This window comes from Zonotrichia leucophrys, chromosome 19, assembly GCF_028769735.1.
Source record: "Zonotrichia leucophrys gambelii isolate GWCS_2022_RI chromosome 19, RI_Zleu_2.0, whole genome shotgun sequence".
Classification (NCBI taxonomy): Eukaryota; Metazoa; Chordata; class Aves; order Passeriformes; family Passerellidae; genus Zonotrichia; species Zonotrichia leucophrys.
Genome location: NC_088188.1, coordinates 10,519,992 through 10,758,082, shown reverse-complemented (window position 1 = coordinate 10,758,082; position 238,091 = coordinate 10,519,992). Strand labels below are relative to the sequence as shown.

Genomic DNA, 238,091 nt, shown 5'->3' with positions numbered 1-238,091 from the left:
GCCTTTTGCCTGGTGATCTTCCAGAGACCTGATTGTCTGCCTCTCCCTCACCCTCTACCTCCTGGGCCCCCCTCCCTCAAATTTCTCACAGAGTTTGTATTTTTCCCCCAACAATGTCTCTAAAGAATCTCAAATGTGTACCGTGTGTCCCAATGCCTGGGTTTTAATAACGTGCAGCAACCCCCATCAGCACAGGCAATTTCACATTCAACACATTATTGCTATTTAAAGCGCCGAGGTATAAAAATGATTGGCAATCCAGCTCTGCCAGCCCGCGCCGCCGCTGCCAGATTGTGATTTTTAATATTGGCTGCTCTGCGCAGTCGTTCCCTCACCTTTGACTTGCAGATTTCCCAGCGTCAAAATAGCAAAATCATTTTGGGTTGTAGCAGGCACATTGCTCGCTGCTGAAAAGAAGCAATTATCATTAAATATCCCCCTGGCTGGATGTACACAGACACACCCACACGGGCTGGGGCTGCTCCGTGTTTCCAGCCGAGCCTTGCTCCAGCTTTGCAAATATCCCTTACCTGAGCTGCTGGATTTTGTAGGGTGGGCTGTGCACTGTGACATTAAACAGGGGCCTTCCTCTCTTCTGAAAATACCTTTTCCCTCTTGCTCCCCACAGCGGTGGAGATGTTATGCCAAATACACCTGCTCCAGGCAGCTTTTGGGACAGGAAAGAGGAGGTCTTGGGGAAATCCTGATGCCCTGTGCAGATGTGGAGTGAGCAAAGCCCTGGGAAAAGGCGGCCCCTGGAGCCAGGGAGCGGTGGCAGCACTTTGTCACCATATTTACACTTCCACTTGCCCAACGCGAGGCGTTTGGCTCTCCTCCACTGGCGGAAGGGATTAGCTACTTCATAACATCTCGACAAGATAATCTCTCCAATTTTGCTTGGAAGAAGTCCCTGACAAAGAGCAGCAAAGCAACAATAATGCCAGATGAAACAGTAATTGAGTTTGCCTTCTTATTACTTTCTCAGCTAAGTTTGTGTTGGTTTGAATTTTATTTTGTTGTTGTTGTTGGTACAGAACAGCAAAACAATGTCCCTGAGCTGATTCAGACCAGCAGAGTCCCATCTGTGGTGAGCTGCAGCCACACAAGGAGGTGAGCAAAGAGGGGAGGGGGAATGACTGCAAGAAGTTCTGTGCAGTGTAAGTAATGCTACACACTCCATCCTCCCTGGAGCAGTGCTGCTCTGATGGTGCATCACAGCAATGCCCCACGAGAGCCACAGAGCCTTAGTGCTGCATCAATCCAAAATGGCCTCAGCCAGGAAGAACACATCCAGGAGCCTCTGCCCACTCCAGCTAGGTATTTTTCAGTTTCCCCAAGGTTTTCCTTCCCTTGAAAGAGCACCCTAGTATGAAATAGCAGGAAGAATAGCTGCTGGGCTCCTGAGGGCCTGCCGGCGTGGCTCCCCAATGATGCAGAGAGTTCCATTAGCAAAGGTGAAGCTGAGGTGCTCCCAAGTGCCAGCGAGGCAAATGTCACCTCCTGGAGCGCTGCTGGACCGTGGGCTGGGCACGGCTGCTGCCTCAGCCCAGACAGCCCCAGCTCAGCACCTGCTCCTGCAAAACTGGGCAAGCAATGGTGCGTGCAGGAGGCGTTTGCTGGCACTGGGTTATCCCACTAATATTTCAAGGATAATGTGAGAGGCTGCTGTCAATCCTGGCCTCAAAGCAAAACGCATCATCCTTGTTTCCTGTCTCTGCTCACTAAATGATAGCCATGTATATTTTTAAGGGGATTGTCCTTTGGATTCTTTTTATTTGTCACCCAGTATCAAAGCTCTAAAGGTCACATTTTTCAAGTTCTTTCCTTGGAGCTTCAAAGACTATACATTTACTTTAAACAAAAACTAAAAACCTGGCAATTTTAGAAAACCACTCCACACCCAGGGACTCAGGAAAGCTCTAAATATCACTGCCAAAGCCCAGGGCTCTCAGCTCAGCTTAAGAGCAGTTTGCTTTTGCTTCATTATAACCAGTCTGTAAGTGTATTTACACTTAGAAATTGCACGTTTGTAATTGTGCCCGTTTGTAAGCAAGCTATGACAAACAGGTGTTGAGTGCCCAGTTCTTATTTCAGGCAGTTAAATGTTTGGTCCTGCTCGCCCCACCTCCAGGCTCTGACCCACTCTGGGAGCACAAAGGCTCCAGGTGGAGCAGGGATGCCACTCCAGGGCTGGGGCAGTCACACAGAGCACACACAGGCACCAGTGCCAGTCTGACCTGGCTGGGTGCCACCTCCAGGACAACACGTGGTGCCCAATCTGGCACCGAGCAGAGGGGAGGGAGATGGTGCCTGACCCAGCTGAGAGCCTTCAGTGCAAAATTAACCCATCAATGTAATTTGGGTAAGTCTGAAGTGGCAGAGTGACTTCATTACAAGGCAGAGCTCCATGTATGATCCCAGCCCTTCTGTGTCTGGAGCCTGGAAGCCACTTCTGCTGGGCCTCACACAGGCTTTCGTACAGTTCCCAGTGTGAGCCTTAGGCAGGTGGATGAGCCTGGAAGGGAAATGAAGGACCTAAAGATCTGGGTCCTGCTCAGAAGGAAGGAGGGGAGCATTGTTACAGATCTGTCACCCAAAATCTCTTTTGGATCTTACTTTCCTGACAAAGCTTTTTCTAATTATTTGCATTGCTTGATCTTGACATCAATGGAAATTCCAGCTGAATTTTGGCCAAGAAAGGACGGGTATGTCAGGGCCAGTTGCTTAATTATGTTTACAACTAAATTGCTGCAGTACATCTTCACTTCCTCGAAAGTCATTTTCCTCTGCTCTTTAATTTCATAGAACAATATGAAAGACATGAATCTTCATGAAACTCCTCTCCTAATGCAGCAGAGACTCCACAGTGTTTGCAGGCTTTGCTTTTCATCACAAGAGGTCCCAGGGGAGGTTCAAGGTAGGATCCTTGCCATCCCGGCTCAGCAATCACAGAAAGCCAAATAAATAAAGCAGGAAGTTGGCAAAGCCCTGATTCAGCAAAGGCAAATGCACAAGTTCAGCATTAACCTTTGCTTAAAATGATTTGGAACAGAAGAGTTAATCTCATGGCTGCCCAAAAGTCAGACCAGGGATCCAAGGCCTTGACAGTCAGTATATCAGCGCTTTAAATCTAGTGGGAGAGGGTGCTTAAAGCTGAGGAATCTCTTAAATATGGGAAAAGCACTTTCCCTGGAAGGAGGCTGTAACTCAAAGAATGGTTTCCAGTCCATGGCCAGCTGTAGTAGTTGGGTGTGACTGTGGCAAGGCACTGGTGCCCCGAGCGTGGTGATGTTGGATGGCAGCGGATGGGTGACCCCAGGGGAGGCTGCCATGGCCCCACCCCTCTCATGGGGAGGCCAGAGATCCCTGGGCAGTGGGGAAGGCTGGGCACTGGAGGGGTGTCAGGGCAGCAGCTCAGCCGGGGGCTCGGTGCTCCCCCTGCTCACCAGCACCGCCCTGGTGAAGCCTCTCGGGTGCGGAAGGACGGTGCAGGATGGGGGTAAGGGCCCGTGTGGATCAAAACACCCTCCGGGGAGGGATGCAGGCTCTGCCTCTGGGCTGCAGGGGTGCCACTGGGTCGGAGCAGAGGCAGGGAGTGCAGGACGCCGCCTGCAGAGGTGAGTTTGCGGTATAAACGTGTGGGGCATCCCCGGAGGAGGGAGCGCGATGCTCCCCAAGCGCGGCGGGACGCGGCTCCCGCAGCCCGCACAGCCCGGCTCCCTCCTTCCGTGCTTATCTGATCTGCACCTCCGTAATGATGTGGTTAGAATTGAATTATGGTGCTTTAATGTAGTTACAGCTACATTTCCCAGGCACATTTCTTCCTGACGTACAATGCTGGAATTTAGGATGTGGCCAGAGGCTGAGTGTGACTCCTTGTCTCCCGGGCTCGCTGCAGCCTTGCCACGGGCTGTGCCAGGCCCTGGCCGGAAAGGCAAACCCAGGAGCTGGAGATGAAAATCAGCGAATGACATGGAAAGCCAGGGAACTGCATTAAAGGTAAGCCCAGGGTGAGAGCCCTGTGTGCAGGGAGTGAGGCTCCTGCCTGCGCATGGCCAGGCATGGCTGGACAACAGCTCCTGGTATGGACAGCATCCCACAGCTGCGTCTGTTTTGTCCTGGTTTTCCAGCTGCAGGAAAATACCTTCAGAGATCCATGGAGGAAGGGGTGATCTTTAGCCAATACACGTGGTAGTGTGACTGTGAGGATTTTGTGCCCATTGAAGATCTGGGCCAAGATAGTCTAAAGCCCCGTGGAAACTTTCTTGCTCCGTGTGTCCTTTGATGCGAACATGGAATTTGCTGTATCAGCAATAAGAATCATTTGATTAACTGGAAAGGAGCAAAGTAGTTAACTCTAAAGTCAGACAGGAAATGATGGGTTTGCCATTTCCATCATGCCAGAGGTGCAGGAAAGCCCAAACTCCAAAATGTGAGGGATCCCCACAATCTCCGGAGTGGGAGCTTTGCTTATCAACCTCTCAGGGTGTTTTCATCAATTCTGATCTGCCTGTTGTTAATTTAGAGCGATGGTGTCCTCTGGGGAGTGACTTGTTTTTCCTACCCCTGATTCAGCTCCACACTTGTGAATTTTAAATGCATGTGCATATATAAATGAATGTCTGTATTTATCCAGATCCTGCCAGCACATGTTTTGCAATAATTCTCCTTGGATGCTCTTGCTTTCTCCCGCAGTCAATTTTTTTGAATGACATGGAACTGATAATGGATGTGGTTTCAGTGTGATCAGGCTGACTCGTCTCATTCCACCTCTCCTGCTTTTGAGCAAGAATGTGAGGACTTGCTGTGTCTATTTTAGATTCCGTCATGAAAGGAATAATTGAGATTGAGATTCTTAGTCACTCAATGCGGAAGGTCAGGGAATTAATGCTGTGTTACACCAGACCATTCATTTACTGGGCCTCCTTTTTTTTCCCCTTAACTGTCTGTAGAGGAAAACAAATGTGGCTCAGAGAAGGTAACGCATCTTCAACACCGTACACAGCCCCAGCCTCTGATAATACACACTGTTTATCTTTATTTTGGGGGTGTTCCAGGGTAGTTTTATCATCATAATTGATTAGTGGCGACAGGGAGAAAAAAATCCAAGAGTAGCAGGAAGAAATGATTCTGGTGAATCCATTGACTCAGTGGTAGCATTGATCTACTTCTGGGAATTATTTATAGGAGAAGATTCATGGTTAATAATATTAGTTTGGACTTTGGGAGCAGTTTATCAGAGGCTCTTAAAGGCCTTTGGTAAAAATTAATCAGGGAGAGAAATAAGGTAGACAGCCTGGTTTCAGGAGAGGGAAGGAAATGGGATTTCTGGCATAACTCCGTCCACCCCAGGGTGAGAGACAACACAAGGGGTAACTTGGGGTGCTTGGATCTGTCCAAGCACAGGAGTGAGAGGCTGGGTTTCCAGCTGCTCTATCAGACAGCAGAGCTGGGGAAGTCTTTGGCAAATTCCCCACCAACACCCTCCTCCAGGTGAAGCCAAGGTGCCCACAGGACAGTGACCCCCCAGATCCAGCAGGGAGAGCTGCCCAGGGACAGCACAAACCCTGCTCTTCCCCTTCCTCTCCTCCCTGCTTTGTTTTTGGCTTTAACTTAATTGATCTGTATCCTGCAATCCTACCCGCAGGAGGAATGACACATCTGAAAAAAGCAGGAGGATTTGTTTAAAGTGAGCTGCTTGGGTTTTTCGCTGTGTGTATATATAGAATTGCCTGGAAGTAGTAAATAGAATTAAACACTGTGGTTCTGAAAAACAGAATTCTCAGGGCTGTCTGTTGATTTCAAAGCTGACAAAAACAAAGCAGGCTTTGAAATCTTTCCTTGCAGAGCTTCCCCCTCCTCCCTTATCATATGAAAGATGGGCCTGATAATATTTGGGTTTTATTCTTCTTTTGAAACAGTTGAAAAAAACGCTGTTTTTTCAGTTATGATGAAAATCACGATGTTTTTAATAAGGTCAGTGTAATGTCTTCATTAGCAAATGCTGAAATAATTTGATGCAGATCTGGAACTTGACAGGGAAAAACTCCAGTGTCTACCCAAAATATAGAGCCACGTTTGCACCAGGTGTGAACCAGTAGTGCTTCCCTAAAATTACTGGTTCTGGGATAACCTATTCCTGTTTAGGGACTGGCTGCTGTGTTTTTAGGTCACTCCCTCCTGCGCAGCCAGGCTCAGTGGTTTTTGTTTGTTTTCCTGCCTGGCCCTGGGCTGCTGAGAGCCCCAGGGCTGGGCAGTGCTCATGGGCCTTGGGTTTGGTGGTTTCCTTTCAGCTGATGCAGCAGGTGGAAACAGAGGGGCAGGCAACATGGGAAGAGGTGTAGAGCTCCCACGAGGAAACACAGGTGATGTTAATGGATGGGCAGCCTAAAATGAAATAAAAAATATCCAACGCCCTAAGTCTGCACTCTGCTGAAATTTTGTCTACAGATATCACAACCAAAGCTGCTGAGTGCTGTGCAGCTAAAAGCCTGTCCTCTGTTGTGAATCCCAGGGACACAGAGGAAGTCTTTGCCCAGCTCTTTGGAGATGTGGATGGTACCCAGACAGCCCTGACCAGTCTGACACCCCAGAGCCTGATGACATCTCTTCCATGCCTTGTGCTGTGTCTCCTCCCTCCGAGGCAGGGCTGGCACAGCCCCTCTCCTGGTGCCGCTCTGTGGGTAACACCCGAGGCAGAGATGCACCAAGAACACCAATTGTTTGCAATGACATATTCTGCATTTTAAACGATCTCTGACTTCCTGGCAGCTCCCCAGCACATCACCCCCTGGAATTCTGTCTAAATAATGTTTGTCAGGTGAAGGCACAGCTGGGCAGCAGGCAGGGCCCTGCTCCTCACCGGGGACCTCGAAACCCACCGGCCGATCAATCTCCACAACCTGCTAAATGATAGATGGAATGTAATATAGGTCATTATTCCTTCCCTATGCGTGAAAATGAATTATTCAGTAAAGATTTAGATCCTTTTTATTATGACACTGAATTTATAGAGCATACAACACATAAATGCAGATTCCTGCAGCCCCAGATAGATGAACTCATTCTCCAGGCAGCGTGAGGTGGATGCAGCCCCTTGGCATTGCTGCACAGCAAAGACAGGATGTCCAAGGAACACACTGCAGCCTGGGAGATTGGGACCTGCCACCTTCCCTACCTGGAACAGCATTCCCAATCCATGCCCAGCTGGTTTAGGAGCCCAAGATCTCTTCGTTTCAGAAATCAGGCTCTCAGGGCCCATGTATCTCCAAGGAGATTTGGGGTCTCATGTCACTTTGGCCTTATAAATGCTGATCTTAACAAACTCTGCATCTCAGTCTCTGATATGAAACAGGAGTTGTAAAAATTGAAAGGAAATTGTTGAGGCTAAAACCTGCTAATGAGAGTAGGGACTACGTGAGTATGTGGACAGGTGTGATTGTCCCAAATTCCTGTGTCCTGCAGAGCCACCATGGAGGATCTGGGCTGGTTTGAATCAATAGCAGTAACTTTCCTTGTTATTGGACTAAATGCTTCAACTTTTAATTGTGCAGCTAGGGAGAATGTTATCCCTGGCCGGCAGTTACAGATTGCAGCTTTGCAGTTCATTAGCTACTTCCCAAATTCCGCTGGGGTTTTGGATTTTTAGCATGAACATTAGAGGCTGGAGAGGAGAGCAGAGGGCAAGCCTGCAGACTCTCAGTGGGCTAGAGGAAAATCCGGGATTGGGGCTGGAATAGCACCTTTGGGGCTGGGTGCTGTCGACAAAGGAGAAGGGCAGCAGCTCCTGGTTTGTCACCCCTGGGCTTCAGGTGCCCAGCGTGTCCCCAGAGCATCCCTGGTGCCGTGGGTTTGGCTTCTGCTGTGACAGCAGAGTGCTCAGAAAGAGCAAAACCAACTGAACAGATTGAAACTGGTCACATCCCTGAACCCAGCCTCAGCTCTGAGGGAGGTGGAGAGAGAATGTACTGATAAAGTCTTCCCAAAGCCGTTTGACCTGCAACGTTCACTGATGGAAGGGATAGCAGTGGAGATTTCCTTTTAATATATAGCAATCAAAATTTCTTTCTGAGCTATAAGCAGCTGCACTGAAGTTCCTTCTGTCCATCAGCACAATCTGTCTTGTGCTTGTTCATTCTGGAACCCCTTTAAAATTCTGCACTGCTGCCAGAGAGATTAAAGGGGTAATATAACCCCAGGAACCGCTCTCCTGACTAGTAATTTCCCGGTGATTATTACAAGAAATAGCTAAGATCTAAAGGAAGCTCAAAGGGGGAGAAAAAGACTGTTCTTTAATCCCCCCCATCCATTTCCTTTGCACATCGGTGCTGCTCACCCTGCTGGGGCAGGGCTGGGTCAGCCCCTTTTCCCTGCCCGCTCTGGAGGAGCAGAGCCTGCCCCACTGCTGGGCCAGAGTTCAACACTTCATGGCAAAACAAACCAAATAAAGGGAATTATATCCTGTTTTACAGTGGTCAGCATCACAGCGTGAAGAGAGGTGTTTCTCCAGTGGGCCTGACCTCCCAGCCCTGCACACATCCATTTATTCCCACCTTGTTCATTAGTCCCTGCTGGAAAGTACATCCACGTACTGCCCCCAGCCCCAGTGAAAATATTATAATCCCTGAGCTGGAAATAGTTGGCAATCCCAAAACAGCTCTTGCAGGCTTGGCTGCTGAGCTGGGAGGTCTTTGGGTGGGAGGCACTCGGTGCTGGACAGGTGGAGGAACTCCAAACCCACTGATGTCTCTGAAAATTTCCCGAGTCCCTAAAATTTAATTTTCCTCCCCTGGACACCCAGCAGGCACTTCCCAGGCCCTGGAATTGTCCCCTGACACCCGGCTGGGCTGTGTGGGGTGGGGAGCAGAGCAGGGGGCCAGCAGGAACAGCCAGTTTCAGCCAAAGGCCACCCCTCGTGAGGGTCGGGGGGCCTGGGCAGGGTGTGAGGGGCCCGGGGGTACAGTCCCATGAGGGGGAGACAGTCCCATGACGACAGTCTCGGGGTACAGTCCCGTGAGGACAGTCCCATGAGGACAGTCCCGGGGTACAATTCCGGGGTACAGTCCCGTGAGGACAGTCCCGGGTGTCGCGGACACGAGTGAGGGACGGACGCGCGCGGGGGGGAGGGAGCTGCGCGGGGAGGGCGCGGTGACGTCACGGTGACGTCACAGAGGGCCACGCGCCGGCGGAGGCCCCGCCCCCGCGAGGGAGGGCGGGATGGAGGGAGGGGAGGATGGCGGCGGGGGGAGGGAGCGCCGGCGCGGCGCTGAGCTAAGCCGATCCCACGTGTGACGGATCTGGCTGCTGCCCCAGCGCCTCTCCAGTGAGATCCTCCGGTAGCGGAGGGAGGAGGAGGAGGAGGAGGAGGAGGAGGAGGGGGGAACGGAAAAAGGGGCAAAGCAAGCGGAGCGAACCGAGCCGGAGCCGGGCCGGGGGGGGCGGGTTGGGCGGGCGGGGGGGGTTCTCTAAGGGGCTCTCGCTCGGCGCGGCCATGGAGGCGGACGGGAGCCAGGCTACCTCGGGGAGCCCCGGAGAGGCGCAGCACGACCCCGGGTAAGTCGGCGGGGCGGCGGGGGCGCGGAGCGCGGCGGCGAGGGGTGGTCAGGCGGGCCCGCCCCGCTCCGCGCCGCTCCGCTCCGCGCCCCTCCGCCCCGCCGGGAGCTGCCCCGTCAAAATGGCCGATCCCGCACCGGCGCTCAACTCCGCTCTGCTCTCTCCCTCCAGCAAGATGTTCATCGGCGGCCTCAGCTGGCAAACCTCACCAGGTAACCCCCGCCCGCCGCCCCCTCCCCACGCGTGTCCCGCCCCGCGTGGGCCGCGTCCCGCCGGCCGGGCCCTGCCCGCGCCCCCCCATCCCTGACCCTCCTCTCCCTCTCTGCTCTCTCTCCGCAGACAGCCTTAGAGACTATTTTAGTAAATTCGGAGAAATTAGGGAGTGTATGGTCATGCGGGACCCCACCACCAAGCGCTCCAGGTAAAACCGCCGCCCACCCCGCTCGGGCTGACAAACTTCGCGAGTTGCGGTCGGGGCGGGTGGACCCGCAGCCCCCGGTGCCGGCCCAGAAGCCCGGCCCGCATCCCCCCGCACGCGTGGGGCGCTGCGGGAGGGCTCTCCCCGCCCGCATCCCTCCAGCCCGGAGCAGGAAACAAAGCGGCCGGTGGAGCCGGAGAGGGGCCGGGGGTCGGAGCCGGCCGCCCCTGCTCCCGGAGGCTTCGGGGGAGGGCGGAGGAAGGAGGGGGACCCAGCGGTTTATTTTTATGACTTCTCCCTTTGGCTCTAATTCTCATCACCACCCCCCCCACCCCCCCGCCATCCCCTCGCTCTTTGTCTCTCGCAGAGGCTTCGGGTTCGTTACGTTCGCGGATCCGGCGAGTGTAGACAAAGTCCTGGCCCAGCCGCACCACGAGCTGGACTCCAAGACGGTAGGTGCTGCTGCGGGGGCTGCCCGCCGCCCTTCCCGCACCCGCGGCCGCGACCCGGCCGCTGCGAGCCCCGCTCGGGCCGGTGCCGCGGGCGGTGCCAGGCTGTCATTGAACCGGGACCTTGCGTGCCTCGGCTTTGCCTTTATATTTTTTATAGACTCTGCCTTTTAACTTGCCAAAAGCGGTAACTTTCTTTTTTTTTTTTTTTTTTTTTTTTTTTTTTTGAAATCGGAATTCACCCATACCGACCGCTGGCTCCTCCCCCGGCCTTATATTTTATTGAGCGGTGACATTGAAAAAGCTGTGGAGTAAAATCCAACTTTTTTTGGTGTTGGGCTGCGGCATGCTTTCTGCAGGGAACTTTGTGATTCTTTTGATTGATTATTTATGTATTGTTGAGCGCGTTTCAAGGTGGGAGTGACTTACTGTCAAACCGAGAAAGCTGCTGCTCGTGTCATTTCCCAAAGTCATTTTTTGGAGAGGTCCCCTCACCTGTGATGGCAGGGCCCCGGCGAAATGCACGCGATAATTTATGGGAAGCTCTGCCAGAGCTGGAGAGTGGATGTGGTAGAGAAGCACAAGTCCTAATGTGTTGTTGTTTCTCCAGAGCTTTTTGCTGCGCTCGGTCTCCAGTGCATAATGTAAGGAAAAAAATGCTTGTGAGATGCAGCTGATTTTTTATTTTTTAAATCAACATTACATTTTTGGTTTTTTTTTAAACAAAAATTCCACACCTGAGTTTGCCCCCTGCCCCAATGTGGTGCTTTCAGTGTTGGGTCAAACAAAAGGTGTCGGGCAAGTGCAGCTCTGGGCCCTGTGTTCTCCCTGTGACCCAGGCCAAGCAAAAAGATGAAGTTTTGTGCCTCGTACTTGGTTGTAGTTTTGAGCGTGGGCAGAGCTGGGAGGGGAGGGGGGAAGGACACTGCTAGAGGTCATCAGTGCTCTGGTGCTGCTGGCTCGGAGGGGGCTGTGTTTGGGAAGGGAGCTGTCTGCAGAGACGCTCTGCTGGGCACACCGAGCGTGCTCCTTGCTGGCACTGGGGTTTGCAGGCGGCCTTCTGGGGCTTAAGGGGTTTATTTTAACCTGAGCCTGGTGTTAGGAGCAAGCCTGTCTCGGTGCTGCAACATCTCACGGGTGCCTGTGTGTGCGAGATTGTAGTTCAATGAAGAAAGGGAGAAGCAGGGAGCAAACGTGAGGATATGGTTTTTTTTTAAAATGTAATTTATATGGAAACAAAAAGCTTAAAGGTGTTGTAGAAGCAGGTGGAATCTAGTGTTTTAATTCGACCTGCAGATTCTGCTGGGCTTGCCTGAACATGAAGCCCATGCTTTCACATGCCTTAATAATTTGATTTTAGGTTTAATCAGATATGGTAAGATAACTGATTCAACCGTGCTCCTGAAATTAAACTCACCAGACTTTTCATGTACAGCTATATTCTCTATGTGTTTTTAAAGATAAATTTAGATAAGAAGAACAAAGGCAAACAGTATCTTGAACGAGAGTTTAAAAAAAAAATCATGGGAGGACACCCTGTCATATTTCTGACTATAATTAGGTCCTCCCCCAGCTTTTTTCTTGTATCACAGTCTAGTCCCTGCAATGTATTAATTTGCTCTTCTCTGGGGGAGGGGTGAAGAGCTTCACCGGGGCAAATCTGCCTCGGTGTTGGTTGTGTGATAATGATTGAATCAATCCAAATACAAAACTGACCTTAGAATCAGTAATTCAGCCTAAAAGTGAAGCCCAGAGCCCGGCAGGTCCTTCCAGGCGTGTATTTGTAGAGTATTGTAGTAACTGTTGTGCAGTATAACAAGGCATTTGACTCTGTTTCAACGTTCAGCACAGGAGGCAGATCGGTTGGGTATTGGCATGGAAACGTCGCTCTTGTTTACAGTTACGTTAAAAGCTTTGTTTAGGTAATGGCCATTCATATCAGAAATAGTATTATAGTCATTTCCTAGAGGACTTGTAGATACAGTAAGTAGAATTGTACCTAACTAACTAATTTTTTTTTTGGTAGAACTTTGGTTTTTTTTGGTTTTTTTTTTTTTTGTTTCCTTTTTGGTTGTTGTTTAAATAGTTGACAGGGTTATGCAAAAGGTATGGATTTGCCACATTCGTTGCTAGTGTTTGTTTTCAAAGGCTGGTGGTGTTTATGCAAAAGGTTGTGGGAAGGAAAATTCAGTTCTTTTAGAAAATCTGTCGCTGTGGTGCAAGGGACTCCATGCTCTTTGAACTGACCTTCAAAAATGAATGTGTTGCTTTGGAGTTTAATGGCTCTCCCAGCTTTTTACCAGCAGGACTTTGCAGTGATGTCCCTCTGGTGGGCCTGGTGTTCTTTGGTGGGAAAACCTGTAGTTTTGGAGCAAACATAGAAAAGTGCATATTTTTCCACCTTTGGATATTGCTGTGGAAAATCCGTACCTGTTGTATTTCCCCAGTAGACAAATGCCTAGTCAGTGCTGAATATATTTGTAGATAATGTTAATCTCTATGAAAAGGTTAGCTCTCTAGATAAATAATTTTACTCTTTATGCTTTTTGAACAATAAAATGGCATGTAATCGCTCATTTCTCAGGTGTGTCCTAAAAAAGGTACAATATTTGTATCTGATAGAGGCAAATCAGTTTATCAGTTGCACATCAAATGTCTGCGGTATTTCCCATTTTGACAAATTAATTGAGTAAAACTGCTTTTTAGGAGAGACCCGTGGTTATTTAGCAGTGACAGGAATATTTACCACCGCAGGAATAACAATACCAAATGCAAACATCTCCTTTTCCTCAGGGTTTGCTTGAGGGGGGAGAAACACAACAAAAGCCAGTCCCAAAGTCTACAAGAGCCCGTCCTTCCGAATGTGCTTAACGCTGCCGGCGCCAGTGGCATCACTTGGTGGCACAGGCAAGGACAGCACCCAAAGCAGTTGCAGGTTGCACAGTCCAGGCAGGATCCAGTACTTCAGAACATCCTTCTCCAGGCCCTTTTTGTGGAAGATGTCTGCGTGCAGGTGCTGCTGAGAGGCAGCAGTGAGGGCAGCAGCGCACGGGCGCTGTGTTGCGGTTTAGGGGAGCTGCTGTTGGAAGGGCTGATGGTTTTGTTTACATCCAGCCCTCAAACACCACCGGGTGCCGTTCCTCTGTGCCTGCGGTGGTGCCTTTTTGGTTTCATGTAATTTTTGAATGGGAGAGAGGAGTCCCTTTTTAGAGATGACCCCGTGGAAGTTGTGTGAGGTTGCAGAATTAGCATTTTGGAATGCAGAGGGGACGTGCTAATTCATGCAGCGCAAGGGGAGCCAACGCTGCATCTTTAAACAGGCCAGGGGGGTAAAGCAAGGATTTTTTTCTTCCCCCTTTCTTTTTGTCTGTGGTGACGTGTATGAACATGGATAGTTTGAGTAACTCCGTAATGGAAAACCTTGTTTAGGAAGTTGTTTATTTTTGAGTTCACTGCGTGTATATTTCACACACATGAAACTCGTTTGTAACTTACTCCTCTCCCTTCCTGCCCCATCCCAGAAATGTCCCTTTCGAGTTTTCCATTGCTCACTTATTTTCTTTGAGAGTGAGTAAATCACATCAGTTGGGTATATTATTATGGAGGAGACTCTAGTCCTTCAAATGTTTCAGTTTTAATAATTGAAATGTGAATAATTTGACTTTGCTTTCCTTTTTTGTATGGTGTTGCTTGTCAGTTAGCAAAACAAAGCAGAAAAAAAGAAGTAACCCCAAACCCAAGTGCAGGAAGGGGCAGGTGTCAAAGCCACCAAGTTTAGACGTTGGTCAGGAGTGCTGGCCCTCTTTCTGTGCAACCTCTAGGGCATGAGGATAATCCTCAACATGCAGTTTTGGTGGTAGAGGCAGCACCCAGAGACTGATCCAGAGCTCCCTGAGCACCCATGGGGATTGCTGCCCGGAGGATGATGGAGGAGAAGTGCAGGAGAGATGTTTTCTTCCTGTCCTCCCATCTCCCCACCCCTGCCAAACTCCCCAGACAAACCCAGACTGTGACCTATCATTTCCAGAGTAGCTCTGGATGACCCGGTGTGCTGAATTGCAAGCCTGAGAAATGAGGGATTAATAATTCAGTGATTTAAAATCAAAATAATGTGAAATGACAACCAAAGCTACCCTGTTGATTTCCCCTTTCTTTTTCCTCAGATTGACCCTAAAGTTGCGTTTCCCCGACGAGCACAGCCCAAGGTAAGTAGGAGGATCGATAATAGGATTTCAGGCACACAGAGAATCATTGTTGCCAGGCAGTTCGGGTTTCAGCCGGGGAATTGGCAATGAAAGCTTTTAAAGCTGCTGCTGCTGGGGGGGTCAGTGTGTGCCTGGGGCCCAGGAGCTGCTCTGTGTCCCTGCAGAGCTGCTGGGTCGGGCTGGGCAGCAGGAATGGGCCGGCTCTGCCACAGCCCCGTGCCCGGGCGGTGCTCTGGGCACCGGGCTGGGTGCATGGGCACTGCTTGGATTGAGTGCAGCCTTCAGGCTTGTTTTGAGCTGAGCTTTCAGTTCTGTGCTTGTGATGGATGGGGATCTATCTCTGCCTTCATTGTTTGCAAATTTCCTTTTGTGTAACTCAAGAGATGTGTGCGGAGTTGTGCGTAAGGCTCGCATGGAGAGTTCCTGGTGAGGCTCTGGGGGCTGCTGGCTGTTCTGTAGGAGCAGGGGAACACAGAGCTGGGAGTGTCCAGCTGGTCAGGCTGGCCAGAGCGGTGGCCTGGCCGCCAGTCCTGGCAGTGGCACGGGGACACTGCAGGGACAGAGGCTCTTGTGCCCCTGCACTCCCTCCAAATGCCACTGGTGCCATTTCTCCTGCAGGAGCTGCCCATGGAATACAAGTGATTGTTGCTCTTTAGGTTGTGCCTAATGAAAACAAATCAGTTTCAAAGCCAGACTTGCAGCGTGTGAATTTTGAAAGCCAGAGGCCGAAAGAAAACTTTTGCAATTGACTTTTTTTTAATTTGTTTTTGAGAGTCTATTGGAAAAAACTTAATTTAACTGATGTATGGCACTTGTGTACACACTTGTCATCTTGGGTAACTTCAGTCTTCTGGTAAAAATGGGAGAAAAAGGCTGCAAAGTTGTACATGCAAGTCAATAAGGAAGAGAGGTTTAAAGTTGGTGGTGGGAAACTACCTGACCTGCAGCCTGAACTGTTATTGCATGCAGCTCCTCACGAAAGCAAGCAGTGTAACTGGGTGTGTTGAACCATGATGTTAAATATTGCACAAAATAGGAAAAACCCTGTGTCATTTCAAACCCCCAGGCATGGCACAGGAGAGGTGCTGGGGAGCTCTTAAAAAAAAAGAGAACAAACCCCAACAGCCTACTCTCAGAATTTTAAACCAGACTAATGTAGGCAAATGTTTAGAGGTTCTTCTCTTCCTAGGACATATCTAATTACTAATTGGTGAATAATAGTGTGCCTGGCTTGCTTCTGCACTGAGCAAAGAGTTTATAGTGTGTGGGGCTTGTGGCTTCTGGATTATGTTGTTGGATTGATGCCATCTGTAATATACAGTTTAAAGTTAACAGAATTTTGATCATGAGCTTGATGGGCCTATCCTCCTTCCCAATACCTTTTAAAGGTTAATTTACATTTTAAACTGTCTTCAGTGCCAGTTATCTGTTTCTACAGTGTTATTTGGAGAAGTTTGTAATGGGCACAACAGAGCTGTTAAGCTGTCCCATGTGATTTCTTCTCTAACAATTAAAAAAACGAGGACATGTTTTGTGTCGAGCATATTAGTGAGTTAAATTTTTGTGTTAAAAAATGCAAAATCAGGTTGTATTGACAAAGGGGATTTTGTTTTTCTACACGTAGGGGTTTTTTCCCTTGGTTTTTGGTAACAGACATCTTTCAAGCGTGGGGCAAATGCTGGAATGGACATCAAATTCCACTCTTAGCAGGAGCTCGCTCTCTCTGGAGAGGTCAGCAGTGTCTGTTGCTGCTTTTTACACAGTTGTCCTTTCTAAAGTGTTGGGATTTCTACGGGGCACTTGAAAAAAATCTGAAGATTGAAAACAGCCTGATTTGGAGACTGGAGAAAATCAGATGCAATAAAGAGCAGATTTTACATCAATTATGATGTATTATTCTGGCAAGCATTTCATAATCTGAATATTTTGTTTTCTGTTTTTTTAATTAGATACTGAATTAAGGTTTTGGACTTTAGTTGTTCATTTATCCCAGTTGAATAGCGAATGCTCAGCGTTAAAATGTGACTGTACTTTAGTCTAATTAACTAGCTAATGCTTGGGTCTGTGGAGATTAATGGCATTTAATGAAATGTCTCTGTCTCTCTAGGTGCAAGGAGAGAATTTGTTTTTTGTTTTGTTTTGGTGTTTTTTTTTTTTCCCTGAGTAATCTTGCTTCCTGGTACGTTTAGTAAAATGGGGATTTGTTTGGGTTTTTTTTTCTTTTCCTGTGCTTTTCCTGGCAGTGATGGGGGCTGGGGGTGCATTCCCCCATCTCCTGCCTCCCTCCATCCCTCCATCCCTCCATCCCTCCCTCCATCCCTCCATCCCTGTCCTTACAGCTGATCTTTGCCCCTGCCTTTTCCAGCCCACACTCACTTGTTCCTCCCCTCCCGATCCACTGGAGCTGCCCAGCCCTGAGGCCCTTTCAAACCCCAGCCCAGTGAAACGCTTTATTTTATTTTGGGTTTTTAAACCGCGTCTCGGCGGTTTGACGCCTCTCTGGTGGTGCAGATTGGCTCCCGAGCCGGCAGTGCAGGTTGTAACAGCCCAGCTTTCTTCCCTGGTTTCCTTAGAATGACCCTGCAGAAATCCTCCTGAGTGCCTCCCCTGGGTTACTGGATGTGGAATCCTGCTCTCCTTGGAGGGCCAGCACCACTTGAAGCTGTTGTTTCAGGAATTCTGCTGCAGGGTTTAGCTCCTTGGGCTGCTGGGGAATATATGTCTCCTTCCTCGGGGCTCTGTTCCCTGATAAAATCTGCCTTGCTCCCCGTGCTGGAAGGCACTGTGTAACAGGAGATCATTTGTAACTCTGCTGACTTAACAAGTCCTTCAAACGCAGCACTGATGGGGTGCCAGTAGTTTTGTGCCCCCTTCTGAATATTGGAGACTACAATAATTGAGTTACTGTTACACATGGCCTGCCATTTCTGATGTTCCCTGCTCTGTTAGGTTGGAGAATATTCATCACAGGGGTTGGTGCAGGACTGTCCTGGCCCCTGTGCCCGTGGCCAGCTGGGTTTCCTGTCTGCCTGGGCACGGGGGCTCTGACCCTAACCCTAACCCTTGGGCACCTGTGGTGCCCCCTGGGCAGGAGCAGTGCCTGCAGCTCTCCTTTGGTGTGGGACTGCGAGCTGCCTGCTCCAGAGCAGCCAAAGGAGGGCATGGCCTTTGGGGATAACGCCCAGGCTAACCTGGGATTGTGTTTTAAAGCCAACCAGTGGATTTGGATGTCTGATTCCAATTAAGTTAGCTGTGGGTGGGGTGTCTGCGTCCCTTGGCTGTCTGATAAGCCTCAGCCAGAGTAGCAGGGAGAGATTTCATTCCAAAGCAAATGATGGACCTTGAAAATCAAGAGTTCTGTTTGTTTTCTCCCCTGCTTCTGCCTGTAAACTCCTTCAGGTTAGTCCTGCTACTTCACATCTTATTTTAGGTGTTTACTTTGAAGTTTCTTTTTTTTTTTTTTCCTCAAAAAAGTGACCTGGACACAGTAGCAGAACTCAGGATTCTTCCTTTCCTGCCACCCTTCCTTCCCCACCAGGCTGTAAAGAGCAGCAAGGTCAGACCTTTTCCAAATAATTTTTAAAAATTCCTTTTAGATTCCCCTGTATTTGCAGGTCTGGGTGGAGTAAGGGAGGAAGTATTTCCTGATCTTGGCATCAGGCATGGATGAGCAGCTCGGCGATAATCATGGTACCATCTGTGTGCAGAGCATTGCGAAGTCCTTCCCAGATGGACTGGGGGGTTTCTTTGGGTGGTCCGTGGCCCCTGTTTGGGTGTCTTGTTCAGCCACCTCGATGTGGATCCCTGGTCCAGGGTAAGCTCCTGGAATCTGCTTCCCTCTGGCAGTGGATGGGCCAGTGGAAGAGTTCCAGAGTGTGAGTGAAGCCAGCCCCAGGCAGTGGAGGGTCAGCGTTAGGAGCCCTTGTCTGTGGGTCTGTGCTGTGGCTGAGCACAGGGTGAGCTCTGTCCTTGGGTGTCACAGCCACAGGAGAAGGGGCTGTGCAGGGCCTTCTGTCAGCAACAGGAGCTGAGCTGGATTTCTGTGACTGCTGTGTTTTGGAGATGTAAACATGTATTTCTTCTCCCCAATCACTCAGGTAGATTGTTCATGTTGTCCTGAATCCCCACAGACTGTCTTGTGCTTGTTAAAATGTCTGTATTTCCATTCTCATTGCCTAAGGATGTCTTTCATGTTAGGAATAGTCCTAATGTACTTTCCTTCCCTTTGACATGCTGCTAACTAAAAATTAAAATTGAACACTGTCTGACCTGGGATTTTTTTTAAAAAGGAGGTTCTACATTGCCTGTGTTTTCCTGAATTGTTGGATTATTTTTAATGGCATCTACCAGGTGACTTTTGTGCGCTTGTAACTGCCAGGAAAGGTTCTGAGGTAGGGAGGTCAGGGAAATGGAAGGAGAGCAGCATGCTAACACCCCTGTGCATCCCCTCTGCTTCCAGATTGAGTACATCTCCTCTGCAAAGTGCTGAGCCTTTATCAGCCCGGGGGTAGGTCTACTAATGACTGATCTAAAACCATCAAATTCATTTATTTGTCACTGCCAGTGACAGGCCAGTTAATGCTAATGGATTCTTTTTTTAGCCTGTTGACTCTGGTGATAGTCTCATAAATGTTGTGAAATCCAGAGCATTAAAGGCAACTTGGAACTTATTTTTAGAGGAGAGCCACTGAAGCAGGGCAAGGTGGGGTGTGTGCATCAAGATGTATGTTGTGCTGAGAAGGAGCCAAGAACAATTCTAGTTCATTAAGCTCTACCTTGGGTCTTGCTGTTCCTGATAGTTATTTGACTTTTCAGTTGTACTTAAGTGCTCTCTTCAAATGCATTTTGGGTCATGCTATAAAGTGAGGAGAAGCTGTAAATAGTCAGTGATCTTAGGGAAAAACAGCTTGTTTCAGAAAATGGTTCATCTCAGGGCCTGAGTCTTCTCTGCCCCTATTGTGTGAAAGCACTTAAGCATATACTTAAGTTGGCATAAGCATGTGGGCAAGTGCTTTGCTGAATCAGCATGGGCTCAAAGCACATTATTAAATGCTTTGTTGAACTGTGAAGCCCGTACCAGAAAAGATTAAAAGATTACTTTGTGTATTTGACAGTACTTTGTATATGGTCAGTTCCATCACTTCTCCTTCAGACAGGCAGTTTTATCTCTCATATTCCCCGCTCCACTGGAGGATCTCACTCACAAGAAAATACAATTCTGCTGTTTCCTCAAAAAACTGATTACAGGGTCAGTGTGGCATCAGACTTGAAAAAAAAAGGTCATTATTGAAGCTTAATTTAGTCTCTAGCCCTGAAATCACACGTTCTGTTTGCCTTAGTCACTGGAATAATTCTGTAAACTATGTGAGCAGTGTTCAACGTGGCCTATGATTTTTACGATATTACTGCTGCAGAAATTGTGGTTTGCTGAGTAATTTGAAAGTTACTGTGAAACTTTGTAGCCAGATCAGCATGCGGTATTAATAAGTTACTTCTAAACTTTGGCATTTTACTGCTCTCCTGTTGGAAGTATTTATTCTCTTTTTTGAGTGCAGAGAAAATCTGAAGAATGTTGGGAAGTTGTTCCCCCCTGCTCAGTCATTCCCTGTGCTGGGACATCTGCAGCTGGGTGTATTGTTGTGACTGAGTAGGCTTAAATGAAGATTGGGAACTTTTATAAAGAAGGACCCTGCTAAGGCTTATGCAATTCTGCACGTGAGGAATGGTCCCAGAGACCTCAGTGAGCACACTGAGATGCAGACAAGGCTCCTTAATATGATGGTGAAGTGTAGGTGGCAGGAAGGGCGAAGGAATAGAAGTATTGACAGCAGCAGAAAGTGCCTCTGCCCTGCCCTCCCCCAGCAAAGACTTGCATTAATTTCCCATTGACTCTGATGTACAATAGGGAAGAGGTTTCAAGCTGACTGAAGGGGCAAAGGTCCAAGAAAACTGCTGTAGCAAGAACTGATGCAGAGTGACAGTAATGAGGTGGCCTGGCAGGTGGGAGGGAAAAATGGCGGGGTGGGGGAAAGAAACTAATATCTGGTGAATTAAGTAGTTCCCAGGGTTGGAAGTTAAGTCCCCCTGGTTTTATTTTCCTTCGTGTGTGCCACACAACTGTGGGATGGGGCTGGGCAGGGCTCCTTGGGTGCTGGTGCAGCTCCTGCCCTCCTGGCTCAGGGCTGGGTCCCAGAGGGTGCACAATTCCTCTGTAGTGCTCCCAAACCTGTGCTGTGCTCTTTTAATCACTGTTTTGGTATTCCTGACTCAGAGCTCATCTTTACGTTGTTCTGTGGGTCAGTTTTGCATCAAAGAGAAGGTGAGGAGCACAGGGTGAAGAAGAGTTTAGAAGTTTGAATTTATTTAAAACAGGGACTGTGAAGTGTGGACAAGACTTTCAGCTTCTTGAATGCTGGTATAAAGAGAATGCCTGCTGGATAGAGAGTCTGGGGAGGCTTTAACCAGTTGCTGGATGAACACTGCTCAGGAATCTTCCCAAAGGGCAGTGTGGTGTGAAAGGAGCTTGCAAGGAGCTGGGTGTTTGTGCCAAGTCTCCGTGAATCCCACTGGACTGGGAGATGGTGCTCAAGGCAGGTTTATGGCAGAAGCTTGCCAGCTGCAAGCCCTCAGCACGGGCAGGTTTGGTGGTTGTTGCACTGCTGGAAGAAGGTGTTGATGAAGGGGATGTTGCCAGGGATTGCTCTGCAGTGCTTGCTGAACGAGTGAGGCTCCTGTTTTGTTATCCTTTTGGCTGTGTTATCAGTCAGTTCTGTTCAGAGCTGTGTTGGTGTGATTCCCTGCTCCAGCCCAAGCTGTGTGCAGGGCTCCATATGTACATGGAGCATTTATACTTTTGCCAAAGGTTTGCAAAGTGTGTGAATGAGTGTAAAGATGTTTCTTTGCTGGTGAAATTCTCCTGCTTCTGCTGTTGTGTTTGGCAGACCTGCAGAGCCTATATCAGCATGGTGTGTTCAATGAATTGTGGGAGGGAACAGAAAGCATTGAAAAGAAATCCAAAGGTGATGCTGAGATGGGAAATATGATAGGAATTTTCTGAGGATGGGGGTATTGCCCCACCTTTCGGGACTGCTCTCAGCCACTGTGTTGGGTGGTGTCAGGTCTTGTTCCCTGCCATGTCCTCAGGATCCTGAGAGATCTCTCCTGTGAGTACTGAGCAAGCCCTGAGACCACTACAGCAAAAACTCTTGGCTTCTTGCAGGAGTTTCCTGTCCTCACAAAGTCTCTTCTGTAAAGTGCTTGGGGTTGTTTTGATTGATTTGCACCAACATCTCATCTTCCTCCCCAGCCACCTTCTGTAGGTCAGCTCTGACACTCTGGCCCTGGACGGGTGGCCTGCTGAACACACACCACACGTTTAACTGTACCCTCTTCAAACACTGTCTGGTGAAAAAGCCCTTCTAAACCTGCTGTGGAAATGTCCCAGGCCCACTGTGGGCTGGGATTGTCCTGCTGTTGGCTGGGGCTGAGAGCTGAGGAAGCAGGGTCGCTGTTGCTCAGACTCTGGTGGTCCTGGCACAGCGTGTAGAGGCCCTGGTGGGCCTGGTACTGGTGCTGCCATTGAGATGAAGGGTCAGAGGAAGGATTGTGCAGAGATGTCAGCGTGGCACAGAGCTTCCTGCCCCGGTTTGGTGCGGCGCTGAACGGCTGCTCTGTCTGAGGGGATGTTGGCAGCGTCCCTGGGCTGGGGAGGAAGTGTGGGAGGCACAGCAGCGCTGTGCGCCGCCAGCTCTTTGTGCCACTTGTCTTTGAGGGGTTAACCTGGGTTTTTGTTGATTTTAACGGCTTTTGACTGTGACATTGGTGAGGGAGGCCCTGCCTGGAGTGGCAGTGCCCTGGTTCAGGCAGGGGCTGTAACTGCTGAGGTTCCTGCGTGCGCCGGCACTTCCGAGCTGCAGAGAGGGGAAGCAAGATAAGGATGCACAGCCACAGCATGTGAGAGGAGCTGTGAGTTATGGCTCATGCTGCTCTCGTGGCTGCAGAGCAGCCTGGGGGCTGGGGCACAGTGCTGGGGCCAGGGGGGAGCCTGCCAGAGGGCTGTGCTGGGCTCAGAGGGCTGCCCTCAGTAACAGAGGAGAGGGGAATCATGCTGAACTGCAGCTGTCCTGGGGGCCTCTGCCTCCAGATAAGCCTTGGCTGCTCTTCCCTGTGTCTGTGCTGGGTGCTCAGCCATGCCAGAGGCTCCTCGGGGGGCTGCCTGGCTCCTTTGTGCCACAGGCTGTGCCCGCTCCCCTCTGGGTGCCCATGGGAGGGATGGTGCCATGGTGTCCCGGTCCTGTGCAGATGGGGATCCTGTCCTGGTGTGTTTGCAGAGCTCTGGGGACAGGCTGGCCCAGCATCCTGAGCCTCTGTCCCCCCCACCGTGCCTGCCTGGGGACATTTCCAGCCCGCATGGGACCCCAGGGGTGGGTGGCAGTGGGGATCTCCTGCCACAGCACCTTTTGTGCTCCAAACTCCTGCCTCACCTAATCCCAGGAACTGGGGTGGAAGCAGCAGGCTCTGTGTGACATGCCTGGCAATTTATGTATGAGGAGGGAATTGTGATCATCCTGTGCTTTATTTTTTCCCCTCTCTTTTTCATCTGGTCACAGCCACTATGTCATTAATCTTCCCGATCAAATACAATGATTATTGAAAGCCTTCCGCAGTTATGATTCCCCCAAAGTTTTGTGAGCGTGGCTTTGATTTTGTGACAGTCATAAGAAGTCAGTTTAGATTTGTGGACCTCTTTTTGTAGGTATTTCCAGTGGATATTTTAGTAGAGGCATTTGTCTTCTCTCTCGATTAAGCATGTGTATGCAGTAGGAAAAGAATAAAATAGGGAATAGAAAAAAATATTAAAACAATTCAGTTACCAGTCCAAAAGCCTTAGTGCTAAAGAGCCATGAAGAAGCTTTATTGGAACTATAATTGCAGACATAAGCAGTGATTATCTGTCTTGGTGCCTTTATAGTCCCCATCACTGTCATCTGAACGCATGAAGCTGTTGATAGTGTGAGCAGAGCATTATTCAGCTGGTGCTGTGTAATCCTGATCTCTTGCAGTGTGTGGAAAGTAACAGAAAGAGTCAATTCACTTGAAAGTGGTGGGGAAAGAAGCAGGTAGGAGAGGACAAGTGTTGTTGCAGAGCACCTTACTCATGAATCTTATTTCAGCCTGGTTGCAGCTGAAGGAATGCAGGGGCAGGGTAAACTTCTTACATGGACATGGTCAGACAAATTTTGCTGCTTCTTAAATGTTCTTAGAGGTCTTGGGCAGGTGCAGCCCTTGGTCACTGAAGAGTGCCTTGGTGTGTTTCCTTGAAATGCTCTGAATTGGCTCCAGCTGAGAGAAGGGCAGCAGCACCTGCTTGTCTCGCATTCCTGAGAACTGGAGAGTGTTGGATCAAGGCAGACAAACGAAGCTGCCAAGCACTTCTTGAGGTGGAACAGAGATCAGAGAGCAAGTCCTGAGTTTCTTGGCTGAGTGTTGGTGCTGGTTATGCAGGTGAAATGTGCTCTGAGCTGTGGAGAGGTGATTGGGTGGCTGGGCAGCTGAAGCAGGGGCAGCAGCAGCGTGTGCAGTCTGGGTTTTTTGGGTGAGCCCAGATTGGGCACAGGTGATTTGAGTTAACCTGTCCGTTGCTCCCCTGCTGTGCTGCTGATTAGGCAGGTGTGTCCCTCACCTGCAAGCAATTATCAGCCCCAGGTTTGATTGCAGTCACGTGCTGTGCTGAGGGTATTTACTGGAGGAGGTGGTGGGAGCCAGAGCTGCTGTGGTCTCCTCAGGGATGGTCCACCATGGTCTGGAGCTGCTTTGAGCCACAAGAAGGTAATGCCTTGGGGGTGATTTGTGGGGTGGGGGAAGCATTTGTCTAATGGGAGACTGGTTATGCTGTTTTTTCTTTTTTTTTCCTGAAGTTTTGAGGCAAAAGAGTTATTTTAAAGGAGGGCAATAGATGCAGGGTAATCCAAAACTTGTAAGCCTGCTTTTTTATTTACTCTTGCACTGCATTAGGACCAGGTGAAAACCAGACCTGGTCATGCGTGTTTTTGATGGGCTTTGCTTCATTTCTTAGTAATGATTGTGTTTGTGTTGGAGTTAGCAGGCCATATTCCCCTAACTTCTGTCAGAGCAGCTCAAAGCAAAGCTTCTAAGTTGCTTGGTATGCTCCAAGGGCATTTCAAAAACAAAGCCAGAAATCTGCTAGCAAAGTGCCTAGGTAGACAGAGAATAGGGAGTGCAGTTTTTGGGGGTGTGTGCCTGCCTGTCCACTATGTGAAAATAAAGTGAGATAGTGATGGTTTGAAAGTTTCTGGTCTTGAGCTGAGTGAGCTGTGAGTGAAAACTGATTCTTGGAAAAGTTTTATTCAAGGGGTAGTTGATAGTCTGTGGTATGTACATTGCTGGAGACATCCCCATCCTACTTTCATGAAAGGCTTGTGTGCTGAAATGACTTAAACTAGTTTAAATGTGGCCCTTGTTCTTACCACACAGAGATGAGGTAAGTGATTGTGATTGTCATCACCCTTGTTTTATGGATGTGCTAAACAGAAGTGCTGCTCACGTGTTCTGCAATACTCGAAACAGGGAATTGCTGGTGCCTTAGAGGAGAGTTATTCCAAACCTGAGCTGTGCTGGGGCTGCACCTGCTTGCTGTGTGCTCCCAGGTGCAGGGGAGGGGGGGACAGGCAGGGTTTGGGGGCTGAGGTGTCCTGGCTGTGCTGTGGGCAGTGCTGGGTGAGGAGCTGCAGTCCCCACGAGTGGATGAGGCCGTGTGTGGAAATGGCCTGGGTGTTGCATCATTGGGATGGGAGTGAGTCAGTCATGAAACCCTCTGCAAAAGGCTTTTGTAACTGGTACTGACTGACTAGAAACAGGTGTTGGGGATGGGCCTGGCTTTACTGGGTAGGTGAAGCCTCTTAAGAGTGGTGCAAGTGGTGCTCTGAGTGAATGGGGCACAGGCAGACACAGGGAAGGCTGTGAAATCCTGGTTCCAGGGCAGCAGGGACAGTCCCGGTTCCATCCCCGCAGTGCCAGGGCAGCAGGGACAGTCCCGGTTCCATCCCCGCAGTGCCCAGGGACAGTCCCGGTTCCATCCCCGCAGTGCCCAGGGCAGCAGGCACAGCCCCAGCCAGGCTCTGGTCCCCACGGTGGCTCTGCCGGATGCTCCCAGGCTTTGGGCTCCTCTGGCAGCAGCAGTGCTGCAGAAATGAGGAGTATCATTGTGTTTTATTGTGGCTTCTAAGAAACGCAGCGTGTTTGTGCTTCGGGGAGCCCCAGGGGCTTTGTTTTCCACCAGGCCTGAGCTATTCTTCAGCAGAGCCTTCCTGGAGCGTGAGCCAGCTCTGCCCATTAGGACCGAGAGACGGGCCTGACTGATTTCTGCTCCCTGCTGCATAATAAATCTGATACTAAAATTAGTGTTGGTCTCCCTAGGCCATAATTCTTGCTGAGATTATAGGGAATCGTGTGTGCAGAGAGGAACTGTGGTTATGTGTGTTTGGGTTTTTTTTATAACCTTGAGTGTCCAATTTCCAGGTTTTTTACTTAACCCCCCCATCTCTTTCCCCTTTTCCTCTCTTTTGGGAAGTGCTTAGCCTTTCTGTGTATTTTGGCTATTTAAGCCTCTGTCACTGCAGGCAGATGAGTTCCTTGGGAGCTCTTCTGAAGGTTTTGTAATTGAGTCTTTTACCACGGCGACAGGATATTATTAACCTTCAGTAAAGCAATTTATTTCATACTCCTTTGTGGGGATAAGCCTTTTTTCCCCCAGGAAAATATGTACGTGGAAAGGGTTTTGCGTACAGAGGTAGCTCGACTTGCAGCAGTGATTATGATTTTAGGAAAATTAATAATTTACACGAAAAACAGGCAGTTCTGTTTGCATCAATTTAAAAAAGAACCTTTGGTCCTGAATGATCACACTCCTGACCAGTGTTTTATTTTCAAGAACAGACTTTTTGCCTGTTGGTGGCTTTGAAAAGAGGTTGTATTTCATGTTAGAGCTCTTGATATTTAGCCTGTGTGAGCAGTAAACCATTTTGTTGTGGTCTTTCAGATGGCCTTAGGAACGACCTGAGAGCTGCAGGGAGGAGTTCCTCACGGGGGCTCCCTCTGGGCATGGCCTTTGCCCTGAAATCAAATGCAGACTAGTCCAGAAGTCGTTAAAGATTGGGTATTGCCAGAATAGCAATTTCCAGCCGGGGGGAATGCTGGATAAGTGGGCAGCCTGGCTGAATCTCTTATGCTCTCTGTGGAGCACGGTGACAAAGGCACTGCTCTGGGATTTGGGGGAACCAGGCTTGGGTGTCACTGCAGCTCCCTGCACCCCGGCTTTTATTTTAAATAGAGGATCAGAATATTTCTTTCTGCATGTCTAGTTGGACTTTTTACTTCAGTATTCTGTTAACTTTAAAAATTAAATTTACAATGCACTTGGCCTGTTGTTCAAGATGCTTGAAAACTCTGTGCCGTTACAGCGCTGCTTTCGAGGGAGTTCAGCACACCTTGCAGGAGGAATGTGTTATTTTGGCAATTATATTGGATGAAGTAGGGGTATTATTGCCACATTACACAACGGAGCTTGGATGAGAGGCAGAGTGCTTTGTCCAGAGCTTTAGGTTTATTAACACACTTGAATCTCTTGGCGCCGTGTGGAGGCTCTAATTGCAGAGTCATCATTTCCCCACTCTGCACTGGATGCTGCTGCCTTGGAGTGAGATGGGCATCCTGGGCAGGGCTGTGTCTGTGGGGCTTCTGGTGGCCTTGGGTAGGGCTGCCCAGCCATCTGGGTACTCCTGCTCCTCCTGTGCTCAGCCAGGTGCTGCTTTGCTGTGTGTTACAAACTCCCAGTGCCTCTGTGGTGCTTCCAGCCTTTCCCATGAGATCAGCGTTTCCATCGGGGGCTGAGGTGTTCCTGTGGAGCTGGGCAGTGCAGGCTGCCCGTGGCAGGGGCTGCAGCTCTGCTGGGGCAGTCTGGGGCTCAGGGGCAACGATGGGCTCACCTGGGCACTCTGGGGTGTCCTGGCTGGGAGCAGGTCCTGCTGGGTGCCCGCTGTCCCTGGGTGCCCGCTGTCCTGTGCCAGGGGGTTCATGGAATGGACCTGTCCCTTCCTGGCATCTCATGGATATTGCTGTGTTTTGTTGGTAGCAGTGAACTGAGACTTTAAATCCACAGATGAACACCACGGCTTTGCTTTTGTCCTGCAGCTCCCCATGCCTGGCTTCTCCAGAGCCCCGTGGGTGCCTGGCTGTGCTCAGCCCATGGGAAAGGACCCTTTGCTGGGTGGTCCTTCAGCCTCTCCTAAAATTCCAGAGACCCCTTACATGCGAGAAAATGTTTTTGTTACAGAAAGACTTCCTGGCCCCTTCGCACGCTGCTTTTGTAAAACTTTGCAGCTGGTGGATTTATTCGTAAATCTTCAACCAGAGAATCTTTCTATTTTAAAAATGCTTAAAATACACGTTCCCCTCTTTTTTGCTCCGTTGTTGTAAATGAGCCCCACAATCCGAATTTTTTTTTTTTCCTTTAAATCTTCCCCACCAGAGATTTAATTAAAATATTGTGAAAGGCAGTCATTGAAAATGAGAAACCTTTTGAGTGGAAGGCACCCTGATTTCCCTCTGCAGAGCTTTTTGTCACCATAGAGATGAAAAGAGAAGCTCAAAATTGCACTTTCCCCTTGTGTGTTGCTACTGAGGGGCCGTGGCTGCAGGTAGCAGCTGCACTAAGATCAGCAGGGCTGGCTGGGGCTGAGGTTTAACTCTTTGCAGGGCACGAGCTCTGGGTCAGGATCTCCTTCCCTGCTGGAGGCGTTTTTCTTAGTCTATTATTCTGTTTTAATTTCCTGTGCTTCGGGGCTGGAATTTATCTGGGTTTGTGGAGGGAAGGCACGCAGGGGCCCATCCCTTTGTCTCCAGAAAAGCAGAGCTCAGCACCTCTGAGCACAGCAGGGCCCTGCCGGTGTCCTGAGGTGTTTGTGCACTGGGGAATGTGTTGGAATCCCACTCGGCCTTTTTAATTTTCTTCCTTCAAATTTTTTAAATGTAAAAATCATAATTCCTCTATAGGCTTCAATTTTATCTGATTCTCCCTTAAAATAGCTAAATGTTGGGCTTTTTTATTGGTTTTCTTTTTAAAATCAATGGGTTAATGGTATCTTTTTTTCCTTCCAGTAACCCCTCTGGAAGTGTAGGGATTACTAAATGAAAAATACATGCTGTGAGTGCTAAAACTGCTCTGCTGCAGTTTCAAAGACAGTCCCACAAATTGAAGATTATTGGAGGGGACATGACACTGGGCAGTGTTATGCTTTTAATCATTTTAAAAACAAATTTTTCTCCCTAATTGAGTGAAGAGCAGGCTCAAGTGGATTCTTGGCACAAACATCTCAGACAAATGAAAGTAAAATGTATATGGAAGCTGTCTGCTGTTGTATATTTTATACCATACCTGTTGTGGTGGCTGATCTCAAATGGGAGCAGTGGTTTAATTTTAAGCTGTTTGAGTGAGACCTGTTGTGGTTAAACTTTCAGATGGAAAGTGAACATAGCCCATGCAATGGAATTATTAACGGGGAGTGTTACTAAATTGTAAGTTGCAAATTAATGGTTTAACTCTGAGCCTAAATATACAGCTGTGTTCTTGTGTAATGTTACAGGACAAAATTAGATCAAGTATTTAAAAGCAGAAGCGCCTCATCCAAACCCCGTGGGTGTATTCCCAAGGACTTCACTGGGCTTTTCCACCTGCACTCGGGGTGCAGACCTGTAACCCCAGCACAGTCACTGAAATGAGTTTGTGCCCTCCACAGTGGGCTGCTAACATCTGATTACCCAAGGTACCCATGTATTTGGAGCAAAATAATGACATTGCTTGTTTCCATGGTGGTGGGAGCCTGGTTGGGTTCAGCATGTACCTCATGGAAGTGATGCTGTTGTCTGTGTGTATCTGAGTTCCTGCAGGATTATATATTAATTTTGAAATGAAACAATATTTGGGAGCTAGGCTTGGCTCTGATGCAATTTGCCCTTGTGTTTCCTTGACTGCTGCTAATAAGAAGTGCTGGCCTAAATCAGCGTCTTGAAGAATCATCGATTTGCTAATTGCAGATAATCAAGTCCCTGCTCCCTGCTCACGCTGAGACCACTTTTGTTTGCTGCCATTCTGGCAGGATTCAGGCAGCATCTCCCAGCCTCTGACGTAACCAGCAAAGTGGGTTTGGAGCGCCCACGTGGCTCATTCTCAGGGGTGACAAAGTTATTGGTGTTCAGGCTTGATGAATGAGGGGCTGTGCTAGCACTGACCTTTCTGGCCAGAATGAGCTCTGCAGGTCACAGCTGGGGAAGGGGATGTTCAGAGAGCTGTGCTGGCCCAGCTTTGCAGTGCTCACCTTGGTTAGTGCAGCCCTGGGCAGTGTGTGTCGACAGCAGCCTCCTGAAATTGTTCTGGATGCCTGTGGTAGTTGATTGTTATTTTATGTTTTTGTAAATGTGCTTCCTCCCCCTCTGTGTTCAGGTAGGGAGATGTTCCTGTGAGCTGTAGACTTTGTGGAGTGTTTAAAATGAAGCAGGGCTGATGAAGATTTGTGTCCATGGTTAGCACTGTCAGGAGAGTTGAGGACAGGAGGTGATGCTGTGTGGCTTCTCCCAGGTGTCCTGGCCTGTGGGTGCTCTGTGTTCTCTGCTGTCCACCTGAGCCTGCCACCCTGTGCCCATCAGGCCTTTTTCATTCCCTGCCTGGATCAAGTCTCACTGAAGGCTGGTGAGCTTTTCTGATGACTTCATGTAGAATAGCAGTTTGTCTCAGACCATGAGGAAACAGGAGGGAAGTGAGAGCCTTTCTGAGGAGGATCCTCTTAGCTGATGGGCATTGTCCTTCCGTGGGTGCTGGTGCTCTGGAGAGCACGGCAAGCCCCCTGTTTGGCAGGTCAGGAGCTGCAGCATGCTGCCTTGGCTGAAGCATTTGGATGCAATAAGGAGGGTTTTTCCTGCAGTCCATCTGGCTGTGAGCTGCTGTGAGTGTGTGCAGGGCAGTCTGTGCCCAGAGCTGGGCACACAGCTCTGCTGTGCCAGTGCTGGCGCAGGATGTGCAGCAGGGATGTGCTCAGCTGGCAGAGCCCAGTTCCCGGGGCCTGCCCTGCTCTGGGCTGTGCTGGTGGGCACTCAGGGTGGCAGTGCCCTGTCAGGGTCACAGGGAAGCAGGGAGGGGTCCCTGGGGTGGCTGCTGGAGCCGGTGCCAGCCCCGCTGCCGCTTTAACGCCGCACCAGGGGAACAGATGAGCACTGGACAGCTTAGGTTACATAATCTCTTTTGGGTTTAATGTCAGGCCTCCCTGAGCCCCATCCAGTGCCAGCTCCCAATCTGGCTCGTAATACTCCTGAATGTCCTTTTAGTTTTTATTAATAGTTCTCTTACTGTAGTGCTGCCTCTGCCTGGCTTTGTGTGCCATGCGTGCGTCGGAGTTCAGTGCTCTGCCCTCTGAGGCATCCACTGCCTGGGCTTCCTGCTCCTGCACCAGCCTGGAGCCATTCCCACGGGCTTCTCTGCTGCTTCAGAGGCTTTTCCCAAAGGTGTTGTGGGGAGGGAGGCAGGAGAATTGTCTAGGGTCAGAGCCTGTGTGGATTGGGCTCCTCTCCTTTGTGAGCAGAGCCTGGTCAGAGCACACCAGCACAGGGGTGCTGGAAGTGATGAAGGTGATGGGGAAGATGAGACAGCAGAGACCACAAGCTCTGGCTGCACCTGGATGGGCTCTTACTCTTTGCAAGCACAGATTTGTCAACTGGACTAACTTTTTTTCAAGTTTAGTTTGTTTATGTCTAAATGAGCTGGCTTGTTTCTGTATTGAGTTTTTATCTCGTAAACAAAGTTCAAGCTCCTCACTGTTTTTCTCTCTGATCACTTGGATGTGGTAAAGATCAGCAGTGATTTTGAGTGCTGAAGAGTTGTGTGTTTCAGAATACCGGTCCTTTTTGCTCATCCCTAATTCCATAGGTAGGTGCCTCTGTGGGTATTCTCCACTCCTGCTAGGATTGGTGCTAATTCTGTGTGTGTCCCCTGATGGCTGGTGTTTCTCTGAAAGCCACTGGTCGTTTGTTTAGTATTTAAAAGAATAACGTAATTAAAATATAGGCAGAGGGGAGAAGGAACTGAGATGTTGTTTCAGACCTGAGTCTAGAACAAAGTAGAAATCACAGAATAGGTGTGGTTCAAGAGGATATGGTTGAGCAGCCACACCAAGCCTTGAATTACTTCTGCATTCCCTGGGACAGTTTCCCTTGCATTAGCTCCTGCATGACATTCTGTGCCAGTTAAATAGCTGAAAAACATTGCAGGGAGGATCTTTAATGCATTGTGAGCATCAGTGTGCTGTAGCAGCTGTTTGAAAAATGAATACTAAAGCCCCGAAGAGCAGAGTGCAGTGCCCAGCCTGCTCTGTGTGGCTGCTTTGGGAGCGTGCTGGACCAAGGCAGGGCTCTGAGCTCCTGGGGTGTTTGACTCCCTCCTTTGGTTTAATTTTACTGCTTTAAATGATTTCTTTGCTGGGAGGGAGGCAGGGGTAGCTGAGGGGGGGAGGATGGATCTCTTTAGTTTCTTTGGAAGCCTCACACACCAGTAGCTGGTGCTTCCTAAACTCTTCCTGTGAGTAAACCATGGAGCAGAACTGATAATGCCATCATGGTCTTGACTGTGAGCCAAACTGTGCAAAATCCAGGAGCGTGTCTGAATGGCTAAAAAAGCCCAAAATAAATCACAAAGTGCTGGTAATACAGTCACTACTGCTGCTTGCCACAGGGGTGGATTGCAGTCTGTGATCCCTGGGTGAATAAGCCCCTAAATTGTATTCAGAGGTGGAGTGTGGCATAGCTGGAGTACCACAGCATCACTGCTCTAGCATCAAGGAGCAAGAATCCAGCGCTATTGTTTTATTTTGTTTATTTAATTTTATTTATTTATTTTTATTTATGTGCTTTTTGGGCTGTGTCATTTTGCTAGTAGATCTGTGCAAATGAAAGTCAAGACCAAGATGTGTGGGGAACATTAATTTTATTTTATCTATAAATATATGTATGAACACACACGTAATGTGTGCCAGAATCTCTTATGTATTTGTGTTTGTTCAAGTGTACAAGAAATGTGATTGACACCACTGAAAAGGGAGAGGGAAAATGAAATGAGTTATAGCTTTTGGTCCCTAAACTGCCATTTCTTAGTGTATCCTAGAAAAGCCTTCACCCTAATGGTGCTGAGCAATAAATAACACAGGGAAGAGTAATAGCTGCCTATGGTAGCAAATTATAGTTGATTTATTGCACATAATATATACAGGTGCAGCTAATTTAATTAAACACAAGACCTTTTAAATGCTGTAAAGCCATCCCTCTCTAAAGCCAATCAGCCCTGTGGTGCTGTAATAAGGCTTTAAGTGAAATAAGCAGCATTACAAGCACAGTTCTATTGGTCTGATCAGCCTTGCATGTGTTTGAGGGTGGGGGGGGAGTATTTTTCCATAACCATTAAAGCCACTTTAAGTCAACTTATGCCATGACAAAGTCCAATTTAATGTACTGATGGAAGTTATCCCATTTGTGCCTCATCATGGAGCAGCAGCTCCCATGAACCAGCATGTGCAGCTTGTTATGTTCTTGGCCAGCTGAGGGGTGCTGTGCAGGGTGGAGGCTGGGTGGTGTGGGATCTCACCCTGGGGATGGGAACAAACAGCAAACAGAACTTGTGGCTCCCTGGAGCCTCTCTGCTTGCTAGGGGGCTGTCTCCTGTTCATCCCCCATGTGAGGTGGGAAAAGGGGGCTGTGGGTACTCCTGTGCAAGAGCTTGTACATCACAGATCCTGAAAAGGCTTGGGATGGAAGGGGCTTTACTAAAGATCACCCAGTTCCAACCCTCTGCCTTCTCCCTACATCAGGGTACTCACAACCCTGTCCAGCCTGGCCTGGAGCATTTCCAGGGATGGGGCAGCCTGTGCCAGGGTGTTCCCACCCTCACAGGGAGGAATTTCCTTCCAATATCCCATCCAAGCCTGCCTTCTGCCCCGTGTCTGTCACATGTAAAACTCCCTCACACAGGTGAGCACAGGCAGCGCTCTGGGATTGTCATCCCTGTGCTCCTTTTCCCAAATCAGGAGTGGCAGTGGGTGTATGTGTGGGTGTGTTTGCATGGAAATACACCTCCAGCCTGGCTGGGAGCTGCTCCCCTGCTGCTGGAATTTCCCCAGCAGGGCTGTGCCTGCCCTGCAGTGCCCTCAGCTCATCACCATGCTGAGGATAATGGGGGAGATGCTCCACGATACTTTGCCACCATCACTTGATTATTTGTGAAAGCCTAAAAGGCTCAAGTAGCTGATTGATTAATTTTTCTCTAAGTTTTTCTTCCCTCTGTTGCCTTCATTTGGAACATGTAATCAGGGAAGGAAGAGGCATTAAGAATAGATGGGTATGCATATGAATGCTTAATTTTTTCTAATTCAGGCATTCATGTGGGCACATGTATCCTGCTGCACGCTGTGCTAAACAAACCTCTGCCAGCAATGCTGGGGGCAGATGAGTGAGCTTGGTGTGGTTTTCTGAGCCTTCAGTGCTGGAGCTCTCTGCTCTGGAGCAGCTGCTGTTCCAGCACTTGGGCAGTGTGAGGAGAATCCCTGGGCATGGCTGGGGTGGGTGAGTGCTGGGCTTGGTGTCGGGGAGCACAAATCAAACTTCTGCTTGGCCTTTTTATCCCCCAGCACTGGGAGGAAGGCCAGCAGCTCTGCTGGAAATCCTTCTGGCCCCTTTGCTCTGGTCCAACGCTCCTGTCCGTGGCACTTGGGGCTTCCAGGTGTAGTTTGGAAAGGTGTTTGTTGCCAGGAGCTGCTGGAAGTGTGCAGCCAGGCAGGAGCATCCTGGGCTCAGGAAGGGAACAGGGCCTGGTGCCACCTGAGCCTCAGTGGCTGCAGGCACAGGATTTAATGCAGAGGCAGTTGCTGTGCTCAGTGCTGGTGGAGAGGAGAGTGAGTTGTTTGTGAATTAAGGGGTAGTAGGAAGAAAAGCCCCAGATAGCTGCTTGGCAGTTTATAATAATTATTTTTCCAAAATAAGTAGAATTCCTAAGCATAAGAAAACTAAAATGAAAGCAGCTTCTGTGTTGGTTGATATGGTGGCTCCATCGGAAGAAAATCTTGGGTTTCTTTTATTCCTTCTTTTAAAATTCCTTTTCTGAGTAGTCCTGGCTCTGTCTGTGGATACTTTCTGGACGAGGATCTCCATGCCTCAGTTTCTTATCTGGTTAATGGATAGAGTAACAATTAATCTCACTTCTCAAGGATTCTGTTGTGAAGTGCTTTTGAGAAATCTGGCCTGAAATGTCACATTTGATAAGGCTGCTTGAGAGCTTCCATAAAAACTGCTTTTAATCCCAATTATGTTTGATGATAAAATATTGTGAAATAGATTGCTCCTTCTCAGGGCTCACTTTCTGTGTTAGCATGTAGAAGGGAGCTGAGACCTTGGAACCAAAACTGGAGCATTGTTTGAAACCTGTAGTTTATTTAATGGTTGGGGCAGAGAGGAGAAAATTGTCTGAGCGTTGCCCGGAGAGTGAGAATACTAACTTAATGTTTTAATTTCTCTTGGAAAAAAAATAACGCTGTGTTCTAAGTAGGTCCACTATTTGCCCTTCTGTGCTGTGCTAATTCTCTTCTTGTACTCGTAGTTCTGATTATGTTCCCTCAGCTGGTACTTGAGGAAACGTGTTTGTCTTTGAGCATGTCTGGTGACTCAGACACGTCTCCATAGCATCTGGTGAGCGTAATTGTCATTATTAATCTGCCCCATGCCAATCTGGCCTCAGCAGCAGCAGTGGGAGGAAGGGAAGGTGCTGCATGGCTGGTGGTGCTCTGCAGAGAGGGGGCTTGGGAGAGAGGGCAGAGAGAGCCCGGGCTTGGCTCAGGTTCTTGTGCTCCCACCAGAGCCATCAGGAACGGCAGCAGCTGCCGTCCCATCGGGGCTCTGCCCAGCTGGGGCCGCCTCGGGAGGGCTGTCCTGCCTGTCCCAGCATCCTTGGCCCGTGTGCCCTGCTCCAGTTATGTAATGCTGCTATTTCCAAGGGCTGGGTGAGTGTGTGTAAGGCAATGCCTGACTGTAGGGCTCAGAGATTCATTGGAACCAGATACAACTTGGCATTATCTCCGGAGCTTTGTCCATTTTCCATTTTAAACGCAGCTGAATGAAGTCTCCCACAGTAAAGTCCCTTCTTCCCTCTCTGGCTTGTGTCAGGGCCCTGCTGCCCTGTGGCCTAACCACAAGGTGAGCCATACATTAGTTTTAAAATGATTTTTTTTCCCTGGCCCAGATGCTCTGTGTCCTTATGGGAAGGCTCTAAATGCTGTCTTCACTACTGGACCTCTCTCTTCCCAATTCAGATAATCACAGGCTTTTCCTTCATTCCTGCTATTAATCAAACTTGACTGCCTGCTTAATGCCTGTCTTCCTTTTTTTTTTCCTGACACGGTGATTTTGGTTGTTGCTTCCATAACAGGATTTTATTGCCTTTGGCTTCACAATAAATTGGGGAAATTAATAGTGTATGATTGAGAGCGCATACTTTAAAATAAGTTAAATGAGAAATAGATATTTTTATTACTATTAAAAATACCTTTTTTGTCAGTCCTTTTGTTTTGAGCAAAGGGCACATTCTGCTTTAACTATTTTATCATATGTGTGCTATTGTAATTTACATAAATGAATTTTAAATACAGTTATAAGCTGTGGGAAGATGTTATTGTCTCTGCACAATGAATGTGGAGATTTATGCTGTGCATACATCTTGTGTTAGATTAACATTTGTTCCCTCGTCTCTGTTGGATAGTGTCATGATGGAGCCTTGAAATCTTTACACAGGTACTTCTCATGCTTATTTAAAACAGCATTTGAATTCTGCTTTTTCCAGTCCATTCATTTCATGTAAATATGCCTTTGGATATTTGACTCAAATCTGATGACACTGACAGAAATAATAAAACTTCTGTTAGGCGTGAGATGGGAACTGCTGTTATGCCCTCCCACCCCCTAAATACCAAACAGTTCCCATTTTTCCAGGGTCTGTGTGTGCAGAATTCCAGCTTGAGCTGTTGCAGTGATGTTGGCCCAGCCATGTGGTTCAGGCTGTCAGTGAGGAAGGTCCCAGCCCGTTCTGCAGGGTCTGTGTTGTGTGCAGGGCTGGCTGAGCTCCTGCCGGGGTTATTGCAGTGCTGTGGCCTGGAGGGTGCTGGATGCTCATCCCTCTCAGGAGGAGACCTGTGGGTGTGCTCGGTGTGTCCTGGGGAGGTGATGGCAGGGCTGGGAGCACAATTACAGCAATTGGGGTTGAGGAGCTGCTCCCTTCCCACCCTTGCCACCTCTTGCTTTTCCTCCGTGGGGAAAACAACCTGAAAAAAGGCACTTGGTAAATTGTGCAAATCCTTTTCCAGGGGATGTGCTGGTGGAGTTAGGGTGGGGAGGCACACTGTGGAAGAGGGTTTTTTCCTGCTGGAGCTCTGGCTTGGGCAGGAGGGCTGTGTGTGCCAGGATGAGTAAGAGACCCTTTGGAACACGTCTGCAGAGTGAAGCTGTCGAGCTGGAGCAGGGCTGTTGCTGCCTTGCCAAATGCAAGGCTCTGGTAAATGCTCTTGTGGGGGCACTTAGCCTGCGTGTTGTGGGGGAGGAGAATAACAATTTGACTTGGGGCTGGTGATTATGCTGTGGCTGTGGTTGAATTTCTCTCAGCTGTAGTGGTGTTTTGAGTTCTGGGGACAATTACCAGCTCTTCTAGATGTCTCTTTATTTCCACATCTTAAAAACGGCCGTTTGGGGCAGATCACCTCAATGAGAGGCTGCCCATTGAATCCTGCCTGTCAGGAGTCAGGGTTTGCTGCTTCCCTGTCAGGGGAGGGCCTGTAGCTGGGAGCTGGGCTGGGGTGTGTGCACAGACACACAGGGGTGCAGTCAGACATTCCCATCCTGGAGCCCTCCATGTGGCTGTGTGGAGCTGCCAGAGCCATTGGTGGGGCTCAGTCACAGCCTGGCTTTCCTGCCAGCTGCAGTCTGTTCCCATTGTGATGGAGATCGTTATACTTACCATCAATGTCTCTTCTTAAAATAAGAATTAAACCCAGGAGGGCAGAGCAGCGTGGGGCGGTGCTGGAGGGCTCAGTGGTGCTGGCTGGCTCTGTGCTGGGCACTCCAGGGGCTGGGATGCCTCTGTGGTGCTGGCCACGCTCCTGGGCTGTCAGCACCCCGATGGGGATGGACCAGGGGGCTGGGGACAGGCTGGGGATGGGCAGCCAGGGCTGTGTCTGGCCCTGCTGGGGCGGCTCCTGCCCACGGATGGCACAGCCTCAGCATTGCCCACATGCCCAGCACCATCAGGGCTGTGTGTGAGGATGCCTGGGCTGCTGGGCTCAGCCTCTGGGTGTGCCAGAGGTTCTGTTTTCCAGAGAGTCTGGGGCAGGGATGGCAGGGAACAGTCTCTGCTCCCTACAAGCTGAATTCTCTTTGCAGAGCTGGGAAGCACTGCCAGCCCTGCTGAGAGAGGAGCAGTGTTCTGCAAAGCCATGGGTTTAGTTTTTCCAGCTGGTTTAAAAGGGACAAGTTGCAGTTGAAAAAGGGGGGAAAAAGCTATACAAATAATCTGCATATTTTTTTGTTCTTGCTGTTTTCTGTTTAAAAAGGAGTTTGTTACAGGTCTGAGTAATGACTGGTTATCTATAAAGCAATAAGTTTTTTAGGAGATTGTGGAAAATAGAAAATATCTGGTTTCAAGGGATAGGTTGTTCTTTTTTTAAAATCTTGGCTGAATGAATTCTGCTTCTAAAAATGTATGTCCGTGTTTCAATGAGGTTTGGTGCTTTTTTGTATTATCCAGTTGCTACACTGAGAGTTTTCGATGCTTTAAGCTTGCATCGTTGCTCTCTCTCTCTCCCTGCTTTTGGGGTTGCCTCTCATGTCCAAGGAATGCTCCACTCTTAATTTTTTGCTTTTGGGCCGTTATTAGCTTCCATGGGAAAGGTATGAATAATGCTTATTTGTTGGGTAAATACAGGTGCTGTGTGGTTTTCCATAGCAACACGCTCACCTGGAGGTGTTTCAGACCTCTGGGGACTCCCTGGAGGGTTTGGTAAATTAACCCACTGGGAGATGTCCTGCTGGGCAGGTGTGGTCAGTCCTTGTGGTGTCCCTGCAGCCTGGCTGATGTCACCTCAGCCAGGACAGCAGTTAACTGGTGCTGTGTGAGCCGCTGTGTTTCCCTTCAGGTGGCTGTGGCTCTGTAGAGGCTGGCTCTCTGTGGTGCAGGGGGTCTGTTCCAGCTGTTTCTCACACTGAGCCCCATGGAGGAGGGCAGCTCTGACAGGCAGTCTCCAGGCCAGAGCTGCAGCCAGTTACATGTGCCAGTGATGATTAAACTGCTGCAGAGTGAGTGCCAGAGAGCAGAGCAATGCTGGTGCTCTCATGGTCCTGCCTCGACCTCCTGGAGCCATTACAGAACACAAGGAAATGAATGTTTGGAGTCAGAAGCTTTATCTTGGGAGACAAGGGCTGCTGAGCCTTGCCACAGAGGCACAGCACAGACAGGGAAGTAGAGTTGGGATTATTCATGGAGCAGTCCCAACCCTGCCATGGGCAGGTGGATATTGCTGAGGTGGGTGCTGTGAGCACACCAATAATCAGAGAGGTCAAATTAAGAGATGGAGCTGCACGTGTAGTGCCTTGAATTGCCAAAGCAGTGTGCAGCCAGTGAGCCCTCCATGCAAATACCCCTGCCTGACCCATGGATGGAGGAAAGCAGGGCACAGAGCTGGGCAGGGGCTGGCACAGCCTGGCAGTTGATGCTGGAGCTGTGTTTAAAGGAGTGCCTGGTTCTGAAATCCAAGTTGAGTTAAATGGACTTCATCATGATGGCTTGGGCTAATCAAAGCTGTGGTGGCCTGCTGCAAAGCATCCAGTGGTCTCTTGTTTCCTTTTCAGCTCTGTTACTGACTGTGACAGCAGCGCAGTGCTGTGAAGTTCAGGAATAGTCAAACTGAAACCAAAAAGCTGCTTTCTGCTCTGAGAGGGACCAGCTGGAAGTCACTGCTGCTGGGGCTTGAGACCAATGCTGTGGCTGAATTCAAACAAACCACCTTCTCTCCCTCCCCCTCATCTATAAATTCATGTTCCATAACATTATTCACTAAAATTCCAGCATGGATAGTTGAAGCTGAAATGTTCTAACACACAGCAGAATAGCTTGGGCATCCCCAGGCTGACCTTACTTCCCTGTCTGATGGCTGAGGGAATGGCTGAGCCTTGAAGCTGATGCAGAAATTACATTTTGCAAGCTGTTTTGTCTTTGCTGTCTTTGAAGGATCCAGCTGGTGTTTCTGGCCAGCCTCACCCATCTCTTGGGAGAAAACATGAGGTCATTCAGCCTCCATTTGCAAGGGCACCGAGCAGGGCAGAAGGCTGGGGTTATTTTAAGCTTCTACTGACCAGTGCAGGATTTTAGACAATAATAAATACTGGTGTCCTGCTGCTTCTACCTCCAGCTGCCCATATTCAGGAGTTTACATCGTCTGTGTGCAAGTTGCCATGCAGGAGGAAGCAATTCAGCATGGCAGTAAGTTTGTGCAGCTCTGTGTTTTTGGTAGGTGTTTTTATATCCTTGGGAAGGCTTGGCTGTGACAGCTGTGCGGGGTAATGCAGTGTAGTGACAGCTTTGGGCTGTGCTGAGGAGCTGCAGCGTGCTCTGCCTTCACTCAGAGCTGCTCTGGGCTGTGGTGTGTGTTTGTTTGTGGAGCTCAGGAATCGCTCCCCCAGAGCAGAGCGTGCTGGCACTGCCCAGGCTCCCCAGGGAACGGGCACAGCCCGAGGCTGCCACAGCTCCAGAGGGTTTGGGTGGCACTCCAGGGTGCCCAGGCTGGGGCTGGTGCTGCTTTGACCCAGCAGAGAGGGCTGTGTAAGCAGAGGTGGGCTGGGCACTGAAAGGCAGCTGGAGGTGCTAAAAAGCTGGGCACTAAAAAGCAGGGACGGGTCAGCGGCGTGGGGCACTAAAGGCAGCTGGCAGGTCAGCCGCTTTGGCACTGGGACACATCTGTGCTGGGCGGAGGTGCCTTCTGTGCTGGGCACTGAGGAGCAGGGGCTTGTCCAGAGTGGTCGGCTGGCCCTGAGGCAGTGGATGTTAAAAGGGGCCTAGAGCAGGCTCGGCAGGAGCAGTGCATGTCTGGCTGAGACAGTGGCTCAGCTGCTGCTGTGGCTGGCCATGAGGAGCAGCTTGTGGGCGAGGACATGCCATAGTCTGGCTGAGGAGCAGTGGTCCAGCCTGGCTGTGCTGGGCCTAGGAGCAGTGGCCACCTGGCTGTGCTGGGCCCTGAGGAGCAGTGGCCATTCAGTGCTGGGCCCTGAGGAGCAGTGGCCATTCAGTGCTGGGCCCTGAGGAGCAGTGGCCATTCAGTGCTGGGCCCTGAGGAGCAGTGGCCATTCAGTGCTGGGCCCTGAGGAGCAGTGGCCATTCAGTGCTGGGCCCTGAGGAGCAGTGGCCATTCTGTGCTGGGCCCTGAGGAGCAGTGGCCATTCGTGTGGGCCTGAGGAGCAGTGGCCATTCAGTGCTGGGCCCTGAGGAGCAGTGGCCATTCAGTGCTGGGCACCGAGGAGCAGTGGCCGTTCAGTGCTGGGCCCTGAGGAGCAGTGGCCATTCTGTGCTGGGCCCTGAGGAGCAGTGGCCATTCTGTGCTGGGCCCTGAGGAGCAGTGGCCATTCTGTGCTGGGCACCAGGCTGTGCTCAGCCCCTCCTCCTGCAGGAGCCGTGCTTGGCGTGTGTCCCCTGCGTGACTCCAGCGCTTTCCTGTCTCTGTTTATCTTGTCTGCCCTCCCCTGAGCCTCCCGGAGCCGAGGAGGGACTCCTGCTCTGCCTCAGCCACGGAGGGCCCTGCTCTCCCTGCCCCTCTCTGGGTGCTGCTCTGACTCAAGGGGAATCACACTGCTCGTGGAAGTGTCCTCAGATGCCGTTTGACACGCACACAGCTCACATCCCCTGTGCCCCAGAGGGAAATATTGTAGGCATTTAAATCCATAATGCAGGAATGGGAGGGAGTCCTAGAATATTGCAGTAAAGAGCTGCTGGTGTATGGACATGTTGGGATTGAGAGAAGTTGTGTTGTCCTTTGATTCACATCTGTTTTGTTTGTTTGCTTCGGGGGGTTGTTTAGGACATCTCCTGGTGTCATTTTGGGTTTTAGCAGAGCCTTGTTGATCCAGGAGTGGAAGTTAAGGGTAGAGAGGAGAATGTTTGCAATTAGCTACTTCCATGATAAACATATATATCATAGTGACTGATCTATCTATCATAATATGATTTCCATCACTTTGATGTATTTGGGTGATACTGAGGGGAGAGGGAAGCTTGCTTTCCCTGAAAAATGAATCTGAAGCGCATGTTGATGTTGTTTTCTGTCCTTCCAGTCTCCTCCCTGACAGAGTGTAAAGTTTGTGAGGCAATGTAGCTCTAATGCCATCACTGTCACTCCTTTGCCTCTTGAAATGTTGCTTGCAGCTGCCACCCCACGGATAAAAACTTGCTTCCTAAGCCAGCGGGATTACTGCTGGAAAACATGATGCATTCCCTTTTCCAGGCACTGAGTTGTCCTCTTGCCCTGTGGCTGTGGGTCCCTTGGGGTGGTGCTTGTGGTTCCAGGCCCCTTGTCTTGTGTGGTGCTTTTGGCACAACCAAATATTCCATTGAGAGAGTCTCTCCATGAGGGGGATAATGCATTTTGGCTTCCTGGAGGAGTTCCATGGAGAAACACTGGTGATGCCTGGATGCTGTTGGGGCTGGGGGTGATTGGGGGCCCTCATTTCAGAGCTGCTCAGACTGGCAGCAGATGTAACCGAGTGCCTGGATTCTGGAAGCACAGAAAGCTGGGAAATGGCAGATGTGCCCTGATGCTGAGGAAGTTCAGAGACTGAGCTGCATCTCCTGGGGGAATGTGGCTGGGCAGTGCTGTGGCAGGCAGCCCTGCAGCGTCACAGAGCTGCTCCTTCTCTGGGTGATGTTAAGCAAATAACTTCTTCTCTGCTTGCTGTTTTTTATGGCTTTTCCCTTGTTTGAGAATGGATGCTTGAACTACATGTTTACTGAAATCCTGTTTTGCTGGGAGATCTGAATGTTTGCCAATATCTAAACACGAGTGACCTTGGGATTTGGAGCCCTTATGCAAGGATCCAGGAAGGACGAGGTCTCTGCTGAGATGTTGCCAGAGCTCTGTGTCCCACGAGCTGAGGGATCCTGCTCTGCTGTTTAAGGATGTGCCTTGGTGCACGAGCCTGTGTAGTCCAAAGCAGGGAAGTTTGCCTCCTGGATCAGGAGGGGAATATTGTTGAACAAGTTGCAGCCTAAAGGACATCTCTTGTTAATGAAATTTGAAGGGAGGTTCTTACTGGAAGGAATCTCTTGATCTTGTTTTAATGAAAAGTGAGGAGCGATGGAGTGTGATCCTCAGCAGGGAGAGCTGGGTGGCAGGCCCAGAGAGAACACTCTGAGGCCTTGGTGCAGGGTCCTGTCTGGTTCCTACCCATCCCCAGCAGTGTGATTGTGCTGTTCTTGCTCCAGCACAGCTCCACTCTCACCAGCTGCTCTGCCTGAGCAGGGCTCCTGTCTGTGAGACCCGGAGATCCAGCCCTGCCCAGCGTGAGGTGGAGGAGACTGAATCAAATCTTCCTCCCTGCCCCATAAAACGAGTGTTTTCCTTTCTGCCAGGAGAACCTGGGTGATGTTTCTCTTGTGTTGCCTTCTGTAAATCAGGTCTGCACAAGCAGTGCTCTCCTCCTCTGCCATAGAGGAGCCTTTGATCGTTGCCTTTGCCTCTCAGCAAAGTGCCTCCATGGCAGCAGGAGGGCGGCTGGCAGCGAGGGCTGATCGATGCCGACTTTTTTAAAACATTTTCTGCTTTCAAAGATTAAATATTGTACTAGACTTTATGATTTGAGGTCATTTTAACCTCCTACCTCTGGGCTAAGACAGCTCATCTGCCTCTCATTTTTCAGGCTTTGTTACATATGTATTTGAAGCCATATGTAGAATAGTAAAAGCTTGTAGCTCTCTTCTGGTAGCAGTTAAAAAAGGGAGGGAGAGTGTGAGAGGCACGGGCTGTGTGACAGCTAATACTCCCCCAGCTTCTGATTGGAATTCAAAGTGGGTTTGCACCATTTGCCTTCTGTCTTATTTCCCTGCATTAGTGGTTAACCTCAGCAGGACACTCCCATATTATTATTATTTTCTTGCAGGAAAATTGCTCAAAGAAAATGAAGTTCAAGTCATATCAGGCAGGTTTTTTTTCTAAGCCTGTAAGGGGAATTCCTTCTGAATGGGGCACTCGTGGGGAAGGAGAGAGGCAGAAGCCTTATTTGAGAGAAGTCAATCAGGAGATCTGTCTCCTCCCACAGCCTGCCAAGGCTGGGAGATGTGATGGGGAAAGAGGTTGGGACTTGTCCTCCTTTTCCTTTTGCACATCTCCTGGTGACATTAGCCAGAGGAGATAAGTGGAGAATATTAATTCTGGTGCCACAGAAGTGTGAGCCTAAGATGTGAGGGGACCCTGGCACTGCAAACTCAGGCTGCCTCTCTTCCTCTCTTTACTTTCTCAGTAGAATAATCTGCCTCCCTGAAATTCTTCCTCTGCGTCTTTTCTTTCTGGTTGTTTGGTTTCTCATTAAAGCAGCGCTGTGTTTTGCTTTGGGGGTGATTGTGTAGCTCTGATCATGCTGCCTCCGATACGTTTATTCACTTTGGAAAGCAAGTGGGATCCTTTAGGATTAAAAGCCTGCATGAATGAATGGGATTTTCTGGTTTTGTGCATGTGTGTATGCTTGTGTGTGTAATCTGGTCTATTTTTGTACTTGGGTTTTTTAGCATGCATGCAGGATGGTTTCAGGGTTTTTTGAGGGGCGTTTTGGAGAGCAAGGCTGGTGCTGGGGGTGCCCTGCAGGTCTGTGCCCTGCTCCTTCCTTCTCCAGGGGTGTTTAGCATTCCAGCAGCAGGCTGTTGTGGCTGGGTGCTACCAGCCAAGCCTGGAATGCTGCTCAGAGGTGCAGGTGGTTTGTATTGATAGGTATTTCCATTACTCTTAAGCTGGATTCTGATTTCAGCACTCGGGTTTCCATGTCCCGAATTGGTTTTGGTGATGGAAATGCTTACTAGAAAAAGTGATTTGCTGTGCACTTCCCTGCGCCCTAAAGGAACGTTGTCAAGAATTGCAGGGGAAGATTAAACACTTAGTCTTGCTCTCCTAATCTGAATTGTTCTGTGAAAGCTTAATTTAAAGAGTGTGCTCCTGATCCAAATTTGCTGCTCCCCACTGGCACTGAGCTCTGAGAGCGTATCTATAACACACAGCATGGTGAGGGGGAGGCATCTTAACCTCTGCCAAGAGGAAAACACAACAGTTGGGAGAGGCACAATGTAATGGTAAATATTTTATTGACATGTTCCAAACATATTGGATGTAAATTTAAACACTCTCTGAGCTTTGCGAAGTTTCCTCGTTTGAGTTTTTGACGTTCCCGTAAATGCCGGTTCATTAATTGGCTGTAAAGTGACGAACACCTGCGCAGTGCTTTGGCAGCAGGGAGCTGAGGTGGGTGCTGGAGCCCCTGGCCTGGCAGAGCCCCTCGGGGCTGCCCTGCTGGGGCTCAGTCCCCCCTTGGCACGGGCACCCCGTGCTTGGAGCCCTCTTGGCTCCATTGCTCTCCAAAGGGCAGGAGATAAACCCACAGTGGTGTGAGGGATGGCTCAGGAGGTGTACAATGGGATTTTCTGGGAATGGCAGGTTCTGTGTAGACTCAATAAAGATAATAAAACCTTTAAAACTGAAACCTTCAGGTGTTGGCACCATCTTGTTTCCCTAGCAGTTAGCCCTGATGTGGCTGCTGGTCCATATTTGTGAGGAATGACTGAATTTGGGGCTAGGCTCAGTTCTTCACTGTGAAGAAGAGGAGCAGGCATGGGTCCCTCTGCCCCTATTCCCAGGCTTGTGGAATTATTCCCCCTGTGTTTCCTTGGGCAGGAGGAGATGAAAACCCCAATGCTCCCCCTTCCATGGGCTGTGCAAAGGGTGGGGGGACCTTGGCTGGTGGAACAGTTCCTGGGAAATCTCATCTTCCAACACCACACCCTTGATAAGGACAGGAGATGGAATTGTCCTCTGTGGTTCTAGAACCTGAGTGTTTGTCCAAAAAGCAAAGAGTAGGAAAAATATGATTGGGTCTGCAGCTTGCTGTGAGTGTTGCACTGAAATGGGATTTTATAGAGATGCATCCCACTGACTTTTATCAGCACCCTCATAAATTGAAGGTTCTTCATTAGATGTGCAGTAAAAGATTTTACTCTCATAACATTCTGAAAATGTTTCTGTTACCTACCCTTGGACGTTGGCTTTCTAATGGGCGATCAGTAAAAAGGAAAATAAATCCAGTTTTGGATATGCAGTTTGGCTGCAAAAGGTTATAGAGCATTTATTTCAGTGCAGTTCTGAAATTCCTCTGCTGGATTATTTTGAGGCTTTTTTTTTTTCTGATTTTTAGTCTAGCTAATTAGATTTCTGGGGCTCAGAGGACTTGGCTGGCTCTGTCTTTGATGCTGTGAGGAGTCCAGAGACAATGATGATGTGTGTATTTCAGCTGCTAGCTGCAGTGCTTGCAGGACCCAGTGACTCAGAGGCTTTGGCTTTCCATCCAGAGGTGGCCTGGTTGTAGCTGCTGCTCTCCTAAGTTCGTTGTAATGTTAGGGTGGGATGTGTTTGTGTGTTTGTTCCTTTCGTAGACTTCCCAGGAGTCAAACCTTCCCTTCAGAGCCAAGGTTGAGAAAGCAGCTTTTTGAAAATAAACAGAATGGCCTTATCTGCTTTAGTGGGTCTCCCTTTTTGGAGCCTTAAAACAACTGAGTTACTGAATCTTTTTGAAAGATGCATCTTCAGAAATGAGGGGCTTGGTCGTGTGAACAAACGAGTGGCAGTGGAGGTGCAGCACATCCCCATTGTGGTGAGCACACAGGGCTGTGGCTGTCAAACCAACCCCTGCTGCAGCCACACCTTCCCCATAGCGAATCCACAGCCTTGTCTGTCACCTCCTGAGCAAGACCTGAGGGATGAGGACTTGGGCAAGGCTTCTGAGAGGGTGTTTGCAGGCTGGAACACCTGTTCTGGTTCAGATTTGGGTGCTGGCTTGTGAAACATGAATTTTCTGATGTTTATTGAATTGTCAGGGAAGCAGGCAGGGAACGTGTGTGAACGTGTCTCTCACCCTTCATTTAGTAGCATCTCATGCATAGAGGTGCTTACTGCTACCCATTTGCTCAGAGTTTACTCTGGAGCTTCTTTTGAGCAAATGTTTTGGAGACTTGCCCTCCCCTGTGCTGTTGCTCTTTACCTGCCCTCCACGGGTTCGTTTTGCCCATTATCTCTCATTAGATGGCTGCTGGATTAGATGTTAATGATTACAGGCTCCAGCTCTGCCTGCTGCAAGGAGGACTTGTGGGTAATCCCAGGAGAACAAAGCTGTTAAACTTGCCAACAGCCATAGGAAACATTGCTTGAAGGAAGCGGGAAACAAGGCATCTATTATTATTGTTTTACCTACAACCTTGATGAGGAATCTGTGTATCCTACAGAGTCCTTCTCCTCTGTTCCCACCTGGGATTTACAGAGCCCTGTTGAGGGCACGGGTCCATGCACTGACATCTAGGAATGTGGATCACAGCCAGGGCTGTGGCTCACCAAAGAAAAGCTACTTACAAAGTTCTGTTAGGAGGATGAAGGGAAGGATCAAAAGGAGCCAACCTTTTGTCATGTTCTAACGAGCAAAGCGCTCTTGTCAGACGTTAGTTATGGAAATGTCCCTTTCACAGAGAGGAGAGTGGTCCTCCCAGCATTGTGTGTTCAATCTGTGCTTGACCTCAACACAGCGAGTCTTCTTACACATGGGCTTTTTTCCACACGCGTCTGCTTTTATCTTGCCTTAGCTCCCCTGGCTAAGTGGTGTGTGCAGATGTGCCAGTGCAGATGTGATGGGACTTGAAGAGAGTTGCCAGATTAGCTGAGCAATGCTTTTTTTTTTTTTCATTTTGCCATTTTAATCTTGGTTAAACCTCTTAGTCAGAGGGTGATTTCCATTTCATCTTGAGTTATGTTGGGCTTCCATGCTCATTTCAAGCTATAGCTTGCCTCCTGAAGTTTCTGATGTAACCCCTGTTACTGCATTGCCCATGGCTGCAAGGAGCCGTACCTACTCCTGGGTATATAAATATTTTCTATTTTTTGTCTTTGTTTGTCAGACATTTGGGTTTGGTATGAGCAGGAATGGAAAAGTTTATGCTTGTTTCAGGGGAAAGGCAACAAATGTTTATCTAAATGATCAAAGCAGAATTTATGAGGAAATACAATGGAAACTATTCCTGGCTGTTTAGAAGCTGATGTATAGGGGTAGCCAAGAGGAACAGAAATGAGAGGAAAAAGTGAACTGAGTACGTTCAAGTCAGACTTTTCCTGGTCCTGAACTGCAGTGTGTTCTCATTAAGAATTAAAAATGTTTTGTCTTCACGTGCGTTTAATACTCACTATGGATTTGTGATGTGTAACAAAGGACTGGGAAGAGCAATGGCTCTGCTTGTTGTGAAGCCACAGAAAACAGTATTTTTATTCTGAAATATTTTGGAAGCACCTAGTATTGAGTGCTTTCCACCTCCCTCCTTAGCTGGCCTGGCCACTGACCAGCACGGTGAGAGCAGCCCTGGCTCTCCTGGGCAGGCCAGGTCTGCTGCCATGGCTGCTCTGCTGCATTCCAGCTTAATGAGCCTAAACTCGTATTCTCAGGCCTCCATTTTGTGTCTCATCCAAAGGCTGCTCTTGCTGGGATGAGGACAGCATGCTGAGCCCGCCTGGCCGAGCTGTGGTCACTGCAGCCCGGCTGCTGATCTCGTTAGGGTGACCCTAATGAGCTGTGACAGCCTGACGGGTTCAGGCAGCGGCTGCTGGAAGGGAGCCGGGGCTGGGCCGAGCAGGGGCTCCTGCACTTGTGTTACCTGGCCTTGGCAAGTGCATTTCAGCACTTGAGAGCACGACAGCCAGGCTGGGCACTGCTGGGAGACACACTGGACAGGAGGCTGGAGTGAGCCTGCTGATGGAGCAGTGACTAAACCTGGTTCATTCGGGTGGGTGAGTTGTGTCCTGTGTGCTGCTCCTGTGTGCTGCTGGCATGCAGGGGTGCCAGGGAGCTGCAGAGGTGCTCCTGTGTGCTGCTGGCATGCAGGGGTGCCAGGGAGCTGCAGAGGTGCTCCTGTGCAGCCTCACACACAGTGGGGTGTGTCCCTTTCCCCACCACTCGTTTTATAATGAATTTCCATCTGCAGAGGGTTATCTGTGCAGGTCCTGGTGGCCTCATTCCCTGGCTTTGGCAGTCCCTGGCCCCTCCTTCACAGGATGGTGATGCCTCCTGAGTTACTCCTGAGAACTGGCTGTGTGTGTGTGGCTCACTGGTAACAAACCCCGTGACATCTCACTGCTGTTTGTTTCGCTGAGAATTACAGTCTGTCCCTTGAGGCAGCTTTCTGCTGTCTTGTTGCTGGTGTGCCTTTGGGCCCTGAGGTGGGACAGCTTGGGGGCTTTAATGTGCATTTCAGTACATTGTACCTGTCTCTGCTGTCTCTAATAGTCTTCCTGCAAGTTCTTAATTTTGTTCATTAATCCTGTGGATACGGATTCTCCCCTGCTTGCCCTAGGCAGGATCACTCAGGGAATAGTTTCTCTCTTGTTCCTTGCAATGGCAGCTCTAGGCTGTTGCTGAACCTTCATTCTTTAGATGGAAATCAATGCAGTGAATGTCATGCCAGCTAAAGCTGTGCTGATTCCAGAGGACTGTATGCTTGAAATTTGAAAGTCTTTTTGGAGTTCAAGGACTTCTGTTGCGTTCTTCAAATTCTGGCTTGGTTTAGGCACTTGGTGAACAAAATGGGGTGATATCTATCCATAGTGCTTGTGTCTCAGAAAAAACAGGTTCCAGCTGTTGCATCTGTGGTGAGGCTGCTCTGAGTTGGTGACTCTGGAGCAGTTGTCTGCCTTGTCTCTTTTCTGCTCTCAGAGGTGACAGGGAGAGGATTGTCCTGGTTTAGAAGTGCTTGCAGGAGCCTTGAGAAGGGGTGGGAGAGGGGAAGGTGCTGGTTCAGCTCCTCAGATGGGTAAACTGAGCTGTGGCACTTGGGCAGAGCTGCTGGGGCCACGCAGGGATCTCCTCTGAGACTCAAGCAGGCTGCTGTGTTTATGTTAACATATATTTAGAATACCTCCCTTTAAGAGGGTTCTCCAGGCTGTCTGCTGTGGATTTATACTTCAGGTCATGAATGTGAGCTGGGTGACTCCTCTTTGGAATTTTTTCGTTCCTTTTGGAGTTTTATGATGCATCTTGGTAACTTAACTCTGAAGTTCCTTCTTTTGCTAGTAACCAAGAAGTAAACAATCATCTCTTGCTACAAGGGAATGAGCCTCATCTCTGCTGTGTGCCTTCTTTGGGGTTGGACTCTGTGCAGCATTAAAGTCAGGTTGCACATGATGACATGGTGTTGAGTATTTAAAACACAACCTGTGGCAACTAGAGTTGTTAAAAGGAACCCTCTGTTGCCTGCTCGCAGCAGTAATATTAATTAAAGCCTGTTCCTTCCATTTCAAGCATGGGTTTAGGCAAGGCTGTGAAACTGGTGAGGCTTTGTCTTGTCTGCTTGTCATGCTGGTGTTGAGAGCATCTCCTGGAGGCCAGCTGTCCTTGTGCTCTTGGCAGCATGGGGGCAGAGCTCCCACCAAAGGAGCCAGTGGAACAGTGGCCACTGGGAGAGGGAAAAGGGATAAAACTTGCCAGCTGAGTTATGGTACTGGTCTGCCCTCCACCTCCTCTGGAGGAGTTGTTTGTTAACAAAGGTACTCACAGCTTGGGGAGTGCACCATAATCCTTACAAGTCATTTAAAGCAGTGTAGGCAGTTAAAGATTAATTTTGCATGCAGTGACCTCTTTATTTTTAACTGCTTTGCCTCCTGCATCTTCAGAAATAACAAACAAATGCTCCAAACATACCAGCCCCCTTGGAAGACAATGATTTCATTGTGGCTGTGAACATGACATACATTACATAAATATTGGTGCTTACATGCCTGCTGATTCTTTGTCCTTGGACGTGAGGCTCCCAGCCCCGCTGGTCATGTTTCGTAAGAGCTTGGGAGGAAGCACAGCAGTGCAAGACACTGACGTGAGTGCTTATCCAGGCTGCTTTTCTAGCCCAGGCTGCTCTGCAAGGTGGATGTTTTTCTGTTAATGTGATGAGGCTGCTTTATCTGTCCCTGCTGTCGAGCAGGCCGCAGCTGCTGTGGCACTCGTGTGCATTTATCTCGAGCTTTGAGGTGTCTTTGTGCCGGTTGTTGCAGGACGCAGAGGAGCTTTGTGCACACGGTTTGAGCCCTGTGCCGTCCCTGGAAGGGGAGCAGCAAGGCCTGATCCCTGTGGAGGCCCAGCAATGATGCACAGGGCTCTTGTCCTTGCAGCACCCTGTGAGTTGGTGGGCTCTGCCCTTCTCCCACGTGGGGCTGCTCAGGGCAGCACCGTCCTCCCACAGCCACGCTGCTCTTTTAGCTCCATGGTGGGGATTTGTGCTAAGGAGCTGCGAGTCCCACTTTTCAAACCCTCCTGGTGACTCGTGCTGGAAGTGGTTTTCATTTCCTGAGGGCTACATATAACTCCAGTGGAGCTATGAGTTGCTCTCTGCTTGTTTCTGTAGCTACGCCGCACTTGCTTGCAGAGAATGAAATCTAAATCTCTACATGATCTAACAGTAGTTTCCTAAAATATGAGCAAAATCAAAGAATGAAGAATGTGTGTTGTTCAGAGCAGCTTGAGAAGCTGAAATACCGACTGAAGTAGCTGAGAGAAAACAAAGTAGGGGGTTTATGGGGTTTTTCTCGACTGTTTAATGCGTTAAATGAATCTTTGTAGCAAAGCCTTTTAAATTAAGTCAAAGTAATTGTGTATATGTGCTCCTGTAATTGTGAGGTCACTGCCTGGGTGCAGGCGGCAGAGAGAGGATAATTTTGGTTCGGTATCTCAGTGCTTGGGTCCAAGATAGTTTCTCAGGCTGAGGTGGTTCTGTGAGGGAGCCCTGCCGTGGAACCTGCGAGGAGCCTGGCTGGGAGCAGAGCGTGGTCAGCTTGTTTAACCTTTGAGTGCCTCTCGGCTCAATGGCCCTTGGATGCTGCTACTTCATGGAAAAAGTTCTAAATATAGTGCTCGTTTGTTGTTGAGTAATGACTCTAGAGGGTGGATGCTGGGGTTTCCAGCTCCTTGCAGGGCCTGAGCTGTGCAAGAGCAGATACTGGAAATGAGACCATTAATGAGGACTCGCTCTGGTAGTGCTGCTGAGCACTGATGCAACTTGTTGATTTATTGTAGAATAGTCTGTTGATAGTCTGTTTGTCAAAAAAGCTCCCTGAGATTAAACCTGAGGATCGTTTTTAACCCATTTTGTTGACTTTTCATGCCCTCCTTTACCTGGTGTGGTCAGCTGCCAGGCATAGGTTCTGTTCATAGGTCAGCTTGTAAGAGGGAAAAGATTTTGAAGGTGAATAGAATGGGCAGGAAATGTTTTGGGGATAGAGATCAGCAAGACCATCTTTCTTTGGAAGAGAGAGAGAGAAATCCAGGGGAAGGCGAAGCAATTTGCCTGGGGACCCCCAGGAGGTCAGTGATGAAGCTGGGTTCTGAAACTTTATCAGTCCTTTAACTAAGACATCATCCTTTACTGGAAGTCCAGAAACCCTCTTGGCTTTAACCACCACTGAGTTAATCTGCTTCCTCTGTGGCTCTGTTTTCCCAGAGCTTTTACCTCAGAAGACCCTAACATCTTGAACAATTTCCCCGTGCAATGCTTGCTTCATTGCTGTTTCATTTCACTAACTTTCACTTGAAAATCAGATGCTTCCCTATCTTTTCTTTTTACTTCCTTGTACAGCTTTTCCCTGTTGCTGCAGCTCATTAAATCCTGCAGCTGTGTGTTATTTAACATCATAAAGTGGTTAGAGATATCATTCATATAAAAGGATACAAAATGAATGTGCATTGTAATTCTAGTCTCGAGGTAGCAAACTTCTCTCCGGAGTTGTGACTTAACTTATGGCTTTGTAAGAGCTTTTACTTGCCTTTATTTAGCTCTTTTCTGATTCCTAATGATTGGTGTGCAGGTAAATATATCTATAATGCAGTTATTAAGTAATCTGTATAATTATGTACATTAGTCTAGGTGTGAAGGTTGCTGGAACCTGAGCTGGGCACGGGCAGGTGCTGCCCATGGCACCGTGCCACGTGTGCGCCCTGACCTGGGCACAGAGCTCTGTTCTGCTGAGAGCCCATGCAAATACAGCCTGCACCAAACCCTCTGGGGAGGCAGGGCTGCCAGGGCCCAGCCTCCCAGGCACAGGAGAAGTGGCACAGCTTTGCTTTTCAGTTATTTGGTGATGAGAATCTGGCTGGCGTTTGGCACAGGGGTTTGTCGTGGCCGTGGCAGCTCTGATGGATTGGATTGGTGTTCATGGCTCGTGGGTGGAATGGAGCTGGCTCTCACCTCTGCTTTCTTCTTCTTTGTTTCTTCAAAGCAGTTTGCCTTGCATTTCTGTGCCTGCCTTTTTTAATTCTGGAGGTCATGCATTTCCTCTCCAGGAACATGGTGAGACTTGACCGGTGTCAATCACAGAGGAAGCCAGGGCTGATAGGATCTGCTCTGCCTCTATCTGATTTTCTGGAAGGTTTTTTGAGCGTGTGTGTGGTTTGCTGTTGTGTGGGCTTTTCTGTCTCTTTGTTTTTAAATCCAAGTGCTCATTTTGGGGCCTAATTGCCATTGTTTCTGCGTGCGTTCTGGATCCGTGTCAGGGAGTTTGGTAGCTCTGCAGAGCCTGTCTGAGCAGCACAGGGGGCAGGGGGATAGCCAGGCTCGCAGTGTGCCCTGCTTGGGGAGCTGCAGCTTTGCTGGCTCCTGGCAGAGCCTGCCTGCCTCCTGTACTGCTCGCCCCAGGCGCTGGCCGTGCGTGTATGAGCGCATCTCGGGCCAGGGGAGCTGGGGATGCAGGAGTGAGTCCCACGGGGCACAGCTCTGCTCCCTGGCACTGCCATGGAGCACAGCATGTGCCTGCCTGTGCCTCCACGAGGCTGCCTTGCAGCTCCTGGCCTGGCATCCTGAGCTGTGGGGTGTGGGACGAGGCTCTCCCTCCCCAGCTCCACCCGTGCCTTGCACAGGATGCCTTCAGCACTGTCCTTGTGCCTTGCAGAGCATCTACCAGTGCCTTTTCACACACTCCCTTGGATAATCATTAAAAGCATTTTCTCCTTTTTATTTTTTTCCCTCTCTCTTTTTTTAATCATCCTGGCCAAAGCAAATGGGATAAGGAATTAGAGCAAGCTGAGGCTGGTGTAATATACTAAACTATGACTCTAACAGCAATTAACGCAAAGGAATGAACATTTACAGTGCCCTGCAGTTATCCTTAGTGTTCAGTGGTAAACTGAAATCAACCTGGTGTCTATGGGCTCGCTAGCCTAACTGCCATTTTTATTACATTGAATGGATTATTGCTCATTTTTCCTTCCATTTCCAGGCTTCTCTCAGGCTGCCCTCCTTCCCCTTAGCAGTGACCCCGAAACACGAGTGCTGTGCTTAGTGCAGCTGGTGTTGGACACAGTGAGGGTGCGGAGGCTCCCTCGCTGGAGGCTTTCCAGAGCTGGCTGGCTGCAGTCCTGTGCTCTGGCATGGCACCAGGTGAGCCCCTGTGCTGGGATCCCACAGCTCTGTCCCTTTGCAAAGGGGCTGTTGTACCCTGCTGCTCCCACACCTGTGCCCTGGGCTCCTTGTACAAGTTTGGGGCAGAAACCGGCCAAAGAAAAGCGTGCTGGGAGGTTGGTTTGGTGTGGACACAGGACACAGCCATGAGCTGTTAGTGCTTCCCAATGAGGTTACCGTGGCCTCACCACTGGGTGTGAGGAGAGGAGAGACCCTGAGTTATAGCAACTCGCTGCACATGTATAATATTGGTGTATGAAGAACATCTGTGTGAAACACACGCTTTGGGCAAGGAAAAGAATGTGTAATGTAAGAAAATACTGTTACTTAATACAGTTTTTGCTTGGAGGCTGCAGTCAACACATGCTGTAATACTTCTCGCTCGTGTGATACAGTAGCAGCGTGACACTTCAGATTTATTACTTTTGGTTTCTCTTTAAAGAAATCCTGAATCTGGAATCAGAAGAATGCTTTTTTCCTCTTGAGCTGCAGAAGGGAAAATGTTTCAAAATGTCATAAATCAAAAATATATTAAAGGCCAACAAACCAGATGAAAACTTTTTTGGAAGATTGTATATAATGTTTGGCAGAAGAGACTAATGTGCTGTGGTTTTTGGCTGAATTTAGAAATGTGAAATACTCTAGGGTCCATCTCCTTGAAATGAGCTATTTTTATGTATTTTATCTGTCTATATATTGAAACAAGACCAGAGGTGGTTGCGTGTGTATAATGTAAGTATTAGCGTGTGTGTGATTTATGTTAAGTATAGTTAATGCATTATATAAATTGAATTACACTTTGATATAGAACATTCAATTACAAAATGATTTCTGTAGTGCAAGCACTCAGATACCTTGATCACAGCCAACAATTCTGTATCCCTGTTGACTGCAGGGCTGGCAATACGTCATTTTTTATGTAGGCTCGTTTCTCCCAGACCCATATATCTGCGGTTTCACAGCAGGTGTGTTCCTGTGTGTGTGTGTGCTCCCTTTTCCTGGTAGCTCAGAGGTGCATTGGGACTCCAGGCAGGTTTTTCCTGTGTGTGTGTGTGCTCTGTTTTCCTGGCAGCTCCGAGGTGTTGTGGTGCCTTGTGGTGGAGGATTCCCTGTGAGCCCCGTGTGGGTACCAGCAGGCTGCTCTGAGGCCTCCCTGCAAACAGCAGAGGCTTCTCCTAAAGCCCTTAGGGTCAGGTGCAGGGCTGAGCCCACACCTGAGCCCTCCCCAGGTGCACACAAACCCTCGAGCATCCCCTTCCTGCTGAGCCCTTCCCTCCGTGCCCTGATGCTCATAATGCTCCCGAGTTTTGCTGTTTGCAGTGGGGACGTAACAACTCAAAGCTACATGTAAACAGCTTTGTTGGCTACTTTTCCTTTCCTTGCTTATATTGTACACCTTAAATGTGCTATTTCTTTTGGCATAATGGCAAAATCACTGCTTATGGGAACCGCGGTAGATAATACAAAAAGCTCTTTGAAAAGAGCTTTATCAGAGTACAAAGTACTTGGAATTGAAAGCCCCTAGAGGGTTGCTTTATTTTCCCCCTTCATTCAAACTTGTAGTGGTGCAGGATCGAGATACATCATGCCCTATTTTCAGCTGATTTGCATGTTAGAGAGAACGGAGTAATTGGTGTTTAACCAGAACAAAAGAGGATCTGTTTGCTAAAAGAAAAAGAATTCTTGAAGTAGACCCTAATACATATACTGCCTTTGTCTCTCCTCTCATTAAGAATTGAATAGGATGGCCTAGTAATTAGAATGTGGAAGGCATTGCTTTGGTGTTGATGCTTTTTGAGCTAATTGGTTTGAAAATTATATTTGATGTTGCTCTAAGGGATGTTGGCACAACACCTTCTTGGGACAGGGACATCCTGTACTCCCATTTTGCTGCAGAAATGGGTGCATTGAGGCAGGGCTTTGTCCTCTGCTTTGGTTTTTATAAATTTTATTTATTAAACCCATATTTGCCTTCCCAACTGAATACACAGGATGCACTGTCACATGTAAAGAATTCTTCTCTCGCTGGTATGAAAACCTTGAAGTGACCTTGGAAAGAGCTTAGCCATCTTTTCCCAACTAAGTGCGTAGTTCAGCCTTTGGTAAAGTAGAGTTTTGAGCTAAACTAGGTTTGGATTTCTGCCCTTGTGCATTCTTGGAACGGTTTTGTTGTTGTTGCTTGTTTGGTTGGCTTTTTGTTTCATTTTTGTTTTGACAAAAAGATTAAAACAAATGTTGTTCTTGAGCAGACGGAGGGAGGACAGGTCTGGAGTTGTGCAGGAGGCTTTGCTCAGTGTTTGTGCTCGTCTTGAGCCCCATCCTGGTGGGGAGGACATCGATTGTTGCCTCCATGGATCCTGAAATTGAGTTGCTTTAGTGTGAAACTTGTTAACTTAGGGACAATTTTTGTATCTCTTGATTTGCAGGAGGGAGCCTTGCTTTGGACCAGCCTTTGGGGTGGTGTCCCTGTGCAGGGTTTGGGGTGGGTTGGAGGTACCAGGGAATTCAGAGGAGCAAAGTGCATTTCCTAGGCTGGGAGATACATTTCACAGTAAAGATTCAGCCAAAGAGAGCTTCAGGGTGTTTTATTTGCTAATGCTGTTGTTCTATGGAACAAATTGAAGTCTCAAGCCTGTTGTTGGTTCTCTGCAGAGCCCTATACAATCATCTTAATAAAGTATTGCACTGTGGAGGAGTCATTGTGTTACGAGGATGAAATGAGCTTCTAAAATTTCCCCCAAGGTTTCAGTGATAAAAAGAACAGTTTTAAAAACGACTTGAGGTTCTGTGGAGTTTGTATTTAGCAGAGTATTTGTAATTTAAATGGATTCAGTCTCTCAATGAGCTACAGCTTGTTTTCTTTACTTTCCAGGGGTGTTTTTTCTCCCTTCTGGTGGTGGGTGGGCACGTGCCTGCCCTGCCTCGCTGGTTTGGTTTGGCTGCTCACCAGGGTGTGTGAATCGGTGTGGAGTTTGGTCCTGCTCTGACATCTGTGTGTTTGTTGTGCTGCAGCTTCAGTGCCCTTCTGAATGTCTCAGATCTCTTATCTGTGGATATCAGCAGTGGCACTGAGCAGTGTCAGACCCGCTGGCCACGGTGAGCCCAGGGCTGGGGCCGAGCTCTTGGCATGGATTTCCTAACCCAGAAATGCTGGGTGCTGCTGAGCCCCACCTGTGCATTGAGATCTTCACCAAACTTCCATTTTCCCCTTCCTGCACTCTGCAAGTTTAAAAGTGGCCTTGAGAGGCAAAAGGTTTAAAAGGGGTTAAATAAACTGAAAAACCTGCAGTGTATTTCCGCTCAGAGTTGAAACAAGATGTGGACTGACTCAAAATGAAATTTTTCTTTTTTTTTTTTCCCCTTTCCTTTTAAGTTTTGCCAAAATGAAAACATGTTTGTTTAATCATAGGCAAATTCGTCCTTCTGGTTTTTTGGTTCTGTTTTGTTTTCAGTTTAGCCAGCAAATTGAGAAATGAAACTGTTCTGCCAGCGCTGCTTCCAGTTCAGATTGCTCTGAGGATGAATCTCCCCCTTGCACACTTTATCTAGGAACCATCAGAATTTCGCTGATTAATACCTTGGAAATTATAAATTAACCATATGGAACTACTTCAGTTTAAGTAACTTGTATGTTCTGGTGCGGGCTAATCCCCTTAAAGCGTGGTTTTAATGACCAGTTTGTTTTCACCTGAGGTCATTAATGCTCTAAAACCAGCTGTTAACTGCACCAGAGAGGATTTTCCTGCCCAGGGAGGAGTGCTGCTGGGCACCCCGTTTAATGGTCTAATAATGCTTTATTTCTGCCCTACCTCCCGGACGTGCTGGCTGTTTTTAATGGCTCTGTTGGAAAAAAAACCTATTTTCTGTCTGCCTGGGCCTGATCTTGCTGGGGGATGGTGTGGGGGATGCAGGGCACTGGGGCAGGAGGGAGAGCATGTCAGAAATGCAAGGATGAGCCTGCACAGCCACTGCTTTGGGCATTGAGCAGGGGAGGGAAGGGTGCACAGCCCTCTGCCAGGCTGGGAACCAGAGCCATGAGGAATATTAAAACGTCAGACAATGTAATTCTCCCGCTCCTTCTGCTTAATTTTTGTGCTAATTTATTGTTCCTCTCTGTTCCTACTTCTGTCACCTAAATGCAAATGCCCTGGCAGCCTGCTTTATGGATAACACTTAAAAAATAATGGTGCAATAATGAGTGGTGAATTGCAGCAGAGATCTGCTGAAGTGCCTGCAATATTCGCATTAATTCCAAATGAATTAATTGCAGTTAATACTATTGTATTTAAAACCTGTCAGAAGCCATAACAATGATTAGGGTGTAAGAGTAAAATGCTGTTTCAGAGCAGCATCAACATGTTTTAAAATAGCAGTAGCTGGTGTTAAAGTGTGTCTGACCTAATGGCCATCAGCAGCAGCAGCTTTTGTGCGAAGCCAGTCAGGACAGATGAATCAGAGGCATCTGAGGAATGAGGGGCCCTAAACCCATTCATTTTCCCCCTCGACTGGGAGCAAATGGGTTCTTTGCCCCAGTGCTGGAGGTGGGAGCAGAGGTAGGTGAAGGAAGGGCTTTATCTGGCAGGGCTGAGGATCCCATTGATCTCTGCTGCTGAGCCTCATCTGTCACCAGGGCTGCTTCCAGGGCAAGGTGTGAGAGAAGCCTTGCTTTAATGTTTATTTCCAGTCCTTCAGAGCAACTTGGTGCTGTGGCAAATAGGTTTATTATTCAGGAGTTAATACTCATGAGGTAAAAGCATTGCAGAGCCTTTCACTTGAGTCCATGGTGAGGCAGGAACTTCCTTCAGTTTAAACACTTGTATTTGTATTTCAGTTCTTAGTGTCTGGCCCCGAGGAGCTCTACACCTGCAGTTTGTGTGCTGATAGTGGAAAGCACAGAATATAATCTGGCAGATGAAGACAGCTGCATTCTGTTCATCTCAACCATGAGTTCTGCTTGATGCTTTCTTGATACAGTTTCCATCTGACACAAAGGCAGGGACTAATTCTGGCATGTGTGGGACTGATAAGATTTCAGACCAGATCTTTCTTCAAAAAAAAGAAAAGAAAAAAAAGGAAGAAAAACCCCTTGATGTGTTCCATAGTGCAGTAATCAGTTTCCAGGTTCTTTAATTAGATCTGTACTTTAGCTGATTTAGCTGCATGTCTCAATACACGAATGATTTATGGAGGGAAGAAAAAGTATGTGTTAATCCTGACTGAGTGATACTCTCTGCACTGTTTGTATTGCATATCCTACAGCATTCAATCTTTTCCTTCAACATGGAATTGAACTTAATTTCTTAAAAGAAATTACAGAGCTTTACAGTTATATTGTTAACAGCTTTTTATTGATGGAGGTTTGTATGTGTGTTTACATTTATATGTAAATGTAATTATTTAGTGAGGATTAGCAGTCAGCAAGGCCCTCTCTTTCCATTTTCTGTGTTACTAGTCATTTGCAAATTCATTTCACTGTAGGTCAGAAATTATGGTTAGTATTGCATTAAAGCACGAGGTATCCTGGATTCACCATTTCCTTGGACAGCCCTTCTGCTCCAAATCTTACCTGAGTTCTTCCAGAAGCAGAGAGGGTTCAGCAGAGTCTCTGCTGTTGTTGATTCACCCCTCCATGGAATTTTGGGGGCTGTTGTGCCCATAGCTGTCTGTGTGTGTGATGGGTGAGCTGGTGGCTGCTGCCTCTGTGCTCTGAGCCCTCTCTGTGCAGTGTCCCCTGCCCTTGGGTCTCCAGGAACAGTTCTGCTTCCTGCCTTCTCCCTTCTCTGTAGTTAGAACAGAATTTGGTGCCTGAGGGTATCCTGGCTCTCTAGTAATTGCATCATTCCCACTATTAACTAAAGAGAGCAGATTCTTTTTTTAATAAAAGCTTCCTCACATATTCTCGAGTGTTGTTTTAGTTTGCAGCTACTCTCGTTGGAATGCATCCAGACACCAAGTCCTTATGTTTCCTGCACGTCCCCAAACTCTCTGCTGGGTAATTTGCATTTCAGCACTGCTCAGTTGTACTTTGCTCAGTTTGAGGGAGGGAAGGGCTGGGCGGTAGCATATGCTGATTTGCATATGCTAATTGTAACATGGATGCTTTGCTTCCTTCTGGCAACCAGACCAGGATATTTTTTGTTGTAATATCCTGTTGGTTTAAGGTGAGGGGTAAATCAGAGCTTGTTCTGCTTGATTTACAGCTGGAATCTAGATTTGCGGTTTGGTGGTAAAGGTCTGAGATGCTTGGAGGGCGTGATCAAAAATCAGGGAGCTGAAGGGTGGGACTTGAGTTGTTGCAAAAACTTGGGAAACAAACTTGGTGGTTCGCTGACAGGGAGTAATAAAGGAAGGGAAGAAGCCTTGCAGGTCTCTGCTGGGTAGCAGCGTGTGTCATTGAGGCTTCAGCAAACACTGCATCTGCTGCACTGATTTGCTTTGGTGAAGAGGTGCAAGCTCCCAGGTACCAGATCATGCTCTGTCATCTTCTGTGGTTTTTAACAAAATCAAGATGGGAGGGAGAAGGATTTTGGGAGGGGAGATGAATAAAGCCATGAAGCCTCCCCTGAAAAAGTTTTCCCTGATTAGCTTTGCATTTGGGGGTTCCTTTCCAGAGCTCATGGGGTGTCAGGGAGAGCTGGCAATTGCCACAGAACATAGCAGAAATACACACCAAAAATGGCAGAAAAGGCTGTGCATGTCACTGATAATTGCACTGTTACTCTCAACAAACAAACTGGCTGCAGTGCTGGCTGGATTTACGTTCAGGATCCTCAGAGCAGCAAAAAGGTTTTGTGTGCTCTGACTCACGAAGCTGATTTTAAAGAAAATGGGCATTTTTAAAATCCTATTTTCCTTCCATTTCCAACCTCCTTTGATGAAGACACTTGAAACACCTTTTTAACTCTACATTTTAAATGCTTTTTTATAGCCATGAAATACACCCTTGTGTGGTTTTCAGGTCTTTTTAATTTTTAAAAGCCCTCCTTATTGCTGCTGCATAAGGAGAAATTTTTAGATTATGGGGAGAAGCAAATGTGACATTCTGTTCCATATTAAAAGTTAATTTAGGGCAGAACTGCAGACCAAGAAGTGTCTTTTCTTCTCCTGTACCTCCTTGTAATGTAATTGACCCCTAATACCTCTGCAGGATCTGGCACTCAGACAGAGGGAGCCAACTGCCCAGGGGCACGGTGTGAGCGCAGCAGGAGGAATTTGCCTGGCTGGAATCAGACTTGTGATATTTGAGGGTTTTAAAGCCTGTTAGAGCGCGTTTGTGTCTGAAGCAGGGCTCTGGTGGCAGGTCTGGGCAGCATGAGGTGATGTGGGGAGGGCAAGCAGGAAGGTGTCAGCTCCAGAGGGGAGACTCCAAGTCTGGCCAAGGGCAGAGCTCAGTGCCCAGAGTGAGCCCTGAGCTGGTCTGTGTGCAGCAATGCCTCAGTCCTATGCTGACTCTGGGCACACCAGGTTATTAAAAGTGATGAGTTAATTCAGATTGTGGTCCTGGAAACCAGGTTTTCCTTTCCCCGGGACAGCTCCTGTCATGGCTGTGATTGATAAAAGCTTTGATGCGTTCTCCTCCTGAGAGAGCAGGGTTGTGTGAAGGCCCAGGTGGGGCCCAGCCCTGCAGAGGACCAGGCCCAGCTTTGTGTGGAGCAGAAGCTCTGTGCAGGCTGGGGCAGGCACAGCACCCTCCATCCCTGTGGGCCTGGGGCTGGAGGGGCAGCACTGGAGCCTTGCTGCTGAGCCTTAATTACGCAGCTGTAATTTTCTATAAAATGCATCATAAAACCTATTCATGCCTTATGTCGGCATGGCAGAGTTGCTCCAGCCCCACAGTAGAATGCCCACTTTAGGAAATTGCCTGAATCTGTATTTTCTTTGGAGCAGTGCTGGTCAGCCTGACAGGTTGCTAATAAGTATTTCATAACCTTCTATGAAGAATTATGAAAATATTTTGAATATCTAAATGACTGGGTCTCCTTGGCCTAAGCAGAGCCCAGAAGCAGGCTCTTGTTCATTTCTCTGACCTCTCTTGGTGTGCCATCAGATTGCCCAAAATTGCAGCCCCTACATAAACACTGTCCTGTTCTTGCTGCCTTTGAGTTTCTTTTGCCATTAAATCTGGTTGGTTTTTTTTTTTACCTCTAGTGGGTAAAATACATTTTTATACTTTGACACCACTTAGAGTGAAGGATTTAAAAATACCTCACACACATTGATTTAGTACAAACTACTTAATCTGGGTTGAGGAACCTCTTTCTGCTATTTCACAGTCACAGGGGTGGGAGGAGAACCCGTTTCCACCTGCCTCAATCCTTGCAGCTTTTATCTGTCCCATACAACAGAAAAGAAGGGGGAAAGTGAGGCTGACACAGCACTGTAGCTGAGATAGTGGGCATAGATAGCACAGGTTGGCTGCAATTTTAAATTTATTTCGGTGAACCTTCACCAAGCAAATCCGTGCAAATGTCATTTTAGTACGAGGAGGGCCTGACCCTGCTGTGCCAGGGCAGGGCTGCCTGGAATGGCAGGAGTGAGGTGTGTGTCCCCAGGCTGGGAAGGAGGAGAACATTTGGACATTTGGGGTGGGCACCCCAGGATCTCGTGGGAGCTCTGGCCCAACGTGGGTCAGGTACCGGGGGGATCTGGCTCCTCTCCACACCGAGGTTGCTCACAGCAGCAGCTTGGGTGCTTGATGATGTTTGTAGGCTTTTAGGACTCTTCACTCTGCTAATTTGACATTATTGAAGTTCTATTTCCCCAACTGTGCTGTGGGCTAAAGCGAGAATGACAGCTTGCTTGTTATTTGCGTGTGCAATATTTATGTATGTAAATGACTGGTGTGTTTGCCTTTATCCCTCCATATAAATACAAGAGATGTATACAAATATAATGAGGAGGTACAGGAAGCTCGTTTTGTTTAAGCAAAACGTGGAACATTAAGCCATCATGGCCTGACACTTGTTCTGTGCTGGAAGACAAAAAGGGAAGCGTCTGGCTTTTGTTGGGAGACGTGAAAGTTGCTGCTGCTGCTGCTTTCCACGTTGGGTATTACGGCTTCAGCACGCCAGAATCATTGGGGTTTTTATTACTATTATTTTTCCTTGTGGTGAAGACTGAGAAAAGACAAAGACTAAAAATAAAACCCATAATTTTTGATACAACTGTGGAAACATGGTTAGTTCTAACACAGCAGGTGGCTAAGGGACTCGATCGGCAGAAACCAGCAGTGCTTTCAGTGCAATCAAAGTTAAGTGCAGAAATTTAATTAAATGGTAGCAAGGCTGGCAGAAACTTTGTAAAGCAGCAGTGCATTGTCAAATCTAACAATTATTCCAAGGAACACAATCCACAGATGGCGTCTAATTGATAAATTAAGGTTCTGGTGCCTGATTCCGCTTACACTTAAAGGTTCTCTTTTCTTAAACAAAACCTTAAAATTTTAAGGCTGCATCACTGTTCTGAAAACATAACAAGCTGGGCTGGGTTTTTTGGCTTGAGAAATGCACGCTTTGTGTTAAAGGAGAAGGCATTTTCTATTTTCCTTGTCTGACTTTGATTCCAGGGAGGATGTGGGGTGTTGCTGGTAAGGTCTTACCTGGGATCTCAGGTATTCAGACCTCCTGTAGCTGCTGGGGCAGGTAGTCACATAATCTCTCCCAGCTTTTACAAGCCTTTCCCCTTGCCTGTCTGCCCCCTGAAGCTGGCTGTGGATTTTTGGGCATCATTACCAGCAAATGCAAACCCTTCAGAGCTCTGTGCCCTGCCTGACAGATCCTTTCCAGTGCTGGGCTGTGGCTCACATCTCACAGCTAGGGTCACATCCTTCTGGAAGGGGTTCTGGGCTGCTTTTCTGTTCCCCCTCACCTGGGTGTTGGTGTGAGGGGACCCAGAGTGTATTTGCATATAAAGAACAGCTCCAGGTGACATCCTGCATGCCTGTGGAGTTCAGTAAAACAAACAAACAGGCTTTATTTTCCCTCCTTCTGAACTCCAGATATATCAGGGATATTTTGTCTGTGTGTGTTTTTGATTTCCATGTGTAAATACTGCTCACTTCCCAGGCTTCAGCACAGCACTTCAGAGAAGGGGCAGGAAAGATTGAATCCAGCTCTTCAAATACACTTGGCATGCTGTCCTCTAACGCTGGAGAGGGTCTTTTCCCCATAGCTAGTGGCACTTTCCCTCCCAGAGTAGTGTTTTGAACAAGGATGGGAGTTGAAAGGGCACGAGAGCACATAATAGCTGTGTGGAGTATGGAGATACACACACACCTGTGTGCACAATGAGTGTTTGTCCCTCGCTGGAAAAGGAAGAAAATTGTTTGCCTTGCAATTCAGTCTTTTCTTCTTTATTTAAGCAATTTTAGAAGATAGATGCAAAGGGAAATGATAGTTTCATTGTATTTGTTGTAAACCCAGGGCACAGATGCCCTAATTGCTCTTGTGAGTTTTTTTGTGTGTGTGTTTTTTGGCATTGCCCATGCGGTAGTAAATTCTCCATTAGCTGGATTCCCTGTGATGGAGCTGAATCAGTGCTTGTTATTTTTGGTTACTAACAGTATACTTGGATTCAGGAACTCGCCTGCTCCCTTCCCCCTTTCCCCTCCTGTGCCTAAATATATCCCACCAGTCAATCAGCACTGGCAGGCATCAGTGCTATGGCTGTCAGATCGAGTTAGCTCTGGAGAGCCAGAGCACTGGCTTGGGTTTTTGGGCTTGGAAATGTATTCAAATAGTGGCATTGTCATTTGACTTGCAAATAAGGGTAGTCTGGTAATGGGGCCCTTGTATGGAAAGAATGATGCAGCACTTCAGACAAATCTATGTCTTCTTCCCATGAAGCAGATTAGAAATAATACAATCCACACTGGTGTTTATGGCTGCACGCTCAGTGAGCACAGACATTTCTGAATTTTCATTAATGGTGGATTTGTAGTTTTTAATGGAACAAAGGAAAAACACTGGAAATCAAAGAAATGCTAATGCCTTCCTGAGAAACTTAGACAACATTTGGTTTAGAGGCAAATCTGCTCTGGTTGGCATTTTCCCTCTTAATTCTTCTCCCCTTATCTGGGCTCGTTGGGTGGTTGGTTGCTGGAGAGCAGCACTTAAGTGAGCAGATTATCTTTGCTGCTGCTCCTTCCCAAAGGAAGGGCCTGGCCTTTGGTGACGGCATAGCCATTGCCACAGCAACCAGGCAGGATGTCACAGATTCACAAGTGTGATTTTACATTCAGAGCAGCAGCAGGAGCAGATGGATATTGGAAACAAAGTCCCCACCCCCTCCCAAAGCAGTGGCAGCCCTTCCCAGCAGGGCTCTTTGTGGTTTCAGTGGGAGCAGGGAGTGCTGGCTGCAGGGTGCTGGTGGCAGCTCTGCCCTGGCAGTGTCACTGTGCCTGTTCCTGGCTTTGGGACTCATGGAGGGACTCATGGGCTCAGCCTTAGCTTGGATGTTGTTTCATTAACTTTGCAGGGAGTGCGGGGTGCTGGTGGCAGCTCTGCCCTGGCAGTGTCACTGTGCCTGTTCCTGGCTTTGGGACTCATGGAGAGAGGAAAAGCTCACTCAAAACTTGTGCTCAGCCTTAGCTTGGATGTTGTTTCATTAACTTTGCAGGGAGTGCTGGCTGCAGGGTGCTGGGGCAGCACTGCCCTGGCAGTGTCACTGTGCCTGTTCCTGGCTTTGGGACTCATGGAGAGAGAATGAGCTCACTCAAAACTTGTGCTCAGCCTTAGCTTGGATATTGTTTAATTAACTTTGCCTGGTGCTGGGGCAGCACTGCCCTGGCATTGTCACTGTGCCCATTCCTAACTTTGGGACTCATGGAGAGAGAATGAGCTCACTCAAAACTTGTGCTCAGCCTCAGCTTGGATGTTGTTTCATTAACTTTGGTGGTGGATTCATTCCTTTGCTGCTGAGCTGAGCAGAAGGAGCAGGCCAGCCCTGCTGTGGGTAGTCAGCCACGTTGGGAGCCTGGAGCACAGCAGTTGATTGTAACACCCACCCACCGTGTGGGCAGCAGCCTCGGGAACATATGCTCGGTCTGTTTGCCCAAAAAAGACAATATTGGAAGCAGATGCAGGAAGGGGGTTGCAGTCAGTAAAATGTGAGGTCAGGGGCTCTGGTTTGAAGCACAGGCTCTTGTTCAGCATCGCAGCTGAGGGCTCTCTGGGGAGGCAGCAGAGTCACACAGGGGTTCAGGGGGTGCAGGAGAACCCCCAGATCACTGTCACAGCCACAGTGACCCTGTCCCTGCTCTGTGGGCCTGGTTGCTGGCCTGGTGCTGCAGTTGAGGTGCCCAGGGTGCACCCAGGGCCAGCTGAAGCCGTGCCCTGAGCTGCCTCCTGTGCTCCCTGCAAAGCCCTGAGCAGAGCCCGCTGCCAGAGCCTACAGAGCAAACGCTTGGGACTCCTCCTGTGTGTTACAGCCACTGTGGTGCTGATCTGAGAAAAGAAACAAAACTCGAGAGCCCTGGAGCTCAGATGGCTTGCCCAGGTCTCCTCAGAGACTCCTTATTCTGCTGAAAATTGCAGGCTCCGGTCTAGTGGGCTGAGGCACTCTGAAATTATGCTCAAGTTTAAAGTTTCAAAGGAGTTAGGTGTCAAATTTGCACTGACTTGGATTTCACTAAGAGCAGAGTATCTATTTTTGTCTTGCAGCAATAGGGTTGCAGACCAAGATCCCCTTGTATTTTTATTTTATTTGACTTTGAAAACATCAGCTGTGATCCTGTACACAGTTACTGGTATGAAGCACATGAAATTTTAATTAGCTTGGGTGAAGAGAAGGGAAGTTCTGGTAATTGATTTAATATATAATGTCCCTCTGCTTTCTTTAGTTTATGTGCTGAAAAGATTGTATTAGAAATTTTCCTATAACAGGGGAGATTTAAATGCACTTTTAGGACTGTCTTGAAATCAAAAAGTGAAATGCCTCTAAACTATTTAGATGAAAGGTACTATTGATATTTCACTATTTCAGATAAAAGTAGGTGATATCATTATTATAATTTCTGTTATTTTTACTATTAGTATCTTAATGGAGCCAGTCAGTGAGTGCTGAAGAGTGAACAAAGGAGCATTAGTGCTTTATATCCTGACTGATCAGACTGTGCTGGTGTCCCTGTGGTTGTGGGAGATCACAGGAATTTCCTTTGGTGGGGCTCCCACCTTTGCTTTCTCCTGACCTGCTGCCCACGTGCTCTGGGCTCACCTGTGTGCTCTGTGTTCACCTGTGTGCTCTGTGTTCACCTCTGGGCTCACCTGTGTGCTCCAGGTTCATCTCTGTGCTCTATGTTCACCTCTGTGTTCACCTGTGTGCTCGGGGCTCACCTATCTGCTCAGCTCTCACCTGTGTGCTCTGTGCTCACCTGTGTGCTCCAGGTTCATCTCTGTGCTCTATGTTCACCTCTGTGTTCACCTGTGTGCTCGGGGCTCACCTATCTGCTCAGCTCTCACCTGTGTGCTCTGTGCTCACCTCTGTGCTCACCTGTGTGCTCTGTGCCCACCTCTGGGCTCACCTCTGGGCTCACCTGTGTGCCCAGGTCCCACCTGTGTGCTCTGTGCTCACCTGTGTGCCCAGGTCCCACCTGTGTGCTCAGCTCCCAAGAGCCTGCAGGCAGATTGCTGCTGCTTCAGAGGGAAACCCCAGGCACAGCTGTTTATGTGTCTGCAGGTGACTTTTCCCAAAGGCCAGACTCCTTTGCTCACCTGTGCAGAGCTCTTGGCCTTTCCTCCTACCTCTGTCCCACACAGAGTTTCTGGTTCCCTTCTCTGCGTTCTTCTGCGCTTCTGAACGCAGCAATGAAAGAGAAGATCCCTGTGAACTCCCCAGGTGGCTCTGTAAGAAATGCAGTGACACTGGCATGAATACCTGCCCGACCTGGGGGAGGCTCTTGGTGCTGGGAGTGATCTCGGGGCTCCCCAGGATTTTACAGACACGCACTGAAAGCCTCTTTATTCAGTTTGACTGTTGCTATTATGTGGCGAGGCATTCAATAAAAGTTGTGATTTATGAGATGTGTGTGGCCGTTGTTGTTTTTTGCTCTGTCATCTATCAGGGAGAGAAAAGCCAGGCCTGATAATTCTTGGCACTTGGTTTTTTCAGTTAAGAATGTCAGCTGTCAGGCTGTCAAGAGAAGTTATTTCTCTGGGTTTTTTTTTTTTTAATAGGCAGAGATCCTGCTTCATACTGTGCTGGGTTGATAAGGGAGTGCTTTCTGTGCTGCTGAAAAGTGTGTCCCATGGTAAGGCCCTTGGTGTGTGCCCACTTAAACTTCAGTGCTTTGTGTTTTCAGTGTGTGACAGCACTTGATTGCTTAATATACAAATGCATTCACTTTCTTTTTTTGCAGCTTTTATGTGGTTTTTTTTCCCCTCCTCTCCCTTTCTCTCCTCCTGAATGGAATGGGGTTTTTTTCCCCTTCTCTGTGACTAGGTATTTAAAAAGTGCTCTTTTGCAAAATATGTGCACATTAGATAATCTGGTGTTGCATAAAAGCTCTTTCATATTTTGGGGGCTTCGTGCATGCATAAAACAGACCTAATTGAAGATGGAGGCTGTTTGTCACGAATGTGAAAATAAGGATAGGGGACAGAGGGGAAGAATTATGTTAAATACCAGGGTGATGTGGTTTTTTCTCTTTTCCTTATTAGTTATTTGCAAAAATGTATCAAAAAGTCATTTTGATGCAGTGCACAATAGTATCACAAACTTGTGCTCTGCATCCTAAGTGCCTGGTTAGAGCACAGTTAGAGGCTGAAATCATCCCTCGATTAGTCCCTGGGGTCCTGTAGAAGTCTTTAACTCTCAGCACGTGGTCTGTGATTTAACAGTGGATGAAGGATTGCTGAGCTGCAGCTGTGGGGAGAACCTCAAATTCTCCAATCTGCACAGGACCCACCAGAACATGCCCAGAGCTGGCAGCAGCTTTGGGGCAGAGCTCTGGGGCTGCAGGCTCTGGTGCGTGGGTGCAGATCCCTGTCAGGAGGAGCCAGGGAAGGGCTCTGGTGGCCCTGCAGCTCCTGGGGACGTGGGCCTGGCTTGCAGCTGTCATGGTGTGGCTGCAGGTACAGCCTGTGGAGCCCTTGTGTTGGTGAGTCAGCCTCCATGGAAAAGGCAAACGTCTCCTGTGTGTAACTCAGCCTGCCCAGCTCACTCACAGCACGTCGGAGGTGGGATGAAGGGTTGGATTGTTAACCTCTGTGAGCTGCCCTGATGTACAGCACTGTGTGTGTGGCTTAGAGATGGTTCACAGGTCCTTACAGATGTTTTAGTCCTGTGTCTGTCTGTCCAACTCAAGGCACAGGGCTGCTGCACTTAAATTAAAATTCCCAATGTAGGTACAGGTGCTGCAGCTCTCAGGAGGAACAAAAAGGAACAAAATCTCCAGGTGGGCAGTGGTGGGGTGCAGTGTGTGTTCCTGCAGTGCCCCAGCAGCCCTGGCCCTGGCACAGCCCTGTTGGCAGAGGTGCTGCTGCCTGCAGCACCGCTCCGAGCTCAGCCCTGCAGCAGGCAGATGTTAACAGTGCTCACTCTTGGCTGGAGCCACTCTGCACAAGTGCCTGTTCATGGGAAGTTGTCCCAGCTTTTCATGTCCTGCCAGACCTGGAAATCCAGTCATCTCAGTGCCTTGGCCTTTTTATGTGACATTTTTGGCAGTGTTGTAATGATCTAGGTACTTGAAAGTCTGGGAGTGTATTGAGCTGTGATAGGCTTTGATACTGGCAGGGTTCTTGTGCTGGGGAAGATGGGGAAGGAGTGAACATCCAGCCAAGTGTTTATTCTCACTAACATCATTATTATTGGAGACCTGTTGGTATTGTAGATCAGGTAAGCGAGTCCCTCCATTGTAGCTGGTGTTGCTCTGTGAGCCAGTGCAGCGCCTGCAGGGCACATGTGAGCTGCTCCCTTGGACAGGGAGCTGTGCAGGGGCATGCTGAGGATGTGCTGTTGGTGTCCAGAGCTTGGTTGGTAGCTCTGTGAGCCAGTGCAGCACCTGCAGGGCACATGTGAGCTGCTCCCTTGGACAGGGAGCTGTGCAGGGGCATGCTGAGGATGTGCTGTTGGTGTCCACAGCTTGGTTGGTAGCACAGAGCTTGGCTGTCTCTGCTGGGGCTGGGGCTGGGCTCCCAGCGTGTCCCTCAGGCTCCTGAGGTGCTGTGGGGAGCCCAAGCCTGTGGTGACAGTGCTGGCTGTCCTGGCACAGTTTCCTATGGGAAAGGAGCAGAGAGGTGCCTGCTGAGGTGGGCAGGCAAACCTGGACCCATCCAGGTGCTGCTCAGAGCTGGTTTCCTTCCCCTGGCTGCTGAGTGTGGCCTGCCCCAAACACCAGGCACAACCACATCCCTTCTCCTGAACCTCCTGCCAAGTGCTCGGGGTTACACTGTTAACAGCTCTAAATGAATTCTTCCTGGAGATAACTGATTTATTAGGCTCCTACCCTTCTGGGGGCAAAGCCAGTCACAATTAGCGAACAAAGCAGCGTGGGGCAGTTATCACTGTGGGCAATAAATCTTTTCATGTTGGGTATGACTGGCTGTGATGGGCGTGGGGAGCAGAACTGTGACAGAGCGTGACTTCAGCATGGGCTGGTGGCAGGGACTGACGTGACACAGGAGTGATTGTTTGTGTACCCAGGTGTGTGCTGGAGGGGGACCATGGGTGGTGTTGGGCAGGAGGCACCTGTGCCAGTGGCCTGCTGGCTGTGTGCCATGGCCTGCTGTGCCAGTTCCGTGCCATGCCCTGCTGTCCCTGCTGTGCGTGCCCTGCTGTCCCTGCTGTCCGCGGGCCATGCTGCTTCCTGCTGTCCTGCTTCCGTGGCCCTGCTGTCCCTGCTGTGCCAGTGTCCTGGTGTGGTGGCACCATGGGCAGCACCTTTGCTGCTGGTTTCCCAGCGTGCCTGCCCTCATTGCCAGCAGGACATGCAGGGATGTGTCAGCTTTAGGCAGCAGCAGAAGGGCCCCTGTTTGGGACCAGCTCCTCTCCCCATCCCTGCCTGGCTCCCGGTGCTGATGGCACCTGAGGAATGAGCCCTCCAAGCTCTGGTGGGGAGATGCTGTTGCTCCCTGGTGGCATCTCTGTTTGAATAAACAATTGCTCCCAGACCTGTGGCGTGGTTTCCAGCGCTGGGGAGAGATTTCTTGCTGGGTTTGTAAAAATGATCTAAATGGATCCGACATTGTGGCCATAAAACATCTGTAACATTACACATTTAGTTATGTTACTAGAGACTTGAGTTCATTTTGATGGGCAGTATTTTATCTGCTACTTTTCCCCTTCTGAAAGCAAAGCTTTCTGTAGAGGAGGATTTATAGAAATGTATTTCTAGTACAAAAAAAGTCATGCACATTAAGATGTTGGAGTAAAGGAGAAATAATGTCTTTTTTTGGAGACCTTGGCTGATTTATCTCTTGCTTGCTAGTTTGATATGGCCTTCCTAGCTAGGAACAATATTTTTTTATTCTTCCTTTAATAACAATAATGTCAGTAACAATGTCTTGTGCCGTTCCAGCATCTTCAAATCAGACTTTCCGCAGGTTAGGCATTTAATGAGTGAAGCCTCACAGGCTCCATTGAGCTGTGGGGATATATTTCTGTTCTTTTTGTGGAAATCAAGGCACATAGCACTCGATTGTGCAACGCACTCGACCTAATGAGGCTTCCCCAAATGCTGTGAGTTCAAATGTGTGCTCAGATGCTGAGCCCTGCAGTCTCCAGCTGAGCTTCTCCCCAGACTCTTTGATAGTCAGTGCTGTGCAGGCTGAAATGACTTGCCCTGTGGTCACTGAGTGAGTAAACATCACACAGGGAGACAAGCTCTTGGAGCTGAGAGATGCTGCCTTGCTTTGGAGAAACTATGGCTGTTTTCTCTTGCCTTGCTTCCCCTCTTGGCTTGTGGTGCAGCTCCTCAAGGGCCCTTTTATTCCCAGTCAAGGCTTATTTGATCTGCTTTGGAGTGACAAGGATGCTGGTTTGATAAAGGCTGGTGGGCTCCCTCCCTGGCGAGGGGAGCATCTCCCCTTGGGGAGCTGGATGTGGAGTGCTGCAATTCCTGTAATTCACCATTTGTGTGTGTGTGGGGGAAAGGATAAAAGCAAACACAGCATTTCATAAAGCTGTGGAAGTATTTCAGCAGCAGTAATAGGCAAATCTGGGCATTGTGCAACCTTTAGTGGTCTCACCTCAGAGGGAAGGCTCAGCCTTGTGCAGAGCCTTGCAGCTCCCTCCCAGATGAAGCCAAACCTGCTCATCAGTAACTGATTGCCATGTGCAGCTAGAGCATGTAGATGAAATTAATCAAGGCTAAGGGTTAAAGTTTCCATTTGTTCTTTTCAGAGAAATCATCTGGAGTGTGTTGGGAAGGAGGTAAATTGCTTCGCACATTTCTTATTCCTTCCTGTGAATTTTTCTTGTTTTAGCAGATTATCTAGAATCTTGACAGAGAGCTCCCATCACTGATTTTAGAGGGTTATCATGAAAAATTAGTTGATACTAACTTAGAAGCATTTAAATTATATCATGCTCTCTGCACTGTAGAGGCAATAAATTTCTTTGGACTGGCCTCAGTGTTTGGAGCTGGAAGAATTTACAAACTCTGGCAGAATCCTTTTCCTCTGCAGTTCAGGCTGGGTTCTGGTTGGGTTTTGGTGAGCACTGGGTTACAGGGCTTGGTCTGAGCCTCCCAGGAGCCTTTTGTCCCTGACCCTGGGGGTGTCAGCACGTCTGTCCTGGCCAGGCTGGGGATGTCAGCACGTCTGTCCTGGCCAGGCTGGGGGTGTCAGCACGTCTGTCCTGGCCAGGCTGGGGATGTCAGCACGTCTGTCCTGGCCCAGGCTCCTGCCCCTCACTGCTGCCCTGCACGCCCTCCTGGGCTTGTGAGAGCAGGGACAGCCAGGGCCCTGCTCCTTCCATTGATCCAGGGGCAAGATCAGCGCTGGGGCTGGGCTTTGGGAAGGTGAGCAGCTGGTTCCCTACTCAGTCCATCCTGCTCCACCCTTAGAGCTGTGCTGCAGATGGACCTTGGGCATGCCCTTGGAAACATCGTCCTCCAACAGGACACCAAACTGTGGCAGCCAGAGGTGTTGTGGTTGTATTTTGGCCATGGCACAGGACATTTCCTTTGGGAAGGGGGTGTGAGATAGGTGAGGAATTGGGAATGGTCAGTTAATCTGTGCTCCCACTGAGTGCTGCTGGCCCAGCTTCCAAAGGAGGTCCCTGGGCAGAATGCCATCTCCCCCTCTGTCCCCTCCCTCCTCTCCCTCCCTCTCTGCCTGCACAAGGTGAGGCTTTGCCAGTAGCCTGTAGATTGAGGACCAGAGGCTTAATTGCTTCCCACTGGGGCCTTTGTCCCTCATTACTTGGGCATTGCAGAAATCCCCCTCCCAGTCACGTTGGGCAGTGCTCTCCATTTGTGGCCCCGAGATGTATTAATTTAAAAATAATTATCTTCATTTAAGGTTATTAATGCAGTTTTTAAGCACTGCTGAACAGTAATCAGGCAGGCAGGTTGGATGAGTTGTCTGCACTCAGTGAATATTTAGAGTTACCTTCCTACCATGCCATGCAGGAGGAGCTGAAGCAACCAGGGGGATTTAAATAGGTTTGCTCTGCTCCCTGCTCTTGGTGTGCTTCTGTAACCTGTAAAAGAGTTAACTGGAGCACAGGAGGTGGGAGCAGCCCTCGGGGATGTGATATAACTGGTTATAGCAAGGCTGTGGGGCCAGGAGCTATTCCTGGGCTCTGGTGAATTTTACTGCATCTTTTGATATGGAGCTTGCAGGCAGATTTTGCTCCAAAGACCTGCTGAGCTCTCACAGCTGGGGCCAATTTTCAGGCTTGGATCTCCCATGCAGGGAGCTCTGTGTGGTGGTGCAGGTAAAGGTGTGCTGTGTGTGTGGGACCCCAAACCTGCACAGCAAACCCTTCTTTTGGGAGCTGTGCCCAGGGCAGGCTGCCATCACCTGCCTGTGCCTGTGGGTGAGTGAGGGGCTGGGGGTGAACCCTGGCACTTTAACCCTGCAGCAATTGCGGAAATGGACCAAGAAGGGCTTTGCTTGGCCCTTGTCCAGGTTTGCTCGTGGAACTCCAAGGATGGTTTTGGCAATTGCTGCCAGTCCAATCTGTCTTGGAAAAATCAGTTTGTGTGTTCTGCCTCCTGCTGATGCCTCAGCACCAAAACCCTCCCAGCAGGAACAGCAGAACCCGAGGCAGCCAAAATCCAGGAACAGAGCAGGGACCAGGTCTGGTTTCTGAATGGGCTGGGAGAATCCAGCCCATGTGCGTTTTCCCAGAAATCAGGGGAGCTGATTTACCCCTGGGAATGTGTTTGGATTAAAGGGCTCTTTCATTCCCTCGTCCCTTCCATGGCCTGAGCAGTTCTCACAGGATGACAGAGCTTACACAGGGTCAGGCACAAGGTATTTGCTCCATTTAAGTCCTGCAGAAATCCTATTTTGAGTCCTTGAGCGTGCTGTACGTGGCACCCAAAGCCAGCTGCCTTTGGGGATTGCTCTCCCTGCTCCAGTGCAGGGATGGAGCCCAGAGCCCAGCTCAGCTCCTCCATCTCTGTGCAGAGCACCTGGAGCAGGATGGTTCTGATATTCCCTGGGAGCACACACAGCCTGGCAGCTCTCACTAAACACTGCCTTTCTCCTCCTGTCTTTGCATCACATTTCAGTTGGGTTTTTAATAGCTTTTTGGAACTTCCTAGGGGGATCCCAGAGGCAAAAAACTAAAAAAAAACCTGGAGTATTCTTATGGTGTGTGCTCTGCCAAAGAAGCCTGGCAGCTCTGTTAACAAGATCACTTCCCCTGTTACATGAATTATTGTTGGTTTTAATTAGAAGTAATGCTGTAGTTTGGATGTACAGCACAATGGGGTATAAAATGAAGTTCAGCACAGATACCAAAGCTGGTTTTTCCAATTATAAACCTATTTAGAAGGTGGATACACTAGAAATGATGGAATGTCAAACTGCAGATGAGGTGAGCAGGCTGGGATACACGTGCACCCCTGCCCACGCTGTTGTAGGAGAGAGGGGAGAGTGCTCTGGAAAACAGTTGCATATGCATAATTAGCTTAATCTGAAATTAATGCTAATTTCAGCAATTTGTGATGCAGATTCACTATTAGTGCTCTAGACCACTTCCACTACACTGAGAAGTTGAGGATGCAAAGCCTCAGAGTGATGAACTCCACGCTGGATTGGGCCAGAAGCAGGTCCAGCACAGGTTCCCAGGGTGTTGCTGAGCCCCCTGTGCTGGGTGTGTGTCTCTGTGTCCTGCTTTGGGACTTTACATGGATTTTGCTGCCAGCACGGCCTGCCAGTGGCACACTGGGGCTCCTGTCTGTGCCAGCTGGGTGTCAGCACTCCGCCTTCCCACCCTCACCATCCTGAGCCAGGAGCTCTGCACTGAAGCTGGAGGCAGGGCGCAGCTGAAAGGCTGTGTGAGGAATGGTTGGGAATGATGCTGAAAGCCCTTGCCCTGAAGTTACATATTTAACTTCTGTGTTGAGTGTAGACAGGGCCCTGACTCATGTAGAAGGAATGGTGGGTACTTACTGCTTGAGATTTTGAAATTCTGGGAATCCTGCAAAATATTTCATGAGCTTAAAATCTTTGTTCATTTTTACTAGTAAGGATAATAAGAGAGTTTTGGTGGGGAAGGAGAAATGATGAGCAGTGTTACAGTGTGAGTGTGAGGGATGTCCAGGGGTTTGGAGCTGGAGCCCCCAGCTCTGCAAAGCCTCATTTCTTCATTTCATTGGCTAGGCTGGGTTTAGCTCACGTTTGTATTGACGTGTTTGAGTGGGACCAGACTTTCCTTCCCAGAGGCTGCATCTTCAGCCTGTTGTTCAGAGGAGATTTACCTGATACGCCCCAAACTGATCTAATTACAGCCACAGCCTTGCACCAAAAGGCACAAACTGAGCAGACTGGCCTGGCTGAAGCAGGGAAGGTTTCCTTGCTGCTCCTGCACCTCCTGAAGTGTTTGCTCAGTTTCAGAGCACAAAGGCGATTATATTTTTCAAAAGCCAAGCCAGTAAAGAGAATGTAACCTTGAATGCCTCCTGGCAGGAGGAGTCACATGTGTTTTGATTAACTCAGCACCAGCACCGTACACAAACAGAGCAGTTGTGTGATGCTCACAGTTAAAGGGCTCACCCCAGCTCAGATCTGCCTCTCCCGAGTCCTTCTGCAGCGAGAGAGAGACACCTTCAGTGCACAGACCCTCCCAATTCTCTGGCAGCCAGGTGAGCAGAGCCTGCAGCAGCCAGGTGGATCTGTTACCCTGCACGTGGAATGCAGAGACACAGAGCTGCAAGTATTGTGGTTTCAGAGTGACCCAGACCTCTTGGAGTTCTTAATAAAACATGGGCTTGTGATTGATTCACTGAAATCGCTTCCATTACCCCAAGCCCACTGCTGCAGCCAGGAGAGGGCAGGTGGGGCTGCTGGCACAGGGTCCAAAGCCACCAGGGCTCTGTGCCACCATTGCTTTGGGGTGTCCCCATTGTGAGCAACCTCCAGAAAGAGATTGGGAATTTACTCACAGGAGGAGGCAAAGCTCCTCAGTGACTGTCACTGGAGGAATTCAGAGTGGCAGGGTGTGCCCAGGTGTGCCCATGTCCTACCTGCTGCCCATGTCCCTCCTGCTCTGTGTCCCTGTGTCCGTGTCCCTCCTGCCCATGTCCCTGTGCCCGTGTCCCACCTGCCCATGTCCCTCCTGTCCATGTCCCCCTGCCCATGTCCCTGTGTCCATATCCCACCTGCCCATGTCCCTCCTGGTCCCCCCTGCCCATGTCCCTGTGTCCGTGTCCCTCCTGCCCGTGTCTGTGTCCCCCCTGCCCATGTCCCTGTGTCCATATCTCCCCTGCCCATGTCCCTGTGTCCATATCCCACCTGCCCATGTCCCTGTGTCCATGTCCCCCCTGCCCATGTCCCTGTGTCCGTGTCCCACCTGCCCATGTCCCTCTGTCCGTGTCCCCCCTGCCCATGTCCCTGTGTCCGTGTCCCTCCTGCCCATGTCCCTGTGTCCGTGTCCCCCTGCCCATGTCCCTCTGTCCATGTCCCACCTGCCCATGTCCCTCCTGGTCCCCCGTGTCCATGTCCCGCCTGCCCATGTCCCTCTGTCATGTCCCTGTGTCCATATCCCACCTGCCCATGTCCCTCCTGGTCCCCCCTGCCCATGTCCCTGTGTCCGTGTCCCCCCTGCCCATGTCCCTGTGTCCGTGTCCCCCCTGCCCATGTCCCTCTGTCCGTGTCCCACCTCCCCGTGCTCCTTTCCTTGCCCAGGTGAGGCTGTGCCACCTCGTGCCACAGGTGGGAGTCAGGCAGCTGGCCCTGCTGTAGGGGCACGTCAGGGTGTGCATTCTCTGTTCTGGTGCCGGGGGAAGGTGGGAACAAAGCAATTGAGGGGTCTCTTCAGGGAAATGTGGATTGTAAAAGCAGACTTAATTTTGTGCCTCGCTTTGGTACCACAGAGCTGATTTCTGAAACCATTTCCCAGCTCGCAACGCATCTCTAGGCATTAAAATGTTGTGAATTTGCTTGTCATTACCAATATTTTCTTTGACTGAAGCTATTGAAACAAAGTGGTCTTTTTTTTTTTTTTCCTATAACCTTCAATCTTGCTTCTAAAAGCAGTAGCTCTCTTTTTCCTTCTCTCTTGGTCAAATATAAAAATGATGATAATTTCAAATACTGCTTTAGAATAATTGCTTTCCTCCCTCTTTTGTATGACAACAGAAGCTTGGCCTGATCTTAAATCAGATGCTGGCAGGCAGAGGGCTCTTGACAGCCCTGCAAAATCCTTTAGTTACAAGTCGGCTTTAGCCAATTCTTTATTTGTAAATGACAATTTTCTACAGAAAAATATATGCTTGGGCTTCAATTTTGGAGCCCTAGATTGCAGCCAGGAAAAAAATAATTGAATTTTTACACATTTTTTTTTTCCTCCTCTCTTTTTCTTCCTAACTTTAAAAAAAAAAACCCAAACAGAAAAAGTGAGGCTGTGCAAGGTGTGATTGGAGCTGATTGAGGGGAGTGTCTGCCCTGGTTGATGTGCAGGCTGTGGGACAGGAGTGATGATTGATTTGTTCTGGGAAGGGTTTGGGGCTGCTCTGAGCTTTGTGTCCGTGCCCCACCTGTGTGTGTGTGACAGGGTGCCCTCGGTGGGGAGCAGGTCTGGGCTCAGCTCAGGAGCCTCTCATGGGGCTGGGGGCACACACAGGTCCTGGAGGGGCTGAGCTGCCCCAGGGAGGGTGATTCCACAGGTTTTAATCTTTCCTAATGGACACTCCTCTGTGGGGTTAACAAGATATTTAATACTGTGCTTGTTTGATTTGTGGTATATTGGTGATTTGTTAACGATGTACGGATGTAAGCTTGTGTCGTAGAGGGAGGACCCTGGTTACTCATTCTAGCATTGATTCTCCTATTTGAGTATAGGTTGGCCTGTTAATGGAGAGGGAGTCATTGGGTTCTTAAATTTTTGTGGTATAGAGCTTTAACGCACTCTTTGTTGGTGGCTGCTTGAGGGCCCACAGTGTAGTTGGGAAATCAGTATTTATTCTTTTTTAAAGGAGCTGTACCCCCTTTAAATATCCCCTAATCCGCTTCATTAGGGTTTGTAGGTTTTCCTTGGAGAAGAATTAAGAATGAACTTAGATTCGTTTCACGGGCAACCAGCTATCACCCAGCTGATTCATCCGGTTCCTGGAGGGGCTGGTGTGGCACAGGGCTGGTGATTCCATGGGCTGGGGGCACACACAGGTTCCTGTAGGGGCTGGTGATTCCATGGGCACAGGATGCGATGGCTGGAGGATGCTGCGCTGGCAGCTCTGGCTGTCTTTCATCATTTGATTACTTTAAAAGTAACTGTGCAAGTTCCTTTTAAACTGACCCCTGGAAACTTAATAACACATCACTTGGGTTTGATGTAATTGCCTGTCCCTGCCAAGGAGCGTTCAGGCTGTGTGTGGGAAAAGGAGGGGCAAAGGCACCTCTGCTGTGAGACAGTATGAAGATACAGTGCTTGGGCTCCTTTTTCACTTTTATTTGCATTGAGAAGCACAATAAAAATCATTTATTAAAAAAAAATATCCGGGGGCTAGAGTTGTTATTGAGAGCCTTTACTCAGCCATCTCTCAAATAAAAACAAAACAAGACAGAGAAAGAAGTATCTAATCAAATCGAATTGAAATTGCTTTTGTAAAGAAGTATTCTCATTATCTGGGTTAGGGATGGGATCTGAAAAATATTTCTTTTTTCCACATATTGTTTGAAATAATCTGGTTAAACCATATGCTTGTCTTGTAATTTCTTACAGATGGTCACAAGAACAAAGAAAATATTTGTAGGTGGATTATCGGCTAATACAGTAGTGGAGGACGTGAAGCAATACTTTGAACAGTTTGGCAAGGTAAGTTCTGCCCAAGTGAGCACTACATAGTTGTTCTTTCTTCCCTTTCTGTTTGAAGTGTGTTTTGAAAAACAAAAGTGCATTGAGGACTGAGCTCAAAGGAGGGCCAAGTTTTTGCCTTTCCGTGTCATTTCTTGAAGCCTCTGGGATTCCTTTTCTGTTTGTTGCTTGTGTGTGTACAACATTGCCAGCACTGTTTACTTCCAGTGAAGAAAAAAGCATCACTGGGAGGTGAATCTGTGTCTGTTCAGGAAGAATCTGACCCTTAGCTGAATGATTACACAGTTGTCTTCTCCATAAAATCAGCCTTCTGTTAGCCCCGATTCCAGTGGCAAAAAGGGCAGGGAGACGTATTGGAGAGCTCATTAATTTGTGAAAATGCCTGGAGGAACCACGTGAAAAGCAAGAGCAATGTGGAAGTCACTAGAATATCCACTTAATTTCTTACTAGAAAATCTTTCTGCGAGGATGTGTAGAATGCTGGCATCATTGAAAAATTAAAAAGAACAAAAATAAAAACCCACAGCAAAAGAACCCCTGACCAAAACCCACAAACAAACAAGTTTGTGCAAAGAAGGAGATCTGAACCTTGCCAGAGTAGCCCTTGCTGTGATGCAGCAGCTGTGCAGGCTGTGGCTGGTGCTTGGTGGCTCTGATTTCCATGGGGGTCCCTGGGTGCCCAGGCCTCTGGACAATTGCTCAGGAGGGCCATGGGTGAGGAGCTGCCTGCTCTGAGAGCGCTTTGTGGCACCACCTTGTGCCTCCATGGGTTCCAGCTGCAGGGGTTCCAGCCCAGCAGCTCCGTTCCTGTCCTCTGAGTGCAGCATTTGGTGCTTTAGGTGCAGCATTGCCTGAGGACACAGCAGGGTATCCCAGAGCAGGGCAGCTCCCATTCCTTGCAGTCAGTTTGTGTTTCCTTTATCTGCCCTGGAAAGCCTGAGCCAGGCAGGATTTCGTGGAGGGCTGAGGAGGCGAGTTTATAAATGGTTCCTGTGCTGGATTGATAGTTGTTTTGCAAACCAGTCATTTTATTTTCAATAATAATCTTCGATTCCGGCAGGATGTTTACAGCCTGCTGAGCCTTTTATTAAAGGATTACATGAGCTTTTGGATGTTTCTTCTGTAGTTACTTCTAATTGCAGAACTCCACTAACCTGTATTTTTCAAGTTAATAATAGTTTCAATATAAGTGCTTTGCATATTGTCTGGATGTTGTCTTAATATAGTCTTTTTAATTTCACCATCTGGTGGTTTCATGCTTGCAGTTTTACAGTCCCTGAGAATGCAGCAGCCAGGCTGTGGCTGGGGAGTGACTGGGGACTCGGGACACTTTGGTTCTGCCTTCATGCTCTGCCATTCTTGAGACAGCTTAGCAGAGGTTTGCCTTCCCAAAGGCAGCACTTTGGGAAAATCAAGTGTTTTTTTCCTTCGAGTATCTTAATTTTGCAGGATGAAAAATTTAAGGAGGTGAAAGTTGCCCAAGTTGGGGTGAAGGTAGGAGCCCATTGCCAGGTCAGGGTTGTCCCTGTGAGGCTGAGCCCCTGCAGGAGCCAGGCTGGCAGGGCCTGGTCCCTGTCACTGCAGCTGACCTGGGCCACAGTCCCTGCTCCAGCTTGCTCAGGGTGAGTGAAACTGGGGCTGCTTGGAGCAGAGGCTGCTTGGCTGTGTGGCTGTGACCTGACCTTGCTGCAGGTGTGGGGTTCTCCCCGTGGTGCTGCTCCTTATCAGCTGGGACTCTTTGGTTTCAGGGTGTTGTGGGGTGATTCTCCTCAGGCCCTGGTTGTCAGGATGTGGTCGGTGACCCTTAGCAATGGGGAGTTTGGTTCAGCTGAGTTGAAGACTTGTTAACAATGCTGTGGGCAGTGGGAGGGTGCATTCAGACACAGCACCCAGGGCTGGTGCTGCAGGGCCCTGCAGGAGTCAATCCTTGTCCTTCTCCCTTCCTTGCTGGGGTGCAGCCCTGTGAGGCAGGGCCTGTGCTCAGCACCCAGCCTGGCTCTCCATCCGTGACCCACATCCCCTGGCCAGCCCTGCCTTTGCTCAGGGCTTCCTTAAAATAAGGCAAATTGCATGAGACAGTTAAAGTGTGAGGAGCCGCCCCTGTTTGATAAGAGCATCTCAGGTGATTTGCTCTTTGAAATGCTGAGCTTATTTATCAGCCTGGAAAAAATTGCAGTTCCTGCAATCCTGTCTGTGCTTGCTGTGCAGAGCAGCTCTGGGGCCAGGGGAGGTGTTTTGGGGCTGGAGGTGGCTGCAGTTCCTGCAATCAGGATCAATCCTGTCTGCATTCACTATAGAGCAGCTCTGCAGCCAGGGGAGGTGTTTGGGGGCTGGAGGTTGCTCTCTGCACACAGGATGTGGGGACAGCAGCCACCACCAGCTCTGGGGCCAGGTGGGCTCGCTCGTGGAACTGGAGTTGGCAGGAAGGGGTGGAGTGTTGAATTTGAAACTGCAGCTTTTTGAGAAGCCAGTGCCAGAACCTTTGTCTCCAAGAAAAGGAAAAGCTGTAGTAAACCCACTTGTAAATAGTGATAATATAATATTTAATTAGTAAACCGAGCAGTGAAAGTGGCTGATGATACAATACCAAAGTGTGTGGCAATGATAATTCCTGAAATTCAGTTTATAAGATTTCTGATAGTGATTGTCCTGGCCCTGGGGGCTGCAGCAGTGCCCAGGTGTGCCCAGGTGCTGCTCCCTGCACAGAGCTCCTGCAGAGCAGCCCAGCCTGGCTTGTGCAATTCCACTTCACATGGCCAACTGTGTAATTAGTTTGGAAGACTTATGCCTAGTCATTGGTTTATCCTAATCGGCTTTGGCTTTTCCCAACAACAAAGTGAGCTTATTTTCCTAAGCTGAAACAACTCTGCTCCCTTTGTTCCTCTCTTTTATTGTCTCATTCCTTTCATTCTGTTTTACTGCCAAAGTTTTGTTTCATTAGGCCTACAAGTCATTTCCAATCCAGTGGGCTGCTACAATAAGGCCTTTATAACTCAGCTGCCCTGGTTCCCATGTCCCTTCTGGTCCAGAGCCAGGACTTGTGTTTGACATGGGATTTTAACCCTTTGGTTGCCCTTGGTGGGGCTGAGCCAGGCTCAGGGATCCCAGTGGTTGCGTGCAGGCGTTAATTGATGGGGTAATGGGCTCCAGGTAATGTGTTCAGGCCAGTCATGGGAACAGAGCTCTGAGTGAAAACCTTCTGATTGTGGTGGGAACAGTGCTGGCAATGGAAAGGCCACTGTGTCCTTCCAGCAGGGTGGGAACAGTTCTGCTGAAGGTGTGTTCCACTTGTCCTGAGCTGTTAGATCAGCCCATCTTGGACTGTTCTTGCAGAAAAATCACATTTTCTTGTGTAGGAGAGAGCACAAATTTAAATTTATCCTTTTTGAAACCAGATTGGTGATGTTTGAAGAAGATGTGTGAAGTAGTTTTGTGGACAAACAATATTTTCCATATTTCTATTTCAGATGCTAGAGCAGCAGCCAGTGCTGGTGGTGATGTCCCCAGATGTTTTACTTTCCATCTGAGAGCATTGGCTCTTCAATTCCCCTTTCACAGTAATCCTAAAGTGACTTTCAGGGAAGGGGCTCTGGCACTTGTTTTTTATTTTAAATTTCCAGATGAAATTGGACCAGACCAGCATGCATGAATTTTGTGTTCTGCCCTGGCTTGCTACGAGGTCCCTCAGACCTATCATAGCCATGTTTCAGCTTCACTTGGAATATGTTGTTTCCTCAGGAATGGCTTTTAAGGTTTGGAAATTTTGAGACAAGACAGGATTTCTGAATTACCTCTGTGGATTTGAAATATTTTGTACACTCACTTGTTATTTCCTGTGAGACGCAGAACAGACCAGTGGAATAATAATAATAATATCTGAATTCTGAGATGTTTTTTTTTTTTTCTGTTGAGCTTTTGAAAATGTGTAGTTTTCTCATCTCTTTGTTCTGTAGCCTGACTTAGTGTCAGTTCAGGGAGAGGAGGTGCCACTCTCACCTGTGCTGCCTCACCAGGAGCTCAGTTTGTGAGCACCAAAACATGAGAATGAGAATTTCCTCCTTTGGTTGTACCATGCCCTGCATTACAACACAGACCCTGGTGCAAATAACAACCGGTTTAACCTTTGGAAAAACAACCTCGGTAGTGAAGTGCCTCTGCTTTCAGTGTCAGTGTGTCAGGAGGGAAGGAGGTGGGATCCACACTGAGGATTTCAGCCTAATCTCGTGGTTTACATAAATCACTCCATGCTCTCCTCCCTGACAGCTGTGAAAATATAAATCAGGAAAAGAGGGGAGGAAACTCCTCCTTGTTTGGCCAGGCTGTCTGGGTGTGAATGAGTTAATGCACTGCCGTGGCATTAAGCACTCCAGTGGTTTACTTTTCCCTGAGACCTCGAGTATGGCCTCTGAAGATGTTTTTACAATGAAGTTGTTAGCATGAGAAAAGGTGGTTTTCTCACCACGGGTTCATTTTGGGGGGATTTGGAAGCCTGTGTGGAGCTGGGGCTGAGGCCAGAGTCAGGAGGGGCAAGGAATTGTGCTTGTGTGAAAGTGAAAGCTTAGTTAATTTGGCCTTGGCAGAGAGCTGGGATTGCATTGTCACCTCGGCTGGACATTGATATGTAGATTTAACGGTCAATAGGAGACATGGATGGGCTGTCCTTAAAGCATTTGCTTTGCAGAAAAGTCATCTTTCAGTGTGACACATTGCTAGCCTTTCACATTTTTTCAGCACTGTATTTCCCAGTTCAGTACTTGGGGATTGATTATGTTTTATGAAACGAAGGGATAAATTTGGACTCTTATTTACATTGTGGTCTGTAATAGCCGGAGTTCCCTAAACATTTGTAATGTGCAGTAAAACAGAGAATGTGGTGGGGTTTTTACCAACTGCTGCCCTCAGTGTTCCCTTCCAGAGTCACTCCGAGCTCTGGGCCTGCTGTGGGACAGCCCAGAGCTCATCCTGTTCTTGTTTCTGAGTTATCTGCAGGCACCTTGGCAGAAGCTGCTTAATTTGGATCCCTCATCTCCTTAAACCCGAGCCAGCAATAAACAAGCACGTCATTGTTTGCAGCTTTGATAGCTTTGGAGCAAGGAAAAGCAGAGTTTGGGGGCTGTTCTGTGGCAGGAGCAGCACTGCCTCCTCCCCGCCTCTGCCCTGTGCTCGTGCTTTAAAATTCCACATGTCCCTGTTTCCGTGTTGTGTCCGTGATGTGCCACAGTATAATGAATGTTCCTTTAAATTTTAGCTGTGGCATGTGATGAGGATCTGGGATATAGGGGTCCCTCATGGCCTAAAGCACTTCTTACTATTTCTTCTCCCTCCCACACATGCTTTTCTTTTTTCTTTTTTTTTAAACCAACTGAGAAACTTGATCGTTGCTGAAAAAGCAGCCCCTGTTTTGTTTGCATGCTGCCAGTGAGGAGCTGCACACAGGAAGTCAGTTTGGAGGTGGTCTGCAATAAGCCACATGCTTTGTGGAAGTGGTTTTGTTATAAATTAGATGTTGGTTTCTCCCTGGGTTTTATGAAAAGAGGAAATGTTAAGGCAGGATTTGTGGGTACGAGGGCAGTATCAGAGCCCAGCAGAAGTTTGAAGTTCAGTTTTATTTCCTTTCCTCCTCTGGCTGATGAAGTGCTGAGGAGGCTTCGTGCTGTAGCACCACAGCCTGTGGGAGATGAGTGAAATCAGTCATTATTCAGGGGCTGTGTTTGGGGAGAGAAAAGTTAGATGAAAATACTCAGGTTTCCTCCTCCAACATCTGTGTGAATTTTTTGTGTGTGTGTCTTTGTCAGTTTTACAACTGAGCCAAACCCGTGGAAATTATCTATATCCTTTCTGAGACCCCAAGGAAGTCAATTTTGTTTTCACCCCTGCTTTTATTTTATACAAATGCAATAGGCTATATAAAATCCCTGCCAAATTGAGTTAATCCTATTTGGTTTTTATCCCTGGAGCATTCCTGGGTTCAGCCCAGTCAGGAGGGCTGTAGATGTAGGAGTTCCCTGGAAGAGATGATTTGGTTTGCTGGGTGGCATCTCTGAGCCCCCTTGGGCCCATGGGTGTGGCTGGAGCTCTGGGCTGCAGGCAGGAGATGGTGGTGTTAATCCCCAGCACAGGCACCAGGTGAAATATCTGATGGACATTTCCAATATCTGCTGTGAAATTGCATCAGATTCCACTTTGGCACTTGTCTGGAAGCCTCCCAGGGTTATTCTGGGTGCAGGTGCTGCTCCTGCCATCCCTGCAGGGCACTGCTGCTCTTTGAGGAGCTGCACTGGGGGGCCCAGAGCTTGGCTTTGGGAAAAGAAACCCTGTTTTAGCACTGTTCTCTGATGAGAAAGCAGCAGCAGTTATTTAAACCTGGCGTGCTGTAATTGAAACCTGCACTCTCCTTCCTGCTCGCAGCTTTGGGCAGCTCACAGCCCAGGTGAGCTGGTTAAATAAATCATAATTGATCATAATTGGGGAGTCAGCATTTGGTCAGTGCCATCATCCCCCACCATGGGCACCCCAGCACTGAGTGATGAGGGGGAGACCTGAGCGTGTTCCAAATGCAGCTGAGTCTGGGCCACAGAGAAAAGGGCTTTTCAAGTGCCCAGGAGGAACTTCACAGACACTGTTCCATAAGGGAGAAGAGCGCTGGGAGCAGGTGTAATAATGCTTTTTCCACGTGGAAATGAATGGCCATATTGATCAGTCCTAGAGATGAAGTACCTGAGTTTTGCTCACATGTGGAACATCAAGATGAAACCACTTTATTTAAAACTTAAGTTAATTCTGCAGGTGTAGAATATGAAATTCATTTGATGTCCATCATACACATGTCTCTTTCTGTTAGGAACACCTTATAATTATTTTGTTAGGGGGAAAAGAAGTGCCTGCACAGTTTGGGTAGAAATGGGGTGGTGGCCAAGCATGAATCACATCAGTCCTATCAATAATTTCCAGTCCTGGTGATACCTGCCAGCCCAGAGAGGGAGACAGTGGTACAGTATATGCATTTATAAATATAACTGCCGAAACCAGGACAAGGGCAAAGTAGCTCAAATGAAGAGCCAATTAAGATAATCTAAGCAGAATGAGGATTAACTGCCTCTTAATCTGAAGGGCACCCAAAATGCATGTGGCCAGCTGAGACCAAACAAGTGCTGTGTGTGTGTGGGACATGCACCCGGGGTTTGGGGTGAGCAGGAATGAGCAGGGAGAGCTCACCCCCCTGCCAGGGCACAGTGGTGTTGGAATGGTTCTGGATGGCACAGAATGAGCCTCTGGCTGTGGTGTCCCCTCTGTGCCAGTCTGCAGAGTATTGGATATGTCATAAAGAAATGATTGCAGTATAAGGGGAGTTAACATCTCGTAGTTTTTCTTTCCCAGAAAGAGGAAAGCTCTCAGAACTATGTCAGGGAAGAAGCTGCTCTGTGTTTTCTTTTTAAAAAAAACACTTTAAAACCCATTTCATTTAACCATTTTAGCCTGCTTACTCTACTGCTGGCCTGGCAGGGTGTGTTGGCTGTGTGCACCTGAAGTGGGGGAGCTGGCAGCTCCTGCTGGGTGTGTGGGGACCAGGGGATGCCCAGACCCCACTGGCTGGGTACAGGGGGTGCCCAGACCCCCCTGTGCTGGGTACAGGGGGTGCCCAGACCCCGTGCTGGGTACAGGGGGTGCCCAGACCCACTGGCTGGGTACAGGGGGTGCCCAGACCCCTGCTGGGTACAGGGGGTGCCAGACCTCACTGGCTGGGTACAGGGGGTGCCCAGACCCCACTGGCTGGGTACAGGGGGTGCCCAGACCCTGTGCTGGGTACAGGGGGTGCCCAGACCCCACTGGCTGGGTACAGGGGGTGCCCAGACCCCGTGCTGGGTACAGGGGGTGCCCTGGCCCCGTTCTGGGGGTGCCCAGACCCCGTGCTGGGTACAGGGGGTGCCCAGGCCCCACTGGCTGGGTACAGGGGGTGCCCAGGCCCCGCTGGGTACAGGGGTCCACCAGGGGGTGGGGTGCCCAGGCCCCACTGGCTGGGTACAGGGGGTGCCCTGACCCCGTGCTGGGTACAGGGGGTGCCCAGACCCCGCTGGCTGTGCCCCCTTTGTGGGCAGGCAGTGTGAGCTCCGTGCAGGCTCTGCAGGTGAAGGTGCCTGTGTTGGATCTCTCACTCTGCTGAGTGCTTTAGCGAGTTCAGATCCGTGCCATGTTAATTGTCAGGACTGGGAGGGTGGGAGCAGATTTCACCGGGGGCAATGGAAGGGATCCAATGAATTTCCACTCTGTTTCACCGCTTGGCAAACCAGCACTTACTGTCACTTTGCATAAATAGGTTTATTTCAGAGGGTCAGCCGGCACCGCTCCCCCCTTCCCCTGCCGGCCCACCCTCCCCTGGAGGAGAGGAGGCCGACGAGCATTTAATTTCCCCAGCAGCAGGTGCTTGTCATCCATCTGAAGAAAGCTGCCAACATCTGGTGCAATTGCCTCGGCAAACGCAGTAACAAGGCGCCTGCAGTTCAAACGCAGAGAGAGCATTGCCTCTTTAATGATAACAAGCTGTTGGCTTCCCCTCTGAGATGAATTCATCTCACAGATGTTTGTCTAGTTTTGGCAATCTTATCACTATAGCTTTGGTGATTATGCTCAACTGGAGACTATTACTATAAAAGAAGTTTGAACTTGTTCCATTTTTGCATTATTTATTTATTTAGCCATTTATTTCTCCGCTTTCTGGATATAATTTGTATCAACAACTGTACTGTTGGTCCCATTACCCGAGCACCCTCAGATTTTTATTGCATGTGCTGAACAGTAGCTCGCTACTTGACTCCCACCGCTGGCAAATGTCTTTCAGCCACGCTGACGTTTTTAACATTCCCCATCAGCAGCTTTGTGGTTTGAACCCTCTATTTAACACTACATTTTCTGGGATTACTTGGCGCTGGCTCTGTCTGTTCTCTCTAATAACTGCAATGTACTCCCTGGTTCTGCAAGGCGTGAGGGGCCAGGAATATGCTGGATATTCTGGTGACCTTGGCAGGGCTCTGTGATGACAGCCATGACCATCTTCATTGGTGGATCCTGAACATTTCCAGCCTCAGCCTGATCCCAGGGAGCATGGGGACCTGCAGGCTGAGGGCTCCAGGGCCTGTTTGCTCTTGTTTGCTTTTCTAACATGCCTGGCTTTTTCTTAAGGAGACAATTTCTCCCCGAACGTGTGGAATTTAATTCTGGTAAATAGGATTTATTTTTGGAAACGTGCTTGTGAATAGGTGACTCATGCCTGAATGAAGATGTGTCACTGTTGGTGGGGACACCACGTATATAATTTCTTGGGCTATAAATAGATGCCAGTCCAAGTGCTGGTGACATGGTGATGCTTCACACCGACTCGTTAGCTCAGCCCGGCTGCTGAGGAGAGTGTTTGGAGTGTCAGTCTCTCCTGCTGGAGCAACAATTTCTGCTGATGCTTATGGAATAACATCAATAGATGGGTGGAATCCTGGGAGCACTTTAATTGGCACAGGCAGGTTCCCGTGCTGCTGCCATGGGGTGTACTCGTGTTTCTTCTCTCGTTGCAGGGGTGGAGAAACTGAGTTGTGGGGTGTTTGTGTGCTTGTCAGAAGCCAGGGGTACCACCTGGGACTCAGAAACTGGGTTTGCTGATTTGTTCCTGTTGCTGAGGAGCTTTGAGCTGAACACTCAGGATCAGAGCTCGCTCCCATTTTCAGCTCCTGCAAGGAGCAATCCCTTTTCCCCGTTGTTGATGCTAAACTGTGGCTCCGTGTTGTTGTTTGCTCAACACCACTTACCCACCAACACAGCACATATGGTTTAATGGCTGTCCTTTTTTGTGCTTCTGCTGTAGTTACAGTATTATTAAAAATCCATTAAATTTTGATGTACATCATAAAGTATGTGCTCCTGTGAATGCGAGCGCAGATAATTATTTCTGATGAATAAACCAAAAGGACAAGTATGTAAGAAGTTCATCCTGCAGCTTTCAATTTTCATTATATACATCTCCTGCAGGGGCAATCGTTGTGATGTTGCAGCTGGTTATTTCTGTGGCCTGGCTCTCCCTGGAGATGGATGATGACAGTGCAAACTTGAACTTGCACGAGTGCCAGTGTTTCTGTGGGCACGTTTGTGGATAAATGGTTAAGCAGGAGAGGTAACCCTTGGGAAGGCAGAGGGTGTGAAGAGGCTGCCACACAGCAGCAGCTCCCTCTGTGTTGGTTCATTGTGCCTGGGCCTTGTGGAATCTGGGAAAGTAACCCAATTATTTCTCATTAAAGTAACCCAGAAATGCAGCAACAAGCAAGGTGTCATTGCTAACACAACACCAGGAGGCCAGGCAAGCTCTTCTTGGTGTCCAGGGCCTGAAGCAGGCAGGGGAATCATTAAAAATAATGCATTATAGTGTCCATAAAGTTTCCTGCAGTATATAATGGCCCACAGGGGCATCACCTAGTTTTCCATCTATGATATGGTTACAGCATCTCATTAACTTTCCCATAACACCAAATACACTTCTCTTGAACACCCCCTTCAGGCTTCACAGGTTTTGCCAAGTATTTCCTAATAAGCAGGAACTTCAATATTTATCATGCTTGCCTTTTATCCCCACTGGGCTGAGGGAGTGGTTGGCCTCTCCTGCCCCTCTAATTTCCTATTCCTGAATGCCCTGGGCAAACCCAGCTCTGGCAGGGTCTGCTCCTCTCACTGAGAAGATTTCCCTCACTTTTCCCAACTCTAGTTTTAAAGAGTTTCCCCTGCTATTCTTCTGTTTAAGAGCATGTCTGCACCCAGGGATTAGTCTGGGTATAGCACATAAACTCTCACAGACAGCTTGGTCTTGGAAGCAGTGCACAGCCCAAATGCTGTGTACCTGTGGATTCTTTGCACCTGGATGTTGGTGCTCGGGCTGCCCTGATGGGCTGTGTGTGGTGTCCTGGTTGCTTTCTGCCCTGGAGAGGCTCCTGCAGGGCTGGTCCTGGGGGAAGGTGATGTTTTGGGTGATGTTTTGGGTTCAGCTAGTGTCTAGGAAGGTGATTTTGTGTGTTTTGTCAGCTAGCTGGTCGGGAAGGTGATGTTTGGTCACTGGTGTCTGGAAGTGATGTTTTGGGTTCAGCTAGGCTGCTCCTGGGGGAAGGTGATGTTTTAGCTGGCGTGGCTGTGATGAGCTCAGGGATAGAGGGAGGGATGGGGTTGTGCCTGTGCTGGGCTGAGGAGCTGAGCTCTGCAGACGTGGCACTGATTTGCTGTGTTATTTTGGTCTTATTCAGGTCTCTGTCCAAAATCTGGGACTGGCAGTGTGGCTTTCCCCTTGCTGCTGTGACTGCAGGCTGCGTGCAGCACCTTGCTGCGACCTTGATCAAAGTCACAGTGCTGCTGTGAGAGCAAATGATGACAAATAAATTCACCTTCACACAGTTTAGTCTAGCTGGCTTTGTTCCTCCATCCCTGATCCTCCCTGCAAAGGGCTCTGTTTACTTTCCCTGAAATGGAAGAGGCCCTGCTACACAGTCCTCTTTCAAAAATAAACCCCTGAGAAGGAAAACAAAAGAGAAGGAACAAAAATCAGACATTGTCCGATTATACTGAGCAGATCCTGATCCTGGGTTCCAGGCAGCTGGAGCCAGAGGTTTGTTTAAGTGTAACACAAATTCTACCATTTTTGGATGGTTTGGAACTCTCTGCCTCTCCCTCCTGTGCTTTCAGAAAACAATCAAAAGAGAGAACTGCCCATCCTGTCAGAAAGAAGAGCTGCAGAGCTTCAACACCCAGGATGGCAAAAGCAAATGAAAGGACAAAAACACATCCCACCTTTGTGCTCTGTGGGGCCTTTGTGCCAGCCAGGCTTGAACTCCTTGCTGGCATCAGCAGATGCATCTTTAGCAGTTTGCAGTCATGTTTCTGAGGTAAATGAGCACTAAATGTTGGTGATTGGCACCCTCAGAAGGGATAACTGGGAACCTCTGCAATGGCAGGGCTGCACTGTGTTCATCAATAATTAGGATACAGGTTCCTGGTGGATGTAAGTTTTGGTTGACTTGCAGGTTGTGTTTTCCATTTCCTTGCAGTTTAAGTGGAGAGGTTTATATACTTACTATTCCTTGACCTAAAAACTTGCTGTGTAAAAGGTACAGAAGGTGCAGGCTGAGATAATGCATCCTTTGGGGCTGGAGGCTCACTTCTGACCTGTGTGTACACGGTGTAAACCAAACTGGGCTAGAGCTGTGCAAACAGGCCAGGGCAGCTCGTGCATCAGGGGCTGTCCAGCCCTGCCAGGGTGCTAATGCTGGCTGAAAATGCTGCTGCCCAGGGCACTTCTGGGGCCTTTGGGGGTCAGGGAAGGGCTCTAAAAATAAAGAGTTAGAGGTAACTGAGTTGGTTTGCACACAGAGCTTGTGAGTGAATGTGGTGCAGGCGTCAGCAGCACTGGGGCTGGGCTTATCTGCACAAACTGTGAGTTGGACTCTTGCTTTTGAACAGTGTGGGCTGGGAAAAGCATATTTAGGAGGAAATTCTTCCCTGTGAGTGTGGGGAGGCCCTGGCACAGGTGCCCAGAGCAGCTGGGGCTGCCCCTGGATCCCTGGCAGTGCCCAAGGCTGGGTTGGACAGAGCTTGGAGCACCTGGCACAGTGGAAAGTGCCCCTGCCCATGGCAGAGAGTGGAACAGGATCCTCAAGGTCCTTCCAGCCCAAACCCTTCCCTGGTTCTGTCTGAGCTGGGGAAGGGTCTGTGTGTGCTCCTGGGCTGTTGGTGCTGGCAGCCCCAGTTTCACCAGAGTGTGCAGCTCCAGCTGCTGTGAGCCACAGCCCAGGCAGGATCCCTTCCTTGCTCAGAGTGCTGCTGAAATATTCATGCACAACAAATCATCCAGTTTGAGCCCAACAGCGGGCGGAGGAGGGAGCAGTGGGGTGTGATGCTGAGGTTTGTGCAGGGAAATGTGCCTGCTCTGCTGCTGGGTCCCCTCAGGGCACTGTGCCCTGAGCTAGGTGGGCACGAGCAGGATCTGCACTGACCTGGTCCTGTTAACTGCTGGAATTTGGGGTCCCAAATCCTCCCCAGCTCCTGGGAGCTGAGGTGAAATGAGAAAAGGAGCGTTGCTGTTTTGCATCATCTCTGCCTGATGGGGAGGGTACTTGGAAAAACTTAACTGCTCCGGGACTTTCCCACACTGGCTGTTTAAATCAGTTATTTTTCCCAGATGGTAAATTCAGGAGACTTCCTCAGCAGCCTGGTGGTAATAATAATACTTATATAGCACTTTACATATTCCAAGTGCTGTCCAAAAAGCTGATCTGTCTTGTTTTCTGCAGAGTTGTGTAGTAAAACTTGAAGGATATTGGCCTGAATTTGTAGTCGTTTATCAGCCATCTATCTGTGGGCGAATTTACTTTTCTGATGGCTTGTACCATGTGAGTAAACTCATTTCTCCTGTGGATCTTGACATTAATTCCAGTCTTTCATCTTGGTAGTGGAGATGATCTTTAAGCAGAGCATAGAAGAAAGATGTCTTTGTGGCTATTGCACTGCAAAAAGGATGAGCACAGCTTTGGAGAAATATTTCAGCCTGTATAATGTATAAATGAGTGAAAAGTGGTTTCCCTGGGAGTGACCTGGCTGCCATTGGGCACAGGAATGGCATTGCCTCTCTGCCATCATCTCTCCAAGGCTTTGCTGTTCTTTAAAGATGTTTCAGGGAGTGTTAGTTACAGGCAGAGGGAACAGCTTTGCACACCTGCCTGCAATTAAGGAGTTTGTTTTCATTGCCCTTGGTGGTTTATGGCAGTGCCAGGGACAGTGTGTGCCATGCAGAGCTGGAGGCGAGTGCTGCACACCCAGCCCCGTGTCCCCTCCTGGTGTCACCTGGGCTTGGGAAGCAGCAGAGCCCAGGGCTGGCACGGGCAGGGTGTGGGGCGTGAGGCTCAGGGGCTGGGGAAGGCTCTGGGAGACTGCAGGAAGCACAACAGGCTCAGTGAAAGGGCCAGGGAGAGAGCCAAGTTCCTCGAAAGAGGACCTTGCAAGGAAGGCGCAGATGACATGAAAAAGTAATTAAAAGGAAAGCCCTAATGGGACGTTAGGGGGAGATGCAGCTGGAACTTGAATAAGCAAATGTAAAGAGGGAATTAAGTTTGTAAGCTTTCCTCCCAGGAACTGCTGGGGAAAACAGGGCAGCAGCTTCTGCTGATGTAAATCAGCACCGAGCCCGCAGCCGAAGGGAGTGCGGCTCATTTGATATTTGCTACTCCTAAACCTGGAAACACACAGGGAAGGAGGCTGTGGCGTTCTGCAGAGGTGACATGAAGGACACTTGATTCCAAAGTGAAGGATATTGACTGCAAAAACAAAGGGAAACTGTCGGTAATGTAGTTTGCCTGGGGCAAATTGGTAGTTTGCGATAAGTAATATTAATTTAAGTGTATAATGCTTTAAATTATCTGGGTAATTTAATCTATGTGATTTTAAAAAAATGATTTATCAGCTTTGATCTTGAATAAAAATAAAACAAACCAAATGAAACAAAACCCTTCAATTAATATTAGCACTTTCACTCTGGAGAGTAATACACAGCAGAGACGTTTATTTTTAGCTGTGAAGAATTTGCATGTGTGTTTCCAGATGTGTTCTCAGACTTGGTGCTGCTTAAAATTCAGCCACCACAGTACGTAGATGCCAATTTTCTTTTCCGTAGCATTTTGTCTCTGCCACCGTGGATGTAATTTTTTTTTTTCTTTTTTTTTTTTTTTCCTTCTTTCTTTTTTTCTCTTTTTTCTCTTTTCTCCCAGCAGAGGTGGTGGAGGGGGGTGTGATGATTAAGGCAGCCGGTAAGTCTCTTAGTTCCTCTGAACTTTACTCCCTGTGCCAGGAGTGACCTATTTGGAGGAGGCCCTTTGATGCGGTGTTGGGAGGTCAGGCGAGGTCGGCGCTCTGGCCGTGCCAGCAGTCACGGGGCTGTGGAGGATGAGGGCTGAGCAGGCAGTGGTTTCAGTGCGTTTGTTCTCCCTCTGCAGCCCTGGCACAGAGAGGGCCGGGTGCCCTGCAGAGCAGCGAGAGGCTGGAACGCCCCGGGCAGGCACAGGATGCTGGGCTGGGCTGGGTTCCCCCTGCCCTGCTCAGGGATCTCTCAGCAGATGCAGATGGCAGCCCTGCCTCCCCTGCTCCTCCTTCCCAGCATCCAGCCAGCCTCCAAACAAGGGGCTGCACAGATGGGTGGGCTCCTCCAGCCTCTCTAATTCCTCTAATTGCCCTGTGCAAGAAAGGGAAGGAGGAAGGCTGCTCCTCTCAGCTTGGCTGTCCCAAAGTGAAATCCCAGCTGAGCAGCTTAAAATAGGCAATGGTCAGCTGGTTGTGAGGCCGGAACTAGCCCGGGGAGCATGGCATCTGTCTCCCAGGAATGCTGCCTGCTCATCAGGCTGGGTAAATCAGGACTGGGAGTGTTTCTGTGTGAGACAGGCTGCAGTGGGGATGGGGAGCAGCCCGGGCTGTCAGCAGGGCTGGCGTGCTGCTGTCCTGTGGTGTGTGCCAGGCAAGGATAACCCAGTGCTCATGGGCACCACAGCGTAGTGCTCCTGTCCTGTGGTGTGTGCCAGGCAAGGATAACCCAGTGCTCATGGGCACCACAGCTTGCTCCTGTCCTGTGGTGTGTGCCAGGCAAGGATAACCCAGTGCTCATGGGCACCACAGCTTGCTCCTGTCCTGTGGTGTGTGCCAGGCAAGGATAACCCAGTGCTCATGGGCACCACAGCTTGCTCCTGTCCTGTGGTGTGTGCCAGGCAAGGATAACCCAGTGCTCATGGGCACCACAGCATAGTGCTGCTGTCCTGTGGTGTGTGCCAGGCAAGGATAACCCAGTGCTCATGGGCACCACAGCGTAGTGCTGCTGTCCTGTGGTGTGTGCCAGGCAAGGATAACCCAGTGCTCATGGGCACCACAGCATAGTGCTGCTGTCCTGTGGTGTGTGCCAGGCAAGGATAACCCACTGCTCATGGGCACCACAGCATAGTGCTGCTGTCCTGTGGCGTGTGCCAGGCAAGGATAACCCACTGCTCATGGGCACCACAGCTTGCTCCTGTCCTGTGGTGTGTGCCAGGCAAGGATAACCCAGTGCTCATGGGCACCACAGCATAGTGCTGCTGTCCTGTGGTGTGTGCCAGGCAAGGATAACCCAGTGCTCATGGGCACCACAGCGTAGTGCTGCTGTCCTGTGGTGTGTGCCAGGCAAGGATAACCCAGTGCTCATGGGCACCACAGCATAGTGCTGCTGTCCTGTGGTGTGTGCCAGGCAAGGATAACCCAGTGCTCATGGATGTCACGGGTCACCGTGCTGCTGCTCCTGCCCAGGGCTGCCCTGCCAGGCCACTCACAGTGCCACATCCAATAACTGATCCAGCTTAAAAAGAGAAGGAGAAAAAGATGATCCCAGTGATAGCAGCACGATGACCAAGTCTGTTTTACCTGTGTGCTTCCCTCAGCACTGCTGCCTCCCTCCCGTGGCCAGGCTGGCTCCAGTGGCAGCGCTGCTCCTCCTCGGGTGCAGCACAAAACAGATTTTTCTAGTGGCTGAATTTAATCACTTAGATGCAGAACACTGATAGACTGAATCAATTTAATTCCTATTGCTCATGACTGGGAGGGGAGAGAGAGGAGGAGGAAGGTCATAACAATTTAGCAAACAACTTGGCTTAAAAACATAACCAGTAGGTCGTCAGTGTTGGTTTTCTTTGGGTTGGGGTGGTTTTGGGTTTTTCCTAAACCTGCCCAGGCCAAGACACATGGCAGCTTTGGGATGTGCTGTGCAAGGTGGGAGAGGTCATTTATTGGTGTGTGGGGTCTGGAGTGCTGGGGCTGCCACAGAGCTGTGGGACCAGCTCCATCAGGGAGGAATTTGATGCTCCCCCCTCTTTTTTTTTTGAGGGAGCTGCTGGAAAAGGCATCTCGTAGTTGGGCTGTGAATGTCTGGAATGGCACGTGGTGTCTGAGCATTTGTTTGCTTCAGAGCATCTCAGTGCTGAGCTGCAGGGTGCCTGGGTGCTGCCAGAGCTCCTTGGGAGGCTCCAGTTACCTGCTGAGGCACAGTCCTGCTCCAGAACAGGAGGATTTAATTGGAAACGAGCAGTCTGTGAGTCTCCTTGCAATGCAGGGCCCTGCTGCTCCTCAGGTCTGTTGCACTTAGGGCTGTAGCCCTTCCATGTGAAGCCCAAGGGGTTGGCAGTGCTCTTGTAGTGCCTTTTCCAAGGGGCAGAGCACAGGCTGTGCAGGTTCTGTATTGCCCCTCCCTGGTGCTTTGGGGCTCTGTTGCAATTTCAGTGGTCCCAGGAGATCGATAAAGGTGAAGAGATCCCAGGAGATAAAGGTGAAGAGGTCTCCAGCCCTGGCCTGGATAAGCTGTTGTTGTCACATTCATCTTTAGCAAGCATCCAGCATCCCAAGAGGAATCAATCCCAGGCCCATCAGGCTCTTTTCTCTGGCAGCTCCTGCCCTGCTGGGTGCTGCAGGACGTGGGTGACACTGTCACTCCTGGGGGGACCTCGTGCCATCCTTGGCAGGCTCCCCCTCAGTGCCAGGGCCTCCCGAGGTGCCCTCCAGCTGGACAGCAGAGCAGCACAGCCCTCAGCCATCCTGAGCAGACACAGCAGGGCTGCAGGCATGAGAGCAGACTTGGCCAGCCTGACAGCAAACTTGGTCGCCTGCCACAGCCATTGGCCCATATGCACAGTGGTAAATAAAAGCTGGAGTTGAATTCCTTTCAAGTTTTATATAACATTCGCTACAATATGGAGCGGAGGGGGGAATCCCTCTTAGGAACAGTTTTACCAAAATACAAACCTGACCTTCTCTTGTGTCAGGGGTTGTGCAGCAGCGTTGTTCCAGAGGAGGGAATTCTGGAGTTCATCACTGCTGTGTGAGGCTGTGGGACCTCCAGCACGAGCCCCAGCCCTGTGCTGGGCTGTGCTGGGCTGTGCTGGGCTGTGCTGGGCTGTGCTGGGCTGTGCTGGGCTGTGCTGGGCTGTGCTGGGCTGTGCTGGGCTGTGCTGGGCTGTGCTGGGCTGTGCTGGGCTGTGCTGGGCTGTGCTGGTGATGGGTGAGGCTGTGGCAGCAGCAGGAGGTTCCAGAGGGGAGAGCAGCCCTGGTACCCTGGCAGCTGCAGGAGGTGTTTGCTGCCTGCCCTGCTCTGTCTGGAGCCTGGCACTGCGTGTGCAGCTGGGCAAGGACGTGAACCACAGCAATGACAGAGGGAGCACAAGGGGAGGAAGTTCAGCTGTGCTGAGCGATGGTCAACTTAAAAATAGCCCCATCTATTTATAGTGCTGGCAGCCCAGTGCCCCCCCGAGTGCTCCAGCCTGTCTGCATCTCATCTCATCTCAGACAGATGCAGATGTATTTATATACACTCATACACACACATGGTGGGCACAGACCCTGCCCTGGGGCTGGCACCCTGGACCCTCAGGCTGTCAGCGAGCCTGGCACCAGTTTGGTGCCTTCTCCCTTCCAGCCTCTGCTGGGAAATGCCCAGCTCGTGGGTGGGTGGCCTCGTGCCACCACTTCCCTTCCTAGCTGAAACTTAATCAAATTAAACCTTAATTATCTGGGGCCCCAGGACAAAGTTACAATCTTTTCATATATATTTAAAAACAAAAGGGAAGGAAGTGTGTCTAGGGACTGTTTCCTGTGAGCTTGTCTGTCCAGCACTGAGGACTGTTCTGTTCCTTATCTGCATGCCTATATTCAGTTTAATTCCATGACCTATCAGGCAGGGTTGATATTTCTGGTTTTTTCTTGTACAGTCCCTTGCATGCTCAGGCCTGACCTATAGCTGGTGTTTCTGCAGTGGAAACAATCAGCAGAATAGATAAGGTTTGATGGATGGCGCTGCTGGCCAGCAGAGCCAGCACCCCTGGGAATAGCAGTGGCTTGAGAAGGCTCCTGTGGCTGCTGTGGGGCTGGGATGTCAGAGAGGCACAGCTCCAGCCTTGCAGCAGATCCTGACTCCTCCTCAGTGCATTTGTACCTTAGGGCCCCTTTGCCTGAATTAGACACCAAGTTCAGCAAGACTTTGTGAGGGAGTTTCTTGTACTTGAAATGAAACCAACTGGTTTTATTCCAGGGAGCACACTGAGGGGAGATTAATGTCTCCACATACAGTGCCTGTAAGGGCAGTTGTGGATTCTTTTCAGGCTTGGTTTTATTTTATTTTAGTGGAAGACTGATTCTATTTTAATGTTTCAGCTTTGGGCTTCCAGTTCAGACTTGAAAGCCAAAGCTGCTCTTCCCCTCAGTAGTACACACTTAAGGGTGGAATTTCTCCTTTAGTTTTCAATCTCTTGTGCTTTTGTCATTTTTTTTTATCACAACCTTATGTGTTCTTTAAACAGTTTTTTATTTAATCATTTATTCTTTTAAGTGGGTTTAATTGTATAAAGATTATCATGCATAAAGAGACGTCTATAATTAGAAGGGGGGATTGGTGCTGTTAGACAGTGTTTTAGTGAAGAAAATTACAGTGTTCATAAACTGTTTGGAGAAAGGAGGTAGCATATATTAACGCTCAACAGGTTTTATGTAATCCTAAGAGAGGATTGACTCTTGCTCACTTGGATGAGTTCTAAGCTCTTCTCCAAGCTTAGTGTTCCCCTCTCTTCCTCCTCTTTCTCCTGGTGCAGAAGTGGAAACAGCCCTGTAATCTGCTTTTCCTTTTTCCTTGAGAGCGGGAATTACTGATAATAATTGTCAGTTTTGTATTGGCTGGGCTGTAAAGAGGTTTGCCTTTGGTGCTGCACTGCCCTGCCTCTCCTGCCCCTCACTCGTGCCTGCTGGGGCCCTGGGACAGTCCAGGGCATCTCCAGCTGCAGGGATCCAGCTGTGGGATGCACTCAGGGTGGTTCAGAGCATCCTGGGGCTCCTCCACTCTGAGTTCTGGCCAGCTCTCCTGGAAAGGGCACATCACCACTGCTCCTCTTCTTCCTGCCTGCTGTTGCAGTGTGTGAGCTTGGAACCACGGATGAACACGCAGGGCTGTGTGGTGCTCCATTCCAGGTAGGGACTGATTGGGAGAATTCCTCTGCACATCATTTGGGAGCTGGAACAAGCAGGAGAAGCTGGTGTGCCATGGCTTGGCAGCGTGCCTGCAGTCCCTGGATTGTCAGAATTTCTTTTCCCTTCATCTCCTCCCCTTCCCCATTGAAATGACACGGCCACAGGGGACCATTGATTTCTGCTCTCCACGTTGCTAATGAAAAATTCCTTGTTGGCTCCTGGTTCTCTAAATCCTTCGAGACAGCTGCACAGTTCAGATACTTGAGGAGCAAACATGCCAGGCTGGGTGATGTATGACTTGGTGAACTTTAAAGGGACAAAAGGGTCTGCTTTGGTTGGCCATAAACCCGAGCGGGGCTCTTATCCAGGGATTATTGCATTTTCTGTAGCCAGTTTGCTGAGCATATTCTGCAAACTCAGTACACAGTTTCCATCTCTGATGGCACACGAGATTTATCGTGGTTCTTAATGCTTAATAATTGTATTTTGAAGTTCAGTGTCAGCCAAACAAGAGCCATGAGTCTCAGTGATGCTAAATAAAGCCTCTCCCGCTTTCCCAGGACTCCGCATGCGGTCTCGTTTGCTTTGCCTTGCCAAGTCCAAGCCATTCATTTTGAGGGAAGGGAAGTATTGCTTTTAGATCACCTTGTGATGCTTTGTTGCCACATTTTATGTTCCTGGACAGCACGGTAGTGGAACGCTGTCCCTTTATGAAGTGCAGGGTGCAGATGGCAACTCATTAAAACTTTAGTGATAATCACCCTTCCTAAGGAATTACCACTTAAATCTGGTTAGTCGAGGAGGAGGAGCAGTGTCACAGAAACCTGCTGCTTCTGGGTGATTTAAAAGCATATGGGATTGAGTGTTTTATGTGTGCCCCTTGTCAGGAGCCCTCAGAGCAGATTGCCAGAATTGTTGAGCAGTTACAGTTTAATGGAGGTACAGGAGCTTTTGCTCTTGATCCCTTTGACAGTTAAGCTGTCGTCTCCAAGTGCATTTGGAAAAAAAAAAGTCTTTTGAATACAGCTTTTTTTGCAGAATAAATGGAGGCAAGAACAAGTATGTGAGGCAGCTGGTGAGGAGCTTTTTGGTCATTTCAAGGTTGGGAAGCATTCTTTGGGGAGCGATGCATCATTGTTACACGGCCTCAAAGCAAAAAAGGTACTTGCTTGTTTGTCCTCACTTGTGCAGATGGTAAGAGGAATGGTCCCAGGGGCCAGCTGAAAGCTTGGAAGTGCCTGGCAGCTAGAAAAAATATTTGGATTCAAGTCTCAACACTGTCACAGATTTTACTTTGGGACTTGGAGCAAGTCACTTGTCTCTGTCTCGGTTTCCCACCTGTGGAATCTGACTGGAGTGTCACTGTAGGAAGGCATTGAGTGTGAGCAGGACTGAATATTAGCTGTGAGTGCACAGAGGGTCTTGGTGTGTGTTTTGAGACACAGAGCTGTTGAGTGTGGCTGGGGAGGTCCTGATTTCCAGAGGCAGGTGCTGATGCCTCCTTTTCCAGGGAGCTGCATCAGGTAAAGGGTACCAATATATTTCAGCCTAGAGGTGTCTAAAGAGCTCTCCAGATAAATCACCTTGCCTGGGTAGCTCAGGTGCAGGAGGGGTGAGGGTTGTTTTTCACTGTTCCAAGGGCTCATGCTGCAGTGTCCCCATGTCCCCTGTCCGTGCCTGCCTTCCATGAATTTCCCTGGAGGGCAGCCAGTGCCTGGGCTGTGCTCTGCCCTCCTGGCTGCAGGTCTGCTGGCTCTGCGAGCCACCAGCCACATTTGGCCACTCTTTGCTCTGAGTCACATCTGTCTGGCCTTCCTAAAGCAAACAGAAAGCTTTCCTGCTCTGTCAGTGCTGCCGAGCCCAGGTCTGTGCCAAGCCCTGTGCCCAGGTCTGTGCCCTGCTTGGCTCCCAGCGTGCTGGCCTGGCTGTGCCTCAGGCTGGCCAAAGGCTCTCACCTCCTGTGCCAGGAAGGTGGGATGCTTGGGAGAGAAACCCAAAATATACCCAACATCTCCTGCCCTCAGTCAGCTATCAGTGGGAAAACCTTGATGTGGGCTGGGACGCAGCAAGATCGCCTAAAAATGGCCCTTCCTCCTCATTGCAGCTGTATTTGAGTTGATAATTGTCTGTCAGTGCATTTAAATGAATTCCTGATTCTGTCCTTGCATCCAGAGAGCCTGGCTGTGGCTCAGTCCCTGCCTGGCACTCAGCCCCTTGCTGGGGACTGGATTTAGGTGCCTTTAGGTGATTTTTGCTTGTCCCTGGTTCATGTTTTGGCTCTTTGTCAGCAGTCACGCCCTGGCAGCCTGAGCCGTGGGGACAGCAGAGGTGACCAGGGCAGCCACCCTGGAGTCCCCCTCCCATCACTGGGAGCAGTGATGCTCCCTCTGGCATCGCTGCAGGGATGTGCTGAGGGTCTGAGAGCAGCTTTGGCCTGCCCAGGCCTCTCCTGGCCGTGGGATGGAGCCAGGGCTGGGAGCTGCCCATGAGGGACGGGCTCCCCTTGCTCTGGGATCAGCCTCCTTTGCTCTGAGCTCTGCCTTCCCGCTTTAATCCTACAGCTGCATTTTCAAAAGCAGACCAAGGCCTTTTTTCCTCTCTCATCTCCTCTCTAACAGCCACTTGAGCTGTGGGGGACACTGGGCACATGTTTACTGGTAAAGTGATTCCCACTGCAAATTGCAGGAGAGTTACTTGGGAGTACTTGAAAATAACTGACTGTAGCTTCACCTCATCTCCCCTCTGCCCCTCATACCTCACACAGTGTTGTAATTTTTACATTCAGCACCCTAAAATTCAAATGCACATCCTATATCTGTGAGCTCTTGAGGGACCCCAGCTGTGAGGAGCCCTGATGGATGTTGGGTGCTCAGCACCGTACAAACCTGGGCAAACCAAATGGGCACAAGGGGTTTCTGATCTGTGTATTCATATGCAGGACAGTGAAGAAATGAAGAACCCACCCTCCTGGAAGGGTTTCATCTTTTGAACAAGGCATATTAGCAAAAAAAACCCACCCAAATGTTTGTGTGCATTTGTTCCAGTACAAACACAGGAGCTGTGCTGGGCTGCTGTGTGCATGCTGGAAGTATTTAGTTCTGCTTTATTACTGCCCATACCCCAAAAAACAACAACAGGAAAAAAAATAGAGAAAGGAACATCTGCTAATGCATAGCTCAGAAACACAAAGCTGCAGAGGAAGGGCCCCTGGCTTGGCTGCTGAGCTGGGTGAGGAGTTCAGGGCAGGCGCAGGAGCACTCACTCACCACAGCGTGCTCGTGCCCTGCATGTTGGGGTTTATACCTGGGCATGCTTTCTGTGCAATAATAGCATATGCAGATTAATTTTTAATAGAAGTCTGTAACAGCTCGTGGTGCTCTGTTGACAATTGCTGTTTTTGGTGGAAGCAGACCCTGAGGCCTTTGCTGTGTGTTTAGGCACTGCTGTCTGCACAGGGCAAGTGGGGCTTGCAGCTTTCCATGGGGAAAGGGATTCTTCTCTCTGATGTAAGGGAAAATTTCAAAGGGGTTTGGACCAGTGATTGCAGTACTTGGCTATAAACTTCCTTTTGGTCTCCTCATCTCTTTAAGTGCATTTAGCTGCCAATGCACAGATGGGGGGAGTGGGAATGATTTAAGCAGAGACCCCTCTGCTTTTGGGTGCTTGCTCCAGCGAAGGTTTCACTGTGAAATGCTGGTCTCAGAATGTGTCCAGGAATGCACTGGGGATTGTAAGCGCAGTGTTTTGTTTGGTTTTGTAAAGGAAGCTCAGTTTACCTTTAATTGTTGTGTGCATATTTCCAGCAGATGCAGTTTATTTTCTTGTCAGTGGCTGCCTGTGCTGGGAATACAGGAGGCTGGGAATGTGGCAGGCTGGATGCTTCCATGTCCTGGGCTAGAGCAAGAGCTGCCTCCTCTGCCTCCTCCCAACACCTTGCACATGGCTGTTCAATGCCTGGCTGCTAATTGCTTTAGAAATCATCACTTTCAAGCTCTTGGTGGGAGACTTTTGATTTTTATGAGGCTTTTTTGTGGAGAGCAAGAAACTTTGATGTAATTTGAGTGTGGTGGTGCCAGGTTCTGGGCAGTGCCTTGTGCTCCTGTTTGCTCCCAGGTACCCAGAGCTGCCTTTTTAAGGTTCCCATTGCCCAGTTGTGTTTGTAGCATTTTTCTCAGTGGTCTTTGTGGATTCAGCTGGCCAGGGATGGGTGGAAGCAGGCTCCATGGAGGGCTCCCGCGTTGCTGTTCTTGTCCCCAGGTGACGTGGGTAAATAGAGACACAATATGTTATTTATGCATTCAGTAATTGCCTGTTCCTTTGCATTCCCATGTTCCAGCTCTTGCTGTGTTTCAGGGATTTGTTCTCTTTGCCTGGAAATGAAAATTCCTCTTAGCTGTTTTTCTAGGAATTGTTTTCTCCCTGTTCCTGATGGCAGTGCAGGAGCTGCTGGAGGCTGATACCTCTAGAGAATGTGTGGCTGTTTCCAGAGGCTCCTGTGGCAGTGGCTGCAGGAGCTCTTTGGTTTCTGTGGGGCTGTGCAGGCCCAGCTTTTGTTTTTACCCTGACACAATTCTGCAGGACCCTTCCCAAGTGCTGGGAGCCGGTGCCAGCAGCCACAGCTCTGCTGCCTTTCCTTGTGGAAGGGTTTGGATCTGAGCTCCACTGACTCCTTGCTCCTGCTCAGCACTGCTGGAGAGGAGGGCTGGCACAGGAATAATGGGTATTGTGAAGGTGAAGTTTGCAAGTACCCCGTGTGCGTGTAGCTGCGGCTGTCATTTATTTGTCTATCAAGAGGGTTTGTTTTCCCAAATAACCCTCTGAATTATTCTGTGTAATTAACTCATGAACTTATTTGAAATGATAAGGGGGTAGGGAGGAGGAGAGGAAGCGTTTGGAGCTTAGCAGACCGATAGGATTGCATCACTTTTCCCCACTGATGGCAAGGTCGTCTCCAACAGCTGTTCCAGCGTAATTACCCAGCCCGGGCTCCATGCTCGGAACAATTGAAAAATTACAGGGGTCACTGGCTCGGTGTCTTAAATTTTAATAAGTACATAAAAACAAAGTGCTGAGTTATTAAAAATTAATCCTGCTAAGCGGTTGTTTAGGCTTTTTGGGGATGGGAAGCCTTGAGGGTGTCCATTTGTCCAGGGGGGCCGGAGCGCTGCGGGCGGTTATCTCTGCGGCAGCGCTTTAGCGGGAATGCTGAGTTTGATTATTAATTTAATCAAGGTCATATTTTGTTTCTGCAGAAGCAGAATGAACTGTGGCCCTCAGTAATCCTTTCTCTCCTCGCTAGCTCAGCCTTTGTAATGCCTGTAAGCTGCTCAGGGCTGGGATATTCACACAGCCCAGTGGATCCTGTGCTGCGGGTGTTGATTATCGCGGCTGCGGCTCCTCCTGCGCACAGACATGTTCTGCTAGCACGGAGCCTAAAGCTGCCTGCATTAACATTATAAGCCTAATTTTCCCCCCGCTTTTGGGGCTTTGAGTCGTGGTTATAGAACTCGGATGAGAGCTGAGAGCAGGGTGAGTGCATTCTTCAAAGAGCACTTGGCCAGGGCGCTGCTCTGAGTGCATTCAGGAGCTCCTGCTCGGGCTCTGCAGCTCCGTGTGGGTGCACAGCCATCAGAAATTGCCACAAGAGAAAGCTGAAACCCTTCCCTGGCCCACCTGGCATTGTTTTCCAAGGCAGTTCAATATGAAGGGCATGCCAAGCAGGGAGGATAGGCTGAGCCTGGGGGTGGGCTTTGGAATGAGACGTTTATTTCCTTAAGTTGTGTGCAGGAATTTGTTATGGAATCCAGGAGGAATATTTAGTTTATTTAAACATAAATAAAGAAGATGCAGGCTATCTGGTGCCCCAGGGATAGCTGAAGAAAATCATGAGGGGCATTAGACATATAATCTGAATTTTCAGATAGCTGTACAATAGGATATTGGGTCTTTTCCTCCATCCTGAGCACAGGCCTTTGAGTTAGCCAAGGTTATTGCTGGCCAGCTTTCCAGCCTGCATAATGGGACATTTTTTATATAGCAGGTCTAAAACTTTCCTGAAAAACAGAGAAAACTTTGGGGACCATTTGGCCAAGCTGCCCCTTGGAGGAGGAGAGCTCTGGAGAGAGGAGCATCCTCAGGCTGGAGCTGACTTCCCAGCCCCACTCTGCTCCCTCCCAGCGTGACCTTGAGCTGCTGAAATCCACAGCCAGGAATATTAAGATTAAACTGATGCTGGTTTTGGTTTTCACTGTAATTCACTGGGCTGTAATTGATGGCTGTAACTCGCAGCTGAGCAGTGGCCATGTGGGTCTGCTGAGAGCCCCTGTGCCTCCCTCTTTCCCTACACCCCAGAGAAGCTGTGGTGAGGTTTTTTCCCCTCTTTGGGCAGGGCTGTGCAGGGAAGGCTGTGGATTTCTCCCTGCTCTGGCTGCTGTTAGCACCCAGTCCTTGGGGTGATGGAGGGGTGGTTGCATCCCCTGGAGCTGCATGGGTCACCCACAGCAGTGCTGCTCCCCTCAGCTCCTGCACAGAGCTGCCTTTCGCTGCCTCCCCTTTGTGAAAGAATAGCAGGAGCCTTATTAAGATGTTTTTAGGTAACGTTTGCTCAGCTGCGAGATGGCAAAAGATTTTTTTCAGAGTCTATTAGGCAGCCACTGCTATGGAATCTTAAGGCTGATTTGAAAAATTGGCACCTAATGGTTTACAACTGGAATAAATTTCCAGAAATTGTACCGGGGAGAGAAACTCGTGCCTGCGTGTGTGTGGTGAGCCCCTGCAGCAGCGAGGGGCCGCCGCTCCCTCCCAGCTCTGCCCGGGAGCTTTCCCCTCTAATTAGGGGATGTGAGGAGTTCAGATCAGCTCCTGTTCATTTCTCTGCTTTGACAGAGCTGTTTGATGAGGAGAGGGCTGCTGGGCAGAGCCTCTCCTCCTGCCTGGAGTCTCTTTCTCCTCTTTCCTCCTCCTGCCGCGTTTTGTAAAGGGCAAAGCCCGAGAATCCCTGAAAAATTAATGGGGCCTCAATAGGTGCTTTGCACCTGCTGCTCCCCGCTCTGGCACCCACTGCTGGTCCCTGCTGAGCAACCTGCAGGAAAGAAAAAATCTCTGTGTGCAGAGCTGCCCTGGAGCAGTGAGGGGTGCCCGGGTCACCCCGACCGCGCTGTGTGCTCGGGGATGCTGCAAATGTCAGGGCAGCTGTGTCCCCACCCTGGTGCCACCAGCCGCCACCAAAGCCCATCAGCCAGCTGCTGAATAATTGAGAGAGCTGCCTCACAGGAGCTGGGCACAGGGGAAAGGTCTCTGCCTTTAGAAAACATGAAAAAGTCTCTCATTTTGGTGTTTGAAATATTCAGAAGGATCCTGGAGGGTTCTGAACCCATAAGCACCTGCTTTTTTGTCATTATTGAAAAGCCCTCTGTGGTTTTCATCATTGTTATGCAATTTCCAGTGAGCTGGGGCTTGTTTTCCAGCCTGGGTTTAGAAAGAGAGGTGCTGGAAGGGTTAATTTTGAGCTATAAGTCATCTCTTCCCCTTCTGTCTCCTGAGGTCTCAGGCTCTGCCTCTTGCACCAGCACAGAGGGACACTTGCTTCCCTGTCCAGGTTAGGTGCCTGGCTGGCTGGGGGTGGTTAAATCTGTTCCATGCAAACTCGTGGTTTGCTGTGGCAGTGATTTGTCTGCAGCAGGAGCCCAGGCTGAGGGCTGAGCCGTGTTCATTCACCTTCCCGTGCCCTGCCCAGCTGGGATGGGGCTGTGCTCCTGCATCTCCCGGCTTCCCTGCCCTCCAGGCTTCCCTTTTTCCCTAAGTAGGTTGGGGTTGTTTTTATTCCCTTTGTTAATGGAACACTCCCCCCTCAAAGAAAAAACAAAATAAAGTGAGAAGTCTTCTCCATTTGGCGGTGTGTAAAGGCTTTTTAAAGCTAAACAAGAAAACCAATTATTTTTCTAACTGCTTTACTCCTTCAAATCTTTCACTGTAATGGAGATTTAGAATCCATCACTGTTTAGCTATTATTTCTGTGTAAAGAGTCATGCCCTATTGCACCAAGCAAACAGTCAATTTTTTCCATTATACTTTGCTGCAAATAACAAGGGTATGGAATAAATGACCCGTTTTGGAGCAGATCTCTCTCGGTGAGGTGCCTGTGTCCCTGGAGGAGGGCAGGGAAGGGTTAAGGCATCCCTGGGAGTTCTCTGCACAGGCAGGGCAAGGCCAGCACTAAGATGTCCCCAAGTGCCACATGCACACGTTGTGCCAGTGCCTGAGAGCCCTCTTGGTGGAGAAGCTTTTGCTAAAACCCAGACCCAGCCCTGCCCTGGCACTGCCAGGGTCAGAACCTTCCCTGGAGGCAGCAGGGTCCCTTGGGAGCACCAGGGACCAGGAGGGTGATCCCTCCATCTCCTGCTGCTTGGCTGACTCTTATTTAAATGCAGGGGACTCGCAGAGGCGGGTGTGTGTTGTGTGAAAGTGTGCTGCACAAATATGTAGCCAGCAGCTTTTTTTTTTTTTTTTTAATTAAACAGACACTTGAGGTTAAAAATCCCCAAGTTCAATGTAAACTTCCTTCTGTGCTATTAAGTTTGGATCCCATCCAAACGCTCGATAATTTTATTTTATGTCATTGAGCGTGTTTGTTTACATTTTGCATTTCATTCACATTTCGCTGTTGGGTTTTGCTTCTCAGCTCAGAGCCAGGGAGCAGCTCCTGCCTCGGAGCTTTCCCAGGGGGAGGGCACGGTGTGAGCACAAAGCCTTGGGTTTATTTGGTGCCTTTTGCTGTGTTTGAGGGCGTTTCAGTGGCAGCTCTGCAGGGCTGGGCAGTGGTTCTGTGCCCGCGGCTCTGGGGATGCTGAGCAGAGGAGGATCCAGCTGTCTCCCAGGAGCAGCTGGAAATGACAGCGAAGGCTGAAACAGGAAAGTGTGATAAATTAATGGACTAAAACACCGTGAGGGACTCGTTAAAGGAAATAGCTTTAGGAGAAGCTGTGAGGAGGGTTGGAGTGTGAAGGGGAGCAGGCTCTGCCAAGGGCCCCCGTGTTTCTGGGAGAGGAGGGGAAGGGCTGCTGCCTCTACACCATCTGATCATTAGCAGAAATTGATCCTAATGGGGAAGTTACAGCTTTAATGTGGTTGAGGGAAAAGGGAGGAAGCTGGAAAAGTTAATTTAGGCTGGCAGGAGAGGGGTGATGCCTCCCCAAGTGTCTTGGGGTTCAGCACCTGCAGAGGATTATTTGACTGAGGAGCAGAATCAACAAGGGAACCAGAGGAAGTAAGATTAATAGATTTAGCCTGGAGGTTGAAATTAAGTTTAAGACTATGAGTAAGTGAAAGGAATAGCAGAGACTGTTGCTTAAGACATTGAAGGTCTGTAAGACAGAGAATGTCCCTTCCTGTGCCGTGTTCCCAGGATTTTCACGCTCATATTTCATTCTTCTTCTACAGTGTTTGACTTGCATGACTAAGTAAAGACTTTTTTCTTTCTCCTTTCCCCCTCCCTTTGTTTTAAAACTATTTTTTATATAGCCTGTTCCCAATTGAGGCTTTTATTGAGAAACAAATGCTTTTGGTTAGCTTCTGTGTGGAATCTGTCCAGCTTTAAACCATTGCCACGAGCAAAATTCATTGACAGGAAAAGAAAAAATCGAAACAAACATTCCCCAAGATGGGGCACTTCTTGAAAGGGAAGGAATTTTTATATCTTTGGGGCTGTGTGTAACAGCTGCACGTGCGTGGCACACAGAGACATTGCCTGGGGGATGTGGGGAGGTTGCATAAAGCCCAGCTGGCTGCAGGGAGGTGGGCACAGGTGTGTGGGGTCAGGGGGGTTTGCAGTTCAGGAGGGGCAGGGGTGGATGGGGCTGGTTTGCTCAGGGGCTCAGAGGGGCTGGGAAGAGCTTTGGGGCTTTTTGGGGATGTGGGGTTTGTTTGTTTGTTTGTTTGTGTGTCTGTTCCTTCAGCTGCCTCAGCCCAAGGGAGCACAGTTTGAGTCTCCTGGGCAGTTGTGTCCCTCCCATGCAAGCCTGTGTTTCTCTCTTTCCCCTTCCCTTTGGGCAGGAGCTGTTCCAGCTTCCCTTCCACGCTGAGCCTGCACCCTGGCTCTGCTCACAGCATCCTGTCCCAGAGAGATCTCTGTTTCATCTGCCAGATGTTGTTCTGTGCTCTCACTGCCCGTGGCCAAGGCCAGGTGCTGCAGAGGCAGAGCCAGCCCAGGTGTGTCCCCTGCAGTGCCCTGGGCTCTGCCCCACCTGGCCCTGGAGCTCTGCCCAAGCACAGGAGCTGCTCCTGTGGCACAACTGGGGTGCCCAAGGGTGCCAGGAGCTGAGGGAAGGCTGAGCAGAATCTCCTCTGCTTTGTGAGCTCCACATCTGCCCCAGCTCAGTGCTGGACAGCTGCTTGCTGCCTCTGCTCTCCTCTCTCCCACCTTTTATAAATTCCAGAGCAGCATATTGAGGGGCTTGATTTGTTCTTGTTCCTGCCTTTTGTTTTTCCAAGGCGCTGAACGTGTTTTAGACAAACATAATGAAACAATTTAGAAAAATAAAAGGAATGGAAATAACCTTGTATAAAATGGCAGAGAAAAACCATTCCTGGCATCATCAGCTGTGCTCACGGTGAGGCACAGACCATCTCAGCATGTCAAAGACACTTAAATCTGCTCCATGTGAGAAGCCTTTGTGGAGGCAGTGCCTCTGCTGCTGGTGGGGTGCAGAGGGGCTCTGGTGGCTCCTGCCTTTGCTTTGCTTTGGTTTCTCACAGCATTGTTCTGGCCAGAATTTTATTGTTGTTTCAGATCTGTTGGACTTCTGATCCATCCTCTTAAACAGTGCAGGGTGTAAAGGAGCAATAATTAAAACTCAAAGCCCACACCAAGCTGCACCTCACTGTTGAGTTCCTCCACTGAACAGTTTGAAGAACGGGGTTCTGTGGGTGGCTTTGTCTTGCTTTGATTTCGAATAGTGGCACCTCCAGACCTTGTCTGTTTGCAGTGTGGATGTGGGGGCTGTGGAAGGAGGATCCTTTCCTGATCTGCCTAGAGAAACTGCTGTCTTTTATCATGGTTATTGCTGGGGAGTCCTAATGAACAAAAAGTCCTCCTGTCACAAGAGTCCTTAGCAAGATGTTTGTATTTTTTTTAAAAGGGAAGAAAATGGTTTATTCCCCTTTTTATTAAACAGTAATGCGGGTTCAGACTGTGTTCTGGTGAGTCTTTAATTGGCACAAAAGGGCAGTTTAGCTTCATCTTAAGGAAGAGTTGTCAAACAAGCTGGAATTGTTTGGCACTCAGAAACATGCTGAGCAATAGGCCGTGATTTGCATCTTCTTCTCAAACATCACATAGTGCTGGAAGTGACTTCATTGGCATGAAATGAGCTTCTAATGAAGACACTTCCCCAGCGATGATGCTGCCCCTGCAAGCAATAGATTTCTTGTCAGAAATGGAATTTCTGGCTGGAGAGGGCAGATTTAACCCCCTGTGTGCTGTGGCAGTGTGAGGGGCCACTGAAGGAGTTCATGGAGCAGGGACAGAACTGGAAATGTGCTCAGTGCTCTGACAGCCCAGGCTGTGGCATGTCCCTCCTCTCCCCGTGCCCTGCATCTCTGGAGATTACAAACCCCAGATCTTGTTTTGATCAGCGTGCGGATGTTCTGGAGCATCTTGAATTGAATCAAAGCAGCAAGAAATTGGTTTTTGCAAAGAAGCTTCTTAAATGAAAGAATTCCATTATGTAATTTTTTTTTTTTTAAATCCATGTAGTAATTCCTTTAAGTTCTGCTGTGTGTCTCTTGTATAACACAGTGGTTTGGGCCATTACTGGAGCATATTTCGTTAACAATGTTTTTTACTTCCTGAGTGTTTTCTGGGGTTCCTTCTCCTGGTACAGCAGGTGCTGTGCTGTGCTGCAGAGCCTGGTGAGGCTCAGTGATGCTCAGGAGGGCCAGGTGTGCTGTGGGATGTGAAGGATGCACCCAGATGTGCTGCAGGTGTGGTCAGTGATGCTCAGGAGGGCCAGGTGTGCTGTGGGATGTGAAGGGTGCACACAGATGTGCTGCAGGTGTGGTCAGTGATGCTCAGGAGGGCCAGGTGTGTGTGGGATGTGAAGGATGCACCCAGATGTGCTGCAGGTGTGGTCAGTGATGCTCAGGAGGGCCAGGTGTGCTGTGGGATGTGAGTGCACAGTGTGGTGCAGGTGTGTCAGTAGCTCAGGAGGCAGGTGGTTGGGATGTGAAGATCACCAGATGTGCGCAGTGTGGTGTGATGCTCAGGAGGGCCAGGTGTGCTGTGGGATGTGAAGGGTGAGGGCAGAGCCTGGCAGGGCCACAGTCAAGTGCCACTGGGTGGCATCCAGCTCTGCTGCACTGGTGGCAGCCAATCTCCTGCACCCATGGCAGCCACTCTCTGTCACACTGCTGTGCCCACGAGGCCTCCCTGCAGTAATTGCAGAGGCTGCTCCGTGTTCCTGGGGATTCCTTTTCCCCGTGCTGAGGGAGCTCATTAGAGCAGCCCTGCCAGCGTGGGCCCTGGGTAATTGGCACCACAGAGCTCGGGCAGCCCCTCCTGCAGCCCCCAGCCCGGCCTTGGGCTCTGCCAGGGATGCAGGGGCAGCCCCAGCCCCTCCGGGCACCCTGTGCCACCCTGCCCACCCTGCCAGGGAGGGATTCCTGCTCAGTGCTGGCTCTGACCCTGCCCTGCTGGTTGTGGTGTGCTCACAGGTGTCTGTGGTGGATGCTGTGCTCCCATCATGCCAGGCATTGCACTGAGGCTGGCACTGGGCTGGCACTGGGGTGTCTGTGGTGGGTGCCCTGCTCCCATCACCCCAGGCATTGCACTAAGCTGGCATGGCTGGCACTGGGTGTCGTGGTGATGCTGTGCTCCATCACTGCCAGGCATTGCACTGGGCTGGCACTGGTGTCCCGGGGGTGCCCTGCTCCCATCATGCCAGGCATTGCACTGAGGCTGGCACTGGGCTGGCACTGGGGTGTCTGTGGTGGGTGCCCTGCTCCCATCACCCCAGGCATTGCACTGAGGCTGGCACTGGGCTGGCACTGGGTGTCTGTGACAGCCTGAGCCTTGCCTTCCCTGCCAGGATTGCGTGCTGCCTGCCCTGTGATCCCAGGGGATTGCAGCTTTAGTTGGATGGAGACAGCTTTTAGGTCTCAGGTTTCATTGTGTTGTTGTTATTGTTGTTTTCCAAATTCCCTTCCAATCCATCTGCTCTCCTGACATCCTTTTTATGTTGTTCAGAAGACGGGGAAGGAGCTGCATTGTGAGCACGGTCAGGTCAAACTCCTCACTTTTATCTCTGCTCTCTGGTAGGTGATGGGCATTTGGGGAATAAAACACTAAGAACAGGGTTTAACCAGCCTTTGTTTGCTATTGTCCAGCTGGGCTTGAGACAGCAACAGAGATGGGAACAATAAACAGGGAGAGGAAGGAGAGATTTTAAACAGAGCTGTTCTTTTTCCTCCTGTTCCGGTGTTCCTGGAATCTGACACATTTTGGTTTTTAGTCCCAACTGTATTAGTAAAAATAACACACAAGCAAGGTATGTTCGGTGCAGCTCAGCACAGTTCTGGTTTTTGCTTTGTTTTTTATGCATTTAACTCAGAACATTTTTATGCAAATGCCAAAGTCTCCCCTTTTTTCTCCTTGCCCCTGGTTACATCCGTGTTCACCACGGTGTGAGAGGTGTGCAGCTTGGCTTGTTGGTTTAATGTTATTTGTGAGGATGTTTGCAGAAGGCTTTGCTGTCTCAGGTCACCATTGGGAGTTTTTCCTACTGAGTTGTTTCCATTTGGCCTTCTGTGTTTTTGGGGGCTGGTTTCTCAGTCCCTGCTCCTGTTCTTTCCTTATAGCAGGTCACTGATTTCCACAGCTGATCAAAAATGAGGGAGTCTGGCAGAGAGCAGTTGTTGGGCCAGTTTTGTTATGCTAAACAGCTTTTAGTCTTTGACATATTGCATTCTCCTGTTTTGGTGCTCTGGAGCATCCCTGGGGATCACAGTGTGACTGGCCCAGGATTGGGTCCTGCCCCCCTGGCTCACATTATAAATCCTGTGCAATGAAAGAGAATTTCCTCCCTGGCTTTGTTTCAGATCATCAGTACCAAGTAATATACCAAATAACTAATACAGTGCCATCCCCTTCTTTCATCTTCTTATTTTTAAATCCAATCTCCGAGTGGTTTGCCTGTTGGATGCCTGTGGACTCTTGGGGATGTTGTTTGTGCTGGTACCACACCCCGTGCCCTGCAGTGCTGCCAGGCACCTGGGAGGAGTTTGGGAGGTGCAGGTGAGGCCAGGGAGGGGTTTGGGAGGTGCAGGTGAGGCCAGGGAGGAGTTTGGGAGGTGCAGGTGAGGCCAGGGAGGAGTTTGGGAGGTGCAGGTGAGGCCAGGAGGAGTTTGGGGGTGCTGTGAGGCCAGGGAGGGGTTTGGGAGGTGCAGGTGAGGCCAGGGAGGAGTTTGGGGGTGCAGGTGAGGCCAGGGAGGAGGTTTGGGAGGTGCAGGTGAGGCAGGGAGGGGAGGGGGGGGGGGGGGGGGCGGAGGTTTGGGAGGGCAGGTGAGGCCAGGGAGGAGTTTGGGGGGTGCAGGTGAGGCCAGGGAGGGGTTTGGGAGGTGCAGGTGAGGCCAGGGAGGAGTTTTGGGGAGGTGCAGGTGAGGCCAGGGAGGGGTTTGGAGGTGCAGGTGAGGCCAGGGAGGAGTTTGGGGGTGCAGGTGAGGCCAGGGAGGAGTTTTGGGGAGGTGCAGGTGAGGCAGAGGAGGAGTTTGGGGGGTGCAGGTGAGGCCAGGGAGGAGTTTGGGAGGTGCAGGTGAGGCCAGGGAGGGGTTTGGGGGTGCAGGTGAGGCCAGGGAGGGGTTTGGGAGGTGCAGGTGAGGCCAGGGAGGAGTTTGGGGGTGCAGGTGAGGCCAGGGAGGAGTTTGGGGGTGCAGGTGAGGCCAGGGAGGGGTTTGGGAGGTGCAGGTGAGGCCAGGTCCCAGGCAGGGTTTCTCTCCCCCTCCTCTCCTCTCTGGGTTTCCTACCCACCCGCCCCATGGGAAGTTATCTTTGAAAATCTCCACCTCCTTCCAAAGGCTGGTTTAATAGCTGCGCTGCTCTTAATTTCTAAACCTCAGGAGTAGCTCTCCAGTAGGAATAGAGGCTGGAAAACAAAGCAATCAAAGGAAAGCTGTGCTGCTCTCTGGGCATGTTTGCTTAGCAGGGTCTCAGGGGATGCTCAGTGGAGCTCTCTCAGCAGTGTGGAGGGTGGGGAGCTGCACCCACAGCATCTCCAGCTCCTGGGGTGTGTGAGGTGTCCCCAGAGGAGAGACCCATCCTGCTGCACGTCACAGCAGCAGCCCAGCCTGTCCCACCCAAGCAGATAACTCTGGGAGTACATCTCTTGTCATGCTGCCTTTATAAATGCCTTTTAAATGAGAGACAAGGCACGCTGGAGTCACTGGAAGGGCATCTCTGGAAGGTGGAGGAGCCTTTCAGATCTGCTTTGCACCTGGTTGTCATTGCAGCCAGAGGAACTGAGCTGCCCTTCACTGGCTGCAGGTCTTGAAAATCCCAGCTGGGAGATTGGGGATGGAGACTGAGGATGGGGTTTGGGGATGGAGATGGGATGGGGATGAGGATGGGGTTTGGGATGGGGTTTGGATGGGATTGGGATGAGTGAGGTGGGGATTGAGGATGGGAATTGGGGATTGAGGATGGAGATTGGGGATGGGGATACTTCTGCATCTCCTTGGAGCTTCCTCAATGGGCCTGGATCCCTGGGAAGGAGGGGATGCTGGCACTGCCCAGTGCAGGGAGCAGGGCACAGCCCATGGTGGCACACCAGGGCACACAAGGCTGCACACCCTCGCCCCAGAGCACGGAATCTGGATGTGCTTATTAGATTTTCAAATGTTATTTAGCTTGATTGCAGCCTTTTTACAAAAGGAGTTAAGACATGGATATGAAAGATAATAGAAGTATAAATTGCAAGTCAGGTTCTTATGAAATCAGTAAATTATTCATTTAGCAGTTGTGTGTGTGCTAATTTCGTGTTGCTATGGCAGCTCGGGGTGGAGCAGGGAGGTCAGCCTGCTTTGGGGGGACAGTGTGGCACACAGCCTTCAGCTGGATGATGAATTGCCTCTTTATCTGCTGCTGTCCAGGGAGAGCCAGAACAAGCCACTGAAAGAGGTGTTTCACACCAGGTAGCGGGTTTTGGAATTAGACCAAAAATCACACATTTCAGTCCTGGAATTAGTTTAAGTGTGCTTTGTCTTTGTGACATCTCTGCTCGGCCTCTCCCTGGAGTCAGACACATCCCAGCCCAGCTTTGGGGCTGCTCCCTGCTGCAGGGGAGGGTGGAAATCAGGTGATCTTCCACCCCAAACCACTCTGTGGTTCCATGATCCTGTGACCCTGCCTTTGCTATTGCTGGGGCTGCCTGTGGAAAATGGGTTTTTTTCTGCTCCTGCTTTCAAGGAGGGGACATTGCTTTCTCTTGGCACCTGCAGTGGTGGGTGGCCAGGCAGGTACTGACCAGTCTGTGAAGGACAAAGTGAAATACTTTAAAGTGTGGCCAAGACTCTTTCATTCCACACCCAGTATTTTTGGGAAACGTGAGTCTCCTGAGCTATCTCAGGTACAGCAGTTGAGGAAAATAGGATTTGTAAAGTGTGTGTTAAGTGAGTGTTTCTCAGAGAAATGGGAGGAAGGAGAGCAGAGCCCCCAGAGCCATCCAACCCAGTGTGTCCAGGCAGGGAGTGAGGGCTCCAGGCTGCCCCTGTCCCCTCCCTGCTCCAGATGAGCTCCAGGCATCCCTGCCCCACTGGAACTCATCTGGCTTTGGTACAAACGCCCTGTGAGGCTGCATTTCCCAGAGGGAGCAGCAGCTCTTCCTCAGCAGCACTGCCTGTTTGGCTGTGCCTGCTTAATTGAGCCCACTGTGGATGCTCAGGAGCGTGGGTAAATAATTTTATTTATTTTTTTTTTTCCTGGGGACACCAAATGCACAGAATGTGCATATGGGGCAGTGTTTGTGGTCTCTTGCACTGGGCAGTCCTCAGCCTGCCCACGTGCCCAGTGCTGCTGCACTCAGGTAAGCAGATAATGATCACATCATTAAGACACTACTAAGGCTGGCATTACTTGTTAGGTCAACATATCGATCTTGACATTGCGCTGCAAGATTTTTGTTAGATAATGCCTGTCTGTCCTGCCTCTTGCTCCAGGAGGAGGGGAGAAGAGGGAGAGAGGAAATGCAAAACTCCAAGTGTCTTGACACAGATCTTTTCCCCCGGAATGAAAGCACTTTGCTCCTTAAAAGATTTGTTGTGCTGTGGAGACTGCAGCCTTGTTGCTGCTGATGGGATTACTGGCAGATTTCCTTTAAGTCCATAGAAATCCCGAGGTGGTTGCTGGGCTCTGGGCAGGGGAGTTGGTCACTCTAAAATCAGAACCTGCTTTGGCCTCGTGTGTTTGGGTGTCCAGAGCCTTGCTGAGGCTCGGAGGGAGGCTGGGCTGGGCTTGGCCCCAGTTCCCCATGGCCATTCAGCAATAAATGTCCCCCCAGTTCGCTCCCCAGACACCCTCCCTGTGATGGCACAGCTCTCCTTTCCAGCTCAGCAGATATTTGCATTGTGCCCATCCTAGGAGCATATTAGAAATCTTGGAAATGCCTTTCCTATCTCCCTGCAGGATAAAACACCTCTCACTTTTTAATAAATTCTCGTCTCGTTATCTTTTCTGTATTGAAGCTGTCCAAGCCAGCTTTTCTCATTTCATTGGACTCTTTATATTGTGCTACTTAAAGGCAATTTGTAAAAATAGCAGCAATTTTACTTTATATATGTATGCGTGTGTGTGTGTTTGCTATCACTAAAGCTTTATTTGGTATTTTAATCTGGGCTTACTGACTGCACTTTTAAGGACTTATAAATCAAAAGTGATAGTTCCAAAAACACATGATGTTTTTTAGTCCCTGACTTGCAGAGAGGCAGCACTTACACCAGTGCTGAGCTGGTTCACTATCCCTCTAAATATATTTCATTAAGAACAGTCCATATGGTGTGTTAGGGAGAAGGGGAGTGCAGAGCAGAACCTGTGTCTGCCAAAGAAAACTGTTTTGATCTAATGTTGAGCATAGTACAACTTTGGGGGGGAAAAAATAAACATTGTCAGATGGGTCCTGCCAAATTTCATGATTTATCAAGAGTTTCAGGCTGTTCAGTGCATTTTTTTTTTCTTCTGAATACTCCAGTTTGTGGAGTCTTGTGATTTACACAAGACTGTTCATTTTCATTTTTTAAACATGTTGTAGGAAACACCCTCAAAACACGGAGCCTGGGAGCTGCAGGGTCAGCAGGTTAATGAATACTTTGCTGTATTATATTGAAGATCTGGTGGGGTTTTAGTGCCTCTTGTGATGTGGCAGTGGTGAGCTGTGGAGCTTCAGGGTTTGAGTGAAAGAGGAGCTGGGAGAAGGTGACTTTTTAGGGTTTTTGGTGTATGGTATTTTCCAAGGTAAATCCATCAGACTTGTTCTCCCATTCCCTTGGAGCTTCACTGCTTTCTCATGCTGCTTCTGTTCGCTGGGTGAACGCTGCACTGAAGTAAAATTTACAGGAATAAGGTGGGGAGGATTGCAGTAGAAAAGAGCAGAGGATGAAGATGAGGAGGAGTCCACAGGGCTGTGTCCTCCAGCCGAGCAGCAAGGTTGAAATCTGGCTGCTCCAGCCTGCCGTGGATCTGGGTGTGAGATCAGCGCTGTGGCTTTGCTTATGGGAGGGGATAAATCTAATTTCTAGTGCACTTAAAACTGGGTTAGCAAAAGCACAAGCAAAATACCGTGGAGAGCATTTGCCTCAGCCTTGTTGGGTGCGCCAGAGCCTTCCACTTTCCCTTGAATCCATTTCCCAGCTTGCAGCCACCACTTGGAAATGCCCAGTTATAAATTTGTGAGCCTTTTCATTGCTTGTTTCCAGGTTATTTTTCTTTCTTTCCTTTTCTTTCCCCCCTTTCTTTTCCCTTTGCCTATTTTAAGCCTTGGCTCCAGAATGAACGCTCCGCTTCCCACAGTCCTTCATCACGCAATGTTTTCAGCAGACACTCAAGAATTAAACATGTACAATTTCCATAATACTGATTATCCCTGTTTAAGTGCTATTTTAGAGGGTATTAATTTCTGTTGCAGTAGCAGCAGCAGCACTTAGCACCACCAGCCCAGCTTTCCCTCAGTGCCTTAGGCTCGGGCTTGGCGTGAGCTGGGATTTGGCTGGAATTGCTCCCCATTGCTTTGAGCCCCTGTTTGAGTGGGAAGGGAGGGAGGCAGAGCTGGTGCTGGACTGGGGGAAGGCTGCCTCTGCCACTTGTGATATTTTCTGATTTTTCTATGCAGAAACACAAAGCGCAATTAGAATAACAGTTATATATCCTCATCGTTATTAAAGCTTGGATTAACATGACATAAAGTTTTGTCTGGGGAGCCTTTTGCTATGGCTCAGGGAGCATTTTTGTGTGACAGTAATAGGCTACAGTTAATATACTTGAATGATACCAGAATCTGTGTAATAAGACAGAACAAAGGGGGTTTATTTGAAGCTGAATTACAAAGGTGGAATTATCATTGTGAACAATCCACCAAGATCGCGGCTTAATTATTGTATCTGGCGTTATTTCTGTGAAATAATGTGGAGTCAGGGAAGCAGAGTTAAAAAATATCCCTCGATCTTGGAAGGACATCTTGTCAGTCAGGAGGGATTGATGTGTAGACCTGTCACCTCATTCTTAACACCCAAATCCTCTCTTTGCCCGTTTTTGCCGTTTGTTTGATTTACCGAGCCTGTTTGCCGTGATTCAAGAGGCTCTTGTCACGTTTCTAGGAGAGATTCATCACTGGGACATAATCCATTCAAATAGCTTTTGGGCAAGAAATAAAAAGTGTTTGAAGCCAAGAGGTTTCAAACAAACCCTTCAAAGGCAGCTGTTGGGCCCTGCGGAGAGGGAGGGCAGGGAGAAAAAGGAGTGGAAAGGTGGGAGCAGTTTGGGGAGTCTGCAACAGACAGGAGAAAAGACACACATGTCCCCTGCATGTGGCACCAGAGGTTCAGCACACATGGAAATGGCACCTTTGGAAAACTCTGGGCCATTTTCATGTGTAAAGCATTATTCAACCATCTCGTGTTTGTGTGGACAGTGCCGTGAGTCCTCGTTACACAGATAATAAGAGTGGGAGAGGAGGATTCTTTTTTAATTTTTCATTTATAAACTAAAGAAAATTGCTTCTTTCTCACAGAAAGCACTTTGGTGATGTCAGAAACAGGAGGCTGAATTGACTTCAACAACAAAAAAGCCCTCTCAGAGCAGCAGCCCTTGTTTTTCCTTCAGCAGGCTTTAAGAGAGGAGTGCTGTGGTTCCAGGATCCCAGCTCTGGTGATTACCCTGTAATCCCCATGCCGTGCAGGGGTAATTAAACATTGCAGCTGAACCTTGGTTTCAGATGCCTGGGTGAGGCTGTCAGGCTGATGAGATTTGGCGCTGCTGACACGTGTAAAAACTCAATTTAGCCAGTGTTAGCCGTGGTTCCTGGGCACTGAGCCCCTCTGCAAGCAGGCTGACCTGGGCAGAGCAGGATGCACACAGCTCCGAGGGCAGGGGGACAGGAGCTGTGCCCAGCACTGCTGCACCACTAATTGCTTTCTTTTCAATATTGTATTCAGCCTTAATAGCCTGCTCTCCTGGAGGATGGCATTTCCCAGCATTTGTTGTGGCTCGCTCGGGAGTGGGAAGGGGAGGAGCTGCAGGGAAGGGAATCAAGGTGGTACCTGAAAATCCCATCCCAAACTGGTGTTTCTGAGTGCCCTGATTGAGCTGGGCGGGAAGGGCCAGGCTGCAGTGTGTCCCCAGGTGCTGAGTGGTGGCAGTGCCATTTCATGTCCCCTGCTCCCCGTTCTGTGCAGCCACACGGTGATGATTTAACATAATGGTGATTTCTGCCCTGAACAGACTTAAGAGAATCGTTCCCTCAAGTGCTTTGGGCCCCTGCCCTCTCTCATCAAGACTAACTGGGGTATTTTAAGAGGTACAGAAGGGTCCAAAGCCCTGAGCAGCAGAAATCAGAGCAAGTGCTTCGTGTTGGTTATTTCTGCTCTCCAACTTGAGGTGTGGGTGGTGCAGGGATGTGCTGGGGCTCTGAGCTCAGGAAAATCCACCTCCCAGGCTCTGGTCTGTCCGAGCAGGTTCTGAAAGCAAAGCCAGGGACTTGTCTTCTCCTGTTCTTGTCATTAATTTGTGGCAGTGGAGAATCACTTGTGCTTCCTGTGCGTGGGCGCTGCGAGCTGCCAGAGCAGCCTGTCTGTGTGGGGGGACTGCTCCTACAGAAATGCTCAAAGTCATTTCCAAAAGTGGTGTGTCATCAGGGTGATGAGTTTGGTGAGAGTGCTGTTCTCTGACCGCTCACCCTGTCTGCAGCTGCACAGGGGGAGGATTTGGAGAGTTCTGCACAGGCAGAGCTGCTGCAGCCCCACCATCCTCCCTGCACCTGCTGCAAAGCCAGGCTTGGAGGGTGGGCTTGGACCCCAGGCCAAAAAATGGCACCTTCTTGAGCACATCATCATCAGCATTATCACAGCAAGGGTCTGGTTTGCAAATGGTTTTTCCAGAAATTAAAAACATCCCTAAATGTAGAGAGATAAGCTGTGTTTGATTTGGGGTGGAAAAACAAGGGAGGACAGTTCTGTTTAGAGCAAACAGCCCTGGAAAAATATTCCTTAATATGCAAGTCAGTATATGAAAAGAACAATAAAAGGGAAAAGGATCCAGCAGGAAATAAAATGAAACTTTTTTTCATTACAGTCAAAGAGAACTTAGATGAGTTTTCCTTTGCTAATAAACTGAAGTTTGATTCTGCAGCTGAGCCTTTAGCTGGAGCTGGCTGTGGCAATTGTTCATCCTCTTTTTTTTCAAATCTGGGCAATAAAAAAGCCCTTCATGCATCAGGAAGCCTCGTAATGCAATCCTTGTCTTATCTTCACACTTATTCAGCAGGTATTTACGGAAGGGCAGCAGGAAGCTCTTTAAACCCGATCCTGTTACTTTGCTCAGGATGTCTCTTAATCAGATCTGTGTCCCTGAGCCCGGCCTGCCCTGGGACTGCTGCAAAGGCATCTGTGAAAACACCCCTGCTTTCCTGGGAATGGAGATTTTCTCGGCGTTCTCAGCGGCAGGGGAGGCTCTGAGCTGGGTTCTGTGTGGCGTCAGGGCACTCAGGGAAAGCCACAGGTTATTCATGGAATCCAGGCTGGTGTGAGTGGGGAGGGACATTACAGCCCATCCAGTGCCACCCCTGCCATGGCAGGGATAGCTCCCACTGCCCTGGGTGCTGCCAGCCCTGCCCAGCCTGGATCCAGGGGCACCACAGCATCTCTGGGCACCTGTGCCTCCCCACCCTCAGGGGGAACTTCTGCCTGATGTCCCTTCTAAACCTGCTCTGGTCATCCTGGTGGCTCGAGTGCTGTGGCTGCTGCCCACCCAGGACAGAGCTGGGGCTGAGCTGGTGCTGTGGTTGGTGAAATGGCAATGTCCCTGTTGCTGCAGCCAGGAGGGAGGGCCCATGTTTGAGCCTGGCTTTGCAGGCAGTGGTGCTGGCAGAGCCCATCAGGAGAGCAGGCCGCCCCTCCTCTGGCACCTCCATGACCAGCTCCAGCCAGGCCTGGTGGGCAGCACCTCTGAGCAGCGTCTGGAAAAGCAAACAGATTGCAGCTTCCCAGCGCTGATATGCAAAGGAGCCCTGTGAAGGGAGGAAGAATTATTCCTGCTGACGGTGCCTAATGTTGCGTGAAAGTAAAATCACCAACGCCTCGCACCTGGCTGGCTGGAATGCTGAGGGAGCAATGTTCCAGCATGGCATTGCTGGGCTGCCAGCCCAGGGGGGAGGAGAGGGCCCTGCCCTGCCCCACGGCACCCTGGCACTGCCCTGGATGTGCCCACCTGGCCTGAGGGCACCTGAGGGAGGGAAGGAGCTCCTTGGAGCCTTGGTGCTGGTGACTCTTGTGGTGTTTGATCTGTTCAAGCTGCAGCTGAGGGATGGCTTTCCATCGGCCTTTGCTTCCCAAAGAGCAGAAGCTCTCCAGCCTTTCAGCATCAGAAGTTAAACCTGTAAACTTAACAGCTCCAGTGTGAGCCCCTAAAGAATAGTTAAAATTATTGTGTGTGCATTTAAAAAGTACCCCTTGTGTGGGTTTGCCTCGGGTTTTTGTTTGGAGATGGCTCCCTCAGGCAGGTGGGGGGGGCACATGGAGCAGGATGATGGGCTTGGGTTCTTCATTCAGTTCTGAATCCCACAGAAAACACTTGCCAGAAGTGTTTCTGTTGTTGGGGAAGTTTGCAGAAAACAGTGCAGGGTCTGTGCACGTGTGCAGGGAGATGGGGCTCAGTGCAGAGCTGCTGAAGGGTGAGTGTGGGAGGGGATCCCCAGTGCCAGCCGGGAATGAAGGCAGAGCTCCAGGATGGTGCTTGGCCCTGGGGCCACGTGCAGGTCACCAAAACGTCTGTAACTCAATTTCCCTTCCAGTCCCACCCTCTTCCTTGTCTGTTCGGTGGGTAAAACACAAGGATGTTTTGAGGCAGGGTGAATTAAGTGTTTGTGAGGGAGGCTGGATGCTCTCCAGCAGATGTTTGGAACGGGATTCTGTTCCTGCCTCTCTGGGGAAGGGCGGCAGCAGCAGCTCCAGGGTTTAACCCCAGTTTCAACCATCCTGCTGCTGGGGAGGTGATTGCCTTGTGCCACTGCCTTCTCTCCCTTGCTCTTGTCACCCCTTCCTTCTGTGCTGCAGCCCCAGAGGCTGAGGAAAGGGCTGGTTCACATTTCTGAGCTGTTCATGGGCTTGGTGGGGTTTTCTGCCAGAGCCTGTGTTCCCTGTGGGTGTTGTTAGCTAACAGGTGCTGGAGATCTGGGGACACAAGGGAAGCTCTCAGTCAAGACAGCAGGTAAAGGAGCGCTCCAAGAGTCCTCAATAGTTTATGACTTGATGGGAGCTTTGCTTTCATCAATACTCCCTGTTATTAATGCCAGAGAAGGAATTAATGAGAAATAGTCCATGAAGTCATGTTTAATTTGTCCTGCTGTGGAAAGCTGTTTTTTCTGGAGAGCATTAGTCATTCTTACATCCCCCTTGGTAGAGTGAGCGTTGAGTAACGTGTTCATGTTTTGCAGGAGCATTTTGAAGCCCACCAGTAGCCCCAGTGCATTTTGGCAAGCACTGGGGATGCTCTTTGCCATGGCACGGCTGGTGAGCAAGCCCTGAGATTAACGTGATTGAATGACTGTTTTAATTTCAGCCCTGATGGAGCAAAATTAGTTACAATGATATGTGTGTGTTGAATAAAATTGTAGTTTTATTAGCTATAATTGCTGAAGAAGACTTTTTAAAGCCTTGACTGCTGGGGGGAAAAATTGCCAGCACTGGAATTTGTGCTTGCACAGTATGGCATTGATTGTTAGCGTGGTGCACAATCCATCACCAGGGCACTCTGGGGAGCTCCCCCTGTGCCCCAGCAGCCCAGGGAGCACAGGGGAGGTGAATCCCTCCCCAGGGAGCCGGGAACCAGGGCTGCCTTGGGAAGATGGAGCAGAAATCCCAGCCTGGAGGTGCCTGGAGCCCTGGGCAGGATGGGGTCAGCATGGAGGGGTGGTGGCAGAGGGACCAGCCACGCTCAGGACTGGGTCTGGTGGGGTCATCCATGCTGGGACAGTGCTGAAGGAACCCGGGGGTGATGGGTGTGATGGTCAGGGGGCTTGGGGAGCCCTTGGGCAGGAGGCAGAGCTGTGCTGGGAGGAGAGGATGTGTGTGTGACAGAAAGAGGGGGGCTAATTTGTTTCTTTGTTTAATTCTGTTGTAATCAAGCCCAGAGGCCTGGTGTGGGGGAGCCATTTCAAATTGTCTGCCGTGCAATAGGCATTTGTCTTAATTTATGTGGGGGGAGGTTGTAAATCTGCAGGAGCTTGGATTCCACATGCGCATTTCAAATAACAGCACCTGACAGATCACTGGCAGCTCAGAGCTCTTTCTGCTTCAGAAAACAAAATATTGGAGGAGTTGTGTGGTGTGGGTAAATAATCTGAGGAATTAGGCCAGAATATCCAGCACACTTTTCTTGGAGGAGCAGAGGAGGTGATAGAGCTGCAAAGTTCAGGAGTCAGGGATGGAGGGAGGGGAGGCACAGCTGAATTGTGTGAAAGTTTTCCTTCAGTGATTCCTTCCCTCCCCAGCCCCAGCTGGAATCACCACCGTGATCCACTCCAGGTGCAAATCCATAGGTCTGCCCTAATTCTTCTTTACCTTGAAGGGATGGAGAGCACAGTGCCAGCTCTGCTGGGGAGTGTGGCCAACACCCCCTGCAGCCCAGGGGAGCACAGGAACCCCTCAGCCTGCTCTGGATGTGCTGGGAACTCAGGGTTTGATCAGGAAAAGCCCTCCTGGGCTGGGTGGGAGGCACAGAGGCTGCTGTGTGCCCTCCAGTGTCGCTGAGGTGGTTTCGTTGTGGGAGTTTCACTCAGTGAGTAAACTCGACCCAAATGGAAGAAGCAGAGCATGGAGGGGTGGTGGGAGTTGCTCCTGTGCACACAGGCACCCTGTACAGGAAGGTTGGCTTCACATGGAGGCTCCATGGGCATCGTGTGCTTGGAGAGATGCAGGATGAGCCTTGAAATTTTCCAGAAAAAAAAAAAAATTGGTTTGGTCCTCGTGCTTTCATGGCAGCACAGTGCTCCAGTTTCTGCAGCACCACCCTGGAGATTTTCTGGAAGCAGTGCTGGCTCTTGGAGGGCACTCAGCCTGTTGGTGACCCTGTGAGTGACCAGGGCTGTGCTGGCTCTGAGCAGCTCCTCCTGGAAAAGAGGAGCTGAAATCCCAAAGAGGAAAGTAGGAGGAATGACTGGAGAATACTGAGTGTTCTTGTGCTGGGCTGGATCACTTGCATTAAATTCAGAGACTTTCTGAGTACAATTAATAGTCATTTTATTTAGGTCACCCTGGTTTTGTTGCTTTAAATGTATGCCTCCATTAAAGTGGAAGAAAATCAAATACATTTATCTCCGTGGAGCCTTTTGTGAACTGGTTGGGCATATTTTAAATAACCCTGGGAACTGTTAGGATTATTAAAGCCTTTGGCTCCTCCAGGTTTTTTTTCTTTCCTCCTATTCTCCCCTATTCCTCCTTCCAGGCAGTGAGTAATGAAGTGGTAGAGCCCTTCCTTTTCTCAGAGCCCCAAGTGGATTGAAAAAAAAAAGAAGTTAAATAAACTGAAGCCCATTAGTTAGGCTTTATGTAAGAAACTGGGTCTGCATTGGCTGTATGGATGGGCTGTGCTGGGACAGAGGAGTCTGGGGGCCTGAAGTGTCCATTTGTAACCAGTGTTCACTAGCAAGCCTTTGTTTTCTTCTTTTTTTAGTTACCCCAAGTCCTGAGACTGTTCATTTTGTACCTCTGACTGGGTGCTCAGAATGAGTCTGCATTAATCAGCTCCTTTGGGCTCCATGTGAGGAGGTTGGGGTCTGGGTGCCCTGGGTGGGGATGGCCCAGCCTCCCCTCTGTGCTGGGGCATCCAGGGCTCCCCTGGGGCTGGGGTCCTGCTGGCAGTGTGTGATGGGTGATGGTCAGGCCTTGCAGGTGGCAATTCCACCTTCCAGTGCTGCTGCTAGCCCAGGAAAAGCCTTCCTTGCCGCTTGTGTGCAGAGTGAGAGCTGCGTGTTCTGAGCTGAGAGCTGGGGAAGCTGCAGCTGAGCATCCCTGGGGCTGGAGGAGGGGTTAACTTGGGCACTCACAGCCCTGAATGTGCTCAGGTTTCTGCTGTGGGCTGGTTTCTTTCCCTTCCCCTGACACAGGGATCAGTTTGCTCCGAGCAGGGTTTACTGGCGGTTACCTTGGCTGCGTCCCTCCTCTCTCCTTGCTGAGAACTCGAACAAGCCGCTTGTGTTTGCCTCGCAGAGCACCGTGAGAAACGGGCTGTGTGTGTGAGGCGCTGTGGTTTGCTCATTCTATTCAGCCCTTTGTATATTCAAATTCTTCTAGTTTGAGTTCTTGCTGTTCTGCCAGATTTCCATACCATTGATGGGTTTTCTGCATTAATAAGTTTCTCTCCCCCCTCCCTCCCATACCCTCGCCACCTTTTTGCTACTGGTGAAAAGTTTTTCTGCCCTCTCCACATTGATTTTCCTCTCCCGCTTGTCTCACCGGCTCTCAGATGTTTTATTTTGCAAAGCGTTAATAGAATTTTCCTTTTGCCACCGCACTTTATCTATTCAGGGGGTTTCAAGAAGTCTCATTGTGTCACTGGGCTATGGAGGAGAGAGGCTATTCTTCTGCCACAATGGCTGCCCTAAAAAATAACGCAGGGTGGGGTAAGCACAGAAAGGGCAGAGACGGAGATAAAATGTTCTGACCTTAGGAAAGAGAAAAGATAACCAATTAGACATTGTTGAAAGGGCACCAGCTGGCTCAAAGAACACCCCACTGATCATTTTTTCTTCAAGGCATACTTGGGCCACGACTGAACTCAGCTGCAGAGGCGCTCCCCCCGTGCAGATCTCATGTGTGCAGTGTCAGGGCTGAGCCTTTTGCAGGGGCTGCTGCCCAGCCCTGGTGCCAGCAGTTGGTGCTGCTGGAGGGGGCAGTGCCCGCTGCAGGGTGCCTGTGCCCCTGGGGGCCCAGGAGCCTCCCTCCAGGATTAGCCCTGCAGCCCCTGCTTGCTACTGCTAATAGGGGTTTATTTGCATAAAGATATGCCTGCCAAGATCATCATTGCAGCTTGGCACACGTGGCACAGAGCCCTGTTTGCCCAGGGGATGGTGGCGTGGTGGGCAGGTGGGAGAAGGGAGGGACCTGCAGAGCCCAGGAGGAGGTGGAACCTGCGCTCAGGATGGGGGACAGGGCACATCCCTGTGCTCCTGCACATCCAAGGGGCTGGGTGTGCATCCTGCCATCTCTGGGATGGGGATGGAGAGGGAAAATTCCACACTGAACCTTTTTGCAGCCGGGGTTGCCTGGGGACAGAGGGTGGCACTGGGAGCTGTGATGCCCCAGGAAGCAGCAGCAGGTGCAATGTGTAATTTTTGGTTCCAGTGAGGCCAAGACCTGTGAGAATGAAAAATAAAGATTGCTGAGCAAACATAACCCTGGGGCAGAGATAAGCAGGGTGAAGGGCAGCCTGGTCCTTATCTGCCTCCTGGTGTTGCTCATCCTGGTGAGTTTTCCCCCTTGGAGGGCAGACAGACAGCAGGACAGAGGGCTCTGTGCTTAATGCACTTTGGGTTTTTCAGTGCATCAGCATCTTTGGGTCTCAGTCAAGATGGGTATCAGGAGACTGCATTTCTGCACCCTCTCAGGCCACTGCTGGCACTTTCTGCAAACCACTTGGACTAAAAAAGTTAAGAACAACTTAAGCAGAGACAGATTTTCAGATGAATTTCAGGCACCGTGTAAGGTTTTGCTGCACTATATTTTTGTGCAATCTCCTGGAACATATTACAGCCCTTCAGAACCTCAGGGAGGTTCAACTTTTGTTTTCAGCACCTTCCCAAATTACTGGGGAAAAAAAAAATTCCAAAAACCTCAAACAAAAAATCCCAAAGCCACATCCCAGACAAGCAGTGGAGTCTTTAGAGGATGAAACCTTTTCTTTAAAGTTCTTCCTTCCTGCAACACCTTGTGTAATTCAGTGTTAGAGGTTTTCATCATCGCTGAGTGTACAGCAGGGGATTGCAAGTGTAATTTCATCTCAGAGCTTGCCCAGGCCATGTCCAGGGGCACATGGACCCACCTGCCCCAGCCCTGCAGCCTCAGAGCAGCAGCTCAGGGTGGGATAACATGGGGAATCAACCCCAGCACCACAGCCTTGTGCAATAAGTGCAAAATTTTAGGTGTGGCTGCACAGATTAAATGGAGGTGGAATAAATCATGCAAATCCTAATGAAAGTTGAAAGCAATTTGGTTGCACTTCAATACGTTTCATCAGTCATCTCTCTGTGAAGTGGAAATGCCGAGCCTGATGCGAATTAAAGTCTCTCCCTCCTCCCTCTCCCCTCTCTCCTGCAGCTTTTCAAAAGCCCTTTTGAAAACCTCTGAATACCTTTCTTGGCTGACCAGATTTTACCCTGCTCATACCTCTTTTAACCCAATTCTCAACCAAGACAGTGACTCTAAATTTGGAGGAGTCATGGCTCGATTTCCATCCACACTTCCTCCCTGCTTGGTCTCCCTACAGAAGGGAGATGAGGCACGGCCAGGGATTGATGTGGAGTGGGAAAACTGATGAGATATTGGGCTGTTCAGGGCCAGCATTTCCCTGGTCACTGCTCTGCTTCAGGATCAACAGGATCAACATTTCAGTGGTCACTTCTGAGCTTCAGGATCAACAGGATCAACATTTCAGTGGTCACTTCTGTGCCTCAGGATGAGCTGTCAGGCAGGGCAGGGAGGGGAAAGCAGCAGGTTTCCAGCAGGAGGAGCTGCCCCTGGCCAGAACCAAGGAGTTGAGCTCCTGCCTGTGCCCTCCCTGGTGTGTGTGTGCTGTGTCTGAGTTAAAGCCAGCTGTGTTAAAGCACAACTCTCCCTCTTTGTCTTGCAGGTAGAGGATGCCATGCTAATGTTTGACAAGACGACCAACAGGCATAGAGGTAAGAGGGGCTGGGGGCTCTGAGCTCACAGTGTGTGGCAGCTTCTGCTTGGGGGAGCAAAAACCAGATCCTGTGAGATCTGAATTTAGCCAGTGGCTAAATCATGGCACTGAATCCTCTGTCCTGCAGGTAGCACAGGAGGGGTGTTGGCATGGAATGCCCCAGGCACGTGGATTTTCTTGTTAGGAGTGATTTTCCTGCTCAGTCTAGTGACCAAAGTCAGGGATTGTAGTACCTGGAAATTTCAGCAGCACTGAGCAAAAGCCTTGCTGAGGAAGATGAGCCCCTCCAGCCAGGGAGGCTGTGTGAGCAGGCAGTGCCCTTCCATTTGTAGCAGGGACCTCTTCAAAGCTCTTGCTTAGGTTGAAAAGTTCAACCCGTGACAACTTCCTTTTATATCAGGGAATTTTCCACCCTTCTCCATGAAATCCCCCTTAAATGGGCCATAAATACTGCTCTCCATTCAGGGTCTCAGCACTGTGTTTGTGGCATTTAAAAGCTGCTTTGGTGCTGGGCACAAGGGCCCCGTGGTCTGGGGGCAGCTGGGGGGCACTCAGCAGCTTTGGCCTCTGACACAGGTGCAGGTGTTTCCATTTGCTGAAATGTCCTAAACCCAGGGCTGGCTTCCCCCCTGGTTAGGAGCTCCAGATCCCAGGGCTGGTTCCCCCCTGGCTCTCTGTGAGCTCTGTCCCAATCCCAGGGTGGTTTCCCCCCTGGTTAGGAGCTCCAGATCCAGGCTGGTTCCCCTTGTCTCTCTGTGAGCTCTGTCCCAACCCAGGGCTGGGTTCCCCCTTGTTAGGAGCTCCAGATCCCAGGGCTGGGTTCCCCCTGTCTCTCTGTGAGCTCTGTCCCAATCCCAGGGTGGTTTCCCCGTCTCTCTGTGAGCTCTCTGTGCTCTCAGCTCTCTGTGCCCACCCTGCCCAGGGTGTGCAGGGGCAGGGGAGCAGGGCAGGGCTGTGTGAGCCCTCCCTGAGCAGGATCCTGCCCAAGGTGACCCTGCTGTGTCCCTGGCTCTGTGCTGCTGTAAGCACTTCCAGGCAGGAGGGCACAGCGAGTGTTGGTGGCTGAGCTCTGGGAGTGCTGAGCTCTGCTCCAGCAGCCCTGCCTCAGCCCTGCTTCAGCATTTCTGGGCTCTTTGGGGAGCCTGCAGGCTGCAGCCTGGGTAATGAGCCCCGCAGGATGCATTCCTTGCCCAAAAACATCTTTGCACTGACTTTCCAGGAGCAGAGGCCTGCTGAAGATCAGGGCTGCAGGTCTGGGAGGGGCACCTTAGGTGCTGTGAAACCTTTAGGGTTTTCCATAAAGAGCTGTTTTCCCACTGTGTGTGTTGAAGATGAGAGGCAACAGGTCATCCTTTCTTATTTCCCCTGAGAATTCTGTGAATTCATTTCATTGACTAATTTTTTTAACAGCTTGTTTTTCCTACCTGCAAGCCATGACATTTTGCTCTGCATTAGCATCCCAGTGTGAGCTCCTGGATGAGGTCTAAATGGGGAGGAACTAGAAGCCCCTGAGGACCAAGAGCAGGCTCCAGATGCCCCTGGGTGGGGGTGATGTTACCCCACAAGCTCCCCTGTGCCCCAGAGCCAGACTGAGCACCCAGGTGTGTCCCTCTGGGGCAGGTTGGGCTGGAGTCCCTCTCCTGGTGAAGGAAGGATTCTCTGGCACTCAGGGAGGTGCATCCCAGGGAGCAGCCTTATCTCTGCCTGTTTGTGGGGTGAGCCAGAGTTCTGTGAGCAGGGAAAAGGGGCTGCACAGCTCCAAAGGACAGAGCAGGCTGAGCTCCAGGCCCTTGCCCTGCCAGGCGCAGGTGGGAGGAAAAATCAAGTACAAAAGGCAGAGTAAGAGTCCTCTTCATCTTCACACTTGAATTTCTCCAGCCTTTTGTGGCATTTCTCCCTGCTCTGCACAGGTAGCTGGTGCTAATCAGCCTAATGAACTGGCTCAGGGCTGTGGTGATGAATGAAGTGAGTTCTGCCGCCTCCACCGCCGATAAAATCACCCCAGACTTTACAAATTGTGGCACTCTGATTGTGGTGGGAGCGTGTTTAAAATGCACTAGTGTGCAGCAACAGTGTTAATGGCAATTCTCAAAACCACTTGTGGGCTGCAATCTGTATCTTCAAATTAGCCCGGGGAAGGAGGAATGGCAGATAAAATATCCGCTGTGGTTTGCTGCCCTGGTCTCTGCCTGCAGTAATCACCGTGGGCACGGGAAGGGAGAAGGATTAAAATTCACTCCCACTGCTAGAAGGTGAGATAAATTTCCCTGCAAGAAAACGGAGAGGGTTTGTTGACATAATTGTGGCACGTGTGTGTTGCTGCTGTGTGTGGGTTTGGGGAGTGTGGGACTCACCTGCCCCAGCCCTGCTCGGTGGAAATGCAGGATTGAACCAGGCAGGGCAAGAGGGGCTTCCAAAACTGCCCACCCTGCCTGGAAAACCCCACCCAGGATAAAACTTCATGCCTGGCACGGAGCGCTTTGTGTCTGGGGTGCACTTGATCTTGGAGGTCTTTTCCAGCCTTAATGATTCTCTGATTCTATAACCTTAGAAATGCCATCAGGCCAGTCCTGCTGTGTCTCTGCCAGGGGTATTTTAATGTCCAGCTATTCCTGGATGTTCTCGAAGGAAAATAAGACTCAGCTCCTGCATTTCATGCTGATCTGTTTAGCCATATTGAAGGCAGGCTGCAAAATCTGTGTTTAATTGGAGTGGTTATGTTTTGGTGTATTGTAGGCAAGACAATCCCTAGAATCACTGGGATGCCTCCTTCCAGGGGTTCTTCTGGCTGTGGGCACACAAAAAACCAGTGTTTGATAAGTAAATATCCCTGGGTCAGCTTGTTTAGGTGCCTTTTTTTTGGGAAAGAAAGTGTTGGTGATCCTCTATTTCTGAGCTACTGTATTCCTGCAGTCTTCTAAAAACCACACACAAAAGTTCTCCCAGCATTCTGGCAGATCACTTCTGTCACTTTTCTTCGCTGCTTAAAATTTCATAGAGCTGAAAATTACTGGGTCAATCTTGAAAGGATTCAGTAATTGGAAAGAAAGGGGAAAAAAAGAGGGTGGTGTTATTTTGTTACCCTTGCAAAGTGCAGATAAAATCTGGAGTTCAGCATTAGTTATTGATCTTTGGGGGTGGAGGGAGCCTGGCAGGATGATGATGTCCTTCTAACTTCATTATGGAGAGGAGCTCCAGGAAGCATTTCAATGTGCTGGGCCGTGCCCTTGGGCTGTGTGAGGGTTTGTGTTCCCAGCAACGCTGAGCAGGAGCTGCAGACCCAGCCGAGGAGGAGCAGGGAGGGAGGAAGGCACGGTTGGATCAGTGCAGGGTGCCAGAGTGGCTGTCTGAGCTGGTCCCAGCCTGAGGGGAGCCAGGAGAGGGGGTTCAGGGGTTCCTCACCTCAGAGGGATGCCCTTGCTCCCAGCCCTGTGATCCCTGCCCAGCCTGTGCCCATTCCCTGGGTGCCCACAGCCCTGAGCCACCCCAGGAGCTGCCCAGGACCCTCAGCACAGCAGCCCCACGTCCTGGACTCACAGAAAGCCCCAGATTTTGAGTGAGTGACCCCCCCAAGCTGTAATTGCAGCACTGAGTGTAATACTATATGTTTTTCAAAGCCGTCCAGCCCCCAGAGTTATTTTCACATCAATTAACCCTCGTGCACAGTTAAGGGTGGCAGTGGAGAGAGGAGGGAAGTGACAACGTGTGATTTGGACTCCTTTAATCTTGAAACTAAACAAAATTAATGCTAGGCAGGCTGTCTGCCTACAGACAGCATCATGGGTTTTGGGGGCTCAGACGTGCCCAGGGATGGGCACTGAGCTCTGTGCTCACTCACTGGGGCTTTTGCAGGGTTCTGCTGTTCCCTGGGCTTGTGGTGACTGCCCAGGCAGGGCTGGAGGGTGGCTGAGCATCCCCTGGGCTGCCAGGCCCTTGCAGGGGGCACCAGGGCACTGCTGGTACCCTCGTGTGGCATCGTGCTGTGCCCAAGGGTTGGGGTTTGCCTGAACCACAGAGCTCAGGCTAAAGGGTTGGTGCCCCCATCCCACCAAAACCAGAGCACAGGGGCTCTGCCAGCCTTGCCACGGGCTCTGCTCTCAGGGAGGAAGAGGAGGGTTGAACTCCATGGCTGTGCTGTGTCCATCCAGCAGATTTCAGAGCATGGCTGTAATTGTGCAGGTGGAAGCAGTTGGCACAATGGTTGTGATTCTTGGGAGAGTCAGGAGCGATGCTGTTGGGGAGATATTGGCTGTGCCTTGGCCAAGGAGGAGGCTTTTCTGAGGAGAAAAATAGCCTTTTGTGTTCTGTCCAGCTGCCAAAACCTCGGTTCTGGAGCTGATCTCTGAAGTTATAATTGACATTTTTATAGATGAGATATAAATATAATTAAGTCACTGCAATTATTTGTTTATCGCCATCTCCCTCAAGTCAAGCAAGGTCATGTGCATTTAAAAACTCATCCCCAGGCAGTTTTGAGAAAAGAGTAGTTAAAATATATAGAAATAATTGCCTAATTTGGTCATTTAGAGTGTAGCTTTTCTTGGCAGCAGCCTGGCTGTAGCACTGAGCATCCTTAGACGTGCTTGGAGGGAGATTGTGCTTTTGGGAGGACAGGGCTGAGGGAGAGCTGCTCCAGCAGGTTTGACCCACAGCTTTGGGGAGAGCATCCACAGTGATGCTTTTTTAAAACATCAATGCTTTAAGGGCTCTGGATGAGGAGTGTGCCACAGGCTCTGAATGGAGGCAGTGTTATTGTTATTGCTTCCCCAGGTGAGCTGGCCTTTATTCCCCTGCCAGCTGCATCGCCTCTCAAATGGGGCTCCAGAGAGTGCCAGGGCTGTGCTGGGCCCCCTCCCTGAAACCCATCCCAGGGACTGGAGCTGGAATAGAGAGTTTAACCCTTGGTGATCTCCCCCAGGGCATCGGGGGAGCAGCAGCTGCCCACAGGGGCTTTGGAGAGATTTTTGTGCAAATATTTGCTTCTAAACTTCACGTAAGAGCTGCAGAGATTCATTAGTTAATATTATTTACCATTTACACACCTATCAGTGAGCACCATCAGTCACACCTGTCTGTTTGGATTGCAGCAGTGACATGTGCCATGTTAATATTTTATATGTGTGTGTTTTTAATATTACATCCAGCTTATAAATATTCATTTCTTAAACACATTAACGGCGCTGACACCTCTGCTCCGTGTCACCAGTTCTCCTCTAGCTGGGGATCCAAAGGGGAAGCTGGCATGGCAGCAGCTCGAGGGAGCTGCTCTGCTTTCAGGGATGGGAGACACTTCCCAGTGTTCCCATTTGGCACCAGATTGTCCCCCTTGGGCTCTCACCAGGTGTGGGGGCTGTGGGTGTCTCACATTGCCCAGCTCTCTTTTGTGTTAATGAACACAAAACAAAAAGGAAAAGCTGCCAATTCTTAGATCCATCTCCCCTGTCTTTTAGTTTCCTGGCTGTGCCTGTGGCTGCTGTGTGAGGGCACCTGACATGAGGTGTAAAAATAACCAGAGCCCCCATCCCAGCTCAGAACGGCTCCGGCCGCGCTCCTCCAGGAGATGATGGAACATCTCAGGTGGTTACAGCCGTCCCACCCCTGGCCTCACGCTGCATAATGCCACCTGAGGCTGGCAGTAATTGCCCACTCTGTGCTGTCTGTCAGCCCTTATTGCTTCATTTTGTACCCATAATGAAAATTCCATCCCTAGTCGGAGACGAGCGAGCAGCTGCCCCAAGGAGGAGATGTCTGAAGGAGGGGAGAGGCTCCACTTGCAGCAGCGCTCAGGAGGGTCTGGTCTCTTCAGGAGACGCAAAATGAGGGCTGTGCCAGTATTCCTGAAGTTTTCTAGATGATGCTCATGGTTCTGTCACTCTTGCAGGGGGTGAGCCTGTGTTAGAGACACCACATGGTGTGCCCAGCTGAGGCTGCCTTGAGCAGGGAGGTCATTCAGTACGAGCTCAGTTTGCCTTCTCACTGTCTCTGTCACTGCCAGCTTGAGTGACAGAGAAATTAGCACAAATCCTGGAGATCTCTGAGCAGAAAGAAACCCTGAAAGCCACGAATGAGTTCTTGCTTGTGAATCTACCCAGCCCCTTTTGCTTCCCGAATGCAGGAGCCAAGTGATTAGCAGGGAGCACTCTGAGCCTTGTGGGACTGTTTGGAAATGTTAATTGAGGAAAGGCCAGAAACAGGAGGAGAACAAAATGCAACATTTCCATAGACGGGCAGTGTGCATACAACAGGCAGAATTAAAATCAGCCTGGTGACCTTGAGGAGAGAGGCAGCTCTCACAGCGTGCCCAAAAATGTGATATGGAAACAGGGAAACTCTGCCTCTCTCCCTCCCTGGTGTGTTGGCTCCTTCTCCTGTGGGTCACAGACTGGGCAGGTCCTGTCCAGCCTGCACAGGGGGAGCTTTTGTTCTTCACACCCCTGTGCTTTCTGTTGGTTGGGTTTGGTAATGAATCTTTGGGGTTTTTTTGGGGAAGGTGAGGAGGATGCTGCAGAAAAGGGGCTGCTCTGTCACCCCACAGTGAGTGTTCTCTGCCAGCTGTGCCCAGTGCTGCTGAAGCCTTGAATTGTACAAGGTCATTGCCATATGTAAAAGCCTCCTGGTGATCTGTTCAAACAGATAACACATCCCCTATCCCAAAATCTTGAGATTCAGCAGAAACAGAGGTTACACAGATAATGCTGGGAAGGAAGCTTTGCCCCTGAGCCTCTGTCAGAGCAGGCTCCTCCATTTGCTCTCCCCATCCCCACATCCCTGGTGTGGTTTAAGTGTTGGGAGTGTGGGGGGATGCTGATCCAAGCTGTGGGTGCACCTGGGCAGGTACCTGAGCTCAGGTGGGTGCTGTTGCTCCCAGGGTTGTCTGTGCAAGGCAAAAGCTCCAAGTGACTCTGCTGCCAAAGGAGGACATGTCAGGGGGTAGAAATGGAAGATTTCTTTAATTAGTTTGATTAAATGTCCTGGCATGGAGTGATTTTTGCTTATCCTGTATGTTTTTTGTATATATAAGCTAAGTAAGAACATCTGGCACTTTTTTCACCGGATCCGATAGAATAAGTTGAAAAACTGCTTCTTTCAGAAAACTGCAGGTCGGCACATTTGGGCTGTGGGTTTTATCTTTTTAATTTATTGAGTGTTTTCTGGACCAGAAAACTACCTTCAGCCAGGGTGGTAATTCACAGATTGCTCCCCATTTTCAAACACCTTCCCAGGTCTGAGGCTTGCTGAGTTCTGTGCTGTGGGAGGAATCAGGAGTGAGCAGATCCAGGGCCAGTAACCTCCCTCAGCCCTCTGGGTGACTGCAGACCCCTCTGGGAATGGAGCCCTGTGTTATCCCAGGTCAGATGTGGAATGGGAGCTCTGGCTGTGGATCCAGGCTGGGTCTGTGGCCACAGAACCATCTCTCCACATTCACTCTCACCGGGACCAGTGCCAGCCCCAGTCAGTCAGGTGGGGATGAGAGGTGGCTGCAGTCACAGCAGTGCCCTGGTGGTGAAATGTCCCTCCCTGCCCCTTGCAGGAGTCACACGTGAACACACGTGTGCTCACACGTGTCCACAGAGCCCTGGAAATCAGGGCAGGATCCACAGGGAGCAGCCTGGCAGGAGAATTCGCTTCCTTGTGGCAGCAAATATTCCCCTGCCAGCTCACAGGGAGCTCAGGTGGGCTAAAATCACTTTAAGTCTTGGTTTGGGCTTGGCTTTTGCCATTTCTGTTCCTCCTCACCCTAAACCCAAACTGGTAAAGAGGTAAAAATATTTGCTTTTGTGCTGCCTGCATGCAGTTGCAGGAAAAGGAAAAAGTCAGATTAGGGAAGTGTGGGGTTTGTTTCCCATTCCCCCACTCCTGGTGGTGTCCCACAGGATTTCCCCCGGCCCTTTGGCCTCGTTCTGCCCCGTCCATGCAGGGCAGGAGCACGGAGGCTGATCCAGACCTGCCCCTGTGGCTCAGCGGGTTTGGGAGCAGCAGGAGGCTGAGGGAGCTGGGGATGGGCTGCAAACCTGCCCGGGGAAGGAGCAGCTGCAGAGGGAAGATGGGAGCAGCTGTGGGCATGAAATTAGTCATTCTATGAAGAAATGGATTTGATAAATAATAAAACAGTGGTATTAACAACAGATGCTTTCCAGGTCAGATGACTTTGATAAAAGCACCCAACAGCCGTAGGTAATGGTATGAAAAATATGTATCTATATTTATAGATCTATTTATATGAAAAGGCATATAAATAAGTGTGTGTGTATATGCTCTCTGTAAATGTACCTGACATTTTATTTCTGGTTTAAAATGACAGTGGAAGTGTTGCTGCTCCCGTTCTTCACAGGCTTTTGAGACTTGTCAAGAAAACCTGAAATTTGATCAATTCCCCAAACCCAGAGCTCCCTCCCCTCCTCTCCACAGCACAGGCTCCATTTGTTTTTATATTCATACCTTTTCATTTTGATAACTGTTTTGATTTGTAAAATACTATGCCTTATACAATGTTTCCTTTATGATGATGTAGTGTGCTCTTCTTATCTTTCACCTTAAATCTTTGATAAGAGCATTTTAAAAATGAAATTGCTACCTGGCACCATTACACACTCCTGGCTGCCTGCCAGCAAAGAGGGAGCTGCTGGAGGGGAAGGGAGAGGAGAGAGGCTCTGGAGAGGCTTCCGAGGATGCAGGAGCTGGGCTGGGGTGCAGGAGGATGAGGAGGGGGAGGAAGCACGGCAGGAGTGACCCTGCCCAGCGCAGCCTTGCAGGGTGGAGGCGATGCCAGGGTCAGTGCCAGCATCTCTGGCATTCCCCTCTCATCCCTTTGAGTTCTGCATTGCTCCAGGGGCTGTGCTCTCAGGGAGCCTGCAGGGGTCACTTCATTTTCCCCTCGCAGCTCTCAGGCTGAGCTCTGGCCATGGGATGTTTGGGTAGGGCAGCCCAGCACTGCTGGAGCTTCCTGCACCTCCAAGCAGTTGAAATGGTTTTGGGTAACTGCTGGAATGTGATTTATCAGGGGGGCATCAGCAGTGGGAATATCAGTAAATAGAAGTGTCTGACGTGGCGGGTCATTTTTATTTTAATGGGCTGGATTTAATGAACTCTGGTTGTTGTAATTCGTGCAGTGGTGGAATGCATCCATGCCCCTCCTGATGACGCTGGTTGCAGCTCTGTCCTTAGTTAGTGCAGTTATCGTGGCAGGAGAACTCTCCCCCTTGCACTCCCAAAGTGCCAGGCTTGGCTGATAAATTAACATTTAACATTCAATACTGTTAGCCATAAACGCAGCTGAACACTTCCCCAGGTCGTTCAGGCGTTATAAATTATTATTATTATTATTTATGGGATCTCTTGGGAGGGTGTTTGCAGAGGCTGGAGGTGTTCCCATGTGCTGGGGACGTGGCTGTGGCCATCCCTGCCCTGACACCTTTGTGGGGCTGGAGCCCCACATCTGCTGGCAGGTGATTTAACAGCATTGGTGTCCAGCCTAACCCAATCTATCTCACCTCGCTGAGAAGGAAAAAAAAAATAATCCTGCATCAAAATTACTGCTTTTGGAACTGTCTTGTCTCTTTTGAGTGGGAACTGGAGACAACTAGACAAGCTTCAATGGAAGCGAATAAAGAAACGTTACTTTGTGAACACAATCTTCTGGTACCAGTCACTTCTCAACAGCCATTCAATCAAAATGCTAATGGCAAAGGCAACAAGGGAGCGAGGTTATTGTAATCCTAATTGATAGGCTGCAGGGATGGGGTTTGATAAGTGCTGTTGAAGAGATGTTTTTGAAATATGATTCCCTTTAATTACAATGATACTAATAAAAACTGAACAAATGATTTAATGATAGTTTTCTAGGTAGCAGCCCAAAGATTTTTGTTCCAGTTATTTTGGAAGTTGTTTTTTCTTTTTTGAACCAGAAATTATGGAAATCACCTTAAAAATAAAGCCGTAGTGGCAGGTAGTGACTTTATCTCGACTTGCGTGGCTACTTTGCATCAGAATTAATACTGTCACATCTGAAGCTCTTGAATAAGAAATCCAGTCATTTATTTATACAATAGACTTTGCTGAAAGCCCACAGTTGAAGCCACATTGCATGTAGGAATGCATTTAATATCCAATGCTTATAATAATTAGGATCAATTATGCCAGCCAGGATTTGAAAATGCATTTTGAGGGAGGGGCTGCAGGGCATTCAGGGGTTGGGTGGTGTGAGTGGAGATCATTGGCATTCAGCAGCAGAAAGCTCCAAACTTTGCCAGGGCAGCAGCATTTCCCGTGTCCCTGCCGGGTGAGAGCTGTGCCAGTGCTCCCTGTCCTGTCACTTGCCTTTGCCTCTGGAAACAGGAGCACAAGCAGGAAGGGGAGATCTGTCACCGACAGGCAGCCTCTGCCTCAGCTCATTTTTGATGATTTAATTGATAGCAAAATAAATAATTTTTGGGGGGAGTGTGTGTGTTTTGCTGTTGTTGGCGTGGGCAGGGGCTCCTGGGACGGGGAGGATGCTCTCTGCTGCCTTTCAATTTGTCAAGCTCTCTCTCAAAGATCTGCCAGAGAAGAAAGGGTAATTAATAGGCTTGAAGTCATTTCCGATGTGTCAGTATTTCTGCCTTGCTTCCAAGTGATAATGTTGGCTGGCTCCAGGCCCCCGGGGAGCCTTCCATCTTATTAACTTGTCTAGGAGAAACAGAGAGTGGGGACAGCTTGGGCCACTGGGTGACATGAAATAAGGATTTGTGCTGCAGCGAGCTGTAAACACGGGGGCCAGCTGAGTAAAAAGTGGAAAGGAAAAAAAATAAAGGAAGGAAAAGATATTAAAAAGGCCACTGGTCACAAGTGCAGCTGATGGAGGGGGGATGTGCTTTATTTAGGGCAGCCTGTCCTCAGTGCATAGAGCTGGAGCTGATATTGTGCTGTGTCACCCATGGCCAACCTCAGCAGGACCTAAGCTGGGTCCTGGCTCTGTCTGGGTCCCTCTGAGTCCCCTGTGGTCCAGCATGTGGCTCTGCTGCTGGAAAACCTCGTGTCAGACGGGCTGTGGGGTGTTTGTTTGAACCAGAGGTGAGGATGGAAACCTGGGGCTGTCCCATGGGTTGGGTCCCATCCTGCTGGAAAAGCTCGTGTCAGATGGGCTGAGGGTGTAGCATTGTGTGCTTTATACAGGTTTTGTTGTAAAGTTGGTTATATGAGGCTCCATGTGGGGGTGTTTGTTTGAACCAGAGGTGAGGATGGAGCCTTGGGTCCCATCCTGCCCTGCATGGCCAGGGCACACAGAGCCGGCACCAGGGGCTGTGGGGGCTCAGGCTGGGGCGCTGGAAGGGGACCAGACCCGCGGGCTGGTCCGTGTGCTCATGGCTCTGCTCCTTGCCAAGGCTCTTGGCAGCTCCGTGGCGTTTCTCAATCGCGTTTGGGAACTGCGGTGTCAGCCTGGGGACACTGGGTGTGGGGGCCTTTGTGGTCAGGAGAACCTCAGGGACTGGGCAGTCCTGATCCCCTGCAGAGCCTGCACACTCTGGCCCTTGCACAACGCCCCAGTGGAGCTGGGCAGCAGTGGTGAGGTCCCTGGTGTCACCCTGGTAGGGAGCAGTGCTGTGCCATGGGGTCAGAGAGCAGGGAAGGCTCCCTGGATGTTCATGCAGTTCAAATCCTGCTCTTGCAGCCCCTCGAGTTGTCCCTGGCCTGGGCAGGTGTGCTTGTGTCTGGGGAGGGGGCTGCCCCTGCTGGGGGGCTCAGAGCCCTCAGTGGGGCACTGCCACTTCAGGGTCCCTCAGGGCTGCCCACTCTGTCATGGGGAGAAGCAGCTGTGCTGGGGTCTGGTTGGAGGTGCTGGGCTCCAGGTGCCTTTGGTGTTGGTAACAGCTGGCACACAGGCTGGCAAGGGGGACAGGGGCGAGGGCAGAGTGAGGAGGGGGTGTCTGGGGAGTGTGGGTGCAGCTGAGCCCAGCCCAGCCCTGCTGAGTGCTGCAGCCACCGGAGCTCCAGCCTTCATGGTATGTGTGCCCTTCCATCTGGGCTGTGCATTCACCTGTGCCCTCACACCAGGGCTGTGCATTCACCTGTGCCCTCACACCAGGGCTGTGCATTCACCTGTGCCCTCACACCAGGGCTGTGCATCCTCAGTTTCTCCTTCTGTGCCTTTCTTGGCCCAGGTTTATTTTCTCCCCCGCTGCACCAGTGTGAGAGTGGCTTCAGGAGCCATTCAGGGGGACCCAGTGGGGACAGTGCTGGTCCCAGTGGACACACTGTTCCTTGGGGCTGTTCCTTTGAGATGGTTTGAAGTGGCAGACCTTGGTGTTTTGGGTCACTGGGAAGGAACAGGATGTCTTTCACGTATTGACAGGTTTTTTGTTCCTTCTCTGTTCTCTGCTGATCTCTCTGCTGCTTGTCAAGCTCACCTCTCCCGTTCCAGAGGAGTTTTTATTGCTGAGCATCCCTGAGTGCCTCTTGGCAAGGTGTGAGGTGGCCACGGTGAGGGAAGCAAGGAAGGCACCTCAAAGCTCTTCAGGGGCTGAGCCTCTTCACTGGCAGGTTCTTCTCTTCCACTGCAGAACATGTCTCTGCCCAGTGGAGTTCCCCTTGCAAGCACTTATTAGGGAAGCTCTGGTATAATCTAATTAAAATTTGGTTTAATATTCTGTGAAAATGAAAACTGAATCCTCCCTGCTTGAAAGAATGACCGTGCATGTATTAGTCCTCTGTTTTGTTGTTGTTGTTGGCTTATTCAAATATTAACACTGCCTGCACGCTCAAAATGATGGTTTGTGTCCATTAGCAGGGCTTAATTCCCAAATTTAATGATGAGTGATACACAGGAGTTGGTGAAAGCTGCTTGCTGGGTATTTTTTATTATGTTTTTTATGCTAATGTTCCTTCCTGGAGGTAAATAAGAGGAGGGATTGCTGGGCAATATTATTACTGTGAAATTAAAATAAAGTCTCATTATTTGAGGATGGAATTTAGTGGCTGAAGGTTTACTCTTCATCTGCAGCTTCATTCTGAGTTCTTCCAGCTAATTACCTGCTGATTAGTTGAGGACAGGCATTGCTCACCTTGGCCTTGAGCATCAGATTGTCTCCTGGGCAGGGTGTTGGGGTGGATGTGTTTGGTGCATGTGGAGAAGGACTGACCTCCAAAAAATAGGCAACAGCAACTTCCCTGCATTTTCTGCTGAGACTTAACTCTTCTTTAGGGAAAAGCTTTTTTTGGAGGAAAAAAAAATTAATTTAAAGCTGGATTTTAGTTAAAAAACACCCAAACCTTTTATTCTTGCATTGAAGATGGGAGAATTACCAGAAAGTCAGAAAACCTCCAACTATCGGAATGAGTTTTTCCCTTTCCCCACCTTTCTGAACTTTCTGAAATCAAGTCTTTCTGAACTTGATTTTAAATGTGTAAATATCTCAGTTGCTGATCTGCTGAAGGTTCCCTTCAGTGCCCAGCAGAGAGGCTGCTCTGTGTGTGTCTCCTGTGGGCAGAAGATAACTTTAGAAAGCACAGTGTTTATCTGGAGAGAGCAATGGGATGGATCACCCAAAGCTTCCTGTGCACAGGGAGCAGGGATGGGAGGATCTCCAGGGAAATGTGTTGGGAAGGCCCCTGAGAGCAATGTGGGCATTGCAGAGTCTCTGGTGATGTCCAGGCCCTGTCCCAGGCTGGGCAGGGCCGGCAGAGCCAGCACACCCTCCTTTGGAGGGGCCAGGGCACCGTGGGGCCGTGCCCAGTGCCCTGCTGGGGTGGCAGCTCAAACGGGGCTGTGTGCAGGGTTGGGAAGCACAGCCCTTATTCTGGAGAGCTCAAAGGGAATGTTGAAATCATCAAAACAGCCCACAGCTGCTTGCATGCCAGTTTCCAGGCTCACACAGCTGGCCACAGATGGTTTTGGTGTGTGCCACGAGCGTGCCCAGCCAGAGCAGTGGCCATGCAGGCACCTCTGGGGCTGTGTTATTTCCCAGTCCCTCTGCACTCCAGGGATGGGAAATAATGCAGCCCCCAGAGCTGCAAATCTCCCACCCTAGGATGGATGGGTGGGTGGTGCCAGCCCCACCAGGCTGAAAGCACAATGCCATCATGAAGCAGATGGAGACATGAAGCCTTTAAAGGCCTGTGCTGGATGTGTCATATCGCAAGGGCTTGCTGTGCCTGCTGATAAGGATCAGCCACACGTTATCTGTGCTTCCTCCTGTACATTTCTTACAAGCTGATAAACTTTGAGCTGGATGGGAACCAAGTGTGCCACGTCTGGAGCGGGGCTGGAATGGCTGCCCAGGGGCTGATAACGGGGTGATAACAGCACCTGCTGTTCCAGAGCATCCTCAGCCCCTCTGTCCAGGGCTGGTGGGCTCCAGGTGCTGCAGTGACCTGCCAGCCCAGCCCTGCTCCACAGCCAGCTAGCCACAGTGGCCAGCAGAACAGGTAAATCCCAGAGAGGGTCAGTGTTTCAGCAGGGGGATGCCTCGCTTCACTTGGCATTTCAGTCTTGGAATAAGCACTTTTTTAGTGTGTGGTGATTTATTTTGTTAAAAACCAAAGCATTATTCATAATTATGCAGTTCTGTGAGAGTATCCATAGCAGTGTTCTCCCTGTGGTTGGCTGTGGGAGCTGGGATAATATTTGAGCAAGGGCCCTGGGGAAAGGACGCGCTCACATTCGGCGCGGGCTCAGCCTATTGAGCTGGGGTATAATTACCTCTATTCAGCACCACTGCTCCAGTTATCAGCCAGCGTCAGGGGCAAGGCCAGAGCCTCAGAGTGACACAGATTGTTAGAGAACATCAAACTTTTTTAATGCAGTTAATGATCCTCAGCTATAAATAGCCTGTTCCTGGTGACTGGCACTCAGGGTTTGTGCTGAGCTGCACGGTGCTGTGGTTTGTGGGGGTTTCTTTTCTCCTTCCACTCATACTGTAGGTCCTTCCACCCAAATGCTTTACAAACAGGGTAAATAGACCCTTTCTGGGTTGGGGAGGCTGGCAGCTTCATCCTCTGGTCCTTTTGACTTTTGCCCCCCAGAATGGGGATGGCTCCTCTGGGGCTCCCACCGCTGCCATGCCACTGAGTAATCCTCTGGGAATGGTGAGACAGGAGCTTTCTTGTATGCTGTGCCCCAAAATTTCATTTGCCCTCTCTCCAGGTAAATACGACTGTATGTTCATGGAGGAGAGTTTGGAGATGGGACTCTCTGCCTTCGAAACAAGGAGGGCTTGGTCCAGACGAGCCCTTGTGCTCGCAGTGCCCTGCTCTGACCCAGTAAATCCTGAGCAAGTGTCAATCTGCTGGGGGAGTTGTCTGCAGGAGGCCTGGCCAGAGCATTTCTCTGTGCTCAGGCTGCATCACGAGCAGTTGCTGCTCCCTGGGAGTGCACAGATCCCTGTGGGTTGCTTTACCCTTTACAGAACGGGATTTGAACAGCCAGGCAGTCTGAGAGCGGCACTTGAGAGCTCGGAGTGCTCAGACACGCGGAGCCTGTGGCTGGAGGCAGGGTGTGGGGCTGGGATGGGGCATCAGGCCGAGCTCTAGAGGGTTCCTAGCCAGCAGCACTGCTCACTGTCCCAGCAGAACAATGCCAAAGCCCCAAACCCTGCCCTGCCTCCTGAGCCGGAGCGCAGCGATGGAGCCACGGTGAGATCTGCCACAGCTTTGTTCTGCACAGCCTGCAGGGACCAGGGAAAGGTCATCTCACACACACTGCTCCTCCACAGAGAGCTCTTTGTCTGCTCTGAAAGCAGCAAGCAAGGGGGATTCTCATGGAATGCCTCCCCCCTGCCCCCCGTGTTCCCAGCCCAGGTCAGGATCCACGCTGGATCCGCAAGCTTTGGCTGCTCTTTGGGGTCTGGCTGTGCTCTGGCACCTGGGGACGAGCCCAGGCATGGAGCTGGAGGGCTGGGCACTGTGAGAACACCCCGGGGAAGGCTCAGGGTGTGTAATTAGTTCCCTGTTTCCCCTGCTGTGGCTGCTGCTCCTGGCGCTTTTGTTTTTAAGGATAAAGATTTCAGCGTTTTCCCCGATGGTTTGAACAAAGGTTGAGCGCGGGGGGAAATCCATAAAACAATGTCACCAAAACACAGGGAGGAGAGGGAAGCTTTAATAAAGCTTTGCTGGGCCTGTGCACCTGGGACTGGGGCTGGAAGGAGGCGCTGCAGAAGGTCACCTCTGAAGGTGGAGGATGACAGAGCAGCGTGGCTGCGCTCGGGGAGCCTTGGCAGGAACCCATCCATCCCTGCGGTTTGCTCAGCCCATCCTGCAGCTCTGATCCCCTGGCATCCTGGGCTGGGCACAGCTGGGGAAGGTGCTCGTGCTTGGGTGGGACAGGGAGGGATGGATGGATGGATGGATGGATGGATGGATGGATGGATGGATGGATGGATGGATGGATGGATGGATGGGAGACAATTCCAAAGGAGCCCTTCACAGCAGGGAGGGCTGGAGCTGTCACAGGCAGTCAGAAGAAAAGGGTGAGGCACTCAGTGATAGCAAATCATGGATTTTGGATGGCTCAGCAGAGAAAGTCCCTCTCTTCTTACCTCATCTGTCTGTGCATGGTCTTGAAAAGTGGCTGCAGAGGAGGGGAAGCACCTGCTGTACCTGAGGGGCATTGGGAAGCCTATTTTAGATGTGATACTTTAAAATTTAGATGTCATTATTAGCAAAGGGCTCTGGGTTTTGTGCTTGTCTTAGCCTTGTTTTCCTTCTCCTTTCCCAGCAGATCCCTTTTACAGAGCTGCTCTGCTCTGTGTGGTCCCTATTAAAAGTTTCCTTTCCCAGGGTGATTCTGCTCCTTTGTTGCATCTGGTTCTTGAACACTTTATACTATCAAACAGCAAAACTGCTTTTATTGATGCAGCAAAGAACAATGGGATTTCTCCAGCAGTGCTCCTAAAATACACTTGTGGCTTTTTTTTTTCCTTTTTTTTTTTTTTATTGCTGGCTTCCAACAGTGGAAAAAATGATGAAGATCTGTTAGGTTTACTCTGGTCACTTCAATGGGAGGTTGGTAATATCCACAAAGGGCTCCATAAATGGATTATGTCCCGTGCTGTGGCAGGGCTGTGCTGCTGCCCAGACAGGCCCTGGGAGAGCAGGAGCATCCTCAGTTTTGTGGAGGGGTGTGGGTGGTGGGCTCGTGGGGGTCACAGGAGGGTTTTGGGCAGGCTGGGCAGGGGCTGCTCACAGAGGGGCTGTGCCTGCTGCCCCAAGCCCTGCACAGCCCCTGGGGTCCCCTCCTCAGCACTGCACACGCAGGGACACGCTCCCCAGAATGTCTGGATTTGGGTTTTCCATGGGAACAGGTGTCAGGGTGAGTGTGTCTGCCATCTAAAACAAAATTATGCCACGTTTAAAATGTGATGTGTGCATTTTAACGGCCGCTGTCAGCCTTTGCCCCTGGACATGTGTAAAATGTGATCACTCCTGACTGTCTGGAGCTGTTCCTGTGGAAGCAAGTCTGTTTGCCCTGTGTCAGGGGAGGAGTGTGGAGCTTGGGGTGGCTGCTGGGGCCAGGAGCACCTCTGGTGTTAATGAGGAGCCCTGTGCCAGCTACAAGGGGGCTGAGCAGCCTGCCCTAGTGAAGGTGTGCTGCCCTTGGCTGGAGGCTGCAATGGGACGAGCTTCAAGGTCCCTGCCAACCCAGCCCAGTCACAAATCTGTGGTTCTGTGTCACCTCACTTCACCTGTGCTCCTGGACTAAAATCAGGCTTACATTAAAAGGTGTTTTCCCCCACCTTATGTACTTGTGTCAGAGCTTTCTGGGAGCACACACCCGAGCAGTTTGAAGTTTTTTCTTGTTCTCAGCCCCTGCTCAGGGGAGAGCTGGGTCAGCATTTGCAGGGGTGTTTGAAGCTGTGTCCCACACCCTCGGTGGTGCTGGGAGCTGCTGTCCAGGAATAGCTGAGCAAATGCTTTGCTCTTTACATGTGTGTCCAGAGGAACAAGTGGTGTGTGCATTCAGAGCATCTGTCCTGGCCACGCTCTCTCCCTCCCAGCAGTGTGCATTGTTTGCTTAGGCAAATGCTGATGTGGTGTGTGAGCAGCAGGGATGGAGCCCTGGCCAGGGATATTAATAATGCCCAGGAATGCTGTGTGCTGCTGAAGTTCCAGCCCAGAGGGTCATACTGCACAGCTCAGAGGGATTAGCTTAACCTGAGGCTAAGCTGCTCATTTTTGCTGGTATTTCCCTTGACCCCAGTCAATTATTTCAATTCCTTGAATAGTTTTTTGTTGTTTGGAGCCTGGTTTGTTGTTCCTTTGCACTGTGATGTATGGAGTGAGCAGGGCAATGGGGGGAGTCTGTGCTCTCCTACCCAGGCAGGGCTGGCAGAGCCCTGGGATGCACCCAGGGAGGGTGGGATCCATGCAGGATGCAGGAAAACGTGTCAGGGGTGTAGGGAATGCAGCATTTCACCTGGGCAGGGATGCACCCAGGGAGGGTGGGATCCATGCAGGATGCAGGAAAGCGTGTCAGGGGATGTGGGGAGTGCAGCAGCAGCCTTTCACCTGGGCAGGGATGCAAATCCAGCAGTAAAGCACAGAGAGGAGAGGCACTGGTGAGGATGGGGTGTGACTCTGTGTGAGTGTGAGTGTTCTGGGGGGCTCTGTTCCACTGCGGGCTCGGTGAGTGATGGCTGGGGGGTCTTGTGCCCACCCGGGGGCCTGTGTGTGAGTGTTTGGGGGGCCGTGCCTGCCCTGGGCCTTTGTGGTGAGGTGTTCTGGGGGGCTCCTGTGCCCAGCCCAGGCCGTGTGAGTGTTCTGGGGCTCGCTGCCCAGCCTGGGCTCTGTGTGAGTGGGAGTGTTTTGGGGGGCTCGTGCCCAGCCCAGGGCTCTTAGTGTGAGTGTTCTGGGGGGCTCTGTGCCCAGCCCAGGGCTCAGTGTGAGTGTTCTGGGGGGCTCTGTGCCCAGCCCAGGGCTCTGTGTGAGTGTTTTGGGGGCTCTGTGCCCAGCCCTGGGCTCTGTGTGAGTGTTTTGGGGGGCTCTGTGCCCAGCCCTGGGCTCGTGTGAGTGTTTGGGGGCTCTGTGCCCAGCCCAGGGCTCTGTGTGAGTGTGAGTGTTCTGGGGGGCTCTGTGCCCAGCCCAGGGCTCTGTGTGAGTGTTCTGGGGGGCTCTGTGCCCAGCCCTGGGCTCTGTGTGAGTGTTCTGGGGGGCTCTGTGCCCAGCCCTGGGCTCTGTGTGAGTGTTTTGGGGGGCTCTGTGCCCAGCCCTGAGTGCCTCTGCAGGACCCAGGTGGGCAGGAGTCACCTTGAGCGAGCTGCTGGGAACATTTCCCCTGCAGAGTCACTCTCATTTCTCTGGGGCACCCCAGAATCCACCACGGTGGGTGAAATTCCAGCAGCACAGGCACGGGGAGGGTTCTGGGCTTGGCAGGTGCCTGGAGAGGAGCAGCAGCAGTGGCAGGCTTCAGCCTTGTTCCTCCATCATTTAGCTGCTTTGTGCTTCTCATCCACTTGTTGAAATGAAGCAGAATTTTAAAAAAATTATTTTTAATTGAAACCTGAATTTTATAGTAATGATAATTTTTATAATTAAATAATATTTAATAATTTTATAATAATTCTAATTAACATTTCAGTTTGGGGAGAGTGGTCAGCTTGCAGGGACACAGAGGCTCAGGAGGTGAAGCATGGCCCTGTCACCAACCAGGGGACACTGATTGCTGGTGGCCTAGAGTCTGAAACTGGAGCATTGCTGGGATGTGGCACAGATGGACATAGATGGGGGCAGGCTCGGGGTCTGTCCCTCACAGCCTCACCATATCAGGCACCCACAAATGCCCCTTGCAGGTGGGCACATGTTGTCCCCACTCTTTGTCACAGAAAAGACAGCTCTGGGCTCTTGGTTGCAGAACAGACAGCTCTGGGAAAGAATACTTGCACTTTTTTAATAACCTATTTCTATAATTGAAGGATTTCAGATTTCTTTTGTAAGAGCAAGCGCCTGCTTAAACATGGAGACAAATACAACCAATAATATGTACTTGAAATTTAATGCAGGCTAATTCATTTTGGCACAGTCCCAGATATGCTGATTAAATGGCCTGTGAAGTGCTACAATATCTTGATAATGTACATTCCACATTTGATTATATAATCAATTATGTTGCACCTAATAACATTTAAAATTAGTGGAAAAGCTGTGAGCAGATTGTATCAGGTGCAGAGTGGGTCTTGGGCAGCTTTAAAAAAACTTCTGCCAGAAGGAGCAGGCGTAGATGGAGCTTCAAATGCTGTTCTTCAGGAAGCCAGAGACTTGATAAAATTCCTAAATTTTATCAAGTTAATTTAGTGACTTGATGTAGAATAAAATAAGCTGTCTGCTGCTCCCCTGGTTTGCTGCTGGCAAAGGGATTCATATTTTCTGTCTAGAGCTGACCTTGCAGCCCTGGTGGTGTTGGCAGTAATTCTGTGGTCAGACCCAGAGCTGAGCTCTGCCTGTGGGGCTTTTCCTGCAGAAAAGGGGAAGCAGAGCTCCCCTTCCCTGCCTGGGGATCCTGAGTGTGCATTGCTGTTCCTCCATCACGTGTGACATTGTGCTGATTCCCTGCTCCAGAGGGACCCTCAGCTGGGTGATCGCTGTCATGGGCAGCCTGAGCTGGAGCCTGGGGCAGCCAGGACCATTTGGCAAATAACTGTCATTCCTTTTGGGGAGAGTGAGTGCTTTTTGGGTGACTGGCAATGGCAGGTTAGGGGAATTTGGCCTGGCTTTTATGGCCCTCCAGTAGGAGAGGGTTGATGGGAAACAAATGTGTTATGGCCCCAGACAAGCTGTTGCTCCATTTTTTGTTCTGTTTAAAGCAGCACTATCAACCAGTTGGAATATAGGCTTGGAGTATCGCAGGGAGTAATCTAATTAGTATGAAGTCAATTCACTAGTTCCTTTTGTATCTCGTGATTAAATAAGTGGGAAAATGGCTTGAAAATTAGGTGCTAGAACAACCCAATTACATTTCTGTAGCTTTTTGTATTCAATTTCATAAACAATTTTGCTCTTCGCTGGTTAATCAGTGAATGCCTTTTTCCAGTTTGAAAAGCACTTTTGAAATTATAATGCAATTAAATTGTGTGTGGATGTTCTGGCATAGCGAGCGCAGGGCTGGGGGCCTGGCAGCCAGCCACGCTCTACCTTGACAGTAATGAGTTCCTGAGCTGGCAGCTTGCTGGTGTCATTGGTGATGTTGTCCAGGCTGGGGTGTGAGAGGGGCTCTGCTGCCTGCCCTGCCTCTGCTGGTGCCCTGGCAGGGGCTCAGAGAGCACATCCCCTGTTCCTCACTGGGCTCCACAGCAGCTGCCTCTGTGCTTTTGCCTTTTTTTACCCTCTTTTTGATTCTCTTCATTCTCTGAGCCTTTGCAAGACTGGAGGTTGGAGGGGGATGTGGGGGATTAAGTGTTGTTTTCCTAGGGATGAGAAGGAGAACACCTCAGTGTCCTGCTACCAGAGAAGCACAGGATGGTTTGGGGTGCAAGGACCTTAAAGCTCACCCGTGAGAGTTTCTCAGTGCTTGCTGTTTGTGCTGTTATTTGTCTGATGCCCAGTTCAGGCCCTGGGGAGGGGTGACCAAGCCTGCCTGATCCCAGGATTTACAGCCCAGCAGCACAAGGGGAGAGGCAGAGAGCTGTGTTAAGAGAAAAAGAAATAGTGCTGGAAATAATGACTTGCTTGGCAGGTTTTAACAAGTTCAGTAATGGTATTAGGTGCCCTTGGCTCAAGATAGTAACCTCCTCTTAAATGATCATTACCTGGCTAATAAAGAGCTCGGAGCGGGTCATTACAGCTTAATTTAGACGTAGCATCCTGTTTGCTTTGCACAGCGTGCCCATCTCTCAGGTGTTGGATCTATTGCCTGGGTACGGGTTGGGATGTGGGATTGCTCGGGTTTCACACATGGGGGCTCGCCCCCAGCCATCCCAGGTGTGCCCTCCCACCCTCACCTGGGGAACAGGAGCAGGTCTGAGCTCTGAGTGAGCACAGCCAGGCAGGAGTGGGGGTCCAGCCTGTGCCCCCCACACTGCCCCAGCCCCTGCTCCCCCCAATGAGCCCTTGTGCTTCTTCCACCCATTAGCAGCAAGTTTCATGTGCAAATAATTGCAATAACCAACCCCCACACGTTATTAATATTTTGAAGGCATCTCTTTGATAAGCCCATCTTTTCAGCCAATTTCCTATTTCTTGGGAAAGCAAAGCATCTTTCCTCCCAGTTTTGTAAATCTGTTGTTAAAAGGAAGAAAAGGAAATGGAAAAAAGGATTCCCCCCCTCCAAACCCTGACACCAGGCTGGGTTCTGTGCTGCCTTTGTCAGCCCTGGATGGAATTATGCATCATGAATAAAAACTGCTGTCAACATGCATTGGGTTCGAAACATTAGAGCATATGGTATGTGATTATCTGTATTGTCAAATGCAATAAAGTGAATTTGGATATAATAAAAAATGTAATATTTTAGAAATTTGGTAATAAACTGTGGAGGAATTGACAGGCAGGGAATATCTGATGCCTGTGGGCAAACAGATAAAGATGGCAGGACGTGGCACTCGGTGGCTGAGGCAGCATCAGAGGTTTGATTTTCTGATGGGAGCCTGGCTGGGCTGACTGGCACCCAGGGTGGTGCCCTTTGTCCCTCCTGGCTGCCAGAACCTGCAGGTCTCACTAATGAATAGACAGAAGCACAAGGTTCCCATTCTGGTTGTAGATGGACTAATTGGATTTTACAAATACTTGGGGTTTTCTTCTCTGATAGCAGAAGGAAACCTGTTGGAGTCTGCTGTATTCTCCCACCCAGCAGCATTTCCATACTATTGGCCCCTTATGAGGCTGGGAAATCTCTACCTGAGTAACAGGGAGCAGTGAAAGGCTGTGAGGGTGGGGCTGCTCCCAAATAGTGAGGGAAAAGGGAAGGTGGAGATAATTTTCTCCTGCAGGAGCTCCCAGTCCAGGCTGAGCTTTAATCCCCGAGCTGCTGACAAATCTGTGACAGGATGTCCCAGCAGAGAGAAGCTGAACTGGGAGCAAACTTCAGGGGCTCCTGTGTAGAGAACTCTGATGGAAAAGTGCAGATGTATCACACGTACCTGCAATTTTTCTTAGGTCACTGCTAATGCTTCTAAATGATCTGCGAGCGCATTAATCGTTTCTGTTAATTACCAATATGATAAAAGTGGCATTTAGTAAGCTCAGCGTAGTGTGCGTCTCAGTCATTATGTACTCAGCGCTTAGGTTTGATTTCAGAACGTTAATAAAATAAAATTTTAATGAAGGTTTGTTGTTATGAAAGATTTATCACCAGGAGTTGAGGTGCTGCTGCCCGAGCGGGGTCTGTGACAGGCACAGGGTCCCTGCTGCTCCTGCCCCGAGAGGGGCTGGGACCCCATCCCATCCCACCCCATCCCACCCCATCCCCATCCCACCCCATCCCATCCCATCCCATCCCACCCCACCCATCCCACCCCATCCCATCCCACCCCATCCCATCATCCCACCCCATCCACCTCCCACCCCATCCCCATCCCACCCCATCCACCATCCCATCCCATCCCACCCACCCCATCCCACCCACCCACCCCCATCCCATCCCATCCCACCATCACCCCATCCCACCCCACCCCATCCCATCCCACCCCGCCCCATCCCATCCCACCCCATCCCATCCCACCCCATCCCATGGCTGCCTGGTGCCCCTTGCACCTGGAACCTTTGCTGAGAGTGGCTCACTGGGGACAGGTCCCTGTGCATTAACCCCATGCAGGCAGATCATGACCTGGTGGGTGCCAGCCCCAGCACATGCTGCAGGTAAGTGAGGATGTTTTCCATCCTTCTGCACAGGTTTTAACCTCATATTCCCCTTCCATCTGCTGGCCTGGTTATCACAAGGGTGAGGTGAGATCCTGGTGGTGCCTCCAGGTGTGCTCACCTGTCTGCCCAGCAAACCCTCCTTGGAGATGAGCTGAAATCTGAGGTGTGTGTCTCAGGTGATGGCTGTGTTCCCTGGGTGTGCAGAACTGCTCCTTTGGAAACCAGAACCTCTCCTTCCTTCCTTCCGTGTGTTTGCAGCACAGGAAATTGGAATTGTAGGAAATAACAGCTTTTGTCAGCTTCTGTCCTAGACAGGCAAGGAAGTGAGGGGGATGCAGAGCACAGGGAATATTTAAGTGATTCTCCAAAGGCACAGCAAAGGGAGGTGGCAAAGTCAGGGCTGAGTTTTCCAGTCCTGGCTGTCAGGTTCTGGGGCTGAGCAGTGAGTGGCTTTTCCCTGACACAGGATTGAAGCCCCAGCTCCCCATTCCCAGACTCTGGTAATGATAGTAGTTAAAAACATCCATGGTTCACTGTCTTCTGGGTAATTAAAATGTCCTGTCCCCTCTGCTCGTCTGTGTGTTCTGTTCATCTACAAAGACAACATTTGGTGATCACAGGACTTGGTGTCACATCCCCCACCTGCCAGTTTATTATTATTATTTTTATTTTTATAAGACAGCCTGGCAGGCTGGGAGCTTACTAAGGAACTTTTTCCTCTCTGATTACAAGGGATGTGTGAATAAAGTAGAATGGTATTGATTCACACCAATCTATGCATCGACTGTGTGGGAGCCACTTGCAATTCCCAGCAGCACCAGAAAGCTTTGCAACAGGGAGAAATATGACCAGGCAAGTTGAGAAAATAAATTAAACTAGTGTCAACTTTTCTTGTTTCTTCCCTCATTATTAATGGATGGAATGGGGCTCGTTTATCAAGAAGAGGAAAAATTAATTGACACGGGCTTTAATGTTATTATGCCTGGCTTGTCTGGTCACATTTCTTCATTTTTAATTTTTTTTTACTTTTGAAAGGCATTTTATTACCTTTCACAGGACCAGCTGCCAAAACTATGGGTATAAACAAGGAAGCAGGTGCATAAATAATACCACAGCAGGACTGGACTTTTCTGCATTTCAGTAGCTCAGATGTGAGGAGCAGAGCAGAGGTGGGTGAGCAGGGCAGCCCCAGAGCCCTGGCACAAGGGGAGCACAGCCTGAGCTGGTGTTTGCTGATGAAATCAGCCTGGATGTCCCCATCTGTCAGCACAGCCCCTCCTGGCAGCTCCCATGGCAGGGCTGGAGGGACCCCAGGGAGCCATCCCAGTGCCCAGTGGGTGGGGGTCAGGAGCAGGGGGGTGCTGTGGGGCACTCGGTGTGACAAGGGGGGCTGACCCTGCACCCACAAGTGACTCTGGGGTGATCCTTGCTGAGCAGCAGGAGCCAGGTTTGGGCAGAGCCCTGTTGGCGTGAGAGGGATGTGCAGATCTCCTCCTTTGTCCTCTCCCTGCTCCTGTCTCCTGCCCTTGGAGAGGGACACTTTCCACTGTCCCAAGTTGCTCCAGGCCCTTTCCACCCTCCCAGGGTGGAATTTCAGTGATCTGTGCCTGCAGGTGGAAGTTGGTGTGATAGGGGTGTGCAGATCTCCTCCTTTGTCCTCTCCCCGCTCCTGTCTCCTGCCATGTTCTTTGGGATTGCTGTGCAGGACAGAAGGGCCCTGGTGATGCCCTGGTTCCCAGGATATTTTCAGGAGCTCTGCAGGTGCAGGAGGAGGCTGTCCCAGCTGCAGGCTCACAGCAGTGTGGGCACAGCAGCGCATCAGATGAGATTGAGTGACTTGCTGCACATCACCAAGTGGCCTCCAGGCAGCCTGGGCCCTAAACCAGGCTCTGGCTGCAGTGTGCTCACCCACCAGGGCATGTTCCAGGTGGCTGGAGAGCCCCTGGGGCTGTGCCTGCCTGGTGAGCTGGGTTTGGGTGCTGGTGGAGGTGCTGTACCTGTGGCATTGCTGTGCCCATCAGAGCCCCCAGGGTTAACCCAGCATTAGCCTGGGTTTAACCTCTGTGGCCTGGGGTGCAATCACCTTGTTTGGCTCGTGGAAAGGCCAGCAGGGTTTGACAGTGAGGCCTTTGCTGGGTGAGCTGCTCTGGTGTCACTGTGCAGCCACAGCTGTGACACTGTGAGCCAGACCCGGGCTCTGGGGCTGGTGCTGCCAGCCAGGGAAGGGAGATGCATCTCACAGCCCTGGTGTCGTCATCTCAGCTATATTTTACCAAGTTTGACGTAAAAGCTCCCAAGTGATGACAAAAGTGTGAAATGGAGTTGGTTAGAGTGTGAAAAAACCCAAAATACAGAGCACGGGAGTCCTGACATTTGGTATCTTCAGTCTGGCTTCTTAATAGTATTTATGGCTTCTGACTGTTCTTTTACGGTGTTTTAATCTGTTTGTGGTGTCAGTTCCTTTCTCTGAGCAGTGTTTGTCTCATTTCTGGAACACCATGGCAGAACCTGCTGAGCTGGCTGTGGAGCCACCTTCCCACAGGGCAGCTCTGGGGCTGAACAGGGCTTGGCATCAAAGGAGGCTTTCACAGAATCCCAGAATGGATTGGAAAAGACCTCCAGGATCACTGAGTCCAGCTGTGCCTGGTGCCCACCTTGTCCCCAGAGCCCTGGGTGCCACCTGCAGCCCTTCCTTGGGCACCTCCAGGGATGGGCACTCCAAACCTCCCTGGGCAGCCCCTTCCAGCCCTTTCCATGAAGAATTTCTTCCTAAATTCTTCTCTTTTCTGGTGTCAGGGTGTGTGGAGGACGTGTCCTGCACCACTGGGTGTCAGGTGTCTGGGCTGGCATCACTTGGGTGCCCGTTGGTGCCCATGAGCAGCAGATGAATGGAGTGGGCTGACTCCTTTGGCAGCAGATGAATGGAGTGGAATAACTCCTCATTCCCAGGAGATTCCAGAGGAGGATTTTTCACCTGAAGGTCACGGATACATGTCTCAGCTTCCTTTAGTGCTGGTGCTTGGCTCAGAGCCTCTCGTTTGGGGCATCTGTTTGCCTCTTACTTTATTTTTCTCCCTCTTCTTTGTCTTTTCTTTTACAGAAAAGATTATTCAAATGAATATTCAGTTTTATTCATTTGAATAAAAAACCCAACCGTTTGACTCTGTTAAATGCTTATCTCTTAAATAGAGCTTGTTAGCTTCCAATAATAGCTTCATTCAGAAGGATGCAGTATAATTTCATTTTAAAACGTGTGCTCCTTGACAACCAGAATCCTATTTCTGTCACCGTTTTCAACAGCCGCCTTTGTTTTGGGTTAATCTTTTCCTTGCACTTTCTGAGAACCAGCTTTTTGTTGACTCTTAGTACCTCTCAGAAGAAATAATTGTCTATTTAGCCCAGGAAGGTTTCTGAGAGTTTTGGTAATTTAAATATGAGTTTGTATTCATTATGGGATCTAATAAGACTGAGCGTGCAGGGGGAGCTTTGTGTGGGTGCAGTTATTAAAAGTTGGATTTGATACCCACGAAGTGGAACAAGAAGAGAATCACAGAATGGGTGGGTTGGAAGGAACCTCAAGGTGCTCAAGGCAGGGACACTTTGCACTGTCCCAGGTTGCTCCAGGCCCTTTCCACCCTCCCAGGGAGGAATTTCAGTGTTCCTGCAGGTGGAAATCCTCTGCTTGCTCCCACTGTGTTTGAGGTGTTGGGCGCTGTAGAGGTCACCTCTGGTTTTCCTCTCCTTTTCCTCTCCAGGCCACTCTGACCAAGTGCCTCAGATCTCTCAGAAACCCACAAACGCCTCCTAACACCTACAGATTGTTATTTTATTGTAAAAGCTGGAAATGCAGGAAGCCGGGTGGCCATCTGATTTAATCACACTAATAATTTCTTGATAAACCTGTGCTTATGCCATATGGAGTGGGATGAGGGTGGGAGTTTTGTTTCAGTCCAGACACGTCCTGAGTGCAGCTTCCTTGGTGTTCACATATTAGGGCTAATCTCCTAAATTCCCTCTGCCCTCCGTCCTGGCACCGACACCTAACACGAGCTGAAAGAGGAATCCTCAGCTGCAGCACTCGCTAATGAGCTGCTAATGATGATGTTGCCGGTGCTGGAGCAATTAATGACTTGTGGCCCCAGCCCGGCCATCTCATCCCTGGTCCAGGCTGTGCTCCCGGCTCTGGGATTGCTGGGGTACGGGATTCAGGCACTCAGCCACAAAAATCCCGGGTTTAACTGCACGTCTGGTCGAGGTACATTTAAATGGAGTAATTTAGAAGGCAAATGAAAGACGTGAGTTATGTAAAAAATGCAAGCTGCCGGCAGCTCGAGGTGCAGAGCAGAGCAGGGTGGTGAGCCCGGTGTGCTGTGGATGCCTTGGAGAGGGACTGGAACCATTGCTGGGGATCCTTCGGGTCTGGAGTGCAATGGGAGCATTCCCCAGGGCTGCAGGTGCTGTGCAGTGCCAGAAGAGCCCGCAGAGCTCACCTGGAAATGCCCTTTGCTCCCCATCCAGAGACTGCCCTGTCCCTGTGCTGTGCTGTGCTTCACCAGGGCACAGTCCTGCAGCTCCCAGTTTGGGATGGAATTCATCCTCTCAGTAAAGCCTTTAGGTTTCATTGGCATGATTAGTGTCGATGTTAACTCCTGGAGCCCTCTCCAGCACACGAACTGGGGTTTTTCATCAGCCTGAGGTGTTTGTTAAGGCAGGAGCAGGGGGGCTGCCAGACCCCTCCGGTGCACAGCCACAGGCAGGCAGCAGGCTTCAAAGAGCCCAAGCCAGCCCAAATCCTGGCTCTTTGAAGCAGCACTGAGAGGAGAGGAACGATTAGATCAGAGCCTGAAGTGTAATGGGTTCCTGGAGGCCTCAGGATGTCCTGATGAGGTATTAGAGGAAGTAATTCAGGAAGAAAGGGACAAATAACCACCTCCGGAGCGGGGCTGCCCCGGCAGCCAGAGCACACACAGCACACAGGGCTGCTCTGTGTTTGGGAGGCGCTGGGGTTCTTCTCCTTGCCAGGGGTAAATGAGGAATCATCCTCTGCCTTCCCGGATTTTTATGGGTTTTGGGTCGTGTAATGAGTCAGCTCTAATGGAGAAGTCCCGTGGAATTAAACAAGAGATGAAATCAATATGGTTCCATAGAAATATAATTGGGTTTTGTAGAGATTGCTCTTAAAAACCTATAAGGTGTAAAGGAAAATACAGCCTTATTGTAGTTTCCGAGCCATCATGTAACTGGGGTGTAACTATCCATTAAATTCTGCAGGATGGATCAAAAAATCCATGAGGAGGTTTTAATTCTCCATTAAATCCTATGGAAGAGCTGGAACAGAGCAGTAGTAATTTTCCCTGAGACAATGCTTCTTCCCTCCATTAGGCTGCAATGAGCTCAGGAACAGCTCCATAGGCAGCAGGTGTAGCCACACATGTGTGCTGTTATGGAAGTTTTCCAAAGTCCCAGTGGCTAAATAATGCTTTATTAAAACAAAATTGTTAAATTTAACTAATGTTTTCCTCACCTCCTCCCCTTTTTTGTATCTTTATCAAACAGGATTTGGCTTCGTAACTTTCGAAAACGAAGACGTGGTGGAAAAAGTCTGTGAAATTCACTTCCACGAAATCAATAATAAAATGGTGAGTGTTGGTGCTGATGCTGTGGGGGTGCCAGGGGGCTCTGAGCCGCCCTCCCTGACGTGTGCCATGCCCAGGGAGGGTGGGACACCCCTGTGGGAGGGTGCTGGGGGTCAGGGTGCTGAGCTGGGACATTGCCCAGCCCCTGCTGGTCCCCACAGCTCCCCAGAGCAGCGTTTGGTGTCAGAGCCCTTGGGCAGGGTGTGAGTTGAGCTCCTCAAGTTCCTCCTCAGTGGCAGGCAGGTCCCAGGTTGTGGGTTGCCCTGAGCCAGATGAAAAGGGGCATTTGTATTTCAATTGCTGCAGTAACTTTGATATTTTCGGCTAAAATATTCTTTTTCCCTTTGTCAAAACATCCTTTGCTTCTCAAATGTGTATTCAGATATGCATTGTATATCAGTCTGATATGTGTTCACAGACTTTAAATTTAATAATAGAGCTTTTAGTGTGGATAAGATCAAAGCAATCTCCTTGGCATATGCTGGAGGCCTGATTCAATATTTGACTTGCTAATTTTTCCCAGGGCACTGAAATAATATTCCTCATATTGTTGCTCCCTGCAATATGCATCTGAAATAAAAGTGAGGGTCCCCTTGGCCAAGTGTGGGGTGGGTGTGGGCAGGGCTGGGGCAGTGCCCCTGCTCCTGTGAGGAGTCTCGGGCTCCACTTCCCATGGATGCTGTGGATGTTCCATTGCCCCTCCTGCACTGGGCTCTCCTGCCTGCCTGGGCTGGGGGAGCCTCATTCCCTTTGTATGGATCCTAAATGCTGCTGATCTGCCTTAAAACAAAGGAGCAGAACAAACCCCAGCCGCCCACACCCAACAGAGCCAATGACAAGTCAGAAACAAATGAGAAACACTGGGATGTGAATTTAGGGATTGTGAATTGGGAGGGAAGAGCTCCCCTCCAGGATTTTCCTGTCCAAGCAGGAGGGCACACTCCATAGGTTTGGTTGCTCCCCAGGAGAGGCTTTTCTGTGGAGCAGGGCTCAGGATGGCCCTGGGGAGGTGCTGGGCAGCAGCAGGGCCAGTGTTTGGTGCCTCATGGGCTGGGAAAGCCTCACCTGGGAGCAGGAATAGCACAGAGCTCTGGGGAGGATTCCTTCCCAGCTGCCCAGGAAGGGAGCAGGGAGCATGGGACAGGGTGAAAACACTCGAGGAACATCAGGAAGAGAAACAGTTTGGAGTGTTGGTGTTTGTTGCTGGGTAATTAGAATGTCCCCTTCCCACTCCTGTGCCCGCTCAGTGCCCCCTCCAGTGCCACCATCTCCTCCGTGTCCCTCCCTCAGCCCTGATTGTGAAAGCAGCCCACGAGCAGGGCATGAGACACAATCCTGTCTTGGGACTGAGTCACGGCCCTGAGCTGTGGCTGCAGCTGAATGCAGGGCCAGGGAGCTCTGTGTGAGTGTCTGTGTGTGTGACAGGAGCTGGGGCTGGCACACAGCTGGCTGGTGTGACACACAGCTGCCCAGGGCAGGCTGGGGTCCTGTCACACTGGGATTGTGTCCCCCTGTGTCCCTGAGCCAGGGAGGGGAGCAGCTCTCACAGCCCCAGCCCGAGGCCACGGGGTTTGGTGAGCTGGGACTGGGACACCCTGTCCTCATCCCCATCCCTGCCCGTGTCCCTGTCCCATCCCTGTCCTCATCCCCATCCCTGCCCGTGTCCCTGTCCCATCCCTGTCCTCATCCCCATCCCTGCCCGTGTCCCTGTCCCATCCCTGTCATCCCATCCCTGCCGTGTCCTGTCCATCCTGTCCTCCCATCCCATCCCGTGTCCTGTCCATCTTCCCCATCCCCTGCCTGCCCGTGTCCCTGTCCCATCCCTGTTCCCATCCCCATCCTGCCCGTGTCCCTGTCCCATCCCTGTCTCATCCCATCCCCGTGTCCCTGTCCCATCCCTGTCCTCATCCCCATCCCTGCCCGTGTCCCTGTCCCATCCCTGTCCCCATGCCCAGCTGGCTCCATGGGCTGGGGCTGTTGTTCCTTGCCCAGCTCCCTCCTGCTGCTGTCCTGGCCGTGTCCCCAGGGCAGGGCAGGCAGAGGGCAGCAGGGCCGCTGCTCCCCAGCCTATTTCCAGCTCCAGCCTCCCTGGCAGGCTATTTTTAGCTCACCCATTCTGCTCCTGTTGCCATCCATAAAGCTTAGAATGTCAAATGTAATATTAAACGAGCAGTGGGACAGTGAAAAGAAAATGCCAGTGAGGTATTTAATAAATGGAAGTTGGAATTTACGTGGGAGGCCAGAGATGCTCCAAACATTGCAGGGGGACAATAAACCCAAACGAGCTGTCCTCAGACTGTTGTTCCCTTGACAGGAGCAGGCTGCTTTGCAAAGAGACACCTGTTTCTCTAAGGAAGAGTAAAAGTAGCTGGAAATGAAATGTGGTGGAGCAATTACTTAGATCCCACTGTGTGGAGTCACCCACACCCTGGGTACAGTGCTGGTGAGAGGGGTGATGAGCTGGAGTCAAGCTCTCATGTCAGGCACTTGAGCAGCTGACTGAAATGTTGGTTATTCTAGAATAGGCTCTTCCTGCCTCTCAGGGTGGGATTTTGCAGGTTTTGTGGGCCTTGGGCACTTCCAGGGATCCAGGGGCAGCCACAGCTTCTCTGGGCGCCCGGTGCCAGGGCCTGTCCCAGACCCTTTAATCCCAAGCCCCAGCCATTGATCAGTAATGTGGTAGATAACAGACTCACAACTCAGTGCATTTTTTGAATTTAGCTGAAAGCCCCTGTGCTGCTGCCTGGTGTGAGTGACACGTTGTCCCCAAGGTGATTGCAGCCCCTCACACGTGGCTGGCACAACAAAGTCTCCTTGTCTTTGGGTGGCTCAATGGGGGTTTGTGCATTGTGGATATTCACGTTCTGCTTTCCCTGGAAAGCTGTTAGCCAGGGGTTTGTGAGACATCCTGGGCTGAGGGCTGACAGCCTGTTTTGTTGTGCTGGGTATAAGAGGCTTTTCACTCCCCAGCTCAGCCCTCCTGGCTTCCCGTGGCTGAGACTGCTCTGCCTGACCCAGGAGTACCCCAGTGCAAGGTTAATTCTCCAAACTAGACTAAACAAAAATAGTGAATTTTAGTTTCCCTGCCTTTTTTTTTCTTTTCTTTTTTTATTTTTCTAGCCTTAGAATTAAACCTTTCTTTGTTGGGCTGCTGAAAGTGTAGCACATCCTCCTATGAGGCGGTGGAAAAAATCTGGAAATTATTAAGGTGCCCAGAAACTCTGAATTGAAAGTTTGAGTGAGGTCCAGATGTGTGTACAAAGACCCTTATCAGGCACTCTCAGGGGCAATTCAGCATGGAGCTGAATCCTGACTCATAAATCCATGTACATTTCCTCTTGGAGAAGCCCCATTGCCTGCCCTGCCACATGTGGGACATCCCTCCAGGGCTTTGGCCTAAAGGCAGCTGTGGCTTTGGAATGTCCTTCCATCTCCATCCCCATCCCTGCAAGGACAGGGCTGGATTCTGGCACAGGAGCAGCCAGGCCCCTTTTCTTTCTGCTTTTCCTGTGGATGCAGAGGCACCATCCAGGTCCCCAGGGAATCCATGCTGTGCTGCTTCACTCCTGTGCCCACGTTGTCCCAATTTGCTGATGGGATGGTGCATGGGCAGCTTGAGCAGCTTCCCAAGGCGGCAGGAGTAACTGAAAGTGAAAGAATGCAGATCCTTTATTAATAGGGTTTACAGAAATTTTCTGCTGGGTAGAAATATCGATTCTTTATTCCTATTTTAAAAGGAGCTTTTTGTAATGATCACTGGGAGTCGTTGTGCGTTATCGATTGCAGTGGAGCCGCGCTGGAGCCCTCCCTCCATTCATCCCGCTCCCACCAGTGCTGGGCTCCCTTTCAGGAGCACAGAACTCCTTAAATCAGCACTTGTGTCATCTTTGGGGGCTGCAGTGGGTGGTTAAGGAGACGCACACGTTTGCTCTTCCAGACGTGGTTCCGCTGTGCTGGAAGTTCACCTTTGAGCGGGGAGGCAGGTGCTAAAAATAAACCTCCCCCCCTTAAGTGGATCAGTTCTGCATTTGACATTTACATGGAATTCATTTGCATCTCATTTGTACGTGTTTCTGCTCAATAGGTAGAATGTAAGAAAGCACAACCTAAAGAAGTGATGTTTCCACCAGGGACGAGAGGAAGGGCACGTGGATTGCCGTACACCATGGACGCGTTCATGCTAGGGATGGGAATGTTGGGTAAGTGCAGATCCCCACACCTGTGTGGGTGCCAGCCTGCAACTTTAGCAGGGGTGGAGTGAAGAAAATAATCCTGTCTGTGGTAAATTATTAACTCTCAACCCCCCCCCCAGCCTGGAATATAAAAAATTTGCATTTAAATGGATGTTTTAAATAGCCTGTTTTACTCTTACTCGCAAAAATAGAATGATGAAAGATGCAGTGTGTTCATTCTGACTAAAAATGATCTCTCCCCTTTTTTAGAGGAATTGAGTCACACATTATTCCCCTTCTTTTAAAGGTAGCTTTGACAGTTCAGCACAGATAATTGAAAATCTTGCTGGTTCTTAAATGGCATGGATGGAGGAAGTGGGGGGATGCGGAACAGGACAGGTCGCAACAATAATTACAAGTTTCAAGGAGATGGAATGGTATTTTAGTCCTGAGTATTGTGTCCAGAAAATACTAATTAAATGGGATAAATGATACTTAATGGCAAATTCCTATTTGTGCAGGAGGTCTATTTAGTTATAATTGGTTCTCATTTGTTTCTGCCTAGATAATTCTTTCTAAATAATGTGACAACCCCAGTTACTCTGTTCTCGGCCAAAATGCTGCTAGTCCATTGCCAATTTTTTTTTTTTTTTTTTTGTAAAACACTGTATATTTAAACTTTCTGCTCCCTTTGTATCCCTGGACTTCCCCTGAGTTGCCCCCTCCTGTGCCCATGAAGCACATGGGAATGGAGGGCAGTCTGGAGGAGTCCCAGGCAGCAGTGAGCCTTTCCCAGGCCAGTGCCCCCCTTCAGGGTGCTTTGACTTTCCTGCCCTGGGTTTAGATGATCCCAGAAGCTGAACACAAAGCCCAGCCTTGGGATCTGGTTGCCCTGAGCTCTGCTGAGAGGATTCAGGGTCTGGCTGAGATGCTGGAGGACCCCAGAGCCCCTGGGGTGGGTGTCAGGCCAGAGGACCCAGTTCCTGCAAGGATCAGGCTGCTACGCTGAGGTGTCTGACACCAGGCACTGCTTGATTTGATAGGAAGAACTTGCTGCCATGTTTGCTTTATCTCAGAATTAATAGTGCTTCTGTTGGTGTGGCTGGGGTGATCCATTTCTGGATGTGTAATCAGGTTATTGCCGCTCATCATCTGTTTTGCTGTCCCCACGCTCCACCGCCACCCTGCCCCACAGTGTTTGGAAATCACATTTTATGCTTTAAATATTTATCTTGCTCTAGTCAGCCTGTGATTTCGTTACCTGTGTGTTCCCATTCCCTGAGCCACTGTACTTGAATTGTGCTGTTCCTGTCCCACCTGTGCTGCCCGAGGTGGGGTGTGGAGGGATGGCATCATCCTGCACCGTGTGCCCTCAGCCTGGTTCCTTGCACTGGGCACGGAGGGGATGGAGCTGGATCCACCCCAGAGTCCTGAAAGGGAATTCAGCCCCCAGGTGCAGTGTGTCCATTCCCACTGGGGTTTCTCTCTGGAAAAGGCTCCTCTCGAGCTGTGAGCATTAAGGGAAGCAGCTCTGAGTGAGTGGAACTGCCCAGAGGGAGAGCTGGGGCACCTGTTGGTGCTGCTGCTGTGGGGTCACCCTGGCCAGGGCACCTCCAGCCAGTCCCACACTGCTCTCCCTGCATTCCAGACTGGGGGGACTGGCTGAGCATTGCTGATTGATCCATGGTGAAGGCCAGATGCTTCATTATGCACTCGAGCTGGTTTTTCATCTTCCAAGTTGCTGCTTGCTACCGTGGCACCGTGTTAAATAATTAAGCGCTAAACAAGGAGATTGCAGCACGGGAGAGCAGAGCTGCTGGATGGCCCTCAGAAAGCCCCTGTTTCAAAGGCTGCAGAGCCCATCCCTGCAGGAAGAGGGGCATAATTAACCCATCAAATGATCAGACACAGAGTTCCATCACTGCTGCTGCTGATTGTTCTGTGGGGACTCACGAGGCCGGGTCAGGTCTGCCCCATTCTGTTGCTTGCCCAGCTGGACTGAGGCAGAGCAACTGGGGCTGCTCTGGAAGGGATTTTGTACCTGTTTCCAGAAATCCTTGCTCAAGGTCACCTTCTGCAGCTGCTGTTCCTGGGCAGAGGAGGGAATCAGAGGAACGAAGGCACGAGACAACCCCAAGGAAGGAGCGGGGAGCGGCTCCCTCTAAAGCTATTAAGGAAGTTGGTCTTTTTCATTAATCACAGCCTCCCCAAGGAGCCTGCAGCAGCCAGGGTCTAAAGGTGCGCAGGCAGCCGCTTCTGTGATGATTTGGTTGATTGGAGCAAAATTAAAGCGTTCTGAAAGGATTTTTTGACTGGGAGAGCGGGGGCAGGCTGAGCCTTCTGCTGGGCTGGCTGGGGCTGGGGCTGGGGCTGCTGCTCTCAGGGAGGGCAGGGCTTTAATCAGCCTCTGTGCACAAAGAGTGGAGCAGCCAGCCCCACTCCCCTCGCTGTGAGCCCAGCCAGCAGTCAGAGCTGCTCCCCTTGGATGGACAGACAGGCTCTGTGTGTCCCCTGTGTGGCTGAGCAGGAGCAGTTTGGTGACCAAGAACTCTCTCTGTGCCTGGAGCCTCACACTGGCACCTGGCCCTGGGGTGCTCTGTCACCCAAGGGTGTGTGGGAGTCACAGCACTGCCCCAGGGCTTTCTGTGCTGTGTTCAGGTCTGTGCCTGGAAACCTGTAAAGAAGAGAGCAGCAGAGGAGCAGCATTAAGGGGAGATGGTTTTTGTGACCCCTCTCATCTGGAGCTGCTCTCTGTGTCTGGGGCACTGCAGTCACCACAGTGGTGGCACACAGCTCTGGAGGTGACCCTGTGCTGCCTGCCTCGAGCTGGGGCTGGCAGCACTCATTTCTCCTGGTGCTGGGCATCACGCTGGTGTTTAATGTTAGAATGGGGCTCCCTTTAGCTTGCACACCCCTCCAGAGCTGGAAGCACTCAGCCCCCAGGCTCACAGCCCGTAGTGCTGGAGTGATGTGAGGGGGGAGCAGATTTGGGAAGGTCCTGGCAGGGCTCTGTGTTCCTGCTCACGCTCAGTCTAGGTGGGCTGAGCTCATGCATTAGGGAAGCTTGTGCCCTTCAAAGAAAGTCATTCCTTTTTCCAGCAGACACTGTTCAGTGGAGTAGCAGCTGTAACTCAGGGAAACATTTGGAGACAACAGCTTCCTTGCATTTTCTGGAGCATTTGAACTAATTTTGCACGGGTCCCCTGGCTCCTGTGTGCTCAGCATTCCCACATATTGACCATGAGCTTTTGTCCACCCCATTAGCAAATTTTAAAATGAAAAGACATTTCCAAAGCCTGGACAGGAGCTGGGTAGGAGCAGTGGTGTGAGAGTAGTTTGGCTGCTGGTTTGAGTTCTGCTTCTGTGCACAGGACAGTCTTGCTTGGAAGGAGGCAATCCAATCAAAACTTGAATTTTTGGTTTACTTACCAGGAACTGGTCACTCCCCAGGACTGCCAAGGCAAATCAGCTTCTCAGTGCCCAGTGCAGGATGAGGATGGCACCTAATGGGAATGTTGGGCAGGTCAGCAGGGCCATCCTTTGGCCTGATGAAGCATCCATGTAGGCATGGTGTTAAACACCATTGATATTCAGCCAGGCAATGTCCCCACGAGGATCAGGCTTCGAGTCGTTAGAGCAGAGCTGGGCACTGCAGCAGTAAATGAAGAGGAAAATTGAAGTAATGTTGTATTATAAATTTATGATTTCATCTGCCTGACTTTGAGAGCGCTGAGTGCTGGCGGTGCCAGCCGAGCCCCCGGGCAGCTTGGCTGCTGTCGGGCACTGCCAGGGCTGGCCAGGGACAGCAGGGCTGCCCTGGGGTCAGAGCCAGGGCCGTGCCAGGGCGGGCAGCAGCAGAGGGGGCATCCAAAGCACCTGGGCAGTGCCATCCCCACCGTGCTGGTCCGGCTGGGGACACAGGTGCCACACCTGCAGAGCTCAGGTGCTGCCCAGCACCGTGCCCTGGCAGTTGAGAGCTGGCAGATCTGCTTCTGAACTGTCTGAGACAGAGCAAACTGAGTTCCTGCTCCTGGCAAGGAGAGAGGGGCTGCAGTGGACGCTGCAGAGCGATTTTTCAGGGGTGTTAATGGCGCTACTTACTTAGCGAACAATCCATTTATCAATAGCGTTGCTTAAAAAAAAAAAAGAAAGGAAAAAAGGTTTGTAAAGCTTAACTCTGAAAGATCTGACTTAATGACAGAGGTGATTAATTTCAGAGGGAATCCAGCTGTTGGGCTGTGCAAGGAGGGCTCAGCAGTGTGTGCATACCCTGGGTGTTGTGGGGCTGCCTTCCCTGGCACTGCCTAATCCCACATCAGAATTCACCCAGGCGTTTTTATCTCCCACTTGTAGATTATGATTTATAGTGTGCTGCACGTATGTGTGGATCTGATCGGAAATGGAGGGGCTTGCTGCAGCAGGAGAGCAGCTGAGTGATGGATGGGTGTTACAGGATGGGCTCCAGCCCAGCTGCTGCCGACATTCCCACTGGCTTCAGACAGCAGGACAGAACTTTTCCTGATGGGGTCTTGGTTTGGAGAGGCCTGGGCTGATGCTGAGGCTCATTCTGTAGTGTTCCATGCCCTGGAATTGTACGGGGTGGTGCCTGCTGTTAGGAAAACTGAGTGAGGAAATGTTGAGGATCAGTGTGAGGTTAGGATTTTAGGAAACGCCCTGAGTGTACAGGACACCTTGGGACATTGAACATCCAGGTCAGAGCAAGTAGCCCCTGTGGGACCAGAGGGAATGGCTTGGGGACGTTAAAACAGGGTGGCACTGTGTGTGACCAGGGCACTGTGTGTGACCAGGGCACCGTGTGTGACCCCAGGGCACCGTGTGTGACCAGGGCACTGTGTGTGACCCCAGGGCACGGTGTGTGACCCCAGGGCACGGTGTGTGACCAGGGCACGGTGTGTGACCCCAGGGCACGGTGTGTGACCAGGGCACGGTGTGTGACCCCAGGGCACGGTGTGTGACCCCAGGGCACTGTGTGTGACCCCAGGGCACCGTGTGTGACCCCAGGGCACCGTGTGTGACCCCAGGGCACGGTGTGTGACCAGGGCACCGTGTGTGACCAGGGCAGTGTGTGACCCCAGGGCACGGTGTGTGACCCCAGGGCACCGTGTGTGACCAGGGCACGGTGTGTGACCCCAGGGCACGGTGTGTGACCCCAGGGCACGGTGTGTGACCCCAGGGCACGGTGTGTGACCCCAGGGCACAGTGTGTCTCCAGGGCACCGTGTGTGACCCCAGGGCACCGTGTGTGACCCCAGGGCACCGTGTGTGACCAGGGCACCGTGTGTGACCCCAGGGCACCGTGTGTGACCCCAGGGCACGGTGTGTGACCCCAGGGCACGGTGTGTGACCAGGGCACGGTGTGTGACCCCAGGGCACCGTGTGTGACCAGGGCACCGTGTGTGACCAGGGCACCGTGTGTGACCCCAGGGCACAGTGTGTGACCAGGGCACCGTGTGTGACCCCAGGGCACCGTGTGTGACCAGGGCACCGTGTGTGACCAGGGCACGGTGTGTGACCAGGGCACGGTGTGTGACCAGGGCACTGTGTGACCCCAGGGCACGGTGTGTGACCCCAGGGCACGGTGTGTGACCCCAGGGCACGGTGTGTGTGACCAGGGCACCGTGTGTGACCCCAGGGCACGGTGTGTGATCAGGGCACTGTGTGACCCAGGGCACTGTGTGACCCCAGGGCACGGTGTGTGACCCCAGGGCACGGTGTGTGACCCCAGGGCACGGTGTGTGACCAGGGCACCGTGTGTGACCAGGGCACCGTGTGTGACCAGGGCACCGTGTGTGACCAGGGCACCGTGTGTGACCAGGGCTGCTGCCAGCCCGCTCCTGGCCAGGGCTCTGTGGGACATCCAGCACTTTCCGTCACAGGCAGGAGAGTGAAGCCAGCAGAGCTGCCACTTTGTGCCTTCGCTGTTCTATTCACGAAATGCTCTCCAGTGAGCTTTTCCCCTAATAAACCTCCCCGAGCTGCCCGAGGTCGGTGCTCTGCCTCAGAAGGGGCCTTCAGAAGCACCTCGGGCAGCTTCCTTTTACTTTCCTGAAAAATTAAAAGCTCTTTGACTCCCTGGCTCGTTTCTGCTGCCTCCAAGTCTTTGATGTGTTAACTGTTGTCCTTCACACTCCCGGGATAAAGAATTACTACTACCTTAATCTCCAACTGTCAATAGCTCTGAAGCAAAGTACATTCATTGTAAGCTCTCCAAATGTCAGAGCAAACCCGTGTTATGTGTTTAGCCTTAGCATTTGGCATTTACTCTTGCAGCTAACAAGTATGCACAGTCCTTGGGCTGCAGACACCAAAGTGCATGTTAATTACCAGAGTGACAGGGCTCCTGCTCGGAGCTGGGCCAGCTCGAGATGTTTCTATTCAGGATAATGATGAAACCTCTCTGCAGTTTGGCATGAGCAGAATAAATCGGATTTTTTAATACCCTCCGTAAAATTGGGTCTCACCCATCCTCCCTGTCATTGTGCATTGTGTTAAAAAACAAACAAACAAAAAAAAGCCTTCAAAAAAACCCCTTCATTAATCCTCAAACTTCTCTCTTTTTTTTTCTTGTTTTTTTTTTGTGTCTGTGATCAAGGTTACCCGAATTTTGTTGCAACATATGGCCGAGGATATCCTGGATTTGCCCCAAGTTACAGTTATCAGTTCCCAGGTATGTACATTTCATTTGCAGATATGCTTTATTTCCCCTCTTTCCTTCTTTTTTTCGTTTTTTTGGGTTTTTTTCCTTTTTTTATTAAGTCTGTAGCTGCAAGCTGAGACAGGCAAGTCTGCAGGGAGCATCTCACACAACAGCAATTTTTATTTTTTTTTTACTATTTTAAAATAGACTTTTATAGCGACATATTTTCAACACATTTTTTTTTTCCTGATGTATAAATTGGTACTGGTTATTTGAAAACAAACTTCTTAAATTAAAAGCATAAAAGCAAGAGAGATCACTGGAGAGAGCTGTCCCCCTCCCTTTGCTGGGTTTTTCCTTCCTAGAGCTGCACACAGACATGCACATGCACACAGGGACCTGCACAGTGCTGGCTGGGGTAAGTGAACGTGCACTGCTGAGTGCACAGCCCACCCTGCTGGGGCTGGGGGTCTCTCCCTCCCAGGAGCAGGTGTGTGGGGCTGGTTCAGATCCCCCTGCCCTCGCCTTGGGGGGATTCAGGTGATGGAAGCACAGGCAGGATGGTTTGGGCTGGAAGGGACCCCCAGAGGTCCAGGCCTGCAGTGAGCAGGGGCAGCTTCCACTGGGTCAGGCTGCTGAGAGCCCTGTCCAGCCTGGCCTTGAGCACTTCAGGGATGGGGCATCCCACAAACCCATCCAGAATCAGATGTGCCCTTCCAGCACATCCTGCAGTGGGCTGGCTCCGCACAGGGCTCGGGGGTTCCTTTCACCCCAGGGCTCTCCCAGGCAGCTTTGCTGTTTGTGGCTGAGCAGGGAGGGAATCCAGCAGCTCCCAGGAAGGGTCTCTAGGGTGCCTGAGCATGTGGACAGTGCAGGCTGCACCTGGGGCAAACGTGTGTGCAGCCCTGGGTCATCAGGATGAGACCCTGCTGTGGAAAAATGCAGATTGTTGTCATCTGTAGGGTGAGCAGTGTCCTTGGGATGGGGTTATGGTGCGGCTGTTTCTTGCAGGACTGCTGACACCGAGGGGAACAGCCCTGTGAGGGTTTGTTTATTTGAATTCACAAATGCCAGGGCTCGTCTGGAAGCTGAGCCACCTCTTCCCACCTGTGGTACATCTTGGACTGAAACAGCTGGGGTGTCAGGCATTCAGCAGAGCTGCTGGGGTGGCACAGGGCTGGTGGGGACAAGGCAGCTGTCCCCAGGTGCAGGTGACACCAGCTCTGGTTCCTCTGGAACCAACGGGACAGTCTGGTCTGGCAGGAGCTGGGGGTGAGAGGAGGCTTCAGCAGGTGTTTGTGTGTTGTGTCAGGCTCTGACTGCTCACAGTTCCATGGACCAGCTGATTCATACAGAGGCACTGAAGGAGAGACTCCTTTGATAGGTTTAATGTCAGAAATCTGCAGAGGTTAGATGAGTTTAATTACAAACATGTCTAAAGCGACCGTGTTTGCTCACTGACAGCAAAGGCACCCTTTGGCTTGACCCCTCCTTAGATGTATTTTTGTTCAGGGCCTGTTTTTACCAAAGCAGGAGTTCCAGTTACTGCCTGGTTATTTTCAGTCTCCTGCAGAGATTGAATATGGAAGATAAATCCAGGTGTGTTGTCCCCACAGAAAGCTGTGGGTCAGTGCAGGAGAGCAGGAGATGCTCAGGGCCCTGTCTCACCTTGCTGAGCTCCTCTGCTCCCCTCCCAACTGGATCAGTTCCTCCTTAGCAGCAGGCAGAAGCTGTCCAGAGTTGTTGGGAGTTTCTCAGGTGGTTTGGGCTCAGGTCTCCACAATCACAGCCCGTTGGCTGGAGGTGTGGGGTGGGGAATGGTGCAGCAGCAGGATGGGCTGTCCCCGGTGCTGGGGATGGGGCAGGATGGGCTGTCCCTGCTGCTGCAGTGTGTGGGGCAGAGAGCCCAGTGCCACAGGGCACAGCCTGGCACCAGGGAGCCTCTCAGGAGCAGGGCAGGAGGGAGGTGTCAGGTTTAAACCTCAGTGTTGTGATTTGGAAGGAGAAGGACTTGGCTGTTTCTGCAGGAGCATCCTGGCTCCGAGAGCTTCCCCTGCCTCCTGCCCTGGTGGTGCAGGCCCAGTACAAATACACAGGAAAATGTTCAGCCACACTCTGGGCTGCTCCCAGGAGCTCTGCCACGACCCACCTGTTTGCATTCCCATCGCCTTGTCCCTGTCCCTCAGGGGCTGTCCCATGTCCTCTCCCATGGAATGGGACAGCCCCTGGCCCAGGGACAAGGCACACACCCCTTTGGCAACTGCTCTATCTCCTCCTATCCCATTGCTCCTCCCAGCCCTTCCTCGTGCAGTACATTGCCTCTTTTATTTTTTATTTTAATTGCAATCATCCCCTTTCTGTGTATCTTCTTTTTTTTTTTTTTTTTTTTTTTTCTGGGACTTATCTTTTCAGTTTAATCTATTAATTTCTGTTCTTATTTCACTTTGCAGACTATTTGCCGATTTCACAAGACATAATTTTTATCAACTAGTTCTTAAAGATGCATAACAAATTAATCGGGGTTTACTACAGTGCTAATGAGAGAGAGACAGAGAAAGCCTGGGTGGTCCATGTTTAATATCAATGTCCACTGAAAAATTGCTGCTCTTACTGGCTGGTTTGATTGACTGGACTTTTTATTTTATTTTTATTTTTTTAAAGGCTCCATATCCTCACTGCTTTGAGTTTGCTTTTTATTTTTTTTAATTTTTTTTTCCTCTGCTTTGTTATGAGTTTTTAATGCCCACTTGGAATGTAACTCACAAGGACGGGGTCAGGGGCGTTCCGAAGGCATGACTTCTCACAAACTTCTTAGAAATCATTTTATTGACACAGCAAGGAGGACGATTGGGTTGATTTGGTCTCACAGACAGCCCCAGAGAGAGTGGCTGGTGCTCTTTAACGTGGTGACATCCAGCAGTGGCACAAACCCCACCCCGAGGGGCGTCCCCTGTCCCTGGCAGGGCTGTGGTCCCCAGCTGTGCCACCCCTCTGTGTGTCACAGCCCCACACCTGCCCCATTGGCCTGGGGCTCTTTGGGAGCTGCCCCACCACAGCAGGGCCATGGTGAGAGGGGCTCAGGGCTGCTGCTGCCCCCACAGCAGTTCCTGCCCCAGAGCAGGGCCTGGGGCAGTGGGAGCTGTCCCTGCCATGGCAGCCTGGCCCTGGGTGAGCTTTGAGGTCCCTTCCAACCCAACCCAGTCTGGGTTTCTCTGATTCTTTGATCTAACTCTGACCAGCGATGGTCCTGCACGCTCCCTGCAGCTGCTTCTCCTTCCAAACTTTGCTTGCAAATCATGGGCAAATTTCCTAAATTGTGGCCAAGCTTTCCCTGCTTCAGCTGCATCGCCCTGCGCCTCCTCATCCCCACGCACGTGGCAGGAGAGCTGCACGCCTCCATCCATTGGCTTTGTTTAACAGGACCAGATTCTGGACTTCTGGGTAGAAAACACCATTCTCTTTAAATTCTGCTCTTCCTGAAGTGTTGCTACCCATTGGATAAGTTTGTGAGAAGTATGGTGCATGCTTACAGTAGAACTGTAATGCATTTTAATGTTTGTTAATCCACTTGTTTAAAATGTCAGTGTCAAAGGCTCTACAATCCATGGCTGTGCTGTTCATTTCATTAAAGATGCTTGATGTAATACTTGGGTAGTTTTCTTTTGACTTTTCTGCAGGCAATAGCTTTTTTTAATCTGTATGGCTTCTTATTATTTTGTTTGGGGTTTTTTGCTATGAATTGCTTTGCTTTTGTGAACTTGTCTTAGTGTGCATGATTTGCAAACATTTCAGCTATTGTGAATTTTCTCATTTTTTGTAAATAGTCCATCTGTGCTTTTCTTTTTTTTTTTTTCCTTTTTTTTCTGTTTTTTTTTCTTTTTTATGACTTTTTTTCCTGTAAGTAACTGAGGTAGAAAATAATAATAAATTGTTTACAAAGGATCTGCTGTGTTGCTGCTCTCTTAGCTTGCAATTTTAATATTTTGGTTTGGACACCCCAAATAACCAGTACCAATGACAGTTGAATAAAAGAATAAAATCATCACTCAAAACGTGTGACCCACTGTTTGAAGAACCTGCAGAGGAACAGTTGCATGCAAGGTGTGTTTACAGCAAAAATTGTACCCAAAAAAAAGACAAAATGCACTCCTAACTAGGGGAGAGGAAATTGCAGCATCCCCCTGGTCCTCCACACTGTGGTGGGATGTTCTGCACTGTCCTTTATCCCAGTTATATTTTCTCCCATCATCACCTGAGTGCTTGGGGACTGTCGAAGTTTCATAGAAGCCTTCAGGTTAGAAATTTAAATTATTTATTTTAATTAAGGGTTTGTTTGCTTGTATGTTTGTTAAAGCTTATTAAAACCTTTGTATATGGTGAGAGGTGAGGAAAACAAATATTTTCACAAACTTTGCAGAGCTCAGGGAAATAGATTTGCTTATTAATACTGGTGCTGCAAAGGCCATGGGCTCAGCCTTGGGTCACGCTCCTGCAGTGCCTGGGGCAGTGGAAATGCAGCACAGGATGGTTCAAAGTCTCAAACTGATGGGGTTTGTTACTGTGAGAGCATTTGAACCAACTTCCTGTTGAGCTTAATTGAGTTTCTCTCCCTTTGCCAGTCCCACAGTGTTCAGCCATCAGTGTGGGCAGGGAGGTATCCTGTGTACAGTTATGTGTGGTGCTCCCCTAGGAGGGAAGAACTAGAAAATAGGAATTTTCCAGAAACTGGTGCCAAAGATAAGAGGAATTGTTATGTTGTGCTCAAGGCTTCTTTGTCATGGTGTCTTGAGAGGAGGAGGAGGAGAGGGAAGGAGGTTCCTGTGCCTGGGTTTAGGACACCCCGATGCAAGTTCTGCTGCACAGGTTCCCCCTGGTTAATCCCCTCAAAGGGGAGTGCAGTGGGGATGGACAGGGGTGTGGCTGCAGCATCCCAAAAGCCAGCCATTCCCCATTACAGTCCCACTGCAGTGCTGTAAAACACCAGCCTGGGGCATGGGGTGCTTCATGTCCCCAGGACACACTGCCCTGCGCTGGGGCACCCAGCCTCCTGCTCTGGTGGGTAAAGGGATTTCAAAGTGCAGCCTGCCCATGGCCTCTGTACCCACAGGGAGTGAGGACGTGTGTATTAATAGGGGTCAGCTCTGTAAAGCACTCTTCAAGCACTGTTACACAAGTGTGAGGCTTGTAGAACATTTACTGATGGGAGCAGAGTTTGTCTGCTCGTGGTACTGGGATGATCAAACGTAACGCTCAGAAGAGGAGGACCTGGTGGCAGCTGCAAAATGTGAGGACGAAATGTAAAACCTATTTTAAATTGTTCAGTTAGTTAAGCCTTGTACCAGCGAGAGACGTGGAACAGAGCTGGAGATTTTTCTCACTCCTTTGTCTAACCCTTTCTTAACTGCTTAAGCCTGCTCTGCTGTCCCCTGCCCTGCATGCCTTGTTTGAGCACATCACTGCATCTGCATGGCATCACTGCTTTACAGAGTGCCTTTGGAGTCTGTTGGAACCACCTGAGTTACCTCTTCCCACCTCTCCATTTCAGCCTCCAGCCCTGAAAACAAAGCCTTTAGACTGGACCTGGTTTAAAATTAAGCTTTTGGGTGTTGTGCTGAGGAGGGGCCGTTCCCATTGCAGGCGCATCCCTGGAGGGAGGAGCAGCTGGAGCTGCAGACAGCAAACTGAGAAATTAATATAGCAGAGCCCATAAATCTCCAGACAGAAGGTTCTCCTTCAAGTTCTGCTTAGATTATTGTGTTTTCTTGCAGGAAGAAATGGTCTCTAGAGGTGTTCTCTGATTCTGAGCAGAGCTGAAGCACCTTTGCCTTTAAGGCACGGTTTTTCTGAGAAAAGCTGTGGATTTTGATGTTGCAGAGAATTGTGTGAAAGGCTCTTTTCATCTTCTATTTCCCCCTACCCCTTAAAGTAACCTTATTGTGAGATTAAGGGTGAGATTTTCCAGAGAGAAGCTGTTGGTCTGTGCCGATGGTCTGGCTCCCAGCACAGTCAGTGGCAGCAGAGCATGGCTGGTGACAGTGGAGCCTGTCCCCTTTTCCTGCCCCATCCTCTCAGTGTGAGTGAGGCTGCTCTGGAGGTTTGGCTGTATATCATGTCTGGCTGAGGCCCAAAACTGCCCAGGTCCTTCATTAGACTTTTCTCCACTTATAACTTGAATAACTGAGAAATAAGAACATCTTGAATGTTGAACACTGATTGTCCTGTTCTCGGCTGCTCACTGATCTGTGCCTGGTGTTAGAGGCTTTAAAACTTGAGGTTCATTGCCCTGAAAATGAGTGATCCTGAAGGTGCAGGGAGGAGAGAAAAGGAAAAGAACCAAAGCTGCTGGTGTCTGTAGAGCTCAGTGTGTTTTGGGGCGATGGATTCAGCTGAGAACAGGCCACAGCTGCAGTGACCAGGAGGGTTAATGAGAGCAATTATTCACAGGAGTAAAGAGGCGTAACACAAACACTGGTGTGTGCAGGAAAACATGGATAACCCTGCAGGAGGAGGAGTGTGCTCTGGTAGTGCCCATCCTGCCCTAGGGAATTCTGTGTCCGAGCACCATGGCTCCCCTGCCCTGTGCCTCTGCAGAGACAATTGGTAACTAAAGCTGTTCAAAACTGGGGCTGGGGTTACAAAGAACTGGACAAGATGTGTCTCCTTACAGCACAGAAACATTCAAATGTGAATGTTTTAGCAGTAGGTTTCCAGCTGGCCATTGAGGAGCGTCCAGGCCCTGCCTTGCCCAGGAGCAGTGCTGGTAGTTGCTGCAGCAATGCCTTGAAGATCTCTGGGCTCAGCATCCCAATCTCTCCTGTGACCTCTTTCACAGTATGGGTTATGGAATGCCAGTGGCATCTCTGCAGTGGGGCCCTGGGAAGGTCCCTGTCTGCCAGTGATGGCTGTGCTGGGTGAGCTGCATGTGAGTGGTGAAGAGTTCCCCACCCTCTGGTAACCTTGTCCTGTCATTTACTGCCTTCTCTTTTACGAAGTTGCCTCTTTGTGTTGAATTTTTTTCAGCTTCAGCCTCCAGACACGAGTTCTTTTTATGCCTTTGTTCATCATCAAGGACCTGTCTTTAAATAATACTTACCCAGGTAGTTTGGATCATTCATAAAAATTGAGACAAGCAGCTTAACCAAACAGCTCATTTTCTTTACCATCAGAGCAGCGGAAATGAGGCTTGAAGCAAATCAGTGCCACGTTGCTGAACTCCAGATAGGTGCCTTAATGTGCTTCCATCTACCCTGCCCTTGTTCATCCAGCAGCAGGTGACTGAAATGCAGAAATTCAGAGCTGCTGAGCTGGGGCCAGTGAGCTCCTGCCTCTGCAGCCTTCCTTGCCTTTGCACTTAACCTGTTGATTAAAAATCTGTGATCAGTGTTTGGCTTTGGCCTTTAAAGTGAGTGGTAGTGAGTCCAAAGGAGGCCACCAGGATATGAAAGGGATGGAGCACCTCTCCTGCAGGGAAAGGCTGGGAGGATTGGAATTATTCATCCTGGAGTAGAGAAGGCTTCAGGGCAGCCTACAGGAAAGATGGAGACAGACTATTAACAAGGGCCTGGAGGGACAGGACAGGGAGGAAAGGCTTCAAACTGCCAGGGGGCAGGGTTAGGTTGGGTATTGGATGTTGATAACCTAAACCAGCTACCAGCTTTTGCTTCTTGGTTTGTGGTTTTATGAATAAGTAGCTTTTTTTAAAACAAACTGTTTGCCTTTGAGAAGTTTCCCAGTTTTCAGTATAGTGAAATAACTGCAAAAGGGTTATTGCACTTGAAATGCCACAGAATGATAATTTGGGGACAAACAAAGCTTTGTCTCACTGATGCATGAAGTAATTACTGGGCAGAAATGCACCATTCTCCTCCTAAAAGGATCACGGCCTGAGAGTCCCAACAGCTGAAAAATGGGTCATTTACTGTACATAAAGTGGAAGTGCCAAATTCTGAATGAACTATATTTGGGATTTATTGTTTTGTTGAAGTTCCAGAATGGGAATATTTGCTCAGCATAAGATCCATCTGCAGACAGACATGGAGGGTATCAGACCTGGTCCAGGCTGTGCCCTGGATGGTGCAGGGGCTCTGGGATGAGGGTCCACGATGCACATGGATGTGTGTTCTGGATGAAATTCCCTGATTTGCTGGGAGAGATTTTAACAAGGTTGATGTAAGCCAGTGGAAAAAGACAAAGGGAAGCACTTCAGGGTCTGTTTCAGTACAGGAGTCAGAGCCGGTTTGGAGATACTGGAAGTGTTAATAGAATTGATCAGAGCCTTAGGAAAGCACTGTCCTGTTTCCCTGGAGCTCTGCCCTGCTCTGCTGGGCGCTGTTCCTCAGCTGTGCTGGGATGGAGAAAGCCTCATAGACCCTGCAAACTTTGAGAAAGCTTCATAGAGTCTGCAATCAAATCCCAAGGAGTTAATTGCTACTAAACCGTGGTAATGAGTTGTGAATGATGTGGTAGAACCCCGATCTTTGATCAGTTCTAGGGAACATTTGATTTCTCTGGGTGTATGTTCTTCTCTAAATATTCAGCACTGAGTTCTTCATCTCAACCTTGGAGTAGTAGCAGGTTTTTTTTCTTTCTCATTTGTGTTTCCTTATAGAAAGGGAGGGGGAGTGTGAGACAGAGAGCCTGGAAGATGAAGGGTTTAAACATAAAGGGATTGTTTTGGGATGGAGCTTTCCCTTGTGTGTGTTCACCATTAAAGACGACATTTTTGCCCAGTAAATTGGACCCACGCCTGCCTGCCTTCAAAAAAAACCTACCAGGCTCTTCTGCTTCATGGTTTTGAGTCTCTGATACTTTTGAAATGAAGCCTAAAGATCCTCCAAAGAGGATAACACAGCCTAATGGAAAGAATAATGCAAGCGAGAACCCATCTGAAATGACAGCTGTGAGCCTGGTGCAGCTTCTCGGGCTGATCAAAGCTGCTGGGAACTCTGTGTGAAAAGGGGGGATCAGCCCCAGGAGCTCTGTGTGAAAAGGGGGGATCAGCCCCTGAGAACTGGGCTTGAAAAGGGGGGATCAGCCCCTGGGAATTCTCTGTGAAAAGGGGGGATCAGCCCCTGGGAACTCTGTGTGAAAAGGGGGGATCAGCCCCTGGGAACACAGCATGAATAAGGGGGATCAGCCCCTGGGAACTCATCTTCAAAAGGGGGGATCAGCCCCTGGGAACTGGGCTTGAAAAGGGGGAATCAGCCCCCCAGCTCCCTTCCCCACTCAGCCTGCACATGAATTCATATTCCAGCCTTTGCATTTCTCTCCTGGGAGATCCAGAGCCCCTCCTGCAGGGCTGGGGTTCAGGTCAGCACTGGGGAGCACCAGGGGTGTAAGGAGTGAAGTGCTGGGGGGCAAAGGAACCTCTGGGCTCGATGCCCTCAGCACAGAGACCCCCAAAAGAGCCAGCACAGACCAGTCTGGTGCTCGTGTGTGAGCACTCCAAACTCCCCATGAGCACAGAGCCACGGGGTTGCTGCTTAGGTGCAGTTTCATGGTGGCTTTTACTTAATTCTCCATGCCTGTTCTCTGATTTTGGCTATTTTCTGAAGCCAGGTGGTGATTTGGGCATCTCAGCTTCCATTTCCTTGTTTTAAATCCCTTTGCTCGTTGCTGAAGTCTGAACATGCAACCTCAGGTGCCCAAGTGCTCGGGCCATTTAAGAAGAAATTCTTTGCATGATATTTTTTGATGTAAGGACTAATTTTGTGATGTGTCCTCTTTTTTTGGGTTGATTCCTGTTGTCTGACTGGTTGTCAAGGATAGGGTTGTGTGTGCTTTGAGGATGCAAGATTTTTGGGGTCTGCAAAGGCTGATGAGAGCAGGAGTCAGTGATTTCCCTTAGAGCCAGAGCTGCAGGAAGGGGTGCAGATGGTTCTTGGGTTATTCCCTGGTAGCCAAGCCCAGGCTGGAGGGCAGGAGAACTCAGTGATTGAAGAAGGAATGGTCCCAGCAGGGCAGAGATCTGTGAGCCCCTAAAGCCCGTGTGAACACTGCCCTGCTCAGCAGCACTGTGCTTGCCAGATTTGTTCACAAAGCCCCTGGAAATGTGCTGAATCCTGGGCTCCCACTGCAGTGCCCAGAGCAGGGCACTGTGTGTGTGCTCCAGCCCCAAGTGCTGTGCAGGGCTGTGCCATCCTGGGATCCCCTTCTCCCAAACTCACCTTGGAGAGACAGCAACAGCCATGGACCGAGTCTGGGAGCTCAGGGCAAAGAACTTAACCCAGATCTGTCCATCTTCCCTCACTGCTTCACTGTTTAAAGTGAAACTATTGATGCAGGAAGCAGGAAAATTTATCTGTGAAGAATTGCACTTGGAACGCCGGTTTTGGCTCATTCTGAGCAATGAGAGAGCATGAAATTGCTGTGAATCCTCAGGGCTTTCCTGGACAGTGTGTGAGCCCAGAGCAAAGCGTTTATTGTAAAATACCTTCTAATTGCAGTGCTTAAAGTGGGCACTGCTGGCTTTGCAATGGCTCTGGGCTTTGTTTCCTCTGGGCAGCTGTGGGCACACAAAGCACAGGGGTCATTTCAGCAGGAATCAGGGCTTTAAACAAACACTGGGAATGAGCTGAGCTCTCCCTCCACCCTTGTGATTTTCCAGGTGACTTGAGAAGGCTCAGAGGGAGCGGGGCTGGTGCTGGCCATGCTCCTGATTGTCCAGGGTGGGACCCAGGGGTGCTGCCATCCGTGCTCCCCTTGGCTTCCAGGCACCCATTGCTGGCACCCAGTCAGCTCCGAGCTGCTGGTTAAAATGATGGGAGCAAAGGGGCTGCTGGCACCCCACAGCCCTCTGTGCTCCTGGGGGTGCCCCCACAGCAGCATCCCCAATGCCATTGCTGTCTCCTGGGGATGCCTGCCCTTCCCAGGCATTGCTGAGGGGCACTGGGGCTGTTCTCTCACTCTGCTGGCCACAAATTCTCCTCGCTGGGATCCCTGTCGGGCAGAGCAGGGTGGTGTCAGCTGCCCATCTCTGCTGAGGTGGCACAGTGGTGGCACAGAGGTGGCACAGTGCTGGCACAGTGGTGGAGGTCACACAGCATTAGTGGCTCAGCAGCAGGGACAGGGGAGCTGCTCCCAGCTGAGCCAGCCCGTGGACGTGGTGCCTGGCAAAGGGCATTTTAGCAGGGCATCGATTGCTTTCAGAGGGCTGGATTGATGGGGGATCCTCCAGAGCTGGAGCCATCCTGTGAGCGTGTCAGTGAGGGGTTTGGCCAATGCTGACAATCAATCCCAGTTTCCATCCCTGCTCGCCTGCCTGCGGCGCTCCCGCACGGAGAGCAGCGCTCACGCTGGAGCTGTTTGGAGTGCCGTGTCTCAGGGATGCTTTTATCTCAGAACTGGGATAAAAGCTTTCTGCAGGGGCGCAGGGATTAATTTTTCACACATCTGTCCACTGGAATGCAATAAGGGAGCCTTTGTTCAGGCTCTTTCCATGGAGCGCCTCCTCCACCCTTGTTATTTCACTCTTCTTTTGCATGGCAAAACTTTTTGTCCTGCATTTCAAATAGATCCTGAGTGTCCCTGGCAGCTGAACAAGAGAAACAAACTTTCCAGCCCTGTTTTTTGTGCTGTTCTCAGGGGATGCTTGGTGATTTGAAGGGTATTTGATTGGTTTTGGCAGAGGCGCTTTATTCCATGGAAAATCCACAGCTCCTATGGATGGTTTAGGGAGCCCCTGGAGCCTCCAAATGAGAGATCTGTGGGTGGCCAGCTGGTGGTGGAGGTGCCATGGGAACACTGAGGGCACTGCTCTTGGGCCGTGGTGGGCAGGGAGGGACAGGGGACAGTGCCAGCTCTGCCTGGCGCAGTGGGAGGGCCAGAGCTTGGCCCAGACATGGCTCTGCATGGAAATGAAGCCCCAGAGCCTCAGCCCTTGTCCTGCACATGCTTTCCCTGCTCTTTGGAGGGTGGTTTTACTCCTAACACCAAAGTCCTCCCACTCCAGCCCTAATCATGTGTGGGGGGACCCAGCCAGGGCTGATGGCTCCATCCAGTGAGAGGGAGTTTAGCACTCGGGGTCAGCCCTGGTTACAGCATCCCCCAGTGTGGATGTGCTTCCCCCACATCCCACTCCACAGAGGTGTAGCAGTTTCCAGCTTCACTAGAGGGCCACGCTGGCTGTGCAGTGCTGCTCTCTGAGGAGCACCACCCTGGGGATGCTCTGCATACATTTACCTGTGCTATGTTTTTTTCCCCCCAACAGCCCTATTACCATATTTAAATGCAAGTATGTCTTTTTTTGATTGATGTTTTAAGTAGCTTCAAGTTATTCTAGCCTAGTGCTCTGCTTGGCCTGGTAGCTGAGCTGTAGCTGAGCCATAGTGCTGGAGGTAGTGGGCTGTAGAGTGCTGGGCTCTCTCTCTCTTCTCTTTCTCAGTGCCTCAGTTCTCTCCTGTGGTTCCTCAGCCTTGCAAAGCAGCTGTGATCGTGGTCCTGGTGCCCACCAAGGACCAGGTTCCATTGTGGTGGCCACCCCAGGCTTGTCCTGTTGGGTGGCAGGAGCAGTTGGAGCCCCCAGGGACCAGGAACCTCCCTGGCGTCACTGACCTTGGGGTTTGGGGCTCATTGCCTGGACTTTGCTCATTGCCTTCTTAAAATACACATATTGAAAGTCAGAATCTCTGGCAGATCTTTTGAATGTTAATTAAGTAAATCTTGCTGGCAGCATTCCATTCCTCTGCGAGGGCTCAGTTCCCTGGAGCAGGGGGGATGTCATAGAGCTCCTTGGTCTGCGGCTGGTTTGCTCTCAAGATCTTTTCCTTCTTTACTTCTTTCCTTCTTTACTTCTTTCCTTCTTTTCTTTCTTTCTTAAACCATATTCCACTGAATTTTTTCTGCTTTATCCCAGCAAATTTGTGATCTTGACATGAGGACCTCCTCATCTGTTCCATTCCTGCTTTGTCTATAGACCAGCACGTTATTATCACCTGCAAATAAGCCTGGAGGAGAATTCCCTGGCTGTGTGTGTGGAGCGGGCTGACCCTGTTCCTGCAGGAGCATGGAGGCACGAGCTGAGAGCTGCAGGCTGTGCCTCCAGCCTGTCCTCCTTGGCTCCAGGCTGTGCCATGGCCGTTCCTCCTGTGCCCAGGGGATTTGTGCCAGCAGCGGGCACTGGCCAGGGCTGGGCTGTGCCCAGGTGGCACGGAGAGCCAGGCTGGCAGCTCCAGGTGCCCTCAGGGACTCGTGGTGCCCACTGGCCTGTGTCTTTACCCTTCTCCTTTTCTCCACGGCCAGGTTTCCCAGCAGCGGCTTACGGACCAGTAGCAGCGGCAGCCGTGGCGGCAGCAAGAGGATCAGGTAGGGGGGCCCGTGGAAGAGCAAACCCTCAGAGTGCAGGGTCAGGTAAAAGCTCTGTCGGTATTCTGTGTGGCTGCAGCTCTCCATCATTTCTCTGATTTTCCTCACACTTATCCTGGGGACCTGAAAACAATCAATCAAAATGAAAAAAATTAGAGAAAAAATAAGTAATCAATCCCAATCCAAACCCAAACTACAAGCAGAGGCCACGGGGGCTGGAGCACCTGCAGGAGATTGGCATGAGAACTGCCAAAACCAGGGTAGATATTCCAATTTGTTTCTTTCTTTATTCCTTTATTGCGTTGGTTTCTTTATTTGTTGGGTTTAAATTCGAGGCTCTAAAAGACACCCCAAAAAAAAGATCTATTTGTGTTTTCAGAAAAAAAGTTTTGGTTTCTCGCAGGAAGCTGGGGTTGGGTTGAGGTGGTGGCAGCAGCTCTGAGTGCTCCCGCCGTGCCCAGAGCCGCTGTCACCTCCTCCACCATGGCCAGCACGGGGCATCTTGGGCTGGCATCACTGGTGCCATTGTCACCAGCACACAGCTGACAGTTCACCATCCCTGCCTGCTCCCACCCCGCTGCTTCCATGAGGAACCACAAAGCTTTTCTTCTGTCCTTCTGAAAACTCTTTACTTTTTTTTTTCCCCTTAAGGGAAACAAAGAATTAAATCGTTGCCAATTGCCGTTGCTGCCTTAGGTTTAAATTTTGTAAAGAAGTGAATCAGCACTTGGCTCAGGTGGCAGAGTTGAGAGCAGCCCTCAGTGAGCCGCGGGCTCCCGCAGCAGGCCGCGATGGAGCCGCTGTGGGACGGAGGCGCTGCCAGCCCCGTGTCCCCTGTGCCAGCGTGTCCCCAGGGAACACGGGGCTGGCAGCGCCTCCCAGCTCACTCGGGGCTGAGCTGGGCGCTCGTGGCTCTTCGGGCAGTGCCAGCTTAAGGAGGCAGGCGCTCCCGAAAAGCCCGGAGTGCGTGAGGGAGCAGAGGTGGGCGCAGGCCCAGGCGTGGCTCAGCGAGCCTGGGGCCGTGAGGGCAGAGAAAGACACCAGGAGAACTCCGTTCCATGCAAACTGGCACTGCTTGCAGGCTACAAAGGACTCTCTGTACCAGTTCCATCCTGTGGCATGTAGAGAGCGCCTAAGGGGTGACTTGCCAGCCTGGTTGTGGGGATCCCCCATTCCCAGCTTCTCCTACTGCCCCGGCACGGAGGGGCAAAAACAAACCCAAAGAGGGAAAAAAACCCCAAACCCAAACAAATCCCAAGATTGCTTTTGCATATGCTTCCAGGAAAACAGACCTCATTGTTTCTGCCTCTTCCTCATGTTTTGCCCTTCAGGTTTTGTTTTACGTGCAAACAGACCTGGTGAGTTGCCCCTTAGCAAGGCACAGAGGGTTTGGCTGGATTAACGTTGCTTCCCTGATTATTATTATTATTTTTTTTAATCGGAGTGCTTTTGGTGCCCATTACAACTGAACTGAGCATTGATCAATTCTGTGCCTGAAAATCATTTGTCTTTAATTTGAGTGTTTTTTGGTTTCTCTTTTGTTGGGTTTTCTGATTTGTTTTTTCAGTTTTTTTGTTTTTTGATTTGAACTTGCAATACAAAACTAAATCTAACCCTAAATTAACAACACCCTTTCTGGCAAGTTTAAAGAGCAGTATGGTGTTTGGAAATGTCTTTTCAAGCCTCAAAATTGCCTGCGTGCACAAAACTGGCAAAACCCCCAAAACTGAATCCAAAGAGCCCCCGTCCCACCCCAGCCCTGAGGTCTCAAGGAGGAAGGTGGGTTTGTCACCGGCCCCTCTCACATCTGCACCAAGCCTGGTCTGGGAACGGGGGGTTTCTGTAGAGTCATCTCCATCCAGAGCTGGTTTTGGAAGGGACATCCTGGGTTTGCCACTCCATCAGCAATGGTAGTGAATTGTATCCAGGAGCAGTGGAGTCCGATCGATCTTGCGCTGCAGTGTACGGGCCCGATTCATTACAAGAAAAATGGCTGGGGTTTTTTCCTTCTTTCCTTTTCGGTTGGGTTTTTGTTTTCCCTTCACAAATTCGCACAGCCCTCCTTCACGTGTGCCTGGTCCAAAGCACAGAGCACAGCACGGCTGGCCCTAACTGGCCCCTTTCTGCCAGGAAATGGGAAAGAGCTGGCAAACACCCGGGCAGGCGCATCCCACCATCCCCAGCTCACTGGGAGAGCTCTGCCCAGGGCTGCTGGAGCACAGCACAGAGCAAGCACTGGCCAGGAGGTTCCTGGAAGGCATTGATGGCAGTCCATGTCATCAATGTCCCCGTCCCTGCTGCCTCTTCAGCAGCTCTCTGGCCCCATCCCGCCGGCTCTTCCCCACCTTCCTGGCATCAGTGCCAGCACAGAGACTGAGCACCCTCAGAGAGCATCCACCTTCAGTGCGTGTCTTGTTCTCCCCAGGAAGCTGCAGCCCTCTCACTCCAAGCCCCTGGGCACTGACCACCTTGCTGTGACCCCGGGGTGACATTCCTGTTCTTGGGACACCTGCATGTTTGCTGAGTCAGCAGGGAGCCTGCTCGGGGCCTCCTCCCTGCCCTCACCCCTTCTTTTTCTATGGCAGCGTGTCACCAGCTGGCCTTGCTAGATAAACAGGTTCTTCTGTGCCACGGCAGGTCTGTCCTAGAGCCAGCAGACAGGGCCGTGTCCCTGTGCCCGTGCTCAGTGCCACCATAAATTCCCGTCCCGCGTGGCTGCTCGCGTGCCGGCAGGGTGAGCGCGGCCGTGCTGCTCGGCATCAATCACGTCCCTGTTTGACATCCCAGTGATGAGGGGACAGCTGAGGTCCTTCCAGCAGACACAGCTCTGGCCACATCCATTCGCTCCGGGTGGGGCTGTGCTGCCGAATCCCTCCGCTGGTTTTGACAACCTCACCCATTCTTGTATTTTTTTAATGAATTGGGACCTGGGCCACGGAAAACGAGCAAAGTTAAAAGTCTGAATGCTGCAAACTCCTCCTAGACAACTTCACTATCAGTGTCACATTTCTTTTGAATCCACCTGACATTTTACGTGTAAAACATTTTTGTCGTGTAAATGCTTTTTTTGAAATACAGTCATGGGGGGGGCACATTTTCCTCTTGCATTTGACATGGGAGGGGTTCATCTGGCAGGAGAGCGAGACAAGGAAAATTTGGCAGGTGAGGGTTTTCGTTCCTTCCTCTTTGGTTCATTGACAAGCCTGAGATTTTTCCAGTTCCCAACCTGTTGCTACCAGCTGTTCCTCCCTGAGGACTGGAGACAAAACCCCTAAGGCACAGGAGTGCAGCCCTGTCCCAGCTCCCTCGGGCAGGCTGTGGCACCGAGCCAGCTGGTGGCACTCGGCGCAGCGGGACAGCGCAGTGCCACGGCGCCCGGGGCTGCTCCCCACCCCAACCCCTGGCACATCTGGATTTTGGGCCCCAGTCCCGGCTTGCCAGTGCTGCCTTTGAGCCCTGCGCCCCAACAACCCCTTACTGGACTTTATACTTGCCAGCTATAACAAATCTCGTAACGTGAGCTACTGACCTTGATGGTGAGTGTGAGCAGTTATGTTTTGTTGTTTTCTCTCTTGCTTGGTTGGGGCTGCTGTGAGAGAGGGTGTCTCTGAGGCAAACTTTCCGGCCTCTCTTACACTCGGACGTGCACACCTCCTCTCAAACACTCTTCTGAGCGCTCTCAGCGGGAAGGTTTGTCCACACCTATTAATCCTCTCTCAGTGTCCAGCTTCTTGTTAGTAGCAGCTGGTTGCATGTTTTTTGCTTGTTCGGACGAAACGGTTCAAGAAACGACTCATATCAACTCTTGAGAAATGTCTCTATTTTTTTGTACACTTTCTTTCTTTTGATGTTTTTTATTAATTTCCCTTACTTAAAAAACAAAACACCTGTCGTCCCGTAAAACATTTCACATCTCCCCTTGCCTGTTCTTAGAGTGTATGTATCTGTGGGACTGAACTAAATGCATGCACTGTAGTAGTCGTACTGGTAGCAGTAGATGTAGTTGTAGAACATGCATTGTCGAGTTGATATTATAGGCACCATCAACGCGAACGAGCGTGGCAGATAAAAGCAGAGCCTTGGTCTGATTGAAAGCGTAGGGATAACACAGCAGAGAGCTGCTGATGGCTTGGATCCATAGAGCCCTATTCGTTAAATCCCATTATCTGGAAGTTTAAATTGAAGCCGGCTGTAGGCAACCTATACCCTCTGTACAAGAACCCGCACATGCTCTTATGCTGATAGTAAAACTGACCTTTTTTTAAATTCAAATTAACCCCCCTAGGAACTGAAACACTGACTATAACTGTATTCTCTTATTTTTATTTTGTATCCAAAAGAACCTGAGATATTTTTCAAATCATTTTACAATCATGGTTTCTCCATCAGCCTGTTACTCGTCCATATTAGCCCATAGACTCATTCGTTGGCGGTCGTAGACCAGATGTGCCACACGCAAATCACTCCATTTGGGAATCCAATAATTCCGTGTGTGAGGCGGCTCCCTGCAGCCTGTCCTGAGCCACCAAGCGATTGTTTGTAGGTCATAAACCTTAAATCTTATTATGCAACAGAGACGCCGAGCTAGTGATGGGTCGTACTCATTGCCATGTCACCCAGCTTAAGGGAACGTTTTTAAATGAAGATTTAACATTTTATAAATATCAGCATGAGGAGTTCGAGGCAAGTTCATCCTCTGTGCCACGAGCCAGCAGTGGCTTTGCTTCTCCTGCCTGGGTTTCTGTGCTAAACTTGGAAAATGCAGAGACGGCGCTGCAGTCAGTAAATCCAACAGATGGTAATTGAGATCCCAAATTAGGCTTTGCTTTATTTGTTGTTTAGTTTGCTGCTTGTCAGAAAACACCCTGATGGGAGCAGAAAAGCTCCTCTCTGGTGTGGTCACCCCTCTCCTCCTCCCCACGCCCTGGCCATCCCCAAAGCCAGCTGTGCTGGGTGGGAGCCTCTCCCTGCTCTGCTGGGCAGAGCCACGCACTCATTAATGCCCTTCAGGCAGCAAGGGCTTTCAAAGGAAATAAAATATCCAGAGTGGGCTTTCCAGTGTAATTAAGGATTTGTATCTGCTCCCTACCTCTAATAGAACATTGAGTAAATCAAGCAAACAAGTGCTGGGGCTGACACGGTGCAAGGTGAGCTGAGCTGGCCCTGGTGCTGCCAGGGAGCTGAACACCCGTGTGCCAAGGCAGGGATGAGGTTCCCTTTGGATCTCAGTTTTCCAGGGAAATGGGGAGCCCATTGTTCATTGCAGCCCAGCACCTGTTGAAGTCAGGAGTGTGCCTGAAACTCAACAGAGAGATAAATTGCATGGGGTCGAGGAAACCTTGTCTGACACCTAAGGAAGGTGCTCCAAAATCTGATCTACTCATCGTTTAGCAAATTATGGCCATAAAAAGGGTGACAGTGGTTGGGCTGTGTGTGCAGGGGGAGAGGAGCTGCCATGGGCTCATGGAGATGTCAGGAGGAGCATTTCAAAGATCCAGCCATGAACCAATTTGGGATTTCTGTGCCCCTCTGGGAGGACTCCCTTGTGGCACGGTGGCTCTGGTGGAATTGTTCTCCCTTTTTATTTTCCTCTTATTAAAGTACATAAAGTTTAATCCAGGCTATGTAATCTCAAAAGCCACAACCTAACAAGTGGACCACTTGGGAGCAGCAAGGGCTGGAATTTCTCACTCCACTGGAACGCCAGTAATTGTGTGACGGAGCCTGGCGGGTGATGCTCTGGGAAATTAATGCTGCATTGGATTTTATCCTTTGCTTATCTCCCTGGCAGAGCAGCGCCTGCTGGGGAGCACGGCGGGTGGCCAGGCAGGGCCCCCACACGGGGGGCTTTGGGGAGGGGTGGGAGCAAGGGAAATCATCCTGGTTTGAACGGGAATGCCATCAGCAGGCTCGGCACGCAGCAGCCCCAGGTGGTGAATGTGCTCTGGAGGAGCCACTCCACGTTCCCATGGGTGGTTCTGGCCTTGTTTCTGACATACTGGGAGCCCTACAGTTACTTGCCTGTCTGCTACCCCAATTTAAAAAATAATAATAATAAAAGAGGCGTCTTTTCTGTTTGGCTCAGAAGTGCTGTGCTGCTCCAGCATAGGAATCCCAAAGGTCCTTTTCAGAGCAGGCTCCAGGCAGAAGAAACCCTGGGTCTTGTTTTACTGTAGGATGCCACTTTTGGATCTTTTTTAATCCATGGGGGACTGAGCTTCTTCCTGCAGTGCCAGGGAGAAAATTCAGTGGATATGAAACAATTTGGTGCTGCTGCTGCTTGACCTTGGCCACAGCAGCCAGTGTTTGACAGGGCACTGGGCTGAAGTCTATTGAGGTTAAAATACATCAGCTTTAATCAATAATTTTGTAATAGAAAATCTTGTGCGCTTGATAAATCATCTCCAGTGCAATTAGTGACCACCTCTGAAGTGCAGTTGAAGTTAATCTGTAGCAAATTTAGCCGGTAACTTTTAATAGTCTTTTCCATCAGGAGAATTATTTTCCACGGGAAAATGCTCCTCAGAATGCTCATCATGCTGTTTTATTTAGGGAGAAATTCTTCTCTGTGAGGGTGGGGAGGCACAGGTTGTTCACAGAGGCTGTGGCTGCCCCATCCCTGGAAGTGGCCAGAGCTGGAGCAGCCTGGATGGTAGAGGGTGTCCCTGCATGTGCAGGGGGTTGGAACCACTTTGGTACCCTCCACAGCCCTGCCACAGCCAATTATCCATGTTTGTTCCCTTTCTCCCAGCGGAAGCTGAGGGACAGAGCTGTTGGCAGTTGTAATTAGACTTTGTTCCCTGCAAGATGCACAAGTTGTTGCAGAGCTCGAAGTGGGGTTTCAGCACGTGCTCTCCAGGGTATGAGATCTTCCAGCACAGGATGGTGTCCTGTGCATTTTAATCCCTGAACAGGTAAAATGCTGCCAGGGCTGAGGGTAACTTGCCTCTCCAGCAGCACTTGCAGGCTGTTACCCATTAGTGGAACAACTGCTAACTGTGAGGCAGCGCGCGTTGGACTGACACACTACTGTCAGTATTTTCATGCTTATTCTCTCCCCAAATGCTTTAAAAGTAAATACATAATTACAGTGATGTTTTTTCTCCCTCTCTTCTCTCTGAAATAGAAGGCTGCCAGAGGAGCAGAGTAGTTTTTCCTTGCAGCAGATGTTGGTGTGCATCTGGCTCCGTGTGAGCTCAAGAAGCACGGTGGGTTAGGAGTTGCCAGAGAGTGCAAAATGGATCTGCAGGTATATAAACCTGAGCTGCTTAAAAATAATAAACTCACGCAGCTGGGGCCTTTGTGAGCATTTCCTGATGGTTAAAAGAGCCCAGCACTCTGTGCCCTGACCCTGACTGGGTGTCAGCTGCCCACAGTCTGGCTGGTGCCACCAGCTCTCCCCCAGGCACCATGTGCTGGGCAGCAGCTTGCTGGTGCAGAGCCTCCCACAGGAGGGATGGCTGCACAGGACTGGGGTCTGCAGGCTGGATGCCTCTTCTGTTACCTGAATAACCTGAATAACCCCCCTGTGCTCCTGAGCATCCCCCAGCCCGTGGGATCAGCAGTGGGAAGGTGCCCCCCAGGCAAGGCCCTCCTGCTGCTATGACTTGAATTATGCAGCAAAACAAAGAACCGGTTTTGGTTTAATTTTCCTCCTGTATTGTCTGTTATTGTACAAAAGGCTTCAATTTCAAATTACAGGAGTGATAGCCAGTTAATGTGGTACAGTGGGAGGCCGGAGTTGCTGTTGCTATGGCAATGGAGTTCGGCTCATTTGTTTTGTAGATGAGTAATTACTACGCAATTAGAGTAGGCTAAAAATAAAGGGGCCTTTTGTTCCCTCTTACTCATTAATATTAATAAAAGACCTGTCCGGGCTGTGGTAAACAATTAATGCAGATGTGGTTGCCCATGGTAGAATTAACAGCAGCTCTCCTGCTCCTCCTTGGCGCGAGGTGAAGGCGCCAGCATCACCTGGCTCAGCTCTTCCTTCATTTTAAATGGAAAAGTGGTTACAGAGGGGTCTGTGATATCCCAGCACTGAGCTTTAGCTCTTATTTGCCAGTTGGATGGGTGGTAATAAGTGTTAAGGCTTGGTGTGCCGGCACAGGCAGCAGGAGCAGCGCTGGGGTCGGCGCCTGCGACACCGCGAGCGCCCGCAGCCGCCCAGGGCCCCGGCAGGAACCCGGCAGCAGCAGCAGCTCCTGGTGCTGACAGATCCTCATTCATCCCCCCTGGACAAATGCCAGGGCTGGAGCAAGAGACTTGCCCAGAAACCTGAGCACAGGCAAGGACAGGCGGGTGCTGCTGAAATGAGTCCAGCACGGAGTGTTACAAACACAGATCGACAGAAAAGAGTGCAAGGAGCAGTCCCAGGCGTTTGATGTGAAGTAAAAAGATGGCAGTACCCTTAGCCTGGATGTTTGGATGAAATTCTTCTCTAGTAGCGTGGTGAGGCCTTGGCACAGAGTGCCCAGAGAGGCTGTGGCTGCCCCTGGATCCCTGGAAGTGGCCAGGCCAGGTTGGACAGGGCTTGGAGCGGCCTGGGATAGTGGAAGGTGTCCCTGCCCATGGCACTGGATGGGCTTTAAGGTCTCATCCAAACCATTCTGTCATTCTGTGAGGTATGTAAACATTAATTACATCACATTCTAAATTAGCTGTAAAACCAGTTAAATTGGCAGGAACCAGTTGGGATATTGACTTGACAGGACAGCATTTATCTGCCTCCTTGGTTTATTTGTGAGGTCCAGCTGAGCTGGTGAGCATCCCGTGCCTGCAGGGAGGGACAGTGGAGCAGCAGGGAGCTGGGACCAGGGCAGGGGCTGATGAGTGGTCACCTGCTCCCTGCATCATCCCTGGAAAACACCGTCAGGAAGGCAGGACCTCTCCAAAGGGCAAATACCCCAGCCCAGAGCCCTGAATCCTCTGCTGGGGGGGCTGTGGGTGCACAGAGCCGCATCCCTCCCAAACTGTTTAACTAATGGAGGGAATCGTAGCAGAGCCTTTGTAAGGTCGACATTTGTTTGTTGTTAAGGATCTAATTAGAAACATGAGAGGAAGCTGAATGGCTGCTTGCTCGGCTAATTAGCGACATGCACGAAGACCACTTTGAACTTCAAGGACACAAAGCTATTAGCGCTTACATCAAAAATGGATTAAACTTCTGTGCTTTTATAATGATTAAAGATGAGCCGCTGGAGAGGAAATCCTTTTGTGAGGCTGTGACAAGAGCTGGCTCCCTGGCTGCAGCTCCTACAAGCCAAGCTTTGTGTGGCCTCGTGTCGCGCTCGGCCCCGCGCGAGTGACACCACTCACACGCGCTATGGAAAATGGGATTAGGCAATAAATATTGATCGTTGGCAAAAAGTTACAGCTGAGCTGCAAAGTGTAGCTATTTGTCCTGCAGGAATTAGAGCGGCTGGGCTCGAACACACTGAATTTTGTGCCTTCTGCAGATTGGTGCCCATCAGCAGCTCCCAGATGTGGTGGACGCCTGGGATGTGTTAAGTGGAGTACTTTGTAGAAGCAGGGGCTCACTTGCAGCAGTGGGTTTGCAGAGCACCTGCACAAAACAGGTGAATTTTTATCTCCCCCAAGCTTGTGGAAGCTGCCCAGCTCTTGCTCGGGGCTCATCTCAGGTAGTTGAGCAGTTGGTTTGTGTCGTGCTGGGCTGGAGGAGCAGCGTGGTGGGAGGACACTGAGGCTGCAGCAGGAGCAGTTTCCTCAAGATCCCAGGTGCCATTATCACCCCATTGTGCCCAGCTCAGGAAGGTGGGCAGCACTCAGCCCTCCCTCCTGGTTCCCACTCACTTCCAGCCGTAATTGCCAGCTCACCACCCACTGCTTGCTGTCATTACCCTGCGATATTTTGATGTGTGAAGCCATTTCCGAAGGGGCTGCAGCCGCAGAACAACCTTTGAAAGTGTGACTGCAGCTAGAAAATAACGTACAAATAGTACCTTGTTAGGGCAGATCTCGGTGTGTCTCAGCCTCATCACCACTTATTTTGCTGATGAGCCCGACAGTTGCTGTATTTTCCCTTTTCCCTGCAGGGCAGGGATAACCCGGGGCAGCCTGGCTGCTCCCCATTACGGAGCGTGCCGGGGTGACAGGGGAGGCACAGCTCTCGCCTGTGATTTTCCGGGCAGGACTGAGCCAGCTGTCATCTGCAGCTCTTCTCACTTGCACAGGAGCCGTGTCTGCCACAGGGCTCTTAGAGAGAGAGTTTGCTTTTCAAGTGTGCTTGGGAGAGCAGGAGCAGAGGGATGCAGGTCCCCATGAGAGATGTACAACATGGCAGCTCTCGTGGCGACGCCGCCGTTATTTGTTTTTCTGGTTTGTCTCCCACTTTTGCTTCCAGCGAGTTGGGAGCTGTTTGTACCTTGTTATTCTCCAGAATATCTGTGTGTTTCCAGCTCATTATTTCTGAGACGTCTGTGAGCTGGAGCATTGATCCGAGTTCGAGGTGTGCCACACGCTGCCCCCACAGAACCCACGCTCTGCAAAAGCTCAGGCACGAGGAAGAGATGCTCCCATGGCTCAACCTGACCACAAAGGAAGGGGTTTGGAGCACTGTGAGGTGATTGGTATAGAAAAAAAGAGCCTGAATATCAGCTTTTATTTCTCAGTGCTCTGCCAGTGCACTCCTGCAGCCTGAATAGGCCACTGAGAACCAGCAGCACCGATGTCTTATTTCAGACTGGCGTTAATTTGTACATCCAGTCCCGGGTAAATGACATTCTGGTTGTTAGCAGCTCTGAAAAGCAAGGTACAAACTCCCATTAACTTCAGCCCTGACTGCACAAAGAATTAGCTTTGGCCAAGCGATCTGTAACATGGGTGCAGCGCTGCTAATTATATTTATAAGGCTGTGAGCACTAATGATGTAAGATGTGCATGCGGTGCTGAGTTGTGCTGGTTATTTAAGGTATCAGCGTCACGCTGGGAGCGCTGCTCTGTTAGTCATGCGTGGCCAGCCGTGCTCTCCTCGGGGACACTCGGGTCCCCAGGGAAGGGGGACTGTCCCCTGCCACTGGCTGTGGTTCTGCGCTGTGTCCTCTGCACAGGCTGTGCCTGGGTGGCTGCAGGGGCAGCTCAGCAGGCTGGAATGCTTGGGGACAGGTGGTGCTCCTTCTGTGAGAGTCTTCTCTGAAAATCCAGCAGTAAATGGACCCAAATGGCTCAAATTCATAAATTTATAGAATCCTCGAGCGGGGTGGTGAAGGTGCCTCTGGCTCCAGGTGAGCTCACCTGAGCTCCTGGAGGAAGACAAACACTTAGCAACTAACCATGGCTGAGCAAATCATTTAAATGCAGCTTTCTGAGCCTCCTGCTCATTATGGGAGCTTTCTGTTTCATTGGTAGGGGCTGGAGCAAAGGGACCTTAAAGACCAGCCCCGTGTCGTGGGCAGGGACACCTTCCACTACACCAGGCTGCTCAAACTTTGACATGAAATGCCACCAGGCTGTGGGGCTGTCCCCGTGCCCCTGTGCCCTGCCTGCTCCCATCCCTGCCAGCAGCATCCAGTGTCATTATATCATTTACTCCTTCGAGCTGGAAGATGATGTTTGCAGCATGTTCTATGAATTTTTCATAAAGATAGAAAAACAGACTAATCTTGTGAGCTTTGAGTCTTGGTGGTGGGTAATGGCTTTGATTTAAAGCATTTTGTCTTAATGATAGTTATATTGAAAATTTCCTGCTGCTTTCAAGCACGTTTAGTTATTATCATAAACATTGATGGTGGAAATGCCTGCCAAATTGTGCGTGGCTGTTTATGGCAGATGAGAGAGTCATCCAGAAATTATAGCTCTGGATCAACAAGTTGTGAAGAAACCTGTTTGTGCAGGAATGCACCCCGAGGGCAGTGGGACAAGGCAGGAACGAGGAGGGTCTTGGAGGAGAAAAGGGCTGGAGATGTCCAACTCTGGTTGTAGGATATGCTTGACAGGAGGTGAAAAATGAATTTCTGATGAGAATCATAGAATCATTTATGTTGGAAAAGATTTCTAAAATCAGTGAATGTTACTTTAACCCCACACTGCCAAGCTCCCCCATCCCTGCAGAGCTGCTCACCCCCATGCATGGCTGCCCAGGGACAAGGAATATCCTGCCTCTGCTCAAAGAGGGAATTGTAGTGGTTTCTGTCCCTCATGAGGATTTCCTCACCTGACCACTGTGGCAGGGAAGGCAGACACACATTCTGCACTGTTTCTCACCTGGATTTTTTTAATTTAAAATACTCATATTTGTTATGAGTCCCTGCAGAGGTGTTTAAGTGTTTGGGTTTTGGTGCTGTGAGAGGGAAGGGTGTCACCAAGGCTCCATGTGGGCTGTGTGCAGGGGACAGTGATCCCCATGCAGAGTCTGTCTCAGTCCCCTGTCCAGACTTCCCCTGCTTTGTTTCCTTTGCAATACAGCATATTTCAGTGGTGCCTAAGTGGGATTTTTGTCATCAGGTGCCATTTACTGGTCCCTAAGGGCCTGACTGTCATCCCAGTACCGTGTGAGTTCCCCTTGTAGGACAGTGATGTCTAAACCCTCACGTCTCCTCTCCTCTTCCCTTCTTCTTCCCCTTCATCACTCATGGCTGAGTTGATTTATTTGGAGGGAATTCCAGCATGGCTGAGCTGAGTTTATTTGGGTGGGATTCCAGCATCCAGCTTGTCGTGCTTTGCCCAGGCCCAGCAGCCTTGGGGTCCTTGCTAGCAGATGCCAGCAGGAATCCTGACTTAGAGATGTCTCAGGAGTTGCTGGAGGGAGAGTTTGTCTCCCAGCAGTGACCTCTGTGGTTGGGCACAGCTGAAGGTGTGAGCAGGTCGGTGTGAGCGTGGCAGTGTGCAGGAGCAGGCTCCAGACACCATCCCTGCCTCAGCCCAGTGCCAGGCTGCTCTGGCTCCCAGCTCCTGGCTCCCTGTCACAAAGCACTTGGCTGGAGGTGGAGGAGCATCCCACGTGCATGTTAAATGGGGATAAAGGCTCTGCTGAAGGATGGGCTGAGATAAAGCCTCACTGCCTGAGAGGTCCAGCTCTTGCTGTGCCAGCCCTGCACAGCAGCTCCCAACTCCACCCGCACCAATATTGGCATTGAAAAATCCTGCTGGGGCTGCTTTGTGAACCCACATGTTTTATATCCTTCTGTGTCCCCTCTCACATTCCCTCAGTGCTTTTCAGTGCTGTGACACTGGGCAGAGTGGGCCCGAGGCTCCCCAAAGCCTGTCCCTGTCCCTCAGGCTTCACCTGCTGATCAAAATTCACAGGCTCAGAATCTTCTCTGCAAGAAAAGCCACAGCAGATTCAAAGTGAAGCAAGCAAGGCATTCTCCTGCCCTGTTCCATCCCTGCCAGAGCTGCTGGCTGCTGGCCCTTGATCTCCATCAGCACAGGAAGGAGCTTCTGTAGTCCAGGGGATGGAGGATGGCTGGGGCTGGAGATAAAAGGTGCTTGGCTGTGACTTACAAGCACATCTAATCTTTTCCACATCTCTGCTGACCTTGATCTATCACAGGGCTTCCTGGGGACGCCTGGGATTGCGAGTTTTGCATAGAGGAAGCCTTTGAGCTGCAGGTGCTCAGGCACAGTCTCAGAGCTGTGAGGTTCGTGCTGCAGGATGGCTCCCTGTGCCCTTGGTTGGGAAATGGACCTGGAATGAGTCCCTTGATGCCAGGATTTCCTGAGTGCTGGCAGTTGATGGCCCTGGCAGCCCCCAGACAGCACAGTCCCCTGGCAGCCCTGCAGCAGCAAGCTCCCAAACATCTGCTCCCAATTCCTGTTCTTGCCATGGGGTGTTGGGGGCCAAGGGAAAGGCTCCAATTCCTCCCAGCCTGCAAGGAGTTAATGTCAGTGCTCTGCAGTTCCCACAGTTCACAGCAGCCTTGGACAACTCCTGACAACCTCCAACAATCAGGAGTTTTGTCATAGGTTTCCCAAAAGTGTTGACTTTTCTTAGTGAGGCAGTATCTGGAGTCTGGAGGATTGCAGGCATTATTCCTTCTTTTAGTGTCAGGGTGCTCCAGGTTTGTGTAAAACAAACTTGTTTCCAGGTGGTTCTTGCCAGAACACATCAGGATTTGCCTGCTGGGGAGGTGGTTCAGGTCCCTTTGCTGCAGTGATGGTGAAGGTGCCTCTGGCTCCAGGTGAGCTCACCTGAGCTCCTGGAGGAAGACAAACACTTAGCAACTAACCCTGGCTGAGAAATCATTTAAATGCAGCTTTCTGAGCCTCCTGCTAATTATGGGAGATTTCTGTTTCATTTGTAGGGGCTGGAGTGAAGTGTTGGCTCTGGAAAAGCTTCCAGCTTTTTCTGTGGAGCTTTTCAGGCACCACACGGACAGGTGCCAGGGCATCCCAGCCTCCACACAGCCCTTCCCAGGCTGGAGCAGCCTTTGGTGTGCCCCTTCTCCCTCCTGTGAGCAGTGTGCAGTGCTGAACCCCTGGTCAGCAGATGAAAAATTATCTTTTCATTCCCCACCTGAATAACCAACCCAGTGCCAGCTCTCCCTGCAGGTGTGAAAGCCTTGCCTCCAGTCTTGAGAGATGCACACGAGAGTGGCCAGGGTGGGATGTGGGCTGTGGGGGCACAGAGAGTCTCTGGTTCCTCAGGTGCTTGTTCTGGAGGTTTCTGTGGGGTTTGCAGGAGTATTTTACTAACAGGATGCCCCTGGCCGTGCCAGGTCCTGCTGTCACTCGGAGCAGCCAACTGGGTTTTCTGTGTGGCTTGGCAGGAAAATTCACATCCATTTTATTGAACCAAAGGGAAGAAAAGGGGGGAAAAGTGCTGGCCTGTAGTAATAAAGGGCTTTGGAACATCTCAGCTGGATATTTTTCTTCACGAGTGAGAAGGCCAAATGTTATCTTGACATTTAATCTTTAATAATAAAAAAAGGCTCTTTGTTTGCCAGCGAAGTCCAAAATCTGTTTACTCTCTCATGCCTTATTTCTTTGAACTTGCTAGCTTAGATGTCCTACTTACCCTCCCCTGCCACCAGTGCAGAGCTGTGGTGAATCATTTCTGGTGCAGAGCCGCCTTCCCTGTCCCCACAGAGCCACCAGCTGTGCTGCTCCTGCCCACTGCAGCCATTTGGGGTCCCTTGGGTGGGTGGTGCAGGGCAGGGGGCCAGGGCAGCCGAGGTGCAGCCGGTGCCCACCCCAGCCCTTGGTGAGGGCACAGGGTCACTGCAGAGAGCCCTGTGGTCAGTCCTGCAGCCCTGGGCTGGGCACAGGGCAGTGCTGGCCACCAGGCCCCATAACCCACCCTGGTGTTGAGTGGAGATCCTGGGCAGGTGCAGCCAGAGGAAGAGGCTGGAGTGGCCTTGGCAGCCTGGAAGGTGGCATGGAGGGGATGGGGTCGGTGCCCAGGGGGTTTGGGCAGGCTGTGCTGCTGGGCCCATCCAGCCCTGCTGGCCATCGTGTCCTGGCGCTGCCCATGGTGGGGACACACTGGGGACACATTGGGGACATGGTGGGGTGGGCAGAGCAGGCTCCCTGTGCCCCAGGGACCTTGCAGGAACCACCCAGGTGTAGCTCCAGCTTCCCATCTCCATCCAGCTCCTCCCAGTCCGCTGACTTTTCTTTCCCATTGAAACTTCTTCCTCATAAATTCTACATCCAAGAGCAGCCGTGAGAAATGCCAGAAGCCTGATCATCTAACATGCTTTAATATCTAAATTTCTTCTTCAGTATCATTCTTATTTACATTGTTTTTCTTTCTCAAAAAAAAAAAAAAATTAAGGGAGGAAAAAAATTAAATTTTCTTTTACTTCCACATTAGGAGGTGAGTTGTCATCCACCCTCTGGAATTCTTTTTTTGCTTTTGATCTTTATTTATTTGTTTAATTTTGGTTGATGTCCCAAGCATGGTTTTGGAGACGAAGGTAGGTCTTCGCTCTCCAAATCAAAAGGAAAAAAAAAACCCTAAATAAAACAACACTCTCCTTGGTCATATTTGAAAGAGAAAAATCCAAACTGTTCCATTCCATATCATTTAAAGAAAAAAAAAATCAACTACTGAACTATTTCTACAGCTTACTGATCTAAAAGGGCGGGTTTTTTCCAAAAGTATCGAATGGATCCAAAAAATTATTTTCCTAGACGTGATTCAAGTTATTTGCTGTCAACATTTTAATATCAATATTACCACAATGTGTAGTCTCAAACTAGTTCCTTTGTAGTTTGCATGGGATGTGAATGCTGTCTCGGCGTGCCCAGACCTAGAGAACTTGTTACTACTGCATGAGCATCAAGTCAGATGTTGAAAAATACCTATTATATTTTGTGATAATTTGGTGAAAATGAGCACCTCCAGTCTCTGGTTGCAGTAGTGTGTTGAATGATCGTTCTTTTTTTTTTTTTTTTTTTTATTTTTTATATATATCCATATATATATTTTTGGAGCTCTAAGCTTCGTAGTAGTCCGGGCTGACTCTTCTCCAGTACTTGCTCTCCTCTCGCATGGCCTTGGTTAAGTGTTAGAATTGGGCCTAGGCTGTTTATTCTGGTGTTTGGCTTTGTAATTCCGGTGCATGCCCGGCGTCTGGCCTCATACCCAGCTTTATTCTCTGCACACCAGTCTTGAATAGCTACAGTGCTCAACCGAATTTTGGCGCACCCGCTTCCCCGGCAGGCTCCACCCCAGCGCGGCCCGGCGGCTTCCCCGGCGCCAACAGCCCCGGGCCCGTGGCGGATCTCTACGGCACGGCCAGCCAGGACTCCGCCGTGGGCAACTACATAAGCGCCGCCAGCCCGCAGCCAGGCTCGGGCTTCGGCCACGGCATCGCCGTAAGTACCCCGGGAGGGGGCTCTGGGGGCGTCTGGGGGGTCTGGGTGGGGATTGGGGGTTTGGGGGTGCTGGGGACCCCCATGGCCAGCGGGCTCCTCGCTGCCACAACCTGCGAGCCGTGCCCGACCCATGGGCGCCAGCTGGAGTAATCGCTGATTGGCAGGGCGTTCCAGCTGGGATTGGCAAGGGGGAAACCTCCAGGTCCAATCAGCCCTTGAGACCCCATTGCCGTTTTATCACCAATTTATCATTATTGTCACTAATTGCCATTTTAAGGAGATTATATTTTCATGGGGGCAGTGGCATTGCGCCAGCGTCAAACCATGACAGCCGAATGTTTTGCGGAGATAAACCGAAACTCCGCAACTTTGTGAAAGTTGTAATGTTTCCAGGGATGGGGGCTCCACCACCGCCCTGGGCAGCCCATTCCAGTGATTAATCACTCTTATATTGAAGAAATTTTAAGATTAATCACTCTGGCACTGGAGAAATTTTGTCCTGATATCCAACCTGAACATCTCCTGGTGCAAACACTCCTTCGGAGCCATCTGCAGCCAGACATGACCTGTCTCAGGGAGAAATATTTAATAAATATGGGATTTAAATCCCTGCTTGTCCCCATAGGCTTTCTATCAGCCCAACTGCCCCTCCTGGCTGCTGCACCCTTCGGCAGGCACAGCAACAGTCCCTGCTCCCATTAAAGGAGCACAATCAGCTCATTCATTTGGCTGGTGGGACAGGGCATGTCCTGCTCCTCTTCCCCTGTTTGCTGATGTTTGGGGTCACCCCCAGCTGGTCCTGGGGTCACCCCCAGCCATTCCTGGGCTCACTGCAGCCCCCGAGAGCCGCAGGTTGCAGCGAGGGGCCGGGCTGGGCCGGGGGTCCCGGGAGGCGCCTCCTAACGCGCCTAACGTGGGGCTGTGATTGCACTAATGAGGGCAGAGATTGGCTTAACAAGGCTGCACGTGGCTGTGTCACCTGTGTGTGAGCATGAATGGGGCTGGGCTGCCCCGTGGCACCTGGCACGGGTGGCAAGGGAGGCTCCTGCCCCTGGGAGCACGGCCAGGGGCTGGGTTATCTCCTGCACAGGGAGGAGGTGCAGAGGCTCCCCCGAAGGTCCCTCAAACCCAGAGGAGGGCTGCCCTCCCTGATGGAATTGGATGGGGGAGCAGGAGTGTGGTGCAGACAAAGCTCCTGGAACTGCTATTTTTATTGCAAAAAGGACAAACAAACCTTCTGCCTGGCTTTGTGCCCGTGTGCTCAATTCCCATCCCGGGCCTGCCCCTCCCGCGGTCACACCACGGGCTTTACAATCCCTGTGGATCAATTCTAGCACAAACATGGAATATTACTGCTCTGCAAGGAGCTACATCAGTTCAAACTGCCACCTCTCACCACTTACAACACCTCTTATTTCCATTTTTCACCTAAAAACCTGTTTGTGCTTGAAAACTTGGGCACTTTTGTCTCTGCAACATCCCGATTTTTCAAGTGAAAGGACACCAGGTCCAAGGCTGGGTATCCAGATTTGTCTGCACTAACACTTCCCAAAGAACCATTTTATAATTGACTTGCAGATTGGTAGCCTCTTAATTCCCCCAATAACTGCAAAGAATCCCCTAGCTTTTATTACGTATATATTTATTTAACACTCTCCATTTACTAACCCTGGTTTAAAAATAAAGAAGGGAGAATCCCAAAGCTTATTTTTGCACCTGGGGGAATGAGAAGATGATGGTCTTGGAAAGGTGACCATAGGGCTGAGCACACCTGGTGACCAGAACAGCTCTTGGAAATCCCTATTCATGCTGGCAACACAGTCTTTCAAGTCCTTTGATAATTTCTTGGCAAAAATTAATAATCAGCTGTTCCCGTGTATAGAGCACTGATGAACTTAACAATTGTACAATTTTAGGGACCTTTGATTGCAACGGCTTTTACAAATGGATACCATTGAAACGTTACACATGGTTGGTTGCCATCTCACTTGGAGGTATTACAGTATATCCCATTTGTACTTTGTGCTGAACTACCATCTCCCCTATATTTACTTTAAGTGAACAATTTTTTATCTTCATTTCGTCTTTCCTTGGCCTTTAATCATTCCTTTCTGTGATTTGTGTTACTCAAATCAACCTCACGGGCTGGAAACTGGAAGACAGATCCAAAGCTAAACCAAAAGTCACTTTTTCATCTTCGTGATGCTTCGTGCAATAATTTGAAGAGGCAGAAAACCCAGGAGGCTGTGGGGAATCACCCCCAGTGCCAGCAGCAGAATCCCAGTGGGATCAGAGATCTGCTCCCAGCGCACTGCTTCAAAAATAGCTGAGCCCCACTGCTTTATTACTGAGAAACCATCATTCTTAATTAAGTGCTGTACCAAATATTACAGCTAAAAGATAACATTGTAACTTGTAACCATAGAGCAATTATCAAGATTAAAAAAAAATTAAACCTGAGCAAATTAAATTAAAGGCATTACCTGAGCACCGCAGCCCTGGATCGCTGCCAGTTTCCTACCCTTTGAACTAAGCTCCAGTTAATTAAATGTTTAATTTTTATTTTTTATTATTATTTGGCCTTTGGCATATTCATCTTTGCAAACAAATATTCTTAGCACTCGGAATGGAATAGATTAGAAAATGCAATGAGAAGCAGAAGTTATCCCAATTAAATGGCAGGGGTCTGCCCCCAGAGCTCTGGGCCCGGACAGGCAGATGGAATGGATGTGTCACATTTTATTTCCCTGCCTCTTGCCCGGTGTTACATGATCAATGTCACATCATTTACGTTCAAAAATCAGTCTATGAAATTAGAAGTAAAGTTAGTCAGGGGGCTGGGAACTGTGGAAAACGTTGGGAGACTTTAAACTACATAAAAATAGATTTATACCTAAACACTAGTGGATAAAGGGGGTTTCTATTTACTCTCCATCTCCACACACACCCCCAAGATTACCTGAAATTGTTCTGTCAATTGATTTGCTCCACCAAGGAGTGTTTTTTATGGGAAAGAAAAAAGTGCCATAAGCACTCTTGCTTAATCCCAGCTATTACTTGCACGTAGCAGGGCTCGTTCTCAGATCAATTTGTCAGAATCCTTCACGTCAGCCCCTGGAATAGTGAGGTGGTACCCGAGGCCAGCTGGAGCCCGGGCAGAACATCATCACTCAGGCTAATAATGCACAGCCCTGCCAGCCTGATGGGCTGTAATCACTCCTCGCTCACACAGCCCATCACTGCAGCCATCACTCACTGGCCAGGCCGGGACTCAAACCATTAACGACTTAAAAACAAAGTGCTTTTAATGTTGCTCATTACTAATTAAAACAGATTTGGAGAGGAGGAAATGAGCCTTATTATTAATTCCTCGAGGAGCGCTGGGTTTGAAGCGCTCGTGGCCGCGGCTGCTCTTGCATCCCGGGCAGGATTTGAGGATTTGGCTGAGCTGCAGTCCCGGGGCAGGGAGCAGCTCCACATCCCTGCAGGATGCTGCTGGGAGCTCACCCAGCACGGCTGCTTGGGGATGGGCTCTGGGGGTCCCCAGGGACCATCCTGGCCTGCAGAGCCAGTGCCCCAAATATTTACATTTCTTTACACATCATATATCTCAGCTCTAAGCACTGGCAGGGACACAGCGTTGGAGGCTGAAGCTCCTGTATAAAATAAATCCTGGCTGCCTCAGCCTGCACAGGTAACACTTGTCACCTTCCAGGTACTTCAGAGAAAACCCATTTTACCAAATCTGTGTGAATTCACGGCAGAACAGATGCCTGAGGAGCCGTTTTTGTCCTGGCCATACATCAACTCCCATTTTACTGGGAATATAATTTAGCAGGGAACACATGAGACCCCCTCTCCTGTGGGGGCTGTCCTGGGAACACCTCAGCATTGCAGCCCCCTGCATCCTCCCTCGGGCTGGATGGGGCAGGCTGTGGCTGCAGTGTTTGCAGACACTTTGGGGTTTTTTGGTTAAAAATCCTACTTTACCTCAATTAACTGTCGCTCTCCGTGTCCTGTGCACCTTCTCCCCACGCAGAGTCTCTCTGGATGTCCGGGCAAGACAGGGCGAAGTTTCTGAAGGGGCCCACGGTTGGGTGATCTCATCAGACTTTGAGCACTACATCATCATCACCATCACCATCATCATCATCACCGCCAACGCAAACTGGAGGTGGCACTCGAAGGACTTGGGTGGTTTAAAATCTCTCTCATCATCTCATGAATCTGCTGTACTATAAAAACAACAGCTTTTAAAAGTATGTATATAAAACCCATTTCTTGTTGGTTTTATTTTCTCGGTGGGTTCCCCCCCCCTCTTTTTAAGCCTCTCCAAACCCACATCTTTTCGTAGCCTTTTGGACATAGTCTCGTAGCCACGTAGTCGCAATTCTTTGTGTATGTAGCGAGAGCCTAACCATAGTGTAACTGTTATATTAAAGGGTTTCTTTTGCTTTTTCTTTCCCACCTCCCCTCCTCCTCCTCCTCCTCCTCCTCCTCCCTTCTGTTTTCCGTAGTTGTTGTTGCTTAAAGGATGCTGAGATGGTGACAGGAGCCTGGGCAGCGGCGGGCAGGGCACGGGGAGGGGGGAGCAGCAGGTTCTCTGGCCCTTCTTTTCCTTTGTGGCGTCTTGGTTACTCTAATTCTCTCTATTTTCGGCAATAAGGCGAGGGCGACAAACTTTTTGCGCGTCCTTTTTCTATATAAGTGCTTTTTTTTGTTGAAAGAGGTGATATAAGGTTTTTTGAAATTGTGAATTCTGAAAAAAAAAAAAAGAGAAAAAATAATAAAAGTGCTGTAAATACAATTCCATTAACTACATAGAAACTATTAAGAAAGAGAAATACAAACCTATTTTTGTGACGGAGTCAGCCTAAGGCAGTTTCTCTATGGAAATGGAGGAGAGAAGAGAAGGGAGGTGTGGCTGTGGTGGGGGCTGTGGTGCTGTGGGACCCTCCCAGCCCACCCAGCTCACACCAGCAGCTTGCTCTCACACGTGCACAGCCTGCAAAGGAACAGTCTCGAGGGATTTTTATTTTAATTTAAAACCTGCTTTTCCCAAAACTGATCAAGAAGCTACGATTTTTCCTACTTAGCGCATTTACGGTTCAAAGCACACCTTTGTTTTGGTTTTTTATTTTGGATTTTGGTTTTTTTGTTTTAGACATTGTTTTAAACTAGATCAACTTGCTGTCCAGTCATTTCAGCTGCTCTGGGCACCCCGTGTGGGCCGAGCAGCGTCCAGCTTGCATGGTTTCCTTTATTATCCATCACTTTCTGTAATGTCAAATTAGAAAGCAACTTTGGTTGGTTTTGATTTTTTTTTTTTTTTTTTTTTTTTTTTTTTTTTGGGAATACCTCAGTGCTACAAGTTTCACCCTAGAAGCAACGGAAGATTTTAATTTATTGTAGTTGTAAACAGAATTTAAAAGAAATAAAGTATAAAACATCATTGCACTGTGACTGGTAGGGGAAAAACTGACAGTTTCCTATTTGCACATGTTTAATATTTGGCTGTTATATATATGGTCCTCTGTTGGGGGAGGAAACTTATGAAGGATATTTTTTAATTTAATTTTTTTAATATTGGTAAATAGGCCTGCAACAGCAAACTAGAAGTACAACATGGTAGGTGGCATTAAGAACATACTGTAGTGTGGATATATTTCTTCTTTTTTTAACGTAATATTGACAAGTTTTATTAATATTTTTTTAAATTGTTACGTTTATAAATTTGGTACTTTAGGTACAGCCAGTATAAGACACTGAATGCGACATTTGTTAAAAAGAGCTGCTGCACTCCTATTTTTGTAAATTTTACTAACAAGTAGACTAATGTAGACATTCAATAGACAAGGTAGAGCAAGGCATCTTTAACAAAACAAGGCACCATACTGCTAACCGAAAGGAGAAACCTTGTTTTTCTTGTTTTTAAAAAAAAAATCATGCTTTTTATGTAATATTTTAGGTTTTTTTCTTATTTCAGAACAACCAGGTTTAAGCAAAATGCTGGACGCTTTTTAAATATTGAGACTTGATCAAGTAATAAAAGAAATAAAACCGAATTCTTTAAAAAATAAAAAGGTAAAAAAAAAAAATACTATGAACCAAATTCCCTGCGATTCAGTGTGCCGTCAGGGAATTTTTTATTGCTATTTTGTCAATGTTGATGATGTACTGTACTACCAGTTGGTTTTCCTCTCCATTCCCTGTCACCTCATAGAATATTCTTTGTTGATCATTGTTGTATGTTAATAGTGTATAAAATGGCTTATCTTGTAAGAGTGCTGTCCTGATGGTAGTGTAGTGAATTTTTCCCCCCCTCTTTCTCTCTTCCTCTTCTAGTACATATTGGTAGGTGTATCGTAATTAAGGTTAAAAATTTAGATGTAGTTATTCAGATTTAGGACCAGTAAGGATAGAACTTTCTCTTATTTAAGAAAAAAAAATGCTAATAATTTTGGGAAGGTTTTCCTTTTTTGTTTTTTTCTTCTCTTTTTTCTTTCTGTGCTTTTTTTTCTCTTGTTTATTATTTTTCTTTTGTTGATCTGATGCGGTTTCAACTAACCAAAGGTCTCACAATGTTAAAAATGCTGGCAAACTCTTAAGGCATTTGTAGATCCCCACCCATGACTTTGGAAAGGGGATGTGCCATACTACCTTAAATGCTAATGCTAGATATGCAAAACTGGATTTTTTTAATTTATTTTTTAAAAGAGGGAGGCACGGTATATTAAAACGATTTTACTAAGAGAAAAAAAAAAACATATTTTTTTAAGAATGCTCAGAAGAAATTGCTAATCTGTGTGAATATGTTTTAGATGTTTATATACCTTTTGAGAAGTCCCAGTGGCCCATAGCACAAATGTCGTGGAATCCAAGATGTTTTGATGTGGCTACCTAGACTAAGGTTCACGTTAGTCCCCCACTCATCTAGAAATCAATTTTGAAGGATTATTTTTTTTTTTTTCCTTTTCCTTCGTTCGTTTGGGGGTTTTTTGTAAATTTTTCAGCACAAAGGTTCAGCTGCACCTTTGTTTTACTCAAGCCCAGGAGGGAGCGAAGGATGGTGGAGCCGTGGGCTGGGTTGGGTTGGAAGGACCCTGAGCCCGTCCAGTGCCACCCCTGCCATGGCAGGGTCACCTCTGCTGTCCCCAGTGTCCAGCCTGGCCTGGGAGCTGCAGGGACAGAGCCAGGACACCTCCTGAGGGACAGAGCCCTGCAGATCTGCCCTGGGGTGGCCAACAGGAGCCATCTCCACACCTGGGTGACCCACAGGGGCCACGTCCCCAGCGCCAGGGACAGCCCCAGGAGCCACAAGTGCTTGGGACCCTCCCCTCGAATAACCCGAGTCCTTCTTGGGATCGGCTTGGTTAAGGCAAAGCCTGACCTGTCCTTTGGGGTTTTTATTTTTTCTTACACTTCATAAATGTTCATTTTGAGTTGAATTTGTAGCTTGGACTTTAAGGTAGCATGGCTCTCTTTGCTGTAAGTTGATTTTCTTTTTTCCATTGTACAGCAGCGTCTGCTGGTGAATGTCACACATCTTGCTAGGCTTAGTTAAATCATTGGGTAATTGTGGGTGATAACGACCTGAAAGGTGTTGGGATTTCTTTTCTTCCCTGCTTTCATCTGTAGTGTGAATGAGGGCTAGCGACTCCAGCCACACGTCCCTTCCTGTTTCGTTTCTGCCATTCACTCAATGCAACATAATCAATAATAAAGCAATATAGTTTACTACATTTTTACTGAAGGCCAGCCATGGTTCTGTATGATATTGCATATGAAACTGTTTACAAAAACAAAAAAAAAAAAAAAAAAAAAAAAAGAAAAACAACACTAACTCATAGCTGTCTTTTACGCTATGGCGATGTCTCTTGGGTGGAATCTTCTGAATTCTTTTTTTTAGTGGTTTGGTTTGTTTTTTTCAAAGCGACATAGTTGAGAGAGAGGGAGAAAAGTGGGGTTAGTGTTAGAAGAGACAGGGAGAAGTGAGGTTAGTGTCAGAAGAGCCAGGATGCCTCGCAGACACACGGGCACAGACACTGTAGAGTTTCCTACGTACAGAATCCAGCCGGCCCCGCGCGAACACTACGTGAGGAGATTCTGTAAGCTAAGCAATACTTTAATACTGTAATAAAATTACCAAAAAAACCACAATAATAATAATAATAATTAATAATAATAATAATAATTTTTAAAAAGGAAAAAAAAATACCTTAGTCTGAGAAAGCAAATCCTCGTGGTGGGTTGTCGGCCCCCCCCAGCAGTCCGACCGTGTTGTGTGGAGAGCTCGGTGTCCGAGCAGGGCCCGGTGGCCAGAGGGGTCACCCCAGGCCCAGAGGGGTCACCCCGGGCCCAGAGGGGTCCCCCTGTCCCAGCAGGGCCCCCCCAGCCCAGCAGGGCCCCCCAGCCCCGGGCTCCTCTGTCCCGTGTCCTCGTAGGTAGCACCCCCGTCATTCTCTGTCGTACGAGGTCTGAACTCCCATCAGTACTAGGATGCAAGTGAGCATTTCAGGTGGTCATAAATGTACCTAAATAAACTATGGCACAGTGGCAGGCCTAGCCCTTCCTTTTATACTTTAGTATGAACTGATGAGAACTTTGGTAGTGACTTTTTTTTTATATATATACATATATATATGTATCTATATATATCAAGCATCTTTCAGGTCTCTGTGTATGGCTTTCTGAAGCCCTGTTGTAAAATACTATGTGGATGGGGGTCTCTCACATCACAGATGTGGAAAGTATAATTTTATATTTGTATTTTCAAATAAATAAGTTTGTGAAAGGTTTCCATCCTCTACTGTGGTCCAGAAATCAATGTGTTTGTCTGACGAAAAAATACAATAAACTGTTTTGAACAGATCCATGGAGTCCATTTCATTGGGGGGGAATATTTATTTCTGGGGGGGTGAGATCAGCCCCATCACCCCGAAAATCATCACTTTGTTGGCCATCCTGCACATCCCTGCCCTGTCCCTGTGCCCCAAGGCTGCTCCCTCATCCTTTGGCACCATCAGCAGTACTGATCCTCTTTGCAGGAGGGGCAGTGGGTCCTGCTGGGTAAACCCCAGTCCCCCACACCCTTGCTGCGTATTTCCCTCACTGGGGTGACCCCCTCTCCCAGCTCAGTGCCACCAGAGGGTTTCCCTTTGGCACCTGGCCTGGGCAGAGCCAGCTCCCCCTCTGCTCCTGCCGGCTGCAAACGCTCATCTCTCATCAGTGCTCATTGCAGGATCTCCCAGGGTCCTTTCCGGGAGAGCAGGCTGTGGGATGGGGATGGGGATGGGGCAGGGATGGAGGGATGGTCCATCCCCTCCATCCCCTCCGTGGTCCGGGGGGCTCAGCCTGTGAAGGTCAGCACGGCAGGATGCAGGACGGGCTCTCTGCAAAGCAGTCAACACATCAAGCCCTTAATGGGATTGATGATTAGTGGAGCACCGAGGGGAAAATTAGATTAGAAAAACAAATGAAAATAATTTCGGAAGTCGTGTTTGTTCGGGGTGGAAGGAGCTTCCACTGCGAGGGCTGCAGGAAACGATTTGACTGCAATCCAGAAGAAAAGGAGCGCGGGTCTGGAGTACATTAGTGTGGTGGGAGGCCGGGAATAGCAGCCACTTAACCCTGTCATTCAGCAAACATTAGTGAATTATGAGTGTATTATATGTGGGTGATGTGTTCTGTGCAGAGCCCGCGGGCCCGCTGGAGCAGCGCTGAAATGGGAGTGGGGGTCGGTGTCAGAATGTAAATTTTTATACCAGCTCTGGAACAAAAATAAGATTTTGTGTTCGCCTCCCAGCTACTGAAATCAAATTGCTGCCGAAATCAGAGTTGTAAAATAAGCAAGAATTTCCCTTCCCTGTCAAATTAGTGCCCCGATAAAGAAAACAAGGGAGATAAATGTGATTTACTTCCTCTCCCTCCTGTCATAAACATTTATGGCCGAGCTGTAAGGATGAGCTGCAGGAGGCAGCTGGGGCCACTGGGGTTGTGCAGTGTCACCCCCGTGGGGTCTTTGGGCACTGAAGGTGGGCTCCTGCACCCTGTGCCACATCCCAGCCTGTGCCCCCACATCCCACCCTGTGCCCCCACATCCCACCCTGTGCCCCCAGCCCTGCCCCACAGGCTCTGCCGTACCCCAAACCACAGCTGGCTGTCCTGGCTGTCCCAAAATCTCACAGTAAATCCCAGATTTATTAACTTGGAGGGCTCGAGCACCCTCTGCTCTTGGGCAGAGCCGTGCATCCCCCATCACGCATCTCGAGGCTGCAGCAGAACCCAAGGCATCATTTATTAATTATGAGCTTAAGCGCTCCCTTTCACGGCTATTTACGAGGGCCGCCTCATTATTAATACAGAATAATAAAACAGAGGGGTTTAAAACTCATTTGTTCCACTGGGTACCAGTCCCTGTGGTGGCACGAGCCCCGATGCCACCCAGCCTGAGAGCACCGAAACCCTGCTGGTGATGGAACCCACCCCAAAAAACCCTCCCCTCTTTGCTATCCTGCATTAAATTATTTCAGATACCGTCAGAAATGAGCAATTCCAGCAGCTCCCCGAGTCGAGGGCTGCAGTTTTCAGCCGGTCACGAGGTGGTGGCAGCGCCTGGGTAAGGAGAGACACTTGTAATTCATTAGCGCTTTGCAAAGGGCAGCGGTACTTGACTCTGTTTGTGCATTAGCAGAGGCTCATTCCTGCTCTTTACCTCCACGGCAACGGCTGCGCTGGCACGGAGCAGCTCCCGGGGGCCGGGCTGGCAAACACAGCCAGCAGAGAACCTGCAATGGGGCTGGAAATAACCCTGAAACCCACCCAGTGCCACCCCTGCCATGGCAGGGACACCTTCATCTGCAATGGGGCTGGAAATAACCCTGAAAGCCACCCAGTGCCACCCCTGCCATGGCAGGGACACCTTCATCTGCAGTGGGGCTGGAAATAACCCTGAAAAACCACCCAGTGCCACCTCTGCCATGGCAGGGACACCTTCCACTGTCCCAGGCTGCTCCAAACCAATCCAACCTGGCCCTGGGCACTGCCAGCTTCTCTGGAACCTGTGCCAGGGCCTCACCACCCTCTCAGGGAGGAATTTCTTCCCCATATCCAAACTGAATCTGCCTTCCTTCAGCTTGAAGCCATTCATTCCCCTTGGAGTGGCACAGGCCCTGGAGCGGGTGAGAGGAGCCCGTGCACTGCTCCTGCTCGCTAATAATTACTGATTAGGAACTGGTTACAAAGGCAGGGAGGGCTGAAATGTGCATTAATCAGTGACCCTGCCTTGTGCCAGCCATGGGGAGATGGCAACGGGCACAGAATGAGCCCTGGCAGGGACCTGTCACCTCCTGCAGGTACAGAGCACGGGCTCTGATGTGACATTAACATCAGCAGGAGAAAGTTCCTGCTTTTGCCTTTTCTAAGCCCACAATGCAGTTTGGCCACCAATAAAACTGCTCAGGATTCGTACAGGGCTTTACCTCTTCAAAGCAGCAGCTTGTTCCTCTCAGCCCCTTTCATGCAGACATCCAAAGTGCTTCCTATCCTTTCACTGCCTTTTGATGGGTGGGGAATTCCTCTTTTTTGATAGTGAAAAAGTGAGCCAGGCTGGGCTGTGGGTTCTGAAGGCTCCTGAGTGGAGGCAGAGCCCAGGCCAGGTCCCATCCCTGTCCCTGTCCCCATCCCTGTCCTGCTTTGCCCCCGCACAGGAGTTACCCAGCACATCACAGCCCGCATATCCCGCATATCCCGCACATCACATCCCGCACGTCCTGCACAAACAGAGCCCCGCACATCCCGCACATCCTGCACAAACAGAGCCCCGCACATCCCTCACATCCCGCACATCCCTCACATCCCGCACAATGCAGAGCCCCGCACATCCCGCACATCCCGCACATCCCGCACAGAGCCCCGCACATCCCGCACATCCCGCACAACCCGCACACCCCGCACAATGCAGAGCCCCGCAATCCTCCTCGCACAAACAAGCCCCGCAATCCCGCAAAATCCCGCATATCCTCCATCCCCACAAATCAGACCCCGCACATCCCCATATCCTCCCATCCCGCACAATGCAGAGCCCCGCACATCCCGCACATCCCGCACATCCCGCACATCCCGCACAATGCAGAGCCCCGCACATCCCGCACAATGCAGAGCCCCACCGCAGCCAGGCGAGGCTGCCGTCCCCGGCCCCAGCCCAGCCCCGGCCGCTCCACAATGCTCCGCCATCAGCAATCAGAATTTCCTCGCCGGCCGCTCATACAAAATCAAGAGGCAAAATAATTGAGTCAATAGCGCTGCGAAAGGATTGCTCCTTCAGCCCCATTCTTGTGCTAACAATCCTCCAGCAGGGCCGAGGATTCAAAAGCTCGGGGAATCAAAAAGGAATTGATTTGATTCAGAGCTTTAGCCCGGGCTGTATTTAACACATCATTTCTGCTTGCTCTACATAGAGTAGAAACTGTTTGAAGGCAGAGACGGGGGAGCACAGGAGCAGGAGAATATTCTGGATTTGCTGCTTTTCCGAGGGGGTTGGACACACACTGTCCCCCCAGAGAGACCCTGGGGACCCACACAGGGACACTCGGGGCTCCAAATCCCCTGAGCATCCCCCGAGCCCGCACTAAAACGGGAGCAGAGGCAAGGAAGGGAAGGGAAGGAAGGGAAGGAACACCCAGACACACGTTCATGACATCTGTGATCGTTCCTGAGAGCCCTTCTCAGCCTGGTTTGTATCTATGAAAGGGAAAGAGAACTCCTCACCCAGCTCCAGCATCCCACCAGTGAAGACAAACTGAAAATGCAGAATTTCCCCAGATTCCATTAAACGTGAGGGCAACAACCACTGGGAGAGGATCAGCCACAAGAACAACCCCCAGCCCCTCCAGGGCTGCTCTGCAAACCACGCATCAAAACATCAGCAACGCTGGGGCACTCAGAACACCCAGCCTGAAACACTCCCAGAAAAACCCGAATGAATGAAGAGCAGAACAGCACCCAGGCAGTGCCGAGAACATTCCAGCAGTTCCTCTGCTCGCCGAGTGGCACATGGAGCTCCGTTAAACCCTTCTGGGTCGTTTCACCCCTGGCAGAGCCCAGCTGGAGGCTGGCACGGCGGGGACCCCCAGACCCCCACCCAGGCAGCTGATGGGATGCGCTGATGAGCCAGCCGTGTCGCTGTAATAAGGAGTGTTTATTTGAATAATAAGGTCAGGGAGTTAAGTAGTTGGTATTCCACTCATAGGAAGCAGTTTGCACAGTGTCACTAATAATTAAAGGGGTTTTTTGACTAATCTAGTTGCTCTTCCTAAATATACTCCACTCTGTTCAAGAAACTCATCAAAGCAGCGAAGTGATCTTCGAGGTTATTAATCTCCTTTGCTCCACAGCTGGAGCAAATTTATTTGCTTGAATTAGCATGTAATAAACTTATAATAAAGCTGCCATATCCCTCGCTTTAGAGCTATAGTTTGTGTAATGGGTAGTTAAATGCAGGTGATGCAGCCGTGGGCTTTGGGCTGGGGGAGAAGGGGAAAGGGAAATCTCACCAGAGGGCTCTGCTATGCCCAGCACTGGAGTTCATGGGATTCCTGCCAGAACAGGAAAAGAAAAACTTTTTGGAGACTAGTGGGGCAGATATGGGGCAGAAATTGTTCCCTGTGAGGGTGGGGAGGCTGGCACAGGGAGCCCAGAGAAGGCTGGACAGGGCTTGGTGGAAGTGGAAGGTGACCCTGCCCATGGCAGAGGGGTGGAAATGGAATCTTTAAGGTCCCATCCAAACCATTCCATGATTCTGTGACTCTGCCAGCCCCATCAGCAGCCCCAGCAGCCCCTTTGCCATCTCCAGACCACCAGAACAACTGAGACCTGTTCATCAAAGGAGGGATCTCAATGAACAGTGGGCACCTTCCCTGGCCACCAAGGGAGAATGAGCCCCAAAAACACCCCCAGGCTGCCCAGGAGGGGTGAACCCCAACCCCAGCCCTGTGCAGAGCCAGGAGCAGCAGGGGATGCTCAGGGTGGCACTGGAGCTGCCAGAGCAGCACCCACGGATCAGGAATAATTCAAACAGGGCTGAGCTCGCGAGGCACAGGGTGTCCAAGTGAGAGGAATTAATTCGCCTCAGTTCACAAAGCTGAGCCTTTCTGGGCTGCAGTTTCCCATGGACCATAAATCCCCTGGGTTCCCCTTCCTGCAGAGCCCTCCCAGCCCATTCCGTGGCTGGAGGGGAGATGGAGCTGGATGGGGCACAGAGCAGAGTTCAGCTGCACAGAGCCGGGCCCCCTCCTCCTCCTCCTCACGGGGTGTTATTCACACAGCCCGGGCAGTAAATAATTTTTCCCTCTCTCCATTTCAGCTCTTTTCTGCTCCTGCTCGGCGCTGGAGCAGGGCCTGAGCATTAGCCAGAGGTGTCAGAGGTGTTAGACAAGGTATTAAGGAGGTGTCAATGGTGAAATAGCTGGGATTACAGTAAAGTCTAAATAAGGTGTAAAATAAAACCAAAGGTGATAAAGTCGTTGATAAGAAAAGCTGGGGAAAAAATAGGAGTGCAATTATTTTTCATCCTGCTTGTTCACTCTCACAGTGCATTATCTATGGCTTTGCAAAGACTTAAGTGAGATTTTTTTTCTCCCAGTCGATGGTATTTTCTGCAGGCAGCACCACGGCAAGGGAGCACCAGCAGCTGCACACAAACCCTCACTGCCCAGGGATGCTCCTTGCTGCTCCTGCATCCCTGTCAGGGACAGAAGGGAGCACAGGGGCCTTGGGCAGGCTGTGCCTTGGATCCAGGGCTCACCTTTTCCAACAGGAGCACTTCCACCATCCCCACTGCCCCAGCCAGGCTCAGCAGAGCTCTGCTCCCCTCCCCGAGCCAGCCGTGCACGGGGAACAAAATAATGCACGAAATTACTCCGGATGGCAAATGCACAAATTAGCCTTGATTGCCATCCGGGTCCCACAGCCTCCTCTTCCTCATCAGCCCTGTGTGTGTGCAGAGCTGCTCTGCTCTGCAGGGCTCAGGGCCAGGGCAGCCCCCCAGAATGGGAACCCCAGGGACCCTCCAGGGGACACCCAGAGGGAGGGAGGTGCCTTTGTGCCTTTTCAGCAGCAAAACTGCAGGAGGATGCCATGGCAGAGCTGTGCTGAGAGCCCCTGGTCTGGCCCTGAACTCAGGGGCCCTTTCTGCTAGGCACAAGCAAAAATTACTTTTTTTTTTTTTTTTTTCAGAGAAAAACACAGGGGAATAATTCTGGTGAGGAGGAAAGGAAAAAAAAAAAGTTATTTGAAAGCACATTCATCTGCAATTCTCAGCCCAGTGCTGTGAAGGGTTATTAACTGATTGGATTTCATCACATCCCACTTTGCTGCTGCAGAGGCTGATTGTCCCAGATTTGCATTTCTCCTGGACAGGCAGCGCTCCTGGCCCCACGGTGGGCACAAGGCTGTGCCCTGTGCCCTGGGATGGCAGCGGGAGCTCAGCTCCAGCCCATCGTGGTCCAAGCACAGGAACAGCTCTCCTGCATCACCCCTGAGGTCACCCAGGAGCTCCTTCCCAGCAAACCACCCCTGCAATTCCATCTGGGGGTGCCCAACAGCCCAGCCTGGCCTGGGAGATGAGATCAAAGCCAGAATTTGGGCAGAGACGACAGAGCCAGCCTGGCCCTGAGCGTGGGGATGGCAGCAAGGGGCACAGCCTGGGGGTCTGCCCCGGAAACCCACCCAGTCTGAATGCCAAAGACTCTCAGAATGGGTTGGGAGGGACCCTAAAGATCATCCCATTCCCCAGCCATGGCAGGGACACCTCAGAGCTCCATCCAGCCTGGCCTGGAACGCTTCCAGCCCCAATTTTAATGTCCCCAAAGAGTTCTGCATCCCAGCCTGGGGCACACACACGGAGCAGGGGCAGCCCGGGTGCCCTGGGTAACCTCCCTGTCCAAAACCCTTCACTCCTGCCCACAATAAAGCCCCAAAGAGCTGCACCCCAGCACCAGGGTGATTAATATTGAACATCAACAAACAAAACCATTGCAAAGTCAACAGTTTAGGGGAGGAGGGGCTGCCACAGCCCCGCGGTCCCGGGGATTATTTTAAATGTGCAAAACGCCATCTCTCTAAATAATCAAACCGCACTGCTGCGACTCGGAAATTGCCACCCACGGCTACAGCTCCAATTTTAAACGCATCCTCGAGTCAATCTTGGTAAATTCCACATTAAATATTGATCAGCCCCAGAGAGGGCTGGGGCTGCATGTGCAGCATGGATGTGCCAAATTCAAACAGCAGTGTCTGGGAAGGACAGAATGCCCAAATCACAGCACAGATCCCAGCCCAAATCACAGCACAGGACACAGCCCAGGGCACAGTGACATCTCCAGGGGCAGGGACACCACCATGGCCCCGTCCCACCAGGAACCTGCCTGGATGAGCAGCACATGGAGACACACAGAGGAGACGAGGAAGGATCCCCACTGATGGACAGTGCCCAAAGCACCATGAGGAATATTTAAACATGGACACAGGAAGGAAGGAGACGAGGGCCAGTGCTTCCCTTCTAAAACCCCAGCTCCAGCCATATTCCACAGGAGTGCATGTCCAAAATATTCAAGTTACAGCATCAGGGCAGTTCTGGTACCCAAATTCACACCATCACTCCTTGGAGGGCTCCAAGGGGGAGGTCTGAACCACCAACATTCCCACTGATCCCATTGATTGTTGGGAAATGATCCCTTCTATTTCCAAATCCCCAAATATTTTGCACACATGTATGTGTATATATATATATATATATATATATATGCCTGAAGTATTATGAAATCACACTTGAAACCCAGATTCCAACTCCATTTCCCAACCACTTGTACAAATTTTTCATTACAGATTGCTGCCCTGCAGTGGAACCAGAGGGCAACTTTATTAGAGGCTGCCTGGCAGCAGGAGAATGAGCCAGTCAACAGCTCCAGATATTCCTCTGGCAGACATGGCAGAGTGCTGGAAATGGAACAGATTATATAAAAAAAAGTAATTCAGAGCAATTTCTAGTAAAGAGTCAAAGAACCATATAATTCAACATTTATATAGACAAGGCTTCAAGGGAACTCTTCAAAAAAAAAAAAGGAGGACGAGGTAACGGTGAAAAACTCTGGTTTGATTTTTCCTCTTTCCCCGATTTCTTTTTTCACCTGCCCTGTTGGTTTGTGCCACCCTTGGCCTGGCAGCCCCTGCAGGGACAATTCCAGCTCCCAGTGCCTGGCCAAGGGCAGCTCCAGCTGTTCCTCCCAAAGCTGCAGCCAAGCAGGGCTGCACCTGCATGGGGCTGAGCGTTCCCAAAAGTGCCCACGTGCAATTTTCCTGTTCCCCCTCTCCCCTGGCTCGGTGCTGGTGCTCTGAGAGGAGCAGAGGAGCAGACAGCCCCTTTTCTGCCTTTTCTCCGTGATTAATTGGGGTGGGAGCTGCTGGTACCCTCAGCATCCCTTGGTGTGCAGCTGCAGGAGCCCCGCGCCTTCCCCGCCTCGTTTGTCATCTCCTGACACTGATGAAGAGCTGCTCCAGGAGGGAACATCTCCGTATCAAAGCTGCTTGCATCATCCTTTTGCAAACTACCTGCTGCATTTCCTGGCCTGGTTTCCTCTCTGATCCCCAGCTCCTGTTCCTTCCCTCCCTGAGCCCCAGCACCAGCCCAGCACTGGGGCTGGAGGCTCCTGGGGAGAAACGGGGTCACTCTGCTCCCACAGGGTCCAGCCTGAGCCAAAAACAGCTCTGGGAGGCAATGGTGTGGGATGGAAACAGCCCAAGCTGTGATGGGAATCACTCTTGGCAGCACCTGGCATGGGACAGAGCTCTGGGACTGGGGATGGAGGAGACACAGAGATCCTGGGGATGGAGATGCCACAGAACTCCTGGGGATGGAGGAGATACAGAACTGAGGATGGAGGAGTTACAGAACTCTGAGACTGGGGATGGAGGAGACACAGAGATCCTGGGGATGGAGATGGAGATGCCACAGAACTCCTGGGGATGGAGGAGATACAGAACTGAGGATGGAGGAGTTACAGAGCTCTGGGACTGGGGATGGAGGAGCTGCAGAACCCCTGGGACTGGGATGGAGATGCCACAGAGCTCCTGGGGATGGAGGAGCTATGAGCCTGCACTGGAGCTGCAGCTGCCTGGGGGAGGTGGAAACAGCCCCTAATTCTCAATATCACCCCAGGGCACAGTGTGTGCAGCAGGAAAGCAAACACTGACCTGCCCTGAGGGGCACCACAGCCACAGGAGCAGCTTTGTGCAGCCAGGGCACCCAGAGCCCGGGGGGAAAGCCCTCTCCTGCTTTCCCAGGGAGCAGATTCCTCCTGGGAGACCCCGAAGGGAACAGCAAGGAATTGCTGCATTGGTTTTAATCCAGGGATGCTTTTCTGTCTATGATGGCACTTCAAGAAGAGCCTAATGAGCAGCCCCTCCCTGGTTTGAGAGGCACAGGCAGGCCAGCAAACAGCCCAGACTCATCAGCATCCCCTCAGCCTCTGCTCCCCAGCCCTGTGGGCAGCACGGTGTGCTTCCAAAACTGGGGCATGGCACAGCCTCTGTCACAGCAGCCACCAGGAGCAGCCTGTGCTCACAGGGACATGGGGAACTGCTGATCCCAGCAGCTCTGGGGTGGGCAAGGGGACTCTGTGGGGCCTGAGCATCCCTCCTGCTGCAGGCAGGACTGCAACCAGGAGCACTCCAAATCCTGAGCCAAACACACCCAGAGTGGGTGCACATCCCCAGCAGGGCCTGCCCAGAACCCCAAACAAACCAAAACTATCAAACCAAGCTTTCTGACAAACCAAAATCTCCTTCCTGGAACCCAGCTCAGCCTGCAGTTCCTGGGAATTGAGTTTCTAGCAAACAAAACTCTGCAATTCCTGGGAATTGTGTTTTTGACAAACCAAACTCTGCAATTCCTGGGAATTGTGTTTCTAACAAACCAAACTCTGCAGTTCCTGGGAATTGAGTTTCTGACAAACCAAACTCTGCAATTCCTGGGAATTGTGTTTCTAACAAACCAAACTCTGCAATTCCTGGGAATTGTGTTTCTGGCAAACAAAACTCTGCAATTCCTGGGAATTGTGTTTCTGACAAACCAAACTCTGCAATTCCTGGGAACTGTGTTTCTGACAAACCAAACTCTGCAATTCCTGGGACCCAGCAGGAGGGTCTGTGCTCCCTCCCTTCACCAGCCTGTGTCAGCAGTTTGTTCTGCAGCCCTGTAGGTTCTCCAGTTTAAAAATAAAATAAGGAAGAGGCATTTTCAAAGCTTTAATGGCTTTGAAAACAACAGGGAGAACTCTCTTTACTGCAGGAGAGGTTAATGATCTCCCTGTGCTACAGAACCGGACTGGACATCATAATAAATAACCTTAATAAGATATAAATATCACCCAGAGCTGCTGGGCGCAGGGAGGATTTCCATGGTTCAGGGGGTGCCAGGTGGGGAATGCTCACAGTGAGGGCACTCAGTTAAAAATGGAAATTATTACTCAGACAGAGAGGGGCTGTACCTTACCCTGCCTGCCAGGGCTGTGCCCTGCTCCTGGGGGCACTGAGGGGGCCCTGCATGGACAGCAGGGTGACACCGGGGCAGGGTGACACCGGGCCAGACTGACATCAGGTCAGGGTGACACCACGTTAAGGTGACGCCATGCCAGGGTGACACCAGGCCAGGGTGACACCACACTGGCCCTGCTCCCCAAGGGACACTCAGTGACCGTGACCAGGCGTGGCAGGCACAGAATGGGGAGCATGGGAGGGACAGAGAAGCTCAGCTCGCCCCACCTGCCCTGCAGGGACATAGGGACACCCTCCAGCCCTGCCCCTGTGTGGGGTGACAAGCCCAGGACATCACTCTGCTCTGCCCCATCCCTGGAGGACAGAACCCAGGGGACACCTCAGGGCCCTGCACAGCCAGGGGGGCACAGACTGCCAGGACAGCCCCAGAAACCCCAGAACAGAGTGGGGACACAGCCCCACAAAGCCAGAACAGAATGGGGACAGCCCCACAAAGCCAGAACGGGGTGGGGACAATGCTCCACAAAGGCAGCACAGGATGGGGACACAGCTCCATAAAGCCATCACAGGATGGGGACACAGCCTCACAGAGCCAGAACAGAATGGGGACAGCACAGGGACACAGCCCCCTAAACCCCAGAACAGGATGGGGACACAGCCCCACAGAGCCAGCACAGGATGGGGACACAGCCCCACAGAGCCAGCACAGGATGGGGACAGCCCCACAGAGCCAGCACAGGATCGGGACACAGCCCCATAAAGCCATCACAGGGTGGAGACACAGCCCCACAAAGGCAGCATAGGATGAGGACAATGCCCCACAGAGCCAGCACAGGGCGGGACAGCTCAGGGTGCCCCCGCAGCCCAGCTGCTGCAGGCGCCGATCCATCAGCACACTCAGGAGCAGGAGGGCTCGGTCGGTCCCCCCGGGCATTCATCACCTTCCCTGCAGCCCTGAGCCCGGACAGAACCATTCATCAGCACCGTATCAGCCCTGCAGCCCGGCCAGGCCCCTTTGTGTGGGTCCCTTCCCATCAGAGGCAGATAAGATTATCAGCCAGGAGCAAGACACCCATTGAGCTACACCTGACTGGAAGAATGGGATTTTATTTTTTTTTTTTTTATTTATCCCCCTGTCTCAAAGATGAGCTGTTTCTTGTCTTGTCAGACCACATCCTTTTCTTGAAAGAACCGGCTTTAAGAATCCAATTTGTCAAGCCGGACAATCATTTGAGAATCCATAAAAAGCCTCGGTGACTTTATCAAAAAAAATAAATCAGAAGGTTTTAAATGGTAACTGAAAGGGATTTGAAAATGGGTTGAGTGGCCTACATCAATTAATCTTCAGAGAGCTGTGGCTTTGTGAAGCTGGAGTGGCAGAGAAGTGTCAAAAACTAGTTACTGGGCTGGAGGAGATGGAAGTCATCGATATTTCCCCTCTCCTTTTTCTCTTTTCCTCTGTCTCTGACTCCCCAGAGCGCAGTGAGGGATCCCCCTGGCACAGGGCACTGCCAGCTGGGCAGGGCTGGGGGCCAGGCCAAGGGGGGGCCAGGCCAAGGGTGAGGGTCTCTGTCCTGGGGGTGTCTGTGCACAGCAGGGGCAGCCAGCAAGGGCCAGAGCTGCCCTGGTACCCTGGCTGTGCCACTGCCACTGCTGCCACCGTGCCAACAGGGACAGCCCTGGCAGGGACATCGGGCTCTGCTGGCACTCAGGAGCCACGAGGGACACGGGGACACCTGGGCATGAGGGGCATTGTGGCACCCAGGCAGGGACACGGGGACACCTGGGCAGGGACCTTGTGGCATCTGGATAGGGACACGGTGACACTTGGGGACCCCCAGCTCCACTGGGGAAGGAGAGAGGAGGGCACAAGGACAGAAATTCAATTATCCCAGTTCAGCCTTGGGGCCACCATGGCAGGGGTGTCCCTGGGTGGGCTTTGAGGTCCTTCCAACCCAACCCATTCCCTGATTCTCTGATAACAATAATGAGAATATATTCAATATCAGGCAGCATCCTTGGGCCACCTTTCCCACTCCTCGTGTTCTGCCCTGCCAGCTCCCTCCTGCCCACTCTAACCAAGGTCTCCCGGCCCATCCCTGGTGCTGGAGGTGATTTCTGCCCCCTCTCCATCCCCGAGCCCTCGGGGCCGGCAGGGAGTGCAGGCGCTGCAAAAGGAGGGATTCAAACGGCCCAGAACAGCCAGAGCCTGGAACTGCCCCGTGCCCAACCAGGGTGTGACAAACACAGCCCAGGGATCACCCAGGGACACCTGGATGGAAACAACAACGGGATGCACGATTTGCCATGGAAATAAAGGGCTCGGGAGGAACCGGGAGGCTGGGAGGGAAGGGAAGGCCAGGCTGCTCTGGGATGTGAGGGGCTCCAGATGGCTCCGCAGTTTAGCGCAATAAAAAATTCAATCTGACAGGCAAGTGTGGGGCTGGAGAATAATAATAAGACAAATAATTTCCTTAAAAAAACCCGAAAGGAACCTAACAGCTCAAAGATATCTTCATTTGCCGCAAAGAGAGGAGCCCATCGGTTATTTACTGCAGTTGGGAGTGCGTTCGGGAGCTCTCAAACGCTGTTTTGTTGCAGAAGCACAATGTAAGGACACTTTGCTCGCTTCCCAGCCGGGGGAAATGGATCTGCCTTGGAACTTGGCCAAAGTCCGGGCTCTGAAGCGAAGGTGATAACTTTACCAATTAAATATGGATGTGGTTTTCCCCCCTCTCCTCCCCTGGAACACTTCTGCACTGCCATTAGGTGATGATATAGAGACACCGGCCTCCCGGTGCAGCTTAATTGCTCCTATATAGAAAAATGATGAGCTCCATTGCTCGGCACAAGGGCTGCCGTGGCCACTTGCCGCCTTATTAATAGGTGATAGCGCCTGGGTTTAATTCCTGTGCCCCAGGAAAGGCAGGAGACAGCAAAGCCCTGCTCAGCAAACACCTCAGCAAACACTGCCGAGCTGCTCCGCCGAGCAGCCAGGGCTGAGGAGACGCTTCGTGTTTAATCACACACTTAAAGCGTTTTGCTGAGCTGATGCTCGGCGCGGGGCAGACAGGATGCGCTCCCAATTAAGTGATCTTTTATCCCCATATCCTGGAATTTGTCTTTTTTATTGATACCCAGCACAGACAATCCTGTGTTTTGCAATCTGCCGCTCAATGATTTTCAGTCCAGGGTGAAGCCTGGGCGAGCTGAGGACCAGAAAAAAGCTGTTGTTTAAATGAGCATGGAGTTGTTTTAATGAGCAGGGACCTCAGAAGGGGCTGGGAGCAGAGGGGGCTCTGGGATATCCTGTCCTGGGATGGAAAAGGGGCAGAAATCACCTTTAGCACACAGGGATGGGCAGGGACACCTTGCTCAGAGCAAGCAGGAGGGAGTTTGCAGGGCAGAACACGAGGAGTTGGACAGCTGGCCAAAGGATGCTGCTATATTACATTATATTTACATTATATATATATATATTATATATTATATATTATATATTATATATTATATATAATATATTATATATATTATATTATATATATATTATATTAATCATAGAATCATGGAATGGATTGGGTTGAAAGGACCTCAAAGCCCATCCAGGGACACCTCCCCCTATCCCAGGCTGCTCCCAGCCCTGTCCAACCCGGCCTTGGGCACTGCCAGGGATCCAGGGGCAGCCCCAGCTGCTCTGGGCACCCGTGCCCGGGCCTGCCCACCCTCACAGGGAGAATCCCTTCCCAATATCCATTTATTCTATTATTATTCAACCTTTGGTAAAGCAGTATTACTGCAGGTTCTCAGTCTTTACCTCCTCAGCAGCCACTAAGTCTCTCCTAAAAATCCACATTTCCCTCTGCTTTCCAACAGTGCCTCTAGGAATAAGCTTTTTTGAGGGATAGGAAATTGGGGAGCACGGAAAGCAGGCGGGCAGGGGGTTTGCATTCCCCTGCTGGGGCTCCCAGGGTTGATTTTCATGCCCAGAAGCTGCGGTGGGCACGGGGGGAGCGGAGCAGGAGGGAGAGGCCGCGGGTAAATTGATGGCAACAGGAAAAGCTGCAGCTACAAATGGCCTGAGAAAAGGCGTGATGAGATGTGACTGCCCTGGGTGCGGAGAGCGAAATGGGAAAAGACCACCTGGACGGGGAGAAAACGCCGCTGATTGCTCGGGGAAAAACGGAGTTAAGGATCATTGGAACGGACAGGGCAATCTGGCGGCGCCGGGATTGATTCCAGGGCGAGGAGGGGCTGCCGAGGGGGCACGGGGGACACAGGGGGACACGGGGGGACACACAGCTCCGGCCACCCCAGCCAGCCCCGGGGGGATCGGGGGTCGCCCTGCCCAGCCCCGGCTCTGCCCGGAGGGAAGCAGCAGGCACACAGACCGATTTGGGGAGCACAATTTGGGGTCACACACGATTTTGGGTGGGCCAGGCTCCCGCATCTCCCCCAGCCCAAGGATCCTGACCCCAGTGATGCTCTGTGCCCCGGCTGTGGGTTCGCACAGCAGAGGGTTCTCTAAAGGTTGTGCAAAGATTACCGCGCAATTAACGGACCCAATTAACGGGTCCAATTAACGGGCCGGAGCAGCACCAGCTCTGCCTGCCCCATTTCCAAACCCGAAGGGCACCGGGCAGCTCCCCCCACACATCTGCACCGCTCCTGAGCACACCCCGGCAGAGATAAGATAACAACCATGATGTGCCCATTGCTCTACCTTGGCGTTTTTAAGCCGTCTCATCTCAGAAATGAGCCCATCCCAGCCCATTTTGCACCACAACCTGTTGGGCCCTGTCAGGCTCGGGCAGATGGTGGGGCTGCACTCACACATCACCCCTGGAGCACCAGACAGGCTGGGACCTGACACTGCTCCCTCCAAGGTCACAGAGCCACAGAATGCTCCGGGCTGAAAGGGACATTGGGGACCATCGACTTCCAATCTCTGGAACTGCCGGGATTCCTCCAGGGAAGGGAAGAACCAAGGGCACAGACTGACCCAGCTCCCTCTCACCGACCTGCCTGACAGCCCTGAGCCCCTGGAGGATGGAGATTCCGTTTGCTCTGGGTGCTGACCAAGCCTGCAGCAGCTCTGGAGCCCCTGTGACACCAGAGGAAGGATGGAGATTCGGTTTGGTTTGCTCTGGGTGCTGACCGAACCTGCAGCAGCTCTGGAGCCCAGCTGTAGGACAGCACTGTCTGCAGAGATGGAGCCCTGCACAACACACATTTCTCCAAACGTCCCTTCTCGTGCCATTAATTATGTCTGGGGTTACTAAACACGAGCAAATTAGGATGATTTCCTTCCCAGCACCACGAGCCTGAGTTTGCTATTCCCTTTCTCTCAGCTCTTCCATTAACGCCTGTACAGATGATTTCCCTGCCAGGCTGGCCATGCCTGATCACAGCTCCCCGGCATTCCAATCCACCCAGTCCTCGCTCACTGCAACTCCGAGTGCTCCGCTAATTCCTCTCCTCGTTGCAATTCCACATTCCCAAATACCGGGAGCAAGGGCAGCAGCGCTCCTGCCGCTGCTCCCAAATTAAATGAGCCAGGAGGAAAAACACTCGGAGAGGTTTTCAGCTGAGCCTTTGTGCTCTGAAGGACGTTTTAAAGGCAGGGAACACAACCGGGCTCCTGCGGGCGTTCACGAGGATTTCATCACCAGAAATGGCAAACGGGGCTTGGAGCAGAGCAGAGAAAGGGGTTAAGAGGATGTGACTGCTTTTCCAACCCTCCCAGTGTCCCACAGAGCAGGGTTGGTCATCTTGGCTGTATTTTTGGGGCTGGAGAAAATGAAGAGCCATCAGCAGCAAAAGGTGGAGCTCAAATAACCTTTTTAACCCAAGGAATTGCAAAATCAAGGACATTTTTTAAAAGCTGCCGTTTTGGAGGGCCCCTCAATAAAGGCACATGGAAAGTACCTGGAGAAGAGGCTGTGGCACCTCAGAAATTCCCCCTGGGCCCCTCCGTGTGCCCACCGTGCCCCACAGTGCCAGGAAGGAAAACAAACAGCAGCAGAACGCAGAAAACTTTCAGTCTCTGTGCTGTTAATTATGATCTTACTTTGCACAGAGAAGCTGTCATTCAGGCGCCGGTAATGGATAGTTTCTATTTCAATTCTCCCTCCACCCTATTATCTTTTATAAAATCCAGCCAGGCCGGTGATGGATTGATAAGGGCCGGTCCCGGCGGCTCCCGTGCACACCCAACTCCTGTATCTTTTTAAATATTTCACTCGCTTGAGATCTTTATTTCACATTTCGATTTCCTGCAGCACAGTGAATTCATCTTAGTCACACAGTCAAGTTCTCTCCGAGTCTCTTATCTTCTCCCCTCCGTAAACCCAGCCCCGGGATAAACCCGGCCCCAGGACAAACCCGGACCAAAGGGACCTCGGGAGCCCCAGGCCGGACACCAGCGGGAAATTCAGCGCTCAAACCCCGCTCTGGCCCCTCCAAGGCAGCTCCAGCTGGGCTGGAAAAGCTCCTGGAGCTTGGGGGCAGCGGGGCCGGGGCAGCCGCTCCCGGCAGGGAAAACGCGGGATGGTCCCGGGACAGCGGCCGTGACAGACAGAGCCGGGCCGAGCTCCCGGGCCCGCAGGCACAGCTCAGCCTCACTGGGATGTGCTTTCCCCCCTCCAAATCACAGATTTTCAAATATCCCAGCAGCGAGGAGCGCAGAGCATCGCACGGGATGCTGCCCCGGGAACCGGCAGCGCTGTCCGGCCGGGGAGGAGATGGGAGCGCTCAAACCGGGATAACAGCGGGATAAAACAGCGAACAGGTAAAGCAGAGTCACCTTCTGGCTGCTGTGGCGGCCGCAGCGCCGAGCGCGATCAGGCAGCACCCCCTGGTGCCACCGCGGCACCGGCACCGGGACCGGCGGGGACGGAGAACGGGACACGGGAAACCCGGAGAGCCGGGAAAACTCTGCCCAGGAAAGGCTGGAGAGCCGGGAAAATTCTGTTCGGGATGGATGGAGAGCCGGGAAAACTCTGCCCGGGAAGGCTGGAAAGCCGAGAACCACTGCTCGAGATGGATGGAGAGCTGGGAAAACTCGGCCCAAAAAGGATGGAGAGCCGGGAATCACTGCCCAGGAACGCTGGGGGTTGGCCCCCCGCTCTCCCTGCATGGACACCCCCCGGTGGATGCCCCTCAGACCCTCCCCTGTCCCGCTCCCAGCACCATCCCGCAGCTCCGGGACCGTCCCCGTCCCTCCTGCAGCAGCCAGGAGCTGCAGGACCGAGGGATCCCATCCGGGGCATTGATTTCCCTCCTGGGGATCAGCTCTGGATCATGGCAGGACACGGAGCTCGGGTTCACTCCCCTCCCCAGCTATTGGGGCGATCTCCTCCCCCAGGGTCAAGCCCAGCAGCAGGGCACCCAGTAAATCCATCTGCAGAAAGGTGATTTGTCTCCAGGGGAAGCCATGGAAATTCCCAAACGCTCTTAAATATCCATTTTCTGGCTCTAAACCATCAGTAAGTTGCCAGCTGGGGAACGCGTTTGTCTGCTCCCCTCTGTGTATTTTCTGCTTTTCATTATAATTTGCTAAATAATACATTACAATGAGTTATTTATCACACTCAGGCCTCCTCCACGGCGGGGAATTTCACCCATAAATCAGACACACAAATACCTGCTGGCATGGCTGCAGGTTTAACCCACAGCCCCCAGCTCTGCTGAGAGCCACCACGGGCTCAGTGACAGCCAGCACAGGGACAAGGGACAAGGTCCAGCACTGGGAGTGACCAGGGAGGGACAGCAAGGACACCTGGGGACACAGAGCTTGGGCAGCTCCAGGTTGTCACTGCTGGGAGATGGGACAAGGACAGAGCTCATCTTCAGCAGGAGGGAAAATTTATGATCCCTCCTTTCCAAGCCACTGTACCCCTCCCTTTGAAACAAATTGGTTTGCAAATGTGGATTAATTTAACTTCATACCACCTTAAATCAACACTACCCAGGCCCACAGATTGGGAAAATCAAGGCATGGAAGGGAGAATTTTTAAAAAAGCAGAACTAGGAACAAAACCCTCTCTCTGTGCTTTAACTACAAAATCATCTTTCCTCATTAGCAGCTAATCAGAACTACCAGAGGGGAAGAGATTACAGACAGGGCGGAGAGGGGAGGAACTCTCAGAAATACAGACATCAGAACAGATTTTCATTTATTTACCCATTTATCACAGTGAGTCACAGGCTTTGAGTTCATGAGTCTGCATTAGCCTCGCAGGATTTTGGGATGCAATCTCCAAAATCTCAGAAGCGAACAGGTCACAGCCACCACGTGCCGTCTCAGGAAGGAGAAAATCAGCACTTTGGGGTTGCTCTGGGAAGTCTGAGATTGCTTTGCCTGCTGGATTATAGAGAGGCACTAATCTTCCCAGCTCCTAATCTCCCCGAGATGCTTTATCTGAGACGGGCTCCGTGGGGAGCAGCCCAGCTTGGCAGGCTCTGGGATGGATTCCAGCGGCCCTGGAGCCAGGGAAGGGCAGCCCCAGGGTGGGCATGGACAGCACCACGGACAACACAAACCTGGTGTTGTTCCTGTGCTGAGCAGCTCCAGACCCAGCCAGGCTCCCAGGGCCTGCAGCCCTTCTGCTCCCCCAAACACCTCCGTGTGCTTAGACACCAAAATAAACCACCAGCAGCTCAGGGGCTTTTTTCCCCTCCCCATTTTCCTCCTAAATTATTTGCAAGAAGCCAGGAGTTGTGTTTACTCCAGGCAGGGGATGTCTGGTTTAGAGTTTTCCTTTCTCTCCTTCGTTCATCCCAGCTCTGTAGAAGTGAGGAGAGGCTCCCACACCTGAGCACACCCTGGGCTGTCCCCAAGGTCTCTGTGGGTCACAGCAGCCCCGGGATGTCCCCACAGGGCTCCCCCTGCACAGAGCATCCCCAGCCCACGCTGGGAAACCAGGAACGTGTTTTTAAACAAGAGGAGGAAATGGTGTCTTTGTGTCAGGCGAGTGGAAGAAATCCAGGACCAAGAGACTGCAGAGCCTTTCCACTTCAGACAGCAGGTGCTCTCCAAGATGTGGTTATGGCAACAAAATAAATGATGGATAATTGCTTTTGTGACAACTTGCCAATTAAATTAGACTCAGCAGAATAACATAATGACAATTTGTTATGCTCTGGTGGGCACTAACACACCAATCATAATTAAATGCTATGACTGAAATAGAATGCTGCTGTACACAGGAATATATAACCCCAATTCCCTCCCAGTGAAACATTATAGGTTCAGACTTGATTTCAATTTCTGGAGGATAATAGCATTAGCGCACATCAGAATGAGCCTGCAATATGCAGAGAGGCGGCAGCAGCAGCACAGGGGACACACAGAGCCAAGGGCAGCTGGGGCACCGGGCTGCTGTGGGACCCCCGAGCATGGGGAGAGACAGAATCATTGCTGGGGATGGGGAAACTGCAAACCAGGGCTGCTGTGGGACCCCTGAGCACGGGAACAGCTCAGATCAGTGCTGGGGATAGGGAGATTGCCACAGGGACAGCCCAAATCACTGCTGTGGGACCCCCCCCCAGCACAGGGACAGCCCGGATCAGTGCTGGGGATGGGCAGATTGCAAACCAGGGCTCAGGGAGTGACACCAGCCCCAGGGCAGCAGCCCCACTGCAAACACCAAGGCCACACAACTCACCAGAATGGAGCCACAGTGATTTCTTGGTGCAGCACTTCTTCCCTTTCTGCCACCAAAGCAGCCCCTGGCAGCCAGGCTGAGAGCCATGGGACACACACAGCCTGGCCCCTCTTGGAATGGTTGTTAAAGCATTCATTGAACTCATTGCTGTGCCCAGAGGGAGCTCACCCCAAGCTGGGGTCCCTCAGACTCAGCCCCACCAGGTGACCCAGCCAAAGGGCCCTGGCTGCATCCCTGGGGCAGAACTGACCAAATGAGGGGTCAGGGCCTGCCAGGACTCAGCATTTTCTGGTGAAACAGCAGCAGCAGCTCTGTCAGGCACTGCTGAGCTCAGCCTGCTGCTCTCACTGGATTGCTCTGACCCTCCTGTCCTGCACCACACACAGCCCAGAACTCCAGGACCAGGAATTTCTGTGCCATGGACATTACAGGTGCTGCAGAAGCAAAACACTACAAGAAACACCAAACCAAACTTGTTTAAAAAACCCATTTAGAACCAGAACCAGGCAGGTGGCAGAACTGACACTGCCCAGGTCCTGTGCCATGCCCTGTCCAGTGTGGAAACACAGCACAGCAGAGCCAGCACCCTGCTCTGACTCTACAGCCATCTTCCTAGCAGATACAGATTTCTGGAATATTCCAAAGCTCAGAACAGGGCAGGTTTGAAGAGCAAGTCTGTGTGTTCAGCAGGGCTGGGCAGAGGCAAATCCCAGAGGATTCCACAGAGTGGCAATGCCAACAATTTTATATCTTATTTGGAGCCATGTTCCTTAAACACTAAACCCTTCATCATCTGCCTCGGTGAAGCTTGGCATTGGCAAGGTCAGATCACCTGTTTTTCCAGCAAAGCTGATGAATTATTTTGGCTGCTCCAGACATTAGCCCTGATCCTATTAAATCCTTAGTTCCCCTGCCCTCAACACATACCAGGGGATAATCCACGGCCCAGGAACACGTGAAGGGGCTGAGCAGGGCTCGGGGAGCTGCTGCCTGCGGGTTAAACAGAGCCCAAGCTCAGAGCCCGGCCCGGCAGCCCTGAGGGTGTTTGTTCCAGCAGGACACCTCTGCACTGTCAGGGAAGCATCGGTGTAAGGAATGCTGCAGCATCCCTGGAAATCCCTTCAGTGACCCCTCCAAAGGCAGCTCTGCACCCCAAACTCTCAGCACACGCTTTTGGCACCTGGCCTGGAGAACCTCCAGCCTGGCTGTGGAAGGTGTCCCTGCCTTTGGAGCCTGGGGAGCCAGGGCTCGGTGTAAGCGGTCCTCGGCATTCACTGTCCCTGCAAACAGCCCGGCAGGCAGAGAGGAGCTGCCCTCGGCAGGACGGTCAGGAACCGGCACAGGAAAGGTCACCGGGCTGGGCATGGCCAGGCAGGAACGAGCGCTCCGAGGGCTGCGGGGACATCACGGCACGGCAGGGGCTGTGCTGGGCACGGGGCACAGCCCTGGGGCTGCCGGAGCAGCCTCTGCCCTGCCCGGGGCACCGATCCCGCACCCCGGCGCTCTCCATCACCGCAGTTCCCAGCTCGCTGCATCCCCCGCTCCCACCCCGCTGCCTTTTCGGATGTTTCCCGGTGGAAGCCGGGACTCCCGCCCGGATTTCCCCGCCTGCGGGGCCCGGGAGCCGCTCGGTGCCGGGAGCGCGGAGCGCGGCTCCCACCTAGCGGGGAGCGCCGGGGGATCGGGGGCTGCGGGACCCTCCGGCCGCTCCTGCTGCCGGGAAAGCGCCCCCACAGTGATAAACCACCCCCGGCTGCTGCCCACAGCTTCTTGATTAAATCCCCGCAGTTAGAGCGGGTCCCGAGCATCAGCATCGCCCTCCGGCCGGGCAAACGCGCCCGTTCAGACTCGCTGCTTTAACTGCTTTGATCCGAATTGCACCAAATACTCCAGAACTCGCATCCCCGACCCCGTGGGATCCCCGGCACCACCAGACACAGCAAATCCACGGCGCTGAACGTTCCGACCACTTCTCATCATCCACAGCCTGCCCTGCCCCAGCCCAGGCTCTGCCCTGGCAGCTTCCAGCAGAGCATTCCCACACTCACACCGTGGCACGAGTCCTGCTCTCCCCCCACGGGAACACAGGGTCCCGCACAGATTTCCCGCACAGGTTTCCACGTTCTCCCGCACTTTTAGGCCACGTACCTGTCTCTGGAACCCGGGGTGCTCTCGGCAGGGCAGCAGGAGCGGGGCAGAGCACGGAGCGCACCCACACCCGGCCGCCCCTCACAACCTTCTGCCCTTCCCTGCCGGGCTTTGGCTCCTGGGCGCGAGGCAATCAGCCCCAAACGGCCTCACCTGCGGCCGTGGTCATTAACCACCTGGTTAATTAACCACCTGCAGCTGGTGCCCATCACCGCCCCAGGTGTTCATGGGGAGGAAAACTCCTCACTTCACTCCCCCGGGTCACAGCTGCCCCCGAGGGCAAACCCCAGGGGATTGGCTTTTTCAACTTTCAAATGGGTTTATTTCAAGAAAATAAACCCATTCCAACTTTCTCCTGAGGTGCTCTGCACAGCAGCTCGTTCAGGGCACACCCCAGGCCTTTGGAGGGCTCTAAACTCGATGTTACTGCTGGATCTGGAAATGGATCGCTGCTAAAACACAGGGATTTTTGCTCTTTGTAACAAACCCTGAGAGGGTTTAGCTCTTCTACAGGAGCAGAACTGGGAGTGAAGTTTGACCTCCCAAGGATAACTGAGCAATTCTGCACTCACACTGCTGCCAGGAGGGAAGGGAGGCACAGAAACCAAACCAGGGACATTTCACACCTGCTTTTCACTGCCCCCAAGCTCTCCTGCCTCCCACCCAGCTGCAGCAGCACCAAACTGGGCAGGGAGGCAGGGGCTGGACAGCAGTCACAGCTGGGAGTGGGGTGGTGCCAGTCTGGGATGTTAAAGAATCACAAATGAAAGAAAAACAACAAAAATCTCAAAGAAAAAGACACAAAACAAACTGTTTTTCACAGATCCTGAGCCAAACGTTCAATGAGAGATCAGGCAGCCACTGGGTGTGCAGCATGGGCAGAACTCCCTCCTAACCCAGCAAGGCTGGCTGTGATTTCTGTCCCCGCATGTCCCCAAGCAGCATCACCTTTCCCTCAGCAAACTGCTGCAACACCCCATGTTCACTCTGCCAAGGTGGCCAATTCCATCAGGAGCCACTAAAAACTGCAAACTCCCAGTTTTCTGTAGTGGCAGCCCTCATCCCACTCTGAATTTAAGGAAATGGTGGGATGGGATGAGCACATTACAGCACTTCCATAAATAGCAGCTTTCCTCAATCAGCTATAAAAAGATGACACTTGAGACAGCTGCTGGAACACATCACACAGGATCTGCATTCCCCCAGCAGGAAACATCTTCACTACTGCACACCAGACACCTGAACAGGCAGAACTCCAATTTTAAAGGAAATGTTTTAATTTTCCACTTTTACACTCGGTATTTTCCAACTCGGCATCAGAAAACAGTTGTGAACATTAAACAAAATAAGATTATCTGTGAGTTTATCAATGTGGAGCTGGACACAGGGGAGCAGGTGTGCCACGGACGAGCCTGGAGGGCACCAGGATGCTGTTCCTCAGGGAAATGTCCCCAAGGAGGGCTGCAGGTGGCTGCTGGCAGGTGACAGCGCTGTCAGGAGGGACAGGGACTCTCCTTCTGTGTCCCTGCCAGCTCTGGTGGCTGCTCCTGCCCGTCCTTCCTCTTGTCCTGCAGCTCCCCGAGCACAGCCTGGAGCTGGGGCTGTGAGGCAGCATCCCTGGGTGCAGCACCCTGCAGGAAGGACAGCAAAGATCCCATCAAACAGGGGGGACAGCCTCTGAAGGGTGACTGAGGGGAGCAGCAGCCCTCTGTGTGCCCAAAGTTTAATTCATGCTGAAATTGCTGAGGAGGCACAGCACAAAAAAAAAATGTCACCACATTGCAGAGAGGCTGCTGAGCTCCAGCTACAACCTGGAAAAATTCAAGATACAACAGCAAATACACAAAGCTCCAAATGCTTTATGCATATGCACCATGGATTATTTGAAGGGTTATTCAATTTAATCCCCAGAAAAACATCTTTTCTGGCCCCCAAGTGCCTCAGCCTTGGCCAGACCTGTTCATGACCAGGAGGAAAGTTTTCATTAAGTCCATCAGGTGTGTGCCTGCTGTGCTGAGGGTTTCATTCACTCAGCACTAAGGGCCTGGGAGTGGAGTTTTGTCAATCCCCCAGCCAAGGAAGTCTGGATATTTCTTACTCACTTTGTCCACTCCTCTTCTCTGTAAGAGGATCCCACTGGCTAAAAGGGCTTTTCCTGTTTCTTCAAACAATTTCTCCTCTTCAATCTTCCCCTCTTCCTTCAGTTCATTGTATTTCTCAACAAACCTGGGTAGCAAAGTTGCTGTTTTACACTCAGGAGATGCTCTGGCTCCCTGACTGAAGGGGAGAAGGGGCAGCCTCAGGAACATCTCTGGTTTGATTATCACCTCACCTCTGGCAGGTGGATTTGAAGTTTAACTGAGTCAGGTCGAAAGGTTTGGGGCCATTGCCATAAACTTTGTAAAACTTCCTGCTCAGAAAAGGAAACTGTTGAGATTGTGGAGCTAAATCAGGAGTAAACAGAGCAGAGTCAGAGCACTGAGGGGCAGTAAGAGCATGCACAGAACTGTTCCTCCTTTTCTCGGGAGCCTGTATGAGCACCTGGCAGGGTCCCAGGCTGGACACTGGGGCTTGGAGGTGTCCCTGCCATGGCAGGGGTGGCACTGGGTGCCCTTCAGAGCCCCTGGCAGCCCAAACCTGTCTGGGATTCCACAGAGCTTCTTTGTAAACTGTGTTAATAAATTCAGGTTAATCACAGCAGCCGTGGGTCAGAGCAGCTCTGGAGCCCAGAGGAGCCTCAACCTCCATTAGAAACACGGGAAAGGGCAGGTAAAACACCCTCATTTGTTAAAAAACCACCCTGATTTATCCCCAAAACCACCCTGATTTATTAAAAAAAACCCCACCCCAATTTATCCCAAAACCCATCCTGATTTATTTTAAAAAACCACCCCAATTTATCCCAAAAACCATCCTGATTTATGCCAAAAATCACCGATTTATGCCACAAACCACCCTGATTTATCCCAAGAACCACCCTGATTTATGCCAAAAATCACCCCAATTTATCCCAAAACCCACCCGATTTATTAAAAAAACCACTCCAATTTATTTTTAAAAACCCACTCTGATTTATCCCCAAACGGCCCCGATTTATTAACAAAACAAACAACCCCGATTTACCCAGACCCTCCCGGTTCCCCCCGCAGCCCCGGTTCCCGCACGCACGCCCGCACGGCGTCCTCCCGGTACAGCACGGCTCCGATGGGGTCGCCGCTCCCGTAGCGCGGCCGCGGCACGCGGTACACGGGCTCCCGCAGCGGCGGGAACGCGGCGTACACGTCCAGCCACAGCGGCTTCCGCAGCAGCCCGATGCGCACCAGGTTCCGCGCCCTGCGGGCGACACGCGGCTCAGGGGGGGCTCGGCGGGCCGCGCTCACGGAGAACCGGCAACCGGCCCGGCTGAACCCCCCCGCACCGGCTGAAGATGCTCCCGATCTTCTGCGTGCGGCTCCCGGCCGTGGCGGCCATGGCGGCCTCGCCGCACGGGCCCCGAGCCCGGCCCGGTGCTGCGCGCACCCGGAAGCGGAACCGGAAATGGAACGGGAACTGAACCGGAACCGGAGCGCCCGCCAGGGTACGCGGCCGAGTGCCGAGCGCGGCGGGGGAAGGTGCCCAGGCAGCGCCAGCCGATGGCCGAGCCGGGTCGCTCCCATGCGTTTGGCGCTGTCGCGACAGACGCGACCGGCCTCGGTGTGCCCCGACAGCCTCGGCCCAGCCCGGGCAGCGCCAGCAGTCCCGGGGCTCGCGGCAGCCTCGCCTCCTATTGTTTGCTGGTGCGGTGTCACAGAATGGCTGGGCCCGCAGCCGTGTCCCACTGCTGTCCCTCACAGTGCCACCCTCACAGTGCCACCCTCATAGTGCCACGCCTCATAGTGCCACCCCTCACAGACATCCCCACAGTGCTACCCCACAGTGGGATCTGCACAGGGGACAGTGGGATCAGGCCAGGGGACATGGGATCCACATCGAGGGGCAGTGTGACCCACACCAGCCCTGTCCGCGGCTGCCCATGGCCGCACCCCGCCCCGGACAGCCCCAGCAGGCAGAGTGCGGCCCCAGAGCATCCCAGGCTGTGTCCCAGCCCCAGCAGCTCCATCCTCCCTGCAGGCGGCCCTTCCCGGGCTCTGGGTGCAGCTCGGGAACCGAGGGCAAGGAAGGAAAGCACATCCCATTCCATTCCCGCTCCCAGGCTGCCGAAGGAAGGGGGCAGCACACTTCCACGGCACACCGAGGGCCGGCACGAAGCCCGCCTGGGATCGGAGCCCCTGTCCCTGCAGGGAGAGCAGCAATGGAGAGCAGAGCCCCTGCAGCAATTCCAGAGGGAGCTGCTCGGGCAGGCCCTGCGCTCCCCAGGGCAGCCGGGCTGCCTCCAGCCTTTCGCTGCTTTGGACATTTAAGGCAAGATTGCCCTGACTTTTTCCAGGCTTTTCTTCCACAGGGAAGGTTCCCGAGCTGGAAAGCTCCAATCCTGCCGGGAAATGAAAGGTGGCACAGGACAGGGGGGTTCTGTGCTGTCCCTGCAAGTCAGGGGGATGCTCCGTGTGCTTCCCCAGGAATGGCTCCTGGGTTATTGAGGAAACCACTGGACGCAAGTTGAGCCCCATCGGATTTTGGGTGTTTGCATCTCCTGGAGCTGCGCTAGAGCTGCCCCTTCCCTTCCCTTCCCTTCCCTTCCCTTCCCTTCCCTTCCCTTCCCTTCCCTTCCCTTCCCTTCCCTTCCCTTCCCTTCCCTTCCCTTCCCTTCCCTTCCCTTCCCTTCCCTTCCCTTCCCTTCCCTTCCCTTCCCTTCCCTTCCCTTCCCTTCCCTTCCCTTCCCTTCCCCCTTTGTTTCTTCTTCCACCACCTGTAAGGAGCAGAAAAAGACACAGTGTTAAAAAAAATATATATACAGTGTTAAGAGTACAACGGGACTTTATTATAGGAATTACTATTAAACATCTTTAAGAAAAAGATCACTTATGGAAATAAAATTCTAAAATAGCCACACTCACAAATGTCACAGATCAGTTTGTTTTGTTCTTTCGAAACCTTTCTGCAGAGAAATGATACAAACATCACTGAGAATTGTACATTTTTATGTAAGAAACACATTTTGGCCCCCAAGCCGGGTTTGTGGCCTTTCCACTCCATAAACCTGATTTTTGTTTTGTACAGCACACAAAAACCCCTCTCCACCTCCATTAAAACCATGCTTTGTGCCTCCAGGATATTTTGACACAGCCACAGAGTGACATCCCCCAGAGGCTGTGCCTGGCCTGGGATGTGTAAGGGCAGCTTGTTGGGGGGTGGTGGTGGCAGAGCCGTGCCCAGAGCCCTGTGCCAGGCCTGGGCAGTGCCACCCACCTGCCCTGTCCCTCCCCAGCCTGGCCTGGGGTGTTTGAGGGCAGCTTGCTGGGGGGTGGTGGTGGCAGAGCCGTGCCCAGGGCCCTGTGCCAGGCCTGGGTGGCAATGGAGCTTTGGTGCAGGAGCCCAGCAGGGTCAGAGCCAGCAGGGCTGGGCACTGAGCCCCCTGTGCTGTCCCCTCCTTGCTGTCCCTCTCCCAGTGGGAGCAGAGGGCACGAGCTCAGGCAGAAAGCAGAGGCAGCTGCTGGCCTGGGGATGCTCCCAGCACACCTGGGCTGGGTGGCAGAGGTGACCCAGGTGTCCCTTATCGAGCAGATTGAGAGGAGGGACAGTGTCCCCCTCTCTGTCCCGGCTCCCAGCGGTGCACAGGACTGGCCTGTGGCCCTGTGCCATCTCCCAGGGCAGCTCACCCATCCCTGCAGCCAGGGCAGGACCAGCCCAGCCCAGCACAGCCCCTCCCGGTCAGGGAGAGCAGAATTCCAGAATTCCCTCCCAGCCGTGGTGCTTCCTGCGCTCATGGAAACCGCGCTGGCACCGCCGCCCGCCGTGGAATGGTGACAGCCTGATCCACTTCCAAGTTTGATTTTCTTCCAAATATGCAGAGCTGCTCTGGACTGGGAGGGAGTAACGGCAGCCTCAGGGCCCCCAGGGCCAGGAGGGCAGGGAAGGAGCCCCTCCTTCTCCTCAGCTCTCTCAGAATGGAAATCCCACCAGGGACTAAAGGATTTTCCATTCCCTGATTGCCCCTTAGCCCCTTGCACATCTCCAGACCCACATCCTACCCTGGGCAGGGCGGGGCAGCCTGGGGCATTGTCTGCCCACTCCTGACAGTTGTGCACCCCACCAGAAGCAGGGGTGCTGCCCACGGTGTGGTACCCCAGCATGGCTTGAGGTGGTCTAACCTGTCACCGTGCTGCCACAACCCAGGATTGCTCCTCCATCCTTCAAAAGACACCAGAACTGGTATGGGCTGGGTGGGGTGGGAATTCTGCTGCTTTGATTTTAGGAACGCAAAGCTTGCTGGCATCCCAGGGTGCTCCCAGCCCATGGCACCTGCCCTGGCCCTCGGCACCCCAGAACTCATCTGAGTGCCGGTGCTGCGGGAGAGTTTTGTGCTACAGAGACAGCGCCCAGACCCTGCAGCCCCTGACACCTGAAACAGCCCCAGACACCTGGAACAGCCCTGCCCTGGCCAGGAACCAGGGCAAGTGAGGCTCAGGGGATGCCCTGATCCCCGGCACGGCTGGAGGGGATGGCAGCAGCGCTCAACAGGTGCAGCAGCTGCAGCGCCGCCGGGGCAGCAAATCTTGGCGTCCACTTCAAAGGCACGCGGGCTCCGTGGGGATTGCAGAGGAGCCTGAGGGAGCCAGCGCCTGCAAGGGGGACTTTTGTTACCAAACCCTGCCGAGAGGCAGGGAAAACAGTTGCGTGAGTGTTTGATGGCTGGGGCTCCTGCGTCTGCCGCCTTCACAGCTCCGATCCTGCAACATTTGTG

The 238,091-nt window shown here is 50.6% G+C and overlaps 2 protein-coding genes across 12 annotated transcripts; one reads left to right on the top strand and one right to left on the bottom strand.

The window, feature by feature from the left end:
- The first annotated feature begins 9,447 nt into the window (after positions 1–9,447).
- MSI2 (musashi RNA binding protein 2) lies at positions 9,448–208,757 on the top strand. Of its 11 annotated transcripts, XR_010442426.1 has the most exons (15): positions 9,448–9,552; positions 9,724–9,764; positions 9,892–9,973; positions 10,338–10,422; positions 14,583–14,624; positions 79,813–79,905; positions 129,530–129,578; positions 158,897–158,979; positions 163,061–163,175; positions 169,761–169,835; positions 183,045–183,107; positions 186,706–186,797; positions 199,732–199,886; positions 201,803–201,880; positions 203,926–208,757. XR_010442426.1 is itself a non-coding variant. In XM_064729500.1 (14 exons), the coding sequence occupies exons 1-13, from the start codon at positions 9,491–9,493 to the stop codon at positions 201,842–201,844; spliced, it is 987 nt and encodes a 328-aa protein (XP_064585570.1). In that variant the 5' UTR covers positions 9,448–9,490; the 3' UTR covers positions 201,845–201,880; positions 203,926–208,757. The 11 variants fall into 11 exon arrangements, 10 of the variants coding, with proteins under 10 accessions (XP_064585570.1, XP_064585568.1, XP_064585569.1 ...); XM_064729500.1 differs by lacking the exon at positions 186,706–186,797; XM_064729498.1 differs by lacking the exon at positions 186,706–186,797 and having other exon boundaries at positions 199,678–199,886.
- Positions 208,758–232,504: 23,747 nt separating this feature from the next.
- MRPS23 (mitochondrial ribosomal protein S23) lies at positions 232,505–234,800 on the bottom strand. The gene is made up of 5 exons (XM_064729211.1): positions 234,669–234,800; positions 234,419–234,583; positions 233,583–233,660; positions 233,353–233,476; positions 232,505–232,881 (listed from the first exon to the last, which is right to left on the bottom strand). Exons 1-5 carry the CDS (start codon positions 234,719–234,721, stop codon positions 232,744–232,746), a joined length of 558 nt encoding a protein of 185 aa, XP_064585281.1. The 5' UTR covers positions 234,722–234,800; the 3' UTR covers positions 232,505–232,743.
- Positions 234,801–238,091: the final 3,291 nt, after the last annotated feature.

Coding starts and splice junctions, on each gene's coding strand:
- MRPS23 (XM_064729211.1), bottom strand. CDS start 234,721: ATGGCCGCCACGGCCGGGAGCCGCACGCAGAAGATCGGGAGCATCTTC. Junction 234,584..234,668: donor ATCGGGAGCATCTTCAGCCG/GTGCGGGGGGGT, acceptor TGTCGCCCGCAG/GGCGCGGAACCTGGTGCGCA. Junction 233,661..234,418: donor CGGGAGGACGCCGTGCGGGC/GTGCGTGCGGGA, acceptor TTTTCTGAGCAG/GAAGTTTTACAAAGTTTATG.
- MSI2 (XM_064729497.1), top strand. CDS start 9,491: ATGGAGGCGGACGGGAGCCAGGCTACCTCGGGGAGCCCCGGAGAGGCG. Junction 9,553..9,723: donor GAGGCGCAGCACGACCCCGG/GTAAGTCGGCGG, acceptor CTCTCCCTCCAG/CAAGATGTTCATCGGCGGCC. Junction 79,906..129,529: donor ACTTTGAACAGTTTGGCAAG/GTAAGTTCTGCC, acceptor TTTGTCTTGCAG/GTAGAGGATGCCATGCTAAT.